Source organism: Pinus tabuliformis, chromosome 6 (assembly GCF_031772625.1).
Source record: "Pinus tabuliformis cultivar Carrire ecotype Pingquan chromosome 6, CPIR1, whole genome shotgun sequence".
NCBI classification, from domain to species: domain Eukaryota; kingdom Viridiplantae; phylum Streptophyta; class Pinopsida; order Pinales; family Pinaceae; genus Pinus; species Pinus tabuliformis.
The window spans coordinates 1,415,877,619-1,416,165,976 of NC_142292.1; the positions used below are offsets into that span (position 1 = coordinate 1,415,877,619).

At 37.4% G+C, this 288,358-nt stretch overlaps 1 non-coding gene across 1 annotated transcript; it reads right to left on the bottom strand.

The window, feature by feature from the left end:
- Window positions 1-117,760: 117,760 nt before the first annotated feature.
- Window positions 117,761-117,834, bottom strand: TRNAD-GUC (transfer RNA aspartic acid (anticodon GUC)). The gene has a single exon. It is a non-coding gene; the product is annotated as a tRNA-Asp (tRNA).
- Between the last annotated feature and the right edge of the window lie 170,524 nt (window positions 117,835-288,358).

Sequence of the window (288,358 nt, forward strand, 5' to 3'; positions counted from 1 at the left end):
GTTCATCAAGTTCTTCTCTCAAAGAACCCTCCATCTTTTCTATCTTTTCCAACATCTTTTCAATGAACCCATTAGTAGAGTCCTTGTCATGACTAGATTCAGCTTGGAACTCAGCTGCCATCTCGACCGGCTTCTTCTTCTTCTGTGATTTAGTCTCGACCATTCAACAAGTCCACCGAGTATCCTGCAATTTGAACCAACCCTTGTTTCACTTCGAGTGAAACGGCTTCCTTCACCTGCAAGTACCCTTGTCACTGCCACGAGCAACCTTGGCTCTGATACCAACTGTCACGCCCCTACACCTGTGGTGATCTTCCAACCGCTTGTAGCGAGGTGCGGCACCACCGAACGCTTTCTTTTAACAATACTAACGTTTATGGTCTACGCCTCATCCAACATAAACATACTTATCTTATGTCTTACAACCGAATGAAAGCATTATCCTTTATACTTTAATATAAATCATTCTCAATCATTAACCATGTATAATAAACCGAGAACATCAATAATACACAAGTACAAAGGGAGGGGCAACTCCCAGAAAGTCTGCCCAATGATATATTATAACAGCTCTTCTTCAATAATACAAATGCAAGTGATGCTTGACAGACTTCAAGCCAACACTTAGAATATTTTTACTCCAAGGCATAGAACAGCCTTTTATACTCATGTGCACTTCTTGCACGAGGAGAAAGACTCACCTGAGTCACTTATCCTATTCACCCAAGTCCTGCACACGGTATCGTACATAATCGACCTTCATAACATCAACCCGGATCAAAACTGCGTTGTAGTCCAAAGGAGGAGCTACGCATCACCCATGCGTGCTTCCTTTCACTTCTGCGCAAGTCTTTTTCCTTTCTCGTTGATTAGAGTGCGAAGTTATTGTGTTCAAATGGAGCGCAACCTCCTTATACTTATACGCTTGCCTCCAAGCGTATTTGCTTGAGGCCGACCCACTAAATTATACTATGGAAGCTCCTTCACGTTTATTTACATGTCGGCTTGGTTTAAACGTTATTACCCACGGTTCTCCACATATATATGTGCCATCGCATGTCCATATTACGCGTGCCCAAGTGCGAGTTTGGATACTTAGCCATTTCGGCGTTTTTACCCATCATCGCATTTTATGTCGCATATCGTCGTAAATAAGTGTCGCATGTTCGTTCGGCGCGTGCCCGCCGTGTGCCCGCGCGCCCTCGTGCACGCTTTGCCTGGCGCCCGTCGCATGATCACCCAGAGGCATAAGATATTTGATATCATAAATCATCATATAAATTTAAATTTATTTATTTTTGAACGTGTTAATATAAAAATGGATATAACACTCGCAAGGTAGTAGTTAGACTATTGATTTAGTAGTCACCAATAACAAAGTTTGCTATTGGAATAAACACTAAGCACTCTAAAACTATTGAGGATCACTACCAAGAAATAATTACACACAAATAATCTTGGGCAACCCCATTAATTTTGTAGGTTAATGATAAAAGCATCATTCACACGTTTATTTATTCGCTCGTTTCAAGATTTCTTAAGTTAACATTAAATTTATGAAATTTGCATTATCGATGTTGAATTCGGTATTTAATTTTTCTTAATATTATAAATTAAAGTAAGATTATTTTTATAATTGATTTTGAAATATTTTAATATAAATAATTAATATGTAAAAGGAGTTTATATAAATTTTAGATATTTTTATAAAGTTATTATTTTTAATGATGGTATATAAATATAGTTAATTTATAAATAAAATTAAAATTAACTAGAAAAGTTATTGTAAAAAAAACCATTTCATATATATAGATATAGATATAAAATCACGAGTTTGAATTTAATTACAAATATTTGATCTTAGTTTTAAACTTTATTATCCACAAAAGCTATATGTAAGAGAATTGTGAGAATTAAAGACACTTGCTTTTCAACAAAAGTTAAAATGGATCTTTTTTTAAAGGATATAAATAGAGATTACACCTCTTAGCTTATAAGGATAACATAAAAAACTTCTATCATAATTTTACTACAATATTTTCTACTTCCATTAGCAAGTTCAATGTGAAGTTATAATTAAAAAAAACTAATAGAGCTTCCAACCCTTGGAATGATAAGGATTGTAAATTTGATATAAAATGAGAGAGGGATGTTCCTAATAAATCTTTAAAGAGTGATAATGCAAGTGCTTACAAAGTTCTTAAAAAAAGGAAGAAAATGTTCTATATAAATAAAAAGCAAGAGTAGTCGTTGCACCTCTCTAAATCTGATCCTAGAAAGTTTTGGAGGAAAATTCTAATTTATAAAACTAAAGAAAATAATTTGATTCCCTTGAAGAACTAGAATTCCTACCTTAAAATCTTTATGAATCCCCTAATTCCATGGACACCATTTTGAATGCCCATATAAAGGATGATATATTTTCTTTCAAAGACGTTGAGTTTGGAGTTAAGTGGCTCACTAATGGGAGGGTTGATGATATTGAAGGCTAATGAGCTGAAATTTTTAAAATGGGAGGGTTTATCCTCATCCATCACATACACAAACTCTTCAATTTGGAAATAAAACAAGGATTCCCTAAGCCTTGGATCCAATGCCTCATTGTTTCTATCTTTAAAAGTGGGGTTAAAACCATTCCCTTTGATTATAGGACCACTATGATTAGCCACACCTTAGCTAGGCTATATGGAATTATTTCCAAAAAAATTATTAGCTTATGGCTAGAAAGCCATGGTAAAAGAGCTAAAGGAAAAGCTAGGTTTATGGTATGTCATTCAACTGTGGAGCATATTGTTGCTCTCTAGACCATTGCAAAGGAATGTTGCAAATAAATAATAAAATTGTTCTCTTCCATTGTTTTGTTGACTTTAGAAAATACTTTGACATCATTCCTAGCACAAATTTATGGAAGAGGATGGAAGAGATAATGGTTCCTCTCATGTTGAGGGTAATTGTGACAAGGCTATACAAGAATGTTACTTCCAAGTTTAAGACCATTGAGGATTGGTAAAAAGAAATTAAATGTAATATTGAAATCATATAAGGGTGTCCCTTATCCCCTACCTTTTCTGGCTTATACATTGATAATCTATAAGAGTGTTTGAAGATGTAGGTTGTGTTGGGCCCATGCTCACTGGTATAGTTATAACTCTTCTCCTTTATGTTGATAATATTGTTATCTGGGCAAGGAGCCATTACGATCTTGGTAAACTACTAAGAATCGTCTAAGATGGATATGACTATTAATATTGAAAAATTTAAATTCATGATAATTAAATCCAAAAAACATCACATATGATAATTTTATATATAACAACAACTACTTGGAGGAAGTTCCTTCATACAAATATCTTGGAAACGATATTAATCACAAGCTCAATTAGAATTATAGCATTGATAAAACGATAGATGGAGGATGGAAAGCTTATTATGGGCATGAAAACAATTGTAAATCAACACATCTTTGGATACAGGATAAAACAAAACTCCTGTTTAAGACTCTCATCACTCGTATTATTCTATATGGATGTGGGGTTGGGTTTGCATTACCTCTAGAGAATCATGGAGGAAGATAGAACAAATACAAAAATAGTTTATAACCTACAATATCAATAATAAAGGAAATATTCCCTATCATATCATCCTAATTGAAGAAATCTACCCCCCCCCCCCCCCCATCAAAAGCATGGATATGGCTAGGTCTCTTATCTATAAGAAGAAATTAAACAACATGGAAGCCAAAATGATTCCTAAATTTTCTTCTAACTATAGCCAAAATCCCTATCTTCGGCTCAAGAAAGGTTGGTGTAATGATGCCCGGTCTTGGCCTCACCACTGGGGGATAAAGAAGGAGATCATTTTGCAAAATAAGGATAGTATTAAAAAAATATATATTACTTCAAAATTTACGGAGAAATTGTGGGGTGATAAAGAGTTAGATGGGAAAAGGAAACTAATATATTAGAAGGAGGTGATCAACCCCAATCTTAAAAATCAAAAGTATCTCTCTATCTTAACTAATGTTAAGAAGAAAATGAACATTGCTAAAATATGAACAAATTCTCATGAGATTCATTATAGTGAGACTGGGTGTTGGGAAATTCCCAAAACACCATGGGATGAAAGCGTTAGTCACATTTGTGACACTAAGAGGGTTGAAGATGAAAAACACTTTTCTCTTAGATTGTCCATCTTAGACTCACATTCAATTCTCTTAGATTGTCCATCTTAGACTCACATTCAATCTCATTTTCAAAATATTTGTCACGTTACGAACCTTCTTGACCTTTTAAATTGGAAAAACTATGGTGATCTTGGAACGCTTCTCTTATTGATTTTTGACCATAAAAATAAAATGCTAAAAAATTCAAAAAATTTCTTATTTTCTTAAAATTTGATAGACCACGTCAATCTTAGTAAATGTTAATAATAATCATCAATAATATTAACAAATTAAAATAATAATAATAATAAAATCTTTAATTTAAAATTTAATAATATTTTAAATAATATAATATATTATTACTACCAACTTCTACTAGCCTCACAACAAAACATAAGAAGAAAAAAAAAAAAAAATATAAAAAAAATTTATGGGAAAAGAAGTAATATCTCATATACATAATATAAAATTAAAGTTTATGTTTATCATATTCATATCAATATGAGTTGTATATTTTTTTTCTATTCATATCAATTTATCAATCTATATCTCAGGTATATTTTTCAAAATTATTTGTTTTTATAATATATAAAAATTTACTTTTATACTATTTGATTTACCATATATATACGGTCGTATACAAAATTTTGATTTTATATTATTTAATATAATAGTTTTTTAAAACAATAATAGAAATCAAGACTAGGATAGAACTGCTTGTATTTTCGATTTAGTGTTTAGTTTATCATTAATAAAATTCAGTTAAGGTGTTTTTATTAAAATTGCACTTTTATATTAATGAAATTTATTATTTTTTTTAATGAAAAATAAAATATTTTTAATATGTTTATTATAATTAGATTTTGTAATATTATGTTTATTATAATAATTTTATTAATTTAAAATAATTTATTAAATTAAAATTAAAATAATTTTATCATAATTTAATTTTAATTAAAAAAACTTAAAAAATAAATAATAATAATAAATATAATAATGACTTTTAGAATTAGTTTAATTGATTGAATTTTTATTGTTAAAGTATTTTTGCTATTGAAAAGTAATAAATTCAATTTTATAGATACTTTTAGAAAGTGTTAGGCTTTGTGATTAAGCTACTAGGAGTCATCCCTTCATAGTAGATATATGATTCCTTTAAAGTGGTTCTATCTGATCTCCAGAGTTCTTGAAACACTTCATATATATATATATATATATATATATATATATATATATATATAATTATAATTTTAGTTGAAAAACAAAATTAAGATAGATTTACTATATGTATTTATAGAAAAGAGTTGAAGATGAAAACCACTTTTCTGGAAATTAAACTATTGGAGAAGAAATCCATGTTTTATGAATAAAAAATCCACACCAATAAACAAATTGTTTTTCTATCCAATATTAAAATTAACCTTAACTTTCCTATTCTAAAATATATAAATCATTGTTAATTAATAAACATTAAATTTAATTTTACTAAAAAATAAATATTACAATCTCTTCAATATAAAATTATAAAATACATTTCAATATAATTATTATCTTTATCAAACTTAAAATATCAAATAGTTAACCTAGGAACACCTATTAGTGCACTAACTAGCGCGCTAGCTTATGACAAAAGCTGATCAGAGATGCAAAGTTTAGATAAAGAGAAACCTCAAATTTCCACAAAATTATATATATACACACTTTAATCTAACTTTGTACACGAGAAACCTGAACCCTGAATCTTCCCATTTATAATGGGTTGTAAACCCTAATTAAATTAATTATAAAGATTTATAATGGGTTGTAAACTTGAATCAAAATAATGTTTATTGGAATCTGTTTTATTAAATAGTTTATAAGTGATATTTTTGAAAAGTTTTGGGTTTAGTTTTTTATTTAATTTGTTTAGAATTTAGTAGGGATCCATTAAAATTGTAAATTTGATTAGTGATTGACAATCCAAGTGCCCCAAAAAAAAACCAGTTTAAACAACACAAATCAAATTTTACTATAATTTTTTTTATCAAATTCCTATTACAAATACAAATAAAACTCAAAAAAATCTCACATATAAAAATTCATTAAAATTATAAATTTGATTAGTGATTACCAATCAAAGTGTTTCAAAAAATTTTGAGAGTGTAAATTTAATTTAGAAATCAGTTTAAACAACACAAATTAAATTTTACTCTACATTTTTTACCAAATTCCGACTAAAAATTCACATAAAACTCAAAAAAATCTCACATATAAACAACTCCTCGTTTTTTTTCAAAAATTAATTAACATATACTTAACTATATTACCATTGTTATGGGTTGCATATCACCTCCTCGTATTTTCTATACTCATGCTATCAACCTTGATAATAAGAAAGCCATCATGATACCCACGTTCCTAACATTCTTTTCCAACAAGGAAACCCCAAGAGGGATTTGTTTGTTCGTTCGTTAACATCGCCAGGTGGCCCCCGCCGTAACAAACGGTCCGAATGACGTCACCCCCGCTTATTTTCTCTCTCTTGGCAGCCCGTACCGGCCGAAAGTCGGTTGCCGGCGTTACCGGAGACAGAAGATAACGTAACACTAGTGTGCTTCACATGCAGACGCTATCATCTCAATGCAAGAATTGTCTTTTCAAGAAGTTTTCTTCTACTTCCACTTTATGAATTTAAAAGAAAAGAAATTCCATTTCGCTTTCAAAATGAGAAAAAATAAAATATTGTATTGTTTTTTGGGGTTGAGAAAAATTTGCTGGCTTGCTGCTTCTTCTTCCACTTTATTTATTTAAAAAAATTTGGCTTTTGGCTTTAGGCTTTCTATTCTCTTTTGGCGTCCGGCGCTGATGGGGACTGGAGTAGAAGAATCCGTGACATTTGATTGAAGGCGAATCAATGTTTCTTTCCCCAAGTCACATGGTTGATGTCATTTTGTCTTTTTCTCTCTAGGAATTCTCAGTGGGCGAATGATTGTTAATATGAGCCAGGAGGGGAGGGGATGGGAAGGATCCCACTATGGATGATAAAAAAAATAATGGGAGAGCCCACTGAGAGACACTGGGGAATTCCAAGGCAGATGGCACAATCCCCACATTGAATTCATATGATGAGCACTATAGATTTCAGTCCCAAGTGCCAACACACAAGGGCATTATCATTAGCTTTTGTCTTATCACCTGTCAATTTTTGCCCATGGATAGGTTGAAGATTCGATTCATGGAATTCCTTTTCTCTCAATTGGAATCAATCTCTTTAGAAATTGTGAAAAAAGAAGGGCCCAGAAATCAAACATGGGACCTTTCTTATCTGTGCCATTCCATTAGTACTTTTCAATTTTTATATGGCCCAAAAAGTTTTGACTGGGGTTTTGTTATAATCACTTAGAAGGTTATGGTAAAAGGTTATTTTTTGCAATAGTGCCATTATTAAAGGTTAATTGTCAACATAAAGAGGCTTCAAATTGTGTGCAAATAATGCACCTGGAATTAAATTATACATTGATCTATTTCAATGTGAATTTGTTTGAAACAAATCAACTATGTGTGTAAGAGGAATCTTTAGGTTGCACAAGAAGTGTGATGTGATTATGTATTTTAAGGTGGTTTGATGGATTTGTCTATTAAATTAAGATGCATATTGAAGTAGTGATGGAATTTTAGTTAAAAAGATTGTTTTGATTCTAATTTTTTATAAATCAAAAGTAAATTTTGTATATCTCAACATGAATGTTTTTGTTTATATCTTATTAAGCAAGCATTGAAGCATCCACTGAGATGGTGTGTGGAGGTCGTTTTCGAGTATTAAGATCAACTAGTAGAGCAATAGAGAAATCAACTAGTTAGAAGCTTTTCTTCTTCCTATTGCATAGTGGACATGAGTGATAAATATGAATACTTGCATACTAGCATGAGCCTCCCTTCTTTTTATTGAATAGTGGACAAGATTGCTAAATATGAATACCTAGAGCCACCAAACATGAAGTTGGTTTCTTATTATTGTCATTATTGCTGGGAACTTCACCTAAAAAAAAGAAACTCCACCCATTGGCTATATATAAGCCACAATGACAAATAACATGTACTTCTTTCACTTAGAGCTAATCACACATTTTCATAGTAAATGGGAGGAGGAAAGATAAACTTATATGAATTTTGGTGGTTTTCTAACATTTCCATTGAACTCCTCTAGATCCAACTCCAAAGATATTGCTCATATTTTACCTGTTCAACAATTAGAAAATAATTGCCTTCCTCATGCCATTATAACATCACAATAAAACACCACTTGAAATAATAATTAATATAGTAGCTCAAACCTACTTGGAGATCAGTAAAATCAAATTCAAGATATGAGATAAGGTGTTGAGAAAGCATATAGATCTATATTAAATAAAAGATATTATGACAACAAATGATAACGTGAGAGATCTATATTAAATAAAAGAAATTATGACAACAAATGATAACTTGAGATATGTTGTACTCTTAGCTCCAAGACCTAGAATTGTTCTTTTTAGCTACAAAGTCACCTTGTTGAACAATGATGACCTAGTATGACATTGCAATAAGAAAACAAATATAGCTCTCACCTACGCTCTAGTCAAACCAATGGTAATGCTCACCATTCAATGGCCTATTAAAAATTGTAGGCCATATATTATTTCTCTCACTCACTAGTGTAAGGATGCTCTTATCTTTTGTGATGATAGCCCATCTCCTAGATTTGATTTCTTATTACAAATTCTTAGAGGATCTTGTAGATGGGCTTCATGGCATGTGAATTAGGGGAATAAAAATCATGCACAAGTTCCCTACTCAATTATGACCTTAAATGTGAACCCATTGCGCATTGATATCCTTGGAACTCTCATGTTATTAAAGGTCCAAATGGTAGCCTTAGGTTATGTATGGGAAATCCATAACCAACTATTCTTAATTGAAGAAGGTGTGATGAATTGCTCTTATATTAGGAAGAAGCACTGCCTAATATTTTTATGGTTTTTTTTAATCAATTTCATTGATAAAGTCTAATTTAACCTAATAACATATCATATCCACTTATGGTAAAGAATACAAGTATAATAGTTACCAAAGTAATACAAATGCTATTCTCTTATGTAATACAAAGTATTTTAAGGAAGTGAAAAACTATTCTCTTATCATAAATATGTTTAAACAACATGGGTATCATCTTTATTCCAATATCTTGAAATTAAAGTTAAAAATGATATTTCTTATAAATGGTGAAAGGCACACGACCTATGTTTAAATGGATATTAGCCAAACTTGTTTAAGGGAAAATACTAGTTTATTGGAATTTTAAAGATATTTTTAAATTTGTATTTTTTTTTAATCTAAAAATTTGAAAAAAAATGTTCAAAAGTTATTTATAAATGTGTACTTTAATTATTTGTTTTTTTCTTTTTTAATGATGATTTTTTTTGGTAACATTTTGAATTTTGGTTATTTAAAATGTATTTTTGAATACATAAATGGATTTAATGTTTGAAAAATTATTAAATGCTTGGATTATATAAACTATAGAGCTCAAATTATGATTTTAAAAAATCCTTACTATATTTTGAGAAAAACTGACTTAAAACACAACAAATAAAAGACCAAAACTTAGAACAGTTAGACTACATGGTTTATAAAAAACAATGTAACTCTTTTACACTTTCCTCTTTTTCGAAGCATATTTTCCCATCAATTTTACTCAAAATCGAGTAAAGATTGAGTATAAGTTTGAATTATGTAATCTGCTTAATCCGAATTTGTTAAAAAAAAATTAAAAATATTGAATCCATTTATATATTAAAAAATAACCAAAACCCACGATCTCACCCAATATTATATCAATAAATTTCAATTAAAATAATAATAATAATAATAATTTGTTAAACGATGTTAAACAAAACAGACAAAAATATTAACTAATAATAAAAAACAAACATATTATAGTAATTCAAAAAAAAACCATAACGTCATTTATCTTTGACAACATAATTTATTTTCTTATCCACTTTAACAAAACGACTTAGTTTGACTGAGTTTGATATATAATTATGGTTATAAACCATACAATTTATTAAATTCATGACAATCCAATGAAATTTCAAAGTTGTTTACAATCCAGCTTTTTTCTATTATACACTTTTTTGGCTTAGAGTACTATGCATTAAGCTAACATTTAAAATTAATAAAATTTAATCGTTATCCTTTTCCTTAAACCATATTTTTTAATCTACTGTGGCTTTTTATGATTATGAGGTACAATTCTGAGGACAATCAATCTCGAAATTGCTCGATATGACATTTTAAATAATTGAAAGTAAAATGTTTAATGAATTGAAAGTAAAAAAGGAATTTTTTTTTTAAATAATATTTTAATGTTTATTATAAATACAAATATTTCACTTTTTTTTAATATTTTAATATTAATTTTATAAAATATAAATATATCAAAGTGATTTAGTATATTAATTTCAATTATACATTAAAATTAATTTGATTATTTAATTTTTAATGATATGGTGTAAAATTATCTAAAACATTGATTTCATTTTAGTGAAACATATTTTATAAAGGAAAAAATTGTATTTATTTAAGTGATAATTTGGGTCAGGCATTAGTATTAGTTTACTAAACATAGAGTGAATTATATTAAATATTGCTTTGAAATAATATTGAGTAAAATAAAAATAGAAATATGAAAAATATAATATTTCAAAATTTAAAATTATAAAAAATAAATAAAATTATTTATGATTATAATAGGATGAGAATATCTAAATAAGATCTCCACAAATATTTAAAAATAAAATGTGAATATGGCAAGTATAGATTTTGTAACATTTTTTGTTAATCTCGCATGAATGAAGTTAGAAATTTTGTGTAAAATTTACTCACAGGTAACTATCCAAATTACTATTCTATATTAACATTAACTATTAGATAGAATGTGCATCATTACGTAGAATAATTTTAGTAAAGGAATAGTAAGTTACATAACTATTAGTAACCATTGTTGTAGTATATTAACATAAACTTTATGATGTAACCTTCCATTATTTTTATAGTTCCTTTAACTTGATTATTTAATCACATACTTGGTATTGTAAACATCATTTCATGCAAGGAATCCACATCATAAAACTAGCACAACAAGCAACCACATCATTAGACACTGATATACACTAGAAACCCCATAGGGTGAAAACCATCAAACATTTAATTTTATTATTAAGCATTCATGAGGTGTTCACCTCACACTCAATGTCTTACTAGGGAGTCCATCTCTTAACCATTCTCATAAAATCTTACAAAGAAATATCATTAAAATACAATATATCTAGCTAAAAGCTATTACAATCATCATGAAATATTTTACCCTCAAATCTCCATTCTTTGTATCTTTGTGGCATGGTTGTCCCATCAGTGGACCATCCTGCAACTCATGCTCATTTGCATGGACTGTTAGTTCTTTACATGCCACAATATTAAACACAATCTATCCCTTGAACAAGTCACCATCCTTTCATGCCCTTGTTGTCGCCAACAACTTTGATATCATGATACATAGAGTATTTATCAACCAATAATCAATCTTTAACAATGATTCTTCAACATCTATTCATGTGCATACATCAAGTGTAAATAAAATATCGCAACACGCTTCCTCTAACAACACTACTCATACATTAATTATAAGCATATAATTATCGAGGCATGTCAAAATAAGTACTACATTACAATGATTCTTCTCACACAAACACACGTTCTTTCCTAAAGGAAAACCATTGTAACCATATATTTAAAGTATAATAGTATCGTAGCTTTGATTCTCATGGATGTAATTAGATACAACTTAACCAAAGAAAGTTAGCCCCTCAGCTTTTCTTTGTGCATGTAACTAAGTAATTTTTTCCAATACAATAGATATTATTGTTATTATTATTATTATTATGCATACAAATGCATGTCCCGTTATAACGGAAATCTAACATGATAGGTAATATGTTTGTGCATGCAACTGCATGATTATTCCAACAACATTTCAACAATTTTATTTCGAATGAGAACTATTTACAATAATCATAGTATAGGAAAATACATGCCTTATTCCAAAATAAAGTTAACAAATTAGTAAGTAGCTCTTGAATGCAACCACTTATTCGCTAATATGATAGCTATTCTTCTCGCATAAACACACATCTCCCTTTCCCAAAAGAAGCTAACTATACCTTGCATGCAAATGCATAGTATTTTCCACAAAAGAATTAACACATTCTTTCATGCAATATAAATTCTTTCCCAAATCATACTAACATAATATCCCATATTCCCTTCATGAAAATTAACATTATGGCTATAGTTTTATGCACCTCAACATATTTTAAAAGAAATGTTTATGGTGCATGCATATGTAAATATTGTTTTTTTTTTTTTTTTTCCAAAGAAGTCAAAAGCATCCTAGCTATTTTTTTTCCATGTATGCAAACACATGTTTCTTCTTCAAGAAATCAAATGCATGGTAACTATTATTTATGCATGCAAACCCACTTTTCTCTTTTCAAGATGGTGGCAAATAAACACATATTATTCTAAGAGAAATTAACACAATGGTTATTAGTTTGTGTATCTCACACATTCTTTAAAGAAATTTAGTTCAAAAGTGGTTCTTTCCATACACTTTAACATGATTTCTTTGTCTTTTATATGAATTATTTTTTAAGAGAGTATCATAGATTCTTAATCTTTTAAATTATGTGAACCTTTAATCTCCTCAATCCACCGTGGAAAAACATTTTTTTTCTTTTTACTAGATTAACCATGAATCATTCTCCCTCCTTGTAAAAATCCCTGGTTTACTTTACATCTGCATATCATTAAAGAATGAACCTCTACGCACAAAATTTATTTTACCATCCTTACACAATACCAACTTCACCATTATTGGTGAATGTTTATATGTTATCTATTGGTATGCTTGCAAAGAAATTGGTTCTCTTTTGGTTATTTATGTGATGATCACATTTTGTTATACCATGACATGGAATTAAGTACTAGTAAAGGACACTGTAAGAATAAAAAAAGAAAATTGATATGCCCCTATTATTGTTTCTTTTTTAATTGGGTGAATCCATAACGTGCTTTTACTGATGAAAATATTCATTCTTGGAGGAATGCTAGTGGCGAAGGCTCAACTAGACCAAGACACACAAAATTTCTATTTATATATGTGTATAAAAGAAAACGAGGTTGTTGGATGTTCTTGGTTTATGAAGAAATGACAGGCTATGTAACCTTTTTCACACAAGGTTCTTGTAATTCTTTTTTTTTAAGAAAAGACAAGGCTACTTAGTTGTTATGTGCATGATACCTCTTTGATTTTTCCTCCATCTTTCATCCTTCATATTCACAATTGTTTCCTTTCTTTTATTTAAAAGAATGAGGGGAATCTGTCATATTATCAGCACACCAAGTATACTACATACTTAGGCACGACAACCATGGAAGTATAACTGTGTAACAATGTAGATAACAATATAACAAAAAGATTTGAGAACTTGGTAGCCATCATTGCTTGCAATGACATTCAGGGTCAAACTAATTCTCCATTCACCTTTTCCTTCTCCACATAAAGCCTGGCACTACACACACTTTTCTAATAATATTTTTAATGTCGGACACATAAACATAGCATCTAGTACATACTTGTTTTTCCAATTCAGAAGGTAATCCCATGGTGGTTTGTAACTGCTCTGATCCTAACCACTTCTTGATTTTGTTAAAGAAACTAACAATAATTTTATTTCATATTGTATAAATTTTATGAGAATTATGGTATGGATATTACAGATCCATTTTAATTTTGGATCTACCAAATATCTAGAGGGATCAAATCTCTCAAGATACAATCCTCTTTTTGAATGAAATACTTGAAGAAAAGTTTTCACCTCCATATATTTCATCCTTCTCAAGATTTGGTAGATCCATTCTTATTTTGAATTTTATTCTTGGATGAGAGAGGGGAGTTTATTGCAAGTAATCTTTTATATTTTTATTAATTATATGTTTTGAAATATCATGGTTACAAATATGAATCATTATTTTTTGAATTTATTTTAATATGATATGTATATTGCAATTTTATTAATAAAAACAAAATTACAATATACCAAATTAAATTGAATCTATTTATTATTTTTAATATTTTATTAATTTTTAATTTAGCTCACATTATGTTTCATTATTACTATTTTTTGACCTAAAGTTTCATTTTATATGCCACTACAACATCTCCCCCATATTGGCCTGTAGAGACCTCTAGGTGTAATGAGTGTGAATATAATAAACATACATTGTTCTAGACAAATATATGATGAACACTTATTATTGAAGGAAATTATATAATTAAAGATATTAGCAAAACTAGTTCTAATTTTTTAAGCAATTGCACATTTTAGTAATTGGTGTAGATCAATTTGAACTCCATATCTATCATGTATCTAGAGGGATCAAATCCCTCAAAAGCACAAACATTTCCTTATTTTTTTTTAGTCTAAAAAATGGTTTTCACCTCAAGGAATTCAATCCCTTTCTATATTACAACTTTAAGATATGTTTACATTAGTAAATTAAGAACACTCCAAAAATTATGTGGGTTAAATCTCCACTTTCACCATCCTAATTTATCTTTCAATATTAAAAACATGTTAAATTAAACAAAATTACAAAATTTCTCTTAAAATATTAGTATAATTATGTCAAATGCATCTTTTAAAGGTGCATACATATTCCATTCTTAATCATCCAAACTTGTCATCTTTTACTATTAGTTTTGGCAAAGAAACCATGCCAATTAACTTCCTCCGTGTGTACTCTACAATGCAGTTTAATATCACTTATTCAACTTTGTACTTGTGAGACTCCTTTCATTACCCAAAATTTTGTAATGTATTTAACAATATATAAAGTTGGGGTGCCAACATTGATGTTATGATGTCAAGCTCTATTATATGATGTAATGTTTATTTTCATCATTGAAAATTCTAGAGATGAAGAATTATTTTTATTAATAAAAATACGAGAGATGAAGAAAGGGAACAGTCAATAGATTATGATGCCTTGGGGAGGGGGGAAACTTGAGTTATGAGAATAAATATACCTTGGCTGAATACTTCCCTTTAATGTGATGGTTATTCCTCCCAATAAGTGGAATGGTTGAGAAGATGAAGGGTCAAGGTCTAATTATACAAACAAGAGGGAGGAGAAATCAATGGGCTTTTCATAGTTCTTAAGCTTCTAGTTTCTCTCTCTTCTATTAATCTCTCATACATCTCTCTCTCTCTCTCTCTCTCTCACTTAGAAAATTAGAATTAGTAAAATGATTGGTGATAGAACCCAAAGAGGTTCAGACCTTATGATTGGTTAGGATCTATGAGTTGTAGCTTATGTGATAGGAAATGGATGTGTTGCAGTGTATTTCTTTGGATTATATGGCTTTGAGGACTGGGAATGGTCTTGGTTGTGTGTGGAACATAGAAAAATAAAGAGGGGAGGGTTGAGGGACTATAGATATTAGAGAAGGACTCCCTTATGTTTTGCAGACGTACATGGTCTTTTTGTGAATGTGAGCCTGATCAAAGATGGAGAGGTTGATCATTGAGTTTTCGTATGTGTGTCAAGGAGAATAGCCTTCACTTCTGGTGTTAAAATATGGTATTAATCTAAGTGTGTGAAATACCCCTTAGTTAAGTTCTCCTCAAGGAATCAAGATCGGGCATGAGATTTGACAACTATGAGAAAAATTGTAGCACAACTGAGCCTATGGTGGGGTGGAATGTGGCTCACTCTACTTCAGTTTCTAATATTTTATGGCTGCAATAGATAAATATTTATTGTTGCGTTAATGATATTTCTAACATAGATGGTTTACTAACATGAATGACTATTTCTTTTTGTATTATTTAATTTATTGATCTTGGTGTACGCTATGACAATAAATTTTGAAATAGTATAAGTGCAACATGTTTGAATTCACTTGGCTATGGAATTTAATTGAATTGGGATGCATGGGAAATGCATGATAATTTTAGTACTTGCATTCCTTCCTTATTAATTGCATTTGCACTTTCTTTGATTTCCTCTACATGATATAAGTCTAAAAAATTTCCTCTAATTTAAATAAGTTGAGGAAGACTTGATATCAACAGGGAGTGAGGGAGGGGAGGGATCCCACTATTGATGATAAAAATGGTAGACATTGGGGAATTCTAAGGTAGATGGCACAATCCCCACATTTAATTCATATGATGATCACTATAGATTTTAGTCCCAAGTGCCAACACAAAAGGGCATTATCATTGGCTTTTTTTCTTATCACCTATCATTTTAGCAATATTCGGAAGCCATGGATAGGTTGAATATTCAAATCATGGAATTACTTTTCCCTCAACTGGAATCAATCTCTTTAGAAATTGTGAAAAATAAGGGCCCATAAATCAAACATGGGACCTTTCTTATCATGTGTCATTCCATGAGTACTTTTCAATTATTATATGGACCAAAACATTTTGATTGTGGTTTTGTTATAAGGATTGGAAGGTTATAATAGAGGTTATTTTATGAAATGGTGCCATTACTAAAGCTTAATTGTCAAAAAAAAGAGTCTTCAAATAGTGTGCAAATAATGCATCTTGAATTAAATTATACGTTGATCTATTGAAACAACCAACTCAGAGTTGTGTAAGACGGATTTTTAGGTTACAAAACAACTCTGTTTTGATCATTTTCCAAGTGGTTTGATGAATCTATCTATCAAATTAAAATATATATTGAAGTAGTGAGAAAGCTTCAACAAAAATGCCTATTTTGACTCTCATATCCCATAGACCAAAATTGCGTTTTACAAATCTCAACATGAATGGGAAAGCATTGAAGCATCCACAAAAATGGTATGTGGAGGTGGTCTGTGAGTATTGAGATCAATTAGCTAGAGAAATAGAGAGGCTCTTACATACTACCATGAGCCTCAATTTTTCCTATTGCATAGTGGACACAGCTTCTAGATATGAATACTTGCATACTATCATGGGCCTCCCTTCTTCCTATTGCATAGTGGACATGGGTGCTCATTATGAATACCTAAAGTCACCAAACATGAATTTGGTCATCACATGCTTTCTTATTATTCTCATTATTGACGGGGAATTCTCCTACGAAAAAAGAAACTCCATTCATTGGCTATATACTAAGAAACAATGAAAAATAGAAGGTGCTTATTTCACATAAAGCTAATCACACAATTTCATAAGGAAATGGGAGGAGGAAAGGTGAACTTACATTATTTTTGGTGGTTGTCAACATATCCATTGAATTCCTCTAGATAAAAATCCAAATATGTTTCTCCATCTTTTACCGATTCAACACTTAGAAAAGAATTTCCTTCTGCATGCCCTTATAACATCACAAATAAAACACCGCATGTCAAAATAATATCTAGTATAGTATCTCAAGCCTACTTGGAGATCAGTAAAATCAAATTCAAGGTATGAGATAAGGAGGTGAGAAAACATGTATATCTATATTAATGAAAGCGATTATGACAACAAATGATAACTTGAGACATGTTGTTGTACTCTTAGCTCCAAGACCTAGAATTATTCTTCTTAGCTATAAACTCAACTTGTTGAATAATGATGACCTAGCATGTGTTGGCATTATGTTTTCTGGTATGACTGTATGTTACAGATGTTGTACTTGATGGCAACTCCAGTGGTAAGGCTCTCAGTTTGTTGAAAATTAAGAAGGACGCAGGCAATCGGTTCAGAAAGTGCGTCCCCGCAGGTATACCATGCAGAACCCGCGTCCAGGGACGCCGGCCAGCCGTTCAGGGGGTGCGTCTACCCAGTGCACACATTTCAAGGCAGAGAAAAGCACGTGGGGGTTTCTTGTGTGGTATCTTGCCGACGGTTTTGTGTTTCTATGGTGTCGGCTCGTGGTATTGTTCCATGTTTTGGGGAGGAGCTTGCCTATATAAAGCAAAGGAGTTCATTTGGATTGAGGCAGTGTCTTGGGTTGAATATCTTATTTGGTGAGATCTAGTCCAGATCTAAGAGGGCGAATCTTCTAATGGACTGTGATCTCTATGGCGCATGATCAGATCTGTAGATCTGACTGTTTGGGTCTGTTCTGAAGTCTTCATATCATTTACATCTGAAGGGTCGCAGGTTCAGTGAAGGGAAAGTGCGCCGGGACGTTGATACTGTAAAGGGCAAGTGCGTCGGGACGCTGATACTGTAAAGGGTAAGTGCGCCGAGACGCAGTACAGTAGAAAGAGACCTGCGTGGGGACGCAGGGTGATCAAGGTTCAGGTGCGTCTCTAAAGCAGAAGGACGCGACGCGATAATGTTTTCAGGTGCGTCTCTGTAGCGAAAGACGCGGCGCGATAGTATCTTTGGGTGCGTCCCTGAAGCAACAGAACGCAGAGCAGTCACAGGAACAGTGCGTGGGCACGCAGCGGAGCAGAAGGATATCTGTGTGTGGACGCAGAGTAGCAGAAAGTTAACGGCGTCTAGTCGCAGGCCACAGAAAGAAAAACTGCGTCTTTGTTTTAAGATGTTCTGTTGACTGAATTTCTCTGTTGATAAGGTGTTCTGGGTTGTTTCTGTTATTGCTGATCTGATATCTGTAGTGGTCTATATATGTTATGTACTTGTTGATCATCTGATGCTTTATGAAAAGAAGTAGGGGGTTGTAGCTCCCTTCCAGGAGTAGACTGGAAAACGAGAAAGAGAGAGAGTTGTAGCTCTCTGCAGGTTGCAGCCTGCGTACTGGTAAAGGACTGCACTAGTACAAAATCATTGTAAAAGAAGTTTCTAAATTGAAAGAAGATAGAGACATATTGCAGCAGGTGGTTTTCACCCACATTGGGTTTCCACCTTACATCTTGTGTTCTTTGGTGTGATTATCTGTTTTTTTCATGCTCATTATTTTATGGTACTGACATGCAAAAATAATTCAAAGATCAAATAAGGAAGATTTATTAAATTGCTTGATAATACTGATTCACCCCCCCTCTCAGTATTATTTTCAACAATTGGTATCAGAGCAGGTCCTTCAGAGAAGCTTGATCGCTTGAAGGTAGATCGTTCATCATGAGCAACTACGAGAAAGAAGCATCAATCAGGCCACCTATTTTTGATGGGACAAATTTCAATTATTGGAAGGTAATAGTTACTGCATATCTTCAATCTCTTGGTACATAAGTTTGGAACATTGTAGAAACAGGCTATGCTTTTCCTTCAGCTACTCCTACAGATCCAGCTGAGAAAAAGCAGTATGAAACAAATGCAAAAGCAGTCAGTACTCTATTAGGAAGTATATCCCAAACAGAATTCATGAAGGTCATGCACTTCAAATCAGCAAAAGAGATATGGGACAAAATGATCACTAGCTATGAAGGAGATGAACAGGTAAAACAAGCTAAACTTCAAACTCTCAGGATTCAATATGAGACTCTCAAGATGTATAATGATGAAAGTGTGGCTAATTATTTTCTTCGGGTAGATGAGATTGTTAATTGTATGAAAAATTTGGGTGAAGAAATAAAAGAGACTATAGTAGTTCAAAAGATTCTAAGATCATTATCCCCCAAGTTTGAATCTAAAGTATCTGCAATAGAAGAAAAGGAAAATCTCCGTGTTCTCACTATGTCTCAGCTACATGGAATTCTAACTGCTTATGAAATGAGAAAGGGAGGTCCATCAGACAGAAGGGAAGCTGCTTTTAAGGCATCAGGCAAAGAAGATTACTATGAAGCAAGCCATGTTCCAGAAGAAGAGGAAGAAGAATCAAATTTTGTCAGAAATCTTCAAAGGGGTTCTGGAAGGTTCAGAGGTAAGCTACCTTTCAAATGCTTTGCTTGTGGAAGAGTAGGTCATTATGCTGCAAAATGTCCTTATAAGGATAAAGGAAAGAACCTGCTAGATGGAACAGGAAACAAAGTGCAAATAAGAAAAGCTACTACACCCATGAAGATAGTGATGGCTTATCAAACAGTGATGAAGATGAACAAGGTAATAAATATAAGTTGTTAATGGCATTTGAAGATGATGATTATGAGGATGCTGTAGATGTGGATAATCTCTATGATGAAATTACTAGACTCAAGAGATGCATAGAAGAAAAGAATGTGATCATTGATACTTTGCAATTTCAAATTGATGAAAAGGAAAAACATCTTGAAAAACTAGAAGGTGAAATTGTTGGTCTCAGAAAAGAAATTGAGAAAACAAAAGCTATTAATCTTAAGTTTGTCAAAGGATCTGAAACTTTGGATGAGATTATCAATGTGCAGCGGTCTCCTCTAAACAAGACAGGTTTGGGCTATAATGGAGAAACCTCTCAAGCATCCACCTCAAAAAGTTATCTTGATGCAGCAAGAAGAAATGAGCAGAAGAACAATGAAGATAATCAGGTAAAGCAGGGACGAATTACAAACAGAAACTATCAGGGACAATCCATCCTAAGGGTGAACAAAAGCTACAACCAGCCACAGGTAAAATCTTCTCAGTTTGGTTCAAGAAATTACAATCAGTTGGCTGGTAGATTCAATAACCGCAGAAGCTTCTTCAATGGACAATGCTTTTCTTGCCATAACTTTGGTCACAAAGCAGCTCAATGTGTTGCATATAAAACAATCATGACTAGGGAAGCTCAAAAACAAAGAAGTATGACAGGGATTACAAAGAGGACCTATAACAACTTTTCGGTTCTTGAAAATGAAGTTGAATGTTCTATTTGCAATAATTTTGGTCATGAAGACTCTGAATGCAGGAGCAGGTTTCAGGAGAAAAAGGAACAAGCCACAAGCACCAAAACATGGAGAATAAAGGAACCTCAAACAGAAAGATGTGGGATAGCATTTTATGCAGAAGGACAGGAAAATCTATGGTACATTGACAGTGGATGTTCGAAACATATGACAGGTGATAAAGAAAAACTTGAATCTTATTCTACTTTAGAAAAGGGAAAGAAAGTTTCTTTTGGAAATGATACTCCTGCAACTATAAAAGGAAAAGGTATTGCTCCTTTGAAAGAAAAGGTCAAGGCTGGAAATGTTTTGTATGTTGATGGATTGAAGCATAATCTACTAAGTGTCAGCCAGATGTGTGATCAAAAAACCGAGGTTATTTTCAGATCGAATGGATGTCTTGTTCGTGATCTTGATACAGGTAAAACAGTACTCAAAGGCAAAAGAACTCCAAATAATCTGTACATATTTGAAGAAGGAGAACAACAATGCTATCTTAGCAAGGATGAAGAGCACTGGTTATGGCATCGAAGGTTGGGACATCTAAGCTTCTCACAAATAAGGAAAGCATGCAAATATCAGGCAGTTCGCGATCTTCCAGATATCAAAATTCCTGACAACACCATATGCAGATCATGTCAGTTTGGAAAACAAACCAGGACTAACTTTCCAGAGAAAGAGGGATCAGCTAGCATGCCTCTTGAGCTAGTACATACAGATACATGTGGCCCATTCAGGAAAAGAACACCTAGAGGAGAGGAATACTTGATATTATTTATTGACGATTTCTCCAGGTTTGTCTGGTTAGGACTTATGAAGCACAAAGATGAAGCATTCGAAAAATTCAAGACCTTCAAAGCCTTGGTTGAAAATGAATCAGGTCACAAAATTAAGTGCCTCAGATCCGACAGAGGTGGGGAATTTACTTCAAATGAATTTTTCGATTTCTGTGATGAACATGGGATAAGGAGAGAATTCTCTACAGCTAGAACTCCTCAGCAAAATGGAGTTGTTGAAAGAATGAACAGAACAATCCAACAAATGGCTCGTGCTATGCTTGATGAATCAGGAACTCCCGCAACTTTCTGGGGTGAAGCTGCACATGCTGCGGTTATTATTCTCAACAAGACAAATGTCCGGGTGAACAGCACTCAAACTCCTCATGAGCTCTGGAGTGGTAAAACTCCTTCGGTAAAGCACTTCAAAATCTTTGGGAGCAAATGCTATATCAAGAATACTGATGAGCAGCTTGGCAAACTTGAACCTAGAGCAGATGAAGGCATTCTTCTTGGCTATTCTCCACATAGCAAAGCATACAAATGCTACAATAAAAGACTTGGCAGAATTGTTGACAGCATTGATGTAGTGGTTGATGAGAAGGGATATATTCCTAGGCAAGTACATCATGAAGATATAGAAGAAGATGAAGGCTACCCTCAAAGACAGAATGATGAAGAAGAAGAACCCCAAGGAGGACCTCAAGAAGAACCAGAGGAGCAGACAAGAATAGAAGAGAAAACTCCATCCAGATATGTTCAGAAGAATCATCCAGAATCTCAGATTGTGGGGCAGAAAGAAGCAGGTGTACAAACAAGAAGAACAGTTGCAGAAGCCTCAAGCTATTTGGCATTACTCTCCTCTACTGAACCACAAAATGTGAAAGAAGCATGCAAAGATGAATGTTGGGTGAAAGCAATGGATGAAGAACTTGAGCAAATCGAAAAGAACAACACTTGGGAGCTGGTTCCTAGACCAAAGGATAAGAATGTTATCGGAACAAAATGGGTCTTCAAAAATAAATTGAATGAAAATGGAGAAGTAATTAGAAACAAAGCCAGACTTGTTTGTAAAGGGTATGCGCAGCAAGAAGGAATAGACTTTGAAGAAACTTTTGCTCCTGTTGCAAGACTTGAGGCCATCCGAATGTTCCTTGCTCTCTCAAGTTTTCAAAACTTCAAAGTATTTCAAATGGACGTGAAATCAGCCTTTCTGAATGGAGACTTGGAAGAAGAAGTGTACATTGAACAGCCAGATGGGTTCATTCTTGGAAATGATCCAAATCTTGTATGCCGATTGAAAAAGGCTCTCTATGGTCTCAAACAAGCTCCAAGGGCTTGGTACTACCGGTTGGACAAATATCTTCATCAACAAGGCTTCTCAAAAGGTTCAGCAGATAGCAATCTGTATATAAAAATTGAAAATGACAAATTACTAATACTTGTTGTGTATGTAGATGACATTATTTTTGGCAGCAATGAAGAAGCTATGAGTCAAAGCTTTGCCTCGGTCATGCATAAAGAATTTGAAATGTCCTTGCTAGGAGAACTGGCATATTTCCTTGGTTTGCAAATCCAACAAAAGGAAGGAGGAATCTTTTTATCTCAAACCAAGTATCTCAAGCAGATTTTGAAGAAATATGGCATGGAAGATGCAAAACCAGTATGTACACCCATGGTCACAGGATGTAGTCTCAGTGCAAATGATGAATCTGCAGCAGTACATCAACCAACCTACAGATCTATGATTGGAAGTTTACTATATTTGACAGGTACCCGACCGGACATCATGCATGCAGTTGGAATAGTTGGAAGATTTCAGGCAAATCCGAAGGAGACTCATCTTCAGGCAGTAAAGAGAATTTTCAAATATCTTCAAGGGACTCAAAATTATGGCTTATGGTATCCTAGAGATACAGATCTTACTCTTCATGCTTATACAGATGCAGATTGGGCCGGAAGCGTGGATGACAGGAAAAGCACAAGTGGTGGTGCGTTCTTTATGGGTTCCAGACTGGTATCTTGGTTCAGCAAGAAACAGAGTTCGATTGCCTTGTCTACAGCTGAAGCAGAATATGTTGCTGCTGCATCTTGTTGCACTCAACTCCTTTGGATGATGCAGACTTTGCAGGATTTTCAAATCACTTGTACACCACCTATCCCCATCTTATGTGATAACACAAGTGCAATCAGCATCTCCAAGAATCCGGTTATGCATTCAAAAACCAAGCACATACCAATCAAGTACCATTTTCTCCGGGAACAAGTGCTTGAACAGAAAGTCAAGTTGGAGTATGTTCCTTCCAAGGAACAAGTTGCTGATATTCTTACCAAACCATTGCCCAGGGACACGTTTGAATACCTCAGGCAAAAGCTGGGGGTTGTTGATGCATCATCTTGTTGAACTTCTTCTTATTGGTGGTACAGGCTCAGGGGGAGCACATAATGCATTGTTGGCATTATGGAGAAGGAGATCTTGGAAATAGCTGCAATATGTCTCTATCTCTTTCATGGTGGTACGTTGCTGCAGATCTGGTTCATATTCAGGGGGAGCATGAGCTTAGGGGGAGCATACCCTTTGCCCTTGATGTCAAAGGGGGAGAATGAAGCTGAAGTTTGTGAGGTTGCCATCAAGTCCAAAGGGGGAGATTGTTGGCATTATGTTTTCTGGTATGACTGTATGTTACAGATGTTGTACTTGATGGCAACTCCAGTGGTAAGGCTCTCAGTTTGTTGAAAATTAAGAAGGACGCAGGCAATCGGTTCAGAAAGTGCGTCCCCGCAGGTATACCATGCAGAACCCGCGTCCAGGGACGCCGGCCAGCCGTTCAGGGGGTGCGTCTACCCAGTGCACACATTTCAAGGCAGAGAAAAGCACGTGGGGGTTTCTTGTGTGGTATCTTGCCGACGGTTTTGTGTTTCTATGGTGTCGGCTCGTGGTATTGTTCCATGTTTTGGGGAGGAGCTTGCCTATATAAAGCAAAGGAGTTCATTTGGATTGAGGTAGTGTCTTGGGTTGAATATCTTATTTGGTGAGATCTAGTCCAGATCTAAGAGGGCGAATCTTCTAATGGACTGTGATCTCTATGGCGCATGATCAGATCTGTAGATCTGACTGTTTGGGTCTGTTCTGAAGTCTTCATATCATTTACATCTGAAGGGTCGCAGGTTCAGTGAAGGGAAAGTGCGCCGGGACGCTGATACTGTAAAGGGCAAGTGCGCCGGGACGCTGATACTGTAAAGGGTAAGTGCGCCGAGACGCAGTACAGTAGAAAGAGACCTGCGTGGGGACGCAGGGTGATCAAGGTTCAGGTGCGTCTCTAAAGCAGAAGGACGCGGCGCGATAATGTTTTCAGGTGCGTCTCTGTAGCGAAAGACGCGGCGCGATAGTATCTTTGGGTGCGTCCCTGAAGCAACAGAACGCAGAGCAGTCACAGGAACAGTGCGTGGGCACGCAGCGGAGCAGAAGGATATCTGCGTGTGGACGCAGAGTAGCAGAAAGTTAACGGCGTCTGGTCGCAGGCCACAGAAAGAAAAACTGCGTCTTTGTTTTAAGATGTTCTGTTGACTGAATTTCTCTGTTGATAAGGTGTTCTGGGTTGTTTCTGTTATTGCTGATCTGATATCTGTAGTGGTCTATATCTGTTATGTACTTGTTGATCATCTGATGCTTTATGAAAAGAAGTAGGGGGTTGTAGCTCCCTTCCAGGAGTAGACTGGAAAACGAGAAAGAGAGAGAGTTGTAGCTCTCTGCAGGTTGCAGCCTGCGTACTGGTAAAGGACTGCACCAGTACAAAATCATTGTAAAAGAAGTTTCTAAATTGAAAGAAGATAGAGACATATTGCAGCAGGTGGTTTTCACCCACATTGGGTTTCCACCTTACATCTTGTGTTCTTTGGTGTGATTATCTGTTTTTTTCATGCTCATTATTTTATGGTACTGACATGCAAAAATAATTCAAAGATCAAATAAGGAAGATTTATTAAATTGCTTGATAATACTGATTCACCCCCCCCTCTCAGTATTATTTTCAACAATTGGTATCAGAGCAGGTCCTTCAGAGAAGCTTGATCGCTTGAAGGTAGATCGTTCATCATGAGCAACTACGAGAAAGAAGCATCAATCAGGCCACCTATTTTTGATGGGACAAATTTCAATTATTGGAAGGTAAGAGTTACTGCATATCTTCAATCTCTTGGTACATAAGTTTGGAACATTGTAGAAACAGGCTATGCTTTTCCTTCAGCTACTCCTACAGATCCAGCTGAGAAAAAGCAGTATGAAACAAATGCAAAAGCAGTCAGTACTCTATTAGGAAGTATATCCCAAACAGAATTCATGAAGGTCATGCACTTCAAATCAGCAAAAGAGATATGGGACAAAATGATCACTAGCTATGAAGGAGATGAACAGGTAAAACAAGCTAAACTTCAAACTCTCAGGATTCAATATGAGACTCTCAAGATGTATAATGATGAAAGTGTGGCTAATTATTTTCTTCGGGTAGATGAGATTGTTAATTGTATGAAAAATTTGGGTGAAGAAATAAAAGAGACTATAGTAGTTCAAAAGATTCTAAGATCATTATCCCCCAAGTTTGAATCTAAAGTATCTGCAATAGAAGAAAAGGAAAATCTCCGTGTTCTCACTATGTCTCAGCTACATGGAATTCTAACTGCTTATGAAATGAGAAAGGGAGGTCCATCAGACAGAAGGGAAGCTGCTTTTAAGGCATCAGGCAAAGAAGATTACTATGAAGCAAGCCATGTTCCAGAAGAAGAGGAAGAAGAATCAAATTTTGTCAGAAATCTTCAAAGGGGTTCTGGAAGGTTCAGAGGTAAGCTACCTTTCAAATGCTTTGCTTGTGGAAGAGTAGGTCATTATGCTGCAAAATGTCCTTATAAGGATAAAGGAAAAGAACCTGCTAGATGGAACAGGAAACAAAGTGCAAATAAGAAAAGCTACTACACCCATGAAGATAGTGATGGCTTATCAAACAGTGATGAAGATGAACAAGGTAATAGATATAAGTTGTTAATGGCATTTGAAGATGATGATTATGAGGATGCTGTAGATGTGGATAATCTCTATGATGAAATTACTAGACTCAAGAGATGCATAGAAGAAAAGAATGTGATCATTGATACTTTGCAATTTCAAATTGATGAAAAGGAAAAACATCTTGAAAAACTAGAAGGTGAAATTGCTGGTCTCAGAAAAGAAATTGAGAAAACAAAAGCTATTAATCTTAAGTTTGTCAAAGGATCTGAAACTTTGGATGAGATTATCAATGTGCAGCGGTCTCCTCTAAACAAGACAGGTTTGGGCTATAATGGAGAAACCTCTCAAGCATCCACCTCAAAAAGTTATCTTGATGCAGCAAGAAGAAATGAGCAGAAGAACAATGAAGATAATCAGGTAAAGCAGGGACGAATTACAAACAGAAACTATCAGGGACAATCCATCCTAAGGGTGAACAAAAGCTACAACCAGCCACAGGTAAAATCTTCTCAGTTTGGTTCAAGAAATTACAATCAGTTGGCTGGTAGATTCAATAACCGCAGAAGCTTCTTCAATGGACAATGCTTTTCTTGCCATAACTTTGGTCACAAAGCAGCTCAATGTGTTGCATATAAAACAATCATGACTAGGGAAGCTCAAAAACAAAGAAGTATGACAGGGATTACAAAGAGGACCTATAACAACTTTTCGGTTCTTGAAAATGAAGTTGAATGTTCTATTTGCAATAATTTTGGTCATGAAGACTCTGAATGCAGGAGCAGGTTTCAGGAGAAAAAGGAACAAGCCACAAGCACCAAAACATGGAGAATAAAGGAACCTCAAACAGAAAGATGTGGGATAGCATTTTATGCAGAAGGACAGGAAAATCTATGGTACATTGACAGTGGATGTTCGAAACATATGACAGGTGATAAAGAAAAACTTGAATCTTATTCTACTTTAGAAAAGGGAAAGAAAGTTTCTTTTGGAAATGATACTCCTGCAACTATAAAAGGAAAAGGTATTGCTCCTTTGAAAGAAAAGGTCAAGGCTGGAAATGTTTTGTATGTTGATGGATTGAAGCATAATCTACTAAGTGTCAGCCAGATGTGTGATCAAAAAACCGAGGTTATTTTCAGATCGAATGGATGTCTTGTTCGTGATCTTGATACAGGTAAAACAGTACTCAAAGGCAAAAGAACTCCAAATAATCTGTACATATTTGAAGAAGGAGAACAACAATGCTATCTTAGCAAGGATGAAGAGCACTGGTTATGGCATCGAAGGTTGGGACATCTAAGCTTCTCACAAATAAGGAAAGCATGCAAATATCAGGCAGTTCGCGATCTTCCAGATATCAAAATTCCTGACAACACCATATGCAGATCATGTCAGTTTGGAAAACAAACCAGGACTAACTTTCCAGAGAAAGAGGGATCAGCTAGCATGCCTCTTGAGCTAGTACATACAGATACATGTGGCCCATTCAGGAAAAGAACACCTAGAGGAGAGGAATACTTGATATTATTTATTGACGATTTCTCCAGGTTTGTCTGGTTAGGACTTATGAAGCACAAAGATGAAGCATTCGAAAAATTCAAGACCTTCAAAGCCTTGGTTGAAAATGAATCAGGTCACAAAATTAAGTGCCTCAGATCCGACAGAGGTGGGGAATTTACTTCAAATGAATTTTTCGATTTCTGTGATGAACATGGGATAAGGAGAGAATTCTCTACAGCTAGAACTCCTCAGCAAAATGGAGTTGTTGAAAGAATGAACAGAACAATCCAACAAATGGCTCGTGCTATGCTTGATGAATCAGGAACTCCCGCAACTTTCTGGGGTGAAGCTGCACATGCTGCGGTTATTATTCTCAACAAGACAAATGTCCGGGTGAACAGCACTCAAACTCCTCATGAGCTCTGGAGTGGTAAAACTCCTTCGGTAAAGCACTTCAAAATCTTTGGGAGCAAATGCTATATCAAGAATACTGATGAGCAGCTTGGCAAACTTGAACCTAGAGCAGATGAAGGCATTCTTCTTGGCTATTCTCCACATAGCAAAGCATACAAATGCTACAATAAAAGACTTGGCAGAATTGTTGACAGCATTGATGTAGTGGTTGATGAGAAGGGATATATTCCTAGGCAAGTACATCATGAAGATATAGAAGAAGATGAAGGCTACCCTCAAAGACAGAATGATGAAGAAGAAGAACCCCAAGGAGGACCTCAAGAAGAACCAGAGGAGCAGACAAGAATAGAAGAGAAAACTCCATCCAGATATGTTCAGAAGAATCATCCAGAATCTCAGATTGTGGGGCAGAAAGAAGCAGGTGTACAAACAAGAAGAACAGTTGCAGAAGCCTCAAGCTATTTGGCATTACTCTCCTCTACTGAACCACAAAATGTGAAAGAAGCATGCAAAGATGAATGTTGGGTGAAAGCAATGGATGAAGAACTTGAGCAAATCGAAAAGAACAACACTTGGGAGCTGGTTCCTAGACCAAAGGATAAGAATGTTATCGGAACAAAATGGGTCTTCAAAAATAAATTGAATGAAAATGGAGAAGTAATTAGAAACAAAGCCAGACTTGTTTGTAAAGGGTATGCGCAGCAAGAAGGAATAGACTTTGAAGAAACTTTTGCTCCTGTTGCAAGACTTGAGGCCATCCGAATGTTCCTTGCTCTCTCAAGTTTTCAAAACTTCAAAGTATTTCAAATGGACGTGAAATCAGCCTTTCTGAATGGAGACTTGGAAGAAGAAGTGTACATTGAACAGCCAGATGGGTTCATTCTTGGAAATGATCCAAATCTTGTATGCCGATTGAAAAAGGCTCTCTATGGTCTCAAACAAGCTCCAAGGGCTTGGTACTACCGGTTGGACAAATATCTTCATCAACAAGGCTTCTCAAAAGGTTCAGCAGATAGCAATCTGTATATAAAAATTGAAAATGACAAATTACTAATACTTGTTGTGTATGTAGATGACATTATTTTTGGCAGCAATGAAGAAGCTATGAGTCAAAGCTTTGCCTCGGTCATGCAGAAAGAATTTGAAATGTCCTTGCTAGGAGAACTGACATATTTCCTTGGTTTGCAAATCCAACAAAAGGAAGGAGGAATCTTTTTATCTCAAACCAAGTATCTCAAGCAGATTTTGAAGAAATATGGCATGGAAGATGCAAAACCAGTATGTACACCCATGGTCACAGGATGTAGTCTCAGTGCAAATGATGAATCTGCAGCAGTACATCAACCAACCTACAGATCTATGATTGGAAGTTTACTATATTTGACAGGTACCCGACCGGACATCATGCATGCAGTTGGAATAGTTGGAAGATTTCAGGCAAATCCGAAGGAGACTCATCTTCAGGCAGTAAAGAGAATTTTCAAATATCTTCAAGGGACTCAAAATTATGGCTTATGGTATCCTAGAGATACAGATCTTACTCTTCATGCTTATACAGATGCAGATTGGGCCGGAAGCGTGGATGACAGGAAAAGCACAAGTGGTGGTGCGTTCTTTATGGGTTCCAGACTGGTATCTTGGTTCAGCAAGAAACAGAGTTCGATTGCCTTGTCTACAGCTGAAGCAGAATATGTTGCTGCTGCATCTTGTTGCACTCAACTCCTTTGGATGATGCAGACTTTGCAGGATTTTCAAATCACTTGTACACCACCTATCCCCATCTTATGTGATAACACAAGTGCAATCAGCATCTCCAAGAATCCGGTTATGCATTCAAAAACCAAGCACATACCAATCAAGTACCATTTTCTCCGGGAACAAGTGATTGAACAGAAAGTCAAGTTGGAGTATGTTCCTTCCAAGGAACAAGTTGCTGATATTCTTACCAAACCATTGCCCAGGGACACGTTTGAATACCTCAGGCAAAAGCTGGGGGTTGTTGATGCATCATCTTGTTGAACTTCTTCTTATTGGTGGTACGTTGCTGCAGATCTGGTTCATATTCAGGGGGAGCATGAGCTTAGGGGGAGCATACCCTTTGCCCTTGATGTCAAAGGGGGAGAATGAAGCTGAAGTTTGTGAGGTTGCCATCAAGTCCAAAGGGGGAGATTGTTGGCATTATGTTTTCTGGTATGACTGTATGTTACAGATGTTGTACTTGATGGCAACTCCAGTGGTAAGGCTCTCAGTTTGTTGAAAATTAAGAAGGACGTAGGCAATCGGTTCAGAAAGTGCGTCCCCGCAGGTATACCATGCAGAACCCGCGTCCAGGGACGCCGGCCAGCCGTTCAGGGGGTGCGTCTACCCAGTGCACACATTTCAAGGCAGAGAAAAGCACGTGGGGGTTTCTTGTGTGGTATCTTGCCGACGGTTTTGTGTTTCTATGGTGTCGGCTCGTGGTATTGTTCCATGTTTTGGGGAGGAGCTTGCCTATATAAAGCGAAGGAGTTCATTTGGATTGAGGTAGTGTCTTGGGTTGAATATCTTATTTGGTGAGATCTAGTCCAGATCTAAGAGGGCGAATCTTCTAATGGACTGTGATCTCTATGGCGCATGATCAGATCTGTAGATCTGACTGTTTGGGTCTGTTCTGAAGTCTTCATATCATTTACATCTGAAGGGTCGCAGGTTCAGTGAAGGGAAAGTGCGCCGGGACGCTGATACTGTAAAGGGCAAGTGCGCCGGGACGCTGATACTGTAAAGGGTAAGTGCGCCGAGACGCAGTACAGTAGAAAGAGACCTGCGTGGGGACGCAGGGTGATCAAGGTTCAGGTGCGTCTCTAAAGCAGAAGGACGCGGCGCGATAATGTTTTCAGGTGCGTATCTGTAGCGAAAGACGCGGCGCGATAGTATCTTTGGGTGCGTCCTTGAAGCAACATAACGCAGAGCAGTCACAGGAACAGTGCGTGGGCACGCAGCGGAGTAGAAGGATATCTGCGTGTGGACGCAGAGTAGCAGAAAGTTAATGACGTCTGGTCGCAGGCCACAGAAAGAAAAACTGCGTCTTTGTTTTAAGATGTTCTGTTGACTGAATTTCTCTGTTGATAAGGTGTTCTGGGTTGTTTATGTTATTGCTGATCTGATATCTGTAGTGGTCTATATCTGTTATGTACTTGTTGATCATCTGATGCTTTATGAAAAGAAGTAGGGGGTTGTAGCTCCCTTCCAGGAGTAGACTGGAAAACGAGAAAGAGAGAGAGTTGTAGCTCTCTGCAGGTTGCAGCCTGCGTACTGGTAAAGGACTGCACCAGTACAAAATCATTGTAAAAGAAGTTTCTAAATTGAAAGAAGATAGAGACATATTGCAGCAGGTGGTTTTCACCCACATTGGGTTTCCACCTTACATCTTGTGTTCTTTGGTGTGATTATCTGTTTTTTTCATGCTCATTATTTTATGGTACTGACATGCAAAAATAATTCAAAGATCAAATAAGATTTATTAAATTGCTTGATAATACTGATTCACCCCCCCTCTCAGTATTATTTTCAACAATTGGTATCAGAGCAGGTCCTTCAGAGAAGCTTGATCGCTTGAAGGTAGATCGTTCATCATGAGCAACTACGAGAAAGAAGCATCAATCAGGCCACCTATTTTTGATGGGACAAATTTCAATTATTGGAAGGTAAGAGTTACTGCATATCTTCAATCTCTTGGTACAGAAGTTTTGAACATTGTAGAAACAGGCTATGCTTTTCCTTCAGCTACTCCTACAGATCCAGCTGAGAAAAAGCAGTATGAAACAAATGCAAAAGCAGTCAGTACTCTATTAGGAAGTATATCCCAAACAGAATTCATGAAGGTCATGCACTTCAAATCAGCAAAAGAGATATGGGACAAAATGATCACTAGCTATGAAGGAGATGAACAGGTAAAACAAGCTAAACTTCAAACTCTCAGGATTCAATATGAGACTCTCAAGATGTATAATGATGAAAGTGTGGCTAATTATTTTCTTCGGGTAGATGAGATTGTTAATTGTATGAAAAATTTGGGTGAAGAAATAAAAGAGACTATAGTAGTTCAAAAGATTCTAAGATCATTATCCCCCAAGTTTGAATCTAAAGTATCTGCAATAGAAGAAAAGGAAAATCTCCGTGTTCTCACTATGTCTCAGCTACATGGAATTCTAACTGCTTATGAAATGAGAAAGGGAGGTCCATCAGACAGAAGGGAAGCTGCTTTTAAGGCATCAGGCAAAGAAGATTACTATGAAGCAAGCCATGTTCCAGAAGAAGAGGAAGAAGAATCAAATTTTGTCAGAAATCTTCAAAGGGGTTCTGGAAGGTTCAGAGGTAAGCTACCTTTCAAATGCTTTGCTTGTGGAAGAGTAGGTCATTATGCTGCAAAATGTCCTTATAAGGATAAAGGAAAAGAACCTGCTAGATGGAACAGGAAACAAAGTGCAAATAAGAAAAGCTACTACACCCATGAAGATAGTGATGGCTTATCAAACAGTGATGAAGATGAACAAGGTAATAAATATAAGTTGTTAATGGCATTTGAAGATGATGATTATGAGGATGCTGTAGATGTGGATAATCTCTATGATGAAATTACTAGACTCAAGAGATGCATAGAAGAAAAGAATGTGATCATTGATACTTTGCAATTTCAAATTGATGAAAAGGAAAAACATCTTGAAAAACTAGAAGGTGAAATTGTTGGTCTCAGAAAAGAAATTGAGAAAACAAAAGCTATTAATCTTAAGTTTGTCAAAGGATCTGAAACTTTGGATGAGATTATCAATGTGCAGCGGTCTCCTCTAAACAAGACAGGTTTGGGCTATAATGGAGAAACCTCTCAAGCATCCACCTCAAAAAGTTATCTTGATGCAGCAAGAAGAAATGAGCAGAAGAACAATGAAGATAATCAGGTAAAGCAGGGACGAATTACAAACAGAAACTATCAGGGACAATCCATCCTAAGGGTGAACAAAAGCTACAACCAGCCACAGGTAAAATCTTCTCAGTTTGGTTCAAGAAATTACAATCAGTTGGCTGGTAGATTCAATAACCGCAGAAGCTTCTTCAATGGACAATGCTTTTCTTGCCATAACTTTGGTCACAAAGCAGCTCAATGTGTTGCATATAAAACAATCATGACTAGGGAAGCTCAAAAACAAAGAAGTATGACAGGGATTACAAAGAGGACCTATAACAACTTTTCGGTTCTTGAAAATGAAGTTGAATGTTCTATTTGCAATAATTTTGGTCATGAAGACTCTGAATGCAGGAGCAGGTTTCAGGAGAAAAAGGAACAAGCCACAAGCACCAAAACATGGAGAATAAAGGAACCTCAAACAGAAAGATGTGGGATAGCATTTTATGCAGAAGGACAGGAAAATCTATGGTACATTGACAGTGGATGTTCGAAACATATGACAGGTGATAAAGAAAAACTTGAATCTTATTCTACTTTAGAAAAGGGAAAGAAAGTTTCTTTTGGAAATGATACTCCTGCAACTATAAAAGGAAAATGTATTGCTCCTTTGAAAGAAAAGGTCAAGGCTGGAAATGTTTTGTATGTTGATGGATTGAAGCATAATCTACTAAGTGTCAGCCAGATGTGTGATCAAAAAACCGAGGTTATTTTCAGATCGAATGGATGTCTTGTTCGTGATCTTGATACAGGTAAAACAGTACTCAAAGGCAAAAGAACTCCAAATAATCTGTACATATTTGAAGAAGGAGAACAACAATGCTATCTTAGCAAGGATGAAGAGCACTGGTTATGGCATCGAAGGTTGGGACATCTAAGCTTCTCACAAATAAGGAAAGCATGCAAATATCAGGCAGTTCGCGATCTTCCAGATATCAAAATTCCTGACAACACCATATGCAGATCATGTCAGTTTGGAAAACAAACCAGGACTAACTTTCCAGAGAAAGAGGGATCAGCTAGCATGCCTCTTGAGCTAGTACATACAGATACATGTGGCCCATTCAGGAAAAGAACACCTAGAGGAGAGGAATACTTGATATTATTTATTGACGATTTCTCCAGGTTTGTCTGGTTAGGACTTATGAAGCACAAAGATGAAGCATTCGAAAAATTCAAGACCTTCAAAGCCTTGGTTGAAAATGAATCAGGTCACAAAATTAAGTGCCTCAGATCCGACAGAGGTGGGGAATTTACTTCAAATGAATTTTTCGATTTCTGTGATGAACATGGGATAAGGAGAGAATTCTCTGCAGCTAGAACTCCTCAGCAAAATGGAGTTGTTGAAAGAATGAACAGAACAATCCAACAAATGGCTCGTGCTATGCTTGATGAATCAGGAACTCCCGCAACTTTCTGGGGTGAAGCTGCACATGCTGCGGTTATTATTCTCAACAAGACAAATGTCCAGGTGAACAGCACTCAAACTCCTCATGAGCTCTGGAGTGGTAAAACTCCTTCGGTAAAGCACTTCAAAATCTTTGGGAGCAAATGCTATATCAAGAATACTGATGAGCAGCTTGGCAAACTTGAACCTAGAGTAGATGAAGGCATTCTTCTTGGCTATTCTCCACATAGCAAAGCATACAAATGCTACAATAAAAGACTTGGCAGAATTGTTGACAGCATTGATGTAGTGGTTGATGAGAAGGGATATATTCCTAGGCAAGTACATCATGAAGATATAGAAGAAGATGAAGGCTACCCTCAAAGACAGAATGATGAAGAAGAAGAACCCCAAGGAGGACCTCAAGAAGAACCAGAGGAGCAGACAAGAATAGAAGAGAAAACTCCATCCAGATATGTTCAGAAGAATCATCCAGAATCTCAGATTGTGGGGCAGAAAGAAGCAGGTGTACAAACAAGAAGAACAGTTGCAGAAGCCTCAAGCTATTTGGCATTACTCTCCTCTACTGAACCACAAAATGTGAAAGAAGCATGCAAAGATGAATGTTGGGTGAAAGCAATGGATGAAGAACTTGAGCAAATCGAAAAGAACAACACTTGGGAGCTGGTTCCTAGACCAAAGGATAAGAATGTTATCGGAACAAAATGGGTCTTCAAAAATAAATTGAATGAAAATGGAGAAGTAATTAGAAACAAAGCCAGACTTGTTTGTAAAGGGTATGCGCAGCAAGAAGGAATAGACTTTGAAGAAACTTTTGCTCCTGTTGCAAGACTTGAGGCCATCCGAATGTTCCTTGCTCTCTCAAGTTTTCAAAACTTCAAAGTATTTCAAATGGACGTGAAATCAGCCTTTCTGAATGGAGACTTGGAAGAAGAAGTGTACATTGAACAGCCAGATGGGTTCATTCTTGGAAATGATCCAAATCTTGTATGCCGATTGAAAAAGGCTCTCTATGGTCTCAAACAAGCTCCAAGGGCTTGGTACTACCGGTTGGACAAATATCTTCATCAACAAGGCTTCTCAAAAGGTTCAGCAGATAGCAATCTGTATATAAAAATTGAAAATGACAAATTACTAATACTTGTTGTGTATGTAGATGACATTATTTTTGGCAGCAATGAAGAAGCTATGAGTCAAAGCTTTGCCTCGGTCATGCAGAAAGAATTTGAAATGTCCTTGCTAGGAGAACTGACATATTTCCTTGGTTTGCAAATCCAACAAAAGGAAGGAGGAATCTTTTTATCTCAAACCAAGTATCTCAAGCAGATTTTGAAGAAATATGGCATGGAAGATGCAAAACCAGTATGTACACCCATGGTCACAGGATGTAGTCTCAGTGCAAATGATGAATCTGCAGCAGTACATCAACCAACCTACAGATCTATGATTGGAAGTTTACTATATTTGACAGGTACCCGACCGGACATCATGCATGCAGTTGGAATAGTTGGAAGATTTCAGGCAAATCCGAAGGAGACTCATCTTCAGGCAGTAAAGAGAATTTTCAAATATCTTCAAGGGACTCAAAATTATGGCTTATGGTATCCTAGAGATACAGATCTTACTCTTCATGCTTATACAGATGCAGATTGGGCCGGAAGCGTGGATGACAGGAAAAGCACAAGTGGTGGTGCGTTCTTTATGGGTTCCAGACTGGTATCTTGGTTCAGCAAGAAACAGAGTTCGATTGCCTTGTCTACAGCTGAAGCAGAATATGTTGCTGCTGCATCTTGTTGCACTCAACTCCTTTGGATGATGCAGACTTTGCAGGATTTTCAAATCACTTGTACACCACCTATCCCCATCTTATGTGATAACACAAGTGCAATCAGCATCTCCAAGAATCCGGTTATGCATTCAAAAACCAAGCACATACCAATCAAGTACCATTTTCTCCGGGAACAAGTGCTTGAACAGAAAGTCAAGTTGGAGTATGTTCCTTCCAAGGAACAAGTTGCTGATATTCTTACCAAACCATTGCCCAGGGACACGTTTGAATACCTCAGGCAAAAGCTGGGGGTTGTTGATGCATCATCTTGTTGAACTTCTTCTTATTGGTGGTACAGGCTCAGGGGGAGCACATAATGCATTGTTGGCATTATGGAGAAGGAGATCTTGGAAATAGCTGCAATATGTCTCTATCTCTTTCATGGTGGTGCGTTGCTACAGATCTGGTTCATATTCAGGGGGAGCATGAGCTTAGGGGGAGCATACCCTTTGCCCTTGATGTCAAGGGGGAGAATGAAGCTGAAATTTGTGAGGTTGCCATCAAGTCCAAAGGGGGAGATTGTTGGCATTATGTTTTCTGGTATGACTGTATGTTACAGATGTTGTACTTGATGGCAACTCCAGTGGTAAGGCTCTCAGTTTGTTGAAAATTAAGAAGGACGCAGGCAATCGGTTCAGAAAGTGCGTCCCCGCAGGTATACCATGCAGAACCCGCGTCCAGGGACGCCGGCCAGCCGTTCAGGGGGTGCGTCTACCCAGTGCACACATTTCAAGGCAGAGAAAAGCACGTGGGGGTTTCTTGTGTGGTATCTTGCCGACGGTTTTGTGTTTCTATGGTGTCGGCTCGTGGTATTGTTCCATGTTTTGGGGAGGAGCTTGCCTATATAAAGCAAAGGAGTTCATTTGGATTGAGGTAGTGTCTTGGGTTGAATATCTTATTTGGTGAGATCTAGTCCAGATCTAAGAGGGCGAATCTTCTAATGGACTGTGATCTCTATGGCGCATGATCAGATCTGTAGATCTGACTGTTTGGGTCTGTTCTGAAGTCTTCATATCATTTACATCTGAAGGGTCGCAGGTTCAGTGAAGGGAAAGTGCGTCGGGACGCTGATACTGTAAAGGGCAAGTGCGCCGGGACGCTGATACTGTAAAGGGTAAGTGCGCCGAGACGCAGTACAGTAGAAAGAGACCTGCGTGGGGACGCAGGGTGATCAAGCTTCAGGTGCGTCTCTAAAGCAGAAGGACGCGGCGCGATAATGTTTTCAGGTGCGTCTCTGTAGCGAAAGACGCGGTGCGATAGTATCTTTGGGTGCGTCCCTGAAGCAACAGAACGCAGAGCAGTCACAGGAACAGTGCGTGGGCACGCAGCGGAGCAGAAGGATATCTGCGTGTGGACGCAGAGTAGCAGAAAGTTAACGGCGTCTGGTCGCAGGCCACAGAAAGAAAAACTGCGTCTTTGTTTTAAGATGTTCTGTTGACTGAATTTCTCTGTTGATAAGGTGTTCTGGGTTGTTTCTGTTATTGCTGATCTGATATCTGTAGTGGTCTATATCTGTTATGTACTTGTTGATCATCTGATGCTTTATGAAAAGAAGTAGGGGGTTGTAGCTCCCTTCCAGGAGTAGACTGGAAAACGAGAAAGAGAGAGAGTTGTAGCTCTCTGCAGGTTGCAGCCTGCGTACTGGTAAAGGACTGCACCAGTACAAAATCATTGTAAAAGAAGTTTCTAAATTGAAAGAAGATAGAGACATATTGCAGCAGGTGGTTTTCACCCACATTGGGTTTCCACCTTACATCTTGTGTTCTTTGGTGTGATTATCTGTTTTTTTCATGCTCATTATTTTATGGTACTGACATGCAAAAATAATTCAAAGATCAAATAAGGAAGATTTATTAAATTGCTTGATAATACTGATTCACCCCCCCCCCTCTCAGTATTATTTTCAACAGCATGGTATCACAGTAAGAATTTACAAATATAGTTCTCACCTAGGCTCTAGTCAATCCAATGGTAATGCTCAACATTCAAAAACCTATTGCAAATTGTATGCCATAAAGTCTTTCTCTGACTCACTAGTGTAGGGATGCTTTTGTCTCTTGTGATAATAGCATGTCCCCTAGATTTGCTATCTTATTACAAATTCTTAGAGGATCTTGTAGATGGGATTCATGGAATGTGAACTAGGGGAATACAAGTCATTTACAAGTTCCATGCTCAATTATGAGTTTAAATGTCACCCCATTGCACATTGATATCTTTGTAACTCTCTAGTTATTAACGGTCCAAGGGGTAACCTTAGGTTATGTACAGGAAATCCGTAACCAACCATGCTTGATTTATGAAGAAGATGTGGTGAATTTCTCTTATATTAGGAAGAAGCATTGCCTAGTATTTTTATGGCTTTTAGTAATCAATTTCATTGATCAAAGTGTAATTTAACCTCATAACATCTCATATCCACTTATGGTAAATAATACAAGTATAGTAGCCACCAAAATAATACAAAACTTCATGAAAATGGTGAAATGAAGCATTATTCTCTTATCATAAATATGTTTGAACATCATGGGTATAATATTTATTCCAATATCTTTTTTTTTGTTAATTAAAGAAATTATATTTTCAAAATAACTCAAAGATATTGTTGTTACATCCAATCAATTGAAGATTTTTCTATTTTCTCCTAGGGATACATGAGCACCCGTAGTCCAAAATTTTTGTGTTTATCCCATAATACAAAAAGAAAACAAACAACTAGCTCTAGATTACAGAAAGGCCCTTCAAGTTGGGAATTCATCACAAAACATGAAATAATTCTAAATAAATTAATAAGCATAAACATCATTCAAATTCAGAGGAAAATATGGGAGCAAGCTCCTTGACACTTGATGCAGGAGGTGAAATAGTCTTTGAATCATAGTGAATGTGCCCTTCTACATGGGCTCACCTTGAGTCCAACCTATCCAAGGTGAAGCATTGGTTCCTCAACATCCTATTGATATCTTCCAAAAAGGAAAACACATTATACCTTTCCGCCTATTTATCCTTTAAGACCAATCCAAGCAGTGTCTTAATTTGCTAGTGTAGAGCCACTAAGTTTAGATACTACTTTTTCCATCCCATGGTGTGACCAAGGTTCAGAAACTGACAAGAAACCTTGTTGATAATCTCGAGTCCAAGTGGAACTATATTTCTGCTCCCATGTGATTTTCTAATTTTCTAATTTCTCTCTGCATCTCGAATGACATTGTGTTAAAATATTTTTCTATGGAGTCCTGAGCAAAGAACCTAACCCTTTGTTGGCCTTGTGTGTTGCTTCCCCCACCCCCCACCCCTCTAATGCTTGTCTAGGATGCATGGCCTCTAAAAGGGGTATGAACCTATTAAATTAACTAAAAAAATTGTGTCCTGTAAAGTGACAAGAAAATAAAACAAAGGAGACACTATCAGGCCCCAGATATTAGGAGACAGTGCCATCAATATACCACATGAACCAAACCACACAATTCGAAATATCCCAAGGCTCAGTATCCATCAACCAATTCAATTAATATGGAGCTCATTGACACCAAAAAATTTAGCCAAATACATAGGCACAAACTAACCAAAAAACTAGTCGTACAATAATTACACAATTATGAATAATACTAAGAGGGCGAGAGAACCTTTACCCAGTTTTCTAGACTTGTCATGAAATATGACCTACTAGACATGAAACAAGGCACATACATAACAAAATTTCCCACTGTTAGTTCAAACAACAATAAACCCAAGATTGATAATATTGAAAATATCTCTCTACCCAAACACAACAATAACCTCTTACTGGTAACCAAATATAGAATTCAAATGGCTAGGAGAAGTAAACAATAGACAAATCAAGAACAACCAAGGAACAACCTGAGCCACCTCGCTAGAGATGCATGCGATTAGAATTCGCAAACCATCACCGTCAAACTCCAAAATTGATGCACGGGTTCCACACACTGATGAGAAAAATTCTCCCACCACCACTTCACCAACACTAGGAAATACATAAGCCTTTCCTGACAAGAAACAAGAACCTTGTAACATACCCCCTACTATCCCTAGCACCTACTAAGGGTAGAAGGAGGCAATTACTTTGTTGACCCAACCTCCAAGGTCTAGTTATGGAAAAGGGGTCTAAATTTTCAATCTTGTTCAACTAGCTTGGAACTTAAAATAGATAACATTATTGTGTTCATCTCGTTGAGACCTTTCCAACGATATAAAAATTTCCTTAATCTAACTCTTGGATCAAAAGATGTGGTCGATTAATGTCTAGCCTATCAGGCCTTGCCACGTCATCTGACTTGTCATGTGGCTACCTTGGTCATCCACCTCATCGCCACATGGCTACACTACCTAGATGTTAATATCTTCATTTTTTTTTCCAGTGGAAAAATCTGTAACCTTTTATTTAAAAAATGAAAAGTTACAATTGCAAATGCATGATGCATTCCTTAAGCTACCCAGTGGCCTCCAGTGCCATAACACCCTACGCAGCGTTACATGACTAACGTGCAAAAAATGATGAGAAAAGAATAGAGAGAGAGAGAGGGAGAGTAGTGGAAGCAAGAAAAACTGAATTTCATATGTGAGTAAGACTCGCGCTTCAGGTTTTTCTTCCTTTTTTCTTTTCGACCTTGCGCCACTCTCCTTGGGTGGGCTCGATCGAGGCTATGACTAACTGTGTTTCAGCTTTCTGCGGACCTGATTCCTTGTCTGAATCTGATGTGTCTGATTGGTGGTGCCGCTTTATCCCTCCCATGTTCTGGTCATCGTTTATCTTCTCTGCCTGATTTGGGTGGAGCTGTGGAGCCTTTGACGACATGTGAACTTGATTAGGTGCTATGGGAGGGGATACCGCGGCTTCGCCTCCAATTGGGTCATCGTCATGTGCAGGTGGAGGATTGTCTTCCTCCTCGTCTTCTGTTTCTTCTTCTGGATTCACTGTATTTTGCCAGCCTCTTGGTTTTTTTGCTTGTTTCTTGTTCCTTCTGTTTTCCTTTTTGGCTTGAGGACAGTTATTACGGAGATGACCTGTCTGTTGACATCCTCGGCATCTGAAGGCCGTGTTTTCGTAATCTAGTGGTTGTTTCCACTGGGAGTTGTTATGGATCAAGATGATGCTGTCAGGAAGCCCTTGACTGAGGTCAACTTCGACACAGATTCTGGCAAAAGTGTGAATGCATCTAGCAATTCTTTCGACATCTTGCTTGATGTATTTTCCTATTGCATTCCCCATTGCTTCAAATACTTTGGGAAGCCAAAAGTGAAGCGGGAGATTATGTAACCTTACCCAGACCGGAATTTTGGAGACCACCATAGAGGAGGGGTCAAATCCCGGAAACCAGGGGATCGTAAAGAGCCCTGCGTTGCCCCAGAACCATGGCCCCTCATGGAGGGCATGGTCTTTTTCCTCAACTGTGTCGAATTTTACAATAAAAAAACCATTTGTGCATAAAAGGATGTCACAATTTGGTGTCCATGTGGAATGGATCCAATGCCGTAAAGCATCTATTTTTGGCCAAAAGCCATTGAATCAACAAATGACTGCCAAAGAAGAGAGATCATCATGAAAGTTGTTTACCTCCGGCAAATCAATTGTCAGAACTGGGTTTTGCTTACTTTGCTCCACTATATAAGGACCGGGCAGATTTTGTGGTGGCGCTGGCTTGTTCGTGGCTTCCCCTTTTCCTTTGACAGCATCCTTGAACGAACCTGTGCCCTTTGAGCTAGATCCAAAGCTTCCTCCTCTCAGCCTCGTACTTAGAAAAATTGTTGAATCTCTCACTATTCCATAATGCTGCACTGTAAATTCTTCATGTAAAATGTGTCCTGCATAGACCAAGCTCAGCAGACTTGCTGATATGCCTGATAATTCTTGAATTTCGTCCTTTATGTTTTTTATCAGCATCCCTATTCTTATTTGCATGCAGATTGTATTCCCTGACAGGGTTCTGATAAAAATTTGAATCGCTTCTAGATCGTTTGGCTCTGTCCCTCCAATCGCTGTTTGCCCTTTCGATCGTTTGATGCTGCCCCTCGTTGGATCGGTGGGAGGCAGAGTATCTGTACCCATGCGTAGACTTTTCTTTTGTTTTTTGGCCAGATCGGTTAGATCCAAGCCAGATCTGCAATATTTGTGGACAGGGGAGAGCGGATCTATACCATGCAGCCCCCCTTTCTTTCCTTCAACAGCAGATTCGAAGGGGTTGGGGTGATCTCCCATTCGCACGACGCGATCTGCAATCCCTCTGTTGAATCGATGCGAATATCCTCCTATCTGCCGCTTGGGTTCTTGGGCAGTTAGATCCGACCCAGATCTGCAGAGGTTGAGGCTCCAATCGGGTAGATCCGTCCTAGATCTGCTAAGTTTAGGCCAGTCGGTTTTGTGATGGGTCAGATCTGCAACCCTCAGACCCCCGTCCTTGCATGCAACAGTCACGAGGAGAGGGACAGTGTTGGCGTGAGTGATAAAGCCAAGCCCTGACGATTGTCCGCCTCCGAGATGGATTCTGAACCCGAAAACCGTTTTTGTGTGCCGATTTCTGATCTCATGCCTCTTAGCAGCCTTTGTCACACGGAATCTGTCAAGGGTGCGGACACGACTGACCTTCCTAGAAGTCTAAGACATTCTAATGACAAACAAGACAAAATGGAGTGATCTTTCTCTAAATACACCTTTTACAACATGAAAACTACAAGTGTTTAGGCTTACCTTATTCCAAAACGCTGTTGTTGAAGTCCGTTCTTGACGATCCGGATGAGCTCCTCCTTCAAGTCAATTCCTGCAACCACAAACAATCAAACAATTACCAAGCACTTGCATTTCATATAATAAAACATATATTCAACATGCAGACCAAGGAACACATGAAATAACTCATTAACACAAGCTATTGAGAAAAATAAACCAGTTTGTATTAATAACGAAACAAAGAAACTCTTACAACCTGGCCTTGGTGTTGTGCAAGTTCCTCCCAGGGTCCATCAAGGGTTTTCCTCTACTTTGACAAAGCTCACCCTCTCCCAAGTAGAATCAAGTGAAGACAATCTCTCCTCACAAAGGCTCTAATGGAAGACCTAAATCCTGCAGCATTTACCCAAAGAAAATGTATAGCTCCAACCTCTTCTCCTTCTGGCTCAATGCCTTTATTTATAGTGCTGTAAAGAGGTTATTCAGGTCCACTATCAATGGGATCATCCCCCTCTTTGGGTGGGATAGCTCCCTTATTGATGGGATAAGTTCCCCCTTAATAGAGATACATGAACCAACTGGAGGCGCATCCATTTCATCAAACCGACCTCTAGAATGTTCTAGAAGTAACCACAAGTAACTTTTTCAAGATAAAACTCGCGCATTTTGCCTTTTACAGAGGGACGCACCTGTCCCTTAACATACAGAGCGTCCATGGACGCAGATTTTGTGAACAAGGTCCGCGTCCCCGCAGGTAAGGCTAGAGAGAACCTGCGACCCCAGAGATAAACATGATTTTTACAAGACTTTCTCTCTTCTTTGAGTTTGAGATGGATAACAGAGGCATGAGACTTGCCTAAGAGGGTAGCATGACTGTTGATTTGAGCCATACTAACTGTAAGTAGTCAAGGTGACATTTTTTAGTGTAACAGATTGCCCCCTAAAGTGCGAAGCCTGGAATAGAATAGGGTTTTGTAATTCTAGGAAGGGTGAAGCGCTTTATCATTTCAAGGATTGCCTTGTGGATGGCCTGGTTGGAACCTGCAATTTTCAACACAAAATACATGGATAAGATTATATCATCACTGAGGTAGGCATTCCCATACTCAGATTCAAAACTTTAACTAATGGACTAACTATTCTGATACAGGAATGATCTTGCAGTACATTATTTTTATAGACTTTTGTAGACACAGTATGGACGCAGCCATCTGTTTATGATAAGTCTACATAGACAATGAATACAAAACTCCTCGCAGCCTGGATGGTAGAAACTAGATCCAGGGTCTTCACTTCTACTTCCCGAATTGGTACGATTCTAGCCATGTGATTAAATGATTCGATGTCGAACATGGTAGAAACCACTTGATTACCAGTCAATGATGTAAACTGTTAACAAGCGTGAGAGAAACCACCAGTAATGTCAATGGTCCTCAAAGTACCAAGCACAACCCGTGAAATGTGAATAGATGTTTTGATGTCGAACACTTCACGGAATCCTCTGATCGAAAGTCAATGATGTAAACTGACGTCAAAGGCGAGAAACCTGCCATTGATGCATGCAGACTTCAAGGTACTGTCGATTCCTAAGTCATCTTTCTAGATAATGTGTCGATGTCGATAGAAAGCGACCCGTTGCAGGCAAGCCCGCAACACGAAATCATTGTTCAAGTTGAAGAAATGTTGCTGTAAGGACTGACTCAGGGATGGTCAAATGGATGACAAGTATTTTGCAGATGAAAGTTTTGCTTGCAGACCTCTTGAACACATAACGACACAACAGATGGTTTGGTGACGAATAACTCAAAGTTGATCCCTGAACCCGGTTAAAGATTTTCAAAGTGATTTAGTCAACTGTGAGGTAAAAGATTTCCCAACCCAGGTGAATGAAAAGTGTCGTGTTCAAGAGCGGTAATAAAGTTTCTTCTGAGACAAAAGGTGACAAATAGGTTCATTCTTCTCTTTTTTCCCCCACCATTTCTGGCAAGTACCTCTTTATTTTTAACAAGCTTGAGGAGGATAACATATGCTTGATTATAAGCTCATCCTTCGGACGAGTCCAACCTAGTTTAAATTCGAACCCTAGGAAGGAGTGGTTCGTTCCTGTTTGTAATTGAACAGGTCCTTTACTGTAAAAGTTTAACGAGCCCAGTATAGGAGAAACTCGGCGTTTTTCTTTTTTAGAGAGTCTGAAAAACTTAAGGAAACTCCACGTTGAACTTTTTCGTATATTTGTGTCCCTCAAGCCCGAAAAAGTATAAAATAATACCTGGGGGAACCGCTTGATCTTGCGACCAAGGAGTACTTTCATAATAGTGTCGTTGACCTGAAAAGTAAAAAGCGATCAAAGACACGTCGTTTTATTTCCTTATCGAGTTTGAAACGACAAAAACCCGGCAATCTTTTCCTGATTTTGCGGTCAGAAAAGAGCTAAAAGGGGACCGTCTTTTAATTCCGTTTTAACGAGTGAAAAAGAAACACTCGGCGATCTTTTCATGTTTTAGGAGTCAGAAAAGGGCTTAAAAGATGACTCTGAAATTTTGTTTGTGAAAAATTACAATTTCCCTCGAAATCCCTTCGTCCTGCACAAAAGCGACACATTACTCATACCTGTTTAAAATAGGCAAAAATACATTTGAAAACATCTTTTCATGGTAAAAAATGAACTAATTCATCCAAAAAACCTATAAAAAGACCTTTTACCATGTCATTTTTACCGTTTCACTGTTGAGGTTGAAAAAGGAGCTTTTGACAAGAAACTTCCCGTGGTTGCTGCGGAAAATCTGACCGTCGGAATCGAACGCCGCTTCACCGAGGTATTTTACACATCCCACTCTTCATTTTTATCCGTTTAGTTTTTTGTTTTTGGTCTCTGTTTCATTTTTTGGGGGGGTTTTGGGTTCAAAATGCGCCCCTCGGCGGACGCAGGTGCCCTTCGGGTGACCTGCGTCCCCCGACTTTTTCTCACACGGGAAAAAGGTCGGGGGACGCAGTCCGCCTTCAGGCGAGCTGCGTCCGGACGCCCTGTGCTACAAAGCCGGGGTGCGTCTTCCGCAAAGGGCGCATTTCAAAACCCTAACTCTCTCAAAAAACCACCAAATTTTCTCAAATTAATTTCTAATTGACTCTTTTGATGTGCAGGACCTAAAACATGTTAGACTGGAGAGAGAGAGAGCACGTAGAGGACGATGAAGCTGCGATTAACCACCAACCCTCTCTGGATGCCTTAAGAACATGTGGATTGTACAAATATTGGACCATACCGGGCATGAGGGGCCAGGTAAGATTTTTGGAATGGCTGGTTGAGCGATGGAACGTTCAAGATCAATGTTTTTACATTGGAGGGCACCAGCTCGAGATAGAGCCCTCGGATGTATACTTTCTCACTGGCTTGCCAAACAGAGGTGAGCAACTCAACCTTGCGGGGACCAGGCCGGGTGGCCAATCCCTTGATGATCTCCGCGAGGAGTGGTGCAGACCAGGGACTCGCCATAAAAAAGGCGTGGAGATAAAGCACATCGCTCTGGCGGAACTTAGAGTTATTGCATTTACGGTCACTAGGATTTGTGGCGCGGCCGCCTTGCACATTGCCTCCGGATCCCAAATGCGGATGGCAGTTGACTGTTACCAAGGCACCATCTTCAACTGGTGCGAAGCTGTGTCGGCTCATATGAAGAGCCAACTAACCAAGGCAAAGAACGGACGACTAAAGACTTTTGGATATGGGCCTCTAGTCGTGAGCTTTGCCTTGGAGAGAGTTCCTATGCTGATCCCTCAGCAACTCACTGTTGATGACTTGGGTCCTCGGGAGCCAAAGCTTGTTCGATGGGTTGCGGTGATGGCCCGGCATCCTGACGAGGGTGCTGCAGTGGTTCGATTCTCAGACAGTTACTTCGACTGGCTAGAGGGCCAGCTTTTTGTGATACAAGACTTTCCATATGCCGGAATGGATTTCAGAGGTGATCCGGACATGGTTCTTCCACAGGGAGAACAATGGGATGACAGAGGTACTTTCATTTTCACAAGTTTTCTAATTATGTATTTTTTATTTTTCATATATATCGTCTCAAAGTAACAGTAAAATTTTAAAAATGCAGATGTTGGACCACAGCGTCCAGCCAATCTCCGGCCTTACGACAGACGACATCCAGCTGCACCGGCACCGGCCCTACAGGATGCGACAGCAGAAGTACTAGCTGATTTGGAGCATGATCTAGAGCGTCTCACGGCAGATATACCTGAGACTACTATGGATGATATTCCTATGAGGCTTCAGCGCTTCGTAGTCGCGGTCCCTGGACCGTTTAGGAGATTTCTGCGCAAGGTAGCCCGCGCAGTGGTGTCGTACAGAGAGCACCACCAGTGATTGACTAGTCACTTTTGTAGTCACATGTGACATTTTTGACTTTTTGTACTATCATTTTGCCGATCATAAGGTGTGTTAAACCTATGATCGAAGACGATGTATATATTTTTGGACACACTTCTATCTATATCTATATATCACTATTACCGGCTTATCTTGTTTAACATGTATGATGAAATGTCTTTAAATTTACTTGCATGATTATTATAAATGTCTGTCCAACACTCGAGAAGCAATTGCATCTGCTAATGTATTCAAAGACCTTGGAATATGTTGATATTCAATGTAATCAAATTCACGTTCCAAGAGACGCACTCTCAAAAACAACCTTAATAACACAGGATTTCTAATGGCATAAACTCTATTAAGCTGTAATACAACAAGTTCAGAATCTAACCTCACTATCAAACGTCGAATTCCAAATGAAATAGATTCGGATAATAATTCAACCACTGCACTGTATTCTGCAATGTTATTCGTTGTTTGACCGAGGCTTACCCCATGCATAGAAACTAACTCGTCAGAGGGCGAATAGATAACCCAAGCTGCGGAAGAGATATTCCGTGTACTACGACAAGCACCATCAGCAAATCCAATGTATGTTTGGAGAGGCGTCGACATCTACAATATCAAGAGTAAAACCAAGATGAGCCAAAATAATGACGAAAAACCACACTTGCTAAGCTAAGCACACTGACTAAACTAACACACTTGCTAGCTAGAAAGGAAATCTAACCTATCTAAAAATTTCTCCATCCATCATTTTAAGCATAATACCTCTTTAGGTAAAGTCCATTTCTGGGTTTGCCCAAAGAGTCCCCATCAAAATCAACTAACTCATAAGCCCCTTTTGCTAGCTTTCGCTTTACAATGTAGGGCCCATGCCACATGGGAACGAATTTTCCGGCACCTAGCTTATCGTTAGCTTGATCATATAATAGTACTAGGTCTCCTTCCGAAAAACTTCGAGGGGTTACATTTTTATCGTACTGAGCTTTCATTCGTTTCGCGTGAGTCTCGATAGCTAAAGTAGCGTCACGTCGAGTCTCATCTAATTTAGCTAAGTATAACAACCGTTTCTCCTCTTCGGAAGTAGCTGGAAGTAATTCGACAGCCATTTGAAGTGATGGGATTTCGCACTCAATAGGTAACACAGCTTCTAAGCCATAAACTAGCTGAAAAGGGGTGAAACCTGTTGAATTTTTCACTGAAGTTCGATATGCCCATAGCGCCGAAAATAACATGTTATGCCAATTCGTTCGATGGATACCAATGATCCGTCGAATCATGATGACTAGAACTTTGTTGATTGACTCAACCAAACCGTTGGCTTGCGGATAATAAGGTGTAGAGCTATCGTGGCGCAAACCAAGCTGGCTTGTAAGTTCAGTCATCATGACATTTCGAAAATGGCTTCCATGGTCCGTAATGATTGCTTGTGGGACACCAAACCTAGTTATGATATGATTGAATACGAAAAGTGCAGCTGTCTTGCCGCTTGCGTCGAATGTAGGCATCGCCTCGGCCCACTTAGTAAAATAATCAACCGCAAGGATGATATACGCATGCCCCCCGGCCGAGTGAGGGTTACAAGTAATAAAGTCAATGCCCCATTTGGCGAATGGACCAGCGGCAATTATAGGGTGGAGAGGAGCAGGTGGAGCGCGCATCTTGCGATCAAACACTTGACAGTTGTGGCATTTTCTGACGGCAAGGATACAATCTTTAAACATAGACGGCCAGAAATAGCCAGCGCGCAACACCTTCTGAGCTGTGGCATACCCAGACATATGACCGCCACATGCTCCAGAGTGACAATCATTCAAAACTCTCTCAGCCTCATCGTGAGTTAAACAACGTCGAAAAACTAAGTCTGCCCCCAGGCGATAAAGTGTATCTCCAATAATTCTGTATTGCTGGGATTGAAACCGAATTTTTCGACGGTTTTCCTTGGAAGCTTCAGGCCGAAAGGTTTGGGTTTGGAGATAGATGATTATATCCCCATACCACGGATCTACAGTGCTAATAAGAAACAAAGATTCGTCCGCAATGGACTCCTCTGCCACAGTCTCTGTGTCAGCACTCGGGAAATCACACATCAATTCCGCGAAGACTAAAGATTTCTTAGACTTGGACTTCTCAAACTCCAAGTCGAACTCTTGCAGGATGACGATCCATTTAGAGTACTTGCCCCCTAGCAGTTGTTTTGTCAAGATATAAATCATAGGGTTGCAATCCGAAATAACAGTAGTTTTGCGGAGAAGAATGTAGTGACGAAAACGCTGGACAGCTTGAACGGCTGCCAGGGCCAATTTCTCCACATGTGAATATTTTAACTCAGTTGGATTTAAGGTTCTGCTAAGGTAATATATCACATGCTCTGCCTTGAATTCATCTTCTTGAACTAACACCATTCCAATGGTGGAATGCGAAGCTGCGAGGTATAAGAAGTAGTCCTGGTTGTAGTTGGGAGGATGCAATAACGGTGCATGGGTCAACGCGTGTTTCAGTGCATCAAAAGATTGTTGAGCAATCTCGTCCCAAAAGAATTGTACGTTCTGTTTCAACAACCGTGTAAAACCTTTAGTGACCTCGGCGTAGTTAGGGATGAATCGGCGTAAAAAGTTCGCTTTCCCTTGCAAACTTTGGAGTTGGCGCAAACTCGAAGGAGGAGGCAATTGGATGATAGCCTCGACTTTCGAGGGATCGACGCGAATGCCGGTTTTGGAAACAACAAATCCCAGCAATCGACCTGTTTCTATACAGAAAACACACTTGTGGGGATTCAACCGAATTCGATAATGCCTACACCTCATAAAGATTGCTCGTAAATGGACAAGGTGATCAGCTCGGTGTAAAGAATGAGCAGGCAAATCATCGAGATAGGGTTGCACAATGTGCTTGATGTCATGAAATGCATAAGACATGGCCCGTTGAAAAGTAGCACCGGCATTCTTAAGGCCAAAAGGTAATTTGCAATAAGCAAATGTCCCCCATGGACAAATGAATGCCGTTTTTGGTTGATCGGCAGGTAGAATATTGATTTGATTATAACCTGAGAAACCATCCATGAAGGAAAACATCTCACTTCCGGCACAATCATCAATAATTTGATCGATATAAGGCGTAGGATAGTTGTCTTTTGGACAAGCTCGATTGATATCCCTATAATCGATACAGATTCTTATTGTTCCTTGTTTTTTATTGACGGGAACAATATTCGATACCCAATCCGTTAACGGGATCGGATAAATGAAACCTGCTTTCAACAGCTTTTCGACTTCGGCTTTGATTGCAGCTGCTTTTCGAGGGTGAATCTGACGCAACCGTTGCCGAATGGGTTTAGCATCCGGGTAGGTTTTGATTTCATGAACAACAATGGCAGGATCGATTCCTGGCATTTCTTCGTAGGACCAGGCAAACACGTCGCGGAATTCTTGGAATAGGGCCTTGTAAGTTTCAATTTCTTCGTCAGTACATGCGGCACCTATATGAATGTTCTCCTTGATTCCGGGCTTCACTGAAATATCAATGGGAATAGTACGAGAAATATTCCCTAAATTCAGCTCTGAATCAGAATGTTTCGTTGGATCCTGAGCGTCTTTGACATATTCAGCGGTAAAGATAGATGAAAAATCATTTTCAAAGGCATCATCCTTAGGTAAAAACGAAGATCTGTGATGGAGATCTTCCCATGGTAGATCATCTACACTTAGGATTTCGCGAAGTTGTTCGTCAGATGACACTTCTTCGGGAAACGTTATCCGTTCTAAGGGTGAGGTGAAAAGTGACTCTTCACTGACCACATTCATTTGGTCGGTTGAATGAAAGTCGGTAAAAGACATAAGAGCTTCATAAGCAATCTCATACGGACTCAACGGCATAACATCACCGAGTGAGTCTAGCTCAGAGTCAGAGGGAACATACCAAGGATCATCATAAATAATGTTTTCTGACGTGATCATATGAATTGTTGCGAACGAAGGGTCTGCATTGAGTGGAGGGAGAGGAAAAGTTCCCAGTAAACCGGAATCCTTAACTAAACCTACACCAATGTCCCTATAAGGGATTGTCGTTTTACCAACATGCTGGATAGTTTCTAAAGAGGTTGGGTCGGATGAAAAGTATGTCAGCTGATCAATAGTCACGATCTTACCGTTATGTGGAAACTTAATGACTCTGAAGACCGATGAAACGACCGCTGTCATAGCATATGACCAACTTCGACCCAAAAGAAGGTTGTAGTCTAGAGGGGCATCAACCACTTCCACATCCAGACTAACGGTTTTACCTTCGACCCCTATAGGCAATTCTTGTAGAATACCAAACGGACGGAACCCACGGCCATCAAAGGCCTTAAGGATGGTGGGGGATTGGTTCAACGAAGGAGAACCAAGCGATCTCCAACATTGAATCGACATAATACACGTAGAAGCTCCCTCATCAATCACAGTCCGATGAATAGGCCTGTTTTTGACTATCACTGGAATTTGGAAAGCCATTTGATGGGGGAGACGCGGTGTACTACTTTCTAGATCAAAGATCATTAGGTTCGGGTCCTGAACATCGACAGCTCCAATAGCCGACAAAAGCAATTTTCGTTGCGCTGGACATGATTGCAGCACTTCGAGTGCCGACATTGCTGAAGGTGAAACAGCTAAGTCTTCAACAATGTTGTAATTCTGGGCTGCTCTCGCATGTGGATTGAAAGCAGACCTTCGAAGTACACCCTTGGCGGGCGGCTTAATCACTAAGTCTGGGTTAGGTTTTTCGATCTGTAGTGGATCGGAACCAGGAGCTGAGGTTGATGGGTTAGAGTGAGAAGATTCTGCTTCTTTACCATCAACAGGAGCCTTACTACCATAATCTTGCGATCGAGTCGCAATCCTGACATGAGACATCATCAAAATGGGTTCTTCACTGGCATTCGAAGAAGAACCTATCATCTTATTTTCCTGCTCGGGAAATGGATTCTTTAACACAGCAGGAGTGGGAGAACCTTTAACTATTTTCACTACCTCGGCCCGATGAGGGCAGTCTCTCGTAAAATGATCTTCTTCACAAATAAGACAAGGATAACGAGGTTTGCGCTTTTCGTCATTGGTTTCCGACTTTTCCGTTTTCTCCTTTGGAGCCTTGTCTGCTTTAGCCTTCTTCTTTCCTTTCTTCTTTCCACCGTTTTTGGATTTGGCCGTAGATGACTCTACAGCGTGAATGTCGGCGGTAAGTTCAGGAGGAGAAGACTCTCCTGTCGGAGAATCAGGCAAAGTGATAATTGGAGTATTGGAGGTCTTGGAAGACTTCTTCTTACTCTTCGTAGTCACGATACCGATCATACCATCAGCGGCATGAGATCCCGAAGGAGCAGCAGCGATTTGGTTTGACTTTGGAAGATCCGGAATTTTCTCGTGTAACGTACCCGACTGAGTGTAAACTAAGTCAAGGTATTGTGCCTGAGCAATGACTTGCTCCTCAGTAACTACGCCGGCCTTAGCTACATCTTCAGTAATTCTTGGTAATAATGATTTTACAAACCATTCAGCTAAAATTTGGTCCGGGATAAAAACTTTCACTAATCTTCTTCGACGTCTCCACTCATGGATGTGATCAGAAATGTACGTGGATGTCGATTGTTTTAGCGAAGTTAATAATTCTGTACCATTATCGTATCTGACTGGTAACTGAAAATGAGTTAAGAATGAAGTAGCTAACTGGCTAAAGTTGTAAAAAGAAGCCCGTGGCAACTCAATGTACCACTTGGCTGCGAGACCAATGAGTGTACGCTGGAAAAGACGTAAGCGGATAGAATCATCTGAGATGGAATTTGATGCACACCAGAGGTGGTAAGTCATCACGTGATTAGACGGATCCTCTCCAGACTTACCTTCGAACTTGGGTATATCGCTGGGCAACTTATTTGGCATTGGCGGCCAGAACGGAAGATATTGAATTGGATCGTTCGTTAGGCGCGTCAAGTCGGGTAAATCTAAAGTCGCAATAAACGGTAACTGCCGGTTAGGATCTCTGAAACTCTGAGTCACAATACCAGCCCCAGGAGGAGGATATCCAGGATAACTAGGAACAGGATTCGCATTTGGGATATTATATCCTCCTGGAAAACCAGGATTAACCGGACCGTACTGGGGTTGCTGAGGTGGTTGATAAGTGTACCCAGGATACGGTTGATACTGGTAAACCGGTTGTTGGGCAGCTTGCCCAGGTTGATACTGTCCCTGGTACGGAGGTTGAACAAATTGAGGTTGAGTAGTAACAACCGTACTTGTACCAGGTTGACCTGCAGGCATCTGGACTGTGGTTTGAACCGTGGGTCCAGACAACGGTACAGATGTCTGAGGAGCGGTTACAGGGACAGTAGAAACCGGAGCTGCCGATACTCCAGATGTAAGCATGGTAGATGAAGCGGTAGTTGCTGCAGCCGTGTGAGGTGGAGTACTCGGTGCAATTGGCGGCTGAGTAACTACAGAAGTTACAGGGGTCTGAACACTTGACTGGACAGGTTGCGGTTGCTGGGGTGGACCAGGAACTGCAGGTTGTCCTGCTTGAGGTACCGACTGTATACTTGGTTGCGACATCTGTTGACCCTGTGACGGATCCCATGTTAACATTCCAGGGTATTGACTCGTAACAGGTTGAGGATACTGAGATCCATAGCCGTATTGAGGATAGGGTTGATAACTGTAAGGTGTAGTCCCATATGATTGCCCTTGAGGTGGTTGATAACCTTGACCAGGGTATTGACCCGTAGGTTGATAACCTTGAGGTAAATACGAATACTGGGGTTGACCTTGACCTTGAGGTTGGTATCCTTGAGGTTGATACCCTTGGGGTTGATACCCTTGGGGTTGCCATCCTTGAGGTTGATACTGATACTGAGGTTGACTTTGGGGTACATATTGAGGCTGGGGTTGATACCCTTGGGGTTGATACCCTTGAGGTTGCCCCCCAGTCACAAATGAAGTACCTTGAGGTTGCCCCCCAGGCATTAACGAAGGTTGCCCCCCAGGCGGTAATTGGCCACCTTGAGGTTGGTTAATGGGAGTTGAACCTGACATCATATAAACTTCACCTATACTCAATGGTACATTACCACTGTTTCCAACTAATAACCCATGATCAACAGGTTGAGGAGATGCTCCCGCAAAGGTACCAGAAAGTGACTGATACCCAGTAGGAACAGAAGGACCGCCATGTAAAAATGATTCAGGACTTTGTGAAAACACAGATGACTGACCAGACATATTTACAGGAGAATGAATTCCTCTAGGTGGAACCGGAGTACGAGGTGTAGAAAAACCTACTGAGTTGTCTAAAAAATTGGTTAATGCAAGGTACCAAGATTCACTTCTAGGAGGACTGTAAAAGATGGATTCACGCTCCCTTAGATCAAGGGTAATTAGATCTTCAGAATCAGAAACGCCTATTTCTTCCTCTGGAACAAGTTCTTCTATAGCAATTAATCCAACAGGAAGATTTTCGGTGATAATTCTTTCTATTCTTGGTGAATCAGGAACACTAGGAGTTGGAGTAACAGGTTCTGAAATTTCAGGTTCTTCGCCTGTTTCACTGGCAGATGAAAAACTACCAGCAAGCTCGGAAACTGTAACAGCTTCGGGATTGTAACCTGTTTCTAATCTTTGGTAATCTGGATGGACTACCAAAGAAGATTCTCCTTCTTCAGGTGAACCTACTCTACTGCCACTAGGAGGAGTTACAAGGACCTTTAACCCTTCTAAATTACCCGGAATGTCTTCAGGAGATTCACCCCGCGATTTACGGAGTTTTCTTAACAAATCTATTCCGGTAACAATCTCAGGAGACTTGCCCCGAAGTCTACGGGACTGTCTCGGTAATTCCGCCACAATTAAAGATTTTAACTACAACACACGAAATCAAAGTAAAAAATTTCAAATCAAACCACCTAAAGTCTTCTAAAGAACCAATCAAATTTGAAGCACACGCCTAAATAATCTAGAGCGTCAAACCACACACAAACAGTAGTCTTCCGGACCAAAAGCGCTAGTTGGTGATTAGGCCCAACCTCGCAGGATTCAGTACAGAAATAGTGGGTGGAACAGTTACCCCGGCAACCTGCTTAATGAATAGACTGGACCAAGTTCCTCCACTTTAACCGTCTCGAAGTGAAGCGAACCCCCCAGAAAATCCAAGTGAGTATAACCGACGTCTGCTCCAGGTACAGTGGGACCTTCCCTCCACCGTCACCTTGGGTAGAATCCTAGATATTATGGCCACTAAGGTTACCAATCACAACAATTACACCTGGGGGAACAGTCTAAACTCCGACAGCACGCAAGGGCAGAGTAGCAAGCTCCAATCCCCTTACCGGCTCCTTGACAACAATCCAAGGTTTACCGATAAGTGACCCCTGGCTCCTCGACAATGGTTAATCCGAGGTTTACCGTTTGTAATACGTACTGCCTGGCGTCGTTCCCAACGAGGGAGGAATGATCCCCTCACTGGTTCGGACACGAGCTCGTGCTTCTCCTTTAAGAGGAGCTTTCCCAGAATGTAACTGAAACAATTGGATTTGTTCTACTCAAGATAGACTATCTGTTTGGTTTTGTAGTCTTGGAGAGTTAAGTACTCACCTACTCCAAGACCCTAGCCTAAGCTATGTTGGTGCTTCAGAGCCCTAGAAAAATAAAGATTACTAGATTGATTTTAATTTAAGCGTTACTTTTAAGGTTGTTTCTTAAGTCAAAAGGTGATGGAAGTGAAACTAGTGGTGTGTTGACTCGACTCGAAACCACTACAAAATGCACCTAAAATGATTTATCCACTACTTTACTTTTTCGATGAATTGCTTAACTAAAAAGTTGAGAGAATGCAATCTTTATAAAAGCAACTTCTTAATTGAAGACAATCAAAGAAACAATTCGTTTTTCTTTTCCAAGCATAAAAACATAACTTCTCTTTACATGCACGAAAAAACTCTTTTCTTCTTTTGAAAACAAAAAGCTACTTGAAACAAGACTTTTTAAGAAGATGTTTTTGTATTTTTTTTTAATAAAGCAAATAAATCTAATGTAACCAAAAATCAATCTTAACTACTCTTAAAATCTATGAAAATGCACTCATAAGCAAACTAAAAGCAAATTTACTCTAAGCAATCTTAACGAGGCCAAAACTAACAATGATTATTTCTAAGGTGTTTTACTTGATCACAATCAAATCAAGGACTAGCTTATTGCAGAACCAAAAACTAGTCAAAACAAAATTCTAATCTTTTTGTCCTTTTTGAAAATGGAAATCAATACTTTAAAAACAAGCAATTCGAAATTTGACCCAAAACAACTCAAATGACAAGTTGCTCAAACAAGGAGACTTTACGACAGGCTCAACTTCTAAGAAGGTTGACTAACCAGAGATATCTAAGGCTGGACAACTTTCTAAGCTCAAAGTCACTACAAAGCCTTTCCAAAAATCAAACCCTAGGTCTAAACTTCGTTGAAAACCACTAAAACACTCAAAGCTCACAAAACTAGTTCAGGTGAGAATTCTTGACAGGGTACTAAAGGATCTGGGCAGAAAACACTAAGAAAAAACAAAATCTAAAAGTAATTTAAGGCAAAAATGGAATTTTCTTAACTTTTACAGGAAGACGCAGGCCACCCGTTGTCACAGGTGCGGCCCCGCACTGTGCAGTCGACAACAGCGCGTCCAAAGACGCACTGTGCAGCACACAGAGACTGCGTCCTTCTGGAAAAAGGAAGAAAAACTAAAGCCAACTAAATCTAAAGCTAAGCCACCCAAATACTAATTCTCACAGTCAAAAACCAGAAAATAAAAATGATTTTCTCAAAGCAAAGTTCATATAAAGGAAAAGACTCTCTCATTAATGGATTCCCCAGCGGAGTCGCCAATTTGTCACACGGAATCTGTCAAGGGTGCGGACACGACTGACCTTCCTAGAAGTCTAAGACATTCTAATGACAAACAAGACAAAATGGAGTGATCTTTCTCTAAATACACCTTTTACAACATGAAAACTACAAGTGTTTAGGCTTACCTTATTCCAAAACGCTGTTGTTGAAGTCCGTTCTTGACGATCCGGATGAGCTCCTCCTTCAAGTCAATTCCTGCAACCACAAACAATCAAACAATTACCAAGCACTTGCATTTCATATAATAAAACATATATTCAACATGCAGACCAAGGAACACATGAAATAACTCATTAACACAAGCTATTGAGAAAAATAAACCAGTTTGTATTAATAACGAAACAAAGAAACTCTTACAACCTGGCCTTGGTGTTGTGCAAGTTCCTCCCAGGGTCCATCAAGGGTTTTCCTCTACTTTGACAAAGCTCACCCTCTCCCAAGTAGAATCAAGTGAAGACAATCTCTCCTCACAAAGGCTCTAATGGAAGACCTAAATCCTGCAGCATTTACCCAAAGAAAATGTATAGCTCCAACCTCTTCTCCTTCTGGCTCAATGCCTTTATTTATAGTGCTGTAAAGAGGTTATTCAGGTCCACTATCAATGGGATCATCCCCCTCTTTGGGTGGGATAGCTCCCTTATTGATGGGATAAGTTCCCCCTTAATAGAGATACATGAACCAACTGGAGGCGCATCCATTTCATCAAACCGACCTCTAGAATGTTCTAGAAGTAACCACAAGTAACTTTTTCAAGATAAAACTCGCGCATTTTTCCTTTTACAGAGGGACGCACCTGTCCCTTAACATACAGAGCGTCCATGGACGCAGATTTTGTGAACAAGGTCCGCGTCCCCGCAAGTAAGACTAGAGAGAACCTGCGACCCCAGAGATAAACATGATTTTTACAAGACTTTCTCTCTTCTTTGAGTTTGAGATGGATAACAGAGGCATGAGACTTGCCTAAGAGGGTAGCATGACTGTTGATTTGAGCCATACTAACTGTAAGTAGTCAAGGTGACATTTTTTAGTGTAACAGCCTTCTCTTCCAGATCCGCCTCTGATACATTTGGCCCGTCAAGCAGATAAAGGTTTGGGCGAGGGTTATCTGCTATGTCATGGGCTTCAGATATTTTCCAGGTGTTTGGTCGCATGGTCGAACCCGTGCCGGCAGATCGATGAGCATCAGAGCGCACGCTCTTGAGGCCGGTCCAGTGGAGGGTAATGGTTGTGGCCAGCCCTGCAGCACCACCGCCAGCGTCCACAGTGACTGTGGTTTCGTTGCCTGCGCAGGAGAAACCCTCGGCGATGGCCATTTCTTCAGAAACCCTCACGTTTCGCAGACGATCTTAATATCTTCTTTATGTTTTGTTAGTTAATGTTGACGGGGTTGAGATGTTAATATCTTCATATCAGTGTCATGTTATACATTTCCCAATTAATAATCATATAACATACGTAAGTTATGCAGATGCGGTCCCCTCCATGGGCACATCACCTTGGGAATTAAATACTGATGGGTTTCAATGCAATTCCTTGTCAAAAATGTCGGGGAAAATCTTTTGGGGTTATGTGGACCCCTCCTCTAGTGCATCCCAAATGCCATTATTTGCCACTACATACTCGGGCTCCACCACACCACATCATCCCAGCCTTTTCCCATTTGCAATGCATTGAAACTACTGAGGTGGTGTGGAAGTCCACTTAGCCATCCACCACCTCAACTTTGCTTCAACCAATTTCATGATTCAAGCCCCTTGACACTTGTGCATGTGGGTCCCACCACCGCCACCTCACCCTAGGAATAAAATCCTTGCAGAATTGCACCCAACACCATAAGAAATTGCTAGGGTCAAGGTGTCAGGGTGATGTCAGCATCTTTTATCACCTAAACGACATCACACCTTCCACGTGGCTACACTTTGTGAGTGCCATGTGTCACTTGGATATAGCAACTTGGCCCCACAAAACCCTCAAATCGAACTGTCCTAGGTCACCGCATCATCCAAAGGCCACATCGCTTGCCACGCTAGCCGTGGGCCCCATTGGATCCTCTGTTATGCGGTAAATCACAAATTCACGTTATAATAAATTTCGAGGTTCCTCCGTCTTGATACACCGAAAGCCTAGAAATTGGCCCCACATTGCCACATCGTCTTGAGAGATAAATCTCAGTGGGATCATCCTGGTATCCCTTCAAAATCTCTGGGGAAATTCTTCTGGGGTCATTCGATGGTATTAATACTCCCACAGCATCTAACACTTTAGATCTCTTTTTCCCATGTTCCCTTGGTCATGGCACTTATCCATACAGTTCGACATGGATCCCACTCTTTTAACCCTCAACAATTGAATTTCAACCGTTGCTCTCAGTGCTTGGTCATAACGCTTGTTCACATGGTGTGTAAGGAATGAGCCTCCTCACTCCTTTGGGCCCTGAACTTCTAGCCCCTGTGGCATAGACGTATGGAAATATGTTAAGACTTCTCTACCTTCAACGCATACACAAGACCTCTTAAAACTTGAGGACTAGTCTCATCAGCTGAAACAAGGTGTTTCAATGCTACCCTTCCTTCATTCACCAACTATTCAACAATTTCACATCAGATAGGGAATACTTTATTTTACACAGAGGGAATTATAACCCAACATCCCAACATCTCTAGGGATTTGGACACATACAGTCTTAATTCATATGTGGAGAGAGAGATATAGTTAATGATAAGGAGGCTTTATCAACTGTGTTACCTCTGAAGGAACAAGAGTGCACTCTCTAGTAACTTCTTAGTTGAACTTCCACTTGTGTTCTTATCCCAACTATGTGGGACTACCATTAGGTGTTATCAGTCCACTAGCCCTAGATGCCTCCACCTCTTAGAAATTATCAACCAACATAGTCTCTAGTGGATTTATTAGCCCTGTAAGGAACAACCATTTCTCAATGATTATTAGCCAACAATCCTTCTGGGTTTCTCAGTTGGACTATAATTTGAGATTCTCTTCTTCCTGAATTGTCTCAATCCTCACAACCTTCTCTTCCTGCTCAGCCAATCAGTTTGATCATCAAGATCCTCTCAACCTCCTGTTTTCCTTGTTCCCTTCTTTTCCTCGTGTGTATACAGTTCACACACCATCTCTTTTCCGACAAAAGCCTCCTGACCTCCCTATATTTTCTTGTGTGTATGAACCATGAAAGATTCAAAAGACCTTTTCGGCCTCCCCTTCTCGTGGTCGTTCTTCCTGCCCGAAGAGTGTCCCCTCTCCTGAATCATGAATGAATGTTTCCCTTGTCTTTCTTTCACACTTTGATAGGTTAATCGTCCCTTCTTCCTAAGGATCCATGCAATCCATCCTTCTTGGACAGCACAACCCATCCTCTACCTTCCATTTTTTCCTCTCTTGCTTGTAGTTATGCCCTAAAGGCACATGGGTTTGTCCTTCATTTTTCTAGTTGAATTTAATACATAGTCATCCCATTAAAACAACTCAATCAACCCATGAATGATATTTAAAAGAATCAATTCCTTAAGCAATCACCCTCCTCAAGCAATGGAATTTGTGTCCCTCTCTCAACCATTTTTAATTTATGGTTACATAATTACAAGGAAAATGTTTACAAGGGGAATTAACCCACAAGGGATGTCACACACCCATACAAGCATCTCTTCTTCCACAAGCGAATTTTGTGCTTCCTCTAGCTGTAGGGAGGTCAACACCTCGACCTCATCTATGCTCTAGACCTCCTCCCAAAACACCCATAAGAAGGAAAATTGCCTAGTTAAATAACCGTAAATGGCACTGGTGGAATTAAAGTTAAAACACTATTTCTTATAAACGGTAAAAGGCACACAACCCATGTTGAAATGGAAATTAGCAAAACTTGCTCGAGGGAAAATACTAGTTAACCATAATTTTAATGGCACTGTTAAATTTGTACTTCTTTTTTTTAATTTTATTTAAAAAATAGGAAATAATTTATTCAAAACTTGTTTATAAAGGTGCAGTCTAACTGTTTTAAGTTTTGTTTGTTAGTCTTAATAGAATTTTGATGAATTTTTTTGTGAGATTGTGAACTTTAGTTATTTAAAATGTATTTTTTAACACATAAATGAATTTAATGTTTGAAAATTATAGAATACTTGGATTATGTAAACTATAGAGCTTAAATTATGATTTCAAAAAATCCCTACTATATTTTGAGAAAAAATGACTCAAAAATATAACAAAAAGTGGACCAACTTAGAAGAGATGGACTACATGGTTTATCTGTCCTCTTTTTTGGAGCATATTTTCACGTCAATTTTACTCAAAATCCAGTAAAGATTGACTAAAATTACAAGTTTGAATTGTGTAATCTGCTTAACCGAAATTTCTTAAAAATTTTAAGGGTGTTAAATCCATTTATACATTAAAAATATATCTTAAATAGCAAAAAACCACAATCTCACTTAAGATTGTATTATTAAATTTGAATAAAAAAAACTATAAAAATGTTAAAAAATATCCCTAAAAAATAAATATTAATTATATTATATACATCTCTCCATTACCATAAAAAAAAAATATTAAGAAAAAAACATATTATCATAATTTGGAAAAAGACCTATAACTAACAGTTATACTTATTTTCTTGCCCACTTTAACAGTTTGATATATAGTTACTGTTATTAACCGTTCAATTTATTAAATTCACGACAATTCAATGAAATTTTAAAGCTGCTTACAATCGAAGCTCTTTTTTTTATTATATACTTTTTGGCTTAGAGTACTATGTATTCAAAGGCAGATTAACCATGTAGTATAGGCTCACATTTAACATTGAATTAAATTTAAAAGTTATCCTTTTTCACAAATCCACATTTTTGAATTTACTATGGGTTTTTTTATTATGAGGTACAATTCTTAGGACAATCAATCTCGGAATGGCTCGATATCAACTTTTAAATAATTGAAAGTAAAAGGATTTAATTATGATGATAGGGGTCGAAAAGTTAAAAATAATTTTTTTTAATAATAATATATTATTTCAATATTTAATATAAATAAAATATTCAATATTTTTAAAAATATTTTAATATTAATTTTATAAAATATAAATATATCAATGTTGTAAAGTAGTTTAGTATATTTATTTTAATTATATATTAAAAATAATTTGATTATTTAATTTTTAATGATATGCTGTAAAATTATTTAAAATATTAATTTGATTTTAGTGAAACACACTTTAAAATGAAGAAATTGTATTTATTTAAGTGTCAATTTGGTTGGGGATATCAATATTAGTATGCTAAAGACAAGACTAATATTGAATGGTTCATGAGGCACAATATTTGTTAAGGTTTTGCAAATGGGGTAGCAAGCTAAGTGGGCTTGACTGTGGGGAAAACTCCACAGTTAAGCATGCTTGAGCCAAAGGCGATCTGGGATGAGTGACCTTCTAGAAAGTCCTGGTTACCAGGTGCAAGCCCTGGAAGTGATGATTGATGCTATGTGATTCATTTCACTAGTTTCAATCCCACTTCTTCACTCTTGTGAGCATCACCCGATTCAATGAGTGCTAAGTGGACTATTCAAAAATCATGAGAAATTAGTGAGTTACAATTACCTCTCATGGAAATAGTCATAGATGAATGACTTACTTAACGCAGTTGAATCCCAAAAAATGATATCTAATATAATGCACTATGAAAACCTCCAATACTTAATACAAGACCCTTAGTCACAATGCAACATAGTCTCTACCTCTATTGTTATGGCTAATTGATTGATTAAGCGCTTGCATTTCCGTCTCCACACATGCTTCTTCCGCACATGCTTCCTCCACACAACTACCTGCACAAAGCTTTCTTACCAGTGAGAGCTCTCCACACACGCTTCCTCCGCGCAACCACCTCCGCACAACTTCCTTCACACAACCACCTCCACACAACTTCCTCTACACACGCTTCCTCCGCACAACCATCTCCACACTCAATAATGCTTTTTAGTTAGTCATTGATATTCAAAGTCGTTATTAATTGTTGTGTATCCTAGAGGTCACGGGGAAGAAGCATTCCTTGCAAAATACGTTCCTAAATAGTAATTATAGAAAATATTCGTATATTCATTATTTTGATAAAAAACATGTTTTGTATAGCCATCTTGAGAGCTAACATTATCTAATATTCGTTGTATGCTTTTAAATATGAGTGGAATGATGGTTTTTTATAGTAATAGAACTTCGCACATTAACATGGGTAAATAACATTTGCTAATATTTTTATATCCATTTTTTTATAATAGCCATTTTTCATAATGAAAGTTTTAATGCAATTTATTTCATAATAAAAGAGGCATTGCAGCTGTGTGCAGAGAGATTTGTGTGGAGGTTTGTGTTCTTTGCTTTACACACGCATACTCCTGCACACTTTGTCTCCCATCCTCCCACACATTCTTTCTCCCGCACATGCAACTTCTTGCACAAGCACCCTCCCAAGACGTGTGTAAATAAGATTTACTAATATTTTAATAGCCATTTTTAATAATAACATAACTCCACACATCAACGTGTGTAAATAATATTAGCTAATATTTTAAAAGCCATTTTTTTATAATAGTCAGTTTTCATAGTGAAATATTTATTGTAATTTATTTCATAATGAAAGAAGCATTGCAGCTTTGTGCAGAGAGATTTGTGTGGAGTTTTGTGTTCATTGACCTGCACATGCATCCCCTAGCACATTATCTCCCATCCTCCCGCACATTGTCTCCCACACAAGCATCCTCTTGAACACTCTTTCTTTCATACGATGGTCAATTAATTAATTAACCACGTTTACAACAGTGAGTTAATTAGCCTTTCACCGCCTACTTTCGCTCTCTTTCACCAAGGAGAGGTTGCTTCGCTCCCTTTCTCTATTTGGAAATATGACTACAGGTACAAAGAAGTAATGCATATGGCCTCACCTTCTAGCTGGCTTCTCTCTCGAAAGGGTTTCCTAGAAATCATATCTTGTGTCTTATTTGTGTGTGTAAACTTATTTTTTCGTTCTCCAGTTCCTTGCATAATTTTCATTCGCATGCATGCACTAATTACAATTAAATATACAAATCTAGAATTTTAATAAAATTGTAAGAGTGTAAAATTGCAGTATTTTAATATATTATTATCAGATCTATTGTGACAAACTGTCTAGTGGAATATCTGTAGTATACCTAGGGGGAATATTATGGGGTATATAAGGAGGTAACCAAGGGAATAATGTAATAATGTGATGGACCCATTGTATTAGATGTATTGTATTGAGAGACCCATGGTAATGACCCATGGTATTGTATGTATGAAGCCTATATAGAGGCTAGAAACTCCTCATTATGGGATGTCAAGGATTATCGTATTGGCAAGCATATGGCTTGTGGAATGTTCTCCTTCCTTAAGGAGTGATTATATGGTGTTGCCCTACCTTAAGGGTTTTATCAATAAAGAAGCATTTTTCATTTTATATTATTGGATCGATCTTGTTATTTTTGGATATATTTTCCATTTTAATATAATTGTAGGTCAAATCTACTACAAGTGGTATCAGAGCACTTTCTTGGGCGAAGAGGGGGAAGCAAAATTTGTTTTCCTCATTTTTTATAGGAATTTTTGAGTGGCGAGTTTTCAGATCAGATCTGAAAGTTTTGATGCAAAAAATTTAAAAATAAAACACTATATCTAGATTCCTTGCAAAAAATTACCCAATTAAAAAAAAATCAGTCGAATCAGAGTCTAGATGAGGGAGATATTGTTGATTTAAAATCAACTATGTTGTAGAAATGTTTCTTACGACAATTCATGAATGGCGGATATCCTATAAATTTTCAGAGTTTTTGTGTAGAAATTATGAAAACAAATTGCTAATGTGAGCTCCTCTTAAAAGAATACCAAATTTCAAAAAAATTATTGGTCGAATCAAAGTTTGGATAAGGGAGATATCGCTGATTTAAAATCAGCCATTTTTTTCAGAAATTTTTGTGACGATGGTACGGATGCAAAGTGCTAAGAATCTAAAATTCCATAGTGCCTAGATCAGGATTTCTATCTATTAGGATGTAGAATGGTTGTTATGTTTCATAAAATAGGTTATAATAAGGATTTTGAGCCATATTGATCGAATTATGGTCCTTTTAAATTTGTTGCATAAAGTAGGTAATTTTTTTTCAAAACGCTCATTCTACTTCATGGATTCTACTGAGCTAATTTTTACAGGACGTGATGATGGTCCCACTATTGACGAATTTATAAAATATCACAAGTCTCGATCCAAACAATTTTGGAAAAGATGCATACTATTTAATATAAAAGATGAGGCTGTTAAATGGTGGTACTCTCTTGACGAATCAGTGCAACGACTTCCTTATGAAAAAATAGAAGTCCTTTTAGAAAAATGGTCTCATGCTAGAAAACATGAGAATGAGACACGTAAGGGGTTATTTTCTAATGGTATCTCCTTATTATAGGTTCATGGATGTATTCAGAAGGAGAAGATCATTGTCTATCAATCTTAGTTGCAAGTATAATTTTATCAATGTTAATGTGGCAAAAAAATTACAAGCATTTCAACAAAACATATTGCAAAATCACAGGTTGATAATGAGGATGTTCAAATTTATAAAGATTTAAAGCTTTCTATGGATAAGTATGTGTTGCATTCTGATTTGTATACTTCATATATTGATAATATGGATGTTGTTTTGGGATATCCTTGGATGGAATCAGTGGGTACTGTCAATATTAATGTGCAGAAGAAATTCATGAAGCTTTAGTATAAAAATAAGAAAATTACATTACATGATATTTCCATTAAGACCTAGGTAGAGACTGTGGAGGCAGAAGGACAAATCTCTAACGACACTGACACATCATATGATGAGCCTTTGATGGTCAACTGAACCAAACACATACATCAAACAAAGTACCAGAAAAAGAACTAGACACCACTCCGGCACCAATAGTAGAGGAATTAACAAAATATATTCCATCAGTTAAAGCTTCAACATATCACAACCCACATCACCCAGTGAGACAACAACCAACAAGGAAAACAACCATAGGATGAAGATAGAATGGTGCGACAATCCACCCACAACACATCAATACAGAGGAACCACCAAGATCAACTTCCATCTCAAGTGAGCGAGGCACCAGTTAGATCGAGGGTTCACCTTTCTCTTGGATTGATAGATGCATGTGCATGGTATCAATGAAATACTTTTTTGAGTAGAACTTATTATTTGTATTCCTCTTATGTTTTAGGGATGAAACATGTTTAAGGGGGGTGGAATGTAGTATACCTAGGGGGGATATTATGGGGTACAGAAGGAGGTACCCAAGGGAATAATGTAATAATGTGATGGGCCCATTGTATTAGATGTATGGTATTGAGAGACCCATGGTATTGTATGTATGAAGCCTATATAGAGGCTAGATACTCCTCATTATGGGATGCCAAGGATTTTGGCAAGCATATGGCTTGTGGAGTGTTCTCCTTCCTTAAGAAGTGATTATATGGTGTTGCCCTACCTCAAGGGTTTTATCAATAAATAAGAATTTTTCATGTTATATTATTGGATCAATCTTGTTATTTTTGGGTATATTTTCTATTTTAATATATTTGCAGGTAAGATCTACTATAATATCCATGACAATTTATAGATCATTTGGTATCAGGGCATGTTTCTTTGGGTATTTTATGGAGATTGCAGGGATCTAGATCAACGGGGCCTAAAATCATAAAACCATAATCATGCTCGAATAATCTGTAAATGAACCTCGTGATCTTGCAAAGGTGCGGCTTATGCAGTTGGAACAACAAGTCACAAATATCAACCGCAATGTAAGTCTCCTCATGGCAGTCTTAAATAGAAAGCTGGGGATATTAGGAGAAGATGGGAGTTCAAATGCAGAGGATAAATTGGAACAAGGATTAGAAGATTGGGGAGAAATGAAAAAAAAGTTGAAGAAAGGACCCGAGAAAGATCAACCTAGTTCGAGTGTCATGAACCAATCACAGCCCTTGTTTAAAATCGAAGCAAAATTCAATATAAAGTCATACCATGACAAGATCAACACTATGAAGTTGAATCACTATTTGCAACAACTGGAAGTTTATTTCAGTGTCCATCAGATCGAGGAAGGGAAAAAAACTTATGTGTCTGAAATTAGACGGCCATGCACTAACTTGGTGGGAGAGCCACATAAAAACCCTGAGGCTGGAGGGAGAACCTCCAGTGACTAAGTGGGAGGATTTCAAAACCCTCATTAAGTCATAGTATTATCCCATTGGGTATGTGGAGAACCAATGGATCCAGTGGTGTTGCTTTAGGCAAAATTCGGGTCAAAGCATACAGGAGTACACCACGGAATTAATAAAGATGGCTATAATGTTGGGTATCTCTCCAGATAATCCAGATGTACTCTTCAAGTATTTGGGGGGTCTTCACCGCCATCTGCATGAGAAAATGATGTTGTTCAAGCCCAAATCAGGGGGCAAGGCTTGTGTATAAGCGTAATACCTTGAAAACATAGGCCTAAAGAGAGCACAATCAAGTGGATCAAAGAAAAAGGAGCACCATGATGCTTCTAAGGAGGGAAAGAAGAATAAAATATGGGGAAAAGATAAAAATACGATAGCCACAACACACTAGTGCAAAGATCCTAGAAACCACTGCAACCACTGTAACATTGATGGCCATATAGAGTAGAAGTGTTGAAAGTTGCATCTAGAGCTAAACCTGAAGAACAAGAAGAAAGATAACAAGAAGAAGAATCTCATGGCCATGAATTTGAGCAACCAAGTTGAAATAAGCGTAGACGTGGATGAGAATATTGTCCGTACATTAGAGCAGAAGGATGTGAATCTGAGTAGCCTTCAGTAATAGGAAGAGCAATAGATTACCAAACTCTTCCATATAAAGATACAGGTCAAGAAGAGAAATATTGTTGCTCTATTTGACTCAGGATCATAGGCTAATATCATTATGGTAGAGTTGGTCAAGAAGTTGGGGCTGGAAGTTCATGATCATCCAAATCCATATCCATTAGGATGGGTAAATAAGGATGCGGAGTTGAAGGTAACAAAACAGTGAAAAATTACATTTTCTATAAGTGCTGATTTTATTGATGAAGTAGATCTGGATGTGGTTCCCTTGATGTATGTGGAGTCGTGTTTGGGATTCCATACATGTAAATGTGTGATTCAATATTCATAAGGATAGATAATTAGTTTCGGCTCATCAAGGATGGAAAATCGTTCATCATCAACGTGCACAAAGGCAAGTCAAAAAATTTCACTGGTAAGTGCCAACCAAGCCAGGAAATTGGTCAATTCCATCAAGAAGTATTTTTTATTGTTTTGAAGAGAAAGGAAGCTTGCAAATGAGTCAATAAGAGGCAAGGCATCCTTGGAGGGGTGTACTAAGAGAATGAAACAACAATTGGAGGAGTTGTTACAGGCATACAGGGATGTGTTCTAAGAGCCTAAAGGGTTACCACCTAAGACAAAGGTCGAACATGAGATCCAACTATTGCCAGACTCCCCATTTCCAAATATTGGGTTGTACAGGAAGTCTACTATAGAAGCGAGGTGAAGAAAAAATTGCACCAACTACTGGAATAGTGTGTCATTCAATTGAGTACATCACCATTTGGGTCACCCATCATTATTGTGTCGAAGAAGGATGGGAATTGGTGGATATGTATAGATTATAGGGTGTTGAAAAAAATCACACTCAAGAACACATATCCCTTGCCCAAGATAGATGATTTGTTGGATCAGTTACAACAATAAAAATACTTCACCAAGTTGGAATTGAAGTCTAGATATCACTGGGTTCTAATCAAAGAAGAAGATACATGGAAGACCGCCTTTAAAACCAAGCAAGGTTTGTATGAGTGGTTAGTCATTCCATTTGGCCTATGTAATGCATCAACTATATTTATGAGATTAATGAATGATATCTTGCGCCATTTTATGGATTCATTTGTTATTTTATATTTGGATGATATACTAACATATAGTGCTACCTGCGAGGAAAATATTTCACATTTGACGCAGGTGTTGGAAATATTGAAGAAGCACCAACTACTTGCAAATCTCAAGAAGTGTGAGTTTTCGCAACAATCCTTGGTGTATCTGGAGTATGTGATCGGTGGAGGAGAGTTGAAGATAGATCCTTCAAAGATGGAGCCTATCATGAAATGACTGGTACCTACTAATGTTTCGAGGTCAGGAGTTTCGTTGGGGCAGCACAGTACCTGAGGAAATTCATAGCCTCATTTTCAGCGGTAGTAGCATCGCTCCATGCCATAACAACAAGTGGAAAGAGTTTCGAGTGGGGAAAAATTCTAAGAGCTAAAGAAAAGACTAGCTAAGCACCAGTTCTGGCATTACCAAACTTGTAATGACCATTTGAAGTGGAGATAAATGTGAGTGGGTATGCTATGGAAGCTTTCTTGATGTAGGGAGGAAGACCTGTATGCTACCATTCTGAAGTATTTCATGGGGTAGTTCTTAACCACCCTACCTACGACAAGGAGCTCAAAGCCATGGTGAAATTTGTGAAGAAGTGGAAGCATTATCTGATGGGAAAGGAGATAGTAATCCACACATATCACCAGCCATTACAGTACTTGTAGGCCTAGAGTAAGTTACAACAGACCATGCATTACAAGTGGATGGGGTTTTTATAGCGGTTTAATTTAGTGATCAAATATAAGAAGGGAAACACAAACAAGTTCACCGACATGATTTCAAGGCCACCCACATCAAATATTACAACTTTGGGGACTCTTATGCACATGGAGCCATTCACCCATGATGCATATAGAGAAGCATATTTGACTACCATCTCCAGGACAAGTTACTCTACATGATGGATAAGTTATGTGTTCCTAAAGGTGAGTGATTGCAGTTGATTAGAGACGCTCACACCTCCAAGTTTGCAGAGCACTTTGGTGTAGGGTAGATCATGTCTAACTTGCAAAGGTGTTTGTATTGGCCCAAGATGTAAGAGTAGGGAACCAAGTTCATAAGAGGATGCATGCTTTCTTGTACTAACAAGACTAGTAACAGGAAACAAGGTCTATATCATCCCTTACCTGTACCTAATCATCCTTGGGAAATCATTTCCATGGAATTTGTGGGAGGTTTACTGAAAACCAGGAAGGGACATAACTACCTGTTCATGGCAGTTGATAGGTTCAACAAGATGTGTGTTCTAATGCCCTGTAAAAATACCATCAACGAGAAAGAAGCAACAAACATGTTCTTTGGATAGGTCTGGGTGCACTTTGGGATATCGAGGAGAATCTTTTCAGACAAGGATACAAGATTTCTTAGTGCATTTTGGACTACATTGTGGGAGAAGATGTACACAAAGTTGAAGAGATCTACAACATTCCATCCACAGGCATATGGGTAGACAAAAGTAGTCAACGAGGCTTTGGTGCAGCTTCTGAGGCGATACAACCAGAAGCATCTAAATACCTGGGATGAAAATATGGTATATATACAACATTCTTACAACAGAGCAGTCCATACTTCTACAGGAAAGTCTCCATTTGAAACTTGTTTTAGATATTTTCCGCCTTCACCTTTGGATATTGCATATGGGAAGCAAGGAGGAGTGAGGGAAGATCTTATAGGAGATGCTTTGAGGGCTGAAAATTTGATAGAGAAGATTAGGAAAATCCATTTACAAGTACAAGAAACATTCATGATCAACATATAAAAGAGAAATCATTCAAGGTGGGACACAGAGTATGGCTACAGTTGAACAAGGAGAGTCTGCAAGGACCTGGTAAGAAAATCAATGCTTTGAGGTATGGTCCCTTTGAGATACTAGAAAATGTGGGTGATAATTCCTATTGACTCAATTTACCACCATATATCTGCATTTAATTAGTTGCGAATGTAGATAATTTGAAACTCTAGGAGCCTTCCCTGCTAGATCATGAAGAGGAATAAGTCCTACCTTCTATGGAGGATTTGGCACCAAATTCTCAGGTAGAGTTGACAGAATACATAGTTTTGTAGAAGAGGTCCATAACTACAAGACAGGGCAGGATTACCTTTGGCATATTGGGTTGAAGGGACAACTTCATGCAAAGCTAAATGGTACACTAGAGAGAAGACGGAGGAAAACCTTCCTCACCTCATTTAGTAGAAGATTTTGGGGACCAAAAACCTCCCAAAATGGGGAGGTGTAATTTAGATTGTATAATTATATTGTTTATCATCCATCTTGATGCATTTGGAGTGGAAAAAGTGGAGGAATCAGCTCACGGGACCGTTTTTACAAGTGGGGCCTAGTTTGGCAAAACAGGGTCTGAAACCTTTCGGGAGTATTATGAGGCATCAAACGACGTTTTTTGGGGGTAAAATTTTTCCACTTTAGCATTTCACCATGTCATGTTATTCTACACACAAATTTCTTTCCAACGACATAAGAAGCGTGTCAATCAAAGTTCGTATGCAAAATTTATGCCACTCACAAGCTGACCTTCCTGTTTTCACACCTATAGTTCCGGAGGATGCCACATCAGCCACCATTATTCATGGAAAAGGGGTTATCGACACGATTATGGTGTAAATGACTCTAGAATATTCTATATTGTAACTCTAGTTAAGAGTTAATGTAGTCAAAATTACCATTAGTAGGCTATCGGGTTGTGTTATAACTAGACTACTAGGAGGAAGAGGCATTTCATTCTTTCGAGAGAATTTTGTTCCATAACTGAGAAAAGATAGCTAGGAGAGATAGGAGGTAGAGCACATAGAGAGGATAAGTGCACTATAGCATCCCACAGGCCACATGCATTACTTCTTTGTACCTACAACCATATTTCCAGACAGAGAAAGAGAGCGAAGTAGCCTCACCTTCCAGCCGGGTTTTCTCCCAAAAGGGTTTCCCAGAGAGCATATATTATGTCTTATGTGTGTGAGTGTGAGATTATTTTAGTCATTCTCTACTTATCTACATAATTTCTATTCGCATGCATGCACTAATTACAGATTAATCTACAAATCTAGAATTTTAATAAAACTGTAATAGTATAACATTTCAATATTTCAATATATTATTATCAAATCTGTTGTGACAAATTGTCTAGTGGAATATCCATGATAGTTTACAAATCATTAGGTATCGCTCTGAAATCCTCATTTCAATGTTTTTTCCAAAACCAAATCTTAAATCGTAATTTGAGTCATTGACTTCATTTTTTGTTCGAACATTCCTATTGTAACAATACCAAAAGTATGGTTTGGATATATGGTGAAAGAAATATCTTCCTATACCCATAGGCCATGTGATCTCTCTAATTATATTGATATTGGAGGCTCAACATGACGAAAATGCCATAAATAGTACAGACACACATTCATTTCATCATTACAGCAAGATTGGAAAGCTCCTTATACACACACGTGCTCTCTCTAACTACAGTAACATTGTAAACTCACAACACAATAGAAACATCGTAAATAGTATAGTGTTCGATCTGTGGCCAGACACAAATTGTTTTCCTTTTTCCAACGAAAGCACGATAGGATATACTGTGAGTTTAGAGAATGTCTAAATTAGCCTGAGAGGCTTGTAACATGGACACCTATTGATATCAAGTATTTTCCAATTGACGAAGATACTTACAATGACTTTCTAACCATGTTTTTTGTCTAGTTTTATGCATGTCATTACTCTTTATAATCAGAGGATGCATATGTGATCTAATTGAATCATGGATTATAACTGCACTAAGAATGAAGGGCATGAAAACTGGGCACTATGGGACTCCAATTAGTGGATTATGCATATTCAATGTTTTGCTTCTAGCTCATTATGAGGCACTAGCAACAATCATTATGAACTGGTCTACTTGGAGGATGGGACTATGCATATCCATAGTATGCATATTGATATCTTCCATTTTTCACTAAAGCGTTCTCTCCATGCTTCTTTTGGCATAAAACTAAAGAGATGGAGATGGCATTAGTCCCACAATTTGGTATTCTCTTTTCAAAATGCTAATTTATAACTTCAACTAAGCCACTCCACTATTGTGAATTATGTAGGGAGTTGCATATTGGCCATGCAATATCTGAGTATTATTTTGCAGGTTGTAATATTATTCCACTCCATATTTTTGATTCAACCAAACGTTGTTAACCCAGGGGTTTTTTATCATGCCCCTACACTATCTTCTATATTGTACCATAAAATTTTATTGAACTCTATGGATTTTAAGCTTTAAAAGACAATTAAAGAATTATTTTAAAAATGTTCAGGAATGTTTGTAGTAAAAATATACATATATGCTGAGTAGGGTATCATAATGAGCTAGAAGCATACCATTGCATATGCAAAGTTTGCTAACTGGAGTCTCATAGTGCCCAGTTTTCATGCCCTCCATTGTTAGTGCTATTACTTATATAAGTGGGTTCAGCTGGGTTTTGATCCCCCTACTAACACAATCGTTTCTCTCTTCAATCCCCAAAAATGGAAGATGTCGATCTTACCCACGACGAACCTATGAAATTCCACACAATGAATTTCAAAATTCACATTGAAAATAATTTGATTGGTGGTAGTCCCTACAAATCATACAAAATACTTGTCCAAAAGTTCATATTAAAAAAATTGTACAAAAGTTTATTGTGCAGAGTTCCTTGTGCAGAAGTTCATTGGGTAGAAGAATTACACACAATGAACTTCCACACAATGTTTTTAATATATTCTAACCAATTAAAAGAAATGAATATTATAATCAACATAACTATAGTCATGGTATTCATGAAAGCTATTGGACAACTGAACTTCAAATTGTGTCCTGTGTCGTAATATCATGCCGTCAAATCCACCTACAATGAAACTTAATATGAAATGAAATGTGAAACATCAGAGACCATACAATACAATTCATAACCAACTTGGTACAATAATGATATTACCAAATCCAAGTTAGATAACTATATGCAGGTGAGGGGATGACAAATTATATGCTTTTTGCAGTTCCATCGGAAAGGGTAGAGTCACGTCACAATCTCATATGTGCTCGCCTGTGTTGCAGAGCCACATTGGACCCATAAAATGTATCGAAGCCAACATTCATGTTTTAATTTACAACAACTTTTTAGTTTACAACGGGAGTATGGACCGATATATTAAAGTATATAACCAATTGCAAATAATATAAACAAAGAGATCGATCCCTCTTGCAGTACAACAACTTAAGATATTAAATCAAGATGATTGTGTTCATTATTATATAATGAATTTACAAGAGAAATCATTAATTAAAACACCTTCTCATAACAGGGATGCACAGGCATGGGGTTTTCTCAGCCACTTGAGAAATCAACTCAAACAACTTAACTTATCTATCCCTTCATATTTCTTGAAATTGCAATGAAGGAAACAGATAAGTATAAGTTGCTCTCAAAAGGTTTGTAATTAATGGGAATAGGCATTTCAGCTGAATTTAACTAATTGCATATTTTCAAAATAGTTTACAATTTTTATTTTTATTTTGTAAGCTTGGTAGGACTACATATTCATCATGTCCAACTTCTCACCCTGATCGGGGGGGGGGATAGCACAATATTTGAACCCAAGACTTCTGGTTCAGTGAGACTTCATTTCCATAGCCATTTCCAATTGAGCTACACTAAGCAGACCTCAATTTGATGTACACGTGGTCCAAGGGATCAATTTAGTGCTCAAAACTCAAAGTGTGTAATAGAGCTGTAAACCTACACCATTACATAGATTTCAGCAATATGAATCCAACGCAAGTTGAATCGTTCAAAACCGATATCATATGCTCCTGATATCTTGTTATAATTGAATTCCCAAACATGTAAGAATTTGCAGAATTCGCAAGGTGACTGTACATTTTGGGCAAGTCATAGGCTACCACTTGGCCTCTCTAGATTGGTCCAAAAATGGTTAATTTTGATTGGCTCAGATTTTTTTTTTAATATTGGTGGGTTCAAATTTTCATAATATTTGGGGCTGAATGTGTTTTGGAATGACCAATGGTGGGAGGCCATGTGGGCCAATGGGAGGCTGCCACATGGTAGTTAAAATTTTATATGGGGGTTGAAGCACCCCAGGTGACTAAAACACTAGACCTTCCACCGAGCAGCAAGACCATCTACCAACGTGACAATGCTATGTGACAATGCTATGTGGCTTAGTAAAAATATCAGCGAAATTATCACAAGTGTTACAATACTATTGTGGAGGTAAATCCTCTCTGCGGACAGAGACGATCCCTACTAGCCCAGACCGGGTCTAGCAACAAACACACAATGCTATCACGCAAGTTCCTAACTGCAAATACAAAGTAGATGGTGAGAACCTACTTGGATTCCAACGCTAGTGTTCGTCGAAGAGATGTCGCCTTCGTTCCTTTGCCTTGGCCGGTCACGATCCACACGATCTCCGTGATAGGATACCTGCACACGCAAAGAACAACACGAAAACAAGCGTAATATCTAGTAGATGCAATTATATATCGGTCAGAAAAGATATAACTCAACATCAAACATAAAGCAATGAGAGTGGAACCATAATGATAGTCATCTATTATTAATGAATAACAAAGAAGAATACAACCATTGTTCTGACGTCAAATCCTCCTTTGGCTGGGTAGTCAGCTACACAAGTCTTGCAAAGCTTGTTGGGATGAGGGACAAGCCTCTCTCTCTTTGGGTGACAAGAATCTCCTTACTTAGATTTGGCCTTATGGGTGCAAAGAAGGCTCTTGCAGCTTCAAACTCTTGAACTCCTGGAATTATGAGTATTATGACTGTAACTATTGTAACTAGCTTGCTCAAGGCATAGAGGTAAGCTTTTATAGATAGAGAGGGAAAGAGATAGGATCAACCACATTATTCATGGGATTGGCTTTATCACTTGGAAACTTCCATGAAAGGTGGCAAACCACTTTCCCTTCTATGGAGATTCGAAGCCAAACCATCCTAGCTCAACATAGATTCAGTTGGTGAATGGGTTGAAGAGAACCTTCGGGAGTTTAATCGTTGAAAACTTTACTCAATTCGGTTGGCACAAGTGTGACTCTGGGACAGAGCGCCAATGGCGCGCCCTTTATAGAGTATTTCCCTCATTGGCGCGGGCAGTGAACTGTGAACCCACGCCAATGTAAAAAGATCTGTTTTCATGAGGATTTTGCAAGAGATGTCTTCAGGGCAAATGAAGCTCATACTAAGAGGAATATGATGCAAGTGGTTTCAGGTCATGTCACTTCTCACAGGTCCCGGAATGATTCCTCCAGTATGCGGGTGAGGGATAACAGGGACGGTGACAAACAGTGACAAATTGTTGTGTAACAGATGCCCCCTAAAGCATGAGGCCCGAGAGAGAGAGGGTTGAAATTCTTTACAAGAACATGCGTGACTGAAAACACGGCCGCCGGAGAACCTGCGTAAAGAAGTACAACTGATATCTCAAGTACATGATATATGTGTGGTATGGGCGCAGCCATCTGTAACAGAGTACATAATAATCTAGATCCAAGGTATGGACGCAGCCATCCGGAGAGGATCAATGAATAGAATCAGGCATGGTCGCAGCCATCCAGTAAATGAGTCATGTAATCATAATAATCCACAAATCGCAGCCTGGATCTCAATAGACAAAATCCAGGGTCTTGCACTCCATCTCGACCCGTTCAAAGTACAAGTTCAAGCATGCGAATGTATGAGTTGAAGTCGAACATGCATGACCATCGTCTGATTACCAGTCAATAATGAAAACTGTTAACAGACGCGAGAGGTACCACCAATAATGACAATGGCCCTCAAGGTACTATAGGTGCAATCTACAGTGTGTGAATGAATGAGCTGGCGTCGAACACCCGCAGAATCATTTGATCGGAGGCCGATGATGAAAACCTCTCGTCGAACATGAAGAACCTGCCATTGAGGCATGCAGGCTCCAAGGCACCGAAAGCGAGTCTCTAGATCAGCTTCCTGGATAATGAGCTAAAGTCGACAGGAAGTGATCTTGATCAAAGGTGGGCCATAGTGTTTCCCACATCATTGGCACGAGACAGAGGAAAGATGTTGTGGTGATGCAAAATGATGCGAGGTATCAGAGGAGGTTGTAGTTCTGCAGAGGTCAACTTCTCTTGAACATATCGATGGCACGACAGTGGATTTGGCAGTATTTGACATCCAATGAGCAAGGGTAATGATGACAAGGCAATGAGCAGATGAGAGGCCAAATAGGATAACCCAAACCCATGGAGGCTAGTGTAAAACAAGATGAGATGTCCCCACCCCGACATGAATGCAGACAAGTGCCATGTTCAAGAGCGACATACTGCCAACACGATGACAATTATGGATCCATTTTCCCCACCATTTCTGGCGAGTACCCCAATTATTTTTAACAAGCTTGATGGGGATAGCATGTGCTTGTGAGCGTCATTACGACAGAATCCGATGTCATTAAGTTTTAACGAGCCTGACAAAGGAAAAATTCGGCGTCTTTTCCTATTTAGAGAGTCTGAAAAGACAGCAAAAAGAAAACTCTAGGGGGGTCCTTTTTCGTAAAGTTGTGTCTCTCAAGCTCGAAAAAGTATAAAACAATGCTCGAAAGAACCGCCCGACCATTATGATCGAGGAGTACTTTTCAATTATAGTGACATCGATCCGAAAAAGTAGAAAAGCGATCAACATCACGTCGTTTCGTAACCATTTACAAACCGGAAATGACAAGGGTCCGACAATCTTTTCGTCTTTTATACGGTCGGGAAAAGGGTTTAAAGGTGACCGCCTCTTATTTCCATTTAACGAGTCAAGAGGGAACTCGACAATCTTTTCACTTTTAATGAGTTAGAAAAGAGCTGGAAGATAACTCCATCATGACATTTTCATGTATTTACCGAGTCCGAAAAAGCATAAAACACAACTCACTTCACCATCGAAGTTGCAAAAGAGGACCTGTCATAGCACCAGAAACAAGCGTAAAATCTGTTTTTGACCAAAAGCACATTAAAATATTCAAAAATCAATTTTTTAAACCTTATTACAAGTCAAAAAGCTTATAAATGTGGTGAAAATGTAAAAACAAAATTACTTTTACCTTTTTACCTTGTGCATAGTGGTAGTGGTCCATTTGGAGTGCAAACTTCGAGCATCGATTACCAGTAATCCGGGCAACCATTTGAGATTCCGCCAGTTCCAGGTAAGAGGCGCTCTCATAAGCTTCATTTTCATTCCTGTTTTCATGCATTTTGTTCCTAATTTGGGCCTCTACAAGGGGGATTTCAAAATTTAGGGTTGCGCCCCATTGGCGCGGGTATCCGGCACGGGTCCACGCCAATGGGGTGATTTACCCAAAGGTGTCGCGCCAACCGCGCGACCTAGGTTTTTACTTAGATTTTCCCATTGATTTTGAAATTTTTCCGATGTATATGTTTACCAAGGCTCTATTAATGAGGTATTCATCCGTGTGGGTGCAGGAAACACGCAAAAATGCCGGTGGAATGGAAATAACGAGAGCACGATGCCATAGATGCCTTAGCCATCGCAGATGAGGGATGTATGAATGCGCTGAGAGACTGTGGTCTCAAGAAATTCTTTCTCACCTCCCATCTATGAGCTCAACCAGAGCTATTACAATTCATAGTGGATTCTTGGGACATCGATGAACAAGTATTTCGACTACGGGATCAGACCTTAGAGCTGGATGTATCCGATGTGTATTTCATTACTGGGTTGTCACGGAGAGGGGAAATCCCCATTCTAACCGGAAGCAGGCCTTCCGCATAGAAAATAGGTGAAGTAAAGGCTCGTGTGTGCCCAGAGGCACAATTTGGGAAGAACAGTGCCAAGGTGGATATCGCCACCATCCATGATTTGGTTCTTAAGGTGATACTGTTCACCATCACACGTGCAGCTGGGGTACAGGCGCCCCATGAGGCCAGCAAGAACCATCTGTTACTGGCGACAGAGTGTCTTAGCCCCACCATTTTTGATGGGGCTATAGCAGTGACTACAAATATAAAGAGGCAGCTTACAAAGTGTAAGCGCGGGGGGGTGAAACAGTTTGGATATGGTTCGATTGTGGTATCGTTCTTCCTGGAACGATTACCTTTATTCCAGTACCAGGGAGCTGTGGTAGCGGACCCATTACCATGAGAGCCTAGAATGGATTGTTGGGCAGCATTGATGCCTAGAGGAGGAGGGGGCCAGCAGATGTCTTCGCGGCCCGAGTTCTTCATATGGCTTTGCCGCCAGTTGATCGTGGTGGAAGACTGGCCATATGCGGGAACCAACTTCATGGGGGACCCAGACCTCCCACTGCCCAAGGGGGAGGAATGGGAAGAGGAGCTAGGTATGATCTTCTCTTTTTGATGTTTTTTATGTTTGTTTTTTTTTTTTTCAATGCATGTTCTGATGACAGTGATATATATATGCAGATGTGGACCCAGAGCGTCCAGCCGGTTTGTCTCCTATAGCGAGGAGGGGCCAACCTACAGCTGACCCTCAGGCAGGAGGTGCCGTGGGGGAAGAGCTAGTGCAGAATCTCGAGGGACTTACCCAAGGGATTCCAGGCTATGCTAGATTGGTGGATGTGCCGTTCGCATATCAGAGGCACACGGTGGGGGTGCTTTCCCGCATCCATCGTCTATTGAGACGCTTGGTGCGCGCGGTGACGTGCTACCATGAGCACCACCATGAGTAGACTCCTAGGTTTCTTTCATGTATATTTTTTGAGGGACATGTTGTCCGAGGATGGATCAGAACACGTATTATTTTTTGGGTTTTGTAACGCACACAGTGAAAACATTATGACACACACATATATATATATATACATATGCCTATGGCTTATATGGATCTTTCACATGTGATGATGTGTTATATGCTATGCGAATATTTGACACAAAATGTAATCTGATGTATCAGTTGCGTAACAAACGACCCATTGTGAAATGTATTCACACACACGTATATTTTATTTTTACACAACCTTGAAAACACACATGATAATAACATATGCAAACTATGCTTGGAGATGATTTTATTTTTTATGCAAGCTTAAAAGCACTCACACACATGCAAACTATGCTTGAGAATAAAGGAATGGGCATGCGCCCCAGCATGGTATCTCAATTCGAGGTACATGCCCCCCAAGCTTCAGTCCATTGAAAATGGAGTGAAGGTTGACATTAGTGTCTATTGCGTTCAAATTGCACGAGCTCTTGTTTCATTATTTTAGCGAGGTTGACGCAGGTAAAAGAACTTTCCTCGGCCAGATCCAGGTTCATTTTTTAAGGAGCTTGAGATAGGAAAGGAACTATGCTCCGACCAGAACTTCATCATAAGGAATAAAAAGTCGGGGCCTCCAAGATTGCCACTCCCGGTGGAAGGGAAACATCTTGGAAGTCAGGGCCCAATGCCCCCAGGACACTATGCATGATGGCGGCATCACTGGATCCAGGCATGGGTCAGGTGGCCACGTAGTTGATCTATGGTGGGGTATATGCAACTGGTGGATGACAACTAGGAGGGGGAGACAACAGCGCAGGAGGCATCGAGGGACTAACGAATGACATTTGATCGATAGTCACAATTCTTCCATCGTGCGGAAAGCAAACCACACGGAAAAGAGAAGAAATGAGGGCCCCCATGGCATAAACATAGTCGCGACCAAGGAGAAGACTAAAGTCTAAAACACCTTGGGTAACCAAGACGTCTATATAGACGGTTTTGCCCCCCAAAGTAATAGGGAACGTCGGGAGAACTCCTAGATATGGATAGGCTCCTCCGTCAAAGGCCAACAGATTCTGAGTGACTGACCCAAGCTGCGGGGAACCTAAAGCTTGCCAAGTAGTGTACGACATAAGACTGACAGACGCCCCTTCATCCAAAACAGTGCCAGGTACTGCCTTAGCACAGGCATGTACTGTGATCTGGAAAGGCATATGGGATGGAAGACGATCGGCGATCAGGCGATTCCAATCAAAGGAAGCGACCAGACTACTTGGTGGGGGAATCGTATGATTGCCCCCATGTGCTAAAGGAACCGAAGGAGAACCTTCGGGAGCAGCTGGGTTAGGAGAGTCATTTCGGGACTCAGGAGAATCTGAAGAGACGAGAAGAACATGGGTGTGATGCTCTTCCGAAACAGAGTGAGCGAGCGGCGGACTCGAGTCAACACTCTTTCCAACCAATGGTTGGTCTGGAACAGGCTGGGGACAGCCGGGTTCGGGAAGAGGGGCCTGGACAAGAGAAGAATTTGAAGCAATCTCTTTGTCAGCAGGGGGACGATCTGCAGTTGCAGAGAGACGTTGATAGCCAACGGGTAGTTGGGGTGAAGGAGTTGTGAGACTTTCCAAGACAACGGAGGCTTTATCCATGAGAGGACAAAGGTGAAGGGGATGATTGCCTTCACAAAGTCTACAGGGGATTCGAATCTTCCCTTTTTCCTTACCATTTCCAACCGAGAAGGTAGCATCACCGTGAGCTTCAGAGGACGATGAGGGGCGGGCCGGATCGCGAGACCACACTTCTAAGACCTTGGGGATGCCAGGACAATCGCGAAGAGGATGGTCCTCCTTTCATAATCGACAAGGAAACTTGACCTTCCGCAGAGGAGCGGAAGGGGGCCCGACTTCAGGTGTACTCGAGGGAGTAGCTACACTTGTAACCTCTCCTTTGGGAGCCTTCTTCTTCTTCGTCTTCTTCTTCTTCTTCTTAGCCACCGGGTTACTCGAATCAAGAATTTCACCAGGCGAAGTAGAAGATGAGGACGTAGAAGTAGGCGTAGAAGGGGAGAGGTCCACCTTAGAATCAACATGATGTTGTTCAGGTGGAGGGACTAATTGACCAGTAGTTGATACGGTAGGGACCAAAGAGGTTGAGAACAACCAAACAGGCAACCCAACAGTTAACCCTGGGAGGGACAACGTTGCCATGTAAGGAGCACCAACATTCCCAAAAGGAGGGAAGTGACCAGGGTTCCCGTCAGAGGGGATCGCTGGGTTGGTGAACCCCGGAAAAGTTGCCATCGAAAAAGAAACCTACTCAAGCTAACACACACAAGATCTAACCAGGTAATTTTTACCGTGGCCAAATGAATTTTAAGACGCAAAGACACAACTTGACCTTTTCATGTTTTAAGAGTCGAGAAAAGGACAAAAAGGTGACTCTAGTCGCCTTCGAATGTTTTATGAGCCCGAAGTGACAAACTGCTCAAGTGAGCCTTTTTGTTTAAGGAGTCTGAAAAGGATCAAAAGTGACTACTCTGGAGAAACTAGGCAAAGGGTTTACCAGACAATCCGTAAAACTGCTTATACACCTTGGCAATCATATGAAAACCAAGGACTTCCCGTACTGCAGTCAATCTTCCCGAATGCTGTGTTCGGTGCGTTACGGCTTGTAAGGTGGCAGACACGACTTCCTATGGATCAAGGATGATAACCTAGTGGAGTCTCCCCTATATACGCGATGGTACGTGGGAGCTCAAGTCCGTGCTAGACCACTATCGAGTCACAAAAGGAGGAATCACCCAACCGTAGTGTGAAACAACAGTGACTAGGTTTAACGACGCCAGAGCACGTCTCTAGCCTAGACTTCTACTTAGTGAGCGTTATGTTCCAATGCGTTTTTAAGTTCATTCAGTTCATTTTATGGTTGATCTTTGATTAAGTTTCAGTTTCAGGTCCTACCATATGTAATCTCTCACAATTTCCTGAATGCAAACTACATGCCAAAGAATATCATTTCGTTCGATGAATGCTAACTATAAGAGAGTTAAGGATCTTTTCAAACAAAATGACCACAAACAAGCACGAATCACTTTGATGCAGCTAATGACAAATGAACGAAACTTTTCTTTTGTTTTAAATCACTAAATCAATGAAAAGCTTCTACTTTCAATTAACTAATGTAACGCAACAAAGATTATTCATTTTCCTTTTCAATGGCAAAGTGCACAAAATGAATTTTGAGAGACAGTAACACCGAGAAAAAAACCAATTTCACTCAATGAAAACACAAACGGATCCCAAAAACACCAAAATAGTCCTTCAAACCAAAATAAAATACAAAGACCTCTTATGAGCTATGTGATCCAAGCTCAAATGAAGCCAAGTGAAACCCAAGCGATAAAGAAACAAATCACTTGAATAACAAAAAAAAAACTTGACAACTACTGAGCGAATGCAAAGGAATAACCACAATATTGACCAGACGATTAGAGAACGTGAAACACCTCCGGGAGGCTCGATGCACAAAGCCACTAGATGCCCTAGGGCTAGGATGTGAAACCGATAGAAAAAAGCAAACACCCGAATGATGAAGGTCTAAAACCAGTCAAATCAGGATCAAACACACTCCAGTAATTGAAAAAAAGATAGCTAGACACAAATCCAAGCTCAAAGGGCTTAAGGACAAGCAAACTTGAAAAGTTGACAGGCCTGGCGCGACTGTCAGGCTGCAACTCGCGCCTTTATAGGATTGGCGTGGGTTGTCTTTGAGCAACTTGCGCCAATAGCGCGACTGTTTGGCTAAAAAGCGCGCTAATCAAGTTAACTTAAATCAAAACAAAAGCAGGTGACCCAGGGCTTGAGAACAGTGTCCAGGCAAACCAGGAAGCAAGAAACAGCAAGAAATTTGACCCAGAAAGCTATCTAAGCAATCAAAACAAGAAAAACCAAAGAGACAAGACAAACTCCAAGTTGTTCAGTTCGTAAACCAAACCGGAGATTGACTGAAGTGGCGTTGATCTACTTCGCTAATGCAAAGCAATAGCGTTTCGAAGGCTACCTGGCCGTGCTTCAGGCTCCGTCTAAAGTTTACAAATCAAACAAAAAGATGTCCCCAGCGGAGTCGCCAAATTTTTGTGGAGGTAAATCCTCTTTGCGGACAAAGACGATCCCTACTAGCTCAGACTGGGTCTAGCAACAACCACACAATGCTATCACGCAAGTTCCTAACTGCAAATACAAAGTAGATGGTGAGAACCTACTTGGATTCCAACGCTAGTGTTCGTCGAAGAGATGTCGCCTTCGTTCCTTTGCCTTGGCCGGTCACGATCCACACGATCTCCGTGATAGGATACCTGCACACGCAAAGAACAACACGAAAACAAGCGTAAAAACTAGTAGATGCAATTATATATCGGTCAGAAAAGATATAACTCAACATCAAACATAAAGCAATGAGAGTGGAACCATAATGATAGTCATCTATTATTAATGAATAACAAAGAAGAATACAACCATTGTTCTGACGTCAAATCCTCCTTTGGCTGGGTAGTCAGCTACACAAGTCTTGCAAAGCTTGTTGGGATGAGGGACAAGCCTCTCTCTCTTTGGGTGACAAGAATCTCCTTACTTAGATTTGGCCTTATGGGTGCAAAGAAGGCTCTTGCAGCTTCAAACTCTTGAACTCCTGGAATTATGAGTATTATGACTGTAACTATTGTAACTAGCTTGCTCAAGGCATAGAGGTAAGCTTTTATAGATAGAGAGGGAAAGAGATAGGATCAACCACATTATTCATGGGATTGGCTTTATCACTTGGAAACTTCCATGAAAGGTGGCAAACCACTTTCCCTTCTATGGAGATTCGAAGCCAAACCATCCGAGCTCAACATAGATTCAGTTGGTGAATGGGTTGAAGAGAACCTTCAGGAGTTTGGTCGTTGAAAACTTTACTCAATTCGGTTGGCGCGAGTGCGACTCTGGGACAGAGCGCCAATGGCGCGCCCTTTATAGAGTATTTCCCTCATTGGCGTGGGCAGTGAACTGTGAACCCGCGCCAATGTAAAAAGAGATGTTTTCATGAGGATTTTGCAGGAGATGTCTTCAGGGCAAATGAAGCTCATACTAAGAGGAATATGATGCAAGTGGTTTCAGGTCATGTCACTTCTCACAGGTCCCAGAATGAGTCCTCCAATATGCGGGTGAGGGATAATAGGGACGGTGACAAACGGTGACAAATTGCTGTGTAACAATACTCTACACATATTTCTTTGGACTGTATCTTTTCTCGAACAAAATGAAACTAAGTGTCAATATGTTTAGTATTTTTATGGAAAACTGGATTGTATGCAAGCTTTATTGTGCTCTGGTTGTCAGTTTTGATGTTGGTTGCTTCTTTCTGTCCTTCACCTGCACCGCTGAGCAATCTCCTCAACCAGATAGCTTCGCATGCGGCTGCACACAATGCTTGGTACTTAGCTTCACATGATGATAGTGCTACAGTACTTTGCTTTCTGCTACTCCACGAAATAACCCCGGATCCAATACTAAATGCGTAACCTGTGAAGGATCTTCGATCGTCCAGGTTACCTGCCTAATCAGAATCTGAATAACCTGCTAAAGTAACATCAGAAATGTCAATGTATAAAATACCATAATTACAAGTACCACTAAGGTACCTCAACACACATTTTGCTGCAATCCAGTGACTTTCAAGTGGTTTGGACATGAACTGGCTGAGCACACTAACAGAATATGCCAGATCAGGTTTAGTTGTCGAGAGATATATCAAACTTCCCACTAGTTGTCTGTACAAAGTGGCATCCACCTGTTTTATGCCATCTTCACTGCTTAACTTTAAATTCTGCTGCAATGGTGTCGCTGATGTTTTGCACTGCTCCATTCTAAATCTTTCCAACAGGGTTCTGGCATACTTCCCTTGAGTAAGAAAAGTTTGACCAGATTCTTTCCATACCTCCAAACCTAGGCAATAATGAAGATCTCCAAGGTCTTTCATTTCAAATACTTGTGACATTTGTTGCTTGATTTCTTTGATCGAATTATTTGCATTTCCTGTTATGATCATGTCATCCATCCTGTTATGGTTTCTATATATTGATCTAGCTGGTATAGCTTCAATGTTCCTCATGCATTGCAGCCCTCCATGCATCTAATTTACTTTGGTTTTGCTTCTTCATCCTAAGTATGGTTTCTATATATTGTAGGTTCTACAATGTTTTAAAATTTTGGACATTAAAGCATAGTCTTTCAATCTAGCGGGTAGTCTAGTCTTCCTACCTCATCTCCTAGGTAGAGGACTTACCTCATCTCTATCTGTTTCGCTTTCCGGGCTTGCATCATCACTTATTATACTATCTGCTGCTTCTTCTTCCTGTTTCTGCTGCTGCTCCTGCTGTTCATCTTCTTCACTGTTTACTTCTATTAACAATGGAATGTGGCTATCACTATTAGAATCTTCCTTTCCATCTTCAGCCTGTTCATGAAAAATAACATCTCTGCTTGCAAAAACTTTATGAGTCATAGGATTATATAACTTGTATGCCTTGAACTCAGTGCCATATCCAACAAATATACATTTCAGGGCTTTGGGGTCTAACTTCTTCCTATCTGCTTTCAGTATATGAGCATAAGATTTTGATCCAAATATTCTTAAATGACTAACTGCTGGTTTGAGTCCAAACAATGCTTCAAAAGGGGTTTTGAAGCCTAGACATTTAGTAGGACTCCTATTATTTAAATAAACAGCAGTGTTAATAGCTTCTGCCCAAAGACCATTTGATAGACCCTTACCTTGAAGCATACTTCTGGCGCACTCCACAAGGGTTATGTTCTTCCGTTCTGCTACTCCATTCTGCTGTGGAGTGTGTGGCACTGTGAATTGTTGCATAATCCCATGCTGCTTGCAGAAGTTCATGAACTCTCCTAACCTGTATTCTCCCCCTTGGTCCGAGCGGAGAATCTTTATCCTTTTTCCTGTTTTGTTCTCTATCATAGATTTAAACTCTTTAAAGTACTGAAAGGCTTGACTCTTTTTACTTAGAAAGTACACCCATGAAAATCTAGTGCAATCATCTGTAAATAACAGAAAGTAATATGCTCCTCCTAAAGACCTAGTTTGCATAGGTCCACAAATATCTGTATGCACCAGTTCTAAGATGTCTCTTTCTTTTCTGTTAACATGCAAAGGGAACTCTTCTCTATGCATTTTCCCTAATGCACATCCATCACATTCCAGCTTAACATTATGAAAAATAGGGAGTCCATCGACCATACCTTTCCTCTGAAGTAGGATGAGGTCTTGCAAATTGAGATGGCCGAATCTCTGATGCCAGAGATTTTCGACTGTTGATCCAGCTGCAACCATTGCTTGTCGTGGCATACTCTTTGCATCTAATCTGTACAAGCTCCCCACGTGCAATCCTGTTGCCACTGTTTCCATCTGGATATCCTTAATGACACAATTATTCTTAAAGAATTGAACTTGCATGTCCTAGTCAGTAATCATTAAGACAGAGACCAAATTTTTCTTAATTCCTGGAACATATAATACATTTTTAAGATGTCTAATGTCACCACTAGGTAGCTTCACAGGAATGTCTCCATATCCTTTGATCTCATACCCACTATCATCTCCTAGATAAATTTTCGATCCAAATGCAGTTTCTTCAAGAAATTCAAAACAGTCCCTCTTACCAGTCATATGTGAGGATGTGCCAGAGTCGACATACCATATGTCATCCTCATCTCCCTTTGAAGCTGAAAGAGCATAATCGACTGTAAATAGTTGAAGTTCGTCACTATGGTCCTCCTCTTCCCCAGCAAAATAACCCTAATGTTTTCTCTGTTTGCTTCTTCGTTCGTCTGCCTGCCTCTTATAGCATTCTTTAATCTGATGACCAGGTTTTCCATAGTAAAAACATTTCTTAACATAATTATCAGCCATACCTTTAAATGATCTCTTTTGAAATGTGTTGGCTCCTTTTTGCTGTTGCTGCTGCGGTTGCTGGTGCTGGTGCTGGTGCTGCTTCCCTCTGTACTGTCTCCTTTTTGCCATCAGAGCAAGGTCATTGCTCTGAGTTTTTAAATTCTGTCGTCGCTCCTCTTCCTGGAGCAGAATTGCTGTCAGCGCATCAAATGAAGGGGATTTTTCTCTTGCTGATAGCCCTGTGATGAACGTCTGGTATTCATCAGTCATTCTGTTTAATGTGAGCGTGACCAGATCTGAGTCGGATACCTTCTCTCCGATAGCTCCCAATTTTTCACTCAGGTCCTTAACTCTGGCCATGAATCCAACAACGGACTCATTCTCCTCCATCTTCAATGCAAACAGCTTGCCTTTGAGTGCCAGAACATGATTTGTATTCTGTGTCTCGTACAAGTTCTTGATCGTTGTCCATATATCAGCGGCCGACTTGGAATCTCTGATATGTGGGATAATATTGTCCTTAACGGACATCTTCAGTATAACTTTTTCTTTCGTTTCTCTTTTATCCCAGTCTTGTTCTTGGGTCGCTGTTCCAGATCTCTGCTCATCTCCCATGACGATCGACCATGCATTTACACTTTCCAGCAAAGTTTGCATTTTGAACTTCCAGTTGGAGAAATTCATTCCATCGAGTTTGCCAGACTCGTGGAGATATGATTCTATACTGTTATTCATTTTTACCCAACTAAACACTCCAATCGGCCACCACTGGGCAAGTCTGATCTGCTGCCCCGAACAGATCAGGGATTTTACTGTGCCACCACCGGGCAAGTCTGATCCGCTGCCACCGAACAGATCAGGGACTTCACTGTGCCACCACCGGGCAAAACCGATCTGCTACCACCGAACAAATCAACAAACAACTCCAACACGCCACCACCGGGCAAAGACGATCTGCTTCCACCGAACAGATCGAGGAGCTGCACTGCGCCACCACAGGGCAAAGATGATCTGCTATCACCGAGCAGATCTTAGAGCTCTAATTCGCCACCACCGGGCAGGTCCAATCTGCTACCATCGAGCGAATCACAGAACCCCAATTAGCCACTGTCGGGCAGGTCTGATCTGCTACCACCGAGTGGATCACGGAACCTCAATTTGCCACCACCGGGTAAATCAAATCTGCTGCCACTGAGCAGAAGTTTCCACGTGCCTCCACCGGGCAAGACCGATCTGCAAAAAAGTTGCAGATTTCTCAAAGAGAAAGAGGTTGGTGCTTCTTTCTAGATAAAGGCGCTACTCAATAGCTAAAAATCCGTGCCAGGAAGAAATCCACGCGAGTCAAGTTTTCTAGCGCGATTATTAGCTAAAAATCCGTGCCAATGTACCTTTCTGGCGCGATGGCGTGCTTATCCCCGTCAAATCCACGCCAATGGTGCGACTGCTCCTTAAAAAACCACGCTAGCCGCTTGTTCTGTTCTTTATTGACGCGACTGTCTGCAAAAAATCCGCGCCAACTGTTGTTTTTGCTAAAAAAATGGGCGCCAACCCTTTCTTCGGCTCAAAGATGATCAATCATCTGAGACCCTTCGCTCCAGGAGTTACTGTAGTCCACCTGATCTTACAGATACTCCTAGCATGCTCTACTACCACTACAACTATGTAATTAATGATGCATCCCTAAGAAAAATTTTTAAGGCTATCTCTACCCTAAGCTCTGATACCAAGATAAAAATCAGACTTGAATTAAAAGAAGGAGTTGTAGCTCACAGGGGAGTACTGCACCTGGAGACTGCACTCAAACAAAGAAGAGACTCTCTCTCCGTTCACTCTACATTACATCAAATGAATATTACAATATTAAATACATCACTGAAAATCAGGTAGTTGTAAACAACCTCCTTAACTCTAGGAACAAATCCTAAACTAAGGAGATGTGTTACAACTATGTAACCATTTCTCCATTAATAAAATAATATTGATTATTTTTAACTAGCTCTCGGCATATATTTAAAGGTGAGGGCATATGTGATTGGGAGTTGGGGTTGGGGCTAAGCCCCAGCCCTGGTCTCCGTGCCCTCAGAACCAAGGGGCAAGATCGTGGGCTACGGCTTAATCCCAACCTCAAGTGATGGTCACAACCCACATATATTCACTAGAGTGGACCATTGGTAGAGAGTTGGATGGGGGCCAACCCTAGGTCATAAGACCCATCATATAACCACTAGCGAGGAGCAGAGGTGGCTAGCCCCGGGTCACATAGACCCTCACATGATCAAACCCTCCATAGTTTGGGGTGCGCACATTGGCAGTAGGCCCTGGTTTTATGGGCGCAATACAAACATGGGTTGAGTTGTTAGGGGCCCGACCGATGGGGGCAGGCGGTTAGCCCTAGCCCCTATGCACATGGTCCCCATACGACCACAAATTTTGGAAAATGGGGGTTAATGGATAGTTTAACTGTCCAACAATTTCACTCTTTCAACAAGATTACAAGACAGATTTGTACACTGATTCCGGATTTGGGGTGCTCAAGCCAAGTTTGGTCCGATTTGGAGAATGGTTAGCTATGGAAATTGGGAAAAACTTGGAAGAAGCATAACTTTAAGAGTTTTTGGCCAAATGTGGTGCATAAAGAGCCCAGAGGGAGGTTTTTGATAGTTCTGGATCCATTAGAGACACCAATTTTTCATTTTGAGCATAATAAAACTATGTAAGCATAAATTTGGGTACTTAATGAAAGAGGTCCTACATTGGAAGCTAAACCAGGAGATGTAGCCTAGGAGATGGGTGAAATCCTTTATCATGTTTTTTGTTATGTGTTTTTGATATGGTATTTTGTCTCTATTTTGGCTATTATCTAAGATTAAAAATCATTTCTTTATATGTTTGGTAACTTGATCCATTACCCAAATACGTAAATTTTCACTTGAAATTTGTATATCACCTTCAGAGCACTAGTTTATTATGAAGGTTTGCTTTTGTTTTCAAGTGTTTTTTTGATGCTTACAAGGTTGAAGCTTAAAATAGGAGAAAGAGAACTTGTGGAGCCAAGATCTCAAATTGTTTCAAGGAGAAAAGACACACCTCAAGCTTCAATAGTCATGACACATGAAAAGGGTCCTAAAGGGATGTCTTAAGATGAAACAAATTTTAGAAAAGCTTTCTTTGAGATTTTTGAAAAGGTAAAGGTTCTTTATAAAGAGAGGAATTCAAGGTTATACGGAGAGAGCTCAAAACTTCAGAAGGAGATGGAGGAAAAGGAGACAAACCTCCAAAAGGGAATGGAGGGAATGGTGACAAACCACCACCTTCAACTCCATCCTCATCCTCATATTCTCTACTTATTCTACCCTTTCAAAAACACCTCCAAATTCTCCAAAGGGACATGGTAAAACTACTTTGTTAAAGCTTGACATTAAGTTTTAATTACCTATGTATGATGGAGAGGTAGATGTTGAGAAATTGGATAATTGGGTTCCTTGGATTGAAGTGTATTGCAGGATACAAAGAATCAAGGATGATGAGACCAAAATTTAGCTTGCTTCTCTTAGATTGGAAGGTGAAAAACTTATTTGGTGGGAAGCCAAAACTCAAGAGGACATGAAGAAACATATTAAGGTTTTATCCTCTTGGAATGATTTTTTTGTTGCAATAATAAGGCAATTTTATCCATTATCATACATGCAAAAAGCTATAATGGATTGGAAAAACTTTAGACAAGCTAAGGGTCAAAATGTGCAAAGCTATACTCAAGAATTTAGGAAAATGGATTTGATTTTGCGTATATATTTGTCCTCTTAAGATATTTTTCTCAAATACATTGGAGGATTACATACTTACTTGAGACACACAATTTTAATGTTTAACCCTACAAAACTAGATGAAGTTTGTGTACATGCAACTCATTTAGAAGCAAGAGGGAAGAATGTTTCTGAAGAAACTAGTGATAAGTCATTCAATTCTGGAGAAAAAGGAAAAGGGAAGTTTAAAGGAAAGGATTAAAAGAATTCTTAAGTCAAGAAAGAGGGAGAAAAGATCACATGTAAACACTATTCTAAAGAAGGCCATGATGAAGACCACTGTTGGAAACTTCATCCTAAGATGAGACCCAAAAAGTTTAATAACAAGGAGAAAGAAAATATTTTTGCAACTACACAACAAGATCTAGGATCTGATTCCGGAGATGAAACAAAAATCATAGCCATGGGATTGAAAGGTAAGGATTCAATTGCAAGTACTAGTTCTTCTATCAAACCCATTGAAACTTAAAAAGAAAGAGAAAGAATAGATTTGTTCCATATTAGAGTCATCAAAAAACATAGAAAGGTAGATACTTTGTTTGATAGTGGTTCACAAGAAAACCTCATTTCAGAATACATTGTTAAGAAACTAAATTTCGAAACCATTCAACATCCTAAACCTTATCCTTTGGGTTGGGTATGTGACAATGCCAAGTTGCAAGTGATAAGAAAATGCATACTTAGAGTTTCCATCACTGTAAATTTTATTGATGAGGTAGAACTTGAATGTGGTACCACTTGACATTTGTGGGATTTTTTTGGGGAGCCCATACTTATATGATAGGAAAACCATTTTTCATCTTCACGAGAACAAGTATCACTTGTTTAAAGATAGGATTGAGTACATTGTTAGAGCACATAGCAAGAAGTAGAATTTATCTCTTGCGAATGCTAGACAAATGAAGAGGTTTGTAAATGCTAGTCAGAATTTTACATTGTTGATGATTAAACATAAATATGTTGATGAATTTGAAGTCTTCCAAGGATGTGATGCAAGGTTAAAATCTGATTTGTTTGAAGTTGCTAATACATATGATAAGATGTTTCAAGAATATAATGTGTTGCCTCTTAAAAGAGGAAAACAACATGAAGTTCATTTACAATAGGATGATTCACTTTTAAACATTGGTTTAAACATGATGCCAGTGTTAGAGAAAGTAGGAATCAAGAAGAAGATGCAAGAGATACTTGATAAAGGGAACATTAGTTCTAATACATCTTCTTGTGGATCTACTAATGTTTTGGCTTTGAGGAATAATGGTGCATGGTGACGGCGTTTACATTTTGTGAAGAGTCGAACGAAAAACAAGGTTGGACATCATCAACATTGTGCTAGCCACAATTTTTAAGTTGGAGATGAAGTAAGACTTTGCATTAGAAAAGAAAAACTTCAAGATGAAAAGAACTTGAAAATGGGTAAGCCTCCTTTGATTGAAGACATAGGAGAGAATGTTCAGATTTATTTAACAAAATTTTCTCTTCTAAACATCTTGAAGAATTGTAGGAAGGTCCTATCATTAACAAAGAAACAAGAACTTCAAGAAGAAGGAACGAAAAGCACCTTCATATGGGGTTCAAAGGTACAAAACCGGGCAAAATCAAATGGAGTGAAAAGGGAAAGGTGAGGGAACTATATCCTCATCTATTTTTTGACTGAAACTAGTCTTTTGGAGGTCCAAAAGCTTCTAATGGGGAGGAGTGATAAAAGGGATCAATTTAGTGCTTAAAAATCGAAGTGTGTGACAGAGCTCAAAACATGTACCAATACATAGATCTCGACAATTTGAATCTAACACAACTTGAATCATTCAAAATCGATATAGTATGCTCCCAATATTTCATTCGAACTCCCAAATAGGTAAACATTTACAGAATTGACAGGGTGATTGTACATTTTCAGCCAGTGGCAGGCTGCCACTTGGCCTCTCTAGATTGGTCCAAAATTGGTTAATTTTGATTGGCTTAGATTTTTTTTTTAATATTGGTCGGTTAATTTTTTTATAATATCTAGGGTTGACTGTGTTTTGGAATGACCAATGGTGGGAGGCCATGTGGGCCAATGGGAGGCTGCCACGTGTCCTCCACATGGCAGTTAAAATTTTGTATGGGGAGCGAAGCACCCTACAAGATTCAAACACCAGACCTTACACTGATGAACAAGACCATCTACCAATGCGTGAATTCTATGCGACATAATAACCTAATCTCTCAACATATCTTTAAAGGTGAGTGCATATGTAATTGGGAGTTGGGGTCGGTGCTAAGCCCCAGCCCTAGTCCCCGTGCCATTAGAACCAAGGGGTGGGACTGTGGGCTAGGGATTATCCCCAGCCCCAAGCCACAGTCACAACCCACGTATATTCACCAGAGCGGGTCATCGACAGAGAGTTGGACCCCTAGGGGCCATCCCTGGGTCACAAGACCCATCATATAACTACCAACAGGGAGCGGAGGGGGTTAGCCCTGGGTCACATAGACCTACGCATGACTGAACCCTCCACAGTTTGGAACGTGCGTGTTGGTACCAGGCTTGGGTTTTATGGGCGAAATATGACTAGGTGTTGAGTTGTTGGGGGTCCAGTCAGTAGGGGCGGGTGGTTAGCCCCAGCCATTAGGAACGTGGCCCCCCTACGACCACAAATTTTGGAGAATGGGGGTTAATGTGCAGTTTAACTATCCGATAATTTCTCTTTTCGGGTGGGATTATAGGCCAGGTTTGCGTGCCGGTTCCGAGTTTGGGGTGGTCAATCTAGGTTTGGACCGAATTGGAGGATGGTTAGATGTCGAAATTGGGAAAACCTTGGAAGAAGCATAAATTTCTAAGTTTTTTTCCAAATGAGGTGCAGAAAGAGCCCAGATGGGGGTTTTTGATAGTATTGTATCCATTGGAGACATCAATTTTTCATTTTGAGCATTGTAAAGCCATGTAAACACAAATTTGATCAATTAATGAAAGAGGCTCTGCATTGGAAGCTAGACCATGAGATGTAGCCCAGGAGAGGGGTGAACTCCTTTATCATGTTTGTTATTATGTATTTTTGATATGGTATTTTGTCTTTGCTTTTGCTATTGACTAAGTTTAAAATTCATTTATTTATGTGTTTGGTAACTTGATGCATTACCCAAAAATACATAAAATTTTCACTTGCAATTTGTATATCACCTTCAAGTTTCCATTACATATCGACAAGAACAAAGTAAATTGTTTCATCTAGTTTAATCAAATTCTATAATATTTGTGAAATCTAAAATCTAGATAAAAATGATTGAGCATTCCTAATTAGGATTTATTTATTTTGTTTGTTTGCAATTGGTAGTTGTTGAACTTGAAAATGTTTCATTGTACACTTGGCCTCATTCATGGTGTTTAATGCTCTATGGTTTCTTCTTGCTCTAGATTGTACACATTAAAAGTAAATTTTTATATAACACTTGATTTTGATAAGGAAACTACAAATTACAGATCAAATTAGAGTAACAACTGTGATGAATTTTCCTTTGATTCATACAGCTCTTGTGAGAGTTGTTGTTGAAGATATTTTTGTAGCTCATGTTTTGCATTTCGGCTCATTATAATGAAATGTGATTTAATTTTATTGGACAAAAGTGTAGTTTTACTTTTTTGGCTTTTATATTGGCTTCGAGGGTACATGGTATTATTTTCATGAAAAGAATTTTGAAAAATAATATCAATATCAATGTATTTACTTGTAAATCTCTTTTTGATGATGAATGTGCATTCCAATGCATTGTTCATGTATCTATTTATGACAAGGAAGGGACCTTGAAACCTCCAAGATAAATTACATTCATGCTTCCATCCATGAGAGGGCCACAATCACTCATATCATTGTTATGTCAAATTAGTAAGAAATAATCTAAACTTAAATTATAAATTGGATGAGATGGTAGTGAAAGAACCAATGCCATGGGGTCAACAAAGCACAACCAACCAAAGTAAATAAAATCCAAGGGTTAACAAAGAAAGGTGATAGTGAACGATTAATGAAGCAAAACAATAGTGCAATTTCAGCAACTTGGGAGGGCTACAATATACATTATAAATCAATTGGATCATTCAATTAGTAGCATCAATAATATTGGTGTGCTGCCACACCTAGCCACATCTACATGAAATGATGGTAGACTTATTCAATATCATCCAAAAGAGCAAATTTGTTGTGACACAAGGTATTGTGTTTCACTACTGCCCTATGCAGCTGAACTAACGTGCAGAGGATGGTTCATATATCATGACATTTCAAAATTCTTGAGCTTCACCTTATCACATTTTCTTGTTGTGTTCTCAGGGGGCAAATGAATGTGATCCCCAACTACAGCGTTTCGTGCATGGGCAACTAAGACAACAAGATCCAAACCATGAAATGGGCCACACTTTAGGTTTTATTGAGTGAGCATCATTGAATTTGAATTTGGCATTTTAGAAATCAATATTTTCCAGATTACGTAAGCCAAGATAAAGCTTTTTGTTGAAATTATTGATGTGAAAACAATCGTTGTCTATCATAATTAATGATGTGGGTTCTGCCCATGAATGTGCATTTAAACTCATATCTTTTTTCTTTTTCTAGGTGTGATCATTGTGTGGAGAGGCTTTCACACTCCGCACAATGAAAGCCTCTTTGCACAAGTTTTATGTACTCTAAAGTTTGTACATCTTTGGATATATTACGTAGTTGTTGGTTATGCAACTAGATCAGAAAAAATAAGAAAAGATAGATCAACTACTTGAAAATTAGCCTCTCCAAAGGGGCGACCTCCTTTACAACACACAAATGAAAGTTTCTTGGATGATACAAATTACAAGAACTTCTTGGTGTATATAGGAGTCTAATAGGTCACAATATAATTAGAGCCTAGATAAAAATAATAATGTAAGGGCACAACAATAACAATAATGGAGATACACTAAAAATAACAATAAGGAGACTACATTAGTATTATAGAAACCTAACATTCCCCTCTCCTTCAAAAAAAGTGTTGTCCTCAAATCTTGAATAGTTATGGATGATTCTATATAAAATTTTCATCCTCCCATGTGGAATCCTTAGCGGGTAAGTTCTTCCACTTAATGAGATACTCTGAAATTAATCAATTCCATAGCTGTCAAGTTCTTATTTCCGTGACTACTTCAGGCTCCAATATGATTTTTCCTTCTTCATCAAGTTCTGGTAATATTGTTTGAACTGGGAGCTTGTCACCAATAACCCACTTTAGCATGAAACATGGAAAATTGGATGTACTCAAGAAGATGAGGGCAGATCAAATTTGTATGCCATAGTACCAATTTTTTGCAACACCTTGTAAGGATCATAGTACTTGGGTGATAATTTATTATGCTTCATATCTTGCTTGAGGGACATTTGTTTGTATGATTGTAGCCGTAAAAATACCCTCACCTACGTCAAAAATTCTTTCATTATGATGTTGATATTCCTGTTGTTTCATTTGATTCTACGCCAAAGTGAGGTTATCCTTTAAGAGTTGGATAACTTATTGTTGATACTTGATGTGACCTTACACTTCTTGAACCTTAGAATTTTCTCTTAAAGATGATGTGATGGACAATCGATGATATCTATAAAGTGCCATAAATGGGGTAATTTTTGTTGTAGTATGGAAGGAAGTGTTATATCACCATTCAGCCAGAGATAACCACTTGATCCATTATGTTTGTTTATCAGATACAAAGAATCAAATATATCTTTCCAAAAATTTGTTCATTATCTCAATTTTCCTGTTAGATTGAGGATGATAAGACAAGTTATGAGCTAATTGAGTATCAAGGCGAGAAAATAATTCTGTCCAAAAATTTCCAGTGAAAATTGGATCTCTGTCACTTGCAATAATTTTTGGGTTTCTAAGGGAGCAAATGAATGTGATCCCCAGCTACAGCGTTTCGTGCATGGGCAACTAAGACAACAAGATCCAAACCATGAAATGGGCCACACTTTAGGTTTTATTGAGTGAGCATCATTGAATTTGAATTTGGCATTTTAGAAATCAATATTTTCCAGATTACGTAAGCCAAGATAAAGCTTTTTGTTGAAATTATTGATGTGAAAACAATCGTTGTCTATCATAATTAATGATGTGGGTTCTGCCCATGAATGTGCATTTAAACTCATATCTTTTTTCTTTTTCTAGGTGTGATCATTGTGTGGAGAGGCTTTCACACTCCGCACAATGAAAGCCTCTTTGCACAAGTTTTATGTACTCTAAAGTTTGTACATCTTTGGATATATTACGTAGTTGTTGGTTATGCAACTAGATCAGAAAAAATAAGAAAAGATAGATCAACTACTTGAAAATTAACCTCTCCAAAGGGGCGACCTCCTTTACAACACATAAATGAAAGTTTCTTGGATGATACAAATTACAAGACCTTCTTGGTGTATATAGGAGTCTAATAGGTCACAATATAATTAGAGCCTAGATAAAAATAATAATGTAAGGGCACAACAATAACAATAATGGAGATACACTAAAAATAACAATAAGGAGACTACATTAGTATTATAGAAACCTAACATTCCCCTCTCCTTCAAAAAAAGTGTTGTCCTCAAATCTTGAATAGTTATGGATGATTCTATATAAAATTTTCATCCTCCCATGTGGAATCCTTAGCGGGTAAGTTCTTCCACTTAATGAGATACTCTGAAATTAATCAATTCCATAGCTGTCAAGTTCTTATTTCCGTGACTACTTCAGGCTCCAATATGATTTTTCCTTCTTCTTCAAGTTCTGGTAATATTGTTTGAACTGGGAGCTTGTCACCGATAACCCACTTTAGCATGAAACATGGAAAATTGGATGTACTCAAGAAGATGAGGGCAGATCAAATTTGTATGCCATAGTACCAATTTTTTGCAACACCTTGTAAGGATCATAGTACTTGGGTGATAATTTATTATGCTTCATATCTTGCTTGAGGGACATTTGTTTGTATGATTGTAGCCATAAAAATACCCTCACCTACGTCAAAAATTCTTTCATTACGATGTTGATATTCCTGTTGTTTCATTTGATTCTACGCGAAAGTGAGGTTATCCTTTAAGAGTTGGATAACTTATTGTTGATACTTGATGTGACCTTACACTTCTTGAACCTTAGAATTTTCTCTTAAAGATGATGTGATGGACAATCGATGATATCTATAAAGTGCCATAAATGGGGTAATTTTTGCTGTAGTATGGAAGGAAGTGTTATATCACCATTCAGCCAGAGATAACCACTTGATCCATTATGTTTGTTTATCAGATACAAAGAATCAAATATATCTTTCCAAAAATTTGTTCATTATCTCAATTTTCCTGTTAGATTGAGGATGATAAGACAAGTTATGAGCTAATTGAGTATCAAGGCGAGAAAATAATTATGTCCAAAAATTTCCAGTGAAAATTGGATCTCTGTCACTTGCAATAATTTTTTGGTTTCCATGTAGCTTTTGAATTGTTTCCATTAATGCAGTAGCAATTGTATTGGATTTAAAAGGATGAGATAATGCACAAAAGTGTGCATACTTGGTAAGTCTATCAACTACCACCATGATAACACTCTTTTCTTTGGACTTGGGTAAACCTGTGATAAAATCCATTGGGACCTCCTCCCAACGCTGACTTCAAATGACTAAAGGTTGCAACAGACCCATGGGATTAATTGTTTCAACTTTATTTTGATGGCAAACCAAAAATTCTACCACAAACTTCTAAATATCAGATTTAAGGTCATCCCAAAAAAATTCCTTCTTGACCCTGTGGTAAGCTTTTAAAAATCCCCAAGTGCCCTCCTAAGGGGGAGGTGTGCAATTCCAAAAGACTATTTTGTATGAGTTGGGAATTCTTACATAGATATAAGTGATATTTGTACCATAATGACTCATTTTTCTAGATAAATGTATCAAATGTACCGGGATCTTGCTACAACTTTTGAGTGAGTGTCCACACCTCTTGGTCATTATTCCATTCATTCCTTGCTTCAGTTATCCAATCAGGTTGGATAATATAAATGACAAAGAGAAATGTTTCCATATCCTCATCCTTTCTTGAGAGTGCATCTGCAACAACATTTTTATTCTCTTTTTTGTAGATGATATCAAAGTCATAATCCAACATCTTTGTGACCCATTTTTTCTGCTTTTCTGAAGATCATCTTTGTTCCAAAAATTATTTAATACTATCATGATCTGTTTTTACCTTAAAGTGTCTTCCCATTAGGTAAGGTTGTCATTGTTCTAGTTCATGCAGTATTGTCAACATTTCCTTCTCATAAATAGGTTTGTGTAAATAGTTTCCCTTGATTGAACAAATTTCAAAAGAAATAGGTCTTCCTTAAAATAACACCAATTCCATTTCCTAAGGCATCACATTCCATAATAGAGGTTTTTGTAAATTCTGGTGTAGCTAAGACCGGTGCTTGGCATATTGCCTCTTTAATATGTTCAAAGGCCTTAGTTTCTTTTGGAGTCTAATAAAATGCATATTTCTTCAATAATGTTGTTAGAGGCACTACTATTCTACCATAATTCTTAACAAACTTGTGATAATACCTTGTCAACCCGAGAAATCCTCGAAGATGCTTTAGGGTTGTGGGGATTTTCCATTCCTTAATGGCTTTAATTTTGTTAAGGTATACCTTAACACCCTCATGAGATACAATGTGACCCAAATATCCCACTTCCTATACTCCAAAAAAACATTTGGAGGTTTTTGCATATAATTGTTTCTCATCCAATAGTTTGAGCACCATGTCGACATGTTAAACATGATCCTTCCAAGACTTGTTGTAGATTAGTATATCGTCAAAAAATACTAACACAAATATTCTAAGGAAGGGTTTGAAAATGGAATTTATCAAACCTTGAAATGTGGAAGGTGCATTATTAAGGTCAAAAGGCATGACCAAAAATTGATAATGACCTTCATGAGCTCTAAATGTTGTTTTCAGAATGTCTTTAGTCTTCATTCTAATTTGATGATATCCTGAATGAAGCTCTAGCTTGGTGAGGTAAATTTCTCCATGTAATTCATCCAACAATTCATCAATGACAGGAATTGGAAATTTATCTTTAATAGTGATCTTGTTGAGCTCCCTATAATCCAGACACATATGTTGTGATCCATCCTTCTTTTGCACCAATACTACTGGAGCAGAGAAAGAAATTTTTCTAGGTTGAATTATATCGATCTCTAGCATTTCTGCAACCATACGTTCAATTTCACTCTTTTTGGGATAGGGATATTTGTAAGGTCTGATGTTTAGAGGAACACTTCTTGGAATCAAGTGAATAACATGATCATAATCATGAATAGGTGGGAGGTCAAGTTAAGAGTCTCAAATACCCTAGGATGGTTGTTGAAGAAATTTTGTAGATCTGGAGAAATGTATGATTTTGATATTTGAACCTCTAGTGAGAATAATTCTGCAATTACGCCTCGTTGTTCTTTCTTCAAAATATTTTTCATGCCATTAGATTTTATTATCTTCCCTGGTTTCCTTGTGATACCCCTTAATTCAATTTATTTTCCTTCCCAAAAAATTTCAAGAAAAGTTCTTGAAAATTAAAAGCTATCATCCCCAAAGATTGTAACCCCATTAGACTCCTAGTACATCATCAACGCCTCCCATTGGAATCGAAAACATTGGACTATTCAATAGATATTAGCCCATGGTTAGATTGATATTATGACACTTTCCAGAGCACTTTATAGTTCCTCCATTTGCAACCATCACTTAACACTCTGGTGCTGGATATAGAAAGAAATTCAATTCCTTGGCTATCTTACAATGAATAAAATTATGGGTACTACCTGAATCAATGAACATTTATACTTTTTATTCTCGATATATTCTTTTATCTTGAGAGTTTGAAGAGTAATAATTCTCACCAATTCATTACAAGATGTAGTTAGACTAATTTCTTTTTTTCTAGGGTTGGTTCTTGGTGTATATCCTCTTCTTTTGATGTTTCTTGTTCCTTTTCTTCTTCCTCTTCACAATCTATGCAAAATGATTTCTTCGCAGCACACTTATGAGAGGGATCAAATCTCCTTTCACTCTCAAATAAGTTTGCATCTTAAGAGACTTGGTACCTCTCGGCGCTTGGTAGATCCAGAAATAAAATGGATCTAACAGATTGATACACCCTAGAATTATTACAAATTAATTTAGATATAAAACTTTTGACATAAACCAACATTAAACATAAAACATATTTACATTATACTCTTTATTAACTAACTTAGCTTTATGTATTAACTATTTGTAAATACCAATTTACATGGCATTAATATGGTTATATTAAATTCATTTTTTTATTATATAAATAATTTTATTATTTACAAATTTGAATATTAAAGAATCAAACAAAAAATTATTATTTTTTAAAATTAAATCACTTGATATCACTTGAATTTAAATTAGAAAAATATTATTCAAAATATTTTTTTTGATAATAAAAGTAATATAATAACCATATAAACTCTAAAAATAATAAAGTTTCACAATGAATAAATGTATATAATTATACATGGTTACAAGAAATATATATATGCAAATAATGAATACAAAAAAAAAAAAACATTTATATAATGGAAAATTGTTAATGTTTATTTAGCAAAATAAACATTTAAATCTAAATTTTGTAAAATAAAATTTTATAATAAATAAAAATTTTGAAATTATAAAATTCATTAATTTATTACAATTAATAAGTTATATATATATATATATATATATAGTTTAGCAGGACTACATCTTCATCATGTCCAATATATCACCTCATTCATAGCAGGGATTCGAACTAGTGACTTGACATCAAGGGGTGCCTTAACAAAGCACTTGATTACCATCTATCCAAAACTCTTTAAACAAATAAAACAAAATATTTAACAAAAATGTAAATTAAAAATTTATTGTAGATATATTAAAATTTGTGAGAAAATTTTAAAATTTTAAAATAATTTAAATACAGTTTCCATTTAACTTAATATATAATCTTAATTATTTTACCTTTACTTTTATGTAATTTGACTAGGTTAAAATGTTTTATTATAATTATTATTATTATTATTATTAAATTTTGACCAAATCAAAATGTTTAGAAGACATTACAACATTTTTACATACTGGAGCGCGGAGAGCGTCTTTCTAGGAAATTACTTTTAACCTTTATTATTTTTTAATTGAGCCCACATGCAATGTTTACAAACATTTACACCACTACACATCTCCCGATAGCTTTTTGCTTTTAGATTTAATTTAAAAAATGTTAAAAAATAAAATTAAAATAAAATATTTTGATTTTGAAATGAGTTACGGCTTTTAGGCAAGTGGTATTGATAAGTCATGGTATTGGCCATGATACTATAACAAAGCCTATTTACAAGTGAATAATATCCATGGTATGATGGAGTGAATATCCATGGTTAAAAATCTTGTTATATTGTAAGTAATAAGTTTTAATTTAAAAATGTTATAAAATTAAATTAAAATAAAATATTTATAATTTTTTCTTTTTAATTTTGAAATGAGTTATTGTTCTTGGGTATGTGGTATTGATAAGTCATGGTATTGCCCCATGGTATTGTAAGAAAGCCTATTTAAAAGTTAATAATAGACATGGTAAAACGAGGGTGAATATTCATGGTTAAGAATACAAATTCTGATAAAATCAGCATTTTTTTTTAAATCTTGGTTATAGCTATCAAACTTTAGGATTTTGGGTGCCCAGGGGTTCTTGATGGTGCCAAATCCCTTTCCACCATCAAAAAACAATTCAAACACTCCAACATTCTGATTAAAATCAGCATTTTTTTAAAAATCTTGGTTATAGCTATCAAACTTTAGGATTTTGGGTGCCCGGGGGTTCTTGATGGTGCCAAATCCCTTTCCACCATCAAAAAAACAATTCAAACACTCCAACATTCTGATTTTTTGAATTTTTTTTACTGGATTTCGGCAAGAAATATGCCATCCGCGCAAATTTGTGGTGTCGGTAGACAACACCTGTTCTAAATATTATTTTTTTATGTGCTTATTAATTAAATTTAAATATGGTTATTGAATCATTATTTTCATTTATATGGTAAAATGAATGTTAAATTATAAGTACTATTTATATGTTATATTTTAATGTGATATGTATACTATGCCTTTCTTTTATCTAAAAAATTGTTCATAATTTTATAAATAAAAATAAAATTACAATATAACAAAATTTGAATTTAAAAAATATTTACATCTAACACCTACACATCTACCCTATAATAGGTTGTAAAGTGTGGAACAACAAATTAAATTGAATCTATTTATTATTTTTAATAATTTATTTTTTTAATAATTTTAAATTTCGCTGACATTATGTTTTATTATTATTATTTTTGACTTAATGCTTCATTTTAGGTGCCACTACGACATCTCCTCATATCATATCAATATGTAGAGCACCTCTAAGTACAATGGATGTAAATATAATAAACATATATTGTCTTAGACAAATATATCATGAAAACATATTATTGATGGAAATTATATAATTAGAGATATTAGTAAAACTAGTTCTAATTTTTTAAGCAATTGTACATTCCTGTAATTGGTATAAATAAATCTTAACTCCATTTCTATCTTGTATCTAGAGGATCAAATCCCAAAAAACACAAAAAATCAATCCCTTTCTGTATTACAACGTTATGATTGATTTGCATTAGTTTTAAGAAAGTACCAATCTAGAAAATCTAAAGAAAAATATGCCGATTAACTCTCCACTTTCACCATCCTAATTTATCTCTCATTATTTAAAACATGTTAAATTAAACATAATTACAGAAGTTCTCTTAAACTTATTATGTCAAATACATATTTTAAAGTTGCATGCATATTCAAATTTTAGTCGTCTATGTTGAAAATATAACTATGCTTGATCTTCATAATTATCATTGTGCTTGTATCAATTTGTATTTAATGTAAAAAAAATTAAAAAATAATTGTTATTATTATTCATTTCTAATCAAAACATGTTCTTCATGTTTGTAAGATTATTTAATTCAAAAGAAGAATTTATGTTGAGTCAAAAGAAATGAATTTTGTAAGAAAAAGGAAAAGGAAATTTACTTGAGTAAAAAACTCAAATTTGTCATCCACAAGACCAAGTCGGCCCTCCTGGACAAGTCGACCTAGAGAGGCACCTATTCAACCTCCTGGGTGTGTATATATAGAGAGCAACTCGAACTGAATCATTCACTCACTTATCATCATCCATTTTTGTGTTAAGAAGAGAAGAAGACCAACAAAAAAGAAGGGAAAGAGGGCAAAGTCAATAGAGAGAGAAGGAGAAGTCAAAAGAAAGAGAAAGATTTGTTTTTTGGTCTTCTTCTACTCACATGTGCTAAGAAACTAATGGGACTACGTGTCCAAAATTGTAGGGTGAGGTTACAGGTCTGAATTATGTGATTCGACCAGTTTTGATGAAGTTTGAACAACATTGACTTAGTTAACTTTGAATTTTTGAAGACGTCTTGGTGGAGGGATGACTTGGGATCTATGTGGCAGTCTTGGTCTTGGTCTTGGGTCTTGGATATCTCACTTTTGTTTATTCTATATGAAGAAGAGTTGTTTGTGTTTTCCCCTATGTGGGATTTTCCCCTAGATTGGAGCTTATATTTTTGGGTTCTTTGTCTTTTATGATCTTCACATTTTATGTTTTGGTAATTGTTTGATGAAAAGAACATAATAATAGGAATAAGAAGTCAAAAAATATTCACAAGAAATTATCAAGTAAGAGAAATCAACCCTAAATCTACAAGCATATTGGTTTCTCAACATGGTATGAGAGCTAAGGTTAAGGGGAAGTAACTGGAAGATCACAAGTTGTTGGTTTATCATTGCAATAGGTACATCAAGGCTAAAGAAGAGAAGCTTAAAGAAATAATCTAAGAAGTTTGATACAAAGATCTGTAACCTATGTCCTAGAGAAGATCAAAGTTAAATGTTACTTCAGAAAGAATGAGACAATGATACTCTATCTCTACAGTAAAGGACCTCTTCTATAACTTCTTATGGACAAGTCTGAACAAGATTTCGTGTGAACAATTGATGATGAAGAATCAATTTGAAAAATATGAACCTGTTCAAATTAGATCAAGACCTTCTAACCACCATAATATACATCATGATATATAAGATCAAACACTTGAAGGATTATACGAAGTCTGTACCATACCATTCCTACATTCAAATTTGTGTCTTTGTGTTAGATCAAAGTCACCTGAATTTCCTAAAGAAAGAACATGACAATTCTAAGAGATTATTGCAAAAATTATGAAGACCATGTATAGGATCTCAAGACATAAATGATGACATCAAATAACAGTAACATATGTCCAAGATCCAAACCTATGATAACATTTGTAACCCATGTAATCTAAATTATTTGTGGAGGAAGATGAAGAATTCTCTTCTAGCTTACTCAAGGTTGAAGGCCAAGCTCATAAGAGTCATCTTTATAAAATGATCAAAGTATGTCTAGAAATTCAATGTATGTGGAGTTTTGAATTTCTGAAAACTTTGTGGAAGATATATGAATCTCTGAACTACATGAGGCAAGTAACAAATCAATCTACATCCCTACAGAATGAATATTTTCATAAGCATATTATCTTTGATGCAAGTTTTGTGAATGTAAGAACCCTAATGTAATATGTTATGGGAATATACCTAAGGCATGCAAACTTCTTGAAGTACTATACCAAGAAGAAACAAAGTATCTACAAAACAAATACAAATGGCCTGAACCTATCCAAACCTTACTGTGACATTATATTATTACCATGGCATCCAAAATCTTCTATGGAACTATAATTGTCTACGAGTTATAAATTCATATATTTGCCTCGATCAAAGGACAAAATTCATATGAAGAATAGAAATGTACATTGTAATATGAAGTTGAAGGAACTACATGGCTCAATCGATTTGAGTTTCTGGAAGTCAAAACAAAGAATACAGCAGGAGGTATACTCACTCTTTAGAATCCTAAAAAAGTTGGTATTTTAGAAGCTGAGGCATCTAGGGATTACCTATTAGTGGTCATGCAGCCTGCAGGAGACAAGGAAACCTACCTAGTCACGAATGTGTATGGTCCCCAAAGAATGGATGGAAAACTCAAATTTCTAGATGCTCTAGAGGATCTCAGAGACAGACATTCAGACATTCCATGGATCTTGGGGGGTGATTTCAACATGATTAAATCACTTTCAGGAAAAAAAGGGGGAACCAGAGTTCTAAGTAAAGAATCTTTGACATTTCAAACTTTTATAGACAATAAGAAGCTAGTGGACATTGTAACGAGTAATGACATCTTTACTTGGAGCAATAAAAGAGGAGGAGAGTCTCAAGCAGCCTCAAAATTAGACAGATTCTTAATCTCTGAGGACCTTATGCTCAATGGCAAAGAAATAGAAGCAAGAGTTCTCCCCTTTGGAGGCTCAGATCACTAGCCGGTTCAACTGGAGGTTCAAGGCATTGGTACCCCTAGGAACAGACCTTTTTTATTTGAGAACATATGGCTTTCCCACCCAGATTTCATCAGAAACATTACCAAATGGTGGTCAGAAGACTTGAACATTCAGGGCATAAGAATGTTCCTTCTTCAGAAAAGACTAAAACACATCAAGCTTAGGCTCAAGGATTGGAACAAGAAGGAATTTGGTAACATTTTTGAGAAAAAGAAATCTGTGGAAGGTAAAATGCAGGAACTCAACCAAACCCTTATCATGGATGGCTTTGATGAAGTTAGAAGTGATCAAGCCACCAAATTTCATCAAGACTGGGAAAATTTATGTCAACAAGAGGAAATATTTTGGAGACAAAAATCCAGAGTTCAATGGCTAAAATAAGGTGAGCGTAACACTGGATTTTTCCATAGATCCACCATGGAAAACAGAGCTCATAACATAATTTCTTCTATCAAGGATGGGGAAGGTAATATTCTCAATTCTCATGAAGAAATAGAAGCAATGCTAGTTCAACACTTTCGAGGCATAACAAAGTAAACCTGTTATGAAAGAGAGCACTCAATCAGGAACTTCACTCGACATATACCTACGCTGGTGTCTAGAGATGATAATTTCAACCTTAACAAGCCAGTGATGGAAGAGGAGGTTAGTGAGGTCCTCAAGGAAATGCAGAATGGTAAAGCGCCAGGCCTGGACGGTTTCAACGTAGACTTCTTTAAAGCTTGTTGCGTATTGTCAAACAGGATATTCTTAATGTAGTAGAAGATTCAAGGATCAATAGAACTATTTTGAAAGTGCTAAACACCTCCTTCTTAGCCCTGATTCCTAAACAGGAGGTAGCTCTAACACCTGATAAGTTTATACCTATAGCCTTGTGCAATGTGGTTTACAAGATTATATCAAAATTTGTGGCCATAGACTTAAACCTCTTCTTCCTACCCTGGTTTCGGTGGAACAATCTGGATATGTGGAAGGAAGGAAAATCCTTAATAACATCATTCAAGCTCATGAGGTGGTGCATTCTCTGACTTGCAACAGGAAGGCTGGAATGATCATGCAATTAGACATAGCCAAAGCTTATGACAAGTTGAATTGGACCTATGTCAGGAAAGTTCTCATTGCTTTTGGGTTTGATCACAACTGGGTAAGATGGGTCTTGGTCCTGGTAATTTCCTCTAGCTTTTCAATTCTGGTCAATGGTTCGCCCTAAGAGACTTTTACCCCTTCTAGAGGCCTCAAATAGGGTGACCCACTCTCTCCCTTTCTTTTCATCCTCATGATGGAAGGACTGGAACAGTCTATCAAGCATGCAAAAGACGTTGGTAAGATCAGAGGGCTCCAACTTTCTGATAGTGGATAGACCTTGACTCATCAACAATTTGTTGATGATACCATGTTGTAGGGAATCCCCATAGTTAAAGAAGCTCTTGCGTATAAACAAATCCTAAGTGACTTTGCCAAGGCTTTAGGTATGGAAGCTAATCTCTCCAAATCTAAGATTTTTTTTTTTAATACTAATATTGCTATTCATAGGAACATCTTTAGAATTCTGGGTTTTCAAAGGGAAACTCTCCCCTCAAAATATTTGGGAATTCCTCTAATTTCCAAACCATTTCACAAGAACATCTGGGAGCCGGTGATTAATAAATTGCAAGATAAAATCAAGAAATGGACCATGAGATCCTTAAACTTGGCCGGAAGGTTGGTGCTTACAAACTTTGTTCTTCAATTAATTCCAGTCTTCTTGCTATCATCTCTCCCAGCTCCTAAAGGAGTCTTGCATCAATTCAGAACCATACAAAGAGACTTTCTCTGGGGCAAAGGGGAAGAAAAGAAGAAATGGACCTTGGTTGCCTGGGAAAAAGTTTACAAACCAAAAAACCATGGGGTTCTTGGATTAGATGATCCTCAGATTCTAAGCAAGGTTTTAGGAGCAAAATTATGGTGGCGCTGGGTAAAAGAACAAGAGGCTCAGTGGGCTAAAATTTGGAAAGCAAAATACGCTAGCGCATGGCAGAATAATGATCTTATAAGGATGGATGGAAATATTAAAGGATCACACATTTGGAGCACGGCCTCGGAGAATAGGGGATTAGTCCAAGACAACAGTTTTTGGGAAATTAGAGAGGGAGACTTAGCTTTATTTTGGGAGGATAGATGGAAAAAAGAACCTATCCTGCTAAAAGAGGACTTGAAGGATCTCAAGGCAGAGACAGATACTAAAGGACTATCCAAGGTAAAAGAATTTTGGGATCAAACCAACAGTACAGGAAAATGGAGAACATGGAGGAACTTTAGAGTCAGGGATGATAATCCCCTAAAAGATAAGGTTGAAACACTAATGAGAGAGTTAAATCAAAGGAAAATTTTAGTGTCAGGGGGGCATGACCACCTGAGATGGGGCAGCAACAATGAGGGTAATTTTAATCTTAAGGAAGCTAAACTCATCCTCCTTGAATTGAATTCCCTAGCTTCGGATAAGGTTTGGAAAAATATATGGAGGCATCAAGGTTGGATGAAAATTAAACTCTTCATGTGGTTGGTTCAGCACAAAAAAATGTTGACCTGGGATAACATTCAGAAGAGGGGTATCCTGGGGCCTTCCAGATGCCAGCTCTGTGAAGTTCAAGAGGAAACAATGGAACACCTTCTCAACAATTGCATTTTTACCTCCTGGTTGTGGGACTCCTTTGCCGACATCTTCCAACAGTCTGATAGAGACAAAGGAAGCATTATCAACACCTTAAACAACTGGAGGAGCAACTTCTCAAATGTGGAAGTTCTGGGATCAGCTTGGGCTCTTACGCCAAGTTTTATAATTTGGAATGTTTGGAAATAAAGGAACAATAGAATCTTCAAGAATGAAAAGAAGTCTTCCCTCTACCTTTCTGAACAGATCTTAAAATAGCTTAAGGAGACGGTGAGTGCTAGCGTCAAAAACCTCCCTTCGAATCCACCCTCTGTTACAAATTTGAGGATTCTCAAGAAGCTAGGGCTACAAGGACTTTTTCCTCAGGGCCTGGAAAGAAAGGTTTTAATTTTGGATTCTGAATTAGATTTCTGGCATCCTCCCCCTAAGGGCTTTTTGAAATACAACATTGATGGTGCTTCAAAAGGCAACCCGGGAACTGCTAATCATGGCGGGATTTTAAGAGATGACAAAGGAAATATACTTTTCATCTTCTATTTCCATTTAGGAAGAGCCACCAACAATATGGCGGAATTAATGGCTATGGAGCACTATTCAGAGCTCCTGGTGCAGAGCAATCGACATAATGTGATAATTGAAGCTGATTTTGAGTTAATCATTAACTCGGTCAAGAAAATCAGCTGGGGGACAAAGCAGGAAAAAGCCTCAAGAAACTGGAGGTTGATCCAGGTCTTTCAATGGATTCACAATCATCTCCAAAGCCTTCGAACAGTCAGCTTCAAACATGTGCGAAGAAAGGCTAATAAACTGGCGGATCTCCTGGCCAATCAAGGAGTTATCAGTAAAGAAAATAGGGTCGTGATGAATTGGCTTGAGCTACCTCAGAACAGATTAAAAGCAAATTGCCACGACCAAGCAGATGAGGATAGGATGGTGTTTTGGCACAGAGCCATGGAGGCGGGGTTCAGATGAATCTGTTGCTTCATGATTGAAGGAAGGTTCACAGTCGGGTCCTTTTTGGGTTGCAAGCATTGGTCAGCTTTCGCAATCTGGGTCAATACTTTAAAATCAGCTCCAATGGGTAGTAGATTGGGCGATTCAGTTTTTTGGAGGACAGGCAGGATGGCGGGCGCCTCATCTCAAAGAAAGCCAAGCAGAGATGGTGCAGCATACGGCCGGAAAAGGGAACTCTCGGCGGCCTCGAAACCATTAGTTTTTCTCCTTTTTTTCGGAATACTGCGTCCAAGGCGGTATCTCGGTGATTGCACGCCTTGCAAGCGGGTAGTGGTTTTCCCTTTTTGGGTGTGATTCCATTCAGCGAACTCCACGTGGTAGTGGGGTCGGATGGAAACCCACCCTCATCGCACGCTATTGTTTGGAAATGTTGACTAGTGTGATATGAACCTCAACCATCAGATCTCACAAGGCGGATCTACGAATGAGATTGTTTGAGCATGTTGGGTAAACGTCATGCTTCTTCACCCTGTGATATCATCCGTAGCCGCAGGATCGGGAGTGAAGATCCGACGGCTAAGATTAATTATGCAAGTTGAGAAAATGGTGGTAGGTGCCAGGGTTTAGCACTTTCGGCGGGATGTAACTTGTGCTTGGTGGGAAGCACCCATCCTTTTCATGCCAAAGCTTAGCGAGTTTTCAATTAATCGGACTTGATTCCTTTTTTGAACAGTACAATTGGTTACGCTTTGGGTCCGTCTCTTTTTTCGGGCTTGCAAGTCTCTGCAATGTATTTCTTTTGTAAGTTTAGTGTGAGGTTTTATCCTTGATCCTCAGTTTTACAAGGATTTTTGTAGTTTATGTATTTTATTATTGATTAATGAAATAGAAGGTCTGACTCTTGCTCTAGAAAAAAAACAAAAAAAGAGTTTGGAGGAACTACATCTATAAAAGGAACTGAAATTCTCATTAGAAGTTGAGTCTCAATTAAAAAGAAATGAATTACCTACTAAAATTGATAAGGTTTATAGTTGTGAACTTTAATCATTATAAGTCCTGTTATATCTCCATGTAGAAATATCTATGCAAATATATTTTAAGGTTGATGATGTAGTTTTTAACCGTGTATGTAACTTAATTGTAAACGAATTCTTAAAAAAATGGAAAAAAATATAAATGGCGAGAACATAAAATATACAAAAATATTTTCTCTTGGAACCAAAACCAGGAAAACCAGATTTTTTTTTCATTATGTTCCTTTCAATGTTACAATAAATTATGTACATGTTGAAGCATTCATAAACCCCATTCCATTAACCATGGATTAGAACATAAACATAGTTCCCTTGAGCGGATCTACAAAATACCTTGGGCAGAAAACCATCATGCCCAAAACCATGTCCAAGGACAATGCACAAAACCATGGGTAGGTAAAAAACCATCATGCCCAAAACCATGTGCAAAGACCATGGGTAGGTCTACCCACCATCATTGGGTTCACCCACTATCCTTGGGTTCGCCTCCCATCCTTGGGTCTGCCAAACAATTATTGGGTTTTCATAAAAAAAAATCCTAGGGCACTACATCGAACCCGTTGCAAGGGGGATACCACCCCCTTGCAAACCCCCCTGTGACCCCTTATTTGCGCCCAGTGCAACATAATAACACTTCGGGCTAGTCATGGAAACAATATAACACATACCCAACAAATGAAGCATAAGCAGTTACCAAGGCTCCTTTCTTATAATTAATAGATGATTGAATGACACCATGAAGCCAACCCATTTAAATCCTGAAATCTCAAATATATCTATGTGGATTGTATGCTTGCTTGAAGGACAAAGAACTAAGATACATTACCTCCCTTCCAATTCATAACGAAAGGACCTACTACATCTATAAAGCTAGTGTAGGTTTTAACCCCATATAGAAATTACCTACATGTGAATTCTAAAACACATAAAATAAACAATGTGAGAGCATAACACATAAAACACATATACACAAAGATTTTCCCCTAGATCCCAAAACCGGGACTACCAGCTTGATTTTTCATTATGTTCCTTTCAATGTTACAATACATATTTATACATGCCAAAGCATCCAATACCATGGACCGAAAACCATCGCGTCCAAAAAACATGTGCGAAAATCATGCACAAAACCATAGGTGGGTCCGCCCAACCCAACATAGGTTTCAAAACCAAAATTTTCCGGGGCGCTGCCCCGGACCCCATAAAGTGGGGTTACGGGTATGCCTCAAACCCCATCTGACTCCCCCTCTAACCCCCCAGTTAACTACATGGGCTACTCGTGGAAAGAATATAACACAACCCAATAGCCAGTCTGTTTGAAAGGAACCAATACAAAGCAAGAAACTTAGCGAGAAAATTGTGAAGGACTTGAAGCATCTTTGATGAACAAAGTTGGCACTTGACAATTGAAGATAAAAAAAAGGACTAGATATTTGCAAAGAAGAGGTAAGGTATGATTGTATAGGAATGTATTATTTTTTTGTACATTTCATTCACTATGCCATGGTGATGATCATTTGAAAGATACGGTCTTGCATATGAAGACTAGGTCTCGTGGTCAAGAAATGATATGGATAAAAGACATGTCAGTAGTATCATTAGGGTTTTCTATCTAACTCAATATAATGCTTCTAGAATTTTCAATTCTTGAATGGAAAGTTTTGATGATTATGGAGAATATAGGGTTTGAAAACCCTAACAAAATTTTGATTTAGAAAAACCTTAAGAATATAAACCCTACTAATTTTTCCTGAAGTAAAAAAGAAAAACATAGTTCTTGAGAATGAAAGGAGTGACATCATGTTGATGTGCGAATAAGGATTGATAAAAAGGTCCAAGATTAAGAACGAGTTGACTCTCCTCAAAAGGCTAAGTATTATATACCTACTTTCTTTACTTATTATTGTTTTTATTTTGCCTATACACTTGTCCTTTTGTTCTTTCATAGTCTTCTAAAGGTTGTTAGTCAAGACAAATATTTATCTAAGCTTGACTAATAGATGGAAGATTTAAAAGAACATAGAAAAACATGAAGACATGAATAAAGTAGCTTGAAGAATATATCAAATGAAGCCAATTAGGGTAGCATGAAAGCAAGATTTAATAAAAGAGGAAGAAGTTTACCTATCTAGAAAGAGGAATGGTAGATCTTGAATAGATAGAACACTACTTGGCAAAAACTATAGAGAAGTTTAAGAGAATATGACAAATCAATGATAAGACTCTTTGGATAGAAGTTGAATAGTTTTGATATCAATGTACTAACAATTGATTGATTTGATGTAAGAACACATTATTTGACAATACTAATGATGCTAGAGTACTACTGATGATTGGAAGAGGATATACTTTCTTGGAAAATCATGAAAACTAATTCAGTTACAAAGGAAGAAGATATGAAGGCTTGTGCAATCAACTCTAAAAACGTTTGGATCCTTAAGATGTTTGATGAACTACTCGACGACATGTTGAATATACATGAATATTGAAAAAGATCCAAGAAGGGCGAAGTTCATTATGATGTGATGAAAATAGGTGCCTAGCAACTACAACAAATCTCCATGGAAGAAAATGTATCCATTGCTTTGATGAGTATTATTGAGACAAGATTAGGCTTGTGGTTATTCCTCCCTAGTTGAGAGGCAATAAGGATGGACACCATATTCTCCATGTGTCATGCACTATGGCCAGGACAAACAACTTTAAGCCTAGTGAAGGAATTGGTAGGAAGAATGGAGGATTGGATAAGCATCTAGGACCGTTACTCCTTGAGGAATGGTATCTAAGAAAATATTACTCTCGAGGATTTATACTCTTTGATGATAGGGTATCCAAGAGAAGAGTAGTCCCGAGGATGAATATTCTTTGAGGATAGGGTATCCAAGATAAGAATAATCCTTTGAAGACATACTTGGTGAACATCCATATGGGTATGTGCCTAGAGAAAGGTGGTGGTGGTGTCCAAATTTATGCCTCCTAGAATTGTGCTATGATCTAATGGAGATATAGAGCTCGTTAGTCCAGGTCTCTCTATATTTGACAATGATGGTTATAATGATAATGATGCTTATCAATTTGAATCCCTTCTTCTGATAATATTTCAATTCGAGAGTATCATGTTGTGTCATTATGAATAGCTCCATAGTTAAGAGGGAGTGTTGAAAATGTAACTAGGTTCGGTCTTCATAACTATCATTATACTTGTATCAATTCATATTTCATGTAAAAAAAAAGAAAAAAAGAAAAAGAAATTATTATTATTATTCATTTCTAGTCAAAGCATGTTCTTCATGCTTCTAGGGTCATTTAAGTCAAATGAAGAATTTATGTTGAGTTAAATGATAGTTATTTGAGTCAAGTCCCATTTGGAATTTTGTAAGAAAAAGGAAAAATAATTTTATTCATGTCAAAAAGTTTAAATTGTCATCCACAAGACCAAGTCGGACCTCCTAGATAAGTCATCCTAGAGGGGCACCTATTTAACCTTCTGGATGTGTATATATAGAGAGAAACTTGACCAATCATTCACTCACTTATCATCATCGATTTTTGTGCTAAGAAGAGAAGAAGGCCAACGAAGAAGAGGGAAAAGAGTGTGAAGTATATAGAGAGAGAAGGAGAAGTCAATAGAGTGAGAAGGAAAAGTCAAAAGAAAGAGAAATCATTTTTTCTAGTCTGCTTCTACTCACACGAGCGAAGATTTTGATAGCACTACAGGTCCAAAATTTCAGGATGAATTCACAGATTCAAATTTTTTGATTTTACCAATTTTGATGAAGTTTGACCAGCATTGACTCAGTTGAGTTTGACTTGTTGAAGAGGACTTGGTGGAGGGATGACTTGGGATATATGTGGAAGTACTTGGATTCAACTAGCTAAAGCCTCATTTTCAACCTCCATTATCCATATGGCGATTACTTCGCAAGGTAGTGGATTGAGTCCTTATTATTTATCCCTTGTATTACCCATAAATGGAAAATTTATCACTACAATATTCCCTTGTTATTTGAAATTTTGGTCTCTACATTCCTCTATTTAAGTCGTTTCCATGGTTTGCCTTATCTGGTCTCAATGATAAACCACACTGGTTGGTTTGAAATGTGTTGGCCAAAAAGTTATGTTATGTGATTTCCACCGAAAGACTTTTCGTAATTCATTATGGGTCACAAAATCCTGAATTTAGAAAAAAACATTTTGTGTATTTTAATATTTCACAATGATCTTGGAATTAGTAATTTTTTACCCAACAAAAAATCCAATCATAGTTAATGGGGGGTTTTATTGCATCGAGAGGCGCTCTACAACCTAGTATGGGGGTAGATCTCAAGTAAAAACGTAAACATAAACATGTAAATATAAACGTAAACCTAAACCTAAACTTACGGTGTAGATATCACCTAAAAACTTAAACATAAACATAAACGTAAACCTATGGTGTAGATATCACATAAAAACTTAAACATAAGGCCGCTCTATTGCTAAATAGAGGATTCTGGTCAAGAGATCGCTGGATGGAAGGCTTCCAGAAGAGATTCTCTTTGAATGTGAAGGTGAGCAGTGATCTCAGATCTTGGATTACGAAAAGCTTCCATTTAGATGTAATTACTGCAAGATTCACGGTCATTTGATCCGGGAATGCCCGTCTAGGGCTAAGGTCACCCTAAAGAGGAAAAGCCCTAGTGCTGCTTCTCCTTCCACACTGGATCGACAAGTTTATGGTCCCTCTGGATCTGATTGCATGGGTATGGATCCAAAGGTTAGTGTGGGCAAGAATCTTCCTGCAGCAGAATCACCAGAGCTGGATCCAAGGGTTAGTGTGGGCAAGAATCTTCCTGCAGCAAATTCGCCAGATCCGGATCTAAGGGTTGAGAGTAGAGTGGAGGATTTGGAGGAACCTTGTTCTCGGAAGAACAAGCGGCTTCGCACCTTGTGTAACTGCTCAGAAGGATATGCTTCTGTTTATCAGATCGGGGATAAGGATTGCAGGGACGGAGTCACTCACTATTCATATGGTGAGGGTGCGTAAGCACGCTCGACTGTCCAGGCCGCCATCGTTTTACAGCCCTCTACTTCTCTAATATATATATATAAGGAAGGGGCAATAAATGAGAAGGGTGAATCAGGATCATATCTGTCTGTTATATAAGGGTTGGTTAGGATCATATCTGTAGGTAGGGATCGAGGAGCCTAGCCTACAGGCAGGCCGACCAAAGGGAAGGGAGAAGCTCGCAACCTTATTCATGCCACTTGGCATGATCGGGGAAAACGGGGTTCGAACCCGCGACTTCTGGCGTGACAGACCAGCACTCTAACCGACTGAGCTATTTCCCCCTTCCAGATTCGGCCCCCCACCCAATAAGTAACTCAAGGTCGAAGGTTTCAAGCTACGCATCCTAGTAGCAAACGCCGGAGACCTACCTCGCGTAGAAGTACTTTGGGCGGCGTTTTTGAACTAAACAAGACACTTCGCGTTTCCACCCTCGCCCTCTTAATTACTTATTGGTTAGTGGGGGTATTTAGAGCGGCTCGTTTGCTCCTCGCCCCTATTAGGACGTCCCTGGGGCCCTTTTATTACTTAGTGGGGGCTGCTGGTCATGAATTATATACGTAATTACGCTTTAGCGAACAATGTTGCTATGGGCATATGTCATTATGCATTTCTGATTCTTTTCTTCGACAATGCTGCTATGGGCATATGTCATTACTTACGCTTTAGGCTCTCATAATCGATCCATACCTAATATCGTATACAAAGAGATATCTCATTATATATGTCATTATGCTTTTTCACTTTTCTTCCAGTCATGATGCGCAAGCAGGCTCGACCATAAGCCCACCACCCAATAAGCATCAAGGACCGGCAGGGTGAGGTACGTTAAGTGACTCGACCTATGCCCCCCCACCCAATAAGTAAAATGAATACGTTAGTGACTCGACTGATAAGGACCGGAGGCGCTCGACCATAGGACCTTTAGGTGCTCGACCATAAGGTCCGTCAGGGGCTCGACTGTTAAGGATGCGTAAGCAGGCTCGACTGTTAAGGCCGCCATCACCTTTAGGTGCTCGACTGTTAAGGAGAGGAGAGGGCCGCCATCGAGAGGATGCGGAGGCAGGCTCGACTGTTAAGGAGAGGACCGGCAACGGGGCTCGACTGATAAGGATGCGTAAGCAGGCTCGACTGTTAAGGAGAGGACCCTTTAGGGGGCTCGACTGATAAGGAGAGGAGAGGATGCGGAGCACGCCCTTTTTTTGACTTATTTGAGAGGGGCCACCCAATAAGTAAATTGAACCTTTCGGGTGCGTAAGCACGCTCGACTAATAAGGACCCTTTAGGGGGCTCGACTAATAAGGAGAGGATGCGTAAGCAGGCTCGACTGTTAAGGAGAGGACCTTTAGGTACTCGACCCCAAGGGAGAGGATGCGTAAGCAGGCTCGACTGTTAAGGCCGCCATCACCTTTAGGTACTCGACCAAGAGGGAGAGGAGAGGTGCTCGACCATAAGGTCCGGAGGCGCTCGACCATAGGACCTTTAGGTGCTCGACCATAAGGTCCGTCAAGGGCTCGACTATTAAGGATGCGTAAGCAGGCTCGACTGTTAAGGCCGCCATCACCTTTAGGTGCTCAACTGTTAAGGAGAGGAGAGGGTCGCCATCGAGAGGATGCGTAAGCAGGCTCGACTGTTAAGGCCACCATCACCTTTAGGTGCTCGACTGTTAAGGATGCGTAAGCAGGCTCGACTGTTAAGGCCGCCATCACCTTTAGGTACTCGACCATAGGACCTTTAGGTACTCGACTATTAAGGACCTTTAGGTGCTCGACTGTTAAGGATGCGTAAGCAGGCTCGACTGTTAAGGAGAGGACCCTTTAGGGGGCTCGACTGATAAGGAGAGGAGAGGATGCGTAAGCAGGCTCGACCATAGGGAGAGGACCTTTAGGTACTCGACTCTTTTTTTACTTATTTGGGGGGGCCAATAAGTAAACCCAAGAGGGAGAGGAGAGGATGCGTAAGCAGGCTCGACTGTTAAGGCCGCCATCACCTTTAGGTGCTCGACTGTTAAGGATGCGTAAGCAGGCTCGACTGTTAAGGAGAGGACCTTTAGGTACTCGACCATAAGGGAGAGGAGAGAAAGATGTTCAAACCTCCGCCTAAGGGGATTGGGTGGGTAAATAGTGGTCGAGCCTTAAAGCGCATCCCCAAATCAAGTTATCGCTTCATTCTTTGGGGGGTTTATATATTGCTCAAGGCTGCCTCTAGCTAGGAAATCACTATCATTATATATGTCATTACGCTAAGGTAAGGATTCGTTAGAAAGAAAGTATAGATAAAGCAACAAACTTAATGTTATTTGAAAATTAATTTGAAATCTTAATCTAATGAAATGGGGTAGATCTCAAGTAAAAAAACATAAACATGTAAATGTAAATAAAATATATCACCTAAAAACATAAACATGTAAATGTAAACGTAATAAACTTAATGTTATTTGAAAATTTAATCTAATGAAATGGGGTAGATCTCATGTAAAAAAACATAAACATATAAATGTAAATAAAAGATCTCACCTAAAAACATAAACATGTAAATGTAAATATAAACATAAACTTAATGTTATTTGAAAATTTAATCTAATGAAATGAGGTAGATCTCATGTAAAAAAAAACATGTAAATGTAAATGTAAATAACTGTAAAATGTAAATGTAATGTGAAAATTTAATCTAATGAAAAAATTAATCTAATTAATCTAATGTCGGTCCTAATAAAAAAACACAGCTCTCCCTAACTATATAAATAACACAAAAACAAAGTGCCCAATTCTATTTATGAGGAAGCAAAGTGTGAAAATATTTCAGGTTCTCTACGAAGTGGGAAACGATTTCGGTGTGAGCAATTTCGATGTCAGAAGGATTTCTAGGTTTGCCTCTGTGAATCTTTTTAATTTTTATTTAGAAAACATGAATGCGCTGATTTTTTTTGCATGTTTTGTTCAATCGAGAAGGTTGTCTTTATATTTTATCTTTTTTCATAATGAATTTCAAGTGGGTTGTCTTTATATTTTATCTTTTTCCATAATTAATTTTGGCTCACAATAAATATTTTTGGTTGTATTTATATTTTATCTTTTTCATAATGAATTTTAGCTCACAATAAACATTTTTCCCTGAGGCTTGCAAATTTGTTCGTTCAAAATGGACAAACTTTTACTTCACTCCAATTTGCCCCGACCCTTGCAAATGTGTTCATTCAAAATGGAAGAATTTTAAAAGTAATCAACCAATTCCAATTTTAAACGAATAAATATAATTAATAGTTATTAGTTTACCGAACAATTAGTTTACCAAACATTGCATAAAGATAATTTAATGCAATCTAAACAGTAGGAAAAAACAAAATTATTGTTGACTTGAGCTTAAAAGTTCACTATTTAATATAATTATTTGTAGACCATGGGCCAAATAATTAATTGAAAAAAATCCATAGGCCAAATAATTAATTGAAAAAAACATTATTAAACATTATTATGAATCCTATGGGCCAAATACCATTTAATGCAATGTTTAATATAATTATTGGTAGACCAACCTAAATTCAAAAATTAAATGTTTGTGTTTCATTCTCAACGTTCCAACAAAAAGTAATGTTGATGTTTCGTTCATATAATATAAAACATACACATAAAACATTGATAATTGTGTTCCCTTGGGCCAAAAGTTAACATTATATATCTTTGGATTATTTCTCATTATATATAACTTTAGTCTTAAAGGACTTCCTTTATGGTAGTTGAAATTTTGGTCATTCAAAATTTGAATAGTGTTTGTGATAAATACATTTACAATTTTTTTAAAGTGTGAGTTACATAATTATTATGTTAATAACGATGAAGTAGAAGTTTGTGATAAGAATGTTTTGTTAATATTAAAATTTTATACCAACCTAGATCCATCTTAACTCCGGATCTATCAAGCACTGAGAGGGATCAAATCTCTTGATGTGCAAACCTCTTTTTTGAGTGCAAAACTTAAGGAAAGGTTTGCACCTCAAGAGATTTGATCCCTCTTGGTGCTTGATAGATCCGGAGTTAAGATGGATCTAGGCTGGTTATGAAATGGAGCAAAGTTTTAGAATATGCTTCCTATATTAACCAATATGAGAAATGTTCCAAAAACATTAAACAAATAAATGAAGATGATAAGGTAAAAACAAATGAGAGAAACAACAAAACATTACATGACAATTTCCTAAGGAAAAACCTTCTAGGGGAAAATACCCACACTCTAATGCATAGTCAATGTATTATTTAGAAAATAAATGGCTATAATAGATTCTAGAGTTTCTATGCTACAAATAAGATCATTTAGAAATAACATAAGGATTCTAGAGAATTTTTTATAGTATAGTATAAGTTAAAACTCACACACACTATTTTCTCAAACTCTACCATTCAATAAATAGGAATAACAAAACAATATACCATTCATGGTATTCCAAGTCTACATGCTAGAAACAACCAACAATTAGGTGGTCAACTAGTGTTGTTTAACATTTTATTCATTTCCACTACTCAACAGTTATTCCTTACTGTTGCTTGACTTTTTTCATTACTATTTCTCAATAATCATTACATGCTCCACTAAAAAGACTACAAGTTGTACAATATACATGTCGCAACATTATCCCACTTGTCAAATACCTTGCAAAATTATATGGAATAATGCATCAAACTATGACATAATTTCTAGGGACCACAAGGCATATAGACTCACAACACCACTTGAACTTACTTATGCTCACCATATTCATCAATGCATATATAATATCATATAAAGCATCAACATTCTCTAATATCACCCTTATATCTTATACCATGCCCCTAGTAGATATCTATATTCCTTGTCCTATTGGTAATTCAAGTACTCATATAACCATTTCAACCTATCTTTGTGACATAGGAGAAAAAACTCAATACTATGTAAACCAAGTTAGCATGGATGATACGCACCACTTATTCCCAACGTAGTACCCATTGTTCTTCCCAACTAATTTTATTATTGAATTTATCCCTATTCTAGCCAAGTAAACATACATCCACCTACGTCATGTGATGCATGTGGCAAACTCACTCCCTACATGTGACAAACTTACAAAGAAGAATCATTAGATAATTTGTAGACCTTAAATATTATCTAAGGATACCTTTCCCTCCATAATAGGTTTATAAGTTAAACCAACTCTGACATTATGTCAAAGCCCACATCCTTTAAAACCTTATATAGGTCTACCCAAGTAATGTAAGAAATCTAAGACTCTCTCATGACACAAGTACTCATGCAATTAATGACTTGTAAATTATCATGGATATTCCTTTAGAACAAATTTTCACTATTAAGTCCAATATAAGTCTCATGTTAGCCCTAAAACTCTTTAGTAGGCCTTAGATATTCAATGATTATAGTTCTAATGTTATATTTTTATGTAGGCTACAACCTTTCACTGTAGAACTTTATTATAATTGTACCAACTCGCTCTCTTAGGATCATCAAATCTCATCTTACACATTGTATTCATTTTAAAATGAGGTTCCCCCTCAAAGTGGACTATAATTATCGTCTTCTTATCTTTTTTAAGGTGCAAAGTTCATAACATTTAGTATCAGAACATATAAACCTAGGATTTTGTTGCTTCAAAGAGGTCATCTTTGTTTTCACTATGACGTTTTTGGGGATGTTTCATATAATGGTGAAACTTTGAGAAGATTTAAGTGAGATCATGAGAAATATTTGGTTAAAATTTCATTTTTTTCTATAACTTCAGAGATATACATTGTAAAATATAAGGTTTATGTTCGGTCTTGAAATCTATTTCAAATAAGACATATCAGAATTTTAGTTGTAATATTCTTCTAGGAATTTTCAGGTCATGAAATTTTCATTAGTTAAAGAATATATTTCAATGTACTTCTGGGAAAAATTTAGATTCTGGTTTTCTATAATTTTAGAGATATTCCCTATGGAAGTTAGGTTTTATGAATGATTCTAAAATTAGTTTCAAACAAGTGATCATGGATTTTTCAATATATATATATATATATATATATATATATATATATATATATATATATATATATATATATGTATGTATGTATGTATGTATGTATGTATGTATGTATGTATGTATGTATGTATGTATGTATGTATGTATATATGTATATATATGTATATATATATATATGTATATGTATGTATGTATGTATATATATCTATATATATATATATATATATATATATATATATATATATATATATATATTTATTTTTTTAATTTTTTTCTTCTTTTGGCATACTTTTTTTTTTATCAAGTAAGAGTAGGACCTTCTATTAATCTAGCCAATGATAAATAATTTACATGTCACTGCCCCAACTCTAAGAGTCAGGCAGCTGGTTAGGGAAACTGGGAACTACAAACGAGCACTCTTTGGACAAAAGAGAACAGAAAACAGAATACAAATTTGTCAAAATGGCCTACCAACAACCATCAAAGTTTTAATGTAAAAACTATAGTAAGCAAGAAGTACCACCATCCGAACAAGTCAAATGGGCCCCGCCCAAAAACACTGTCAAGCACAGACCCGAAGAAAACATTAGGCCAGCTATAAAACTTAATTCGGATCCATACCGCCGAACGAACTTGCACGATCAATCCAAACTGTTGATCCCCCAACCCGAATCCAACGGTCTACGTGGATATCAGCTGGAAAAAAAGTGCTAAGATTTTCTCTCACCTGACGAAGCAACATGTCACCCTCGGAATGGAATCCGAGCCTTGTCTTGAAAAACCACAAACCGTAAAAATCCCGCCCGAAAAACCGTCGACGCAGAACAAACATGCACGATCAATCGACACCATTGATCCCTTTACACAGATCTAATGGTCTACGCGAATATCGGGTAAATCAAAAGCTCGAAGAATAACTGCCCAATGAGGGCGGTATTCTCAAACCTAACACTGCCATGTGTCGCATGCTGAAAGGAATCGGAGCCTAAACCCAAAAAACCACAAACCGGATATACTCTGTCCGATAAGCCGCTGAATGGTATTAGCAAAGGATGCAACGCTGATAGACCTGCACGTTCATGTACCCCGGGCTGGCCATTAATCAGGTGCAACAGACGAAACTTGTGCCTTCCTCCCGAAATATTTATCTCCTGAACTGTGTCTCTCCAACCTGTTAGTCCATAGCTGAATATCTCTGTCTGCTTGACAAAGACAGTCTTCCATCAATTTGCCTGTGGGAAGCGACTCCCAAATAAATCTCGAATCCCTGTTCCTATTAGATACACCTTCATTCGCCAAATGGTCTGCTAACATGTTAGCTTTCCTTTTCACATGAACAAAGAAAACAGTTTTTAAGGTTTGCAAGTGGGATTGGATCTGATGAAATATCTGTAGAAGCCTCCAATTCTTCGAAACTTTTTCTGGAGAAGAACCATTGCAAATTTTCTTGGTCGCTTGGATAATTAATTCCGAATCAACTTCAAAGATAATATTATGAGAATTTGAGTCCAACAGGATTTCTAAGCACTTTTCTAAAGCCATAAGCCGCGCCATATTGTTAGTGGCTTTTCCCAGATGTCTATGGAAGATCTTCTTTATCTGACCTTGTTCATTTCTTATAGCCCCTCCAAAGCCATCTAATCCTGGGTTGCCCTTAGAAGCACCATCAATGTTAACCTTTAAGAAGCCACGAGGAGGAGGTTTCCAAATTATACTAACTGCATTTAGATGTCGTATTCCCTTGGTAGGCCTTGAGGGATTATGGACTGAAGACCCAACTGAAGTATGATACTTTCCTCTTGGGGCTGAGGAGGTTCCTTGGGAAGTGTTCTCACCAAACTTCCTACTGTATCTTTGAGTTGCTTTAAAATTTGATCAGTTATGTGGTGTGGTGTGCTTGCCTTGTTTTTGAAGATCCTACTGTTGTGCTCTTTCCAAACATTCCAGATAACAAAGCCTGGAACCAGAGTCCAGACTTTATTGATGATTCCATTCCCTAAGAAATTCTTCCTCTAGTTCCTCAAAGTGTTGTAAATGCTGACAGTGTCCCTATCTGTATGTCTAAAAATTGAGGCCACCCAATCCCACACATGGGATGTGAAAGGACAGAGGTTGAGAAGGTGCTCCATCGTCTCCTCCTGTAGGTCACATAGGTAACATTTGGAGGGACCTATAATGCCTTTTTTTAGGAGATTCTCCGAAGTTAGGATTCTCCTTTGATGCACAAGCCAAATGAAAAGCTTTATTTTCATCCAATGAGGGCTCTACCATAGATTTTTCCATACTTGATCTGGATTTAAGTAGTTAAATCCTGATATTCCTAGTTTAGCTTCTTTGAGTTGAAGTTTCCTTCGTTGTTGTTTCCCCACCTTAATTGGTCTGGTGAGGAGGAAACCAGAATCCTTCTATTCTGAAGTTCATGGGAGAGAGCATCTACCTGAGCTTTCATGGGACTCTCATTATTGTGGCCTAGATCCTTCCACTTCCTCCATTTTCCATCATTTCTTTCCTGGTCCCAGAAGTCTTTGACCATGAGTAGGCCTTTGTTGTCTGTGTCACTTTTGAGATCTTCTAATTCCTCTTTATTAAGGTTTGGTTCCTGTTGCCAGTTATCCTCCCATAAATGAGCAAGGTTCCCTACTCGAATTTCCCGGAAGTTGTGTTGTTGAACAATAATTTTATTTTCCCATGCAAGGTTCCAAATCTGAGAGCCCTTGATTTTCCCTGACATTCTAATGTGATCCTTCTCCTACCAATGCCTAGCATATTTTTGTTTCCACAACTTAGCCCATGGAGTTTTCGGCTCCTTAATCCATCTCCACCAAAGTTTGGCCCCTGAGACTTTACTAAGAGTATCAAGGTCATGAAGCCCCAAACCACCATGGGTTTTGGGCGTACATGTATTGTCCCAAGCCACTAAGCCCCACTTCCTTTTTTCCTCTCCTCTGCCCCACAGAAAATCTCTCTGTATGTTCCTGATTTGCTATTTAATGCCTTCGGGAGCAGGAAGGGATGAGAACATGAAAATGGGAATTCCCTGTAAGACAGCCTATGTGAGCACAAGGCTTCCTGCCAAATTTAGAATCATGTAAGTCCACTTTCTGACCTTTTCCTGCAATTTATTTATTAATGGCTCCCACACTGTCTTGCTTAGAGGTTTATCAGTGAAAGGAATGCCTAGATACATTGAAGGAAGAAGTTCCCTTTGAAACCCAATAATTCTGGTGATATTCCTTGGATAGCAATGTTCGTATTAAAGAAGAAAACCTTGGATTTGAGAAGGCTTACCTTAGTGCCTACTGCCATAGCAAAGTTGTTTAAGATGTGTTTGATCACCCGGGCTTCTCTGACTATGGGGATGCCTTGTAGCATCGTGTCATCCACAAATTGTTGATGAGTGTTTGTTGCTCCATCTAAGGTGAGTTTCATTCCCGGTATCTGACCTTCAACATTTGCTATTTTGATTGCTCTGCCGAGCCCTTCCATCATGAGGATGAAAAGGAAAGGAGAGAGCGGATCTCCGTGTCTGAGACCTTTAGAAGGTGTGAAGGTTCTTGATGGAGCACCATTAAGCAAGATTGAAAAATTGTTCGTGGTTACGAGTGCCATGACCCATCTTATCCAATTTTGGTTGAAGCCAAAGGCTTTTAGGATTGCCTTGATATAGGACCAACTCAACTTATCATAAGCTTTTGCAATATCTAGCTGAATGATCATGCCAGCTTGTTTGTTCCTTTTAAGACAGTGTATTACCTCGTGAGCTTGAATGATGTTGTTAAGAATTTGTCTTCTTTCCACATAGCCGGTTTGCTCCTTTGAGATAAGAGATGGTAGAAGGTGCTTTAGTCTATTGGCTATCACTTTGGAGATAATTTTGTACACAACATTACATAAATCTATGGGTCTAAAACCCTCCAGAGTCATGGAATTTTCCTGTTTTGGGATCAAAGCTATGAAGGAAGCATTAAGAGCCCTCAGAACCTTTTTGGATTTTCTTGAGTCTTCCACAACCTCAAGTATATCCTGTTTAACAGTTTCCCAGCAGGCTTTAAAGAAATCTACATTGAAACCATTCGGGCCTAGGGCTTTTCCATTTTGCATCTCATTGATCACTTCACAGACCTCCTCTTCTGAAACTGGCCTGTTAAGATTATGGTTCTCCTCTCTGGTGACCAACTGAGGTATATATTGAGTGAAAAGGTTGATGAACCTGGATCTATCCTCTGGAGGCTCCTCTACTATTCTGAGGAAATGTTGTACAAGGATTGATTCCATATCATTGTGAGTGAAAATCTCTATCCCTTGAGGGTCTTTAAGCTTTGTGATTCGGTTATGAGCCCTATGAGCCATGGTTGACTTGTGAAATAATTTTGTATTCCTTTCTCCCTCTCTGATCCAATGTATTCTTGATTTTTGTCTCCAGAACATTTCCTCTTGCAAGCATCGTTCTTCCCATTCTCTTTGCAAAGAGTCGATGAGATTTTTCCTCTCCTCGGTAAAGCCCTCAGTGATACTGGTCTGATTGATCTCCTGGAGTTTCAGCTCAGCCTCTCTTTTGGCTTGGAAGATATCACCAAATTCCTTTTGTTCCACTCTTTGAGTCAATACTTAATGTGTTTGAGTTTCTGTGGGAGCATGAACATTCTAGTTCCTTGAATTTTCAAATCCTCTTTCCACCATTTGTCAATGTTACTGGTGAATTTAGGGTGGGAGAGCCAGGCATTTTCGAACCTGAAAGGTGTATTTCTTGGTGTACCCATAAAGGTAGCCTCCAGCTGAACTGGCCAATGATCTGAACCTCCAAAGGGCAGAATGGAAGTTGTCATGGCAGGGCCTGTCAGAATGAGGTCCTCTGAAATAATAAGTCTTTCAAGTTTGGAGGAAACTTGGGAAGCCCCTCCCCTCTTGTTTTTCCAGGTGAAGATTCCATTTAAATTTTCTGTGTCCATTAGCCTCATGTTCATTATGAAGTTCTACAAGGCCAAGGAGTCTCTTCCTAATTGTCTAGTACCACCTTTCTTCTCTAAAAGAGATTTTATCATATTGAAATCCCTTGCAATGATCCAGGGCTTAATTGGGTGTCTTGCTCTAAGATTCTCAAGGAAGATCAGAAGGTGGAGTTTATCTACTTGCTTTTGAGGTCCATAAACATTTGTGATCATATATGTTACCTTATCACCTACAGGTTGACATATCATAGAAAGATAGTTCCTAGATGCTTCAGCATCCAGGATAGTAAATTTCTGAGGATCCCACAATGTGAGAATCGCCCCTGCCGAGTTGTCTGCTTTAACCTCTAGATACTCATACTTGATTAGCCACTTTCTATGAATTTCTCTAATCCCATCCAATGAGCATTTTGTCTCTTGAATAAAAATCATATCAGGTTTTTCTTCTCTAACTCTATTGCTAAGATTTCTTTGTTTCCTTCTGTTACCTAGGCCTCTAATATTCCAGGTTGTGAGCTTCATTAAGAAAAGGTTAGTAAAAGAATAACTGGTAAGATCTTGCATCTTACCTAAGTTAATCAATAATTTTCCACATTCGTTCAGCAGCTCACTCTGCTTTTTCCTTCCTCTTTTCCTACCCGAGTTCTTTGGAGATTGTGCCTGTATATTCTCCATCACTTTGACCCCACTATGTTCCTAGTTATCATGACTTCTCTTGATTCCAGCTCCCTTCGATTGTGATCTCCATAGAAAGAGATATTGTACTCTGTCATAGTCCTCTTTTGGCAAATATTCCACTCCTGTGGTTGTCCCTTGTTCCAAAATTTTTTCTAGATCTATATTTTCCCTGACTAGAATTTCCTGTAGTTCATGATCCTTCGTACCCGCTTCACTTGGAGTCATCTTTAGATCCCTGCTTATTTCCATGCAACTTGGTAGATCCTCCTTTTTCTGGCTATTTACTGTGATACCTTCCATGTCATCTTCCTTTTCCTTCTCATTTATTATTTTCTCCTTGTCCTGGACTGTTTCCTTGATCCCTTCTTCTTCCTCTAAGATCTGGAACCGATTATGCCTTGAATGCCTGTTTTCATTCATCTTTTTTTTTGTACATTTCCCACCCATGCCTTTGCTCCCAACCTTGGTGAAACCCTCATGATTTTTATCCATAGTAGTTTTCGTATTACCTTCCATATTACTTTTTGGGCAATCCCTGATTAAATTATCGTGCTCATGGCATTTGTGGTACCTAAATGGGATTTTCTCATAGTCCACAGTTTGCACCCATTCCTCATCATATACTTCTAAGATTATTGCTTCCGGAAGGGCTCCCGATAAGTCCATCTCCACACATATTCGGGCAAAGGATGTGTATTTTCCTTTCAGAGTTGCCTCTGAGATCTTTAGAAAGTGTCCCAGCTTGTTGCCTATTGTTTTCAGAGATTCTGGTAGCCAATAATCTAGAGGAAGGGAGTATAATCTAATCCATACCAGTACTGATGTGAAAGTTTCACGTTCTAAGACAAATTTCATCATCCATGGCTGCATGTAGAGTCTAACAGCAACATAGAAATATGGCCCTCCTTCGAATACTATGTCCTTATCCTCCAGGCTTGCAAACACCACTATGAAAAAGCCCTTAGATCCCAGATGAAGGTGTATCTCCCCCTTTGGCTTCCAATGAATTCTTATCCAGATGTGTAGCACCCTCTCCGTCGGCCATAACCCCATAAATTTGCATATGGTTGCATGCTTGGTCATATGATCTCTGTGCTCTTGAAGCGCTGGATCACTCAATATGACCCGAGGGATGGTGCTCGACTTGGGTCTGCAGACCCCATTATTTCTTGTGGAAGTATATTTTTCACTACTGCCTCCATTCTCCTCCTCCCTGTTTGTGTCCATTTGATCTCCTTCCTATTCTTGAAGTCCGTTTCTTCGCAAAGTTCCCTTGCTTCTTGCTTCTGAAACCTATTCTAAAGGTTTTTTAAAATTCTACTTTCCTTTATCCTTACTTTGATTTGTAACAACCTGACTGTAGGAGGGAGCCACACTCCCCCCTGTGTGATCCGCCATGGTGCCAAACTCCAAAACCTTAGCACCACAGTTCCAATCCTTTTTTTGTGTATACAACACTAGGTAGTAGCCATATTCACCAGAGAAAATTGGATGCCATTTTTTGAGAAATTCTGAGGGTTTGATGAAGAAGTTGCTCAAGAATTTTCCCTTTCTTTAGTCCCTCCTTCTTTTGGCATACTTCAAATTGTCAAATTTTTAGAGATACGAGGAGAAATTATAAAGCACCCTAGATATATAAAATTTCAAAATTACATTTTAGTAATTGGACACAAAGTTTTCATTAGTTAGAGAATAAATTTCAATGTACTTCTGGGAAAAAATTTAGATTATGGTTTTCTATAATTTTATAGATATTCCCTATGTAAGTTAGGTTTCTGAATGCTTCTAAAATTAGTTTCAAACAAGTGATATATATATATATATATATGTATTATCTTTTGCTATACTTCAAATTGTGAAATTTTTAGAGATACAAGGAGAAATTATAAAGCACCCTAGATATATAAAATTTCAAAATTACATTTTAATAATTGGACATATGGCATGCTATACAAGTTTTCTCTTGGGAAGATGCCAAAAAATAGCAAACTTTAGGAATGGTATAATTTCACTTGGCACATCAATTTTTGGTTAGACCTATCAAACTGTAAATAAGACATATCAATGTATTATAGACCAAAATTTTTAGATTCAAAAGGGCTTAAATCTCAGAGATATATCAAGAGAAAGGTAGTCCCTTTAGTTATTCTCCAAATTAAGGTTTTAAAGGTATGTAACTTACAAGTGATATAAATTTTAATAGAAGATACATTTTTGGGGGTGACTAAATGTTTTGATAAAGAGGAATGTTATTGTTATTTTCTCACATGGATCCAAAAGCTAATACACTAATTAAAATTCCTGAAGGCTTATCCATAACTCATGAATAAATAAAAAATATCCATTACCAAGTAACAAATTTGGAAGATAAGTTGTCACAGATGCAGGGATTCATAAAGAATGTGGAACAAAAGATGGTGGAAACCAAGGAAGAAATATAGAATCCATGACTAAAGAAAAGGAAGAAATAAAAATATACTATTATAGAATATCCCTAAAAGGTATATGGAGATCCAAGAAAATAATGAACATAAGGAGGAGGACGGCGTTGAGACTCAATCACATATGGGGAGTGCTTTATCATAATTGGAGAACACAAATATTTAATCACACAACAATAATAGGATTTTTCAATCCACTATACACATCATTATGGATTCAATTCAAAACCAAGGAACTACTGCATTCCAAAGATTGATATGAGGAAGTTTGATGGTAATGATCCTATAATTTTGGTATTCTATATGGAGCAATACTTTGATCTACATCAAGTGGAAACCCTATAATTTTTTAAGATAGGATCAACATGTATGGTATCAATGGATTCATGAAAGAAAAATGATTCTATTAATATGATACTCCATTTTTATATGGGAAATGATATCATGTTATAGGGATATTAAGAGAAATACGTTCTTTAGTTGATTGGTAAATTCGAAAAAGGTCCAGTTACAAACATTCAACAATTCCAAAAATTGAGTCTCAGGGTAAATAAAATTTCAAAGGATAATTTGTTAGACCTACTTATGGGAACTTTAAAGGAAGGAATTCCACATGAGGTGAATCTATTTGATCCTAAATATCTAAGGTTTGCTTCCAATCTATCATGGAAATTTGAAAGTAACAATATGGCTACTAGAAAATTTGTCACAAATAACTATAGAGAAAATTGTGCTCCCTCTCCTAAGATGACAAGGTTGACACCTTGGCAAATGGATGAAAGAAGAGAAAAGGTAATATGTTTCAATCGTGATAGAAAGTAAAGTACGTGGCATAAAAGTAGTGAAAATAAATTATTCTACATATGGTTGTGAATATGAAGAAATCAAGAATTAGGACCATCACAATATCTAGAGCTAGAATAAATTGCTTCAATAAAATATTGTCATGCATTAGTTGGCATTAGTACTCTAAAAAACCTAAATATAGAATGATATATCAAAAATAAAAATGTGACAATGTTTATTAATTCATATAGTACCAATAACATCGTCAATTACAAATTGGAAAAACTTCTCATCTTCTTTGTATATCTAGCACCATAGTTTCAAGTAATAATTATAGATGGAGGCACCACAAATTGTTTAGGAAAGTGCCATAGTATTAAGCTAAATATGGGAGTTTTTATTGGATAGTCCCATGAATATAATCCAAATGAGTGGTGTTGATGTTGTATTACATGTCAGAAGGTTACAATCACTGGGAACAGTGGCCCATAATTCTCAAGACGTTTTCCTTAGAAGGAAAGGAAATTGATCTTAGAGGTATCCAAGGGAAAACCTATGAAGTGATAAACTCTAATATCATGACACAATTTCCAAAAAAGGGATGCCATGGTGTAATAAGAAAATTGTGTCCATTAGATGTTCAAACATCTATATCCTTTATCCCAGTGGATCTCCAAAAGTTTATGGACAATCATTCCATGGTATTGGGAGAGATTCCTAAGTGTATTCCACCTACTCAAGAGCATGTCCATGCTATACATTTGTAACTTGGAAGTGTACTACCTAAAATTAGGCCTTACAGGTATCCATATACATAGAAGAGTGAGATTGAGTGAATGGTTCAAGAAATGATAGAGGTTGGCATTATTCATCTTGGATATAATTCTCTCTCTTCACTAGTGATGATGGTTATAGACAAGTATGGTTCATGGTGTATGTGTATAGATTATAGAAGGCTCAAGAAAATAAAAATTAAATATAAGTCTCCTATCCCTATCATTTATGAATTATTAGATGAATTACATGGATTAATTTTCATTACTAAGTTGGAGATCGGTTATGGATATCATCAAATTAGAATGAGGCAAAAAGACATTCCCAAAACATCCTTTAGAACACATAAAGGCCATTATATGTTTTTGGTTATGCCATTTGGACTTACAAATGCACCTTTGACATTTCAAATATTGATGAATTCTATTTTAAAACACTTAGAAAACTTTTATGAGTAATTATTGATGAGATACTAATATAGGGGAAATATTGGGAGGCACGTGTACAACATGTTGATTGGCACTTAACACTATTTGAACAGTAACAACTATATGCAAGACCTTCCAAGTGTACCTTTGGTGTTCAAGAAGTGGAATATTTGGGTCATATTATATCCCAAGAACATATCAAAGAGGATCATAACAAAATCAAATCTATGAAGGAATGGTCAATCCCCAAGACCTTGAATAAACTCTAAGGATGCTTAGGATTGATGGGATATCACAACAAATTTCTCAAGAATTATGGTCAAATAAAAATGCCTCTCACAAAAATATTGAAAAAGGAAGAATTTTGTTGGACTAAAGAAGTAGCCAAATATTTTGAAAAATTTAAAGATGCTATGTGTACAACTCTCGTCCTAACAACACTTGACTTCACAAAAACCATCATTGTGGAGAGTGATGCCTCAGGCTATGGCATTGGTACAATTTTGATGCAAAAAAGGAAGGTCCCATTGCTTTGAAAGTAGATAAATTGCAGGAACGAACTTATTGAGACCCATCCATGAAAAATAAATATTGGTCATATTACATGTATTTAAGAACTGAAAACCATACCTAATAAGAATATACTTCAAAGTAAAAATAGAACATGATAGCTTGAAGTACTTCTTGGAAAAAATCCTATCTTCAAAAGAGAGAAAAAAAGTGTTGCAAAGATGTTGGGTTATGGCTTTAAAGTTATCTAAACAAGAGGAAAAAAAATATTGTGGAAAATGTAATCTCAAGGAAAGAGGAAGACACTAAGGATTTACTATGTTTAATTTCCATTACACAATTTAATTAGGTGGAATAAGCAAGGATAGAATGGAAGCAAGATGAGAAGGTATACAAGATCATTCAATAATTGTAGTAGACCCCCCATACAATAGAAGAACTTATGTGGAAGAATGGTTTATTGTGGTATCAAGATAGCTTATACTTATGTAATAATTCTTAGTTTAAATAAAAGGTACTTTTAGAATTCCACACTTCCCCTACAAGAGGTAATTTAGGGTTATCAAAGACAATCAACAGGATCAAGAATTTTTTTTTTGGAAGGTCTTAAAGTAGATGTTTTCTTTTTGTTTAATGTGTGGTATGCCAACAAAATAAGGGAGGGATAGTCAATGCCCTAGCAATCCTACAAATATTAGCCATACCAAGCCAATGTTGGGAATATATTTCAATGAATTTGATTATAGGTTTACCCAAATCTGAAGAAAAGAGTGTCATTATGGTAGTGGTAGATAGAATGACAACGTATGCCCATTTTTATTTCTTTCTCATCCTTTTAAAGCAAATATTGTCGTGAAAGAATTCATGGAAACTATCCAACAACTACATGGAATAACGAAGATTATTGTTAGTGAAAACTATCCAATTTTCACTATTTTTTGGAATAAATTATTTTATTTTTTGGGAAATCAATTGGCTCACAACTTATCTTACCATCCTCAATGATAGTAATAATGAGATTGTGAATTTTTTTTTTATAAGGATATCTACATTTATTTGCACATGATAAATAGAGACAACAAGTTAAGTGGTTTCCCCCATCCATTACATCATCCTTGAAATGGAATATAAAGGCTTAAGTAGTATAGGACCACATATGGCACCAACAAGTGTTGAAATATGGCAACAAGAATATTCCAATTTAATTTGTCCTTGAATTAAATTGTGAATTAAAATCGAATTTAGTCTTAACAGCTACTTGGAATTAATTAATTAATTAATTTTTAAATTAATTAGTTGGAGAAATTCAATTTAGTAGTCTTTTTGAAGTCATGCAAGAGTTACCCCTCAAATTAAGGAGATAAGATTGAGTTATATTTGACTTGTAATTAGTTAACTTAGTTTACTGAGTTAAGTCCAGTTAAATTAGTTCCAAACTGTTTGAGGAACTAATAGTGAGTTAACAGTCAGTTGATGCATTAATGCACTCAACTAGTGCTACTCCAGTTAACTGAAGATTCCCTCATCAGAAACTCATGCATGTCTATTCTGAGAAAGACCCAGTTGAGATTAATGTTCAAGGACAGTGTACTATTAGTTGCATGTGTTTTCTCATGGAGAAAACTCATGCATGCAATCAAGGATTCATCCTTGAGGATTGCGCACTTTTCAAGGCTTGGTTTTCCACTTGGTAATAGGATAATCATCCACAAGGAATAGCACAAGGAAATAGGAGCTTGGAGGGTAGAGAGGAAGGTTGGAGAGAAGCCAAGATTGCATGTGAGCATCTGTGAGGATTGTACTAAGATCTGGCTAGCTGTGAGAGCTAAGGCTTTGTATAATTCATATGTATTTCCACCATGTATGATAATACAATAGTGTGGGGTTTTTTTATCTGAGACTTTCCCCAAAGTATTTTCATGTGTATTTTGCCATTGATTCTTCTTCTTCTGATTATATTGTTCAACTCGATCTTTAAGCTTTTTCAAATTGATAGTAGAAGTAGGTTATAATATTCTACTTTGATTTATATTGCATTATCGGGTTAACCTATCACAGATTTTCTACATGGTATCAGAGCTGTGAACAGTATACTGAGAAGAGAATTCGAAGTTTGAAGTTCAGGGTTGTAGGTGCAAATCAAATTCATATCATACTTCAAGGTTGGCCAATGGCATTCTATGGCTTGAGCCTCGAGTATGCCTTGGAAGGTAAATTACATAACATGGAAAGATAGAATGGAGGCTGTATTAGAAGACAATGGCTTGAAGGAATTCATTGATCAATAAATCCCAAAGCCAGCTTCAACTAATGCACAAGAGTTGGTTGAGTGGAAGAAGTTTGTGGCGAAGGTGAGACGGATCATCCTTGAGGGAGTTCGAGACCATATTGTCTTGAGTCTCCATGGGAAGGATACTCCATTTTCAATGTGGAAGACATTGAAGGACCTCTACCAGAACAATAGCAACTAGAGGAAAATGGCGCTCAAGGATAAGCTTCGAAGAATCAAGATGGAGAAGGGCGATACTATTTCCACATATCTAAACAAGCTCACCACTTGTAGAGATGAGCTTGGGAGTGTGGGAATAGCTACTATCGATGATGATATGGTGAGCCTCGCTCTCCTTGGCCTTCCAAAGAGTTGGAATAGCTACCAGGACTCTATGAATGGAAGGGAGAAATTGTCGGATTGGGAACGATTGTGGTTAGATCTTATGCAAGAGGAGATTAGGAGGAGCACATGAGATGGTTCTTCATCCAAGAATAATGATGAAGAAAATCTAGCTTAGCAATTAAGGCAAGGAAAGGGAAGGGGAAGGCTTCCCATTGCAAATCGAATTCTTCTCATGGAGGAAAGAAGGGTGACATGTCTAAAGTAAGATGCTTTAATTGTCACAAGATGGGACATTATGCAACTAATTTCCCATCAAAGAAGTCCAAGAAGGGATCCTCTGAAGGATCGGAAGGTGAGGCATTAGCCTCTTAGTTCGAAATGGACTTTACCCTCATTGCATGCATGGTGTCATTGATGATGGGTTGTGTCTGGTATCTTGAAAGTGGAGCCTCATTCCACATGACTGGTGATAAAAATTTATTTAGTGCCTTGGAGGAGAAAGACCTCAAGATGCGCATAGATATGGGTGATGATGGAAGGTATAGTGTTTCAGGAGTGGGCACGATTGCTTTTCAGATGGAGCATGGAGCTCCTCTCACCTTGACAGATGTGATGTATGTGCCTGGACTGAAGAAGAACTTGGTATGCATCGCAATGTTGGAGGACAAAGGCTACAATGTTGTCTTCAGTAAAGGAAAGGTGTTCCTAAGACACATAGCCACGGGTCAGACCAAGAGGATAGGGATTCGAGTGAAGAATCTCTATAAACTAGAGGTAGATGATTGTGCAGCATTGAGTACGAAAGTAGAATTGGTGCAAAGTAAAGACATTGGTGAGTTGTGGCACAGGCGGTTGGGCCATTTGCATTATGGGGCTTTGAAGATAATGCAACAGATATCTACAAGACTTCCCAAAGGTAAACTTCAGTAAGTTGACACATGCAAAGGTTGTACCTTGGGAAAGTACACCAAGTCTTCCTTTCATGATTGCGACAATCGAGAAGAGGCTATCTTAGAGCGAGATCATATTGATTTGTGTGGACCATTCTCGACGGCATCCAAAACAAAGGAAAGGTATTATGTGATTTTCATTGATGACTATTCTCGTAAACGTTGGATTTATTTCATGTAGAAGAAGGACCAAACTTTCACAAAGGTTTGTGAGTTCAAAGCTTTGGTCGAGAATGAGTCAGGGAAGAAGATCAAGGCCTTGAGAAGTGACAATGGTGGAGAATATGTCTCTCAAGAGTTTAAGGACTTTTGTGCAGGGGAAGGAATTAAACGAGAGTTGATAGCACCTCATAAACCACAACAGAATGGGGTGGCTGAGAGGAAGAACAGAACTATTGTAGGGGTAGCACGGGCAATGCTGCATGACCAAGGCCTACCACTTCACTTGTGGGCTAAGGCATGCAACACAGTGGTCTATTTGTAGAATAGAAGCTCGTATCGCATACTTGGGATGAAGACACTAGAGGAAGCTTTCTCCAGTAAGAGACCAGATGTGGGTCACTTCAGGATCTTTGGCTCATCGGTGTATTGCCATGTGACAAAGGATGCACGGAAGAAGCTTGAGATGACATCAGAGTTGGGGATATTTGTGGGGTGCATTGATACACCTCACAACTATCGGGTGTACTTACCTACTAGTCGGAGGATAGTGGTTCACAGAGATCTCAAGTTTGATGAGCAGAAGGCCATGCGAGTTTCCCTTGAGAGGGAGCTCCAACTACAGGCTGTGGAGGAACTATTGGTTCCTAAGGAGGAGGAGCCTTAGACTGATGTGGAGCAGCCGCATGTAGAGGTTCCAGGAGTGGAGACATCCACTCAAGCAAAGTCTTCCAGAGATGGACGGAAGCGCACAAGAGAAGCTGACAGATTGTTGGAGGATGCGAGAGAGAATGTGGGAGCACCATCTTCTCAGCACAGACAGAGGAGGTCACCTGAGAGGTACACTGGATACATGGCCCTTGCTGGGGAATGTGTTGAGACCGAGCCATCTTCCTTTGAGGAAGCAATGCAGCAGCCGATTTGATTGATGCTATGGTGGAGGAGTATGACTCCATAGTTCATAAAAGTGTTTGGGATGTGGTTTCAAGACCGGAGAATGATTCAGTTGTGAGTTCCCGTTGAATTTACAAGGTAAAGCAAGCTGCTAATGGTAGTGTGGAAAAGCATAAGTCAAGATTTGTTGCCCATGGATTTTCATAGGTCGACGGGATTGAATATGATGAGACTTTTTCTCCTATCGCAAGGTATTCATCTATCAGATATATGTTAGCACTATCAACACAGATGGGTTGGAAGATCCATCAAATCTATGTTGGCACTATCAGCACAGATGGGTTGGAAGATCCATTAGATGGATGTGAAGACTGCATTCCTCAATGGCTAGATTGAGGAAGAGGTGTACATAGAGCAGCTGGAAGGTTTTGAGACCTTTGATCATGAGTTGCATGTGTGCCAAGAGAGCGTTGTATGGGCTGAAGCAAGCACCTCATGCTTAGTACACCAGGATAAACAACTACTTCACCGAGTTGGGCTTCACAAAGAATAAAGCAAATGCAAACCTATTCCACATCATGGTGAAAGGTAAGTGGTTGATCATTGTACTTTATGTTGATGATATCATATTTATTGGTGATGATCAGTTGATCGTGTCTTGCAAGGAGGACCTTGCAAGAAAATTTGAGATGAAAGACATGGGTATCATGAATTACTTCCTTAGCATGGAAGTGTGGCAGAAGGATTGGGAGTTGTTTGTGTCTCAGGAAAAGTATGCCAACAAGATACTCAGGAGATTCCACATGGAGAAGCGCAAGCCCATGCAGACTCCTCTAGTAGGTAACTGGAGGAAGGAGGTTTCTACTTCAAGAGAAGTGGTAGAGGCTACTATGTACAGGCAGCTTGTGGGTTCACTGATGTACTTAATGAACACATGACCAGATTTTTGCTATGTGGTGAACCAGTTGAGTCAAGCGATGGTTCAACCTACCAAGATGTTTTGGAAGGCGAAAAAGCATGTATTGAGATACCTCAGTGGCACATCCTAGTATGGATTATGGTACAGAAGGACAGAGGGAGTGAAGCTACAGGCTTCACTGATGCAGATTGGGCAGGGAGTCCATCACGAGGGATTTTCAACCTTGGGTCATCGGCAGTTTCTTGGTACAACAGGAAACAGAGTTCGGTTGCACTCAGCTCGGAAGAGGCATAATACGTGGTTGTAAGTCAGGCAACATGTGAGGCCATATGGATGCGGAAAATCCTAGTTGGTTTGTTTGATAAGAAGATGGATCCAACTGTGATCTATTGTGATAATCATAGTTGTATCAAACTCTCTGAGAATCCAGTATTTCATGATAGGTCCAAGAACATCGACATCCGGTATCATCATCTCAGAGACTGTGTAGCGAGGAGGATCATGTTGCTACAGTATATTTCGACAGAGGAGCAAGATGCTGACATTTTGACAAAGGCATTGTCAAAGTGTAAATTCAATTTCCATAGAGACAAGATCGGGGCGGCAGATAATCCCTTTCTTGTTGAGAGGGAGTGTTGAAATATGGCAACGCAACAAGAATATTCCAATTTAATTTTTCCTTGAATTGAATTGTAAATTAAAATCAAATTTAGTCTTAACAACTACTTGGAAATAATTAATTAATTAATTTTTAAATTAATCAGTTGGAGAAATTCAAGTTAGAAGTCTTTCTGAAGTCATGCAAGAGTTATCCCTTAAATTAAGGAGATAAGATTGAGCTATATTTGAGTTGTAATTAGTTAACTCAGTTTACTGACTTAAGTCCAGTTAAATTAGTTCCAAACTATTTGAGGAACTAATAGTGAGTTAACAGTCAGTTGATGCATTTATGCACTCAACTAGTGCTACTCCAGTTAATTGAAGATTCCCTCATCACAAACTCATGCATGTCTATTCTGAGAAATACCTAGTTGAGATTAATGTTCAAAGATAGTGTACTATCAGTTGCATGTGTTTTCTCATGGAGAAAACTCATGCATGCAGTCAAGGATTCATCCTTGAGGATTGTGCAGTTTCGAAGGCTTGGTTTTCCACTTGGTAATAGGATAATCATCCACAAGGAACAACACAAGGAAATAGGAGCTTGGAGGGAAGAGAGGAAGGCTGGAAAGAAGCCAAGATTTCCTGTGAGCATCTGTGAGGATTGTACTGAGAGCTGGCTAGCTGTGAGAGCTAAGGCTTTACATAATTCCTATGTATTTCCACCATGTATGATAATACAATAGTGTGGGGATTTTTTATCTGAGACTTTCCCCAAAGTATTTTCATGTGTATTGTGCCATTGATTCTTCTTCTTCTGGTTATATTGTTCAGCTCGATCTTTAGGATTCCGCAAATTGATAGTAGAAGTAGGTTATAGTATTCTTCTTTGATTTATATTGCATTATTGGGTTAACCTATCACATATTTTCTACAACAAGATGTTCTTAAATTATTGAATTACAACTTGTTTATAGCACAAATTAGGATGAAACAACAAGAGTTTCATCATTTCCATGATTGAAATGGGGGATTGGGTATTTTGGATACTATAACCATATAATTAGATGTCCCTCAAGAAATAAAATAAGAACAATAAATTAGGATTGAGTTATTATATTCCTTATAACGTTTTGTAGAGGATTGGAACTATGGCTTATGAATTGGAGTTTCATCCATGTTCACATGTACATCTAGTCTTCCATGTTTCTAGTTTAAAGAAGGTAATCAGTGACAATATCCTAGTCCAAATTGTTTTAACAAAGATTAATGAAGAAGAGAAAATCATACTAGAACTAGAAAAATCCTAGAAACAATGATTAAGAAACTAAGAAATTGAATAATTACTGAGGACCTCATTAAATAGAGGAACCTACCAATGAAAAAGGGAACATAGGATGATGAGTTGTTCATGTAGATGCACCCATAGATAGCCAAGTGTTGAGAATGAAGCTTTTTTTAAGAGAAGGGGCATGATAAGCCCTATATAAGCCCCATGTTAACCCTAAAACCCCTTATTAAGCCCTAGGTATTGAGTTATTACTCCTGTAATGTTATTTTGTTAATGTAGGCTAAAACCGTTCATTGTACATTTTCTAACATTTGTACCCTTTGTCTCCTATATATATGATAAGGATACCTAGTCTTAGGATCATCAAATTTTGTCTTATACATTGTATTCATTGTAAAAGGAGGTTCTCCCCTTAAAGTGGACTATAATTATGGCTTCTTGTCTTTTTTGGGGCGCCAAATTCATAATAGTCACAACAAATCTTATAATATTCTAATATACTATGCAAATTTATTTTTCCTTAGGTTTTCGATTAATTAATCACTTTGTTTGAATTTACTGAATAACTAAAATAGAAGTGAAACTCATAGTCACATAAAAACACAACACACACAAATAATTGGAAGATTTATCTTAGGAAACCCTATATGGGAGAAAACCTAGCCAAAAGGTGAGGTCTATCCTCTTATCCCTTTACTTCATTTACAAAATGTACATACAAAGGAATGGGAATTCTAATGGAGTTACCTTTTGACACTATGACCTAATTGAATAATATAGGATCCTCCTCCCCCTATGTTATGCTCTAAAAATACCACTCCTAGATGCTTTTCTTAGCTACGGAACAAGTACAATTCAAAGGAATGGATTCCATTCTCTTGCTAGTGACCTAATATTTAACATAGCTCGATAACCATATACGGTTATGGGTTTCACTTCGTCAGACTTGAATGTGATAAGTTTTTGGACCTTCTAGAACTTATTGAAATTCCTCACGTGTATATCCCTCCATGTGTGAGTAATGGGGGTTGATGTGGCATCAACTCATACCACAGTGTACAACTAGGTATGATAATTTGTGAGAGGGATAAATTCCACATAAAATCTCTAAATGATGTGATATTGGGACCATTGGAAAGGTATCATTGAGGATACAAGCATACAATTTTAATCCTACAACCCCAAAAAATGTCATTTGATTCCTCAGAATGGCTTGAAAATGTTATAGACCTAAATTTTTCAAATTGGGGCTTGCCATTAAAAGGGCCCTACAAGCCAATTCCTCATATTTTTCCACCCAGAAAGTATTGAGATTGTTGGCATTATTATGTTGGTAGTTGGAGTTAATGTGTTGGCATTAATGTCAAGCTTAGGGTAGTGATTTTGACCTTGGTGTATGGATGACATGATCGTGCCAAGGGATATTGTTGGCATTATTATGATGGCACTTGGTGTTGATGATAGAGCTTGCAGAGGGAGTGAGAAAAGACACTATTATAGTTGAGTGCTAATGATCCAATATATTTTACTTATAGGTGCATCAGAATTACATGAAACAAAGTTTATAAAGCAGGGAACTTAAAAGCACATAAAATAATGTGGAAATAACATCATAAGCAAGAAACCATGACAGAAAGATTGGATTGTGGAGTTCCTCCAATTTGGACTACGTGTTCGAGCCCTGTTCAATAGTGGGGATACCTTCTTTCATTAAGTGGCATAAAAAGAGATAAAAGTACAAGCAACATTCAATTACAATCCTTATACCTCCTAGATGGAATATGGATGAAGAATGGAGAGACCAACTTCAAAAATAGAGAATACCACCGAAATCTTGGCGAAAAATTGTGCAAAAACGCCTATCCAAACACTTAATTTGGATAAAAGGGCTTTTTGCACCCTCTCGGAACCTCCCTGTAACTCAAGGCGAGGTTCGGGCCCCTACTGCCAGGTCAGGTTACTACTACGTCCAATGTTTTGAACTATCTTCTAGTCTCCTCCCCTTTCCTATGCAGACCATCCAATATCTATACTTGGTGGCTAACCCCTCAATTCCCAGGTAGTTCCCAATAGATGACAAGTATTAGATGGTGGGTTTGTTTCAAGTAGAGATTCTTGAGCCCCTAAATAGTACGTGGTAACAACCCTATCAAACATAGAAAAATAGTCCACATATTATTTTCGCATTAAACCTCAAATGGTGGAATGCTCCATCGACGCAGTTAGCCTCATCACAAATCACAATCGGCATTTTCCATCGGCATACAAACCTAAGCCTTTACAACAGGAACCCTGTGATAAAAGTGGACCTGACGGGCTTATTAAACACAGTTCATAATATATTGGGTCCAAAGCCTCATTGCAAATCACAATTGGTGGGAACTGGGGTTGGTACTCCAGACGACTGCTCCCTTTTTGCAAACTGCGATTGCGATATATCATATAACAACCTGAATCTTCCTGGGTCGATTATGTAATGTTGTTCTCTCTACGATTGTGATATGTAATTATTGCATCACAAGTTTTCTTTCCTGGGGCCAATTTGAAACCGCTTATTTTCCTCCGATCAGCAATTTCGATATCGCAATCGCAACCCGGTATTGTTGGGGGCCGATTTCTCAACCCGCAGACCTCTGCCTTTTGCGATCAACAATATGTGGGACTAATGGCAGTCTGCCACTTGGCGCTTCCCCATTCACTAATAGTTTTTCCACATCACTTCCTCTTGCCACCTGTCCAAGTCAAACTTGATCTTTGACTTGCTCTAACTTCTTCATATGAACTCAAATTTGAGTGTCGTTCACACCTTTGGAATCATGATGACGAGCACTTCAATCCGATGCTATGTTTATAGAGTTTCTTCCACTTTGAGTTTAGAGATACACCTGGATCAATCCTCCCCACTAAGTGATTTTGGATCGCCAAAAGCCTTTTGAGTCTATTGGCAAGTGAGGAAATTACGCTCTCACTTTTTCTTTCTCCATCCACCGAGATTTACTCGGATACATTCCTTTGAAGCCAACATGAAAGTAATCCACATCACCTTGTCATGAAGTTTTGGTTTTCTCGTCGAGTATGATATCTTTGGGCAACTTGTCTAGATACTCTGGCGAAAAATCATCCACTGTAGTAATATGTGGAACCTATTCAGTATCCATAATCGATGGAGGTTCATAAAGCTTTAGGTTTTCAACATTCACTACTTATTACATTTGCATATAAGTGGGCAAGTCAAGATGAAAATCATTGTCTCCAATCTTTGCCAATATGGTGAAGGGACCATATCGAATGGGTCTCAATTTCTTCCCTTCTCCCTTCATTCTATCCTTGCTGATGTGGAGCCATACCTTGTCCCAAACTTGAAATTGATGGTCAACTGGGTGCTTATCATGTCTAGCTTTATATTGAGCCTGACTCTTCTCCAACTACTCTTGTACTACCTGATGAATCCCCTGTATCTGTTGAATAAAATTCAGTGCTTTGTCCCTATCATCTTATCCATTGCCATCCTCATCTTTCCCAAACACCATATCTAAGGGATCCCTTGGTAGGCAACCAAAACATGTATCAATGGTGAGCTCTTTGTGGATGAATGTGTTGCTCGATTGTATGGATGTTGCACATAAGGAAGTTGTTCATCCCACAACTTGGGATGTTCTCCACAATATCCTCGTAACAAGTGTACTACGGTGTGGTTGACGACCTCTATCTATGGATGAAATTTCGTACTTATTTTCAACTTAGTGTCCATCATTCTCTACAAGTTGGTCAAGAACTCTCCAAGAAAGTGAGAGTCTTGATCTAACACAATAGATCTGGGCAATCCAAAATGGACCCAAACATGCTGAAAGAAAAGATAAGCAGTCTACTCAACAGTGACTTGCTTTTTACAAGGCATTAAAATACACATTTTACTAAAATGATCCACGATGACATACAAATAGTCGTGACCTTTCCTAGACATAGGCAAACCACCTACAAAATCCATGGACACACTTTCCCATGGTCGACTCGGAATAGGGAGTGGTGTGTAGAGCCCAAGTTTTCTATTAGAGGGCTTTGAAACAAAACACAACACACAACCCTTTACAAAGCAAGTCACAATGTTTTTCATATGAGGCCAAAAACAAAACCTCTGTAAATGACATAAAGTTTTTTCAACCCCAAAATGACCAGACACAAGAGAGGTATGAGCCTCTTGGATTACATGTACCCTTTCATCAATGGGTATGCACAGTTTTCCAAGGTGATACAATAGTTTTCCCTGCAAATAATAATTGTCCACCTACGATCCACGAGTCAGTCTTGCATAAATCTCTTTAAAATCATCATCATTAGCATATTGTTTAGCATAACCTTCTAACAATAAAGAAGCATTTTGAAAAACTGAAAATGTAGAAATAGGAGGGCAAGAAACATATCTGCTACTTTGTTGCTGGCACCCTTCTTGTATTTTATTACCAAATGAAACTGTTGGAGGAATCCCATCCATCTGAAATGATGGGATTTTTGAAGCTTGGTCTGTGACTGAAGATACTGCAAGGGCTGATGATCTGTATGGATGATGGTCTCCTTGTCAATCAGGTAGTGTTTTCACTTCTTTACACTCTGAACCAAGGCATACAACTCCCTGTTGTATGTGGGATAATTCACAACAGCCTTGGAGAACGTCTCTGAATGGTAACATACAAGCTTCCTTTGCTGCATCAATATAATGCTCATGGCATATCCACTGGCATCTATTTCAATATCAAAAGGTTGCTGAGGGTTTGGTAAGGATAGCACTGGTGCTGTGCTGATCTTCTCTTTCAGTGTGTCGAAGGATTTCTGTTGTTTTCCTCCCCACTGAAAGGCCTACTTCACAATTGTTAATATAGTAAGGGGGTTGCGATAATAGAGAAGTTCATAATGAACCTTTCCAATAATGTGTCACACCCAAAAAGCTTCGGACCTCTGTAACATTTGTGGGTTCAGGCCATTTCATATTCACATCTACATTAGAGGGATCTATTTTCAATTTCCCATTACCGACTATATGACCTAAATAAATGAGATAGGTCTTCCCAAACTCACACTTTGACAAATTTACATATAGTTTTTCATTTTTCAGAACATCAAGCACTTTCTTCACATGACATACATGTTCATCCCAAGTCCTACTATAAACAAGAATATCGTCCAAATATACAAGCACAAAATTATCAAGAAAAGACCTAAACAAATCATATTACCCTCATAAACGTTGCCAGAGCATTGCACAGTCCGAATGGAATCACCATCCATTCGAACAAGCCCTATTTGGTTTTGAATGTAGTCCTCCAAAAGTCTTGTTTTTCAACTTTAACCTGGTGATATCCACTACGCAAATCCAATTTTGTAAAGTAGCCAATATTTTTCAACTGATCTAATAATTCCTCAATGAAAGGGAGAGGGTATTGATTCTTCACTGTAATTTTGTTTAGCACCCTATAGTCTATGCACATTCTCTATGTGCCATCTTTCTTTGGTGCTAAAATGATCGGTGAGCTGCACAGAGAAGAAGTTGGTCTGATGACCCCTTGATTTAGCAACTCTTGCACCTATTTCTTGATCTCCTCCATCTCGATAGAAGCCATCCTGTACATGCCAATATTCTGTAAAGGAGAATCCTGTTGTAAATGGATCTCATGTTGGATTTTCTGTTTTGGGGGAAATCTTCTCGGTTCATGAAACAATCCATCATAGTCAAAAATAATTTCTTATGATCAGGATCACAATCTTTGAAAGTGTCAGCCATCTTAGCCTCTTTCGTTCTCACTACCATGAGCATGCACCCTTTGTTGGAATTAACCAGTCATTTAATCTATCTTGTGCTTACAAGGTTAGCACTAACTTTCTTATGATGAGCTATGACAATATATTCTATCCCATCCTTCGTGAGGTGGTATTTATATTTGTGCCAAAAGAAAACTACCTTTTTGTCATATAGATATGGACTTCCCAAGATAATTACACAGATATCCAAAGGAACAACATCTAACTCTACCTCATCAACTAATTTGGAAGTAATAAAAAATCTAGCCCTACACTTCTTGGTTACTTGTAATTTTTCTTTATCGCTTACCCAAACAAGTGGGTATGGACTTGGATGAGGCTTAGTTTTGAGGCCTAGCTTTTTCACTAAGGACTCTGAGATTAAATTTTCTTGGGAACCTGAATCGAATAGATTTTCCACCTTTGTGTGTTTTATAATAACTCTAATGTGGAATAATTCAGTTCTCTTTCGCTAATTACTTATAGACTCATTCAAATAACTAGTACTTGCCATTGAATCAGAATTATTACTAATAGAAGGAGTAACTTTTGCACCCATGGCTGTGATCAATGCCTTATCACCAGAATCTAATCCAAGATCCTACTGTGTTGTTGCCACTGTCTTCTGCTTGCCCTTTTCGCTAAATCTATTTGGGCTCAGCTCTAGATGTAGCTTCCAACAGTGGTCCTCGTCATGAACTTCTTTCTTGTAATGCATGCAATATGGTGTTTCTCCATCCACTTTCTTGGCTGCAACAGCCTTCTTAGCCTTCCCCTTGCCTTTCTTCTAGAATTTGCCATGCTGAGGGTGAACGTTGTTTTCTTGGCTTGATCATATATGTCATTCTTGCCTCAACTTTCAAGATGAATCACCTTTACGCTGGTCACGTCAATCGTAGTAGGCTCGAACAATAACAATGAGTGTCTTATGTAACTATGTAACGCACCAACATACTTAGTTATAGTCTGGGGTGAATCTAATGAGACGCCCAAATTCAATATTTCTTTCTGAAATTCTTCAGTGAAGATTTTCACATTTTGGCCTTTACCTTGCCTTAGATATTTCCATTCCATTAGTGCCTTTTGTTTATAATCCAAAGGGTAAAATGGGTCTTTCAATGTAGAAATAAAATTGGACCAAGAGGAAAGAAGGTTACTTGACCTTTTTCTACCCTTCTACAACTTTCTCTCCCACCAAACGAGAGCAATTCCACTCAGTTGAAGAAGCTAACTGGACCTTTGCCTCATCTTCTTCGTTTTGCTGAATTCAGCAGTAGACCTCTATCTGTCTTATCCAATTATTAATTTTTTTTGCACTACACTCTCCATTGTACCTGGGCAGGTCAAACTTTACATCTAGCTTAAAGAATGGTTTCTTAGATGTATGTCTGGAATCACGATTAGAGTGATGAGAACTATCACTTGAAGAAGGAGAGGGAAGAGGCTCTTCTCCACCAGATTCATGATTTTTTGATCTATTGTCATCGACATCTTGCTTCTCATGCCCAAGTGCCTTCTCATACTTTGAAAACAGCTTGTCCACTTTCTCTGTCATATTGTAGAATACCTTATGGAAATTATGTTCCTCTTCCCAACGGGCTTCTTTATTTTCCATGTTTCTTCTTTGTTGTGCACGTCCTACTTTGTGATCAAAGGAATTAAGCATTCCTTCTCCTTTTCATAGCTTGTTCTAGGTTAGCATATACTCATGCAATTCGCATCAACAAAGACTTCTCTAATACCAAACTTGATCCAAGATCTTTTACTTATATATGCATCAGAATTACATGAAACAAAGCTTATAAAACAGGGAACTTAAAAGCACATAAAACAATGCAGAAATAACATGATAAGAAAGAAACCATGACACAAATATTTGATTACGGAGTTCATCCAATTTGGACTATGTGTTCAAGCCCTTATCAATATTGGAGAGGCCTTCTTTCATTAAGTGGCATAAAAATAGATAAAAGTAGAAGAAACACTCAATTACAATCCTTATACCTCCAAGCTAGAAGATGGATGAAGAATGCAGAGCCCAGCTTCAAAAACAGACTGTACCACCGAAATCTTGGCGAAAAATCATGCAAAAATGCCTATCTGAACACCCAATTTAGATAACCAGGATTTTTTCACCCTCTCGGAACCTCCCTACTACTCAAGGTGAGGTTCTGGCCCTTGCTGCTCAAGGTCAGGTTCTAGCCCCTACTGCCAGGTCGGGTTACTGCTACGTACAATGTTTTGAACTATCAGTTAGTCTCCTCCCATTTCTTGTGTGAACCGTCCAATATATATACTTGATGGCTAACCCCTCAATTCCTGGGTGGTTCCCAACATATGACAAGTATTAGATGGCAGGTTTGTTTCAAGCAGAGATTCTTGAGCCCCTAAATAGTACACGATAATGACCCTGTCAAACATAGAAAAATAGTCCATGGACTATTTTTGCATTAAACCTCAAACGACAGAATAATCCATTGGTGCAGTCAGCCTCATAGCAAATCGCAATCGGCATTTTCCATCGGTGTACAGACCTAAGCCTTTACAACAAGCGCCCTATGATAACAGTGGACCTGACGGGCTTATGAAACACAGTTCATAATATATTGGGTCCGAAGCCTCATCGCAAATCGCAATCGGCGGGAACCGAGGTTGGTACTCCATACGACTACTACCGATTCCTCAACCCGCAGAATTCTACCTTTTGTGATTAATGATATGCGGGACCAATGGCGGTCTGCCACTTGGCTTTTCCCCATTCATTGAGATTTTTTCCACATCACTTCCTCCTGCCACCTGTCCAAGTCAAACTTTATCTTTGACTTGCTCTAACTTCTTCATATGAACTCAGATTTGAGTGTTGTCCACACCGTTGGAATCAGGATGACGAGCACTTTGATCTAATTCTATGTTTATAGAGTTTCTGCCACTTTGAGTGTAGAGATCCACCTAGATCAGCTAAAGTGCATTGCCTAACCCAGGAGTTGAAGCTTGGTTGTGGAGCTTGATGAGAGTGGGACCTTGGTAAGAAACTCAATTTCAAGTAAGTGTCAAGATCAAGGGGCATGTTTTGGTAGCTGAGCTCTTTATTTGAAAACCATCATAGTAACAAGTCAAGTGAGAAAGTTGAAAAAGATTATGACCATGATGGTTGGATTTCCTAGGAATTGCAGGAATTATTTCCTTAGGGAAATTGTCTAGATGCTCCTGCAAATGGCATAGTTCGATAGGCCTTGAAAATACCTTTCCAAGGTAAATGGCATTGTCAAAATCTCTTAAGGGATAAATTATGGCCAGATGAAATTTGGCATGGTTCCATGGGCCTCGAGCTTCCATGTAGAAAGGATACATGAAAGAGTTACAAGTAAAACGATTCGCTGAGGGAAACACTCTTTATTGGAACTATGTGTATGGGTCTGAGGTCCCAAGGACCGAGAGATAGAGACAAAACCAATTATCATATTCTATCGTAGATATTGGTATCTCACCTTGGAGGGTTTTATCTAGTGCACTTTGCAAAGGAGTATGGTAGCCCCAAAGTCCCGAGATTAATAGTATCGAGAGATGGAATCTTTTCCTGCCAACTTCCATAAATGTCTCACACTCGGTGACTGGAAGAAGTCTTATGTTAAGTCGAGGATCAAGAGATAAATTTTATTCATGATATGAAATTAACGTTAAAATCCGACCCTAACCAAATCTTAAATAACATAGGGTTTCAACACAAAAAATAGGCCCTAGACCCCTCTTTTGTATAGGAGATAAGTGGAAATGAGGACATATGGAATTCTACTACTGAGTGATAATGATGAGTAGGCAGGTGATGTCGTAGCAGGTTAACAATGTGGACCAATGTCAAGAGGATAAATGATGAAACCCTATTAAATTATAGAGGTGAGGTGGTAGCCTAGGTGGCTTGCTCACACAACAAATAATGTTAACGTAAAATAATCATGACATCATCTGGTGAGGTGGAACAATATTGGATTCATTTTAGGGGGTCATGCTTGGTTGATTTTTCTTTTGTTAATGATTTCGGTGTTTATGTTAAAAAATTGGTTGTGTTAAAATCTCAAGAGAGACAGTGCTGAGGGAAGACCCAAAAGAGACAAAACCTTTTACTCATTGTTGGCTAGTGAAGTTTCCCATCTCGACCTCACGCAAGTATCAAAGTCAAGTGGTTTTCAATGAGACAGAATGACAGTAATAGAGTGATTGATAGGAACATTTTCATCAACCTAAGGCATCAGGAAGAGTGCTAGGGGGAAGTGTTTGCATGCATTTTCATGTGTTAATGGTTTATTGAAAAAGCCTCAGATTATGGTCATACAGGACTTGGGGTGCTACATACAATGCTTTGGGCATATGTTAAAGGCACAAGCGACTTAGCCATTCTACAATCTTGATTATTAAGCCATCGATACAAAAGGCACTTCAAGCTCTCTAAACATTCGTACAATGCATTAGTTGTGGTCCTATAGTTGATGCAGACTTTAGGTTTGAGGCATATGTGGGGAGTGCCTTCAGGCAGTTGATTTTAAAACCAGTCTATATTCTTAATTGGTCTCGACACTTAACACATGCACAAAGAGCTTAAGTACTCATCTTAGTTAAAGTTTGCATCTAAATTTCAAAATGCATCAAGGAAGCTAAATTAAAGCACACATCATTGTTTAAATGATAGATAAGGAGCACAATGAATTGGATATCACAATAGGAACCAATACAAGTGTTTAATGGGTACATGATGGAGTTGGCCTCTATTATGGGTTTTACCTCCTCAAATAGTTTATTTTGGTGAAATTTCTCATTAATGTATCTGACATGAATATGGGTCAGGATTTCTTAGTACAAGAGTGAATAACACATTAATATGGGCATTATTGTAAGCCAATTACAATGGTAGAGAAAGTACTCCTTGAGATGCAAGGAATTAAATGTTTCCCATACTTAGATTTTAGTAATGAATCTAATGAAGACACTCCTTGAGTGTGTAGGTGGTAATGGAATTTAGTTATCATCATGGAAAACCATACCAAAGTCCATTCTCTGAGTAATTCAGCTTTAGTGATTGAAAAATAAGAAAAATTAGAGAAATGATGAGCCATACCTAAGTACATCCTCATACCATGCACAAGTAAATGGAAGTCAACTTTGAGCTTTGTGTCCTATATTGAAGACACTCATTGAGCCTTGTGTAACATAGGAACAAAACACCGAAACCTTGTTTGAGACTGGCGGTATGCAACAATATGTGAGTGAGTGTATCTAAGAGTGAGGTTGTGAGAGCTAGTGGAGAAGTGAAAGTCGAGTCCTGTTGCTATGCATAATGTATGAGTGGGACAAGAGCTATGAGGGTTTCTAAATAGGGCCAAAGTGTTTAGAATCTATGTATGATAACAAGAACGCTACAACAAGTATGAGAGAGGGTTGTTGAAGATAAAAATAGATTGAAAACTGAGAGTTGTTGGGTTGAGTAAAGAGAAGAAAGTTAGGGAGAATAAATGGCTAAGAATAGGTTAACACAAATTTGTAATTAGGACAAGTGGGAGCCAAAATAGATAGCAATAAGTTCCTTATGGACAGTTGGCTTGTGCCTACACAATAGGAAGTTGGGGCTTCCATCTAAGTGGATGTATGAAGGAAAACTTGGGGGTTGATTCCTCCTACAAGTGAGTGCTTGTAAAATTAAGGAGTTGGTGCTTCTTGTAAGCTGATTAGGTGTCTACAAAGATAAAGTTGGTGCTTTCTACTAGTTGGTGCTAGAAAAGCACATAAGAAAGTTGGTGCTTCCTGTAAGTGAGTGCTCATAAAACATGATGTAATCTGATTGGTGGCTTTAGATTCACATCATAAGAAAATAATATTTGTGGTTTTCTCCCTTTATGGGTTTCCATGTTAAAATATCCCTCTCATGTGCATGTTTCTTATGGTGTTGATGAAGGGTTCACATGTTGATTTAATTTGTTGTCCACGTAATTTTTTGTTGATTGATCACATGAATGGTTTCCAAAGTAAATGAAAAAAAAAAACACAATAATTTTAGAATTATCCTTAATACTAATTCAACCCCCCCTCTCAGTATTAATCTTATTTCCAACAAATATATATGAAAAATTATATGATGATCCAATTGGGATCAAATGATCACAAAGACCTAGGTATTGACCATTATCCTAGTTTATAGTAGTGCATGTATCATGACTGTCACGCTCACAACATGGATGAATGTTAGGCCTTTCAATGGAACCATTCTTCTGTTGGGTGTGTATTATATTCTTTCCACAACTATATTAGGTAGGCAGATTTACCTATGGTTTTGCGCATGGATTTCACACATGGTTTTGGGCATGATGGTTTTCTGTCCATGGTGTTTTGTAGATCCGGTCAAGGGAACTACGGGTATGTTCTAATCTAGGGTTAATGGAGTGGGGTTTGTGGATGCTTTGGCATGTATATATATGTATTATAACATTGAAAGGAATATAATGAAAAATCAATCTGGTAGTCCCAGTTTTGGGATCCAAGGGAAAATATATGTGTATATATGTTTTATGTTTTATGCTCTCGCCATTGCTTATTTTCTATTTTTTAGAATTCATATGCAGGTAATTTTTGTACGGGGTTAAAACCTACATTTGATATCAGAGTTGTTTCGACTTCAAGGGGATTCCTTTGTTGCTGAGGGGTTTTTCTCGGGCCTGTGGTAGACCTTGTTCAGTGGGAGATCTGCGGGATTGATTCTTGTGGTGAAATAAGATGGCGAGTAGTGGAAAGATATAGATCGAGAATTTTAATGGTCAGAGTTTTGAGTTGTGGAAACTCAAGATGGAGGATCTTATAGTAGATAAAGATCATTGGATCGCGGTAGATCTGGGTACTAAACCAACAACAATTTCAATTGAAGACTGGGCGAAGTTAGATCAGAAGGCAAAGAGCACAATACGATTGTGTGTCTCAGATTCAGTATTGCTGAATGGATTAGGGGAAGCTTCAACGAAGGATTTGTGGGATAAGTTAGGGATTTTGAACCAATCTAAGTCTCTGGTGAATAAACTGTTCCTAAAGAAAAAGATGTAACCTAAGGATGAAAGATGGAGACTCAGTGATATAACATCTGAACGCCTTTAATACTATGGTAAGCCAGTTATTATTAACATTTTAGATGAAAATAAGTGCATTTGTTTGTTGTGTTCTCTACCAGATTCGTGGGATAGTCTAGTTGTTGCAATAGGTAGCAATGCATTTGCATTGCAGTTTGATGAAATAGTCTCATCCTTGCTATCGAAGGAGAAGAGACAGAAAAATATGGAGGGAAAGAATGGTGATTCCTTGTCTTTATGAGGATGGTTCCTGAATAGAAACAAAAATAAGTCCTCGAGTGGGAGATCTAAATCTAGAGGGAGATCTAAATCTCCAGGAAAACATGTAAAGTTGTGTTGGAAATGCAGAAACGAAGGGAACTTCAAAAGGGAATATAAATCTAAAGCTCCTGAGAAAGGAAAGGGATATGATGATGCTACTTCTATAGAGGAAAAAATGACCTCATATGAAGTGGGGATGTGTACTTGGCTTCTTCTTCAAGTACACATGTAGATCATGAGGCATGGTTGATTGACGCAGGTGCATCCTTTCACTTCACTCCCCATAGACAGTGGTTCTGCGAGTATGAGAAATATGATGGTGGTGATATCTTCTTAGGGTATGACAGGAAGGATAGAATCATTGGTCGCGGAAAATTCAAGTTGAAGTTGCAAGGTGGAAGGATTAGAACACTTCTGGGTGTTCTGAATGTTCCTGCATTGACCAGAAAGCTTATTTCTATAAGCAAGTTGGATGATGCATGTGTAAAAACAATCGAGAAATATACCTGCAACATGGTTCGGGGAGCACTAGTATTGATGCGGGGAGTTCGGATTAGAAATCTGTAGAAGCTTCAGGGTAGCATTTTTATTGATGGGTGCAACAATTTTTTTGTTCTTTAAAGTGAAGCAAAACATCTAGTGGTCTCTAGAGAAAATACTATGCTGTGGCATCAAAGGATTGGACATATTGGAGAGAAGGGCCTTCAAATACTTCATGGTAATGGTATGGTAGAAGGTATGTCTAATTTCTCTTTGGATTTTGATTTCTATGAAAATTGTGTATATGGGAAGCAGAATCGGGTGAGTTTCCCCTCTGGTGCTAAGAGGGCGAAACAAATATTAGAGCTTGTGCACAGTGATGTGTTTGGACCTGTGTCGGTTCCATCACTGGGTAAGTCTGTGTACTATGTATCATTTATAGATGAATTCTCAAGGAATACATGGATATATTCCTCAAGAATAAATATTAAGTCTTTGACAAGTTTAAAGAATTTAAGGCTCTAGTGGAAAACGAGACAGAGAAGAAGATAAAGGTGTCGAGGACAGATAACAATGGAGAGTTTTGCAAGAATAAATTTGAAGATTTTTGTAAGAAGTGTGGTATAGCATGACATAAGACTACTCCATACACACCTCAAAAAAATGGAGTTGCGGAAAGAATGAAAAATACGTTGATGGAAAAGGAAAGAAGCATGATCAGTGGTGTCGGGTTAGGACATGAATTTTCGGCAGAGGCAGTGGAGACTGCATGTTACCTAGTCAATAGATCACCTTCATCAGCATTGGAGGATAAGAATCCACAAGAGGTATGGATGAGCAAGAAACCTTCTCTTTCACATCTAAGGGTATTTGGATGTGTTGCATATGTACATGTTTCAAAGGAGAATAGAAAAAAGTTGGATAGTAAATCTGAAAGGTACATATTTATTGGGTATAAGGATGGTTTAAAAGGTTATAAGCTTTGGAACCCAAAAACAAGGAAGGTTGTGTACAATTGAGATGTGGTGTTTAGAGATGTGAAAGATGTTATTAAACATGAATTCCTACCAAAGGAACCTGATAAGGTAGAGTTTGAGCTAAACAAGGAAGAATCAGACTCTACAGCAGAAGAGGAATCAAAAGATGAAGAGCCACAAAGTCCAGCTCTGAGAAGATTAGTTCAAGAAAGAAGGCAGCCATTAAGGTATAGTCCATCTGCTTTTTATTCAAATTTTTCTTTATCTATTACTGATGATGATCCCATAACTGTGAGGGAAGCAGTAGATTCAGAGGATGGAAAACTCTGGAAATAGGCCATGGTTGATGAAATTGCATCTTTGCAAAAAAATGAGGCTTAGGATCTAGTGGAGTTGTCAGCTGGAAGGAAACCCATTGGCAGCAAATGGGTGTTTAAGAAGAAGATGAATGCAAAAGGAAAGTTGGAGAAATACAAAGCTCGGTTGATAGCAAAAGGTTATTCCCAAGTGTCGGGAATTGATTTTGGTGATATTTTTTCTCCTGTTGCCAACGTAGCTTGTATTTGTTGCTACTACTTTTGATTTTGAGGTAGAACAGATGGATGTGAAGACAAAATTTCTTCACGGGGATCTAGAAGAAGAGATCTACATGAAGAAACCTGAAGGATTTGCGGTGAAGGGTAAGAAATAACTCTTATGCAAGTTAAAAAAGTCTCTGTATGGGTTAAAACAATCACCAAGGATGTGGTATCAGAAATTTGATACATTTATATGGGGAATTGGCTTCACTAGAAGAAAAGCATATCACTGTGTGTACTTTAAATTAATTAGTGACCGTGTTATTTATCTGGTCTTATATATCGATGATATGTTGTTGGTTGGAAATGACAAAGAAATTATCCAGGATTTGAGGACCCAATTGTCCTCCCAATTCAACATGAAAGATCTTGGTGCCACAAACTATATTTTGGGCATGGAAGTTAAACGAGATTGGGAAAAGAGGAAGCTCTGGTTAAACTAGAGGAAGTATGTCAAGACAATATTGCAGAGGTTTAATATGCAGGATAGTAAATTGATGAAGGTTCCTATTTATGTAGGTGTAAAGGTATTTGTTGAACAGTGTCCCAAGACACAAGAAGAGGAAGAGGACATGTCCTGTGTTCCATATGCAAGTTCATTCGGTAGCCTGATGTATGCAATAGTCTGTACTATACCAGACATTACACATGCAGTGGGAGTATTGAGCAAGTTTATGTCAAAACCAAGGAAGGAGAATTGGACAACAGTGAAGTGGGTTTTCAGGTATTTGTGTGGCACTAGTGATTATGGTTTTTGCTACCAAGGAAGACCAAGATTGGACAGAGTTTTGGATATCTATGGCTTTGTTGATGTAGTTTTTCCTAGAGATCTAGATCAGAGAAGATCTACAAGTGGGTATGTGTTTAATCTATTTGGAGGTTTAGTTAGTTGGATGAGTAAGAGACAATCTGTAGTGGCACTTTCAACTACAGAGGCAGAATACATGGAAGCCACTCATGCAAGCAAGGAAGCAGTTTATTTGCAGAGATTGTGCTCAAGTATGAGGTTAGTACAATGAGCTATAAGGATATATTGAGACAGCCAAAGTGCAATTTTCTTGGCAAAAATCCCTACTTATCATTCAAAGACAAAGCACATTAATGTTCAATATCACTTTGTGAGGGATATGGTCGAGGACAAAAAGGTGTTGCTAGTAAAGGTGGACACTTTGAAGAATACTGTAGATGCATTGACAAAGTATGTGAGCACTGAGAAGTTCTCTTGGTGTAGAGAAACAATGGGCATTGTAGGGCTGGACCAATGACTAAGCTCTCTTGTGCCCCCCTGTGGAAAGAAAACAACAAGTGGGAGAATGTTGGGTGTGTATTATATTATTTCCATGACTATATTAGATGGGTGGGCCTACCTATGGTTTTGTGCATGGATTCCACACATGGTTTTGGGCATAATGGTTTTCTGTCCATGGTATTTTTTAGATCCAGTCAAGGGAACTATGGTTATGTTCTAATCCAGGGTTAATGGATAGGGGTTTATGGATGCTTTGACATGTATCTATATATATATATATATCTATATATATATATATATATATATATATATATATATATATATATATATATATATATATTGTAACATTGAAAGGAATATAATGAGAAATCAAACTAGTAATCCCAGTTTTTGGATCTAGGGGGAAATTTCTGTGTATATATGTTTTATGTTTTATGTCCTTGCCATTGTTTATTTTCTGTTTCTTAGAATTCATATGCAAGTAATTTATGTACAGGGTTAAAACCTACATCTTATTCTTTTGATCAAGGTTCAAATCTCCCTTAATCTAGATTTCTACCTCTCAACAATGCGTTATCTATAAAAAAAAATGTGCCATAACTCAACCTAATAGGTCTTCAAGACCACCAACTCATTCTCCTCAATCCGTTAAAATCAAGACTACACTAAAAGCCTTGAGAGAACTTCCGCATCATAAACACATGGTTTTTTATTCCCTTAAGCCTCCTTCTTACCTCATAATATTGTTGTTGGGAAAAGTATCCAATACGGAATGACCCTATCCCACTCTAAGGGTGATAGTACCTCAGCAACAATCAAAGCAAAGCTATTCGGGATTACTTCTTTATGAGATGTAAGAGAGGGGAGAAAGAGATCCACTAGCCGATGTCTTTCGCTAATGATTGATCCAATCTTCTCTCCTTGCTGCTTGCTCCCAGCTCCTTGCTCTTTCACTGGCCCAGCTACACCAAGATCCTGCAAAATAACAAGAGAGGGAAACTATAAGAAGCATACATTCATAATTGATTCAAGGATTAGAATAAATCAAATACACAAGTATAACAACACATCATTGAGACACATGCATATAGAAGAACCTCAAATGCTTTATTAATGGAAGAAGTAAAGTTCAGGAAGTGATACAACCATAAGAGGCCCAATCCAGCATCACCTCCCAGCAGAAAGAAATCTCCTCTTCACCTCCTTCAAGCAAATCACCCAATAGTTCTATACTCAAACCAACAACACTTCCTTACATTCACAAGATTCCAGCCCCCCTAGACCTCATGAGAGAGCTCTATATATAGGAGATTTGGAGAAAGGATGAGTCAGCTTGAGGCTGGCATGAGGCTGACTAGTGTCCTCTCCCACTTCAGTTATTCTTCAGTTCTTGAGTCCACTTGGAGGTTCTTGCTTCCACTTGGAGATCTAGACCCTCTTACTCATCACCAGTCGAATTCCCTGATCCAAGTGTCATTTTGGAAGCTTCCTGGGCATTGACACCTTGAGGAATGACTGTGCCACTTGGCCAAACTCGCCCAGCGCAGGTAGCCTTCTTTGCAGTTGACATTCAGCGCAGGTACACAGTGGAGCAGTTGACATTCAGCGCAGATGCTCAGTGGAGCAGTTGACATGATCCAGAATTAGCTTGTTTTTGAGTGTTTTCAGGTGGAGAACTGATATTCAGTGTTGTGGTTTGTTGACCTTGTTCCTCTAGGGGTAGGAACAACATGTTTAGGGACTTTGGATCCCTTAGATTATGGACATTTCATGCTTCATGCTGTAAGGCACAAAAATGTCTATAACAGTTACCCCCTAAAGTATGAGGTCGTTTATCGGGTGAAATGCTTTATCAGGAGGATCCGAAGTTCATTCAATCGCTGAGAGGTGACCTGTAATAAAATACAATACAATACATTATTTTTCATTCTGCTTTCATGATCTAGCCGAGGCGGGCATTCCCATGCTCAGCTTTATAAATTCATTTTAGTACATAGAACAGACGATCGTCTGATAATTCTCTGCTGAAATTATCATCCTTTGAGGAGGATGATCATCTGCCGTAATGATGTACATGTCAAATGTCTTTATATTTCCTGAATATATATCGCAGCCCGGATGGATGAAACTAGATCCGGGGTCTTCAAACTCGTTCGATCTTTACTCTAAGTACAAGTCGATCCATGTGAGAATTGCGCTGGAGTCGAACATGGAAAGACATCGCTTGATTACCGGTCAATGATGTAAACCGTTAACAAGCGCGAGAGGAATCACCGATAATGATAATGACCCTCAAGGTACTACAGTACAATTCACGTGGTGTGAATATAGGACTTGGCGTCGAACACCACGCAAAATCTTCTGGTCGAAGATCATTGATGTATACCTGTTGCCGGAAGTGAGAAACTTGCCATTGAGGCATGCAAGCTTCAAAGTATTGAGGGGGGTGTTCCTAGATCAACTTCTTGGATAATGAGCTGAAGTCGACAAGAAGCGATCTGTCAAAGGAGGGCCTTAATGAATCCCACATCAGTGACACGGAACGGAGCTAATGATTTTAGTGGAGGTGAAAACAATCTGTGAAATATGATTCAGGGTGGCGATCATGGGTGGATGAAGGATAATGTATGGCAGTGGATGGGACACGGTTGACTCTTTCTGAACAACATCTCTTGAACATATAACGACACTGATGCGATGGATCGGTAGCATTACCCCAAATGTGGATGGTTTGGCGAGACCATGGTGATGAGACCGGTGAATGAAACAACCCAACCCGATGTGATACGGAGGAAAAGTGTCATGTTCAAGAGCGACTTGCTACCATTAAAGCTTTGAGGTTCTCCCAATTTTTCCCCAGTCATTTCTGACCAGTACCTCTTTATTTTTGTCAAGCTTGAGGAGGATAACATATGCTTGTTCTATAACCTGCCCTTCGGGCAAGCCTATCGCTATGTTTTAACGAGCCTAGCGATAGGGAAACTCGTTCTCGTCTAAAGACAAGTTTGTCGCTATTTAATCATTTTAACGAGTCTAACGACAAGGAAAACTCGGTCCTTTTCATTTTTAGGGAGTCTGAAAAGATACAGAAAGTTAACTCCAAAATTCCTTTTTCGTCATCTAATCCCTTAAGTCCGAAAAAGTATAAAACAATACAGAAGGGATGAGTTTTCGATAACTTTAACGAGTCGAATAAAACAAACGCTCGACCTTTTTGTGCAATAATCCCTCAGGTCCAAAAAGATTAAAATCTAGAGGAGGGATAGCTCTTCCGGTCACTTTAACGAGCTGGAAGGCCAAAACTCGGCAATCTTTTCATATTTTACGAGTCAGTTGAAAAGAGCTCAAAGAAGACTCGTCTTTTGAGGAACGAGTGATAAACAGGGATAGCAGCAGATTCCAGGTACAGGTTGGAATTTTCCAATCACGGCAGTGTCACAAGGATGGCTAGGTGAAATCACTCTTCGCAGCTGTTCCTCAAAATGGGTAAACAATCATATGGAGGTGAACGATCGGCCAAATGACGGTGGAGGTGGCAGGTGCAAAACACGACCAAGGCTTTTTATGGCTAATGAATTTACGATCACAGTGGTTATTTACCGGTACTGGGTTCATTTTTTAAAGAGCTTAATGCGCCAAAACACTGCTCAATCTTATGTTTATTTTTTAACGAGCATGAACTATGTGCTAAAACTGCTCGGATCTCGCTTTTCTATTTTTTAACGAGCATAAATTCCGCGGTAAAACTGCTCGATTATACCAGTCATAAGATAAGAATGTCTCCTGTGAGATAGCTATTTTTTATGGAGCTTTATCTCATGAAGCTATGCTCCTACTCATCCTTTCTTTATGCAAGTTTGGACACGGCTAATCCAAAAAACAGATAAATAACCGCTCTTTGCTTGCACTCCAAAAGGTTTGCATGCCCCCAGGTATAAAATACAATTTCAAGGCTGCCCCTCCTCTCCCCCACCTCTGCTTTTCCTTGGGTGTTCACAGCTACTTGTCGTCTTGCTAGTCTAATGTTAACGATACTTGTCTTCTCGTTATTTTTAACGGGTCTTATGCGGTACTTGTCTTCCCGTCAGCCCAACTTTTAACAGATCTTTTGCAAGATCGCAAGAGAACAGCTACTTGCGACAAGAGAGTAGCTACTTGCGACAAGAGAAGAACACTACTCAAAGACAAAACATATGTGTTATTGAGGGAGGCTTGCCTCTTTCTGGTTAGCCAAAGATTGTCTTGTTAACTTCTTCAAACGAAAACATTTCCTTGGCACTGTCTACCGAAGTAGACAATGGTGAATGACCTTTGTCAAACAAGTAACCTTGACAAAAGAATCCTATTCTAGAACAACCCCTCTTCCATCCACGGACGGGGTACGGACTAGTCATATTCTCTCGCGGAAATTCTACTTTATACCCAGGGTTTCCTCTGCCCGAAGCAGACCAGGATGCATGCCCCCTGGGTTCCAGTCCCATCTTTCCGAATCACTCGCACTCATCGGGAAGGAGGACTGGGGGTGGAGACATTTCTTGATTGAATAGACCATTCAGGGTTGGTATGTGACTATTTGCGATGCGTGATCCCGGAAATGAAAGTTGGTCTACGAGCTTGACCACTCTTCCTTCGTGTGGAAAACACATTACTCTAAAGAGTGAGGAGACTATTGCTCCCATGCAATATACATAGTCTCGTCCAAGGAGTAGGTTATAATCCAAGGGTCCTTGAACGACCATCACGTTCATTTGAACAGTCTTCCCTTTCAATGTAACAGGCACATTGGGGAGGATCCCTAATGGTCGACTGGTTCCTTTATCGAAACCCGAGAGATTTCTTATCTCAGGCAAAAGCGTCGGGGAACCCAGTGCTTTCCAAGCAACGGAGGAAAGGATACTCACAGATGCCCCTTCATCAATGATAGTGCCAGCCATTACCATTCTATAAATTTGGACTATGATTCTGAATGGTATACTGGCTGGCAACCGGGGTCTGCCTAGTTGGTTCCAATCAAAGGAAACAACCAGGTTGCTTGGTGGTGGGACCGAATACACGGCCGGATATGACCCTGACGATGTTCCTTCCTGCGATAAAGGAATGGGCGCATTGCCCTGATGCTCATCAGAGTCGGTGTTGATGAAAAGAATCTGGATGGTGTCATCCTTATTCTCTTCAGTGAGGGTGTCATTTGAAGATGAATCTTCATTGACGGTGTCATTTGAAGATGAAACCTCTGAAGGCAGAACCGGGTCAACTGTCGTTTCGACCTTTGGACTTTCGTTCGATTTGGATTCAGTAGGTTCATTTTCAATGACTGACACTTCAGCTGACCACTTGAGCGGGTCAACTGTATTTTCAACCAACGAAGGACTTGGCACGAGTTTTTTGTATCCAGGAGGAAGTCCCAACGGTGAAACTGGGCGATCTTCCAAAACTCTCTTAGCTTCGTCTAAGAAGGGACAACGGTGGATGGCGTGATCGCCTTCACACAGTCTGCAGGGGGATCTTGCTCCTCCTCTTTGTCTTGAACCTTCACTTTCGCTGGTTGACGGTAAGCATTCAACATGGCTATCAGAGGTTGATGCTTCCGAACTGTGCAACCGAGGGGACCAGTCCCTTAGTATCCGGGGAATACAGGGACAATCTCTATGGAAGTGGTCTCCTCTACATATGACACATGGCGATTTAGGCCCGGTCTGTGTTGTGTGTGGATTTTTGTCAGATGTCTTTTGCTTGCCCCCAGTCGCCTTAGGCTCCTTCTTCTTCTTCTCTCTCTTCTTCTTCTCCTTCTTCTCCATGGGAGCTTGGCTTTTGCCGGCTCTACCTTGCGAAGACGAAGGATTAGAGGAAGAGTTATAGGAAGTAGAAGGCTGGTGGGCAGCTCTAGACTGATCTAACTGTTGACTCGACTGTTCAGGAACCATGGTGTTCTGAACTACATTGGTTGAGAATAGCCAAATTGGCAGGCCAATTGTCAGCCCTGGAAGCGACAATGTGGCCATGTGGGGCGCACCAACTTCTCCCCAAGAGGAGAAAGGACTAGGATTTCCATCATGTGGAATTCCTTGGTTGGGGCGTTCCATGTTCTCAACCTACAGATCAACGTAGGAATAGGAGGTGATTATGTTCCGTTTAAAATAAATTTTATAACGACGCTTTAGACACAACTTGCTTTTTCACTTTTTAAGAGTCGAGAAAAAGCTAAAGATGACTCTAGTCTCCTTCGATGTTTTAACGAGCCCGAAGTGACAAATGCTCGGATGGACTTTTTCAGTTATAGAGTTTGAAAAAGGCCAAAAGAAACTACTCTGGAGTTCTAGGCAGAGGGTGTGCCAAACTTTTCGCAAAACCACAGAATACGTTTTACGGTACGAGTGGTCGATCTTCGTGAATGCTGTGTTCACTGCATTGCGATCAGTAGGGCGGCCGACACGGCTTCCTATGGATAAAGGCTTTGTTCCTATAGGGGTCTCCTAATATATACGCGACGGTACGTGGGAGCACAAGTCCGTATTGATACTTATCGCTTCACCGTGGAGGAATCGCCCAACCACTCAACGCTAAGATATCACGTTTAACGACGCCGGAACATGTCTCTAGCTTAGACCTCTATGTGTTTGCGTTATGTTTCAATGCGTTGTTATGTAAATTCAATTTATTTTAAGGTTGATCTTGTTTAGCAGTTTGCCTTTATGGATCACCACGAGATGTATGGTAACACTCCTAAATGCAGTCTAAGATGATAAGCAAGCTTTTCAATCTTTCAACTTTGAAAATCTTAACTACTGAGGGAAAAGAAAGACATCATCTTTTCACACAGATCATAGAGCACACACTAATGCACTTTTCCTAAATCAACATGCAAACTGTAAAAATGTACATGCACAATGCAGGTATTTCTTTTCTCTTTCTTAATGTTGATGTAATACAAAAAGAAAGCTGTTGTATAACTTTGAATTCGATTTCAAGTGAAAGCAAACAAGCTTGTCCAAAATCAAAAGACACCTTAAGATTTACTTGTTTCGACACTAGAAATACATAAATTCAAACCATATGACGAAAGCAAAAGCTCAATCAGCTATGAACAGCAAACAAACTAACTCTTAAGATCAAAACGACACTTATCACAGGTCTAGATCTAAGAGGCCACAGCAAGACTAGTTCACTTTTCGTTATGGGAAACTGCAAATGATATAAGAAATACACAAAGAACAAATACAGTTTCTTTATACAACCGAGGCGGAATAGTGGCAAGGAAAGTTGGTTTCAGATAGGTACATTGACTGATAACAGGCTGCAAAAACAAGGGTGAAAACAGGGCAATAAACAGGAGGGAACCCCAGTAGCACTAGGCAAAACTGGTTCAGCGCAGGTAGTACACTGGCAGTTTGACCTTCAGCGCAGGTAGCCCCTTCGGGAACTGCGCTGAAATGCAGACTGCCTTCACAGTGCCTGCACTGAAGAGATAAACTTTCGTTTTTCTCAGTTTCCGGGTCACAGATTGCTCAAAAATTCACAGTTTTTGGCCAAATCAGAAGCTGTCAGTCAAGTACACACTAAGGGATGAAAAGGAGGATGAAAAGCTATCACTAAGAGCTATTCAGAGTCCTTGTGGATCAGCTCTTCAAATCATAAACATGCCCAGAAACTGAGCTAGAGTAGCTGCCCTCTACTTTGCATTTGAAAGCTCCAAATGCAGTTCGATTCGGTACTCCCTGTGTTTATGAAATGAATAGAAAAAACACAAACAACCAACAAGATACGATCCCCAGTGGAGTCGCCAATTTGTTGTTGGGAAAAGTATCCAATACGGAATGACCCTATCCCACTCTAAGGGTGATAGTACCTCAGCAACAATCAAAGCAAAGCTATTCGAGATTACTTCTTTATGAGATGTAAGAGAGGGGAGAAAGAGATCCACTAACCGATGTCTTTCGCTAATGATTGATCCAATCTTCTCTCCTTGCTGCTTGCTCCCAGCTCCTTGCTCTTTCACTGGCCCAGCTACACCAAGATCCTGCAAAATAACAAGAGAGGGAAACTACAAGAAGCATACATTCATAATTGATTCAAGGATTAGAATAAATCAAATACACAAGTATAACAACACATCATTGAGACACATGCATATAGAAGAACCTCAAATGCTTTATTAATGGAAGAAGTAAAGTTCAGGAAGTGATACAACCATAAGAGGCCCAATCCAGCATCACCTCCCAGCAGAAAGAAATCTCCTCTTCACCTCCTTCAAGCAAATCACCCAATAGTTCTATACTCAAACCAACAGAACTTCCTTACATTCACAAGATTCCAGCCCCCCTAGACCTCATGAGAGAGCTCTATATATAGGAGATTTGGAGAAAGGATGAGTCAGCTTGAGGCTGGCATGAGGCTGACTAGTGTCCTCTCCCACTTCAGTTATTCTTCAGTTCTTGAGTCCACTTGGAGGTTCTTGCTTCCACTTGGAGATCTAGACCCTCTTACTCATCACCAGTCGAATTCCCTGATCCAAGTGTCATTTTGGAAGCTTCCTGGGCATTGACACCTTGAGGAATGACTGTGCCACTTGGCCAAACTCGCCCAGCGCAGGTAGCCTTCTTTGCAGTTGACATTCAGCGCAAGTACACAGTGGAGCAGTTGACATTCAGCGCAGATGCTCAGTGGAGCAGTTGACATGATCCAGAATTACCTTGTTTTTGAGTGTTTTCAGGTGGAGAACTGATATTCAGTGCTGTGGTTTGCTGACCTTGTTCCTCTAGGGGTAGGAACAACATGTTTAGGGACTTTGGATCCCTTAGATTATGGACATTTCATGCTTCATGCTGTAAGGCACAAAAATGTCTATAACAAATATCCATGAAGATAACTCATCTAAACTTAGATAATGATCCTTTTACAATACACCTTAAATGTGATTAGTGATTGACCTCTACGTCTTCATAGTTTCCTCCTCACCCCTTCTCATGTCCACTTTCACATAGAACACGTGCCTCCTATATGCTATTTTGGATCACTTGATCTTTCACTTCCTTTCTTTTTTCACTTATCTAAACCAACTATGGGAAACCCCTTCACTTCCTGATCTTCCCTTATTTTTCATTCACTCCCCCAACTTTTCACTAGTAGTTCAAGATGAATTTTTATAACCTTTAAAGGATCCTGATTTTTAATGTGGGTTTACCAAGTTCATTAATGACTCATCCTATAGAGTACCTTTGTGGGTCATTTTTAGACCTCCCTTTGTTATATATGTCCATCTCCTACATTAGTATTAGTTAGTATTCATTAGTTTTACTTTCCCCTTCATTTTCCTTACACTTAATTTTGATCATCTATAACCTTTTCCTATTTCCCTTGTCCTTTGGATGCTCAAGGTAAGCCCCAACCCTCTTACTTAGCTCATTTTTCCTATGTTATCATTTCTCTCTTTTCTCATCATTAGTAGCTTGATTCTTTCTAGATTGTTATCTCAAGTATGAAATTATTTGAGATGACTCTTCCCAAGTTAGGTTGAGCTATCACTTACTTAATCTCTTTCCCAAGATATCACCATTAGTTGGATGCATCTTATATCCTATAATTGTTGAACCTATTCTATAACATTGACTTCTCTCAGTTTCATTCCATTTGCTAGTATGTCATTGGACTTCATCTCCTTCACGTCCACACTGAGTCCATGCCAGCATAGGTCACCTCCTATGATCTCTTCAACTCCATGCCAATATATATATCCTCCCTTTATTAATACTATGCCCTTCATTAGTGTATCTTACCTATGTGATTGCGCTCTTTAAATTATTTCATGTTTCATAGGACTCATACTATGTTTTTGACTAGTGTACAACACCTTCATGGCCATGATAATATTGGATTAGCATGTGGCACCTCTTTTTTGACATCATTCCCTATATCTAATTCTATCACCTCCCTTATTTCCACTTATCCATTCGGATGTTCTTTGTAACCTCTAGTGTCATGCTCTCTAAATTACTGTACATTTAATGGGAATCACACTATGTCCTTAAGCAATATATGGTGCATCCATGGCTATGATATTCTTGGATTAGTGTATGCCACCTTCATTGTGTGCATCATACCCCAAAACTATGGATTCTTCCTCTCATTCCCATGTTATCTCATAATGGGCATTTGTCAATTTATGCCTTTTCTAGAACCATGCCAACATTGTTATCTTTCTTATGTTTCCATCATTAGGATATCCTTAACATTATCACCTTCCATAGTTCCTATTAAAAATATCTATTATCCTTTCCTTCAAATTTGGTGTCATTATCCCTATGCTTCTTAGGAAAAACTCTACAATGTGATGGATACTATTCCTAGAATCCATTTCATCTCGACCTAGACATTGGACCTTTCTAAGGTGTCTAATGTGTATATGGGTTCCATGGGTCTCTTTCCCCATTTTTCTCTTAGCCTTGGCCACAAGTTTGACTCACTTTGACCACTTGGTTCATTACCTAATTTCATGGGTCGATTGGGGCCACAAATCCTCAATTAGGTATATTGTCACTTAATATGCCTTATATTAGGCCCGTAGCTGCCCCAACTCATTTGGGACTTGATATTTCCTAAATCATTTTTATTCAAACCAATAAAACCACACCCAATTTCTTAGCACTAAATGTATCATGGGTTTCCTAGGAGTAGCACGATTGTGAATTTTCTAGTTGCATAAGAAAGAGCCTATTTGGGTCTAAACAAAATAGTGTACTATTATGCCAAATCCATTACATGACATCCATAGAGGTGTGATGAAAAGTACATATGGCTTGGACCTCTCAATAACTAACCTAACATTCTCTTACACTCCACTTATTTATACCATTCAATTGCATTCTTGTGAACCTTATTTGGTAGGATTATATTCCTCCACCCTTGGAATCCATAATTTATATGCACACAATTATATTAGTGATTAAATCCATTCCACCTTTTTCAATCCCCCAAGGAAACTTGAACCTATCATATCTAACACCTCTATAAGGATATCCTTTGGCTAGGTTGGTATCAATCTTGTAGATTTGATTGATCCATCCTAGGGCATCATCATTTGCATAGTTCCACTCATGCCTTATAGGTTTCTACCATAAAACATAAAGGAAGCTATGGAAATTGAATTGTCATCCCCACTTAGGGAGCCAAGTCACTCTACTCTACACATTTAATTAATTTACCTTTATAGTTGCAGCTTTATTTTTTGTTAGCTATATTGTATATTTTCTTTGTATTGGAGATCAAGGCTAGTTTTATCTTTCCATAATTTGGAACCAAGTGTATAGGTAATTTTAAAAGGTAGATCACTCTAGGAGGACTATGATAATTTTCCACTTCATCCTAGGGAGCTTCATCATCTACAATAATGATTTACGTATGAGTTCTCTTCATCTCTTTCCATTTTTAGCATTAGGGTGTCTACCACATTAAAATAATCATTAGTTAATTAACTATATTTATTTGACTCTCTTTTCCTCTTCATATTTTTGATAAAAAATGATCTAAAACCTAATTAAATTAGTTGGATCACATATAGATCTAGGTTCATTAACATTATTTTAAGGCCTATATTAGCCTAGTGGATTTCACTCTCACTTTCATCTTCTTTTCTCCTTATCCTTGGGTTTTTTGGTTTATCCATAAAACCAAAGTGGTGGCTTCACTTTCTTTCTTTCCCATTTTAGTAGTGTGTTCATGATGGGTGGTTTTCCACCCCTTCCCTCACACTGTGTATGGTAGGACAAAATCATTTGTCCATTACAACAAATGTTTCCTTGAGACGGTTTTTTTTTTCTATTATGGGTGGTTTTGGGCCCATCATTGATTTTATACCTATTATATTATAATCCTTGATAATGGATTATGGTTGAATATGTTATGGAATACCTAAATAATGTATTGTGAATTGTTTTTTAAATACAAGAAGGAAATATATGGCAATTTAAGTTTATTGGATTTACTGGTTAATGATTAACCTGATAAATATCTTGTATACCATGTATATGATATTGTTCTTGATATTTTTCTTAAGAACCTATTAGCATGTCATCTTTTGCATAATTTTATCATTCGATTTTTTGTTTTTACAAAAGGAATGCAAGACATAATCACCACCATTATCACACCTAACCTCTTTAGTGGATTTTAAATGTCCTTCTTTACTAAGACATATAATAATTTAAAACACTCTATTACTTATAATTTCTCATTCAAGAAATAAACATAAAATTTAGTTTAAAATCATTAATGAAAGTTTAAGATACTTATTATTTTTTGTGACAAATTCTAACTGAAACAAACATTTCCACTACATAACCTTGAACCATATTATCCCTGTCCATAATAACCATCAATATGCACTAATACCTCTAACCCTATATTGCCAAATAAAACATCATTAATCCTATTAATTATATTCAATTTCATTTTAAACATATCCATAAAAATTCAATATAAATTACATTCCCTTACTATTATTTCAATCACCTTATTATAATCCTTCAACATAATTCCAAGTGCATAAAATTATATAAAAATCTAAAAACCAAACTTTAACTAACTCTTAATATATTTACTCACAATAAAAACATAAAAAAATTTAATTATTTCTAAGTACCATATCACATTATCAATAATCCCTTCTCCTACAAATTTATGCTCTTATAAACCTACAAAAATCACATCCTTCCCCTTTTCTAACATAGTTATATTAATTTATAAACCATTATTGTTTAAAGTCATGTGATGAGTCATAAACCACGATTTTTCAAAGGTCAAGGGATGAATCATGCTATGATTTAGGTACCATCTTCTAAAAGAAGCAATTGCTACTTTTATTTTTTTGAAAATAATTAACAAAGAGATAGTGGCCTTGTCTCCTTGGTTTCTTTCTTATTAATAAACTACAAATAATTCCCCTTTTATTCCTATTAAAACTCAACCTTTTCCATCCCAACCTCTAAATTCTTCCATGGCTAATGTGAATTGGTTGATTATGTTATCTGCCTTTATCATTGGATGGAGATAATGTTAATGCATCCTTTAATATTAACCTTCCTTCATTCAATAGGTGAAAGCTTGCTTTCTCATAGGTCAATATGATCACGTATAAACATTATACATTCGTACAAAATACGAACGGTGGTAAATAAAAGTATAAATATTATTATTTATTTTTGGAAAAAATATTATAAAATACGAACGGTGGTAAATAAAAGTATAAATATTATTATTTATTTTTGGAAAAAATATTATAATTAAGTTGTTAAATTAGTAGTGGGTAATAATTTGGAATTACTCTTTAGTGGTTTTTAGAGGAAATATTTTGATTTTTACTAGATGCTTCTAAGTTTTGGGTCATTAACTTGTTTCTTTATATTTGAGAAAGACAAGCTCTTAGCCAAGTAGAAGAAGTTTTCAGACATAACATTACCATTTCTTTTATGAGAGTTCAAAGTAGTGTTATATATTATTTATTCTCTTAAATTATAGTATTTTATTTGAAAAAAAACAATTTTAATAAAATTTTAATGCTGATTTTTATTCCCTAAATCTAAATCTATTGCATAAATAGATTAAATTCCAGTCCCCACTCCACCTCCCCTCTCTCCCCCCCTTTTTTTTAAGTTCAAAGGAGGTGGATCTAATGGTGAAAAGAGAGTAGCTTTTCACTATTGGACAAGTTTCAATTCTTCTGAGTGCCTAACCCACAACCATGGAGCACCTAGAAATAGTGGTCAAATCTATAGTTCCGCCTAGAGAGATTATATTAACTGTCCTCTTAACCCATGGACACATATAAATGGATCAATGCGTACTCTCATGTCCTTTAATTAAAATCTCAAATAGGTTGGATCTAATCGTGGAAAGTGAGGAGTTTTTCATTATTAGGCAAGGTTCAATTCCCATGAACCCTTAACCTAAAACCACAAGAGAATCTTGAAATGGTAATTGAACATATAATTTATGTGATTGCACCTAAAAAGATTATATTATATAGTCTTATGACCTGTACAAACATAAGTGAATCAATGTCCATCTTCATATCCTTCACTATAAGCCCCAAAATATAATTCACTAAAAAAAATATCATAAAATATTATAATCAGGTTCAGCTCCATCATTATCAAACCCCTATATCATCCTTAAAAATAGAACAATTATTCAACATATTTTAATATTTTCCACGATATAAAAAATAATGCAAACTCAATCTTTATAATTTTTTATGTCCGATTTCTCAAATCCATTTATTTATATAGTAACTGTATTCACTTAATGTTAAAACCCCTTTTTCAAATATTACTTAATGTTAAAACACCCTTTTAAAATAATAACACCTACATTCAAAGTTTTTTTTGGAAAATAAACCTTTATTCATCGAATTACTTTACCTGAATACAACAAGCATGTTTAAAATTCAACTGAGATACAATCACCATGCAAAACCAATACATATGTGACACCATTTAAAATAGGAATTTAGAAGCATTGTCGAGAATAACATACATAGATAGGACGAGTAAGATTTTTTTATGATAAAATTTTGGGTATTGGGTATTATTCGACAAGGATTTTTTAATGAAGTTGTTAGTATTGGTTACTTTTTACTATAAATTTATTTAAAAGTACAATAAAGTTACTTTATTTTATAGTATTAATATGTTAATTATAAAATTATTAATTTATAAAAACATAAATTTTAATGGGGAGAATAATAATTATTTCACTCAACTACTTAAGTTAAATTTAATTGACAAACATTATAATGAATAACATACATTGACACGAGAATAAATTAAAATGCAATGGAAAAAATATAAATACATAAACAAAATTTTAATTGTTATATGAATTAAATCATTGCCAGTAAATGTTGATAGGTATTCATCTATGATAGACATCAAAATACTTATATTATGATAATTATGATATTGCCAAGATTAAAAAAATCATAAAAATCATAAACAATAACTAAATTATAATTTTATTTTAAATTGTTATTAATTGTAAAAAAATTAATGGAAGTGTCGTGTACAAAAACACTAGGAGAGGGATACTGTTTCGATCTAGGGTTTTGCTTTAGGGTTTGTGTAGCTGGTTACCATGGTGGGGTGAGGAGGAGGGAGTTCTGCTCCCTCCTACAGTCAAGTAGTTACGGACAGAAGCAAGGGAGCTGGTTCCCATCGCTTCAAGAAACTAGCGGAGGTGGCAATAGAGATTACGAATAATGAAAAATCGGAAATCATAGGAACTCAAGAACATGAAGAGAACCATGAGGACCGTAGTAAGGAGAAGAGGACAGAGGGTAGCAGTCAGAAAGTTGCTCCCATGAAAACATCAAAGGCATGTAAACCCAAGGCGACCATTATTCCTTGAGTTGTTATAAGTGACCCAACGCTGCAGGTGCATAGAGAACACATGGCAAAATATGTTGTTATCTATAAATTCATGGGGATCTAGCCGACGGAGAAGGTGTTGCAAGCATGGATAAGGAACCATTGGAAACCAAAGGGGAAAATTGACCTTCACCTTGGGTCCAAGGGTTTCTTCACGGCGATGTTCACAAGCCTAAAGGACAAGGACAAAGTGTTTGAAGGAGGACCCTATTTTTACGCATCTGCGGGCCTTTACATGAGACCATGGGTAATGAACTTTCTCCCAGAACGAGAGACTTTCAGCTTAGTACCGGTATGGATAAGACTCTACTCCCTTCCTTTAGATTATTGGCTGCCAGAATCTCTAAAGGCTATCGGTAACAAGCTAGGGCATTTTATAAAAATCTCAGATACTACTCTAAGAGGCAAATACACTTCCTTTGCTTGGATATGTGTGGAAATGGACTTATCTGGGGCACTTCTGGATGCAATCATTTTGGAAGTGTATGATGAGGAATGGGTGCAAACAGTAGACTATGAACACATCCCATTCAGGTGCCGTAAGTGCCATGAACACGGGCACCTATACAGGGACTGCCCTTTGAACAAACTGGAGAGCAACACAAAAGCCACCACAGGCAAGGATCTCAAAGGCTTTACTAAGGTAGGGGGTAAAGGGAAATGAAGCAAGAGGTACCAAAAGAAAAGTATTGAAGACGGACAAACAAACCATAATATTTTCAAGATCTTAGAAGAAGAAGTTGAAAACAATGGGACAAACCAAGAATTAGAGAATATTCACAATGAGAAGGAAGGGGATGCTAACATGGAGGAGATACCCAAAAACAACAAACAAATGGATGATTTGCCAAATATGATGGAGCTCAGCAGGACCACGAGATGACTCCAAGTGAGGTAGGAATGGAAGACCATGAACTGCAGGAGATTCTAGAGAGGGAGAATTTCGATCTAGAAGATTTTCTGGAGCAAGGAATCACTAAAGGGGTTGACTCTCTGCCAAAAGCGAAGTTTGACAGGGTTCAACAACTCTTCCTCTGGAGATCACAAACAAAGTTCTCTGGAGTCAAAAGAAACCATGACAGCCAGGAGAACAAGGGAGTGAAAACAATGGAGGATACATCGATGCTTTCTTCAAATAACCCGAGTAGGAAAAGAGGAAGGAAGAAACAGAACGAGCTGCTATCCGAATGCGGGAAACTCATGATTAACTAAGGTAAGATGAAGGATATTACCAGTTACTCCTTTACAAACCTTTCTTAATGAAGCTTACAACCTGGAACATTAGAGGTCTAGGAAGTAAAAGGAAACAAAGAAATTTTAGTAGTCGAATAAAAGAAGGAAATCAAACATGATTTTTGTTCAGGAAACAAAATTTTCGATGGACAAGATCAAAGAGATACACAAAAAATGGTTAATCAAGTATGAGTATCTAGAGGTAAAAGCAGATAACTCGACGGGGGGGATTCTCACTCTATGGGATCTTGAAAAACTGGGAATCCAAGATGCTGAAGCTTCTAGGAATTATCTATCGATGGTGATCCAACCTTTGGGGGATAAGGAGATCTACATGATCACTAATGTCTATGGCCCTCAAAAACTAGAAGACAAACTAAAGCTTCTCACATCCCTTGAGGAACTGAGGGAGAGACATCCTAATATGCCTTGGATTCTGGCAGGGGATTTCAATATGATTAGATCTCTTACAGAAAAAAAAAGGAGGTACAAGGAAACTAGGCAGGGACTCCATTGCCTTCTAGAACTTCATGAATAACATGGGGCTAGTGGACACAGAAACAACAAATGGCATTTTTACTTGGAATAATAAGAGAGCAGGAGCTTCTCAAGTGGCCTCTAAATTAGACAGATTCATAATCTCAGAGGAACTCCTTATCAAAGGCCTTGATATGTCAGCTTTAATCCTTCCCTTCGGAGGCTCAGACCACTGGCCTGTCTAGATGGAAGCTACTTTTATGGGTACACCAAGGAACAAACCCTTTAGGTTTGAAAATATATGGCTCTCTCACCCTGAATTCACCAAAAATATTGAAAAATGGTGGACAGAAGATAGGCCCATTCAAGGCACTAAAATGTTCATACTGTAGCAGAGACTCAAGCACATCAAATCTAGGCTTAAAGATTGGAATAAACAAGAGTTTGAGAAGAAAATCCAGAAGATTAATCAGATCAACGTCCTAGAGGGTTTTACCGAGGAAAGGAAAATTCAGGTTGATTCTCTGCAGAACAAATGGGAGGATTGATGCTTGCAAGAGGAGATTTTATGGAGACAAAAATCAAGGGTACAGTGGATTAGAGAAGGGGAAAGAAACACAAATTTTTTTCATATATCAACTTTGGATCACAGATCTCATAACAGAATTTCCAAACTCAAAGATTCTCAAGGGAAAGAGCTTGTCTCAAATATAGAAATAGAATATGTCCTTGTTCATCACTTTCGTAGCATAGCAAAGGAGCCTCTCATTGACATATCTCGGTTCATTAAGAAATTCACAAAGTTCATTCCTAAACTTGTAACCAGGGAAGAAAACCACAATCTTAACAGGCCAGTGTCTAAAGAGGAGGTTAGTGAGGTCATCAATGAGATGCAAAACGGGAAAGATCCTGGCCCTGATGGTTTCAATGTGGATTTCTTCAAAACTTGTTGGAAAATAGTCAAAAAAGATATCCTTGAGGTTGGGGAAGACTCTAGAAGATCCAAAACAGTTTTGAAAGCTCTTAATGCCTCTTTCATAGCTTTGATTCCAAAGCAGGAAAAAGCTATGACACCGGATAGATTTAGACCCATAGCTTTATCTAATGTGGTGTACAAAATTATCTCCAAAGTGATTGCTAACAGACTAAAGCCTATTCTTCCTTCTCTAGTTTCAGAGGAGCAAACTGGTTTTGTGGAAGGAAGACAAATTCTCAACAACATACAAGCACATGAGGTGGTACACTTTCTTAAGAGCAAGAATCAAGCTGGTATGATAATGCAACTGGACCTAGCGAAAGCTTATAATAAGCTAAGTTGGGCATACATCAAGGAGGTGCTAAGAGCTTATGGATTCAACCACAACTGGATAAGATGGGTTATCGCCCTTATATCCTCAGTTAGTTTCTCAGTTCTTCTTAATGGATCTCCCTCTAGAACCTTTATACCTTCTAGGGGTCTTATACAAGGGGATCGGCTCTCCCCCTTCCTATTTGTTCTCATGATGGAAGGACTAGGCAGAGTGATCAAAATAGCAAATGGTGAAGGAAGAATCCAGGGTCTGAAACTTACCCCAGATGGGGATGCCTCTACTCATCAACAATTTGTGGATGATACAATGTTGCAGGGCATTCCTACGGTCAAAGAAGCCAAAGCATTCAAACAAATCCTGAACGACTTTTCTTTGGTGGCTGGTACAAAGGTAAGCCTTGACAAATCAAAAGATTTTTTTTTTTTTTCAATATTGACATTGCTATTCAAAGGAACCTCACCAGAATTATAGGGTTTCAAAGGGCTCAGTTACCTTCCAAGTACCTTGGAATGCCTCTTACTGACAAACCTCTGAGTAAGGGAGTGTGGGAACCAGTCACCAATAAACTTCAGAATAAAGTCAGGAAATGAACCTGTAGGTCATTGAACTTGGCGGGGCATCTTGTGCTTAGAAAGGTTGTTTTAAAGGCTATAACTATTTTCATGTTTTCAACCCTCCCTGCTCCCAAAGGTGTTATACAACAAATCAAGAGTATTCAACGAGATTTTCTTTAGGGTAAAGGGGAAGATAAAAAGGAGTGGGCATTAATAGCTTGGGACAAGCTCTGCAAACCTAAGGCCAACAGAGGTTTGGGGCTTCATGATCCTGAAATCCTCAGCACAATTTCGGGAGCAAAACTTTGGTGGAGATGGCTAAAGGAATCGGCAATCCCTTGGGCAAAGCTTTGGAAGCATAAATATGTAAAGAATTGGTAGGAGAGGGATCATATCAGAATGTCAGGGAACATGAAGGGCTCCCACATTTGGAACCTTGCTTGGGAGAATAAAGGCATTGTCCAACAACATAGTTTCTAGGAGATCAGAGCTGGGAACCTTGCACAGTTTTGAGAGGATAACTGGAAGCAGGAACCAAATTTGTTTAGAGAAGAACTAACTGATATCAAAAATGACATTGATAACAAAGGTCTACTCATGGTAAGTGACTTTTGGGATCAGGTAAGGGATAATGGCAAATGGCAAATGTGGAAGAATATTGGTTATAGTGAAGACAATCCTTTGAAAGCACAGGCAGATTCCTTGGCTCTAGACTTGGAAAAGAGGAAGATTTTAGTGTCTTCCTCGTCTGACCAACTGAGATGGGGCTGAAACACCGAAGGCACCTTTAACCTCAAAGAAGTTAAACGCATGGCCCTAGGTTTTAATTATCCAAACCATGACCAGGTTTGGAATAACCTTTGGAGGAACCCGCAATGGATGAAAGTCAAGTTATTTATGTGGTTAGTTCACCAAAATAATATTCTCACTTGGGAGAATCTTCTGAAAAGAGGTTTTGTTGGCCCATCCAAATTCCATCTATGTGGTTTACAGGAAGAAACAATGGAGCATTTACTAAACCACTGCCCCTTTACCTCTACCTTGTGGGATTGGGCGGCCTCAGTATTTAGGCAAACTGACAGTGACAGACTCAACATCACCAACACATTGAAGAATTGGAGGAAAGAATTCTCAGGTAATGAAATCATTAACAAGGCTTGGACTCTGGTTTTAGGCTTTATTATCTAGGATGTCTGGAAAGAACGCAATGGTAGGATTTTCAAGAACAAAACCGGCTCGACCTAGAATATCATTGGCCAAACTCTACGACAAATCAAAGATACAGTTGGAGCCCTTATGTGGAAAATTACTGAGGACCCCCTTTCAGCCTAGGAGGCTCACATTCTGAGGTAGTTGGATCTCCATTCTCTGGTTCCCCTTGGTGCTGATAAGGGTGTGAGCAAAACAACTGTTGGTAAAGATATCTAGCAGCCTCCTCCTCATGGGTTTTTGAAAATAAATATAGACGGGGCCTCTAAGGGCAACCAAGGGATGGCTGGATTTGGAGGTGTCATACGAGATGAGCAGGGGAGCATAAAGGATATCTTCCACAGTCATTTGGGGACTGCCACTAATAACATGGTGGAGCTCATGGCCTTAGAACAGAGCGTGGAAATCCTGATTGAGTTAAATTTACACAACGCCATCATAGAAGCTGACCAAGAATTGGTCATTAATGCGGCTAAGAAAATGTGCAATGGAACAACACCTGGGAAATTATCGAAACATTGGATGCTCTCGCAGGCCTTTCAGCGCATTCACTCCCACTTGCGAACCCTGAGAACAATCAATTTTGTTCATGTGCATTGAAAAGCCAATATGTTAGCTGATTGTCTGGCGAATGAAGGCGTGATATGGAAGGAGAGTTATATCTGGTATGACTCGGAGTCTATATCCTCTGGTAAACTATGGGAAGATTGTCATAGATAGACGACCAAAGATATAGAGTGCTTCCAGATCATGAATAATGAGCAAGAGGAAGACTAGTAGGGTGGGAAAAAGCAGAAGTCATGAGCTTGATTGAAGTGTCGGAGCGAATCCTAACCATAGATCCCACAATCAATGCTTACGCAATAGCATAAACAATGTGCTTGGAGGGAATGGAGGATGGGATAAACAACATGCTTTTTGATGGGCTGCAGACCATAGACTCTGTTGGCCTTTGATATCAAATGAATATCAAGCTTCAAATTGATTGGAAATTAAGGGGTGGAATGGACCCAATATATTTTTAGACCATGGTTTTATTCTATATTGAGTCTGAAAAAGCGGGTAATTTCCGAGTAAGTTTCTGCAGCGATTACTTGTGGACCATCTGATCAAATGGGTTTTGATCAACAATGCAAAATCACCATGCAACTGGGGTGTTCGGAGTAATTTTCTACCATCCGATTGAAGGAAAGATAGACGGTGGATCTCGGCAGATTGGAGAAATTTTCAACCGTTCGATCCCATAGTCAATTCTTACGCCATAGCATAAACAACGTGCTAGCTAGGAGTGGAGGTTGGGTTAAATAGTGTGCTTTCTGATGGGCTGCAGACCATTGACTCCGTTGGCCTTCGATATCAAATGGATATCGAGCTTCATTTTGATCGGAAGTTAAGGGGTTGAGCAAACCCGATATCTTTTTAGACCATGGTTTTATTCTATATTGGGTCTGAAAAAGTGGGTAATTTCCAAGTAAGTTTCTGTAGCGATGACTTGTGGACCGTCTGATCAAATGGGTTTTGATCAACGGTGCAAAATCACCATGCAACTCAGGTGATCAGAGTGATTTTCTACTGTCCGATTGAAGGAAAGATAGACGGCGGATCTCGACAGATTGGAGAAATTGCCAACCGTCCGATGGAATGTTTGATTGACGGTGGGGTTTGAGGGTTAACTTTTGGGGAGTTTGAGCGGTAAGATTTGAAGGAAAAGAATTGCAGAGAGTTCAGCAATTTTTTCTTTTAGGTTTTGCCCAGGGGGCTTTGATGGTATGATTGTAAGGTTATGGGTTCGGTTGTCTCGATTGTATGTTTGTTCTAACACCAGTATATATTTTGTTGGTCTTTACACTTGTAAAGACGTGTACCGTATGTAATCTTTGTTCAGTTAATTGAAGGATCCACTCTTACTTGACCAAAAAAGAATTGTAAAAAAATAATATATTAATTAAATATACACATTTAAATAAACATGTAACAAGAATTTTAACTATGAAGGTTAATCTTCACTTTACTATGGAAAAACTTAATTTAATAAACTTTGTTATCCATGAGCCAATACTATGGCTTATTAATACCATCTACCTAAAAATCCATAACTTATTTTATATCACACTTGTTTAATTGACTTTTTTTTAATCAATCAATATAATTAAATGAATAAAAAGAGCATAACTATTTTTAAAATAAATCTTAATTTTTTTTTTTATTATTATTAACTTCTTGTTAATCTAGAGGGATTTGAATATAACAAGAAATTATTTTAACGTCCATGAGGCTAAAAATAACCTATAAGACACATTGTCTTTTCATATTTTGATATATTCGGCTTTTTTCTCAAAAGTTTCACATTGAAGTGTGTTGTGATACCTATACATGTGTAAAAACGATGAATAATATAATATTAAAAATGTAAGGAAATCTGAATTTTTAATACTTTCATTAAAATATTTTAAATCAAATTATTACAATTCAAATGAATGCATTAATTTTTAGTGGCCTCCAATTTTATAAAACGACATGATTACTTTTATTTAAAATAATTATATTTTTAAAAATATAAACTATAAAATTTCAAATGAGAATCACACGCACGCATCAACCTTCAAATTGGGAGAACCAGTTTAAACGAATGGCTTTCGAAAAAATACTTTTGAAATCCAATTTTATTAGAGTTTAATGGAATATCGAAACTAAAAATAAGTTTTTGATTATTTTATTTTATTTTTATTTTTTTTCTTTTTAAATTATTAATTTTAAAAATATATATTTTTTATTTTTTAATATTTAAAAAAAATTAAAATTAAAATAAATTTATATTAAATTATTATTATTTAAAAATAGATAATATTTTATTTATTTTTATAAAAATATATATATTTAATATTATTAAAGTTTAATGGGATATGTAAATTAAACATTTTATTAAAATATATGTTAAAGTTATATATATATATATATATATATATATATATATATATATATATTTTGGTTAATATGTTTTTTTTGGGTTAATTATGCTAAGCTCATGGATGTAGAATTAAATATAACTATTTAAATTGTATAATAATGTTTGTCTAATTAGTTGAGTTTAAAGTGGTATTATTTTTATTTATTTTAATATGAAAATGATTAAATTTTTATAATAAATATTTAACAAATTTAAAAATAAAATAAATTTATATTTAATTATTTTTAGTTGAAAATATATAATAAAATAAAAGTTATATAACCTTTAATATTAAAAATATCATTTTTTTTTTAATTTCATTTCATAATTAATGTTAATATGATATCAAAATTTAAGCTAACCCAACAGTCCAAGTATACAAATTATAAAAATATGTCAGAATAACCTAATAAAATAACCAGAAGAAAAAACTCAACAATATCTGGGAAGGTTCAGTTGGCATCTTCATATGAAGAAACGCACTATCTATTAAATTTTTCATATTTAAATATAAAATTATAATTTAAACTATTTTATACTAGTGGATGGCTTATTTTTATGGATTAATTTATTAATACATTATATGATATACATAACCAACACAAGGAATATGCAACCTTTTGTGCCCATGGGTGTGTATACAAACTGTCCATAGTTACTTTATTAAAAATGACAATATTATTATGTAATCTTGATCACATATTTGATATATAATATTAATACTTTTCATGGAATTCTTTTTCATATAAGAAATAGAGGAATGGAAGATTATAAACATGGCAACAATTTTGTTGGCTACTATGATTTCGTTAGAATAAATTACAAATTTCAAACTTAAAGAAATAATTTATTTTAATTTTAATATAGGAGAGATTTATTTGGGAAAATTTTATTTAATTATGAAAATTTTGATTTATTTATTTATTTATTTTTAGAAAAATGCTCAGTAAATTAATTGACCACAAAAACTTGGTAAATTAATTTAACATAAAGAGAAATTATTTAAACATAAATTTTGTTGATTATAAAATAAAAATATTTAGTAGAATTTCAAGTTTAAGAGAGTTAAAATATTTATGAAGTAAAAAAAAAAAAATTAAAAGATAAAAGAATTTATTAAGAAAAGAAAATGGGTGATAATTAGGAATAAAATGGGTTTAACACAATGCTTAGAATTAGTCCGTGGAATAGATTAGAAGAATTAAAAGTTTTTTTTGCGTTGAGAGTTGTTATAATAAAGTTGTATAAAAATGTTATTGCTAAATTTAGAAATGGTAAGGGAAGATCAAAATAAATTAATTATGATTAGGAGTTAACAAAGAATGTCCCTATCCTCTACTTGTTTTGGCATTATAGATATCAACAATTTAGAGAGTTGTTTGGAAGAAGCAAGTTTAGTTGATATGACTCTTGCTAGTATAATTATGATCCTTCTTTTGTACACAAGTGCTCAAAAATATCAAAGAGCTTTTATGACTATTAACACTAACAAAACAAACGTTATGATAATCAAATCTAAAAAGACCACTTATGCTACTTTTGTGTATGATATTAACAACTTGAAGGAAGTGACTTTATGCAAATATCTTAGAATCAATCTTCATCTCAACCATTAGAACTATAGCATTGAGAAAATGATAAATGAAGGGCGCAAAGATTACTATGGTCTTGATATTAGTTGTAAATTTATAGAATTTCATTTTGGAATAGGAAAAAACTCCTCTGTGAGAGATTGCCATTCTTATTATATTATATGGGTGTGGTATTTGAGTCTGCAATATCTCTAGAGAATATTGGAGAAACACAAAAAACCCAAAGGTGTTTTATAACTTACAATCTTAAAATCAAAGGACATACAACCTATCATATCCTTCTCATAAAAGCAAGCCCTTCTCCCATTGAGAGCATGCTTATGGCTAGATACTTAATTTACAAGAACAAGATTTAAAAAACATGGAAGACAAGATGCTTTCTAAGATTGCTTCAAACTCTAGTCAGAACTAGTTGCGGCTGAAGTGTGGTTGGGAAAAGGATGCACTAAATCATTTTGGGAATAAAAGAATATATTTTCATGCTAAATAATGATGATATTAAAAATATATTACATCTAAATTTAATGATAATTTGTGGTGCGATGGAGATTTAGAGAATAAGAGCAAATTAAGATATTATATGAAGTGATCAACCCAAATCTAGAAGATCAAAAACATCTCCCAATTTTGACAAGCATAAAGAATGAAATCAATATTATTAAAATAAGAACAAACTCTTATCAGATCCATAATGAAATGAGGAATTTGACAATCCTAAATTGTTATGGGTCTAGATATTTCATTATCTTTATTACACTAAGAAATTGAAAATGAAAATTGCTCTCTTAAATTTTTATTTGCTCAATCAAATTTAATCATAATTCCAAAATATTTATTGCAATGTCCACTTCCTGACTTTTTAACTTATCAAAATTATACATAATTTACAAATAATTCTCTTATATTAATTAAAACATATATATGTTTTTAAATAACTAATTTTTTATATTTTAAATATTCTATTGACATTATATATATATATATATATATATATATATATATATATATATATATATATATATATATATATATATATATATACCTTTAATCCATTATTAACCCATAAATTAACTAATAAAGTAATCATGTAAATAGAATTATTAATTATATTATTAATAATCATGAAATTGACCTTTGACATTAATTCCTAAAATACTATGGACTAATCATGAAAATAGAACCACCATCATCTAAAATCACAATCCACTGATGAATCGCAACCTACCACCGATGTATCACAACCTACTGATGATGTGTGTAATTGGATCAATGGTGTTCTAAAATAATCTTCAGGGCACCACTATCACCGACTAGGGAGGTTGGTTGGTTAGTATATAAAAATAAACCATTTTCCAAATACATTAGTTTATGTTTTGAAAAGTAATAAACTGTCATGGGAATGTTAATCATTATTTTAATGATGACAATGAAGACAAAAACAACGCCACTAATACCAACAACCACACTACCTCCACCATTATCAATGACAACATAATTACACCACATTAATCAAAGGAATTTTTAATTCCCCATGCCTTGGATTTGTCCCAAAGTTTGCAAGTTAAGGCATTTGTCCCAAAGGTTGCAAGTTAATGAAATTCTCTTAAATAAAAGTTATGTTGTTGCTTGAGATAGGTTGAGGCTTTAAATCCAATAGTTATGTTGTTGCTTGAGATAGGTTAGGCTTTGAAATTCTTGTTGAAATTCTTTTAAATAAAAGTTATGTTGTTGCTTGAGATAGGTTGAGGCTTTAAATCCAATAGTTAGGTTGTTTCTTGAGATAGGTTGAGGTTTTAAATAAAAGTTATGTTGTTACTTGAGATAGGTAGAGTCCCCTATAAACTACTATCAGGACTTGTGTTAAAGAGGTGATATTTTTAGGATGATATAAAAAAGTTTAAATTAATAAATTTATTTAGTTTTATTCTCATTTTATTTGATATCTCAAGTTTATTATGCGTTATTGTGTAACTTTTAAATTAACATTTACAATTAAAAGGAAAATTAAGATCTTAAATAATTACATTTTTTTAAAATCCGATAAATCACGTTAATCTTAGTGAAGGTGAATCATTATTATCATTTGTTATTATTAATTTTTTTTAAATAATAATTGATTAATATTAATAATATTTATTAATTTTGATAGATTATTTTTTAAATATAAATTAATTAATATCAATAATATTTATTAATTTTATGAAATAATTTATAAATTTATCATAATGAAATATGAATAATCCATCAATATATCTCCTACAATATATTTATTAAAGTAAATACAATTAAATATTTCATAATGTTTGCAAGAAACATTTCTTCGGTTTTTCGGACAGAACTGACAAGTGAATCAGGTTCGTTAGCGATTCATGAATTGGAAATGTCCGAATATAAAGCATCAACTTCCCTACCTACGATATCTCGCATGTTTAGTAGTACTGCCTTGGGTAATTCCTATTTCATTACGGAAAGGTTTGGAGCCTTGGGTTACAAATTTGTGGAATACGGTTAAATCTCATAAATTTTTTGATTATCTCCATGAACAAAATGCTCTGGGAAGATTTGAGAAAATAGAAGAACTATTTTTGTTAGAAAGAATGGTGGAAGATTCTTTGGGAACACATTCACAATCTCTTCGTATAGAGATTCACAAAGAAACGATCCAATTGGTCGAAATGTACAATGAAGATTGTATCCAGATAATATCACATTTATTAACAAATCTAATAGGTTTTGCTTTTATAAGTGCTTATATCATTCTGGGTAAGAATAAACTCGCTATTATCAATTCTTGGATCCAAGAATTCTTCTATAGTCTGAGCGATACAATGAAAGCTTTTCTAATTCTTTTAGCAACCGATCTATGTATTGGGTTTCATTCACCCCATGGTTGGGCACTGATGATCTATGTATTGGGTTTCATTCACCCCATGATTGGGAACTGATGATCGATTCGATCTCCGAAAGTTATGGATTTGCCCATAATGAACGAATCATATCTGGTCTTGTTTCAACTTTTCCAGTCATCTTAGATACAATTCTTAAATTTTAAAAAACATTTATAAAGAAAAAATTGTAATTTGGGTTTAAAGATATTTATTAATGTAAACACAATTAAATATTTCATAATGTTTGCAAGAAACATTAATTCGGTTTTAAAAAACATTTATAAGAAATAAATTGTAATTTGTGTTTAAAGAATCACGACTAAATGATCTTTTTATTTGTATTACATTATTCAATTTATATATATATATATATATAATTTTTTATATTAAAATTATTTTAATATATTAGATTTGTGCTAATATGCATATTGAAATTCTTAAAATAGATGGCAATGTTAAACAACACTAATGTGAAAATTCATACATGTGGGGTTAGAGTGGAATATAAAGAATTCAATTAAAGTTCTCAACCTGCATATTGATTATGAAGAATGCAATTATTATGTACATAGAAGAAGCCATACAAATCCATGTTATTAGAAAAACAAATCTATCCATTAATGATGAGAAGCCATACAAATCCATGTTATTAGAAAAACAAATCTACCCATTAATGATGAGAAAAGCATTTAAAAAAAATTAATAGAGAAATACCTGCAAAACATATTGGGTGTTTAAAAGAAGACTTAATTTCCCATGGTTAGAATGAATGAGTCATTTTTTTTAATTTCTAAATGTTGTAATATTTATATGTTAATTATATTTATTTCTTTATAGCAAACACAAAAATTCCTATCTTTGAAAGTCTTGAGGCTACAATTTATATTAGCAATAGTGATGGTTATGGAGATGAAGCTAATCTTATGTGAGAAATGATATGTGATATAATTGAAAAAAAATAGGGTAAATAGATATATGTATGAAATATTTGTTTCTATATATGAGGATGTATTTATATGTGAGAAATATGATTATATTCATGGTCTATTTTTTGTTGTTGATAAATTTGAAGATATTAAATAATATTTCAAAAATGTGTTTTATATAGATTTTATAATATGTAATTGGGAAAATTTTCAATATTTATATTTATCTTAAAGTGTGTAAACTTTAACAAATCTTATTAATTCTCAAAATGGAAACAATAAAATGTTTGGTGATATTTTTGTAAAAATATTCAAAATTGTAATGGTTTTATAAGATTTCTAGAAATTTTCAGTAATTCTTAGTATAAAATAATTTCATCCTATAGAATTTGCATGAATAATTTTTAGAAAAAATAGAAATTGGTGGATCCTTTTTTGGAAAAATAAATGAACGGTTAACTCATGAGTGAAATTCATTACTTAAAATTTTCCATGTATGCATATCATATATGTAGAAGTTTTTATTTATTTTCAATGGTTGTAATAAGGATACAATATCCATTAGTTAGTACATTACTTTTCTTTTATATCATTAGATGACATTATCTTACAACTATCTAATATAGGCATGAGGTATTAAACAATTAATGAATGTTCTAATGATTGTATCTTGTATTATGGAGAGCATGAAAGAAGGCAGATATGACCCATATGTGGAATTACTAGATATCAAACTGATTAAGTGAAAAAAAAAGGGTTCTCTATGAGGTTCATCATCATATCCCCATAATTTCATGTTTCCACTGGCTATTTAGAAGCAATAACATGAAACAATCATAGATTATCATGCACATAAAGGGAGTTGTTATCACCCCAAGAAACTCTCCTAGGTTGTAGCTCGGAGATGCTCAGGAACATTAAAACTCAACTTAATGTTGGAAATGGATGAATGGAAGGAATGATGCATGTTCAAGCCAGATAACCACTCCTACTTTTCTTGACTCCAGACATGCGTGAACACCCCCAGACTACAAGGCTTTAGACTGCCAATTACTCACAGTTTAAGGATCAGGTGAATAAGGAGAATACTGACCACACCAGTAGATGCACAGGACCCTGTGATGGCTGGCTGCAACCAGTAAAAAGGTCTGCAGATATAATTCCCTAGTGCACAGATAGGATGACAACTCTCTGTCACTAAGTGAAAAGAAACTTGATTAACAGATTCACTGATACATGCAAGATTCAAACACAGAGGTAGGATGACAGCTCCTTTAATGCTATACATCAAGAGTTCAGGAAAACTGCATATCAAGCATATCCTAGAATAGAAAAGAGATGGAAAGTGAGCAATTAACAACAAAAGAAGCTTTTATTAACTGAAAATGAAGACGAGACGCTGCAAGTATCAAAGCAATTACAGTCTCCAAAAGTTGAACCTTACATCAAAACAACAACCATCAACCCTGATTACATCTGTTTCCTGGGTATATAAAGAGTTTTATTATAGAGGCACTCAGCCATTCTAGGTGTGGGGGGTCATAATTGACCACCAACCACTTTAAATGTCTGGCAGAACTCTTGAGCACAATTGCTTGCTGTAGCAGATGGATTTCATCTCCTCGGGTGCTCTGCTATCCTCTGAAGTGGCTGGAGTGTCGTATAAGGCAAAATTCCATGCTTGTTAAATGTAAATTTCTACTCGAGCCTTGTCCTTCTTCTTCTTGAGTACACGGTCTGTTGAAAGCGGTGGTTGAGGATCTAATGCACCGTGTACTAGATGTTGGCCACCTTCATCCTTCAGATGCATGGGACAATTCAAGGACGAGAGGACTGCATGGCAGATGCATGGGCAGGACGGGAATAGATGTCAGCCATTGGATCAAATGAATGGGAAGCAGAGATCTCTCGATGGGAAGTATCGGGTAGAAGCGGGGGCGGACAATCGTGAGCCATTGGATCTCGGGTGGGTAGATCTGACGGTCATCGGGCGGAGGAGATGCATGGGAGATAACGAGCGGGGACGGAGGACAGGCGGTAAGCGGTATTTATCGCACCACCGTTGGGGCTTGGGTGGTAATCGTACAAAGGTGCACGATTCCATTAGAATTGTGACGCGTGGCGGACGAGACATGATGAAAACTGCTTTGATAGCGAGTTAACGTGCAGTTGGTTTGCGGGCGTGGGAGGAGCGAATTTCGTTCGATCGCGGCGTAGATGATCGGATGACAGGGGCTTAACCATGTGGGTTTTGTTTGATGTGACGGGGAAACGACGGGTTGGGGTTTTGTGAAAGTGCACGGTTATATGGCTTTGGGATCTTTAAAGGTCTGGGGCTTAAGAAAAGTACTCTATGTGATTTTAAACAGGAGCATAAGCAAAGGAGGTAAAAGGGGAATGGACAAGGGAATGAAGAAAGGCGAGGATAACTGGTGCAGGCCTTCTTTGAGTAGAACCAAGGTCCGAGCTTATTTCTTCTCCTTGAACATCGACAACCTGTAGCAGAGCTAACACTGGCTCCTTCTGGGGGTGAGATCCTCCCTGTGAGGTCTCAAGAACTTGTAGATCAATGCCTTTCCTGTGAAAATAAAATAGCAAAATTTCCTAGTGTTGCATTGGGCGTGGAGTCTAACTGATCTTACACTAAAACTGATAAAACAACATATTTACAACTTTAAGGCCAAAAACCTTAAATCACATAAATTTTCAGAAAACGCCCATTAACTGGGCCATCAAAAACGGCTTCTCCTCCCATACTTTTCAGCATGAAGGTATTGTTCCCTTAAATCTGAGAAATGATAGAAGGTCCTGTCCAAAAAGCATAAAACTTCCCATGGTTGCCTTTCTTTTCTTTCAGTGCATCCCACTTCAGAACCAAGTCTCCAACCTGAAAAATTATCTGGTTTTGTCCTTCTGTCAAAGACTTCCTTGATCTTCTTTTGTGTGCTGCAGGCTTTTCAACCAGTTGTTCTCTGATTTGTTGTAACTCTGCTAAATCGGTGGTCCTATTTTCCATGTCTTCTTCCTCATTCTGTGCTTCTTGTAAGAACTTTGCCATAGGGAGTGTTAACTGAATTGGGAATACAGCTTCAATGCCATATACTAGCCTAAATGGATAATTCCCTGTGGATTTATCGGTTGTTACTCTGTCAGCCCACAATGCATATTTGAGCTTAGAATCCCAGCTCTTTTTATTGGCTTCCAACAACTTTTTAATTATCCTTATCAGGCTTTTGTTGGAAGATTCTGCTAAGCCATTGCCTTGAGGGTAGTATGAGGTGGAATGAATCAGCTTAATGCCCATTGAGTCACACATGTCCACCAATTCCTTGGCCCTGAAGGCTGCTGCATTGTCTATGACTAATTTATGTGGACAACCAAATCTGGTGAAGATATGTTCTGTCAAAAACCTCATGACCACATTATGATCAGCCTTTCTAGTAGGGATTGCTTCAATCCACTTGGTGAAATAATCAGTGGCTACTAAGATCCATCTTTGTTGGCCACTGGAATGTGGATTGATTTCTCCAATGAAATCCAAACCCCATTGCTGAAAAGGACCATTTGCATGTATTGGTTTTACGGGGCAAGGACATCAATTGTTGTTTTCCTTCAAATCTTTGGCACCAGTCACAAGATTTAACAAATGAAAAGACATTAAAAAAAAGGTGGGCCAATAGTACCCAGCTCTGAGAATTTTGTAGGCTGTAGTTTTCCAATAATAGTGTCCCCCACACATGCTGGAATGCAACTACTGCATGACTTCAATGGATTGTTCTTTGTTCAGACACCTCAAAAGTATTCTAGATGGGTCCCTCCAGTAGAGCAAATTTTCATGAATGCAATACTTAGCTGCTCTTAGCTTAACAGTTCTGGCTTGGTTTGTGCTAAGGCCTGGAGGGATTTCTAGCTTCAACAAGAATTTAGCTATTGCGGAGTACCAATCACAAGAAGCTATATTTTCTACTAATGACTATCCTTTCCCTGGTTCAACTGCTTCCTCTTCTTCTGTTTGACCATTTTCTGCAATTGTGCCCATGAAATCTATGTCTAATGATCTGAAATTTTCATCAGCCATCAATCTAGCAAGGCCCTGACCTCTGACAAGCTTGGTGGGCTTCAATTCTATATTAAATTCAATTAACTTTGCAATCCATTTAGCCCTTCTTCCATCAGCATCAGGCTGTGTTAAGACATCTTTTATTGAAGCAGAGGGTACATATGCAATTATCTTGGAATGTAGAATATAAACTCTGAAAGCTTTCAAAGACTTGATAAGAGCATATGCTTGTTTCTCCATAATATCATACCTCAGCTCAGCATCCCTTAAGGTTTTGCTGAAAAAAGCCACTGGATGCTCTGAGCCTTCTTCATCTGCTTGCAATAAAACTGCTGCAAGGGTGTATTCAGAGGCAAATGAAAATATATGGAACTCCTTGCTGTAATCTAGACTTCTTAAAGTGGGAGCCTCCATAATAGCTTTCTTAATGGACTCAAAAGATCTTCTTGCTATATTAGTCCATTTGATCTCTGACCCTTTTCTCAACATGGAGGTAATGTGCTTTACAAGTTCTGCAAAGTTTGGGATAAACCTCCTCACAAAATTTATCTTGCCCATAAAAGACTGGATGTCCTTCTTTGATCTTGGGACAGACAAGGTCTGTATTGCTCTTACTCTTTTTGGGTCAATTTTGACACCTGCAGCAGAAACAACATGTCCTAACAGCTTGCCCTCCTCTAAAGCAAACTATGACTTTTTAGGATTGACTGAAATCCCAAACTTTCTGCACTTCAAGAACACTTTCTTTAAATGCTGCAAATGGTCATGATGGCTGCTGGAGTATACTGTTATATCATCAAGGTAAATAAGGACAAACTTGTCCTTCTCTCCCACAAATGCTATATCCATAACTCTCTGAAAGGTGGCTCCAGCATTCATCATGATGTGACCCAGCCCACACGGGCCCGGACTTTACACCTAAGCTTGGCTTTACACTTGGGTTCTAATTTTATGATGTGGAGAATTCGGTCTGTTGTCGCTGGCGGTTGTATGTAGTGTGGCAATTGATATTTTACGTTGGTAATGGGAATGTTTTTAATGCAACATTTATTGCCCAGCTACAAGCCTCGGGCTTGGTTCCCTCCATTCACTCTTTGCCAAAATGTTTCGGTGGTCTGGTCATTCGCGACTCTTCCTCGCTTCTGTGTAGTCTGGTGAGGGTTTGTATGGTTCCTCCTCAAATGCACATGGTGGTCTCTGTTCCTTTTCTGGTTATGGTTGGAAATGCCTGCTGGTATCCTGAGCTTGATAGTGTGGTTGTCTGTGGTTTTCTTTTGTGGCACGAACTTGTCTGGATTTTGGAGATGTATGTGCGCGAGCTCTTTCTCGGATGTAAGTCCCTCAGTTCCATTTAGTCGTTAATCTCTTGAATGTGGTCTCCTGTATTTGTTTTCCCCTTGCTGTTGTTCTCACTCCTTCTGGCCTCCGTTCGATTTACAAACTGGTTCCGTTGTTGGTGATGGTGAACATAGGTAACAGGGTAAACAGCTTCGACAACGGTGCACAGGTAGTTACTCTTCTCCCTGATTTAATCTTCCCCTTATCTGGTTTAGAATCTAACCATGGAATGCTCCTTCCGTCATAGGCTTTGTGGACTTATCAACGACTCTGTTCTACAGCTCCTCGCTCCGGCTTGCTTAGGTATGCTAGGACTTCCTCTTGTCCTCTATTCAACATTTTGCTTCTGGTTTCGTTGTAATAATGGCTAATAGAACCTTGTTTGATTGTGCAGGTCTGTGGTTTGACCTGGGCGCATGGACTCTTCTACAGTTCGGCTTTCCAATGCAACAATTCCTTGTCTGGTAGGCTCTGGTGCCTGAGTCCCGTCAGTTTACAGTTAGGGGTTTGGTTTGGTTTCTTGAAAGGTCTGTCATTTATTGTCTGGTAGCCACGTTTTGTTCGAAACACTGTCAATGGAATGTAATTTGGTCTGGCTTCGACTTCTGGTTGAATTTACTATTATATTTTGATAAAAGAACCGAATCCTGTTATGAAACCCTACCCTAGGGTTTTTCCTTCCTGGACGTTGGTACTCGTCTTTTGTTTATAACGACTGTGTTATAAATATGATTTGAATAACAATAGCTGTGGATGTTATTCTGTGTATCTTTGTTTAATTGTGAAAACTTGGAAAGGTTATCGGGTTACCTGTGTTTTAATTTCGTCACCTTCATCACTCTGTTCCACTGTAACTTTATTAGAGGTCTCGTTGTGATTGGCTATTCTCCTTACGCTCTCCAGTTTGCATGTTCTCATTCTGCTGTGTTATACGAATTCATTATTGAATTGTTGTTCGTTGGAAATGTCTGGAAATGGAACCTGCAGTGGTCGATTTTGGTATGCTGGAACTATTCTAAATCACACAATAGATAAAAAGAATATAACATTACAATACAGAGATAGGCAATGAATCAGATGGACTGTTTCTGTAAATAAGATTTGTCTCCTCTTTCTTTATTTCTCTGTTCTAGAATTGCTGAACCCTGCTTTTGTCTTACATTTCTGCTCTTATACATTTTGATTACAGTTAATTAAAACTGTCATGGATTTCAGTTAAACAGACAATGATATGGTTGATAACCACAGTTCGGTTGACATTACAGGATTTTATTTAGACAGTTTTGTCTTTTCTCTTCTAAACGGACAGATTAAGTCTTAACTACTGTTGTATTATTGTTTGGACCTTAATAACCCTAATTGTCCATTTAACCTTGACTTAACACAACAACTTAAAAATAAAATAAATTAAAGTCCTATCTCATGACCTCATAAACTAAATTAAAAAAACAATCCAGATAATCAACAACCTTCCAACCTAGCAAAGACTTCACCCGGTCATGGTGAGCTAGATGCTCCTGCATCAGGCTCTCGGGGCAAAAAGAAATCATGGCTCCGGCCCATGAGCTTCTCGACTGAAGTTCCTATCTGTTAAATTTTCCTTGCATCAAGCCATAAATTGTCCTCGATAGGACGGTTCTTCCACTTGACCAGGTACTGCATATATTCCTTCCGCCAAGTTCGTTTAACCACCCAAGTGTTAAGAATTCTTACGATCTCGGGAGGTTGAACGTAAGGCATCTGTCTTTTCCAAGCTTCTCCGTCTTCCTGGGTACTCCGTGTGGGTCACGTGGTTCCATCTTCTTCCTTCTCCGCTGGGTCAGCCGTGTAAGGGAACAGGTCTGCTACGTTAAAGATAGGTGAAATGCCTATTCCGGGTGGCAACTATATCTCGTAGGCATTCGCTAAAAACTTCCAAAGGACTTTGCAAGGTCCTATCTTTTTATACTTCAGTTTGTTGTACGTACCTTTAGGGAAGCATTCCTTGCGTAAATGTGCGAGGACTTTGTCCCCCACGTCAAACTGTACTTCCCTTCTCTTCAAATCTGCGTGCTGTTTGTACTTTAAGCTGTTGTCCTGTAATTTCATTTTCACCTGTTCATGCAAATCTCTCATCGCGTTAGTGAAATCTTCTCTGTCTGCGCTTCGCCTTTCCTGCAGTCCAAGGTCCCGCAGTTCATGCACTCCGCGAGGATGCATGCCGTACAGGATCTGAAATGGACTGAAACCTGTGCTACGGTTAGGCGAGTCATTGTAAGCGAACTCTGCCTGTGCTAGTGCTCGATCCCATATCCGTGAATTCTCCCTGACTAAGCTTCATAATAGGTTTCCCAGACTCCTATTTACAACTTCTATTTGCCCATCGGTTTGCGGGTGATATGCAGAACTTTAGTTTAGCTACGTGTCCATTTTTTTCCATAAGGTACGCCAAAAGTGTCCTGTGAACTTCACATCCCTTTCTGAAAGGATAGATTTAGGAAATTCATGCAACCTGACAATCTCATTGAAAAACAAGTGGGCCACGTAGTTGGCATCACTGATTTTTCTGCACGGAATAAAATGCGCCATTTTTGAGAATTTGTCCACCACTACCATTACCAAGTCATATCCTCACTGCGTCTTCGGTAGACCTAAGATGAAGTCCAAACTGACTGAGTCCCATGGTCTGCCTAGAACAGGTAATGGTGTATACAGTCCTGTGTTTTGACTATGACCCTTCGCTAACTGGCACACTTTGCATCTGGCCACAAATCGTTGCACATCTCTCCACATCTTCGGCCAAAATTAGAAATGACTAAGCTGCTCGAGGGTCTTATCCATGCCGAAATGTCCAACCAAACCTCCACTATGCTTCTCTCGAATAATATTCTCCCTCATCGAGCAATCAGGTATGCACAACTGTCGTCCCTTAAACAGAAACTTCTCCTGTAGATTGTAGTCCAACCAAGGACTGTTATCTCTCACTAAAGGGTTCTGGCATGCCTCATAGGCTTCTTTGAAATCTGTGTCTATCTGGTATAGGTCCTGTAAGTGCTCAAAACCCAGCACCTGCACAATGCTTTCCTGTAGAAGTAGAGCTTTCCTACTCAACGCATCTGCTACCTTGTTTGCTTTCCCGCTAATATGCTTCAATATGAAATTGAAACTCTGCAAATACTCCACCCATTTGGCGTGTTTGTGGTTCAGCTTGTGCTACTGCATTACATACTGTAGTGCAGAATTATCTGAAAACAACACAAATTCGTTTCCCAGAAGATAATGCCTCCAGTGCTTTAGTGCCTCTATGACCACATAAAACTCCTTATCATATGATGAGTATTTCTGTCGACTCTCATTCAGCTTCTCGCTAAAGAATGCTACAGGCTTATCCTCCTGACTGAGTACAACTCCAATTGTTGTCCCGCTGGCATCACAGCGAACCTGAAATAACTTCTTGAAATCGGGTAATCTCAGGATCGGCCTCTCAGTAATCTTTCTCTTCAACAACTGGAAACTTCTCTCTGTTGCCTCTGTCCATCAAAAAGGTTGGTTGGCCTTTTTGATGGTATCTAGCATGGGCACACAAATTTCGCTGAAATTCTTGATGAATTTCCTGTAAAAACTTGCTAATCCGTGAAAGCTACGTACCTCAAATAAATTTTTCAGAGATGGCCTATTTACTATTGCTGCCACCTTCTCTAGATCCATATTCAGTTCATTCTCTGCTATTACAAATCCCAAATAAATCAATTCCTTCTGCAGAAAAGTACATTTCTTCAAGTTTATTAGCAGTTTATTCTGCTGCAATTTCTCCAGCACCTTAAGCACATGTTGAAGGTGTTCTTCTCTTGTCCTGCTGAAAATAAGGATGTCATACAAGTATACTATCACGAACTTCCCAATATACTCCTTCAGCATCTCATTCATTAACCTCATGAATGTACTGGGCGCATTTCTCAGCCCAGATGACATGACTAGCCATTCGTACAACCCCTCATTCGTCTTAAAGGTTGTCTTCCATTCATCCCCCTCTCGTATCCGAATTTGATGGTACCTGATTTTCAAGTCTATCTTTGAGAAATAAGCTGCCCCACTTAAACAATCCATCATATCATCCATCCACAGCAGTGGGAACCTATACCAGATGGTGATTTTATTGATGGCCCTTGAGTCGGTGCACATCCGCTATTCTCCTCCCTTCTTGGGAGTGAGGACTGTTGGAATAGCACAAGGGCTTAAGCCTCCCCTTATCAATCACTTGTCCAATAGCTCTTGCACATGCTTCCTAATTTCTTCATTGTCCTTGGGGCTCATTCGGTATGCCGCTTTATTCGGCAAGCTAGATCTGGGTATGAAGTCAATATGATGACTTATGCTCCACTTGGGGGGTAACTTGTCTGGTAAGTCATCGAAAACTATCTCTACAAACTCCTCCAACATTTGCTGGATCTCCATAGGTAAATCTGATATCTCCTTATGCAACGATACTGTCCTTGCTTTCTTTACAACCGCATAACCTATCTCACTATCCTCAACCTACTTTAAAAACTATTTGCCACTGACCAACAATGTTCTTGGTTCACTAGTCTCTGCTATCCCTTCTTCCTTGATGGGTACAAGCGTATGCTTGATTCCATCCTTCACAAATTTATAACAGTTCATCAATCCATCGTGGACCACTTTTCTATCGTACTGCCAAGGCCTGCCCAGCAGTATGTGACATACATCCATTGGCATGATGTCACAAACAACTTTATCCCTATATCTGCCTATCTGAAACTCGACCTCGCTCTATTCATCCACCAGCAACTGATGGCCTTTTTGCAGCCATGAAACTCTATAAGGGTTAGGATGCTTTGATCGCTTCAACTCCAAATTTTCCACCATCTCTATGGACACTAAATTGTTAGTACTACCATTGTCAATAATTAACTTACAACACTTACCTCGCAATTTACAAATTGTCCTGAACAAAGCCTTCCACTGCGTCTGCTCGGTGACCTCCTTGACTGGTTTTAACAACACCTTGTGCAACACTAAAGCTTCTCTCGTCTATGGAACATTCTCTGCTTCTTGAGGAGGTGCTGCTGCTTCTTCTGGTTGCGCCACATACGCACCCCGCTGTCCAGCTGGATCTGCCTCTGGACATTCAAACGAGCGGTGCCCCCATTTATGACACCTATAACACTGATAACCAGCCCCTCTACCTCGGCCATTTCCCCTGCCTCTCTAGGATGACCTACCGCCTCTCGCGCTATCACCTCTATCTGCTGATCTGGAAGCTTTAGAACTGCTAGCGTCTTCATTGCTGTTAGCATTTTGGCCCCTCCCATAGGACTGGCCTTTCCCTCTGCTAGCTCCTCATCCTCTCTGGGAATTCTGCCTTCTGTTAATTTTCTCCTCAGCCTTCATCACACTCTAATATGCTTCCTCGATGTTGTTCAGAGATAAAATACTGATTTCATCCAAGATATCTAACCTCAGCCCATTAACATACCTGGTTGTTCTTTCTGTTGTATCCTCTGTGTATCCGGCTCACAAATTCACTCGATAGAACTCCTCCGTGTACTCCCTTACCGTCAATCCATTTTGTCTCGGATTTTGCACCTGCCTGTGCAATGCAATCTGATAGTCCCTTGGCAGAAATCTGCCCTTTAACTTGGCCACTATTCTTGACCAGGTTTTAATCGGCGCCTTGTTCAATCTTTTCCTCTCGTTCTAAACACTATCCCACCATAGGGCTGCGTGTCCCTTCAATTTTGTCGCAGCGAATTTAACTTTTTGGTCTTCGCTGACTTCCTCGCACTCGAAATACTTATCCATCTCACTGATCGAATCTAATAAAACTTTGATAGACAGGTTGCCGTCATACGTTGAGAGTTTTGGCTTAGGTTTACTGCTTGCTACTAAAATAAATCTCAACAGTCTTACTTCTGCGAATTCACCTTCTCGTCCATCTACTGCTACTTCAACTTCCTCTTCACTGTCATCCCCTATTTCTGGCTCTCTTCGTCTACCTGTCTCTACTGCCTCCAAATGGGCAGCAATAATTCTAATCTCCTCTCTTAACCCTTCCTCTGCCAATCTTCGAGCACCTCTGCCACGACCTCGCCTTCCTCTCTCCATTTCTCCTACTAACATAAAAAGCTACTCTGATACCACTCTGATGTGACCCAGCCCACACGGGCCCACACTTTACACCTAAGCTTGGCTTTACACTTGGGTTCTGATTTTATGACGTGGCGGATTCGGTCTGTTGTCGCCGGCAGTTGTATGTAGTGTGGCAATTGATATTTTACGTTGGTAATGGGAATGTTTTAATGCAACATTTATTGCCCAGCTACAAGCCTCAGGCTTGGTTCCCTCCGTTCACTCTTTGCCAAAATGTTTCGGTGGTCTGGTCATTCACAACTCTTCCCCGCTTCTGTGCAGTCTGGTGAGGGTTTGTATGGTTCCTCCTCAAATGCACATGGCAGTCTCTGTTCCTTTTCCGGTTATGGTTGGAAATGCCTGCTGGTCTCCTGAGCTTGACAGTGTGGTTGTCTGTGGTTTTCTTCTGTGGCACGAACTTGTCTGGGTTCTGGAGATGTATGTGCGTGAGCTCTTTCTCGGATGTAAGTCCCTCGGTTCTGTTCAGTCGTTAATCTCTTGAATGTGGTCTCCCGTCTCTATTTTCCCCTTGTTGTTGTTCTCACTGCTTCTGGCCTCTGTTCGATTTACAAACTGGTTCCGTTGTTGGTGATGGTGAACACAGGTAACAGGGTAAACAACTTCGGCAATGGCACACAGGTAGTTACTCTTCTCCCTGATTTAATCTTCCCCTCATCTGGTGTGGAATCTAACCATGGAATGCTCCTTCCGTCATAGGCTTTGTCGACTTATCAGCGACTCTGTTCTACAGCTCCTCGCTCCGGCTTGCTCAGGTATGCTAGGACTTCCTCTTGTCCTCTATTCAACCTTTTGCTTCTGGTTTCGTTGTAATAATGGCTAACAAAACCTTGTTTGATTGTGCAGGTCAGTGGTTCGACCTAGGCACTTGGACTCTTCTACTGTTTGACTTTCCAATGCAACAATTCCTTGTCCAGTAGGCTCTGGTGTCTAAGTCCCATCAGTTTACGATTAGGGGTTTGGTTTGGTTTCTTGAAAGGTTTGTCATTTGCTGTCTAGTAGCTACGTTTTGTTCAAAACACTGTCAATGGAATGTAATTTGGCCTGGCTTCGACTTCTGGTTGAATTTACTGTTATATTTTGATAAAAGAACTGAATCCTGTTATGAAACCCTACCCTAGGTTTTGTCCTTCCTGGATGCTGGTACTCATCTTTTGTTTATAACGACTTTATTATAAATATGATTTGAATAACAATAGTTGTGGATGCTATTCTGTGTATCTTTGTTTAATTGTGAAAACTTGGAAAGGTTATCGGGTTACCTGTGTTTTAATTTCGTCACCTTCATCACTCTGTTCCACTGTAACTTTATTAGAGGTCTCGTTGTGATTGGCTATTCTCCTTATGCTCTCCAATTTGCATGTTCTCATTATGCTATGTTATATGAATTCATTATTGAATTGTTGTTCATTGGAAATGTCTAGAAATGGAACCTGCAGTGGTCAATTTTGGTATGCTAGAACTATTCTAAATCACACAATAGATAAAAAGAATATAACATTACAATACAGAGATAGGCAATGAATCAGATGGACTATTTATGTAAATAAGATCTGTCTCCTCTTTCTTTATTTCTCTGTTCTAGAATTGCTAAACCCTGCTTTTGTCTTACATTTCTACTCTTATACATTTTGATTACAGTTAATTAAAATTGTCATGGATTTCAGTTAAACAGACAATGATATGGTTGATAACCACAGTTTGGTTGACATTACAGGATTTTATCTAGATAGTTTTGTCTCTTCTCTTCTAAACGAACAGATTAAGTCTTAAGTACTTTTGTATTATTGTTTGGACCTTAATAACCCTAATCGTCCATTTAACCCTAACTTAACACAACAACTTAAAAATAAATTAAATTAAAGTCCTATCCCATGACCTCATAAACTAAATAAAAAAAACAATCCAGATAATCAACAACCTTCCAACCTGGCAAAGACTTCACCCGGTCATGGTGAGCTAGATGCTCCTGCATCACATCAACCCAAAAGGCATCTTGGAATACATAAAAGTGCCTCAAGGAGTGGTGAATGCAGTATTATCTTGGTCATCTGGATGTACAACAACCTGGTTATAGCCTGAAAATCCATCCAGGAAAGACATTACTTTGGCCCCTGAGACCTTCTGCAGCAAATGCTCCATCTTGGGTAGAGGATAATTGTCTTTCTTAGAGCATTTATTTGAGTTTCTGAAATCAACATAGAGTCTGATTTCTCCACCCTTCTTCCTCACCACAACCAAATTTTCTACCCATTTTGAATATCTGAGAGGAACTATGATTTTGGCAGCCAGTAATTTCTTGATTTATTTTTCAATCAGAGGAAGGAGCAAAGGGTTTATTGGTCTCAGCTTCTACTTGAAAGGGATGGTGTCTTTCTCTAAAGGGATTTTATGCTGGATGATATTTTTGTCATATGTTTTTAGGTCCCTTTACTCCCAGGCAAAGACATCAACGAATTGCTTTATTAAATTGCAGTATTTAGCATTTTGGACAGCAGACAGATGAGTGGACAGATTTATGTGTCCGGGCTGATCTGAACTCCCTATATTATGCTTACAGACTGCAGATTGGTCTTCTTTTTGGGCAGCCTTATAAGGCACATCATTTTGGTCAAACAACTTTTCTAATGGAACCAGACCCTTATGTATATGATTGCTGGGCAGTTGGATAATGCTATCTTTGCCAATTCTGTTTCTAAGCTGGGATTGGGGACTTTCTTCCAAGGCTTCATTCTCTTGGTCAATTTGCATTTCAGAAAATTCATCAATGACTTGCAGAAACCTATTCACTTCATCATCATCTTCAAAAACTTTCCAATGCTGGACATTATCAGGCAACGATGGTCTATATTTCATTTGGATTTCATAAACTAGTCTGGGAGGCATGGGGGGGATGAACATCATAGCAGACACAACAAGGGAATCAACAAGCTGATTTTTGGCTCTAGGGATATATGAGATACAAAAATTATCAAAAGAGTCTTTAAGTCTCCATACCTCATCTCTGTATGCTTTCAACCTTGGGTGCTTTGCTTGGAATGTTTTATTCACTTGCTGAATGATAAGATCAGCATCTCCAAATGCCTTTATGTTCCTGATTCCTCTGTCTTTAGCTACATTAAGACCCAATAGCAGAGCCTCATACTCTGCTATATTTTTTGTGACTTGAAAAGCCAGCTTGAAAAACAGATGTGTGATTTCTTGTTTTGAAGATATCAGCACCACCCCTGCTCCTGCAGTCTCCCAAGAACACGCTCCATCAAAGAACATCTCCCAAACCAGACCTCCTTGCTCTCCCTCGGCCTGATTTACTAGTTTCTTGATTTGCATTGAGGACTTCTAGGATTCTTCAATTTGGAGAATACAAGCTCCAAAGTCGGTGTCCACAGCATATATGGGATGATTAGAAGGATTCTTCTCATCACTAATGATTTAGGTCAGCTGTGCTTCTCTGTACAATCTCCTGCTTTCTCCTCCAAAAACTGGGATAATGGCATAAGATAAATCATCTTGTAGTGTCCCACCTAGTCTCTTAATCCATCCTCTAGATAGCAACATGCGAAACTTGGGAGGGACATCTGCTACCACAATATCCATGATCATGCTTTTCATGGGCAACTGAGTTAGGGTAATGGCTAGATCTTTAATCAACCCCAGAAATTTCACCTTTCTTGAATCAAATGAGAATAAATCATGATATGGTTTGGTGATGTCAAGACCTAACTCTTCCATGACAGCTTTAGGCGTCAGATTGTGGCTGGCCCCTGTGTTTAGTAGGCAATTGTGGAGGATTTTGTCATGAATGGTCAAGGAGACATAAAATGATGGAGAATTATTATCAGCAGGTTCGATCATTCGGCTAAGCACAACTGCAAGCTTGTCATCTTGCAAATTGACATGGTCAGTAGGGGTTTGTGTGGCTTTCAGCTCAAGGGCCTCAAGGATAGGCTTTCTAAAAACTTCACTCCTTAAAAGTTCTAACAAAGGCACAAATATTTTTAACTTCTGGACTTTTGACTCAAAACTGAAAGGGGAAGGGGACTTATCAGGACCTCTTACCTCTTGAGTTGGTGCTTTTAGGATGACTGGATCAGTTGCTGGTCTTTTCTGTCTGATATTCTGTGACTCTGTCTGGACAATAGCTTTTTGGGCAGGACTCTCCTTGACATTGTTTGCTTTTGACCTCAAATTATATCTTTGTTGTTCACCAGTCTGCAAAACAGCCTCTTTGTCCCACTCTTGACTGTTTTGGTCCTGTAGTAATGATTCTTCATATGCAGCCAATGTCAAAAAGGTAGCACTACCTTTATCTTCCATGCAATGAATTTCATCCTCCTCTTCAAACTGCTCCTCCTCCATGACTACATTCTGGAAAGGAGCCTTAACTCTTTGTTCTTCATTTGCTTCTTTACCCCTTTGAAGGATTTGTAATTGTTCATTTGATCTTTTGAATGGATTTGGATGTTTTGGAGAAAATGTGTTTTGAAACCTTGTTTTCCTAGAACTATACTCAACTTTCAGCTTAGATATCTCAGCAGCTAATGACTCTATCATTTTAGTCATTTTATCTAACTTGGGTTCTGAAGATGAATCAAAGGAAGAAGAAGCCTCACCTCTCTGCCTTCTTCTATCAGCATGACTTTTAAGCTTTTCTGCAACCATAATATTTGATTCCACCTCCAGTGCTGCATCTTGCATATCAGCTAGAGTGGCACATCTTCTTTCTCTCAAAAGCAAGCAGAAATCAGAGTCAAAAGCATTGGCATAAGTGAGTTTGGAAGAGGTGGGGGTAGGCTTTACTTCAGTTGGTATCTTACTATATATACGGTTAAATATTTTATTAAAATCAGGCAATGATTCCCCATTTTCCATCTTTAGGCTTCCAAACTCTGTATGGTAGTAGAGCAAATCTTTCCTTTCTCCCCATTGCTTTAGGAATGCATCATCCAATGCCTCAATGTCTGTTATGGACCTATAGGGGAATTCTCTGAACCACTTTCTAGCCTCTCCATCAAGGCTCTGAACAAACACTCTCATCCACACATCATCCTCACTGATATCAAGGTTATCAGCATAACTATAGAAAGATTCAAGGTGTTCTTCAGCTGTTACCCCCTTTGTACTAGTGAATTTGGGCATATATTTATGATATTCTCCTGCAGACATAGCATTCAAAGGAACATGAAAGACCAAGGGTCCATACTTAACAGCTATGATTCTTTCCATCTTCGTGGGAGCTTGCTGGCCTGCCATCACTGGGATAGATGGAAGGCTACTGGCAGATTGAATGGTAGGAAGTAATGAAATAGATGACAGAAATGAAGGAAATTGATGGATTCTATGGGAGGCTTTCTTTGGACTGAGATCCAAAGGGGATCTGACTAAGCAAGGAGCTCTATTAATCTCTGAAGGAATTTCTTAACTAACAATGCTGGGCTCTAAATCTTCAAACTGTATATCCTCAGCTATAACCTTATCTTTCAGAGATGCATAAGTTTTCTTAGGCTTACCTGATCTTGATGCTCCTTTCTGTGATATTTTCTTCTGCTTAACAATCTTCTCAAGGTCAAGCACTAGGTTAGTTGGTGATTTCTAAGGCTTTCTCTGGGTATGCCTCACAAACTGAGCCAGAACTGAAATGTGGAGTCGTCACTAGGTAGTTTCTCTAGAAGAGTCGCTAGATAGATGATTACAACCAAAAATGTGTCCAGACTTTGTCTATCATCAAAGCATGGAATTGTGTCGTTCTCCCAGGGAAGCTGAGCTTCAATCTCCTCTCCCCGGTGACTGTCAGATCTGCCTGACCGAGATCCAATGGCTCACGATTGTCTGCCCTTGCTTCCACCCGATACCTCCCACCGAGAGACCTTTGCTTTCCATTCATTTGATCCAACGGTTGATATCTATTCCCATCCTGCCCATGCATCCGCCATGTAGTCCTCTCGTCCTTGAACTGTCCCATGCATCTGAAGCATGAAGGTGGCCAGCATCTAGTACATGGCACATTAGATCCTCAACCACCGCTTTCAACAGACCGTGTACCCGAGAAGAAGAAGGACAAGGCTCGAGCAGAAATTTACATTTAACAAGCATGGAATTTTGGCTTAGACGAAACTCCAGCCACTTCAGAGGACAGCAGAGCACTCAAGGAGATCAAATCCATCTACTACAACAAGCAATTGTGCTCAAGAGTTCTGCCAGACAGTTAAAGCATTTGGTGGTCGATTATGACCCCCCACACCTAGAATAGCTAAGTACCTCTGTAATTAAACTCTTTATATACCCAGGAAATAGATGTTATCAGGGTTGATGGTTGTTGTTTTGATGTAAGGTTCAACTTCTAGAGACTATAACTGCTTTGATACTTGGAGTGTCTCATCTTCATTTTCAGCTAATACAAGCTTCTTTTGCTGTTAATTGCTCACTTTCCATCTCTTTTCTGTTCTAGGCTATGCTTGATATGCATTTTTCCTAAACTCTTGATGTATAGCATTAGAGGAGCTATCATCCTACCTCTGGGTTTGAATCTTGCATGTATCAGTGAATCTGTTAATCAGGTTTCTTTTTCACTTAGTGATAGAGAGCTGTCATCCTGTCTGTGCACTAGGGAATTAGATTTGCAGACCTTTTTACTAGTTGCAGCCGGCCATCACAAGGTCCTGTGCATTTTCTGGTGTGGTCAGTATTCTCCATATTCACCCAATCCTTAAATTGTGAGTAATTGGTGGTCTAAAGCCTTGTAGTCTAGGGGTGCTCACGCATGTCTAGAGTCAAGCAAAGTAGGAGTGGTTATCTGGCTTGAACATGCATCATTCCTTCTATTCATCCATTTCCAACATTAAGTTGAGTTTGTAATGTTCCCAAGCATCTCCGAGCTACAACCTAGGAGAGTTTCTTGGGGTGATAATAGGAGGGATGGTGTTATTTGAAGCCTAGAGATGGTTCTACATTTGAGGACAGTTTTTTAACCATACCCTTATAATATTAGTCTTTCATAGGTAGTTGATGATATCAATCTATTTGGAGATATCATATTCATTTACTTAATGTAACCAAATTTTCTTATAAATAATATCATTCCTCTTTTAATGTCAATAAAAAGGGAGCATAAAATCTTGGTATTGATTACTCTGGGCGTCTATTTTTAGGAATATTTAGAAGATACTAATTCATTTTTCTTGTATTTTAAATAATTTGTATATACAATGAAATAATTACATATTTTTTAATAACTAGGTAAATCCCAAGTTAAAGATATTAATCGATACTTTGAGCTTCTTATTTATGAAAATTTTAAATTATTGGGCTGGAATCACTATGTACAACACCTACAAACCTCTAAGGAAAAAAATATTTCAATTCCATGAAATACTTACATGGATAATCCATTATTTCCTAGGCTAACACAATTTTATGGTATGTAAAGTGCACTTTTAATCAATATGTCCTCTATTATTTTGTGTTTTATTTTGAATTATTTTATACTCTATTAAACATACGGTAAGTATAGATGCCAAATATATGGTCATGGAACAACATCTCCAATTTCAACAACTTTAGGAAAGGAAGTCTATAATGAGTACATGTTAAGGAAGCCATTAATTATGTCATATTTTGTATCATCCTTAAAGCAATGTTCTCTATCGACTATAAGAAGCTACTAAACATATTCATTATCACCTTCATATTCTACCCACATAGGGCTCTCATGGTCTGTATTGGGTTTGGAAAGGGGCTATTAAGTAAGGTTTTTGATATAATTTCCATGGGATATTGTCATGTTACCACATTTATAACTAGTATAACCATCAACCATGATAACCAAATCTTTCCTAGGATAAGTGGGTGACCTCCCAAAGTGAATTTGGTTGTAGGGCCATAAATTCAACTATGTATTCCAAGGCTTTAAGAATGATATTGATGTCTTATAGGATCCCTTCAGGTCTAACTATGGATCAATATGCTAGTTGTAAATTGCAGGGGTATATCTTAAATTGATCCATCCAAGTTTTTCCATGGTTTCACTTGCTATTAAATTTATGGAAACACCTAGATCTATCAAAGCATTAGATGTACAACCATTGTTGATTTGGACATCAACAATTGGGTTGCCAAAATCGTCATATTTAATAATGATATATTTTCCTAACATTAAATCTACTAGTTGACTGACTACATGAATAGTTTGGAGATCCTTTAGTTTCCTACCAAGCCTTTTTAGTACGTAACTCTTAGATAATTTTAACATAATCTGGGACATCATTTATTTCTTGTAATAAGGGAATTGTTATACACACATTATGAATTTCTCCTAGTAAATCAAACTCATTTTTAGTCAAGTTTTTCCTAGGAATAATCTTTTTGGGAAGGGAAGCAACTATTTAGTCCTTGAACATTGTGGGTGGGTTAAGTTTCTAGCAAAAGTAGGTTGTGGTGTAATAAAAGAATGTTTGAAGGGATGTCTATTACTATGATTTTCTATAGGTTTGTTCGATTCCTCCTCATCATGTTCAATAATCATTGGGGAAGCATTATTGTTTATTTTTCTCCCTGATCATAATTGAATGTCTTCACATCTAACAAGTGAAATAGAATATGTAGTGTAAGAATTTTGGATGGATTTTATTTTGGGTGTCAGGATGGGCTGTATTGGTACTTTTTGTCTTGGAGGGGGATATTTGGTGGCAGTGGTAATTGTGATTGTTATGGTTAGTGGGGAAACTAATGGCATGCTTTATTTCCCTGAGATGGTTGTTGTTGTTGTTGTTGGGGAACTTGTGGGTTTCCCTAAGGGATTCCAGTCAAGTTTTATGGCAATTAATATTAAGGAGTTGGTTGTGATTTCTGTGTTTTCTAAGTTGTAGAGGATACCATTTTTGGGATGGGGAAGGACACTATAATTTCTGTCTAGACCAATAATCATTAAGAAATTGTGATTGTTATAGGTTTTGTATTAACAAATGGTTCGATTATGGGAAAAAACTCTTAGTACAACAATATTTTGAGCATTGAACATGAAAACATTCATCTTCCTATACAACCAAAAAACCATTCCTGGCACTATATATCTTGCCTATACATAAAAGGTTTCCACTAACAACTTGACATAATGAACCAAGAATCAAGCGATACTCACATGGAAACATAGGATAATTTAAGCAAACAACAAGACCAAAAAAAAAACTATAACGATCACCATCAACATCGACCATTTACTATAGGATCAACTCCTCGACTGCGACAAACTTTTTTCTTCTCCTGAGCGAAGCTAGATCCAATACCACTCTAGCCAAATTTAGCGCTTCGAGTGACAAATTTTTCCATTAATGTAACATGGGAATTGAGGGAAGATAACTCTTTGCATAACCCATTCATCGAGAGTTCCATGTTGATGCGGTGCCAAACCAATTTTGTATCCAAAAAGTGTTGGAAAGACTGATTTTTCTTCTCTGCCATATCATCTTGTCTTTGTCTTGCCTTCAATAAGGCCTTGGCCGAATCCATAATTATGTCAAATACCAAACCATCATTATTAGGCTTTGAAGGATATGAAGGGTTCGTTATGGATAGTGAATGCCATTAAGAGCAAGAAACAAACACACTAAACAAACTCAACCAATCTTTAGAATTAGGAAAAAACTGCACTCCAAGACCTCCAAAGATTACTCAAATTAGCAGTAAATAAACCACATAGGGACGTTGACACAAGCCAAAATGAAACCTGAGATCTGAATATGTACCCATATCCTTAAAAGGGAAAAGTAAATATTGTTGATAGTAGAAACAAGGTGACAATATTAACTTTAGACCTCTGCTCGAAGAATGTAAAGTCTTACCTAATGTTAATTCCACCCACTCCAAACCACAACAAAATAAATATGGGTACTTCTCTGGATGGAAGATATATGAGAATTCAAGCAACTTGTTGCAAGGAATGCCACTGGGAAGAGAATATGAAAAAACATGGCTGAGATTTAAATTTCTTCTAGCGCTTAACGATCTTTGGTGGTAATAAACATGCCAATAGCATGTTAGGAAGGGTGATAAGAGAAAACAACTTGAGGAGAGTTATGATTATGGTATAGACCCTTGACAAGATGTTAATAAAAAAGCTTAGCCAACTGAGCATGTTTAAGGAATGGGGTTGAAGTTTATTAAACCATGATTTCTTTGAATTCTTCCCTACCCGAGGGAAGTACCATTTTTTTCCAATCCTTCAACCATCAAATTTAAATGATGATACACATGGATAAACTCAAGGCACTAAAATTGTGAAGAAATTATGGAAATCATTTGGAGAGTGGAAGTATGATCTTGATACATCACATTCTTGGCTTTGATGATTTTCTGTATGAAAATCATTTAATCGCCAAAAGCCAATAACTTATAGATTTTGTTGGATAGTGCTAACTCCAAACCTTTCCACAATGCTAAGGACTTAGCTTTATTATTTTCCATAGGGTTTATACCCCAAGCGAGTTATAAGACCTTTTTTCCATTAGGGATAAAAAACACCCTTCTCACTCTTACCTCCCCCTATGATCCATCCATACTATTCAAGGATGGTAAGGTTATTTTTGAGAGATGAAGCATATTTTTTCTATTTATTGATTAGAACCTTGGTAGGTTAGAAATGGTAAGTGGAAATTCTCTCATTGGGTTTTTTTGCTTGGGTAAATCCTCCTACAACTATCTTGGTGACTCTGGTGAGAATATCCCTTAGTGCTTTTCCTTGCTTGAAGATCCATTTTGAATACTTTCTATATAGCTCAAAGATATCATCATAGTATTTTTGGGAAATGTGCACCCCTCCCATGATATTTAGGAGATTTATATATTCATCCTTTATCCCCTTAAGTAGGATATCTGTAAGGTGATTTTGTACAATTTTATCATGGAAATATAGAGATTGTATTGAAACCATTCTATGTAATGTGCTAGGGTCTCATATTCCCTTTGGGTAATTTTAAAAATATCATCTAAAAGGTCTCTTTCTTTGGAATAGTCTTGATAATTTTGTAATAACTTTTGCTTCATGTCATTTTGAGTGTTGATTTTTTTCTCGTTGATCCCCATGATGTTAGGATATTCCGACACATAGGAAATAGTTAAGTTCAACTTGGTCTAGTATAGAGTTAGGTATAGATTTAGGTAAAGTGTGTTTCTTTACCGTTGTACATTTTGTAACTTACAATCCGACGGTCACGATATGTAGTGATCCGACGGTTCACTCTCTCCTCGGTATTACCGACACTTGATCCGTGGCTTGACACCCGATTGGTCCATGAGTTCTATTTAAAGCGCATGGAGGGTCATTGTTCGGGTAATCCGTGCATGAGAGAAGCTTATGTAAATTTTCATTCTTTGATTAATAAATTGCCTGTAGTAGCCACGTTGGCGCAGGCCGTGGACTGTTTCCCTCTTTGAGGGTTTTAACCACGTCAAAAATACTGGTGTATTGATCTGTGATCTGGTTGTGAGCGGTGTCCTTTTGGTGTTCTTTCTGAGGAACTTACCCTGTAAATTCCTACATGGTATCAGAGCTATTTGAGGGCCGCGTCCGTTGGTGATCCAAATCTGAAGCCGGTAGAACTGCATCCGACTGCCGTTACCTAGATCTACTGTTTCTGACTGCTTTCGGGCCGAGAGGACTGCTCTGTTGTGTTCGGAGCATCTGTTCCAGTGAGGAACCCCTTTCGTTTCACGCGAAAAGGTTTCCGGTAGCCCTAGCTGCGTCATTTTTAAGATCTGGAGGTATACAGTCTTTATTTGCAGTTTACTGTTATTTTCTCTCTGCTTATTTCGGTTTCGGTTTATTTAGCTTTTTTTTAACCGGATCTATACCTTTCATTTCTGCGTATGCTCTTTGCCCTGCGACTCTGTGCGATCTGGGCAAATCAGAAACAGAAAGGAAGGATTTTTCTCATGCGTATGCTCTTTTCCCTGCACCTTAGTGTGATCTCGGAAAATCAGAAACATTGAGAAAAATATTTAGTTTTTCGGCTAAAGCTAACTTTGAGCCGCAAGGTTCTTTTTTGGAAATATCTAGTTTTTTGGTTAAAGCTAACTTCGAGCCATAAGGTTCGTTTTCTTTGCATGTCCGTGTTGGGTTTTGTGTTTTGTGTTTTGTAGGGAAAAAGAGCTTTCTCAAGGCAAGCACGCAAACCAAGGCCCCCCCCCCCTCTCTCTCTCTCTCTCTCTCTCTCAAATTTTTTGTATAGATCAATTGGTTCAAAACTATTTTAAGAGAGTAGAGGTCTTGGGTTCAAGTCTCCATTTTGTGGGGGCGGATTATTTCATTCCCGCACATTCGCGCACTTTTTCGGCAACTTCAACAATTTTTTTTTCAAAAAGCAATAACTTCTTCATCCGGAAGCCTTTTTCAAAGCCGTTTTTTTAAAACAGCCTAATTTTTCGAGATCTATCCATTGGAACACTTACTTTCAGCATCTTCAGCTTCAGTTTTTTTTTTTAAATGGAAAGTCCATGCCAAGTCATTCTTGACAGCACTAACTACTTCCAATGGATATCCTACATGGAAGATTTACTTAGAAGTAAAGGTCTCTACAGAATAGCCACAGGCCAAGAGAAGAAACCAAAAGATGAAGACAAGGCTGCAAAATGGGAAAATAGACAAGATCAAGCACGTGGTTTGATAGGGATGTCTATTTCTCCTGATCTTAGATTCCATATTGCAGAACTTGAAACTCATCATGAAGCATTGGAACAAATCACTAAAGTTTTTGGGATTAAAAATGAAATTAGAGCCCATCAACTTGAAAATGAGTTGCTTACATTGGATCCTAATAATTTTTCTTGCATTGAAGATTTCTTGTCCAAATTCAAGACCCTTAGATACCTCTTGGAAGGTGTTAAGGTTAAGAAAGAAGATAGTAACTTTATTTATTCCATCCTTACTAAGTTGGGACCAGCCTACTCTGTATTTGTTTCCACCTTCCATTCTACAAGGGAAGCTTTCATTTGTCAAGGAAAAGACTACAAGGTCCCTTCCTTTGACTCTTTTTGTGATTCTTTAATAAGAGAACAAGAAAAACTCTTACACCTTGGTCTTCTTAACCTTGGAAACTCTTCCAAGAAAGCGTTAGCCGCCCAGCAGCAACCAAATTCAAAGAATCCTAAGAAGTCATATCCTAAAAAGAATGGTCCTAAACCAAACAAGGGTCCTAAGCAAACTCAGCCTCAAAATGAAAGATCATTTCAGCAAAATGATAAGACCAATAAAAACAAATGGAAGAAGACTGATAGACATTGTAACTTTTGTAATCGAGATGGCCACTTAGAATCTAAATGCTTTAAGAAGATGGAAGCCTTGGAAGCCGCAATGAAGAAACATAACATCCATGTGGAGCATTCTTCAACTTCAACTTCAACTTCATCTTCAGGAATGGCACTTTTTGCATGTCGCTGTCAATCATCTCAGTCTGGTTATGCATTAAATGTATCTTCTTCTTCTCATTCTCATGAGTGGCTCATTGATTCTGGAGCCTCTTATCACATGGCCAAAAACCAAGCCATGTTTTCTTCTTTAAATGATTGTAACACCAAAAATATATATGTTGGTGATGATAGATCTCTTAATGTTGTAGGGACTGGAACTGTTCATCTAGACAATGGTCAGTTTAATGATGTATTATGTGTTCCAACCTTATCCTGCAACCTTCTATCTGTATATCAGATAACTCATTCAGGTGAAGGTAAAATTGTTGAATTTTCACCTCATGATGTTGTAATCAAGGATCTGAGAGATCCTAAACAGATTCTAGCTACTGGTATTGCTGATGATTCCACAAGGTTGTATAAGTTTCACAACTTTGGGTCATCAAATCTTCCCTCAGTATTTGTTGCTCATAATGATGAAGTGAGCAAACTTTGGCATGAGCGATTTGGTCACTTAAACTATCGCTCCCTTCAGCATCTATGTAAAGAAAATATGGTGACAGGTCTTCCTATGGTATCTTGCAGAGATGGTGTTTGTTACGGATGTGTACTCGGAAAACATCATCGGGACAGTTTTGAAAAACGTGCCTCTTGGCACGCCTCAGCCCCTTTACAGCTTGTGCACAGTGATTTATGTGGTCCACTTCCTGTTGCTTCATTCTATGGCTGCAAGTATTTCTTAACTTTCATTGATGATTTCTCCAGACGCACTTGGGTATACTTCTTAAAACTCAAGAGCGAAGTATTTAACACATTTTTGACCTTCAAAGCCTTTTTTGAAAAACAATCTGGACATCAAATTCTTAAGCTAAGAACTGATAATGGTGGAGAATATGTTAAAAACACATTCATCAACTTTTGCACCAAAAATGGAATTCAAATGAAACATACTGTTCCATACACTCCACAACAAAATGGTGTAGCTGAAAGGAAAAATCGCACCTTAAAGGAAATGGCTAATTGTATGCTGCAATCTAAAGGACTCAGTCTTAGTTTTTGGGCCGAAGCAATTAATTGTGCAAATTATATAATCAATCGCACTCCTACTAAGGTTCTAAAGAATATCACTCCAGAAGAAGCTTGGAGTTCCATTAAACCAGATGTAAGTCACTTTCGTGTTTTTGGAAGTGAAGCATGGGCCCATATTCCAGATGAAAAGCATAAAGCTTTAGAACCTAAGAGTGAGAAATGTACTTTTGTTGGATATTCTGAAGATGTAAAAGGTTATAGACTTATTCCATTTAAGTCCAAAAATGTTATCATTAGAAGAGATGTAAAATTTGATGAAAATAAATTGGCTTGCGAGCCTAGTCCGGCGGATGTGCCACCTCTTCCTATCTCTTCTACTTTTGAAAACATTTCTTCTTCAGATGATGAAAGTGAGGATGACAATCCTCCCCCACCTTCTCAGGATCCTCAACTTCCAAGATGGGTCCGTGCTACTCGGGATGCAGCAGGTGATCTTGCCAGTGATCCTACAGATCAGCGACGTACATGTTCTCAGTTTGAAAGAGCCTCTTCTTTACTGGCTCAAGCTCCAGTAAATCATGATCCTGACACTTTTGCAGAAGCTTCAGGCCGTCCACATTGGGAAGCAGCTATGAATGAAGAATATCATTCATTGTTGGCAAATGATACATGGGATCTTGTTCCTCTGCCAAAGGGACGCAAACTTGTTAGATGTAAATGGGTTTACAGAACCAAGTATGGACCAGATGGGAAAGTTGATAAACATAAAGCTCGTCTTTTTGCTAAGGGCTTTTCACAGGTTGAAGGCATTGACTACACTGAAACCTTCTCCCCTATTGCCAAAATGAACTCTATCCGCCTTGTTCTTTCCCTTGCTGCCTCTTTAAAATGGGAAGTCCATCAGATGGATGTTAAATCTGCCTTCTTGCATGGGGACTTGCATGAAGAAATATATATGGAACAACCCATTAGCTTCATCCAAACAGACTCCAGCCTTGTATGTAGACTTAAGAAATCTCTTTAAGGTCTCAAGCAAGCTCCTCGGGCTTGGTATGCCAAAATGGATAGCTTTCTTTTAAAATCTAGCTTTTCTAGGTGTTATTCTAACAATACTGTCTACACCAAGAAAGTGGGAAACTCTCTTATCATCCTTGTTCTTTATGTTGATGATCTTATTCTTACTGGTAGTGATCCCAACCTTATAAACCATGTGAAGTCCAGCCTTAAAAAGAAATTTGAAATGACAGACTTAGGACACTTACACTATTTTCTCGGTCTTCAAGTCCTGCAATCCAAGGAGGGTATTTCCCTTTCCCAGTCCAAGTATGATTGTGATATTCTTCGTCATTTTCACATGGAAGACTGTAAGCCAGCCCCTTCTCCCTTTCAGTCTGGAGTCAAACTTTCAGTCTCTTGTACTTCTCCTGAAGTTGATGCTACCTTATACCGTCAACTTGTAGGAAAACTCTTGTATTTAACCCATACTCGTCCTGACCTTTCCTTTGCTGTTGGCCTTGTTGCTCGTTTTATGCAAAACCCCCGTGAAATTCATTGGAAAGCAGGCAAAAGAATACTTCGTTATGTTCGAGGTACAGTACAGTTTGGGATTCATTACAGTGCCAAAGCAGCTCCTCTATTAGTTGGTTTCACTGATTCTGATTGGGCTGGTGACCCTGATGATCGGAAGTCTACTGCCGGTTATGTCTTCACTCTTGGTTCAGGACCTATTACATGGGCTTGTAAGAAACAGGCTGCCATTTCTCTTTCGTTAGCAGAAGCAGAGTATCGTGGTGCCGTGGAAGCTAGTAAGGAAGCCTTGTGGCTTTGTCAGATCCTATCAGAGTTTGGCTTTGAGCAGCAGCATCCAACCACACTTTGGTGTGATAATCAAAGTGCCATTCAGCTATGCAAAGATCCAGTCCAGCATCAGCGCAGCAAACACATTGAACTACACATGCACTTCATCAGAAAGCTCATTCATGACCATGTTCTTGAAGTGCAATATTGTTCAACAGATGATCAGGTTGCAGACATCTTCACAAAGGCTCTCACAGAGGCGAAGTTCACTAAACTTCGATATATGCTTGGAGTTCAGGAAGTTGTCACTAAGGGGGGATAGGCTCTAGTGCCTCCTTCCTTCTCCTATTGTGTCATATTTGTAAATCCTTCAATCCTATCCCAAGTTGTTCTTAAGGGGGGATGTTAGGATATTCCGACACATAGGAAATAGTTAAGTTCAACTTGGTCTAGTATAGAGTTAGGTAAAGTGTGTTTCTTTATCGTTGTACATTTTGTAACTTACAATCCGACGGTCACGATATGTAGTGATCCGACGGTTCACTCTCTCCTCGGTATTACCGACACTTGATCCATGGCTTGACACCCGATTGGTCCATGAGTTCTATTTAAAGCGCATGGAGGGTCATTGTTCGGGTAATCCGTGCATGAGAGAAGCTTATGTAAATTTTCATTCTTTGATTAATAAATTGCCTGTAGTAGCCACGTTGGCGTAGGCCGTGGACTGTTTCCCTCTTTGAGGGTTTTAACCACGTCAAAAATACTGGTGTATTGATCTGTGATCTGGTTGTGAGCGGTGTCCTTTTGGTGTTCTTTTTGAGGAACTTACCCTGTAAATTTCTACACATGAACCATTGTAACACAAAATTCTTAAGGGTAAATGAAAATAATTTCAACTTTTGGGAATGTGAAATATGGTCATAACTTCAAACGAAAACATAAAACTCAAACAAAATGGTCTTAGTATCTTCCCTTTATACCCCATAAATATTAGGGAGGTTAGAGAGAGGGATGTTTTTCATTATGGCTTCCCCTTCAATAATATTTCCAATTGGAAATTCAAAAGTCATATTACATGCCACCTCTTCTTCTACTATGAGGATGTCAAGGAAATCTCAGTTCTCCATAGTTCTTGATTATTTATATTCTATATAATTGGTGTTTTTTGTCAACTAGGATTTCTCTAGAGTTGATTCTAAAGGTAGGATTCCAACTAATTAATTCTCTTGTCTCTCCTTGTCCTTCATAAAGAGAGATGCATTTTGTTTTTTCTCTAGAGAATGCATTTGAAGGAGATATTGTTACATGTTTCCTCTTTCCATGATGTTTCCATCCTCTTAATATTTTTCCTCCTTATCCAACTACGAATTTGTTAGGATTATGACCATATCTTATTGCAATGAATGTTTGGTGGTTATTTTCTCTATTCATGTAAGTTATAGGCCTTGATACTATTGAATTAGATTTTCACCTTAGAATTTCCATTTTTAATGTGTATTTTCTTACCTCTCTTCTTATATCTTATAATTACATATGTTCAACACACTGTTATTCATGCTCCTAAAACTAAAATGCAAAACAATCTAGATACCATTTATTAGAAGGTTTGGTTATTGACCTCCTTCCAGAAATTTTAGTATTAGGTGCCAACTAAAACCAATGATTGATGCACTATTACACCTTTAATAGCCTTCCCCAAAAATGATAGCATAATGTTGGAGCAAGTTAATTGTGTTAAATAAATAATCAACTCACCAAATCACATGCCAAACCATGCAAGTCTTCTTATTTCAAGGTTGTCACACATTATTTTTGTAGCCTATAATTTATCATCAAATATGGGTTTCTTTATAAAATGGTGAATTTAAATATCCTTTCAATTAATATGAGATAAAAGTACTTTCTACTTTTACCGTAACTACTTATTCATTCAATTTATGAAATCAACAATAGTTCAAATAACGTAACAATAATAAAGTTCAACTAATGTAACAAGAATATGCCTCTAGAAGCATATACATAGGAAAATGGGCATTTTGGGGAGAAACACAATCAATTACAAGCTTTGAGGAAAAAACATTTTTGAAAGAGTGGGAGTTAAGTTAAGGCCTTTGGGTGTCTATACTAAGGCCCTAGTAAGCATTCATTATTAGTTTATTTTTTATTGTATTAGGTAGGCTAAAACCTTTCATTATACCCTTTCATTATCATTGTACTCTTTGTTTCCTACACACACACGCAAAGGAGATCTAGCCTTAGGATCATCATATTATGTCTTGTGTATTGTATTCATTGTAAAAGGAGGTTTTACCGTCAAAGTGGATTGAATTCATTGAATTCTTATCATTTTTAAGCTGTGTAGTTCATAACACACCACATGAGACTAATTAAAATGAACTAATAATGAATTCTAAAATATGAAGTAGGTGAAGAGTGTGATTGTGTAACCATGAATATTAGCACATTTGTTTTCTTGGATAAATCTTTTATTTCATTGTTTGAATGTTTGTTGTGATGGTAATGCATACATAGTGAATGATATTCCATTGCATTTAATAGGATAAATATATGAAATCTATTGAATTATTAGTATGCTAAATTTGATCACATTATGGGGGCATTGTGAATGTTGTATAAAAGGATTGTATGTGTGAATTATCATAGAATTTGTTGGGTTTATTGAAAATTTAAATTGTAGGTACAATTGTCTTAGATATAGAAATTAGTGTAATTCCATAATGAAGATTAGATGCTACCACAAATAAGGGCCAAACATTATGATAAGGATCTCATGGTTATGAAATCTAATTTATGTATGAGATAGATTTGAAATCTTGATTGAAATTTGTATGAAAGCATATCATGGTAGTCGTATATATATGATATAGGTGAGATGATGGGTTTGTATAATAAGGAAAAATGATAGTTGTTTAAGCTAAAAGGAACAAGTATGCTATTTTGTAACACTAGAACTATGTGATGTTTCTTAGTTAGACTAAGTTATATATTTTATAGCTTTCTAGTGGCATTCCCTAATATTAAAGCTATATCTCTTATTTCACATGAAAGCCTTTGCAAGATGGATCTCCTAAGGTACTCTTTAGAAAATAAGGTGAGGCCATTGGTTGGAAGGGTGACCTCAACAAGGAAGAGGAAACTTGAATGAATCTACTATGAGACATGCATGTTACATGCTATCTATGATCATGAGTGCATTATATATATTGGATGTGTTAGAAAATAGTGAGGTGAGTCTTACCTATGGAAACCATGTGGAGAAAATATACAATCATTCATATAATTGTTGGACTAGTTTTCATGCTTAAACTTATTTCGCATTTCACTTATGAATTTGAAATTTCTATGAATTAAATAATTGCTACTTGAAATGGATATGACATGTAATTATTTCCTATGATGATTGTTTATGAAAGTGTTGCAATTATAAAGGCCTTGGAGGTGTTCCATGGTAGTAAAAAACAATGAATAAATAATGTTATCCAAGTTACCCAATAGTGAGACAAATATGAAATGAAGATAATGGCATTATACATAGAGCTAAATAATCAAAAGATATATTATAGTTGAGAGGAAGAGAACATTGAGGAGAATGTTATTCCTAAGGGGAGGGAAGTGTACTATATTGGTTTCAATCATTTGGATTCAATGGATTTGATTATGTATATGTTATGTTGTACCTTAAGAAACCAATTTCCTGGCTATAGAGAAATTGTGCTTAAGACATTAATAAATATTATTTACTGTCACTTATTGTTTGTTGTGTTCTCAAATGAAGGACCTGGAAAACTTGGTCTTTAACCCTTAACACATGTATGACCGGAACATCTCAGAATGGCATTTGTTGCTAGATATAAATGATGAGTGAAGAAAGCTTGAAGGAGAAGTTAAAGATAATATGCTAGTTTTTCACAGAAACTACTATCTGTAACTTAGAAGAATTATGAAAATGAGAACTGAATCATAGACAATATGTTGATTTACATAGAAACTACTATATGTGACTCTTGAAGAAGTTAAAGATAATATGCTCGTCTTTCACAGAAACTATTATCTATAACTTAGAAAGGAAGGTGGAAACTTAAAGTATAGGAGCGCTCTTTTAAGGAATTCTAACTTTATCTACATAAGCAAATAAAGGCCTGCAGCTTCATTACTATGCTTGAAAGAAGAAAACATAACATGACACATGACAGAGAAGGTTACAAAATTATACCCAACAACTCATGGAAACTTCTGATTCTTTCATTAATCAACGATTATATCAGGAATACAATGGCCTAGTCTTCGAGTTCTCAAAAATTCAAACCCTTTCTTAGTAAATTTTCCACTTTTTATACATTTTGGAATAGTTGTTGATCTCTGAAACTGCCCAAATTATTTAACTGCTTCTCTAACTATATGAAGTAAAAACTATTACAAGATTTTATAGAGGGTAAACGACACCTCAAAGGACATGAAATAATAAGAACATAACTGAATTCATAAAAGGACGATAACTATTGGCTTTCTCTGTTAATCTGCTGCCAAATTCCTCTGTAAATGCCCTAATGATGCTTAATTCATTTTAGCCGTAATGAAATGTGTTTAGCTTGTGTAATCCTGGGCTTACCTGGGCATTTTGATTGGCCAAAACACAAAGAAAACATACCCGATTGTCTTCCTCCACAGATTAGGCTCTAACCCTGATTTTCCGCTTTACACAGCAAAATTAACGCTAACCTTTGATTAATACGGAACACAAAAGAGTTAATCTTGCTTTATAAAAATGTTGAATCTGCCTGTTCAGTGCTCTGTTGACTTCCATCGCAAATCACAATCGGCCCAATATATCACTGCAGAGCTTAACTTTATGCACACTTAAGCCGCATAACTATGGTAATATTGGACTTATGCATAAATCCTTCATATTTGCACTTTTTCCATTATATGCCTTTTATAATAGAAATATGCCATAAAACATGATTTTTTCTCTTTTAATATGGGCTCCACACAACTATCGAGGCATACCTTTTCCGCTGATATATCCCCATCGTAGATCTGCACTTTTCGGATCAGACAATCTATAAAGATCTCGGGTGGGACATAAGCCCGGAGAATACCCGCCTGAAATGGGCAGTTTTCTCTCTCTACCTGGCTGCTACATGTTGAATGATAAGTGGAATCGGGTGAGCTCGAATAAAAACCATTTACCATTTTTGCTCCATTCGAAAACCTGCTTGTAGCTTGAAATCTGCCTTTTCGTATACCTTGCGGACCTGCTGGGGCTTATAAATCATAATATATATACGCTTCGGGTCCGGCCTTTCTATTATAATCCTTTATAATAGAAATACATATAAAACTGCGTAAACAAAATATATATGAAGGGCTTTTGATATAGCGGACCCGCCAGGACTTTACAATAAAACATATATATTTCAGGTCCGCCATTGCAAGTCGCAATCGGCAACGTACATAGCTCAGCAGTGTGGCAGACCCGAAGGGACTTAAAACCACGATGTAAATACCTTTCGGTTCCAGCTGTCATGAATCACAATCGGCAATCGGTGAATGAACCAACATATGTATTCAGCACGTTACGGACCCGCTGAACTTTTAAATATAATATATATATTTCGGGTCCAGCCAGCGATCGCAAATCGCAATCGGCACTATCAGCGGAACCAATCATACATATCATTGTAGACCCGCCGAACTTTATAAAACACAACTTATAGTATTTCGGGTTCGGATTTAACCCTTTAATACTTGTTTCTTTTGTGAATCTGATATATCACTTTGTTTCTTTTGTGTTTTGATTCCGATATACAATTTATTACTTCTCCCTCTTGCCTTATCTTTTTTCAAAATATTTTCAAAGTGATTTTTTGAATGAAACAAAAAGATACATGTGAAAACATCTACCTCCACTTGGGGATAATGCTTTTGCCATAGAAGCACTAAGAACTGCAAATTAGTTCCTTCACTTTGGGCATGGAGTCATAGATTGCTTTGCATAAACTGAAATGCTATGGCATTTGTACCCTGATTTCACTCCAGTATTTACAATGAAATGATGCTTATTATTTAGAACTGGAAGTAATGCTTTAAGTATTGCCCATTAACAGGTAGCTGTAGAGTTTCACCATCAAGATTCTCAAGAATGAAGGTATTATTGGATCTTACTTCAGAAATTCTAAAAGGGCCATACTAGAGAGGATCAAACTTCCCATGTTTACCCTTATCTTCTCTTCTGGTATCCCATCTCAATACTAAATCTGCAACTTTAAAATCAATTTCCTTGGTTTTTCTGTCAAAAATATTTTTCATCTTGGATTGATACATAATCAAGTTGTCTCTTACCTTGTCCCTATTCTCGCTTATCTCCACCACATTGTTCATTCTTCTTACCAAAGCATTTGGTTCTTATTTCGCCTCCTGAATCATTGCAATCACTGGCTTCACAAGTTGACTTAGAAATAGAGCCTGAGTTCCATATACTAATTCAAAAGGTGATTTCCCTGTAGATCTTCTTGTTGTTACTCTAGAAACCCATAAAGCAAACTTTAACTTAGAATCCCAATCTCTTTGATTTTCTACAATGGTTTTCTTAAGGATCTTCATCAAAGTTTTGTTCGTAGATTCAACTAATCCATTTCCCTGAGGATGGTAAGCTGTTGATTGGGACAAAATAACATTATACTTGTGAAAAAAAGAAATGAATTTACTTGAATTGAAGACTTGAGCATTGTCTGTTATAATTTTAATGGGGCATCCAAATCTGCTGAAAATATTTTCCTCCAGGAACTTCATTACTATTTGATCATTTGCTCTCTTAGTAGGAATCGCCTCTACCAATTTGGTGAAGTAATCAGTTGCTGTGAGAACCCACCTGTGTTGTTTGCTTGAAGGCGGATTGATTTCTCCAACAAGTCCAATCCCCATTGTCTAAATGGCTCCTCTATGAAAACTGGAATTAAATGTAAAGGAGCTAATCTCTTTTTCTCGGAAAAAAATTGACACTTCTGACAACTTCTAACAAACTTATATGTATCACCAAATAAAGTAGGCCAATAAAATTCGGCTTGAAGGATCTTATGTGCAGTTACTTCCCAACTGTAATTTCCTCCACAAAACCCCTCATGATAATCTTTGATTGTTTCTGTAAATTCATCTTCTGTTAAACATAGCAATAAAATTCTAGCAGGATCCTTCCAATACAATCTGCCTTCCATAATCACATATGGTTGTGCCTTGATCTTTAGTGGCCTATACTTTATTCTATCTAAGGATTGGGGAGAAGAAAGAAAGCACAAATAATGAATTATATGCTTATACCATTCTGAACACAAAAATTTATACCTGATCTTCATACCTGGATCTTGCTCTCCTTCACTTTCTCCAGCTGCTTTTCATCCACAGATGCCAACAAGTTAATTCCCAATGCCTGAAAGTTTGATTATGTCAACATTTTTGCCAATCCTTGTCCTTTCACCAACTTTGTGGGTTTTATGTCTAAACAATATTCTTAGATCTTGGCAATCCACTTTCCTCTTCTGCCTTCTACATCTTCTTGTAGTAATAGATATTTCACTGCAGCATTTGGCACATAAGCAATGATTTGGGATTGGAGAACATAAGTTCTAAAAGCTTTCAGGGCTTTTACCAAAGCATACACCTGTTTCTCAAGAATATTATATTTCAGCTCAGAATCCCTAAGAATCTTGCTGAAGAATGCAACTGGCTGCTCTCTCTCTTCATCATTCTTCTATAGTAAGACATCAACTATTGAACTTGATGATGCAAATGAGAAAACTTGGAAAGGATTTTGGTAATCAGGGTTGATCAAGACTGGAGCTGCCGGTAATGCCTCTTTAATCCTGGAAAATTAATCTCTAGCTTCTTTGGTCCAATTCACTTCCTTCTCCTTCTTTAGCATATTAATAATTTCTTTTACAATTTTTGCATAGTTGGATACAAAATCTTCTCAGGAAGTTTATCTTTCCCAGAAAATTTTGAATATCCTTTTTACTCCTAGGCAATGGTATTTTTTGCATAGCTTGTACTCTGGCTAGATCTATCTTCACTCCTTCTCTGGAAACAATGTGTCCCAATAGTTTTCCTTCTTCCAGAGCAAAAATGGATTTCTTGGGATTTAAGGAAAGTCCAAATCTTCTACATTTATCAAAAGTCCTTTTCAAATGATCCAAATGTTCTTCATTAGACTTTGAGAAAATAGTAATATCATCCAAATATATTACTACAAACTTATCTCCAACAAAAGCAATGTCCATAGCCCTTTGAAATGTAGCACCTGCATTCATCAATCCGAAAGGCATTCTGGCATACATAAATGTTCCCCAGGGAGTTGTGAATGTTGTTTTCTTCTGATCCTCCTTATCCACAGCCACCTGGTTATAACCAGAAAATCCATCTAGCATTGACATTCTAAAAGATCCCATTACCTTTTGCAGCACATGATCCATCTTAGGCAATGTATAATTATCTTTCAAAGAAGCCTTGTTGAGATTTCTAAAGTCCACACATAACCTTATTTCTCCATTTTTCTTTCTCACATGTACTAAATTAGCCACACAATCATAATACGTGAGTGGGACTATTATTTTGGCATCAAGCAACTTCTTGACCTCGTTTTCAATTGATGGTAGAAGCAGAGGATTTATCTGTCTAAGCTTCTGTTTGCAGGGTTTAATTCCCTCCTTCAAAGGAATCTTATGTTGAATAATATTTACATCATAGGTTTTTAGATCTTCATAGGACCATACAAAGACATCAACATAATTCTTGAAAAGCTTAATATATCTTTCTTGAAAATTAGGTGAAACTCCACCATATAATTTGACTAACCTGGGATTCTCCTGAGGTCCAATGTTGTGATCCTGAATATGTTCATACTGTGAAATTTTTCCTGAGCCCATAGCCACATCATTGGAATTAAAAAGCATTTCAAGAGGAACAAGTCCCTTTGGCAGAATATTATCTTTCAATTGAAATATATTATGATTTGCTATTGAATCTTTTAAACCGCTGGCTTCTACAATTTATGTTGTCTCTTCTTCATCTTGATCAATTTCTGTGCCCTGGAACTCTTCAACCATAGTAAAAAAATCCTTAATTTGTTGGTCATCCTCAAAAAATTACCAGTTCTTAACATTATCAGGAACAGAAGGTTTGTGTCTCATTTCTACCTCATATCTTGGTCTTGGATTAATAGGAGGCTTGAAAGTACTAGCAGCCACAGCCAATGAATTTGCCAATCTATTCTCATCTCTTGGAATAAATTGAATGTTAAAAGCTTCAAAAAATTTCTCAATCAAATACCATACCTCATTTTTGTATGCTCGAGCCTAGGATGCTTTCTTTTGCAGTGATCTTTTATCTACTTAATAATTAGCTCCAAATATCCAAAAGTAGAAATTGACTTAACTCCCATCTGTTTAGCTATTTGTCGAGAAATAATCAAGGACTCATATTCTGCCACATTGTCTGTCACCTCGAACTCTAATTTAAAAGAAAAAGGAAACATATTACCTCCAGGTGAAATTATAAGAAAACCAGCACCTGTTCCCTCCATGGAATAAGCTCCATCAAAGAATCATTCCACACTTCTTTCGTTTGCAGCTTTGTAATTACATTGGCTGAAGCAAGTTGCTTCTGATTATCTTCAGCCAGCTCTGCATTATCATGCACTGTGAAACAAGTAAAGTCATCCTTCTCCTGACTATATATAGGTGAATTGCTTGCTCCATTTTTTGTAATTGTTTTTACAAACCTAGTTTCTTTGTACAATCTCCTCTCCTCCCCACCAAAAATCAGTATAATAGCATATGTAAAATGTAGTTTGAAAACATCTCCCAATTTAGCCCCCCGAGAACTAGATATAAGCATTCCAAATCTGGTAGGAATATCTGCTACTACAACATCCATGACCAAGCTTCTAGTTGGAATTTGGGCTAGTGACACTGCCAGATCCTTAATAATCCCTAGACACTTGACCTTATTCAAATCAAAAGAATAAAAATCACTATAAGGTTTGGTCACTTGTAGATTTAGTTGCTTCATCACTGACAGAGGCATAAGATTATGTGAAGCTCCCGAATCAAACATACAATTATGTAGGAGGAAATCATGAACCAATAGGGAAATATAAAAAGGAGGTATTGAAGAATCTACTTCCTCTACATGTGGACAAAAAACCACTACTGGTTTGTCTTCCTGCAGATTTCCAGTGTCATTTATACTCTCATTTTCTTTTAAATTAATAAACTCAACAATCTCCTTTTGATAGGTAGGTGTTTTTGTCAATTTTGTAAGGAGAACTTGTATTCTTACCTTTTCCAACTCCTTAGTAAGACTAAACAAGTGACCCTGTTTAGCAGTCTTTTCATTCTCATCTTCACCTTTCTTCATGACTGGAACTACTTGAGGAATTGAAACAAGTTTCTCCAAAGGATTTTTTCTAGTTCGATCTTGAGAAGACTCACCTCGAAGTATCTGTGTCTTGCCATTTGCATTATGTCGTTGCTTTCCTTTATTTACTTGTTTTACAGGCTGAGATTCTTGTGGAGTTGCCTTTGGTGAGGAAGTTGAAACTTGTTGCTCACTTTCATTTTCTTGATTTCTTAATCTTTTCTTAGATCTCAGGCCATATTTCTTATGTAGTTCTGCCTGCATAAAATCAGAGAATTGTTTCCAATATTCATCAATTTCATTTTCATCATGAATGGCATCTGCTTCATCATACTCTTCTCCTTCAATGCCAAGTTCATCTTCATCTACTACATATAATGTAGAAATTTGATCTTCAGGTTCTTCTTCACCAGGATCTGCTTCTATATATAATGGTGCTTGAATTTGATTTTGATCTTTTCTTTCCTTTTGCAAGATTTGCAAAGGTTGTCTTCTGTATTAGGGATTAAAGTTCTTGTTATACTATGTTTGTCTCCGAGAGTTATTATTTTCTAACTCTAACTTAGTTACCTTATCTAACAAAATTTTAATTACATCACACATATCCTCCAATGCTTGACTTTGAGAGGATTCCATCTTTGCCTTTCCCTTGTTTTGGATAGGCTATGTTTCTGGTGCTTTTCCTGTAGCCATCGGATTTTCTTCTATCTCTCATGCATCTGTCAGGATTTGATCAAGGGTTGGAGCTCTTCTTTCCCTTAATGTGAATCCAAAATTTGATTCAAAGTCCCCTGCAAAAGTTATTTTTGCACCAGTAGGAGGAGGCTTAATCTCTGTTGGGAGACTATTATACAATTTGTTAAATCTTCAGACAAATTCAGCCACAGTTTCATCAGAATTCTTCTTTATGGCATTAAACTCTGTTAATGAATACCCATGGTCTTCTTTTTATCCCCATATCTGAATAAACAAACGTTCCATCTCTTCCCAAGAAGGAATAGTATTATTGGGAAGTCCTTTAAACCATTTTCTTGCTTCTCCATCCAAGGACTGAACAAAAAGTCTTAGAGCAACATCTACATGTTCAACATCTTTGTTTGCTGCAAAATTGCAAAATACTGACACATGATTATTTGAAATTTGTTCATCTTCCCCTGTAAAACGAGGAAGAGTTTTGAGGTAATCCTGTGGCATTTGATTTAACAATTGTGGCAATCGAAGAGGTGCATACCTATTCATCAAGAATGTAGGTACTACCATCTTTATTGAACTTTGATTACCAAATGATGTGGAACCTGACTGAGAGGTAGATGGAATGTGCAGAGGTGGTAATGTAGCTATTGGCTGAGGTTGACTGATTATAGCAGATAAATAAAAAGTAACAGATTCAAAAGATTGGTCTTGACAGCTAGGTTCCTGAAATGACAATGATGGAAAAGATGACTCTTTATCAGATGAATGTTCGGATAAGTTGTTGCTTGATGCAGACAATGTAGGAATTGGTGTAATTGGAATATTAGACCTTCCAACCCTCTTAGAAGATAGCCTTTTAGGATATGAAAGAGCTTGAACCTTCTGTTGTGAAGCGTTTGATCTTGTATGGGGTCTTCTTGAAGCCAGAGTTATTGTTTTGATTCAAAACAACCAAATATTTCCTCCTCACAGAACAACCAGAGGAAAATATTGAAAACCCAGGGAAAAGTGTTCTTATCTTCTCTCCCCGGAAATGACGCCAATTAATGTTGTACCTTAAGAAACCAATTTCCTAGCTGTAGAGAAATTGTGATTAAGACATTAATAAATATTATTTACTGTCACATATTGTTTGTTGTGTTCTCAAATTAAGGACCTATAAAACTTGGTCTTGAACCCTTAACACATGTATGACCGGAACATCTTAGAATGCTATTTGTTGCTAGATATAAATGATGAGTGAAGAAAGCTTGAAGGAGAAGTTAAAGATAATATGTTGGTTTTTCACAAAAACTACTTTCTGTAACTTGGAAGAATTATGAAAATGAGAACTGAATCATAGACAATATACTACTTTACACAGAAACTACTATCTGTGAATCTTGAAGAAGTTAAAGATAATATGCTGGTCTTTCACAAAAACTATTATCTATAACTTAGGAAGGTGGAAACTTCAAGTATAGGAGCGCTCTTTTAAGGAATTTTAACTTTATCTACATAAGAAAATAAAGACCTATAGCTTCATTACTATGCTTGAAAGAAGAAAACATAACATGACACATGACATAGAAGGTTACAAAATTATACCCAAAAACTCATGGAAACTTTTGATTCTTTCATTAATCAACCTTTAAATCAGGAATACAGTGGCCTAGTCTCTGGGTTCTCCAAAATTCGAACCATTTCTTAGTAAATTTTCCACTTTTTATACATTTTGGAACAGTTGTTGATCTCTGAAACTGCCTAAATTATTTAATTGCTTCTCTAACTATATGAACTAAAAACTATTATAGGATTTTATAGAGGTTAAAAGACACCTCAAAGAACATGAAATAACAGGAACATAACTAAATTTAGAAAAGGACAATCACTTCTGGCTTTCTCTATTAATCCGCTACCAAATTCCTCTGTAAATTCCCTAATGATGCTTAATTCATTTTAGCCGTAATGAAATTCATTTAGCTTGTGTAATCTTGGGCCTACCTAGGCATTTTGATTGGCTAAAATACAAAGAAAACATACGCAATTGTCTTCCTCTACAGATTAGGCTCTAACCCTGATTTTCCACTTTACACAGCAAAATTAACACCAACCTTTGACTAATACAGAACTCAAAATAGTTAATCTTGCTTTATAAAACTGTTGAATCCGCCCATTAAGCGCTCCGTTGACTTCCATCACAAATCGCAATCGGCCCGATATATCACTGCAAAACTTAACTTTACGCACCCTTAAGCCGCATAACTATGGTAATATTGGACTTATGCATAAATCCTTCATATTTGCACATTTTCCATTATATACCTTTTATAATATAAATATTCCATAAAACATGTTTTTTCCACTTTTAATACGGGCTCTGCACAACTAATGAGGCATACATTTTTTGCCGATATATCCCCACTGTAGATCTGTGCTTTTCGGATTAGACGGTCTATAAAGATTTCGGGTGGGACATAAGCCCAGAGAATACCCGCTCGAAATGGGCGGTTTTCTCTCTCTACCTGGCTGCTACATGTCGAATGATAAGTGGAATCAGGTGAGCTCCAATAAAAACCATTTACCATTTTTGCTCTGCCCAAAAACCTGCTTGTAGCTTGAAAGCTACCTTTTCGTATGCCTCGCAGACCTACCGGGCTTATAAATCATAATATATATGCTTCGGGTCTAGCCTTTCTATTATAATCCTTTATAATAGAAATACATATAAAACTGTAAACAAAATATATATGGAGGGCTTTTGATATAGCGGACCTGCCATGACTTTACAATAAAACATATATATTTTGGGTCCGCCATCGCAAGTCACAATCAACAACATACATAGCTCAGTGGTGTGGCGGACCCGATAGGACTTAAAACCACGATGTACATACCTTTCGGGTTCGGCTATCATGAATTGCAATTGACAATCGGTGAATGAACCAACATATGTATTCAACGCTTTACGAACCTACCAGACTTTTAAATATATTATATATATTTTGAGTCCGGCCCACAATCGCAAATCGCAATCAGTGCTATCAGCGGAACCAATCATACATGTCATTGCGGACTTGCTGAACTTTATAAAACGCAACTTATAGTATTTCAGGTTAGGCTTTAACCCTTTAATACTTGTTTCTTTTGCGAATCTGATATATCACTTTGTTTCTTTTGTGTTTTGATTCCGATATATAATTTATTACATCTCCCTCTTGCCTTATATTTTTTCAAAATATTTTCGAAGTGATTTTTTGAATGAAATAAAAAGATACATGTTACAACATGTTGTAAGTGGTGTAAGCATGCACATTTCATTATTTTATTTCTACATACCATGAAGTTGATTTTCCTTAGTGATTTTGAAAGATAATAAACATTATATTTGAAAATTAATGCAAGATACATGACCAAATAATTGAGAGAGTGCACCTATGGGGTGATATAAGTGAAACAAAAGGGAAAGGTAAAGGGTCGAATAGAATTCATATTAGAAACCTAATTAAAAACCTTAATTACCTCAAGTAATTATCCCATGAAATTAAGAGATTACATCCTTCTTTAAATTAATTAACTTCTACATTCAGGATACCAAAATAAAATGGAGAGATTGTGGTAAACCTTGATATATAAAAAATCTAAATATGAAATATCAATCCTTAATCTTGAGGTTTGAACCCCTATCCTTAGAGAATATGAAAAAATTCACATTATAAAGAACACAAGAATATAGAGAATAACTCTTAAGGAAAGATAACATCGTTAATTACTCTTTATTGAGGTAATCAATATAGAATACATGCTTTCTACAAAACAACAAATCAAATCTATCTAAATACAATGATACTCATGTGTATTCATACTTCGTCATGATTATTCTTAAGGGCCTAACCTTATTATTCTATTATTTCCTCTTAACTACCTAGTGGGCCTAGAGACCATATTAAATCATTTCATGCCCCGTGAAAACGTAAGTGAGTCGAATCCCACCCCAATATCATCATTTAAAAAAAATCAATGGACCTTAGCTTGAGTGGTTTGGTGAACAATTTGTTTCCTTAGCTGTGTGGGTTAAAGTCTCTAGAGACATGTTGTAACTAGCCCATTTGTGGAATTTATGAATAAGTTGTTTTGGTGTAAAATGGTAGTCGATTCTAAAGATACAAAATCTCTAGAAATTTTCATTATGGTTAAAATAAAATAAATACCTAATGGGCATATTTATTATCCATCAACTACCAAGTGGATCTAATCCATTATTATGGTGAAATTACATTAATTATCTCCTTGGGTAACACCTCACCTACTCCACATTATCCTCTCTATGTACATTACATTTCATCCTCCTTCTTGACTTTCATCCTTGAAACATGGAAGGAGGCCCTATAATATGACTTGCTAAGCAATGTAGTCAGCTAGTATAATATGCAACCATCCATCCATTCTCGTGAAATATGGACATGGGGTCAAACTATATCCTTTCCTCTTGATATTGAATCTAATTATTCCTTGGGTTCTATGTATTTATTCTATTACTTTTAAATCTTCATGTATTTCATTTATTCCTCTATGTTCCTCAATATTAGTTGTCTTTCCAATTAGATGTTAATCTAAGGTAAGGTTGCTAACACTTATGCCATTTCCTTGATGTCTATTGTTTCTCTAGGCAGTGTGGGTGGCAATATAAAACACCAATATCTACTGGTTATTCTTTCCTTAAATATTAAATGTGTGGTTCTTTTGTGTCATCTAATCACTTAGTTTCTTCTTCCTTTTGATGCAATTCCGAGTGGTTTTCTTCAAGTGCTTACATAGGATTTTCTTCTAATTTAACCTCAAAATCTTATTTGATATATCATTAGGTACTAGATTTAGTTTCAATTTAAGCACTTTTTCATTTTCTCCCTAATTGAATTACATTATAAGGAAGTTTCCTCACTCTCACCCATTCATTCAAGAAAAGGAGGAGGTTATAATGGTAAAAAGTAGGCTATGAAAGATAAAGTTCTTGAGGAGAAAATGGGAGTTTCCATGAATAAAAACTTTCATTTCTCTTATGTGATCCATAAATATATGGAATAGATATTATGGTGAGATAATAGGCACCAAGAATTAGTATGGACATATCCTCTTAAATCATTATATATTGCTAGCTTTTTTGAGTTTCCTAAGAACCAAAAATATTCTATCCAAGAAGTAACATATTGTTAAAGATGAAATTAGTAAGTAAACAATGATTTTGTCTCATGAAACATATACTAAATAGAGCTTAAATGAATTGAATTCATGATGGATTGAAGAGCAGAGAAAGGAGTGTCCTCTTATCTTGTATAAGGTAGCCTAGAGAGTGCCAACTATGAAAAAACTATAATATTTGTTCAAGAACTTAGGAGTCACTTTATTCTTTGGTTTAAAAGATTTTTGTAAAAGGAAAAATATATTGGAAGTGTCTTAACTTGCATCCTTTCCCTAATGGTCTCATAGCTGGTTAAAGTGGTGACATTCAAAGAGATCTTCCTATGTTTGGGTGCAAAATTTCTCACACCTAGTCAACTTTCTTCAAAGACAATGCATGCTTTTTTTTTCTTTCTCTTCTTATACTTAATTTTGAAAGAATCCTTTTGTGTTGTTGTATATGATTCATTATTCATTAGGATAAATTTCTATGAAAATGCTATATGTGTTGATGAGGAAAACAATTGTTTGAGATCAATTATTTTGAAAAGATGTGTGGTAAATGCACTACAAAGGCATACATGTTAAGTGTTTGAAAAAAGGACTATCTTGAAATGATTCCTATTGGATATGTGTTATATTATTTGAATGAATATCCCCATGCATAATTCACTACACTAAGAATAATGGGCGGGCCATTAAAGGGAGGAACCCATTTTTTATGGTGGCTATGGATAGCACCCCCAAAAAAATAATTTGGGTGGTCTTTTGCATCCATCTTCGGATATTTTCAGCACATGGGTTTTTCTTTTAGAAATTTGGTGACACATAGTGGGTGAGCCTATGGTTTTCTAATTCCAATTAAAGAACTAAGGTTTCATTCTATTCAAAGGTAAATGGATTGGAAGTTTATGAATATCATGTGATATACATAGTGAATTCTAACAATCTAAATACATAATATACTAAAACATATTTTTGGTTTTCCCAATTTGGGTTTTCATGGTATTATCTTTGTGTTAATGTGTGTGTGTGCCATTCCATCTTTTCTATTTTTATTAATAATCTATTTGTGGTAATAATTTATATAGGGTTAAAACCTACGTTTGGTATCAGAGTAGTTTGGCTTCAAGGGGACACCTTTATGTATAAGGAGTTTAGATCAAGCTTGACAACCTTGCTAAAGTGGGGGATATATGGTATTAATTCTTGTGATGAAAGGAAATTGCCAAAATTTCAAATATAGAGATCAATAAATTCAATGGGAAAAGTTTTCAATTGTGGAAACTCAAAATGGAAGTTCTATTTGTTGGCAGAGTCATTGATGGAAAAGGGTGTTGAAGGCATTCTACTTTGGTCATTGTGTAATATGAAGTAGTTACTTATACACATCCATGGTTCTCGTGTCAGTTAAAGGTTTCCTAATCACATACTGTAATTCTTGTTCACATATTTCAGTTCCTTCTCAGATGTTCATTGACAATATGCTTAGTTTAGTTTGAGTTTCCAATCAGTGATGTAGAACAATTATATTACCTTGGAGATTGATATTCAAATGTATTTAGTATGTTGTTGACTATGTGATGCTTGTCATAGGTATGACCTTGAAGATGTTGTGATGTGAATTCTTGAAGTTGTTGATGTATTACTACAAGTGTTTTTAAGAGATATTATTGTGTTGGATTGCTACTAAGGTTGTTGGTGTATTGCTAGTCATAGATGAATAGAGTATATTGTTGTTTAGCATGAGATGATGGTGTGCCTAAAAGACATAACAAGCAAAAATCAAAATGAAACATAATATATGCATTGTGTCAATGAGAATACCATGTATATATGCATATTGTCCTTAAGAAAAGTGTGTATGCATAATGTAATATAGAAAAGAAAATCTACATTAGTCTTGACTTTTGCAATATTTATTTTCGGCTTGTATTAATTCAATTTTTTTAATATTAAAAGTTCCATTTTCCTTGACTTAATTCTAAAATTTGGAAATGAATAGAGATACCACAAAGTACCCTGTAATACAAAGATACAATCCTTCGCTTTAGATTCCTGCATGGAGTACAAACAATCAACAAGTTATGCATATAAAAAGGTGTGCTTTTGGATGGCATAATAGTTAGAGTGTGAGAGAGTTGATTGATTTATTATGAGACCTAGTTTGTGGATTTCCTGGAAAAGAGAGAAAGATGAAGCAGAGAAAATGTAAAGAAAAGTTGAGGAATAAGAGGACTGAAACATAGCTCAAAACAGATACATATCCCAAGTAAACCAAAAAAATAAATTTGTAATCTTATCAGGGGATTATTGTCTCCTTTTAGGTAGTAGTCTAAAAAAGAGGAGTTTGGAGCCTATAGAAGAGGGAGTAGGATCTTCCGAGCAAGTTGTAACTTGTAAAAGAAAATTGAGGTAGAAGACTACCATAGGTAGAAGCCTACAGAAAATTGATATAAAAGAGGGAGTAGGAGTTTCCTAACAAGTTGTAGCTTGCATAAGAAAATTGAGGTACAAGCCTCCTATAGGTAGAATCTTATAGAAAATTGATGAAAGAGAGGAGGTAGGAGATTTCCTTTACATCACAACAAAAAAAGTCATGGATTTTTCCCTTTATGGGTTTCCACCTATATCTGGTCTCAACATGTGTTTCTTTTATGTGCTAATCCTTATGTTGTGGTTGAATGATGTTTATATGTTAAATATACAATTCATATGATGTATTGTTGCTTACATAATAGATCAAATAAATTTTAGAAATAAAAGTAAAAGTTAGTAGATTGATGACTATGAATGCACTATACTGATTCAACCCACTTCTCAGTATAGTGAAGTTTCCAACAATGGGTATTAGAGTTTGTTCCTTTTGTATCAACCTAACAATTGGAAGGTAGACCTGGTTGAATCATGGACCATCAAAGTATGTTTGTGTTTAGTGTTTCAAACTTTCAAGAATGGATAAATAAGCTAAAATATGAAATAATTGCTTATGGATCTAATGTATGGAAGCTAGTATACTATGGATATAATAAATATTCCCCCTCAAATCAAGAACAATAGTGGAATTCCCAGGATAAATGTGTAATTTAGAACAATCTTCACAATCTAGATCTTGAGATAGTAATAGATTTAAAATATACAAATGAAAGATGGGTTAGGTTTCAGATCATGCATGAAAGAGATCCCAGTTGCAGCAATGGAGAAAAAGAGAAAAGAAAGAGGAACATGAAAAAATTCTCTCAAAAAAAATTGTTTGCTCAAAAAAGGCTTATTCTACTAGTGTGAAAGTGCTTGATTGTCACAAGGAGAAGACAGATGAAAACCAAGCTAATATTGACTCAGCCTTGGTTGAAATAGAAATGCTTACAAGTGAAAATAGAGACCAAAAGAAATTGTTTCAGATTTGTGATGAGAAGGACCATGGGTTCAAAGAAGAAACCATTATACCGAGGACACAATTGGAAGAAGAAAGGAGAGTTGAAGAGGTAATAAAAAACCAACTAAAGGAAAGAGAGATATAATGTGAAAGATTAGAAGAAAAGGTTGTCTACAAGTGAAATGAGTTAGAAAATAGTAGAACTAGATCACAGTAAACCATGAAAGATAATAAAGTAGCATCCAAAAGACTTATGTAGTAGAATATGGCAACGACATGAGTAACAAGGAAGCAAGCAAGGATAAGCCACTGAACCAACAACAAAGAAAGAGTCAAAGAAAGTGTATTCTATAAAAATGAAATCTTCTACTAGAGATTAGTTTAGGAAGTTTCAAAGATTACAAAGGAGGAATAACACTTCCTTTTCTTCCCTATTGGAAGATATCAAGTGCTTGAATTTCCATAAACTTGGGCATGTAGCAGCTGATTGTAGGAGTAGACAAATCAAGTTCCATCACCCAAAGATTCAACATATAAGGAAGTTCTCTTAAGAAAAAAAATCAAAGAAGACCTTTTCCTTCAAGAAGATCATCATCGATCAGGTACATTAGTTTTTTCTATGGATATTATTATTCATGCAGTATTTTTGGCCATAAGGAAATTGATTGAAAGAATTTTTCAAGGAAAAGTAGAAGTGCATGGTATGCAAAGGAAAATTCATATGCGGATAACAATACAAGAAGACATAAGCCATTTCCTCCATTTCTTCGCCACATAATATTCCATTCATGTGACAATCTTGGCCACATTGCTAAAAACTACAATTTTCCCAATACCTTAAAGCAAACTAGACAAAACAAGGAGGTAACTCAAAGCAAACCAAACAATAAGCTATCATGTGATGCACATATTAGAAAACCAGTAACTGCAATTGAAAAGTTGAAGTCAGCATGACCTCTAGGGGGGTTCTCATGGGAATGAAGGCATACATGAGCGAAAAAAAGAAAAGAAGAAAAAAAGAATCTAGTCAATGTTTATATTAGAGAAACAATCATCCATTTGAACTTGTTATGATAGTGAAACTCCTCAGGGGGAAAGCGACCCCATATTGTTTTTTCAAGATATATCAGATATGTTGGATGATATCTTGATGAAAATATTAGCATAATTTTGGGTCATTGTGACCAATAATACGACCTTCAACCATGGTCTCATATCTGTTGACTTCTTTAAGCCCTTTCTTAAGCAAAGGAAGAAGGATTAGCATAAATGTTTTGAGCTCTACATTCAACATTCCAGTGACAATGTTTATGACAGAATCCAAGACCCCTTTTTTATCTTCTTTTGGGAACATATTAGAGGGTTCTTTTTGGCACTTTATGGGAATTGTTTTTGGAAATATGAGGATGGTATACTAGCAAATTCGACCTCCATCACAGTCTATGAACAACGAGCAAACCATAGAAGTAAGAAAAGGATATTGAAGTGTCTTTTAGAGAACAATAATGTATAAAAATTTATTCACAATGGAAATAGATAGCAACAAATATCTATTGTGTGCAATATCAACATGATTTTGGCCATCGAATAGTATTAGGCTCTCTCTATAAAACATAAGATATATTGCCATGATGTTCAAGAGAAAAATATCTTGGCGCACCAAAACTAATTGTTATTTGGGTATGCACAAATATTGATAGAAGTACACCAATAGAGAAATGTTGAGTCTCCTTTTTGATGCCTTTAATACCCTATATTGTCCTCTATTTTTTACCAACTTTACCTCAAAATCTACTCACTATTTTCCTACCTTCTTCAGGAATATACCTTTTAGCCTCCTTATGTATCTATGAGGTAATTTATATTTCACAGCGTGATTTTTATGTTTTCTTGTAGTATAAATAGAATTATTGATTATTTATACTATCTAATCATGTGGATTGGCTCACATAAATGTTTAGACCATGTTCCTACTCATCCCGTACCAATGTATTGATTCGATACTTGTGCTGCTACTCATCCAATACCAGAATTACAAGCGCTCCTACTTATCTGGTAATACTGTTATCAATCCGATACTCATGTTCTCATCTCATACTCATGTTCTCATCTGGTACCTGCGCATTTTCTTATCAAATACCTGACAACAATTCTCGTGTTCCTGCTTACTCGCTTTCACCCATGTATCTATTCTCATCCTACACTAACAACAATGGTCCAACACTTGCGCTCATCTGCTATCAGTCACAGTGACCCAACACCTGCGCTCATTCAATACTTACAATCCAGCACCTGTGATCATCCGATACTAATCCTGGGTTCATCCGATACCAATCCTACATTCATATGGTACCAACTATGTTCATCCGGTACCAATTGTGCTCATCCGGTACCAACTGTGCTCATCTGGTACGAACTGTGCCCATATGGTACCAACTACATTCATTGTGTTATTCTGATACCACCTACATTGACTTTGTTATTCCGGTACCACCTGCATTGACTGTATTATTCCTGTACTAGATCCTACTTTCTAGGTTCGGTGGTTGAGCGAACTGTCTTTGATGAGGTCAAGGAAATTGTTGGTGAAAGGCATCATCTTGTTACAACAAATCGAGCTATGCTTCCTCTTCATGCACTGTGTGTCATGAGGATGAATCCGAATATGTGAAATGAGCTAAACTGTAATATTTTGTAGTGATTTGTTACTATTCTATTAAGCCTTGATGTAACTCCATTTCTCTATAAGAGAAGGCTTGTAGATGATAGCCAGTTAGACATAGTTAGACAAAAACACAGAGAGAGAGTTATAGAAAGTTGGAGAGTTAGATAAGTATCTAGATTTCCAGCACTATTATGTTGAAGATGTGATTGAACCATTAAGTTTTGTAATCTTTCTCTTTGAATTAATGATTTGAGTAGTGATGAATAAGTTCCTTGTGTAAATCAATTTCTTAATTATGTAAGTTCTTTCAGCTTTCCTTGGTAGCTCGGCAAGGGCCCACCAAAGCCATAAAGGTAAGATTTTATTATAATTATTGTGAATGCAACATAGTATATATGTGAAGATGACTTAGTGTTTGATGTGATTTTAGTCTTGTTCTATACAAGTAATTTATTAGTGACAGTTCATTAGTTTTATGAATGCAAACTTTATTTCTTAAGTTGTAAATTTAATTGTTGCTTGTCATTTTAAAGAACAGGGAAGCTAAGATCATAGGTCTCACCATTCACCTACATGTGTTGTTAGTGAAGACTCTTGTCATACATTCCCTATACTAGAATGCGTAGTTTCTTTTAGGACTAGTTATGGTTGTTTTTTTTAATGTTTGAATGGATTGAATTGGTTCTAGTGTAGTGATTGAGATCATCTCCTACAAGAAAATAAATTTAGATCCATGTTTCTATTCGATGAGCCTGTAAATGGGCAAACTTGTTATCTTGGCAAGAAACGTTATATTACATGCTTATTAAGATTTTATTTTTGAGTTTTACTTTCAAATGGTGTGAGGAAGTTAGTATTGGTTTTGAATACTTCTTATTTAGGCTATACTCATTATACATAGGAAATTACCTGTTATCGACACATATATTGCATCAACTCTACTAATTACGACTCCTTGGTTGACAATTTAATTTGTGGCGACATATCATTCATATAATTGGCCCAACATTTTTGGTGTCGTTGCTGGGGAGCTGTAAATGGTAATAGGTATTTATTTGTTCTTTTGTATGTTTTTTGATTGATATTGGGGAAGACCTAAGGGCAGAGAGAAGATGGTAATATGTGAGTGAAGAGCGATGCATCCATTATGGTGGGGTTGATCCAAAGTCTGGCTATCTCTAATTGACTCTCTAGTTTCTTTTTCATATGCATAGAATTAAAGGGATATTTTTTATTTTTCTTTGCAAGTATGTTTTCCTTTAGATCAATTCATGAAAAGAAGAGAAGCCTAACTTGTGTGAATAGATAACTTGGTGACAACATGATCCTAGAAACATGGTGGCACTTTTTAGTACATGATTGGTTTGCTTGCATTTGTTTTAAGTGTGTTTTATTCTTATTTACTTAGTATTTTTAATAAGTACTCCATACACTAATCCAAGTGCATGACAGGGATTAGTAACCAATAAAGCAATATTCAAGGATAATCAAGAGTTTGGAAGAACTCTCTCAAATTATAGTAGCATCTAGGATATCTGCTTCTCAAGAAGAACACATCTTGATAGTAGTAAATAATTTATCTGCCTCTTTGGAAGTGATAGAAGAACAACAAATCCATGAATCACAAGAATATCTCCACCCTTGTAATATTGTAGAATAAGCTAAAGAATCATGAACCACATTCAATGGAGAGAAACCATTAGAACTTGAGATTGAATAATTTTTGACATGCCTATCTATAGATCATCTAAGCACACAAGGGGATAATCATCTAATGCTAGAAGATCTGCATGGCCCAGTAAAGGAGGATATGCTAAATGCGACAAATAAGGAGGTAAACCAAAAGCATTTTGGTTTTGTTGAAAGTTGGTTTCAAGCAATTGTAAGGTGATATCACTCCTTCATTCTTCCTTATTTCTTGACATCATCATTAAAATATTTGGTTCTTCATACTCAAGTATGCATTGAATATTATATTCTAAACATGAGTTGAATGCATTTTTATGCTTGTTACACACATGGTTACATTGGAAATATTCCTATATTTGAGGATAGGGATTTTTTTTTCTCAAGTAGAATAGGATAATAAATAAATAAATAAATAAATAAATGTTGCATATAGTAGTTAATATAGTTATAACATATAGTGCAACATCTTTCTCATTTGTTTTCAATAAGCATGGATGCTAACAACTAAAAGGTAATTAGTTGAAAATGGGATATCTATGTTCATATTGCATATTTTCGTTGGGGTCTCTTTCAGCTGCATATTGTTTTAATGAAGATTTCCGCACAGTCTTATTTACAACTGTAGCATGGTTCAACTATTACTTTTCTTTCCCGCTTACTATTTCTTTTCAGTTATATCTGTTTATAGTTTTTCTTTCTAATAAACCAAGCTATGACCATTATGTTTGGAATTGTATGTAAAGTTTTAAATGATTGCATAAAAACATCATCTAGTATTGCATACCAATTGTTTAGTACCATGTTTCATCTAGCAAAGTATCAATAATTCTGGTACCAATTTTCTATTTTGCAAGAAAACAATAGGATACAAGGGTATTGTTCATTTGGGATGCTTAAATATTGGAATAATGTTGTTAAAAGTGGTAAAGACATCTTCATCGATGAAATGGAACACTTAGGGAAGTAGTTGATGACATATTTCCTTTTTTCCTTAAGTTATTAAAAAGGATGCATTCATGATTTATCTGTTTTAAGACCGTTATTTCACAAAGATGATATAAGCAATCATTTTCATAAAATTTGAATTGAATGATAATTCCAAACTATTCATAGTCTCTATTTTTGTTTTTGAATTTCATTTTTCGTATTCATATAGATTTCTAGTTATCAATGTAAAACAGTTTCTCAGAATATAGTTACCAATGTATACAAGGGGACTAAAACAAAGTTAAGAGGTCTATACAATCATATTGATGAAAAAACAACTTGAATGATACAACCATAACACCAAAGCATGATCTCCAAGCATCTTTATTAAGCCTTGCAAGAGAGTTAATGAAGTCTTTGTTCATAGTGGAACACTACTTTAAAAGCAAAATCATACATGAAAACTATGATTAGTAGGACTTTAGGTGTCTTTTGGTTATTCTTTGGTTAGCCTCATCCATATCACATTAAAAATGGCTCATTCATGCTATGTCCTTTGAGTACTTGTAAGTACCTTATGTGTCTAAGACATTATGTAGGTAATCTAAGTCACTCTGAAAGGTATCATCCTATGCCTTTAAGGGGCTTTCTGAAGCCACTCCCCCATCTACCAATTGCAAAAGCAATGTTCATAAGCTAAACCTAAAATGGTAGGAAACATGAGACTAGATCCTTCAATGTAAAACAGGTTTAAGAGGTTAACCCATTGAGGCTATGAACACCTGTTGGCAGTGGGTACTGACATGTGATACCACTAGGAAAAAAAATCGGGTATGCCCACGAGAAATGGGGCGTTCTGGCTAAATAAGTGTCAACCAAACCAAGGCTTTTGTCTACGTGTATGGTTTTTACTTTATAGTGTTACAATAAGAAGGACACATGTGTGGATGAAGTCAAGGGTAAAAACCAACTCCATAAATTTTCTAATGAAGAATATCCTTAAGGTAACCTTGAAGTCCTCTAAATCTATATCTAAGATTTAAATGTCTTAGAAGTGGGACCTATGATTACAAATAACTAATAAAACTCAACTACAAAGCTTATCTATAATACTTGGATGACTATAAGACTTTGGGGTTTGGTTAGTAATAACTAATTTTTCACTAGCTCATCATTTGTCATGATCATAAAAATCCTCCTATCCACAAGGAAGGAGAGCCATTTAAATTTATAAAAGGTTTCTTTGCTTAAGCATAAAACTGTTAAAGGTTGATGAAATCTTATGTAAAGAGTGATTTGAAATTTATTTTATGCTTGGTGTTAATTTAGCATCATTTTAATAAATCTGAGATGAATGATTGATTTTTTATTTTATTTTATTTTATTATTATTATTATTTTTTCCAGTATTCATCTCATTAGCTCCAATGTTTTGTTTTTCAGGGTTATTTGTATTGAGTTATCTCAGCAACCCTCCTCACTTCTTCAGTACCTTACCTTGTTTGCATGAGAACATGCAAAACCTCAGTCATGGGGGAGTGGTTGTTGGGACTGTTTTCAACATCTTCATTTCAATTTCTTCAGCTTCCTTCAACATATCAGATTGGCACTCATCAACTCCGGCTCTTCCAGATCATTTAGGACCCTCAACCTTACTTTGTCTCATTTTCTGACACTTCCACTGCAATTTCAAAATTCATGTACCTGCGTGTTGTTTTTAGTTTTTCCAATAGAAAAAATTCACATGAAACATTAATAATCACTAGCACTTACTTCAACTTGACCCTCAGGACACGCTTATCTACAAAGAGAAGCCTACAAGTTTCTAATTTGAAGACTATGCACCTGGGTATATTATGAAACTTCATCTGGCGCTAAATCATTTCTCTATGTTCATCCGGTAATGGGAAGCAGTTCCATGTGTTCATTCGGTACTGGAAGGTAGTCTCCTGTATTTGTCCGGTACTAAAAAACAATTTTCATCTAGTACTAAAAATATTTCATGTGTAATCCAATAATAGAGGTATGAGGTTAGTATTTTGTTTTCTACTATTAAGATTCATATTAATCATGTAATGAATATATAATTACCCTCATAAAATTTTATTCCTATTAGTTGTTAAGCTCCTATCCTAATCCTAAACCCTTGTTTTCTAAGAAAAAAATCCTTTTTATGATATGATTGAATGGGGTAATCATGAGGGTGATTGAGCGAATGCCAATCATAATTTGAGAAAATGTGTTATATTTTGAATATCTCATGATAGCGATTCTACCTCTGCAGGTTGTTTAAACAATAATTTTACCACTACCCCATAACCATACGCTAAATGATTGTGATGAATGATCAATGAAACCTTGACATTGACCGTCCCGTATTGATGTACTGGTTCAATTAATCACGATCTCTCCACCATATCAAACCTACACTTGAATAAATTTGTCATCATTAATTGAGATGAACATCTAAATAGACTCTCCATACAACTAATTGCCATCATCATGTATATGTTCATCTTGTAATAATGGAAACCACTTGACCGTTACCATCACCTCTTAATTTATAAATTCTCTTCTGGATGGCTCCGCCATCCATATGAGAATTATTTCTATCTTGCATACCATTCATCCTTCATTCCACTCATCCATCCAATGCCAGCTTCGTCGCACTATTTCCATACTAAGTTTTCAGTATTCTGCTACTTCCGATACTCTGATATTTCTAGTACCCTGCTACTTCCGATACTCAACCCTCTCTGTGCCTTATCCCTAGAAATTTTCTAACACCTATTCTTAAAGCCAGAATGGGGGTAGATCGACATGATCCAGTGTTCAAATTTTATCAAGAAACAAAGGAATACTAGTCATGCAAAGAGAAATTCGAGAAAAGCTTGCTTGATTCCGTTTCTAGCGAAATTTAAGGGATATCATGAGGGTGTTTCTCACACCTTCACTCAAAGCTATGATGGCCAATATGTTTAGGTGTTCTACAATTAGAAATTACAAAAGCCACTATGGAGGAAGCTAAAATATTGTCAACTATAGGGGGGAAATACTTCAAGGGTATCAATATCAACAAAGAGCTCTGTCGAAGGTTCTTGGAACCCGACCATTTGAACCCTAACTGGTCTAAGGGTATTCCTAAGAACTTGATTAAAGAGGAATATAAACTGATGATTAATAGCTTGCAGATATTTCTAACATGGGAAGGGAGGTATGCAGTCACTTTTCTTTACTGTTTGAGACTTTTTTTGCATTTTGAAGGAGGACTATAGATAAACTTTCCTTATTTCCTTTGGATGAGTTTGAATAAGATGAGTATGATGAGGTATATACCAAGCTAAAGAAGTTTCTTCGCCTCATAAATTATACTAGGGTCATTAAAAGGGAACTCAAGGAATAAGCTTTAGGTGTGAACATATTAGATCCAAAAAACTGATGTTCACGCAAGTTGAGAGAGGGCTCCATTTTTGAAATTTTGAGGAATGGTTCAATCCTTTTTGCATGACAACATGCAATGAATTAGACATGGGGGAATGTTGAGTCTCCTTTTTTATGCCTTTAATACCCTATATTTTCCTTTATTTTTGACCCACTTTACCTCAAAATCTACTCACTATTTGCCTACCTTCTTCAAGAATATACCTTTTAGCCTCCTTTGTATCTATGAGGTAATTTATATTTCAAAGCATGATTTTTATGTTTTCTTGTAGTGGAAATAGAATTATTGATTCTTTATACCCTCTAATAAATTGTATTGGCTCACATAGATGTTTAGACCATGTTCCTACTCATTCGGTACTAGTGTATTGATCTGGTACTCATGCTCCTACTCATCATGTACCATCATTACTAGTCCAGTATTGGCACTCCTACTTATCTGGTACCAGTGTTATCAATCTAGTACTTATGTTCTCATTTGGTACCTACGCTTTTCCTATTAGGTACCCGATAGTAGTTTCCTGTGTTCCTTCTTAGCCGCATTCACTCGTGTGTCTGTGTTCATATGGCACCAACAACAACGATCCAACACCTATGCTCATTGGGTACTAATCATAGTGATATGGCACCAACATCAACAATACGAAACCTGCACTCATATGGTACCTGCGATCCAGCACCTATGTTAATTTGGTACTTGCATTCATCCAGTACCAATCCTGCATTCATCTGGTACCAACTTTTCTCGTTCGGTACCAACTATGCTCATTCGGTACCAACTGTGCTCATTAGTACCAAGTTCATTCCCTGTGTTATTCAGTACTACCTGCACTGACTGTGTTATTCTGGTACCACCTGCACTGATTGTATTATTTCAGTACCAGATCCTACTTTCCAGGTTCAGTGGTTGAGCGAACTATATTCGATGAGGCCGAGGAAATTTTTGGTCAAAGGCATCATCTTGTTATAGCAAATCGATATATGCTTCCATCTCCTGCACTGCGTGTCATGAGGATGAAGCCGAATATGTAAAATGAGCTAAACTATAATATTTTGTAGTGATTTTTTACTATTCTATTAATCCTTCATGTAACATTATTTCTCTATAAGATAAGGCTTGTAGATGATATCCAATTAGACATAGTTAGACACAAACACAGAGAGAGAGTTTGAGAAAGTTGGAGAGTTAGATAAGTATCTAGATTTCCAACACTATTATGCTGAAGATGTGATTGAACCATTAAGTTTTTTAATATTTCTCTTTGAATTAATGATATGAGTAACGATTAATAATTTCCTTGTGTAAATCAATTTCTTAATTTTGTAACTTCTCTTAGTTTTCATTGGGCTCAGCAAGGGCCCACCGAAGCCATCAAGGTAATATTTTATTATAATTATTGTGAATGCAACTTAGTATATATGTGAAGAGTGACTTAGTGTTTGATGTGATTTCAGTCCTAGTTTATGCAAGTAATTTTTGAGTGATAGTTCATTAGTTTTATGAATGAAAACTTTATATTTGTTGATTTTTAGTTTAAAGAACAGGGGATCTAAGATCAAAGATCTCACCATTCACCTACATGTGTTGTTAGTGAAGACTCTTGTCATACATTTCCTGTACTAGAATGCAGAGTTTCTTTCAGGACTAGTTCTAGTTGCTTTGTTTAATGTTTGAATGTAATGAATTGATTCTGGTGTAGTGATTAAGATCAACTGCTACAGGATAATAGAGTTAGATCCATCTTTCTATTTCATGAGCATGTAAATGGATATACTTGTTATCCTAACAAGAAACGTTAGATTACATGCTTATTAAGATTTTATTTTGAGTTTTACTTTCAAATGGTGTGAGGAAGTTAGTATTGGTTTTGAATACTTCTTATTTAGGCTATACTCATAAGAAATAGGAACTTACCTTTTATCTCCACATATAGTGCATCATCTCTATTGATTACGACTCCCTGGTTGTCAATTTAATTTGTGGCGATACATCATTCATATAATCTCCCCAACAAGCAATTCAAGGTAAAAATCCCAAGAAGATCTTGTAGCTGCTACACCAACATCTGTTGGTGCACAGTGTATTGATCCTAATTTCAATTTCATACATCAATGGGTACATCATGATAATTTCTTTCCTATTGACTCTCAAACTATGTTCAGTTGTTGACAAGGATTCCTTTAGACCCATGGAGCCAAGTGTTGGCTTGATGGGCCCTCACCCAGGTTCATCATTAATTAGCCAAGAAAATCCCTACACTATTGGACCTTTCGGCATCAATTCGTAGAGCACGAACTGAAGTCTCACTCGAAGCAGTATGGGGGGATGCAGGAACCAAGTTTCCACACCCAGAGATGGTAGTGATGTCGTTTTATACCCTAAACCTTCCTTCGCACACGTCGATAAGCCTTTTAGAGCTTATCGATATACTCCTCTCAGTTATCCTCTAGACCACCGCGAAGGTCTACAGCTATCCTTCGCGTACCCTATATAGGTAGATTAGACACTTACGTGCCTCTATAATTACTCTTACTTCTGTATTTACCAAAATTAACTCAAGTGTCAGATAACTTTAACATGCATTAAGATGATCTTCGCATAAATAGATATTTTTACATGCATTCAGATAACAAAGCAAAACTTATGGATTCGCACATCAATACAAGATTACAACATAAACAAAGTATTTATCATAACATAATAATATGCATTTATAACAGAAGTAAAATAGATCATACACAGATAATTCTAGAATAATTCTCTTTATTGATGCTTCAGATCTTCTTTACAGGCTCTAACGGCCCTGTGCACACAGTTGCAGGGGTCCGCGCACTCAGCTGCGGACTTCTACCCTAGGCCTCTACGCACACATCTACAGAGCCTCTTTCCTATGCTAAGACTCTTTTCTCTTAGCTCTCACAGACCCATTACATTCATTAATGACTCAAAACTAACTTAGAACTGAATTGCCTTAGACTCTTCTAAGACTCTTCTTTTATACAATCCCATGGTTCGCGGACCATGGGTGGATCTCTTAAAGTTGATACAAGTCACATAAGAGAAGGGCGGAAACCCTTGATGAATCTTTACATCTCCACGCTCTACGACCACAAAATGCGGAGACTTTACATTCTCTATACAAAAAATTAGGCTTTTAACCCCAAAAATGACTCCAGGGGAGCCGTTCCCAATAGGCCCCCAACACAAATATGGTGACTTACCCACAAGTCACTCTGCTGGTGCGAATATCTTGTTGCGCACACATCCCAGCTCCACTTGTACCACTGCAACTTCAGTGGTGAACTGCATCACCACCTGCTTAACATGTTCTACCAGTTACTCTGTTGTTGGTCCTGCGTTATCTGCCTTGATTTTTTGTTGTGTTTCCTATAGGTTCGCCAACTTTCCTTCAATGTTGGTCGTGAGAACATAAGATTCATCTAGCCAACGCCAAAATCTAGCCTTCAGTACTACCTCCCTACGTTGTGCTGCATCCACTTGTTCCTTCAGTTCCTTTGCTTCTTGCAGCTTGGCCAATTTTTTTGTGATGGCGACGGTGCGCACCGCCGCTCTAACCTTGTCATAGCCCTGCTGCAATTTCTTCGCCTTGGTATCTAACCTATGTAGGTTGAGATCTTCCTACATACTGGTAAGCACCTCTAGGGACTACTCGAAAAGCGTGGTACAGTCCGACCCCGCGTTATCCACTTTAGTAACTACATCCTTAATAGTTGCCCCACATTGTTCCTTGATTTCTGGTGGAGTTGAGGGCTAGGCCTTCTACTCGAGCTCTGTAATTTTTTGGCTTGATGGACCCTGACCCAAGTTCAATGTTAATTAGCTAAGCAAATCCCTACACTACTAGCCCTTTTGGCATCAATCCGCGGAGCGCGAACTGAAGTCTCACCCAAAGCAGTATGGGGGGACGCAAGAACCAAGTTTCTGCACCCAAAGATGGTAATGATGTCATTTATACCATAAACCTTCCTTTGCATAGGTCAATAATCCTTTTAGTGCTTATCGATATACTCCTCTCAGTTTCCCTCTACACCTCCACAAAGGTCTACCGCTGTCCTCCGCATACCCTAGATAGACAGACCAAAAACTTACGTGCCTCTATAATTAATATTACTTCTATATTTAGCCAGATTAACTTAAGTGTCTGATAACTTCAACATGCATTAAGATGATCTTCGCGTAAACATATATTCTTACTTGTGTTCACATAACAAAGCAAAACATATGGATTCGCGCATCAATACAGGATTGCAACATAAACCCAATATTTATCATAGCATAATCATATGCATTTATAACAAAAGTAAAATAGATCATACATAGATAATTCCAGAATAATTATGTTTATTAATGCTTCAGATCTTCTTTACAGACTCTAACCGCCCTGCGCACATAGCTGCAGGGGTCCGTGCACTCAGCTGTGGACTTTTACCCTAGGCCTATGTGCACACAGTTACAAATCCTCTTTCCTACGCTAATACTCTTTGCTATTAGCTCTCAAAGATCCATTACATTCATCAATGAATCAAAACTAACTTAGAACTGAACTTCCTTAGACTCTTCTAAGACTCTCCTTTTATAAAATCCCATGGTACGCGGACCATGGGTGGATCTCTTAAAGCCGACACAAGTTACATAAAAGAAGGGCAGAAGCCCTTGATGACTCTTTACATCTTCGCACTCCACAACCAAAAAATGTAGATAATTTAAATTCTTTATATAAAAACTTGGGCTTTTAACCCCAAAACTGACTCCGGGGGACCCGTTCCCAACACCAAGAATGTAACTCATATAGATTGTTTATAGTAATAAAAAAAATAAACGAAGGCAGTAAAGGAATAACAATGACATATGGTGCCTCCAAAGGAAATGGGAATGAGAAAAAAGAATGAATGACAAACGAGAATGTATGAGAAAAAGAAAAGAGTTGATGTCTTCTCAAGAAGTGATAACAGGAGATTGAGCATACAATAGTTTGGCATTACATACTCTATTTTAAAAATAAGATATACATTGAAATGTAAGGATGAGTAGACTTTCTACCAAGTATGCAAACCTGAATGTTAGTGTTATGACAGTGGTAATGTTACAGTGGACCAAAGTGTTATAGTTATAGTGGTAGTTGTGTTTAGCGAAGTGTTATAGGACAGGCTGGAGTTATGGATTACCATACTCATAATTGGAAGTATATGTCTTATGAGTATATTTCAATCATCACAATCAGTATATGGAAATATTTTGTGTATCTATGTAAATACAATTACAAATTACAAGGGAAAATATAATAGATTAATGTAGCACCAAGGTAGAGGAATCTCATACTTCTGACATACTAATATCAGACTGAAATAAACACAAAGATTTTGTAGATATATTCCTGGAACATTAAATGTCTGAAAACATGATGTATCCATTACATATTCTGTTGTATGCTTCAACATAACTCATATCATCAGTTACAAATCCCAAATCAGGAACTCATATCACCAAATCACTCGTGGTGTACATTACAAAGTCTACAAAGTATGTTACATAGTCTATTACCGGGGTGTTAACTAAGTTTAATTCAAATGGTATCTAACTTTTGTGTTACATTTGGTCTTCATATTCCTAAATTTGGTTGGCTCTTAAAATATGATTGTGTAGTTAGTATTCTAACTATCAAGAGTCTAAACAACTTCTATAGATGAGATCATTAGAGAAATTTTGAGGTAAAAAATGGGCCTCAAAACAAAAATAAAATTTATAAGAACCAATAGGATTCAATATGATGATGTCAACCATGGGGGTGATTCACCATTTTTGGAGTAAAAAGGTAAAAATATAAACAAAAAAAAAACTATTTTTTCAACTCATATTTTCAGCTTATCTCCCTCCGATTTTACTCAAATTTTGAGTGATAGCACTCGCTGGATGCGAAATTTAATTTTGCATCCAAGGAGTGCCCATGTCAAATACTTTTGATGGACCCTACTTCATGAAAAATGTGAAATACATGAAAAACATGATTGCAATAATGTTGTTTCATGTATTTCATATTTTTCAAGTAGTAGAGTCCATCGAAAGTATGCAACATGGGTACTCCTTCTGTTGTCGCCCACTACTTTTTCAATCACTAGATGCTTCGAAAGCCAAATAGCAGTGACGTTTGATGCAAAATTTTGAGCCACAGAAGCTATCATATATTGAGGATACCCTCTCCATTTTGTAGTGCTCGGAATAATATTTCTGGTGGTATATAGAATTCAAAAAAAGGGTTCCTGGTTCAAAAGTTAGACCCTATTGAAGAATTCCTTTGAAAAACTCAGAAAACAAGGAAAATGGTTAAGTATGGAGAAAAATCGTAATCGGGACCCGAGAGGCTCATCGCATATCATATATCGGCATTCAAATAGGTATGGAGCACTGATGGAGTGTGAAACAATGATCTACCGACCGCTAATATAGCATATCGGTGGTCGGCGGGTCAAGGCCCAAAATTTATCAACTATCGGCAGGGTCTGAGGGCACATAACTAAGTTTATCAGCATATCACAGTCTCAAATGTCGATATTGCATATCGTGTCCCGTAGATCCAATAGTACCTCAGTTACAACATACTCCAAACCATGTGGGGGCCAATTTGTGATATATGGTTGCACCGTTGGGGAAGGGCTGGAAAGTGTTAACTGTAGGTTTTAACCCCGTACAAAAATTACCTGCATACAAATTCTAAGAACAAAAAATAAACAATGCAAGAGCATAACACATAAAACACATATACACAGAGATTTTCCCCTGGATCCCAAAACTGGGACTACCAGATTAATTTTTCATTATGTTCCTTTCAATTTTACAATACATATTTATACATGTCGAAGCATCCAATAGCATGGACCGAAAACCATCGCAGCCAAAACCATGCACAAAACCATAGGTAGGTTCGCCCAACCTAATATAGGGTCCAAAAAAAAATTCCTCGGGGTGCTACCCCAGACCCCGTAGAGGGGCGCCAACCACCCCCCTCAAACCCCTCATATAGGGGGGGCTGCCACCCCCTCACTATGTAGTCGGTGCAATGAAGGGGGGTCTCCGCCCCCCCTCTAATCCCTTGGTTAACTAGGTGAGCTAGTTGTGGAAGGAATATAACACAACCCAAAATTCTCCCACTTGTTGTTTTCTTTCCACAGGGGGCCATAGGAGAGTTTAGTCGTTTATCCAGCCCTGAAACTTCCATTTTTTCTTTACACCAAGAGAACTTCTCATAGCTCACAGATTTTGTCAATGCATCTGTAGTATTCTTCAAAGTGTCCACCTTTACCAACAACACCTTTTTGTCTTCTATCATATCCCTCACAAAGTGATACCTAACATCAATGTGCTTTGTCTTTGAATGGTAAGCAGATTTCTTTTCCAAGAAATTGCACTTTAGCTATCACAATCTATATAGCTCCCTGTACTAACCACATACTTGAGCACAATCTCTACAACCAAACTGCTTCCTCGCTTGCATGAGTGGCTGCCATGTATTTTTCCTCTGTAGTTGATAATGTGACTACATATTGTTTCTTAATCATCCAACTAACTGCACCTCCAAATAGGTTAAACACATACCCACTTGTAGATCTTCTCTAATCCATATCTCCAGCCTAGTCTGCATCATCAAAGCCACAAATATCCACCACTTTGTCCAATCTTGGTCTTCCTTGGTAGCACAAACTATAATCACTAGTGCCACCCAAATCCCTAAAAACCCACTTCATTGATGTCCAGTGCTCCTTCCCTTGTTTTGACATAAACCTACTCAATACTCCCACTGCATATGCAATGTATGGTCTAGTACAGACCATTGCATACATCAGGCTGCCGACTGCACTTTCATATGGAACACGGGACATGTCCTCTTCCTCTTCTTGTGTCTTGGGACATTTTTCGGCAGATAACTTTACAGCTACAGGAATAGGAACCTTCACCTGTTTACTATCCTTCATATTAAATCTCTGCAGTATTGTCTTGACATACTTCCTCTGGTTTAACCAGAGCTTCCTCTTTGCCCGATCTCTTTTAATTTCCATGCCCAAAATATAGTTTGCAGCACCAAGATCTTTCATGTCGAATTTAGAGGACAATTTGGTCTTCAAATTCTGGATAATTTCTTTGTCATTTCCAACCAGCAACATATCATCCACATACAAGACCAGATAAATAAAACAGTCACCAATTAATTTCAAATACACATAGTGATCTACTTTGCTTTTGGTGAAGCCAAGTCCCCGTATAAATGTATCAAATTTCTGATACCACATCCTTGGTGACTATTTTAACCCATACAGATACTTCTTTAACTTGCATACTGGTTCTTTCTTACCCTTCATCGCAAAACATTCAGGTTGCTTCATGTAGATCTCCTCTTCCAGATCCCCGTGAAGAAATGTTGTCTTCACATCCATCTGTTCTACCTCAAAATCAATAGCAGAAACAACAGATAAAAGTAATCTAATAGAAGCTACCTTGGCAACAGGAGAAAAAATATCACCAAAATCAATTCCTGGCACCTGGGAATAACCTTTTGCTACCAACCAAGCTTTGTATTTCTCCACCTTTCCTTCTGCATTTGTCTTCTTCTTGAACACCCATTTGCTGCCAATGGGTTTCCTTCCAGTCGATAACTCCACTAGATCCCAAGCCTCATTTTTGTGCAAAGATGTCATTTCATCAACCATGGCCTCTTTCCAGAGTTTTCCATCCTCTGAATCTACTGCTTCCTTCACAATTATGGGATCATCATCTTTAATAGATAAAGCAAAAATTGAATAGAAAGAAGATCGACTATATCTTTTTGGTTGCCTTTTTTCTTGAACTAATCTTCTCACACTCGGAGTTTGTGGCTCTTCATCTTCTGATTCCTCCTCTACTACAGAGTTTGATTTTTCCTCCTTAAGCTCAAACTCTATCTTGTCATGTTCCTTTGACTGGAGTTCATGTTTAATAACATATTTCACCTCTCTGAACACCACATCTCAGTTGTACACAACCTTCCTTGTTACTGGGTTCCAAAGTTTATAACCCTTTAAACCATCCTTATACCCAATAAAGATGCACTATTCAGATTTACTATCCAACTTGGTTCTTTTCTCCTTTGGAACATGTGCATATGCATCACATCCAAATACCTCAAATGTGAAAGAGATGGTTTCTTACCAGTCCATACCTCTTGTGGAGTCTTATCCTCCAACGTTGATGAAGGTGATCTATTGACTAGGTAACATATTGTCTCCATCGCCTCTGCCTTGAATTCTTGTCCTAACCTGACACCATTAAGCATGCTTCTTGCCTTTTCCATCAATGCCTTGTTCATTCTTTCTACAACTCCATTTTTCTCAGGTATGTATGGAGCAGTCTTCTGCCATTCTATACCACACTTCTTACATAATTCTTCAAATTCATTGCTGCAAAACTCTCCACTATTATCTGACCTCAACACCTTTATCTTCTCCTCTGTCTGGTTTTCTACCAGAGCTTGAAATTCTTTAAACCTGTCAAAGACTTCAGATTTCTTCTTAAGGTAATATATCCATGTATTCCTTGAAAAGTCATCTATAAATGATACATAGTACACAGACTTACCCAGTGATGGAACCTTCATAGGTCCAAACACATCACTATGCACAAGCTCTAATATCTATTTCACCCTCTTACCACTAGAGGGGAAACTCACTCGATTATGCTTCCCATATACACAATTTTAACAGAAATAAAAATCCAGAGAGCTATGAATCATACCTTCCACCATACATTTACCATGAAGTATTTGAAGGCCCTTCTCTCCAATATGTCTAAGCCTTTGATGCCACAACATGGTCTTCTCTCCAAAGACCACTAGATTTTCTGCTCCACTTTCAGGAACCACAGAACTGTTGCACCCATCAACAACAGTGCTACCTTACAGCTCGTATAGAGTTCCAATCCAAACTCCCCACATTAATACCAGTGCTCCCCAAACCATATTGCAGATATCCTTGTCAACACTTTTTTTGCACCTGCATCATCCAGCTTGCTTACAGAAATCAGTTATGTAGCCAATGTAGGAATATGCAGAACATCCGAAAGTGTTCTAACCCTTACACCTTGCAACTTCAACTTTACTTTTCCGTGACCAATGATTCTAGCCTTCCTATCATCCCCTAAGAAGACATCACCACCATCGTATTTCTCATACTCGCAGAACCACTCTTTATGGGGAGTGAAGTCAAAGGATGCACCTGAGTCAATAAACCATGCCTCATGATCTACATGTGTACTTGAAGAAGCCAAGTACACATCCCCACCTTCATTTGAGGTGGTTTTCGCCTCTGCAGAAGGAGTATCATCAGATCCCTTTCCTTTGTTAGGAGTTTTAGGTTTACAATCCATTTTGTAATGCCCTTCCTTTCCGCATTTCCAGCAAACCACCGTTACAGGTTTTCCTCGAGATTTATATCTCCCACTTGATGACTTACTTTTGTTTTTGTTTTGGGACCGTCCTCGTACAAACAAGGCATCACCATTCTGTCTCTCCATATTTTTCCATCTCATCTCTGCTGTCAGCAAGGATGAGACTATTTCATCAAACTGCAAGGAAGTTTCATTGCTACCTATTGAAATAACCAAACTATCCCACGAATTTGGAAGAAAACACAACAAATTGATGCACTTATCTTGATCTGAAACTTTAATATCAACAGATAATAACTGACTTACCACAATATTAAATGCGTTTAGATGTTTTGTCACTGAGTCCCATCTTTCATCCTCAAGTTATACAGCTTTTTCCGTAGGAACAGTTTATTCACCAAAGACATAGATTGGTACAAAGTCTCTAACTTGTCCCACAAAGCCTTCGCCGTAGCTTCCCCTGATACATTCAACAATGCTGAATATGAGACACATAATCGTATTGTGCTCTTAGCCTTCAGATCCAACTTCTTCCATTCTTCATCGGACACTCCCGTTGGTTTAGTACTCGGATCTACTGTGATCCACTAATCTTTATCCACCAACAGATCCTCCAACTTGAGTTTCCACAACTCAAAATTCTAACCTCTAAATTTCTCGATCTCTATCTTTCCACTGCTTGCCATCTTCTTTTACCACCAGAATCGATCCCATAGATCTCCCACTGAATAGGGTCTACCACAGGCCTGAGCGAAACCCCTCAACAAAAAAGGTGTCCCCTTGAAGCCAAAACAACTTTGATACCAAACGTAGGTTTTAACCCCATACAGAAATTAACTGCATACGAATTCTAAAAACATAAAACAAAAAATCCGAGAGTATAACACATAAAACAATTATACAAAGAGATTTCCCCTGGATCCCAAAACCAAGACTACCAGATTGATTTTTCATTATGTTCCTTTCAATGTTACAATACATATTTATGCATGTCGAAGCATCCAATACCATGGACCGAAAACCATCGCGTCCAAAACCATGCACAAAACCGTAGGTAGGTCTGCCCAACCTAATATAGGGTCCAAAAAAAAATTCCTCGTGCCAATGCCTTGGACCCCATAGAGGGGGGCTAACCACCCCCCTCAATCCCCCCGTATAAGGGGGGCTGCCAACCCCGCTGCACAGTCAGTGAAACGAAGGGGGGGATCTGCCCCCCCTCTTACCTCCCGGTTAACTAGGTGAGCTAGTCATGGAAAGAATATAACACAACTCAAAATTAACAAAGAAAATCATGGAAGAATAGCGGTCGACCCTGTTAGTTCCAGTCTTCACAGCCTGTCACCAGGGATCAACACGAGCTCTTACTATGTCTGGTTTTGTTAGATGTTTTTCACATGATGTTCAACACAAAACATGTCACAATTGTGTCCATGGGAAGAAGCTCAGAAAAATATTTCCAACGGTATATCACACTCCTGTAACCACTTCCTGGATTAGAAGAAATGAATGAGTGATTCTTGGTTATGCATGTTTTGAGGTCAGTTGTTGCACATAATGACAAGTTTAATACAAAATCAGTTTTTGAAATAATGGTAAGGAATTTTCCAAAATTGAAAGAGATTTTTGTTCATCACATATCAAATAACAAAAACCTCCTTCATTTTATGCACAGGCGCTACTATGTGGGAGATATATAGTGATATTTGGAGCCTACATTAAAACAAAGCAAATTTTTCATATTTTTTACTGTTTTAATCATTTTAGTACGGGGCCATTTTACAACATATGGAAAGTAATTTTGAAAAACCCAAGGATGTTATTGTTAAAACAGAGCCATATAACAAAAACCTCTTTCAGGTTATTCACAGGTGTCATGGATTGGGATATGTAACTAGATCTTTACAACTCATTTTCAGAGATTTAAATTTTTAATGATTTTCTGTTTTAGAGATGATTTTGTGGAATAGATTTCGAACTACTGGAAACGAATTTCTCAAATTTGAGTGATGTTTTTCTCCAAAATAACCTTATATACAAAAACCTCTTTCAGTTTTGTAACAAGTGCTATGGTTTAGGAGATACAAGTTCATCTTCAACACCTATTTTCAGAAATTTGGCCCAAGTTTAATGTAACTAATTCTATTTTGGAGAAAATGGTTGAGCTCAATCCCTTAGTACAAGGATGAGAAAATGTATATATTTTATGAATTTAATAGTATAGGGGTTGGAATTTGGCAGAAGGTTGGACTCTTGAGAAAGAAAAGAACTTCATTGTACACTCATATTTTCATTTTGGCTAAGGAATTGAGACCATGATTTACAACACTCTTTGGGATTCATGTGGCAATTTGTCTTGGTATAGTGCTTCTCTCTGTAATTGTGAATTTTTTTATGTGATTGCATGCCATTATCTATCTTATTTCTTCTGAACTAAACAAACAAGAGTGTAAGTAGAATTCATTGAAAGTGCAATGCTCTACTTGAAGTTTGCTTTAGTTATTTGATGTTTTTAGCTGTTTGGGGAGGATCCATGATTTCTCTTGCCCTCTTCAACACCTCACCTGTCTATTCCTTCCATCTCACTCAAATTTAAGTGAAAAAATGATTGCCTACCTTGCCCCATTGAGATCTTTGCAAAATTGAGCCTCAATCCCCGCAACCCCAAAATGTGTCTTTCCCTTTGAGCCAACAAAACACTATTTTATCATATCAACTCTCTTGCACATATACCTAGCCTAAAATTAGAAGATATTTCAGTCATCTCAAGCCCCATAGATCATTATTTTCTGAGATTGACCCGGAGAGAGCCCTCTCCTGACCTGGTAGGGCTAGCTACCAGGTTGAGCGTGGTTTGATGTTGGCCCTGGATCCTATCTTTTCAGCCTGAGGTAAATCTAGGCGCTAACATAGTGGCGACCATACTGGGGAAGAAAAATTTATTTGTTTGTTAGTGTTCTTTGTTTTATAGACTGCAGACGAAGCTTGAAATTAGCTAGGTAGCCTTCGAAACACTTTTGCTTTGTATTAGCGCAGGTAGATAAAAGCTGCTTTAGTCAATCTTCGGTCTAGTCTTATAAACATAATATCTAACTTGCAAATTGCCCCAGTAACATGTATCAAGTTCAGATCTGATTGTTGATGGTGGACAACGATCAGACACATATGAAGGCTTAAATCATCTACTTGGCGACTCCATTGTTCGAAGTCTCGAGTTTCAAAGTATTGATGGTGGCTCCACTAGCTAAATGAAGGGCTTAGATGTTTCTTCTATTTGTTCAAGGTATTCATGTATCAATTTTTCTAATCTTCCTGGTTTTCCCAATCAATTACCAAAGGATGCATACATTTTGAGTAATGGCCCTAAATTCAATGGGGAAGGTCTGACTTTGACTCTAGAACATATAGAAAATTTTAAAACATTTGTGGACATTCTTAGAGTTAAAAAGGAAGATGTCTTCATCAGATTGTTCTTTGATTCGTTTCAAGGCAAATGTAGAAAATGGATTGAAGGTTTTCCTATAAGATATATTAAGTCCTTTGCATATTTTTGGCATATCTTTCTTGAAACATGGATGGAGAAAGAAGAAGAATTCAAAATAGAGGTGCCCTCTATTCAAGGTTTTAGAGAATGGGAAGATATGTGCATGGATGATGAGGTAGATGAAAACTTTGTTTCATCTCTTTCTTCTTATTTGAAATCCTGTCGATGCAGCCATGAAGTTAAGCTCAATTTTTTGCAAGAGTTTGCCATCAAAATTGAAGGAGATCTAGCTGAATTTGAGACCCAAATATAGTCCCAGGATCTGGATTGTGGAGTCCCATTCTTCAGGGACCTTTTCAGCAGAAGGAACAGAAGGTAAGGCTTCCCGTGGATATTTTCAATGATAGTTTGCAGTTGGAAGCATGTATTGAGGAGTTGGGGCAGCAAATAGAGTTTGGTTTCTTCGATCTTATTACAGTGTATATGGAACTTTTTTTGTCAGTTTGAATGATAGATCAGATTGCCTTTTACACAACCAAATTCATTATGTGCATGTATGGCTACCAACCTTTCCAGTTGTGTCCTGGTTCGAGCACTTCCAAGCAGCATTCTTGTCACAGTTACTTGATTGGTTGATCTAGTATTACAGTGTTACTTGATCTATCAATTTTGTAGCAAAGTAGGTTAGGTTTGTACATAAATAAGCTACCCAAGGCAGCATTTCAGTTTTTGGTATTTGTTTATGTACAAGTTGCAGTATGTATATGTTTTTGGATTGGTATGAGTTGTTTTGGGTTTGTATTTGTTTTACCATCCATGCCCAATGGAGGAGGCACTGTCTGATTTCCAGAGATCTGTAGTTCTTGGCACCTCCAAGGAGCTACCATCCCCATTGGAGCCGATGTTAGTTCCAATCTTCACAGCCTGTCACCAGGGATCAACATGAGCTCTTACTATGTCTGGTTTTGTTAGATGTTTTGCACATGATGTTCAGCACAAAACATGTCACAAGTGTGTCCATCAGAAGAATCTCAGAAAAATATTTCCAACGGTATATCACACTCTTGTAACCGGTTCCTGGATTAGAAGAAATGAATGAGTGATTCTTGGTTATGCATGTTTTGAGGTCAGTTGCTGCACATACTGACAAGTTTAGTACAAAATCAGTTTTTGAAATAATGGTAAGGAATTTTTAAAAAGTGAAATAGATTTTTGTTCATCACACACCAAATAACAAAAACCTCTTTTATTTTATGCACAGGTGCTACTATGTGGGAGATATACAGTGATATTTGGAGCCTACATTAAAACAAAGCAAAATTTTCATATTTTTTACTGTTTTAGTCATTTTAGTACGGGGCCATTTTAAAACTGATGGAAAATAATTTTATAAAACCCAAGGAGGTTTTTGTTAAAAATGAGCCATATAACAAAAACCTCTTTCAGTTTATTCACAGGTGTCATGGATTTGGGATATGTGACTAGATATTTACAACTCATTTTCACAGATATAAATTTTTAATGATTTTCTGTTTTAGAGATGATTTTGTGGAATAGATTTCAAGCTACTGGAAATGAATTTACCAAATTTGAGAGAGTTTTTTCTCCAAGATAGCTTATCTACAAAAACCTCTTTCATTTTTGTAACAGGTGCTATGGTTTAGGAGATACGGGTTCATCTTCAACACCTATTTTCAGAAATTCGGCCCAAGTTTAATGTAACTAATTCTATTTTGAGGAAAATGGTTGAGCTCAATCCCTTAGTACAAGGATGAGAAAATGTATATATTTTATTAATTTCATAGTATAGGGGTTGGAATTTGGTAGAAGGTTGAACTCTTGAGAAAGAAAAGAACTTCATTGTACACTCATATTTTCATTTTAGCTAAGGAATTGAGACCAGGATTTGCAGCACTCTTTGGGATTCATGTGGCAATTTGTCTTGGTATAGTGCTTCTCTCTGTAATTGTGAATTTGTTTATGTGATTGAATGCCATTATCTATCTTATTTATTTTGAACTAAACAAACAAGAGTGTAAGTAGAATTCATTGAAAGTGCAATGCTCTACTTGAAGTTTGCTTTAGTTATTTGACGTTTTTAGCTGTTTGGGGAGGATCCATGATTGCTCTTGCCCTCTTCAATACCTCACTTGTCTATTCCTTCCATCTCACTCAAATTTAAGTGCCAAAATGATTGCCTACCTTTCCCCATTGAGATCTTTGCAAAACTGAGCCTCAATCCCCGCAACCCCAAAATGTGTCTTTCCCTTTGAACCAACAAAACACTATTTTATCAAATCAAATCTCTTGCACATATACCTAGCCTAAAATCAGAAGATATTTCAGTCATCTTAAGCCCCATAGATCATTATTTGCTGAGATTGACCTGGAGAGAGCTCTCTCCTGACCTAGTAGGGCTAGCTACCAGACTGAGCGTGGTTTGATGTTGGCCCTGGATCCTACCTTTTCAGCCCGAGGTAAATCTAGGCGCTAACAGACCCTCCCATTTTCTCTCTCCTCCACGTGGTGCAATACTGCATCCTAGCGACCCTGCATCACAGTAGTCCCGCAGTTCGGGATATTGGAAGGTTCTAAAACTTTAAAGACATGTAAACGACCGATTTGCAATTTTTGTGTAACATTGACATGGGGCCGAGAAAATAGTTACAAAATAAAAGGTTGAAAAAATGAGGGTTGTGCCTCCCCTTTCTCTCTCCTCCACATGGAACCAGTGATCAACAATTGGCAGAGGACGTAGTCACAAATGGTTGAAAATCGTCGATATTGCGATATAGAACAAAATCCTCGGGCAGGACACTTTCTCTCTCCTCCCAGAGGCCACGCGGCGGCATGCGATTGGTCTTCAGAGCTGACAGGGTAGCTGACGTCAGCAATGATGTAGAAGTATAGTTGATGACGTAGCAACTGACATGTGTCCCCTAGTTTCATTGTTTTCGGGGGTGGCATGGGACCATTTCTGGGTGCCACATGTCACCACTCACAAGGTGACACATGGTAGTAATGATGTCACCCTATAGATCGACGATCACAACAGTTAAGGGCTAAAAGCTTAAGAAAATGGTGTAGTACGATTGCGATATGGGGGACTTCCCTTCTGGATGCGCTAAAGTGTTATGGCAGGGTCTATAAGGACATCGCGTCTGGACTATCGGCCCACTCCAAAGAAAAAGGTAAAGAGTCCCCCCTCTCCGTGGTTGTGATTGTGGTTTCTTTTGGTGAGCTCGACCTCATGGATCGGCGATCACGAGGATAGAGGGAAGCACCACAAGAAAAATGCAGTAAAGCATCAATATGCGGTATTTGGTGTAACAAAGGGAAAGAAGCCCTTGGACAAAAATCTGAAGGCCTTAGTGCCCGTGGGCTAAGCCCTTGGTCCCAGCCCCTGGTCATATGTGGAGAACCACAAAAGGCGCTGTAATAAGGGGGCTAAGGGTGGAAAATCAAAAGTGTCGCATGTTTTGTCTATATTAAATTATTAAAATACCCATGTTTGTGGTGTGCTGAGAATGTTGTTGCAGCGATTTAAATGGGTGGATGGGCTGACCGTTGTAATAGTTAATGGAGCATGGCGCAGCTAGAGAATAGTATGGGGGGAAATTATGAGGAATTAATGGCATGGCATGGTTCTCCACTCACTATACACAAAAAAGGACCACTTGGGCACACGCCTTTCCCACTCTATCCCCTATTCCACCGAATAGGTCACTCAGGCAGTTAAGGCAGAATTGACAGAAACCGGCCAAGCAACAAGTGGAACACATCATGATAGGGACATTGCTTGATCAGGGGCCTCCATTGGAACAAAAATTGGACACCTCCTCCTTCAACTCTCCATCTTCTTTCTCTGTACATTTATTTTTGCATTTTTTCCAAGAAAGGGATTCGATCCCTGTTTTAATCTTTAGGTAAGTGGTAGCAAAGCCTTACAAAGGCGAGACAGCTAGTCTAGCATGACAGCTGAGGCTCGAGTTCAAATATTTTGATTGAAACTCAAAGCTCTCCCCCTCTGCTTATAAAGAGGGGGATGAAATCTATAACAAGGGTTCCGAAATTTCTCACTGGAGAGGACCGAACTCTATGATACCATTTTGGCTTATAACTCTATAAGTGAATGACTATTATATGAGATTGTATTACTTTACATAGGAACATCTTCAGACTATCACAAAAATGGTGGTGATTCCTCCTTCTTAGCATTATAGTATGTTTTTCCTTCTGTTAATTCCATTATGTTCATATTCTTCTCTGTATGTGTGCTACAATAGCTGTTAGAAATTATTCCATGCTTCCTTATAGATCCATGCATGTTGATTCATTAATGCATAATGTATGTATGAAGGGTTGAAGTATATCTTTAAACTGCTCTATAAGAATCATAACACCCATTATCTCTTTAGTCCATTATTTCTGCTTGTAACTCAAACAAGTGTATAATTTCCCATTGCTTGCGTCTCTATGTTTTCAACATAGAATTCTGGATGTTTTGGGCTCTATATGATGAGTTACTCCTCCTTATCCTCTACAATTTACTCAACAAAGCCTATGAAGCTGTAATCCCCTTTAAAGTAATTAGCCTTCGTTGTTCTATGTGATACTTTTGGGAACTGTATGGGTGAGGGAATACCTGAAATATATAACTTATACCTTTGGAGGAATGAACCAAACACCCCTCATACCTTTTTACACGACAATTGGAGTGTTGCAACCCCCTCACATATAAAGTTACAAGCACTCCTCTATTTAATATGTCATAGGCACTGGTCTACAATCAACCCATAGGTTGTCTTTAGGGAGCTTTCCTTTCCTCCTACTGCACTTGTGCTACTAGTGCAAGATTTAGCCACAACACCTTGGATGAAAAATTAAATTCCACGTCCAATGAGTGCTCCTACTTGAAATTTGAGTAAAATCATATGGATATCAGTTGAAAATACGAGTTGAAAAAGTAGTTTTATCGTTTTCCCTCCAAAAATTGATGTGGTAATATAATATTTTTATTATTTCCACTATTATTTTATAATATTCTTTTAGGAGGCCCATTTTAGACCTAAAATTTTCTCGAATGTGAGAAAAATACAAGCATTTTCTACTCAAGGTATTTTTGAGATCAATTACACCCATTATTTTACACAAGTTAGATTTGTAGTGATGTTGTTTGCCTATGGTAATGAAATGGTGAGCACAAAGGTAGATATAGGATTTGGAATTCCTATGGTCAATACTAGTATTCAATATGAAGAGAAACAAAGTCAGGGTAATGTTGTTGGACATTTCGGAACACTAAATATTGCAATTTTGGATACAAGTGACAATGATGAAAAGACAAGTTTAAGTGACCTTTGTGTGCATAAACAACATATCATGCAAGCTTTATTTCTCATAATATACGTCGATACAATGAAACAAATTTTAATTTTAAGGTTTCTTATGAGAATTCTTGTGATGATATTATGAAAGAAGTCAATAATTCATGTTCTGATATTACTCCAAATGTTATTTTAGAGGAATGGAAAGACTGCGGGAAAGCCTTAGAGATACCCACACTTCAAAAATGTTTCAATTTCATTCTTATACCTTAATCTCGGACACATGTTCCAAATGGTGATATTTGATCAAAGAAAGGATGTTGGCTGTAGTGAAGTTCTAGAGTAAAAGGTGCTAGCGTTAATACTATGGCCCTAAAAGTTGGTTTTCTAGTGAATTTGGGTGATGTGATTCCTTGCAGGATTGCACTTAAGGAAGGGAAATAAATACATGTTTACATGTTAAAAGTGGTTAAGGGTGCATTTGCATGGTTTCTTTTGGCTGAGAATGTCCTTGACAAGTCCCGTCATGGAGTTTTCATTTCCATAGCTCCATTAGTGGTATTGAAACCAAAAATCAATGAAAACCATCAAATATGGTTACACCTACGAATTCAAGAAAATGACATGGCTCCCTTAGACTCTCAAATAGCTGGAATGAGTAGCAATAGATATAGAGAAGCCATTCACAATCTCAAGTAGTGATGGGAAAAGAAAACTTATTCTCACAGGTCAAAACAACAACAATGAAAAGGAAATCAAATGAATAGTTTATAACTAGTTGTTCTCAAACAATTGACATTCCAGATCATTCATAAATATTGCAAGGCTCTACACATAGCTATAGGTTCAACACAACACTTTACTAAAAAACAAAAACTTCTCTGGCACATGTAAACACAAGACTACTCTTCAAATTGTCACATTGCTTCAACATGAATATGAATAGTCATGAGATAAATGACTTGTTGTTGATGAATGTACATGATTATAGATGTGAACAATCATTGAAACAAACTCTCTTGCTTGTCACATCTAGAGTCCATGCAATTTGAACCATGAATTTGTTCCTTAACAGTTATGTGGTTTGTTATAGAGATGGTGATGATCATGAATTTGATGCCATGAGTGTGTTGACATGAATGTTTAATGTTCATATGGAGCTACATACAATAATAAGTTTCCCTTTATGCAAACACTAGTGTGTGGTCTTTTTCAACATCAATAGTGTTAAGAGAGACCTCTCCTTGCTGATTTTCATTGTACACTAAATCCCTTGCCATTGATGTCAAAGGGGGATGTTAGGAGAAATAAGGAGAAGTGAATATTAGGAAGGTTAGGAGAAATACGGAGATATGATTCTTAGAACAAAAGGAGGAGGACCAAATCAATGTTTCCATAATGCCAAAGGGGGGGATTGTTGGCAAAGTTGTCATTGATAGCAAAGGGTGTTGAAGGCGGTTTGTGTAATATGAAGGAGTTACTTGTAAGCATCCATAGTTGCTGTGTCAGTTATACGTTTCATACTCACATAGTGTAATTCATATTCACACAGTTCAATTCCTTGTTATGTGTTCATTGATAGTATGCTCAGTTTAGTTTGTGTGTCCAATGACTGATGTAGAATGGAGATATGACTTTGGAGATTGATAATCAAGGTATTCAATATTTTGTTGAGTGTGTGATGCTTTTCAGAGGTATGTCCTTGAATATGTTGTGATGTAAATGCTTGAAGATGTTGATGTATTGTTGCTAGTGTGTCTTAAGAGATGTGCTTGTGTTTAATTGATACTAAGGTTGTTTGTGTATTTCCAGTCAGATATGAACAAAATATAATGTTTTTTATCATGAGATGATGGTGTTCCTAAAAGGAATATCAAGAAAAAAATCAAAATGAAATAGAATATAAACATTTTATCAATGATAATTCCATGTTATATACACATATTTTCCTTAAGAAAATCATGTCTGCATCTTGTAATATGCAAATAAAAATCTACATTGGTCTTGGATTTTGTAATCGTTGTTTATGTCTTGTATTACTTCAACTTTTTAGAATATTATAAGGTCCATTTTTCTTGACTTAATTTTCAAATTTAGAAATGAAGAGGGAGACCATAAAGAGCCTTGGAATATGTTGATGGTGTTGGAAATCCATCAACCAAGTGGGTCTCCCCGATGTGAAGTCCCAATTAGACCTCACATTGTTTGGAGTAGGAGTCCCATCCAGAGTATCGACCTATCCACCATAAATCAAAGTTTTTCCTTATCTACAACGGATAACATTAGAGAGTAGGCACATAACCTTTGAAATCAACAAGTAAATTGACACTGTGAAACACTAATTTTAATTTGTAAAACGAGGTTTTCACAAGAGGGAAGTAAGAGTGAGTCTCTAGAAGGAAAGTAATAGTACTAACTGTTACACTAAAATATCGTCACCATGATTATTTGCAGTCAGTATGGGTCTATCATCACTTGTACTGTCCTCCTAAGCAAGTCTAAAACCTCAGCTCTTCAAATCAAGCTTTGGAAGTGGGAGAAAGACATTAAAAATCAATGTAACTCTGGTTCCGCACTTTCTCTCATGGTCACCTGCGGTCCCGCACCTTCTGTGTACAAAAGATGCGTACCTACCCGCTCTGTCCCTAACGGTGTAGGTACGGACCCCTGTGAAAGTCAAAAGGCGCAAGTTTTATCTTAAAAACTCACTTTGGATTAATTCTAGAGTTTTCTAGATGGAATTTTGACGTGGATTGTTCGCTCTGAGGTGGTTCATGCATCCCAAAAGAGAAGGAGCTAATCCCTTGACTAAAGGAGCTATCCCTTTGAAGGAGGACCTAGTAACTTCCCTCCATTGCACTATAAATACAGGCATTGGGGTGAGGACTAGAGAGGTTAGAAGCTGAACATTTTGAGGTTAAATGCTGGTGAAATTAAGACTCTTTGGTTGAGCTTGAGAGGAGAGATCACATACCTCTTGGTTCCATTGGAGAGTGAGTGAAACTTGTCAAAGTAGAGGAGACATCTTGTTGGACCTGTTGTGGCCACCAACAACTGCCCTCTTTGTTTGGTATTAGCAATAACACCAAGAAAATGGGGACCCTTAATAAAAAATCCAAAAAAACATTTTATGAAAATTTTTGTATTCAACTCCTTAAAACTGTATCGCATCGCGAGAAGAGAATGAAACGTTTTCCTATGAGCATAATAAACTTTGAAGAAGCGACGTGAAATTCATCGCATCGCATACATTATGAAGTGCTCTCAAATGAAAAATCTTAAGAAATCTCCGACGGCCGATATGCGACATCGCATATCGCAACATCGCGTAAGCAGCATGCAATGAATGAATGACTAAGCGCGATATGCGATCTGCGATACTGCATTCTGCGATGCTGCGATCTGCGATGAATGTGATTTGCGATAAGTGTGATCATGAATTTCTGCGATGACACATCTTGACAACGCGATCCGCGATGCTGCGATGCGAGTTGCAGAAATCACCCATCGCAAATTTTCCTCGGTGCAGTATTCAAGGAAAGTTGTCCGTAAACCAAAATTGGGTGCGCGCCTTAAAAGAAATTAATGAATGTACGCCAAAGTATTCAAGAAGGACAGTTTTGTGTTTTTCGAAGAGTCGGTTCGCTATGGGCATCATGATTTTATGCATTCATAAGAGCTTAAATCTTTCATGTCAATCTTTATTATCATTACTCTTTTCCTTTGCGTAAACTGTAAGACAGGAAATAACATGAAGCAATGTGCAAGAAACATCTAAGGAAAAGGGGAAAGCATTAATGCTCGGAGAACAGAGAAGAGATGCCTTCATAAACGGATGCCGCATGCAACAGGACCACAGATTCCAGAGTATCACTCAACAGATGTTGATGTCAATAGGCCATCCAACGCTCAGAGTCAAAAGCGCACAAAAGCAGCATGTTTACAAAAGATCCTGAAGCTTATGCCTGGTAAAGGAAAAAAAGCGCTAAAGAAGGAAAACGTACCAGAAAAGCCCGGAACAAAGAACGGAGGCAGTTTTCGATGCAGAAAATTGTTCAGAAAGCAAAGTCCCTAACTTATTCAGTCATTCGCAAGGCCGGAAACCGAAATAGCAAAAGCAGAATCAGTTTGAGAGAAATTTGGGTTATTACCAAGTATACACGCAGTGAATACACCCAGCCAGAGGAAGATTCTCGAAAATATCTTCTAGTTTACCAGAAAGTGATGCCAGTGCTTGTTATTTCTATTTTCATAGCTCAAACGAAAGCAGAAGGCGACCAGCCGACTCTTCCCAAGCGAATGTTGCATGCTTTCAGCACTAAGGAGCAAATACAGAAATGGTTAGGAATTAGATTCAATTTTTAGAAATAGTTTTGCTTTAGCAGAAGGGCGGTCATTTAAAACTGTATCCTAAATTTATGTAATTAAGTTAATTAGTTAGCAGTATTTAAACCCTTCTCAGCCATTAGGAGAAGGGTCCAAAAATTTGTCAAAAAACTTGTCCTCAGAACATGCACTTTTGCACCCTCGGAGGGGGTTTTGATGAATGGATGGATCAAGATGTATTAATGTTTGCATTTGATGTTTGCTACTGATGTTGCACTTTTGTACTCTTAGTAGATGTTAGAACAAGTAGAGATAAATCATTTTTGCTTGAAGCTTATGAGTAGGATTAGTCATAAATGGTACTTTTATCTCTTGGCCATTTCTGCTTATATTCTTAAAGTGATATACAGTTTTCAGTTGTTTATATGTTACTGCATGAATGTATGAGTTACCATTTGGCACTTCTGTACGGTGGAGCCATTTATTTATGTCTGATATATGAATAACTTATTATGCGATATGCTGTTCACAACTGTTTTGCCTAACTTTTTATGCAAAGTGGTTTATCTTAATTGATTTCTATTCTTATGATAGCTGAATGATCTTTATTACCAGTTATTGTTTGAAATCTCTTTATTACAATAGCATAGAGTTATTTTAAAAGTTTGAATTAAATTAGCTTTAAGTATTCTTAGATCAGCAACATCCAACTCTGCACACACACACATACACCCTTAGATTGGGAAACTGGTCCCATTATCCCTAGTCGGACCCGCTATACCAAACGGATAAGGAGTTGCCAACCAAGGTCCGGACCAGGTGGGTATCCGCCTTGTTGTCGACCCGATTTTCAGGGCTTCAACATATTTGGCGCTAGAAGGAGGGCCCGAACTATGCATGGCACCTAAATCAAAATCTAAATACCATTCTGAGAGTAAATCGCCCTCATCATCTCCCCCGACTTCCCCAGTATGTTTAAATCCAGAGTCAGAAGTCGCTCGAGTATTAACCGCTGCTACATACCCTAATATGTCAGACCAATCTACTATTGAACCCCCTGAAGTCCAAACTCTGATTCGCAAACTCCAGGGATTCTCTATTTCTACACAGAGGTCTGATAAATCTCAAAGCAGCGTGACTTCGCAGTACAATCCTGCACATCCCCTGACCAGATTAAAGAGAGAAAAGTTTGGCATCTAGCCAACTGAATTCCCTCTCCCCACCAGGAAAAGAGCAAGGAAAACACCACAAGAGTCTGACAGTGAGACTCTTTCATCTACATCGTCCATTTCAACTCCCTCATCGCGAAGTCAGCCACCCACATCTTCATTCCAAACCATCCATCCATCTTCCACAACCCCTCTTCTTCAATCATCTAAGATCATAATATCTTCATCTTCCCAGCCTCAGGGATCATCCTCTGCACTTTCATTTACTAGCAGCTCAACGATGGCCCAGTCTCCATGGAACATTCCTGGGGCAGTCTTAATGCCTCCACCCCTGAGCCAAATACCGGCCCATCCTGAGAAATGGCTACGCAAATTCAACCCAGAAGAAGGCATGCTAGCTGAAGAGCACATTAACAATTTCATGCTTTCTGTCAATCTCAACGGAGTTACCAACGAGGATGCCGTTGTCCGGCTTTTTCCCTATACAATGCAAGGAACAACCGGGTCATGGTATTTTTCATTACCCTCTGGGTCTATCACAAGTTGGGACATTTTTCAAAGTCAATTCCTTACCAAGTTTGGTGATGACAGATCAACGACAACGTTAATCAACGACCTATCCAATATTAAAGCCGAGGCTAGAAAACCCATCAAAGATTTCAATTTACGGTTCAATAAAATCCTCAACAAAATTCCCACTGCTTCCCAACCCAGCGAAGAAGTATGATGTGAATGGTACATTACGGCCTTACCATCAAACTTAGCAATCTTCGTGGATAGGGCAAATAAAACAACCTTAGTTGAAAACCTGACAGAAGCGATAACAGTAGAGAAACGCGTAGTAGCCCTGGAAAAGAGATCTGTGATAGAGGAACGCAAATCTAAAAAAGTCACCTTCAAGGAAGACTCCAAGAAGAAATAAACGAAAGATCCTTTCGATTTGGAAGGATTGCAAAAAGTATTAAAGACCATGTCCAATGAGATGATTGACATAAAAAAACAAGTAGCAGAAACTTCTTCAAAAAAGCCCTACAGAGCTTTTAAAAGAGGCCCTTCAATGGATGTGAAACCACCCAATGCTATCTCAAATGTCGAATATGAAGAAGAGGATGAAGAAGAGAGTACCACTGAAGGGCAGACCGATGACGAAGAAGTTTTGGAACTACAAGGAATGTGGGATTTCATCCTCCCACAAGAAGAAGATCAAGAAGCATTTCCGGTTAGCACACGAAGCAAAAATCAACTTGATCCTCCCCAAACTACCCCTAAGCAGAAGGGCGCAAGCCCTGCAGCAAAAGATAAAGTCGCAACAAAGAAAACGACCGCTAAAGCGACTCAATCTAGCCCAGTCCAACCAGATCAAACACCTCCATCAAGAACACTAATAGTGTCGGATGAAATGGAATACAATATTATTGATGACATGAAAAAGACTAGGGCTAATATCACTCTTTATGAATTGAGCAAATTGAAACATCAACAGAAGATAATGATGAAAGAATTACATGTCGTGCCTACTACATCTTTGCCTACAGCTGTAGCTTCCCACAACATGGGAAGACCTCCAACCAACACGATCAATAAGATTGATCCAAATGACATCGCCTTGATTGGAGGAAGATCAAGGTCTCACACTCCCCCTTTTCTTCTCACTTATGAAATTTTCAATAAAAATGTGCACAATTGTTTTGTAGATTCTGGTGCTTCAACGAATATTTTACCCAGATCAATATGTGCCAAGTTGAATGTTCAACCGCAAAAATCCGCAGTGCGCATAGTTCAGCTTGATCGATCTCAAGTCGAAGTGATTGGTGAACTTAATCAAGTAACCATAAGATTGTCGTCCAACCCGAAGGTATGTCAGGTTATTGACATTCTAGTAGTTGATATCCCATAATTCTATGGCTTGATTCTTAGCAGGGATTGGTCCGAAAAACTCCATGGATACTTCTCAACCGACTGGTCGCACATGTGGTTACCCTACAATGGTAAACCGAATCAAATAAAGGTTGAACGAGAGTTACACCAGAAGTACATAGTAACGGAATTGGAGGGAGAAAATGAAGCAATAGCATATAATAGCAGTATCATAGGCAATTACTCGGTAGATTCTTTCCTCGGCAATTTCAATGCTCATACATCACCTTACTTAGAAAATTCAGTTTTGTCCCAAGTCGAAATTTTTTCCCAAACTGATAATTCAAAGTGTGTTAATTTTGTAGATAAACCTGTAAATACATCTTTTTTTTGGAAATTATATTTTGATGGCTCTAAATCTAATGAAGGAGCAGGAGCAGGATGCGTTCTGATTAGTCCAGAAGGAAATAAGACCATGCTTACGTGCAGACTTGAATTCGATTGCACAAACAATACAGCGGAATATGAGGCCTTGGTGCAAGGCCTATACAAAGCAATCGGGTTGAACGTCAAGTATCTTCAAGTCTTCGGAGACTCTGAGATTGTCGTCAAATAGGTATGTAACACCATACATTGCCTATCAGGTCATTTGAAACACTATCAATCTTTAGTACAAGATCTGACTGAGCATTTCATAGCATTCAATATTTCGTCAATCCCAAGACTCCAAAACGCGAGCGCAGACCTTTTAGCTAACGTAGCCTCTAGACTTATTCCCTCCGAAGATTTTAGTCCAGATAGATTCTCAATAGAATTAATCTTTAGACCGTCCATCCCTGACAACATTACAAATTGGAGAGTATTCAATGACAATCCCGATATTGTAAGTTTCCTCACTTCTGAAGGATCCTACTCCAATCAAATAATTGACGAAGACCATCACGATCGACAAATACAACAAGATAGCACTGATAATGCTATACCTAAATCGGTGGTTAAGTTGGAAGACTTATAAACCACAAAACGTTAATCTAGGCCACGGCCTAGCCCCTGAAGAAAAACTAGCGTATATTCGTCTTTTGAGACAATACAAAAATGTTTTTGCCTGGAATTACGATGAGCTGAAGACATACGACACTTCTATCATTCAACATACTATCCCTATGATTGACAATGAAAAACCTGTCCAACAGAAACTCAGAAAAAATCCACCCCAATTTAGAAAATCAGATAAAAACTGAGCTAAATAAGTTATTAAAAGCCAGAATAATTTTCCCCGTCAGACATTCCAAATGGGTCTCCAATATGGTACCCGTTAGAAAGAAAAACGGAGATATTAGAATCTGCATCGATTTTCGGAATCTCAACAAAGCCTGTCAAAAAGACAATTTTCCCCTCCCACCTATGGAGAAGATATTACAGATAGTAGCAGGCTCAGAACTAATGTATTTTTTGGATGGACTTTCAAGATACAATCAAGTGCTGGTACATCCCGATGATCAATTAAAAACCACATTCCGAACTAAATGGGGCACATACGCATATCAGAAGATGCCATTTGGTTTGATCAATGCTGGCGCTACATTTCAAAGAGCCATGGACATCGCATTCAAGGGTTTAGTCAATAAATCTGTAGTAATTTATTTGGATGATATAACAGTGTACTCCAAGAAGTGAAGCGACCATCTCAAAGACTTGAAACAAATCTTTCAACAATGTTTGAGGTATGGAATTTCACTTAACCCAAAGAAATCTTTTTTCACATTAAGTGAAGGAAAACTTCTAGGATTCATAGTGTCAAAATCTGGTATTCACATTGAGCCTGACAGAATCAAAGAAATTTCTGAAATATCCCTACCTCATAATAAAAAAGCCATGCAATCTTTCCTTGGTCAAATCAATTTTGTGAAGAGATTTGTCCGAGATTTTTCACGAATTGTTTCTCCTTTGCAAACCATGATTAAAAAGAATTCAAATTTTAAATGGGGTCAAGATGAGCATGAAGCATTCAACCTGATCAAACAAGCTATCATTAACGCTCCATCTTTAGCAACCCCGAGTTTTTCAGAATCTTTTATCTTATACACATTTTCCTCAGAGAAATCATATGCTGCGATTCTAACTCAAGCAAATCAAGAGAAATAGGAAGCTCCAATCGCATTTTTTAGCTCGAATTTACAAGGTGTTGAACTCAACTATTCAGACGTGGAGAAACAGGCATATGTTGTTTTCAAAGCGGTCAAATATTTCAGACCTTTCTTACTTAAAACCCATACTAAAGTCATAGTACCGTTTCCAGCGGTAAGAAATCTTCTAGTACAGAAGGATGTGGGTGAAAAAAAGCAAATTGGATCACTGCTTTACAAGAATATGACCTTGAGATCAAACCAGCAAGCATAGTAAGAGGTCAAGGCTTCTGCAAAATGTTGGCTGGAGCATCGCAAATTCCTGAAAATTCATCTGAAGAGGTACAAATGTATGAGGTAAGCCTAAACGATGCAGAATCATTATATGCTGACACCATTTATTATCTTAAGAACGGGTATGCTCCTTCACACCTGGATCACACCAAGAAAAGAGCTCTGAGATTGAAAGCTAAACAATATCAGCTCATAAATGATGTTCTGTTTAAAAGGAATTACGATTTTGTTCTTCTTAGGTGTCTTGAGAAAACTGAAGCTGAAAAGGTTTTGCAGGAACTCCACGATGGACCAGCAGGCGGACACTATGCTGGAGATGCTACTGCACATAAAATCTTACGTGCAGGATATTATTGGCCCACGCTGTTCAAAGACTCACACAATTACGTGAGGAAATGCCAAGTCTGCCAAACTACTGCAGGGAGACAAAAGAAACCGTCCATGCCACTACAGCCGGTAAACCTCGAGCAACCATTCAGTCAGTGGGGCTTGGACATAATAGGTGAGATCGTTCCTCACTCTTCTAAGCAGCATAGATACATCCTCACGGCAACAGATTATTTTACTAAATGGGTAGAAGCAGTTCCTCTCAAGACAGCTAATTCTGAAAACATCATTGAATTCATAGATCAATTTATAATCACTAGGTTTGGATTGCCAACGGCTTTAATGTTTGATAATGCCTCATACTTTTCTGGGAATGCAATGACTAAGTTTGCACTTAAAAGAGGGTTCAAACTGAAATATTTGGCCAACTACTATCCGCAAGGTAATGGATTAGCCGAGTCAACAAATAAAAACCTAATCAGGATTATTAAAAGAACAGTTGACCAAAACCAGACGAATTGGCACAAAACTTTGGTAAATGCTTTATGGGCAGATAGAATAATGAAGAAAGCTTCAATCGGCACTTCTCCTTTTAATTTAGTTTATGGGAAGGAAGTGGTTCTCCCAACTCACTTAGTGATCCCCTCCTTGTCTTTAGTACAATACATCGATGAAGTATCTACTTCCTCCTTACAATTAAGACAAATGGAAATAATTAAATTAGAAGAACGACGAGAACAAGCTAAGAAAACCCATGCTCATCACCAAGCACTAATAAAATCCTCTTTTGATTCAAGCATAATGACCAGGAAAAATTTTCAGATGGGAGATCTAGTTTTGAAATGGGATAAGGCTCATGAAGAAAAGGGTACAAAATTTCAGAAGATGTGGCTTGGTCCTTTTCAGATTGTAGAAGTCATAGGCCCATCAACGTTTGTGTTGCAGGATTTAGCAGGTAGAAGGGATTCTTTGCCTGTTAATGGACAGATCCTTAAAATATATTTTCCATAGAAGATTATTCTTCTATTTTGTAGGATAGTTTTAGTTTTTTTTTTTTTTCCTTTCTTATAAATAAAACCAGTTGTAGATGGTTACTACAGGGGTTCACGAAAAAGACACCAATTCTCTATCAGATTTTGATTTTTCTTTCGCTTGTACAAATAGTAAATTTTTTCGAAAAATCTGATCTTTATTATTGACAAATAGAGTTAACTTTAGCCTAGATATGATACTAGTTTCAACTTCAAAAAATTTGATGAAAGCAACCTTTGGCAAAAAATTGTTTTATATCAGCACAATGAAAGGTATCAATAATAATATAAAGATTCTCTGTAAAAACTGTTGTTTTCAAACTCTATTATTGTCGTCCAGAGCTTTCTTAAGGAAAAACAATGATTTCCTCCCTGCTAAAGGAAATCACAACATTCATAGGAACAATCCGAGAAAACACTATATCTCAAAGAATAAGAGGTCTCATCACGAGTCGGCTTATCGTGATCACAGATATTATAACTTGCTGACTTTGCCAATACTGTCCACCAAAACAGGGCAACGACTCAAGATTGTTGCATTCAAAAGACAAGGGGTCTCATCACGAGCCAGCTTGTTCAGCAAAAGTGTAAATCAAGTGAATGACTGTGTCATAATTTGGCCACCAAACCAAGACATTGTTCTTTAGAGAATAAAAAAGGAAAAAGTGTCAAAATGGGTTTTTCTCTGAAAAGTTGTAAATAGCCTTAAGCAGGATAAAGGATCATTGCTGGGTAACAGGTAACCCTGTCGAGGCTATGGATGCCTGCTGGCAGCAGAGGCTCTACCTACAACAAATGAGCATATTTTAAAAGCCAGCACACAGAGAAGACCTTATTTTATCTTTAAAAGACCAAGTAATGACTGATGTAAGTGAAAGGACTAAGCCTGAGGAAGCAAACAATTGGAATAGAAAAAGGTTGAAACAAAATATCATTGATAGGATAAGGCATAATGTACTCTATCTGTCCATAAACAAAATTTAGACTTATGAAATTTTTTTTGCTTTGGAAGTTAAAATTCAATAGAAAAGCAGAGATAACTGGTTCTTCCCAGTGAATCGCCATTGTTGTGGCCACCAACAACCCCCCTCTTTGTTTGGTATTAGCAATAACACCAAGCAAATGGGGACCCTTAATAAAAAATCCAAAAAAACATTTTATGAAAATTTTTGTATTCAACTCCTTAAAACTGTATCACATTGCGAGAAGAGAATGAAACGTTTTCCTATGAGCATAATAAACTGCGAAGAAGCGACACGAAATTCATCGCATCGCATACATTATGAAGCGCTCTCAAATGAAAAATCTTAAGAAATCTCCGATGGCCGATATGCGACATCGCATATCGCAACATCGCGTAAGTAGCACGCAATGATTGAATGACTAAGCGCGATCTACGATCTGCGATCTGCGATACTGCGTTCTGCGATGCTGCGATCTGCGATGAATGCGATTTGTGATAAGTGCGATCATGAATTTCTGCGATGACACATATTGACGACGCGATCCGTGATGCTGCGATGCGAGTCGTAGAAATCACCCATCGCAAATTTTCCTCGATGCAGTATTCAAGGAAAGCTGTCCGTAAACCAAAATTGGGCGCGCGCCTTAAAAGAAATTAATGAATGTACGCCAAAGTATTAAAGAAGGAAAGTTTTGTGTTTTTCGAAGAGTCAGTTCACTATGGGCGTCATGATTTTATGCATTCATAAGAGCTTAAAGCTTTCATGTCAATCTTTATTATCATTACTCTTTTCCTTTGCGTAAACTGTAAGACAGGAAATAACATGAAGCAATGTGCAGGAAACATCTAAGGAAAAGGGGAAAGCGTCAATGCTCGGAGAACAGAGAAGAGATGCCTTCATAAACGGATGCTGCATGCAACAGGACCACAGATTCCAGAGTATCACTCAACAGATGCTGATGTCAATAGGCCATCCAACGCTCAGAGTCAAAAGCGCACAAAAGCAACATGTTTACAAAAGATCCTGAAGCTTATGCCCGGTAAAGGAAAAAAAGCGCTAAAGAAGGAAAACACACCAAAAAAGCCCGGAACAAAGAACGGAGGCAGTTTTCGATGCAGAAAATTGTTCAGAAAGAAAATTCCCTAACTTATTCAGTCATTCACAAGGCCGGAAACCGAAATAGCAAAAGCAGAATCAGTTTGAGAGAAATTTGGGTTATTACCAAGTATACACGCAGTGAATACACCCAGCCAGAGGAAGATTCTCGAAAATATCTTCTAGTTTACCAGAAAGTGATGCCATTGCTTGTTATTTCTATTTTCATAGCTCAAACGAAAGCAGAAGGCGACGAGCCGACTCTTCCCAGGCGAATGTTGCATGCTTGCAGCACTAAGGAGCAAATACAGAAATGGTTAGGAATTAGATTCAATTTTTAGAAATAGTTTTGCTTTAGTAGAAGGGCGGTCATTTAAAACCGTATCCTAAATTTATGTAATTAAGTTAATTAGTTAGCAGTATTTAAACCTTTCTCAGGCATTAGGAAAAGGGTCCAGAAATTTGTCAAAAAACTTGTCCTCAGAACATGCACTTTTGCACCCTCGGAGGGGGTTTTGATGAATGGATGGATCAAGATTTATTAATTTTTGCATTTGATGTCTGCTACTGATGTTGCACTTTTGTACTCTTAGTAGATGTTAGAACAAGTAGAGATAAATCGTTTTTGCTTGAAGCTTATGAGTAGGATTAGTCATAAATGGTACTTTTACCTCTTGGCCATTTCTGCTTATATTCTTAAAGTGATATACAGTTTTCAGTTGTTTATATGTTACTGCATGAATGTATGAGTTACCATTTGGCACTTCTGTACGGTGGAGCCATTTATTTATGTCTGATATATGAATAACTTATTATGCGATATGTTGTTCACAACTGTTTTGCCTAACTTTCTATGCAAAGTGGTTTATCTTACTTGATTTCTATTCTTATGATAGCTGAATGATCTTTATTACCAGTTATTGTTTGAAATCTCTTTAGATCGCATAATAGAAGAAATACACCCCGGGTTAGCGTAGATTAGATGTGTTGTTTCTCATTAGATTACAATAGCATAGAGTTAGTTTAAAAGTTTGAATTAAATTAGCTTTAAGTATTCTTAGATCAACAACATCCAACTCTGCACACACACACATACACCCTTAGATTGGGAAACTGGTCCCATTATCCCCAGTCGGACCCGTTATACCAAACGGATAAGGAGCTGCAAACAAAGGTCCAGACCGGGTGGGTATCCCCCTTGTTGTTGACCTGATTTTCGGGGCTTCAACAGGACCCTGGGAGGAGCTTGTACAACGTCAAGGCAAAGGTTGTAAAGTTCTTCTTCTTTTGAATTAATACAATCAAACTCATTTTTCTCAAGAAGTATCTTATGTTATTTGTTTCGTGGACTCCTTGACTTTCATGTTAAATATGTTTTATGCAATTGGTTTTTCAGGTGCTATTTAATTTGTTTGCCTTGTTTGTGTTTGCAAATTCTCGAAAAGGAGCTCATTTGGATCAAAAGAGCGAGGGCATCCACAAGCTTGCGTTGGACCAAAGGTAGGCCGTAAAAACACTTGTTTGCTATTGTTTATTGAAGCATATTTAGAGAAAGATAGTGTCTGGTTGGTTTGCTTGTCATTAGGTCTTCTTTAGATTCTAGGAAGGTCTATCTTGTCCGCAAGATCGACTCATTCCGTGCGACACTAACCTAAGAGAGACAAAAGAGATCATGAAAATATTTTTTAGTTATCTAGTGAAATAGTTCACATAGACACAATGAACATCAAAGCAAATACAACAAACATTCAACAAGATAAGTACCAAAGCCAATGAAGCAGTTCAATTTCCTTAGTACATATGAAGAAACCATATACTAAAAACATGTAAAGAATAGTCTTACAATATTCATGATACATGCATGAAAATGTGTTAGCTCAATGAGATTTTGATTATTAGGTGAAAGATCCAAGTAGAAAGTTACAATGGCGAGCCACTAGCTCCAATAGTGGAACATTAAGTCACTTCTTTCTTCTCCAAAGAATGATATTCTCTCCTATGCTAAGCTAGAGAAGCCAAGGCTAGCTGTCTAAAGGCTAATCCTCCAAAATCCATTTGCTTCAGTTATGAGGGGTATATTTATAACAAGAGGGATGACCTTTCATATCCCCATGACTCTTGACCTTCCCTCATGAGTCTTAGACTTCTAATGTGACCTTTGGCCTTCTATATGATTTTTGGACTTTTCCTAAAGACTCTTTTGTCCATATATGACTATGTGACTTTTTATATTCCAGATATAACTCTTGGACTTACACACCCTACATTTTTTCCTTTCCTTTTGATAATTACATCCACAAATGATGTGGCAAGACACATGGATACACATGACATTGTGATGGCACTGGTACAAGTCACAACTTGATAATTATGACATGGACTCCATGATAAAGTGGAAATGGCAAGTTGTTCCTCTTATTTCTTTGTCTTCAATATTCATGAGAGGCGTGTTCAGTACTTCATCTTCATGAAAGATCTGATTTTTTCTTCTTCTTCATTTTCCAAGAGGTTGAAAATAGGGAGTCTTCACTATAATCTTAATCTTCCAACTTCTGTCACAATCTAGTGTCCTTTCATCATCTTGTGCAATGATCGACCTATCTTTACAGATTCATAAGTTTCTTCTAGTATGGTCACCTTCTCCTTTTCTTCAATAATCATCCTTTCATGGAAAGATATAGTATTTACAACTGGAAGTTACTCATGAAAATACGACATTAGTCCAAAAAAATCCTATTCTAACATACTTCATGAAAATCATTGATGGATATGGAATTGGGTATTGAATTGGGAGAAAGGCTCAGGGATTGCATAGTACATAGTTCTAGAGGCTAGGAGTGAGGTATTGATGCTTGTGACTACACAATTCACAACACTAGAATCCTAGGAAGCAAGACTGTGTAGTTGAGGATCTCAGTGAGGTAAGATTGAGCCTTGAGACTATGTAATGTGTAATTATAGAGGGAGAGTGGTCAATGGATTGCACAATTTTGCAATTCAATGACTCAGGGAGACAACTTGATAATTGAGATAGTGTAATGCACAATAAGAGACTAGATGGGAGGTAGGATTGCGTAGTTTTTGAGGGTAGGGAGGTAATACTTGAGCACTGTGATTGTGCAATGCACAGTACTTGGAGGCAAGAAATATGCATTGCATAATTTCAGGAGGAGAGCGATAAAATTAAGGCTTGCTACTACATAATGCACAGTTCAAGGAGGCTGAATGAGGTTAAGTTGATTAGGCAAAAGATCTTTCAGAATTTGACTAAGTGCGGGATCAATGAAGTAGATATGAAACCAAGGTAAGACTTGAACATGATCAAACACTCAAAAAAATTGACGACACAACATAGAACACTTTAGCACTCAGAAACAACATGATCCCATTAATGTGAAGACAAAACAATGCTCTCCTCCAAGATGCGACACTTAGGTTACACTTTGCGACGACAATGACGACACTTGGAAAAGAGTGCTCAAGACTTTGGAAGTATGTATAATGCATGTATTTATGATGAATAAGACATAATAGTGTAGGAGAATGCGTCATAACTTAATAATGTACAATTGACTCCCTTCGACTAGGTGCGACACTTAAGATACACTTTGCGACGACAGTGACAACACTAGTACGACAGTGCATGAAAATTTTGGAATGGATATAATGCATGTATATATGATAAATATGACCCATTGACACAAAATTTTCCCTTTTAAATGAACCACAACCCCACCTTTTGTGATGTGCGAAACTTCCCTTGCCAAAATATGACATTTATGAAAGTAAGAGAAAACTGAAAATGACACTTGCAAAATATTAAAGGAAATGGAAACGAAACATGTCAAAATTAAGATAACATGAAAATAACACTTATCAAAGTGAACGCAAGAAAAAATGACAGTTGAAAATGTGAAAGTGACACTTGAGAAAACATAGGTGTCCCAAAGCAACAGTTGAGAGAACTCACTGAAATGAAAATGTAATTGCAATCAAAGTGAGGGAGAGTTTCAATGGAGAGTGTGAACTAAATGTCAATATATATTGTACGATACATTATGCTTATGGATTGCATAGTCACTATTACTAATGATAGCACACGCCTTGCCTTCAAGAATTGCACAATTCTTATCATAGCTTGCATAGAAAGATGTGTGTGTTTGTGGATTCATCGCAGACGAAACATGTGTGAGAAAATGACTTTAACACTTAGAAGAATACTTAATACTTTGTGAAACATTAGACAACCATGAAATGACCATGGAATGATAGATCACAATATCCTCAATAGGCTCCAAAATTCAAGTGCAAGCAAAATTTTTGAGGGTGTTTATTACAATGACAATAGAATACAAAGAGACAACCATTCACTTCAAATACCTACATGGAATAAAAATAGTCAAGAAGATATTCATATAAAAAGACGTGCTTTTGGATGGTAGAATAGTTAGAGAGTGAGAGATTTGATTGATTTATTTTTAGATCTAGTTCGCAGATTTATTGGAAAATAGAGAAAGAGGAACATTTGTAAAGAAGAGTTGAAGAAGAAAAGGATAGAAACAAAGTTCAAAATAGAGACAAATACCAAGTAAACCAAAAAAATAAATTTTTAATATTATCAACAGAGTGTTTCCTACTTTTAGGTAGTAGCCTGAAAAAGAGGAGGTTGGATCCTATAGAAGAGGGAATATGGGTTTTCCAACTAGTTGCAACTTGCAAAATAAAATCGAGGTAGAAGCCTCCTATAGGTAGAAGCCTACATAAAATTGATGTAGAAGAGGAAGTAGGAGCTTCCTAGCAAGTTGTAGCTTGTAGAAGAAAATCAAGGTAGAATCCTCTTGTAGGTAGAATCCTACAAAAAATTGATGTACGAGAGGAAGTAGGAGCTTTCCTTTACATAACAATGACAAAAGTCTTGCCTTTTTAATTTATGGGTTTTCACTTATAGCTAGTGTCTACATGTGTTTCTATTATGTGTTGATTCTTATGTTGTGGTTGAATTATGTTTATATGTTAAATTTGTTATTCATATGATGTATTTTTGCTTATATAATAGTTCATATAACTTTAGAAAAAAAAAGTAAAAGTTTGTAAATTGATGATCATGAATGCATTATAATTATTCACCACCCTTTCAACATAGTCAAGTTTCCAACACTATTGATTGACAAAGATGAGTGGACCACTGTGGATTCAAGTATTGCATCAAGGAGATGCCAACAATAGGCTAGACCAAGTTGGATTGTAAGGAAAATGGAACAATAAAGTTTTGTCTCTTAAATTAAATATTATTGAACGTCTTAGAGAAGCTATAAAAAAGGCATTGTGGAACAAGTTAGGGGTTTTGTATCAATTTAGGTCCCAAGTGAAAAAATTGTTCTTATGGAAAAATCTTTATAACCTAAGGATGAAGGATGGAGACTCAATGACTAATAATTTTAACAAATTCAATACTATTATCTAAACACTTATACTATGGTAAGTTAGCTATTATCTGTTGATATTAATATTTCAAATGAAGTTAAGTATATATGTTTGTTGAGATTTTTACTAGGATCATGGGAATGTCTATTTATTTCCATATATAGTAATGCAATTACTTTAAGTTTTGATGAAATAGTCTCATCATTAATATTGGGGGAGATGAGATGAAAAAATTCAGAAAATCAGTACAAATATCCCTTATATATAAGAGGATGTTACAAAAAATACAAATAAAAATAAACTCTCAATGGGAGATCTAAATCTAGAACAATATCTACATCTACAGGGAAAATCATAAAGGTATGTAAGAGACGTGGAAAATAAGGGAATTATAATAAATATTTTAGATCCAAAAGAGTTGAGAAAGCGAAGGATGTGATGATGTGCCTTCTACAAAAGAAATAACCTCCTCAAAAGAAAGAGGAGATGTGTACTTGTATTCTTTAAGAACACATGTAGACCATGGTACATGGATATTCAACTTAGGAACACAATTTCATATGAATCATCATAAGAAGTGGTTTTGTGATTATGAAATGTATAATTTCAGTGATGTTTTCTATGATATGAGTTAAAAACCAACATCATAGGATGAGAATTCATGTTGAACCTCATGAATGGAAGGATTAAAACACTCTTTGGTGTTTTTCACATCATAGGATAGCACATACATTTTATTTCTATAAGCACTATGAGTGATGAAGGTGTAAAAATAATGTTTTAAAAGGATAGACGCGTGATGGTTCAAGGAGTAATGGTATTTTAGGGGGTATTTTGTATTGAAACTCTATATAAGCTTCTGAGAATCACTATTAGTGATGGGTACAATAGTTCCAATGTTCCTAAGAGTCAAGTAGAAGAAGGTAAAAATGATATAGTTTATGGGGGAAAATACTATGTTGTGGCATCAAAGATTGGGACATATTTGAGAGGGGGGCCTTCAAGTACTACACAATAATTATATTGTAGAAGATATGACTAATTTCTCTATATTTTTATTTATATGAACATTACTGATATGGGAAGTAAAAAGAGGTAAGATTCTCCACTGGTATTGTGAGGGTATAGCAAATATTACAACTAATGTGCAATGATGTGTTTGGACCTATATTTGTTCCATCACTAGGTAAATTTGTGTACTATCTCATTTATATTTGACTTCTCAACGAATAAATGGATTTATTTACTCAATAAGAAATATTAAGTCTTTGACAAAGGTAAATAATTTAAGGATATTGTGAAAAATCAAATAGAGAAGAAAATTAAGGTGCTGAGGATAAATAATGGTGGAGAATTAAGTGGGAATGAGTACAAATAATTTTGTAAGTGCAATATAACAAGGTAGAAGACTACTCCATACATACCTTAGTAGAATGGAGTTGTAGACAAGATTAATAGGACATTGATGGAAAAAGAAAGGATCACGCTCATTGGTGTTGGATTAGGATAGGAATTCTTGGTAGAGGTAGTGGGAAATACATATTAATTGGTAAATAGAACACTGTGATCAATGTTGGATGCAAAGAGACCAGATGAGGTATGAACTAGTAAGAAACTTTCTCTTAAAAATATCAATGTATTTGTATGTGATGCTTTTGTACACACTCCAAAGGAGACTAAGAGTAAACTAGATAAGAACACTAAAAAGCGTACCTTTATTGGATATAAAGATGATCTACAAGGTTGTATGATTTGGAACCAAAAACTGACAAGATTGTGTATATTTGAGATCTTATATATGTGTGCAGGGAAAATTTTAAGAACCCCCCCTAAATTTATAAATATAATAAATGGGCGAATCTCCATGGTATATAGGAAAAATGGAAGGTGATTTTATCAATAATATAATATGTATATATAATTTTTTGGCGAATCTCTCACTAGGCATTATAAAATCTTGTAAGATCTTGGCGAGTCTTTCACTAAATATTAAAACTTTGTAAATTCCTAGGCTACATGCTGGTTTAATTCCCCCATTTAAATAGGCTACATTCCAGGTGAATACCATGGGTCAATACCATGTGCCATTTTGGTGAATACCATGGGTCAATACCATGTGCCATTTTTATTTTTATTAATTCTAATATTAGGGTTAATAATGGTTTTTTGCATGGTATTAATAACAATCTAGTCCATGGTATTTGTCCCATAGTATTTTGGCCATAGGTTTCACCTAAATATAACCCATTTTTTGAGTGTTCGTAAATATAAGGTGACTTATGGAGTAAATATAAAAAAATGTTTTATTTGTTTACCATACCTCTGGTTTATTTATATTTTTATTAATTTACCATACCTCTTTTACAAATATGGTATTTGGCCCATAGGATTCACTTAAATAAAACCTCTTTCTTGAGCCTTCATAAATAGAACGAGGGTTATGGACTAAATATAAAAAGAGGTTTTATTTATTTACGATACGTCTAGTTTATTTATATTTTTATTTATTTACCATACCTTTTGAGTAAGTATAAAAAGACGTTTTATTTATTTACCATACCTCCACTTTACTTATATTTTTATTTGTTTACACCCTTACATGTATATAAGGTGACTTATTGAGTAAATATAAAAAATGTTTTATTTATTTACCATACCTCTCATTTATTTATATTTTTATTAATTTACCATACCTCTTTTATAAATATGGTATTTGGCCCATAGGATTCACTTAAATAAAACCTATTCTTGAAAATGGGCGAATGGAAGGTTGTAAGTCCTAATTTCAAGGGCTAAATTTACCTTTTCTACCCTCTCCCTTAAAATAAGGTGGGTTATTTGAGGTGATTTGTAAAAATGTACTATGATACAAAATATTCACCCACTAAAAATTTAAAACCCCTTAATTTCGCCAAAGGGCGAACATTCGCCCCTAAAATTATCCTTGTTTAAAGTTGATTTTATGAAGCAAGCATGAGTTAAAGTTGACAACATCAAAGGAGTTAAACTTGATGAGATCATTAAGACAAAATTATATAAAGAGATGCAAGGGGAGTTGTGCATAGATGTAAAGGGGAGAAAAGGGCCGACATGTTGCTAGAAGTTAGACTCGGGATTTGATATTGTATTTTCTACTTGTGATTGATGATGGATCCCATCAATAAGTATATTTTGGACTTCATTGTGTTATCCTCCAACCCTTAAAAATCTCCTTTTCTCACATTAATTCACATTTTTAGCCATACTATTCTTAGTAGGAAAATTAAAAGGTGTTTTTCATATTGTATGGCCTAATGTGATTAATATGCAGGTCAAAGAAGAATTTTTAGAGATATTTACCATGCAGGAGCTTGATGGAGACACCTAGAGAGAATATAGGGAGGTTGTTCACCTCATTAACTCCCTAAATCAGATTGAGATCACAGAATCCTCTCCAACATATCGAATTCACTAGTAGCCGAGGAACTCCAAGTGAATGACATGGACAAAGGGAACCAAATACACAAATATCAAGATTTTAGAGGGGATAATTCCTCCTTTTAAGGAAGTTGTCCTCAATCATTTTTTTATAAGTAAACCTACTGAAAGGCTCACTAGGATTCAAAGTTTTGTTGCAACTAAGAGTAGCTACTGAGCCTAGTGCTTCACATTGTTATTCTTAACTTTCATATGATGTATAAGACTACTATTTTCTATTGATGAGAAGTTTACCATTTATGTGCATCTCAGTTACCTTTGGAGGGATGAAACCCTTGGGTTTGGGCCCAACCTAGAGGCTTTAGTCCCTCTTTTGTATTTCCTTATCGTTCTTGTTTCAAAGCATGGTAATACTTCTATTGTTTTAGTAGATATTATATCATAAAAACGTGTAATTGTAGGCTTTCCTATCACCTCTCTTGTGGGAAGAGTGATTGGAAAGATCTACAATAAAAATTCAAAAATATTTTCTTATGATTTCTTATAAATGGATAGATGTTAGTTTTCGTATTTATTCTCTGCAACTTAGGAGTTAGTGTCATTAGTTTGAGTGATTAGAGTAGTGTTGTGGAATAGAATAATTCTTAATCAAATTCAATTCATCTTTTCCATAATAATTTGTCCCACTGCATTATTGATCAGTTGATTCATGTATTTGGCTAGCTGTAGGGACTGTGATGACATGCAGGGGCGGGCACAACTTTCCACATGCACCTAGGCCTTTCCATCTTCCTCTTAGGAACCTCACCTTGCTTCCAAAATCTGTATCCGAATTCACTATGTTAAAGAAAATGAAGGGCGTTGTGGGCATGAACTTTGGTTCAAGATAGACCTTTGAGGGGTACTAGGATTGGCTAAGGGCCTCCCACACCCTTCATTCATCATCTTCTACATTCATTCACCTCTAATACACCACTTCCATCCTTAAAACTCTCTCGGACCCCCTCCTGTAGCAAAACAGGGCCTCCTGTAGCAATACAGGCCCTCTTGTAGCACCTCCTATAGCAATCTTGTAGCTTTGATTTCTTCATCCAGTTTTGCTCCAAATTTGGACTCTGGCCTAGTTAAGTTGAGTAATAGCCCCTAGAATGGGATTTGATGATTAGATAATACCTTAGGTTCACTCCAACCTCATTCATTTATCACTGCAGCCATCAGATAACAAAATCGAGTTAGATTTAGCATTTTTTTCTTCGTAGGCATGTTATGTAGGTTTTAACCCCGTACAGAAATTACTTGCATATGAATTCTAAAACACAGAAAATAAACAATGTGAGAGAATAACACATAAAACACATATACACAAAGATTTTCCCCTGGATCCAAAAACCAAGACTACCAGCTTGATTTTTCATTATGTTCCTTTCAATGTTACAAAACATATTTATACATGCTGAAGTATCCAATACCATGGACCGAAAACCATCGCGTCCAATACCATGGACCGAAAACCATCGCGTCTGAAAAACATGTGCGAAAGTCATGCACAAAACCATAGGTGGGTCCGCCCAACCTAACATAGGTTCCAAAACCAAAATTTTCTGGGGCACTGCCCTAGACCCCATAAAGTGGGGTTATGGGTGCCCCTCAAACCCCCTGTGACCTCACCCCCCCAACCCCCCATTAACTACGTGGGCTAGTTGTGGAAAGAATATAACACAACCCAACATTCTCCCACTTGTTGTTTTCTTTGCACAGGGGGCCACAAGAGAGCTTAGTCATTTATCTAGCCATGCAATGCCCATTGTTTCTCTACACCAAGAGAACTTCTTAGAGCTCACATATTTTTTCAATGCATTTGGAGTATTCTTGAAAGTGTCCACCTTTACCAGCAACATCTTTTTGTCTTCTATCATATCCCTCACAAAGTGATACTGAACATCAATGTGCTTTGTCTTTGAATGATATGGAGGGTTCTTTGCCAAGAAAATTGCACTTTGGCTATCACAATCTATCCTTATAACTTCCTATACTAACCCCATACTTGAACACAATCTCTACAACCAAACTGCTTCCTTGCTTGCATGAGTGGCAACCATGTATTCTGCCTCTGTAGTTGATAGTGCCACTATAGATTGTTTCTTACTCATCCAACTAATTGCACCTCCAAATAGGTTAAACACATACCCACTTATAGATCTTCTCTGATCCAGATCTCCAGCCCATTCTGCATCAACAAAAACACAAATATCCAACACTCTGTCCAATCCTAGTCTTCCTTGGTAGCACAAACCATAATCACTAGTGCCACGCAAATACCTGAAAACCCGCTTCACTGCTGTCCAATGCTCCTTCCCTGGTTTTGACATAAACTTGCTCAATACTCCCAGTGCATGTGAAATGTCTGGTCTAGTACAGACCATTTCCTACATCAGGCTACCAACTGCACTTGCATATGGAACACAGGACATGTCCTCTTCCTCTTCTTGTGTCTTGGGACACTGTTCAGTAGATAACCTCACACTACAGGAATAGGAAGCTTCACCGGTTTACTATCCTGCATATTAAATCTTTGCATCATTGTCTCAACATACTTCCTCTGGTTTAGCCAGAGCTTCCTCTTTTCCTGATCTCTTTTAATTTCCATGCCCAAAATATAGTTTGCAGCACCAGGATCTTTCATGTCAAATTTGGAGGACAATTGGGTCTTCAAATTCTGGATAATTTCTTTGTCATTTCCAACCAACAACATATCATCCACATACAAGACTAGATAAATAACACGGTCACCAATTAATTTAAAATACACACAGTAATCTGCTTTGCTTCTGGTGAAGCCAAGTCCCTATAAATGTATCAAATTTATGATACCACATTCTTGGTGACTGTTTTAACCCATACAGAGACTTCTTTAACTTGCATACTAGTTCTTTCTTACCCTTCACTGCAAAGCCTTCAGGTTGCTTCATGTAGATCTCCTCTTCCAAATCCTTGTGAAGAAATGTTGTCTTCACATCCATCTGTTCTACCTCAAAATCAAAAGTAGCAGCAACAGATAAAAGTAATCTAATAGAAGTTACCTTGGCAACAGGAGAAAAAATATCACCAAAATCAATTCCCGGCACTTGGGAATAACCTTTTGCTACCAACTAAGCTTTGTATTTCTCCACTTTCCCTTCTGCATTTGTCTTCTTTTTGAACACCCATTTGCTGCTAATGGGTTTCCTCCCAGCCAGCAACTCCACCAGATCCCAAGCCTCATTTTTGTGCAAAGATTCCTTTTCATCAACCATGGCCTCTTTCCAGAGTTTTCCATCCTCTGAATCCACTGCTTCCTTCACAATTCTGGGATCATCATCAGTAACAGACAAAGAAAAATTTAAATAGAAATTAGATGGACTATACCTCTCTGGTTACCTTTGTTCTTGAACTAATCTTCTCACATATGGAGTTTGTGGCTTTTGATCTTCTGATTCCTCCTCTGCTGTAGAGTCTGATTCTTCCTCCTTTAGCTCAAACTCTATCTTCTCAGATTCCTTTGGTTGGACTTCATGTTTAATAACATCTTTCACCTCCCTAAACACCACATCTCGACTATACACAACCTTCCTTGTCACTGGGTTCCAAAGTTTATAACCATTTAAACCATCCTTATACCCAATAAAGATGCACTTTTCAGATTTACCATCCAACTTGGTTCGTTTCTCCTTTGGAACATGTACATATGCATCACATCCAAATACCCTTAGATGTGAAAGAGAGGGTTTCTTACCAGTCCATATCTCATGTGGAGTCTTATCCTCCAACGTTGATGAAGGTGACCTGTTGACTAGGTAACATGCAGTATCAACCGCCTCTCCCCAAAATTCATGTCCTAACCCGACACCACTGAGCATGCTTCTTGCCCTTTCCATCAACGTCTTGTTCATTCTTTCTGCAACTCTGTTTTGTTGAGGTGTATATGGATTAGTCTTCTGCCATGCTATACCACACTTCTTATATAATTCTTCAAATTTCTTGCTGCAAAACTCTCCACCATTATCTGTCCTCAGCACCTTTATCTTCTTCTCTGTCTGATTTTTCATGAGAGCCTTAAATTCTTTAAACCTGTAAAAAACTTTAGATTTCTTCTTAAGGAAATATATCCATGTATTCCTTGAGAAGTCATCTATAAATGATACATAGTACACAGACTTACCCAGTGATGGAACCTTCACAGGTCCAAACACATCAATGTGCACAAGCTCTAATATCTGTTTCGCCCTCTTACCACTAGAGGGGAAACTCACCCGATTCTGCTTCCCATATACACAATTTTCACAGAAATCAAAATCCAGAGCGCTATTACTCATACCTTCTACCATACCTTACCATGAAGTATTTGAAGGCCTTTCTCT